The 288,358-nt window shown below is 38.2% G+C and overlaps 3 long non-coding RNA genes across 3 annotated transcripts; all 3 read right to left on the reverse strand.

The window, feature by feature from the left end:
* Positions 1-11,441: 11,441 nt before the first annotated feature.
* Positions 11,442-30,634, reverse strand: LOC122688016. The gene is made up of 3 exons (XR_006339301.1): positions 30,504-30,634; positions 16,550-16,555; positions 11,442-11,453 (listed from the first exon to the last, which is right to left on the reverse strand). It is a non-coding gene; the product is annotated as an uncharacterized LOC122688016 (long non-coding RNA).
* A 21,628-nt stretch (positions 30,635-52,262) lies between these two features.
* Positions 52,263-64,091, reverse strand: LOC122688088. Its single transcript, XR_006339325.1, has 3 exons — positions 64,079-64,091; positions 60,621-60,625; positions 52,263-52,331 (listed from the first exon to the last, which is right to left on the reverse strand). It is a non-coding gene; the product is annotated as an uncharacterized LOC122688088 (long non-coding RNA).
* A 4,867-nt stretch (positions 64,092-68,958) lies between these two features.
* LOC122688086 lies at positions 68,959-226,488 on the reverse strand. The gene is made up of 5 exons (XR_006339323.1): positions 226,374-226,488; positions 225,601-225,674; positions 224,374-224,418; positions 98,713-98,783; positions 68,959-69,061 (listed from the first exon to the last, which is right to left on the reverse strand). It is a non-coding gene; the product is annotated as an uncharacterized LOC122688086 (long non-coding RNA).
* Between the last annotated feature and the right edge of the window lie 61,870 nt (positions 226,489-288,358).

The following is a 288,358-nucleotide window of genomic DNA, read 5'->3' on the forward strand; positions in this document are numbered from 1 at the left end:
CATCATGGTTGTGAAAACTGTTCCATAATGTCAGGCTACTCTGTATGTTTTCTTATCTTGAAAAATAGTAACGAATAATGACTTTTTTTCCAGTTTCTTATCACCCTAGTACAACCAGTTATACCTAATCACAAACCACTGTTTTTAATACATAATATTTTTGAATAGTGTTAGTCTTAAGCTGGATATTTGTTCTATAGCTACAGCTGTAGGGACTGTTTCTGAATATTCTCTGAAACATTTTTTACAAGTCAGATAAGACTAGCCAACATCATTGTTCTACCAAATCTTCCTTATTCCTGACAAAATGCCTTTGTCAGCCTCCTGAACTTCAATATCTGTGTGTGTGTGTGTGTGCACACGCATGCGTGTGCTCAGTCATGTCCGACTCTTTGCGACCCCATGGGCTTCTCTGTCCATGAGGATTCTCTAGGCAAGAATACTGGAGTGGGTAGCCAGGCCCTCCTCCAGGGGATCTTCCCAACCCAGGGATCAAGCCCAGGTCTCCCGCATTGCAGGCGGATTCTTTACTGTCTGGGCCACCAGGGAAGCCCTCCAGGGGGTAGTAACTGGCAAATTCTAAGAGGTATAAAAATATATGTGTGCTGTGTATGAAGGACCTGAGAGGATTACACATGCATTTTCATATCTCACATCCTCTAAAGTATTTCTTTGTTATAGGGTTCCGTACTCTAGGTGACTATTTATTAATCAGTATAAACTCCTGGAGAAAGGGGCTGTGGGTTATTCATCTTTCAATGCCCAGTGGATCACCCAGATCCTGGCCCAAGGGCAGATTTTAATAAATGTTTATGTGATTCAGAATCATTCATGTTCTATCATCTTACGGAACAAGTTTCATCAACCAAAGTATGTATATCTTTGTAAGTGAAGTATCTCATAAAATCAGTTATCTGATGCACAATTTTATGTGTATATTCCTCTTTTTTAGCTGAACTGTTGCAAGTGCTAAGCACTAAAATCAGTTAAGTGATACTAGATAATGATTTTCTCAATGTTTCAGTTATATAGTCTCCAGTACGTGCACCTTTATTTATAACAACATTCATGGGTCTTATAATAATTGGCAAAAGACCAGAAATATGCTTTCCATCACTCTGAGTATCTTCTAGATCTCACCTTGTGAGTGACTTCTTGAACCTGGATCTTCCTCTGCCTTTTCCCCACCAGCTATAGCTCTGTTTCATCTAGACTAATTTTACAAAAACAAAACAAAACCTCAGAATCAATTGGCAAGTGATTACAAGTCATTAGCTTCTTGCTGGGTTAATTAGAAGTCATTAACTTTAAGGGTTAAGACACTGAATATCTGTGTCTTGAGTTTCTGAACTTAATTTGAAACTATACATGAAAGAGAACATCTAAATAATTTTATGAAAATATATTTAAAATGTAATACAAGCTTACATCCTGAAAACCCCAGTAGAGTTCCAAAATAAACACACATACAAAACTAAAAACTCAATTTTGAAAAATGTGACCTCCTATTGAGTTGGATGCTAGCCAAAAAGACTGTTGGATAGATTCCTGTTAACCAAGGTAGTTTTCCCAGAGGCAACCAGGAACTGAAGTTCCAGCTCCTTTGTCCTAGAAATGTATTGGCTACTATAGAGCACTTGTGTTATCCAGCATTACCTGCAGAACACACACATATTCACACAAATACCCATACATAACTAATTTCTTGATAACATGAAAATAAAAGGCAGAATAGAGCTAAAGATGGAAAGACAAGCTTTAGAAAGTATTTGCCTCCTTCACAGTACTTAAGTCTATACCTGGCATTTGATAACTTATATATTTATTCCTAGCATAGTTAAGCTAACTTTGTTCGGCATTCATTGGGCATTTAAATTATTATATTTAATAGTTCTGTAACAGTATACTAAGTCTGCATAAGAAGAAACTTATTCAAAGTAGTTTGTATGAAAATTTGATAAATTTTAAACTGTTAATTATTTCAGATGTTAAAAGCATGTTATAATAATTTACAATTTTGGTTCAAAGCTTACCTGCACTTAGAATTTTGAATCTCACTCTCACTCAATATCTGCACCTATCTCCAAAAATGTGTATGTATTAAACACATGCTGTTTTCTCATTAATTGAAAATACATTATCAATTATTAATTAAAATGATAAACTAGAGAATTGGACAATCTTGGCTTTGAAGACGATCTCCACCAAGCATTGGATTTTCTATAATCTTGCCATGATTTCAGTTTGTTTTCTTTCCAGTCTTTATAATTTTATTTTTCTTGATTAAGTGAATTGGGTAATGCCTCTGGTACTATGCTAACTGGTACTGCTGTTAATGAGCATCTTAGTCTTACTCCCAAATGCATGGAGAACGCGTTTAAGCTTTCTCCAATAAATATGATGTTAAGCATAGTTTTTTTGTGGATGTCCTTTTTCAGACTGAGGAAGATAACTAAAAGAGTAACTAGACTAGAAGGCACCAGAGTGTATTGCTATTGGTGTGGTACCGTTTTGTAAAAGTTCTCTTTCACTTTTTATACATACCTAAATAAGTATAAATACACACACACATAATGTGAGTTTTGGGCTTGAAAGCTGTTTGAAAGCTGTTGCCCTAGAAACACCCAATTCAAAACAATTCTCTTTATAACCTTGTTGTTGTTGCTCTTTCTTGTCAATTCATCATTGTACCTACACCTTCTGTTCTACCAAACTGCGTGTTTAATAGGCTGCTTCTTGTATCAAAGCGCAGTATGCTTATATACAAACATACAAACCACAAAGTAGGGCTCAAGGACTGTTTGTGTGAAACGCTTCTGTACCCTTTATTCAGGTCAAAAATATCAGAACCTTAGCTGTTTCCTTCATGCTTTTCCCCAGTCTCTGATTCTCTTCCCAAATAACCACTACTCTCCTGACCTCAAACATCATGGATTACTTTTGCCTGTTTCGATCTGCATATAAATTAATATAAATAAATGCTCTTTATTCTCGATTTTCTCTGTCATCTTTGCTCATTATTATGTTTATGAGATTTATCCATGTTATAGCGAATGGTATGATTTTGCTCATTTTCTTTGTTGGATGGCATTCTTTTGTATAACTCTTTGAAAATCTAATTATCTGTTAGACGACTGATGTGCATCTGGTTGATTTTTGGCTATTACAAATAATATAAATACTCTTTTTGAAGATTGTTTGATGTGGATCATTTTTAAAGTCTTGTTACAATATTGCTTCTGTTTTATGTTTTAGTTTTTCTGCTATGAGGCAAGCACCCCTACCAGGGATTGAACCTGCAACCCCAGCATTGGAAGATGAAGTTGTAACCATTGGACCTCCAGGCAAGTCCAACTATATATATTCTTGTACATACCTTTTAATAAACATACTTTTTTAAGGCATATATTAGAAATGGAATTTCTGAGTTTTATGTGTTTCACTAATATTTGCTTTCTATTTATTTGTTCCTTTGTATCTTATCCCTCTGAGTTCTCCCACCCAACTCCCATCCTCTCTCTGAAAGCAGCATTGCTTCATGGCTTTCAGGCACTTCCATGCCATTTAGCTCTGGATCATTCAGGCTAGGAGAAGTGAGGCAGAGCCACCCAGCTCATTCTTGCAAGCAGCCCCTCAGCCTCTCTTATTACTTCTGTTTATTTTGTATGGACGAGGTTGTTTGCTGCTTTAGTTTTTTAAGACTGGAGCATTGTAGGTTGTGATTAGTGTTGTAGATGGTTTCCACAACACTGATTTACTCTCCTATCAAAAATATGGGAGATATTGTTGCTACATAACCTCGACAACACTTACTACTGCAGTTTCTTATATTAAATTTAAATACATTATATTTATTCTGGTAAGTGTTAAGTCCTATCTCTATCCTTAACTGTGGCAAAAACAAAGCAAAAACCAAAGACAATTTTTACTCTGTAGCTTCATTTTTATTGGCGTTGAACAGAATAGTGTAATTCTAAAATATCTTCCTGTCTATTTAATGCATTTCATGTTTAGTTTAAGTAGTCTTTGCCTAAACCAAGATAATTCAAATATGCTCCTATGTTTACTTCAAGAAACCTTATTATTTTACAGTTAACATTTAGATCTATAATTTACCTAAGTTGCTTCTTGCATATAATGTGAATTAGGTATAGAGATTTTATATATGTTATATATATATTTCCAATTTCCCCTATATCAGTTTTCAAAAGGTCTGTACATTTCCTCTGAGATGAAGTGCCATCTTTGTCGTAAATTTAATTCCATCTACATGTGTCTATTCTGGACTCTTACGTTCCATTTGTGTATTTTTTTCTCCTTGCATGTCATATTGCTTTAATTGCTATAACTTCATGTCTTGAAATACAGAGGTAAGGTTGTTAGCTTTGGTTTTCTCCTTAAAGATTGCTTGGCTGACATTGTTTTAGCCATGACTGAGTAGCTTATAAGGTTAACCCTCCTGCTGATAAGGATATGAAACCTTGAGAAAATATAAAAAACAACTCTTTGAATATATCAGAGAACAAGGACACAGAAAGTACTTGAGAAAAAGAAATCAGGAATTACCTTGGTTTATTCCCTCAGGGCAACAGCCGAAGCAGACAGTAAGACCTTCACGGTACTCTGAAGACCAGGGTGTAGGTAACCAGAATTATCAAAATTTGAGGGGCAGAGACAGAGAATGCCATGACAGTGAGTCCCTGAATTTGAACACAAACTTATCTTAAATCTTTTATATTTACCCATATATTTATCATTTCATGTATTTGCTATTCTTTCCTTCCTAGTTTGGGTGTTATTTCTCTTTATTCTGAAAAATCCCTTTACTATTTCTTATAGTGAAGATTCACTAGCTGTAAGTTCTCTCTGGTTTTGTTTATCTGAATCTATTTAACTCATATTTGAAGGATACTTCTGCTAGAAAAAAAGAGTATTATAATTCTGGCTGGTAGTTTTTTTTTTTTCTTAAAACCCTTTAAAAATGCCATTTGTCTTCCAGACTTTATTGTTTTTGTAATTATTCTCAATTAAATAGTTTTCCCTCTGTATAAGGAAATATATAGTCTTCTGACTACTTTTAAGATACTTTATTTTTGATATGCAGCAGCTTGATTAGATGCGCCTAGTTGTGGTTGTCTTTGCATTAATCTTGTTCTGGGTTTGCTGAAATTCTTGGATCTGGATTGATGGTTTTTAACAAATATGAAGAAATACTCTCTCTGGCATAAAACATACATGAAATGTTATACTGCTTAATGTCATTCCACAAGTAACTGCATTTAAAAAAAAATTCTCTGTTCTTCAGATTGGATAATTTCTAATTTTTTATCTTTAATTTCATTGTCCTTTCTTCTGTAGTTGTCAATCTGCTGTCAAGGTCATCTGATGAATTTTTATTTCAGATTGCATACTTTTCAATTCTAGACTTTTTCCATTTGATTCTTTATAATAGATTTAATTGTTATGCTAAGACTCCCTATATATTTACTTATTAGGTCACCTTTTCCTTTAAATTCTTAAAGATATTTATTATAGTTTTAAAATTTTTGTCTGGTAATTTCATCATTTCATATTAAATATTACCTGTCTATGAAAGGACAGCCTACTATTTATATTCATTTTATGCACTCATATCATACTTAACTTTTTCTTAAATTTTTTTATATTTCTAAGCCACAAGGCTCATCTGAGAATTTTTTCAAATTGTCATAAATCAAAAATTTTTCCAATATACTTATTGAAAAAAATCTGTAATATAAGTGGACCTGCACAGTTCAAACACATGCTGTCCAAGGGTCAACTGTATATTAAACATGTTGGCTTCTTGGTATACTTAGAATCCTTGCTTCTCAGATTTCCTTCTCCAGGGAATCTTCTGGACCCAGGGATGGCAGGTTCTTTACCATCTGAGCCACCAGCGAAGCCTGCAAATGTGCATAAAGACCCCATATCATCAAATGAAAATGAAAAGCAATGTTCTAGAGCTTTGTTAAAAAATTTGAAGTGTCTTCCTCTTCAAAGATAATGATTTAGCGAGCAGACAGACAATAAATTTCCAAAACTAATTTGATGTAATGAAACTATAAGTGAGCTGTGGATCAGAAGTTTTGATTTCTACTAAAAATGAAGTATAATTCTATAAGCTTCAGTTTTCTTATCTATAAAGTGAATGGATCAGATAAAATTATTTTGAAGGTATAATTTAGACTCAAAATATCATGACACTAATAACTATATTTTCATTTTTTTAGTTGGGTTTAAAGATAGGTGAAAAACAGGATGGAATCACTGGAAGCAAGAATGGAGATATCACAGTGAGTTTTGGAGGCCAGGGGAGAGCCTGCAACCCATGGGTATTTTTTCTTGCCTAAAGGTAAGACATGTGGATGAATCAGAACAGAGTATCTTAATTCCTAATTTATACTGAATACACGATCTGTGAATAGAAACACATATACTGTTTTCTGTGTAGTTCCTGTGGTTGCCTCCTGATTGGTAGCATGTGTGGATTAGCATAAAGGGATTTTGTGTTTTGAGAGCTCAGAGACATTATCTGATTATTTAATACTTCTTTGACTGATGCTGAAACCAGATAACAGTAACCTGGTATTTGTCACTATTCAAATCTTACCTCAAGTGCTCAGTGTAATCCTCGTAATCTTAGCAAAGAGTTACAATAAAGATCAAGCTAACACCTGACAACTGTTCAACATTTCATTTGTTTTTAAAATACAAAGCAAACATTCAGATTGAATTATTGCCTTAATCCACACGGATCACTTTAGTCATGGGCAAACTAGATGAAAGTCAGCAAGACTCAATACTATAGCTCTAAAAAGATTTTGCCACTCCAATGTTTAATAATACAAACTCAGACTGCATATTTTTAATGCACAAACTTTGAAAAAAGCCACTGCTAACATGTGGACCCTTCAGTCATTCTGTAAAGGTAATTGGGAAGAATGTATCAGATGCAGATTAAGTATTTGTCCTGGAGTCTCTCATTGACAGAAAAGTGAAATTCCCAAGGAGTTATTTTGACTCCACGATAGGTTTTTTTTAGCAATTATCACAGAGCTAGCTGCACTTGGCCCCAAGTAGGCCAATTAATTGTCATGACCCAGAAGGGAGCATAGAAAGGGAAATATTAGAAAGCAAACCCCTCAATTTTCACATCCTAATCACAGCAGTCTGATCTCTAGAAAGACTTTTATGAAAGCAGTTTTGTATTTCTCCAGATCCTTTCAGGCAAATAACCCCAGGGCTCTGATTTCTGCATTCATTCTCTGTAGCCACTGTGGAATGCACACAGCCTTTTAACAAGCCCAAGCAGAGCTGCACTGCTTCTTTTTTTTTTTCTTTAATAAAATAAACTTTCATTTGTAAAACAAAATATAAATCTTAGAAGTGGGGAGTTTGCAGAACACCCAGATCACAGCCTTGCAACTTTCCCCGCATAATGGAGAGCTTTCCAGGGTTGTGTTCACACACCCACCTGAAACAGAAAGTAACAGTTTACCTTCCTTTGTGACACTAGGCCCTGGAGTTACTCTAACGTGCTTGGAGAATTAAAGGAGAGTAATTAGGGCCTCTTTAGTCTGTCTACTCCTATGGGCTGGACTCATGGTACAGTGAACTGGGCCTTGAAATATAGTTCAAATAACTTTAGGATCAAAAGTATCAGGGTAATGGGACTTCCCTGGTGGTCCAGTGGTTAAGACTCCATCTTCCAATGCAGGGGGTGTGGGTTCGATCCCTGTTTGGGGAGCTAAGATCCCACATGCCTCATGGCCAAAAAAACAAAGCATAAAACAGAAGAAATATTGTAACAAATTCAATGAAGACTTTAAAAATGGTCCACGTTAAAAAAAAAATACCATGATACTTTTTTAAAAAGATTTTTTAAGTGCATCTATGAAAACAGCATATGGCAAAATGGCATATAAATTGCTTATAAAAGAAAGATGACTGCCAAAGAATTTATGCTTTTGCACTGTGGTGTTGAAGAAGACTCTTGAGAATCCCTTGGACGGCAAGGAGATCACATCAGTCAATCCTAAAGGAAATCAACCCTGAATATTCTTTGGAAGGACTGATGCTGGAGCTGAAACTCCAATACTTTGGCCACCTGATGTGAAGAACTGACTCATTTGAAAGGACCCTGATGCTGGGAAAGATTGAAGGCAGGAGGAGAGGGGACGACAGAGGATGGGATGGTTGGATGGTATCACCGACTCAATGAACATGAGTTTGAGCAAGCTCCAGGAGCTGGTAATGGACAGGGAAGCCTGGCGTGCTGAAGTCTATGGGTTTGGAAAGAGTCAAACATGACTGAGTGACTGAACTGATCCATAAGTAGACAAAGTATTGTAGAAGTTAAATATTTCTAGAGAGAATGGGCTAACATGGTGACTTCCCCACTATCTTCTGGGTTTATCATAACTATATGAGCCAAAGCTAGTGTTTGAGACAATTTGTTGTATAGACTGACATCAACTCTAGGGAAAGAAGTCTACAATTATTCCAATCTGGTTACACCTTTTTAGAGAGATCATTTTAAAGGCTCTATTGTTTTTCTTGTTTTGTTTGCTGAAAAATTGCTAGATTTAATTTTCTTTGAACATATGGATTTATAATAATCAAATAAAATGTTTTTATAATGTTATGTAGTGACTCATGATGAATTAATGATTAAATTTGTGGCAAGAGAAATAGTTAATCAGCATAGATTGACTTTTTAAAAAAATCAATTAAAGCTTATAGTGAACCTGGGTTAGTTCACTATATAATAGAAATCACTTATATATAAATGTATGAAGTACAAGGCAAAATCTACCCTCCCTCTGTAAACCAAGCTGGCCCTGAGCATATGGTTTTCCTTTTAATTATCACTTAATAGTAATTCTGGGCCTTACTTTTAAAGAGCATTGGCAGCATAACTTGGCACAGAAGTTGACATATTTTGCTTATTGGCAAGCTCTCTTTAGCTTCTTTCCTGTATTATTGTGTTTCTTTAAACAAATCTGTCAATATTCACAGAATTAGATAAATTAGAATTGGAAAAATTGTTGTGGAGGATGGAGACTTTCCTCTGACTCAGGCCAAATTACTGTTTACAGACTTTTTTCTTATTGTTTGGCCTGGCTTTGTGACAACACAAAGAGTAACGTATGTGATATCACTTTCTTTTTTCAATATTCATGTCTATCTAGGATTCCCTAGTTGAGTTCTAACTATTTTCAATATTTTTGCTTCTCATTACATATTTTTTCCAAATTGAATCCTTTTAAAATTACATCTAATAACTTTGCTTTTTATTTTCTAGGGTTTCACATTCCACCAAAGAAATCACATATTGGGGAGCCCATTCAACAGACTTATGGAAAAATCTATGGAATCATTCTATTGGAAATTATTCAGTTGCCAGAATTCCTTTCTAGAACAAAGTGGAACAGAAATGCATAAACAGGTAAAACTGTTTTTACCTATAAGGTGAACCACATGTATGCTATGTACATACCTGTGAGAGGGTGGCGTGAGTTGTAATTGAAAAGACCAAGCCTTTACCTGGAATAGATGCAGTTAGTGCAGTTGCTCTAGAAGTATTGGAAGAATGAAATGCATTCTTCACGAACAAGTGTAAGTATCCTTTTCTTCTACTTCCCAGGTGAATGATGTGGAAGAAATGTTAGACCTATTACAGAAGAAATTTATCTGTACTTCTAAACATGCATAACTATGGTTGTCCCCCTGCAGCCCTGAGGTTAAATATACAATTTATTTTGGGAAAGAAGAGCAAAGGTATATTAAAAATTTTAACGTGCTTTTTCTAAAAATGGAATCCATTACTACGGCCACATCCACCCAGCTTTCTGTTAGGATATTCCAGCTCTTTCTGTAGAAACAGCCATCAGTGTCTGAGAAGGAAAGACGCGGGCATCTCTCTGAGACGTGGTTTTGTTTTCTGCGGGCGGTGCTACGGTGGCTGCAGCTTACCTGACCACCGCAGGTCCTCCTTCGGGATCTATCACACTTTGAAGGAGACAGGTTGAATAAGACGGGGTCCTTGTGCTCAAGAATCTTATGCCTTATTAAGGGAAGTAAGACAGACACAGACAAATCTATAAAGTCAGGGAATGAGGCAGTATGTGACAGGTGCGAGGTGAACAGAGCAAATGCAGTATATGCCTCAGGCAGGGGAGACTGAGTCTCACTCAATTTATTTTCACTTAAGTTATACTCCAAGCACTCCAGCTGTATATCATGGGGAGAAAAATACATGATAAAGGAAGACTTCTAAGGCTGGATGATTTAACAGACCCTTTAAAAGAATTAGCAGAAAATGCATTTTGGTTCACTGCAATAGCTGTATAGAGAAGTTAAGTTTTCCTAGTTTTTCTATATTTGATTTTGCACGCTCCAGAATAGATGGGTTTTCTTTTGACTTTCACTTTGATTTTCTTCTCTGTTCTTTCCACTCCTGCTGACCTCTGCAAACACCGCTTCGTTCTATCCAATTCACAAGGCCTCTGGGTCACCTCGGACAAAGAGTGGCATTCAGGGCAGCATCAAGTCACCGACTTCCCTCAAAGGAGAAGCAGCAAGCTGGCGTGGGACTACAGACCCTGGGGGTGAGATGTGTGACCCTGGGATTCCCAGAGTCGTAAAATTCTTATTTGGGGAATACTACGTAGCTATTTCAAGAGCAGGCCAAGTTCTTTCTAGGAGTTGTAATACACAGCATTGCTTTTTCCGTGAGAAAGTTAAGCTAAGCCCCTCAGGGATGCTGTGGGAATAAGAGCCACAGTGTTGTAACTAATCTGCTTTAAAAGCTGAATTCTTAAAAGATGCATTTTACAATTTTTAAGTCATATTATTTTCACAGTTGAAGCACTCAGGGTAAAGGGCCATCCAGGGTATTTTGGAAAGATTATACACTGTATTTTGTCAGAACATTTTTTCCCTATGATTTCATAGGCTTTCCTTCATGGAAGGGAAAAAAAATGTTTCTCTTTCTCCCCCTTCTCTTGCTCTTGTAACTGTACTCAGAATTCTTGGGGAGATAAAAGAGTTTAAAGATGCTCCAACAACTTGCTGGTCTATAGTTAGATTTTGTTTTTCCTATTTAAAGTGTGCAGTACTCTGTAACTGGACTGATATCCGGGCTGGTTGCCCAGTGGAAATTTCAGAAACAGAGGACAGTGTGTTTCTGTACGTTGTTTCAAATAACTCTCCTTGCTTCTTTAGGGAGATATAATAGGCATTCACATTAGGCCAGAAGGTTATTAGATCTCCATGAGGCTCCGTCCGGCTACATGCCATGAATATTACTCTGTCAACACAAACGTCATTAGAATCTGCTAAAATTGAATTACTCTTAACAGCTTTACAGCTGTCTCACAACATTTGACAACTACCAAGAAATGCATCTTGGCATCAATGAGAATTCTTCACTAGGCCGATTTATATCTAAGAACAGTGGGAAATGTAGGGGAATAACGGTATCACTGTTTCAATGTATAATGTTTACAAAATCGGTACTGAGTTTTTTCTCTCACAGGCTGGGATTGATTTTTCCACCCCCCTTCTCCCGGTACCTTTATAGCCCCGGCGACTATAAATAAGTTGCAGGAAAATGACTTCTCTGCTGTTTCACGATGCTTTTCTTATCTGACTGCAGCAGCTGTCACGTACCCACATGCTCTCATTTAAGATGTCTCTGGCTGGAAGCATTACTGCTTCTGTTCTTCAGTAGCTGAGGAACATGATGATAGTATTTTGTGAATTTAATTCATTTCTTCTCTTTTGCTTTACTACACTGTTAATGTCTAGTTCTCTCTGTGATCTTCAGTCTCCTCCATAGGGTTCCTCTGTCTACAGTTAATATTTATCCCAAAGAAAAACTGAATTTCAGATTTTAAAAAGAATCTGTGAGTCTGAGCTTCACAACTTGCTCTTAGATTTCAGTATTACTAATGTGAACCTACAAATAATGCTGATCATTTTCATTAGTAACAAATCTTCAAGGTTAAGAGCTTCATAACACCCAGCACTAAACATTTCTATATGTTCTTCTCCACGGTATTCTGTTTGCTTTCTTTAAAATTAGATGCCCTTAAAATGCACATAGGAAGTGAAATATTGCATAGGATGAAACACAACAATATCCATTTGAAAACCAGTAGGGTTAAAGATTTTGCATGCAGTTAAATTCTGTATACTTACATTTCCTTGCAAACTTATTGCAATTCAGTTTCTTTTCAGTTAATATTATTTATTGTCTGAGGTAAATTACATTCTCAGGTGAATTAAAATCATTTTTAACATCATTTTATCTTGTTACTGAGTCTTAGAATGAAGTAAAAAGTAGATTTGTCACAAGAATCAGGACAGACTACTAGTGGAGTTTATGGAAATAGCAGAACTTTACGTGGAGCACTGCAAAATTTCTGCTTCATAAAATTTCCCCCTAAATGATTGTGTGAGAAATAGATCATTTATTAAGTAAACAATAAATATTGGGACAGGGTCAAAGTTATTACAGAAAGAAATACCCAAAGTCATGGTGAAAAACACTGCAGATCTTCTAATGCGCAAAAATGCATCATGAAATTATTTCCCACAATGCCCGAAGACTGCAAAAAAGAGCAGAGTGCTGGGCAGAAAGAAACAGAGGCCAGCCAGTATTTCGGGGGTCTGATCAAACTAGACACTCAACTGGGATAATTTTAGCCAAATTCCTCCCATTTTCTCCACTGTAGAACTATTACTAAACAGCATAAAAGTATGATCAAGTGTCTTTCAAACTATATAATTGGTGGTATTACTGGAGAAGACCCTGTTAATTTTAGAGGAAGATGATGGATTAGTTCTGAAAGTGAGGAAGTAATCAAAGGAACTGGCATCCGGATTGGAGTGTCAGAGAACAAAAGTTTTCTTTTGTTGGAGGGAGGACTCTTGGTTTACAGGTAATGAGAGAGATGATAGAAATAGAGGGAAAAAGGTGAGAAGAACCAAATTCAATCAGATTTCAAACTAGAGGTTAACTGGAAGCTACTAAAAGGGCTGCACTAAAACAAGAGAAAAGAAGTATAAAAAGATGGTTTTTACAGGACGAATGAAAAATACGTAGCACTGAGAAGCTTTTTGAAATACAAGTATTCACATCAGAATGATTTTAGAACATGCTGCATATTCTGTTTGCTCTTAGAGATATAGTCTAAGGTTAAAAATGCTGAGGAATCTTAAAATTATCTCAGTTTCTTTGTCTTCATAGTAATTATTGTATTGTTTAAGATCCAAGAGTTGCAATAATATAGAAAAAGAGATATATGCATACACATTTTTTAAAAGTTAAAACCATGTAATGTTAAAAAGTTGAAAATATCAAATATAATCTTACCAGATATATTTTCAGGCTCGCTCCATCCAAAAACATTCAGAAACAATAATATTCCTTGTGGAAATCAGTACTCCTCACACCCAGTTTTCATTTTCTAATTATTATTCACACTGAAGGAATCAGAGACACTTAGGAAATGGCTGATTCTAAAGGAAGAAGAAAAGAAGTGGAAGGGAATGGTGACTGCCAAACCTCTAACACCGTTGAGTGCCCTCCATATTCTCAGAAGGAAAGTATTCAAGGATGAACAGATTGTGTTAAAAGGACACAAGTTGCCAGCCTAGAGTGACTCCTCCTGATCCAAACTGGGAGAGTTCAAACACCAATAAAAATAATAACTATAATTCATTGGAATCCATTGCATAAATATATATCATTGAGTTAACAGTAAGAATAAGGAAAGAGACTATAAATCAAACAAACTCATTGATCACCTCTGGAGATGACTAACATACCAATTCCTTACTTTTGAAAACTGGTAATTAAAAGATGAGAACAGTTCAGGAGACCATGTTTGATCCTGGCCCATGGAGCTCCTACATGCCATGGAGCAACTGAGCCCCTAAGCGCCACAACTACTGAGCCTGTGCTCTGGAGCCCGGGGGCCACAGCTACTGAAGTCTGAATGCTCCAGAGCCCGTGGTCCACAACAAAAGAAGAACACACCTCAAAGCCTGCACACTGTGACTGAGAGAGTAGCCCCTGCTAACCGCAACTAGAGAAAAGCCCTCGAAACAACGACGATCCAGCACAGTCCAAAAAAGAGATGAGAACAAGATATAATATCTTGTTTTTTCAACAGGAACTATAGATTCAAGGATTTTAAAAAAGGGGCCCTAGTTGATAAAAATTTTTTTTTTACTTATTTATATGATAATAATGTATGTAAAAAAAAAATAAGAAAATCACTGCTAATCTCAGTCAAACAGCTAAGGGAAGAAACTTCAATGGCTGTAAACGTTTTTGGTGAAATGTTGGTAAACAAAATATTCACATAATGTTAAGTATCTCCCCACAGATTATTTGTTAATTGAAAAAGAGAAAACATACCTTTGTGGTGAAAGATCTGACTAATGGAATTAATCCAGAGGCACTACTTACTTGTGAACAACACAGACATTCTGTAAATTAAATGCAACAAGAAATACTGATTTTTCCATGAACTATTTTTCACAAAAGTGTTTAACTTGTATCTAATCATGACGTTAGTTTTAAATTTCAGCTTATAGAAAATATAGGTGATAGAGAAATATAAATTATGTGATGAAAACACACCCAGACAAATGCAGAATGTAAAACATTCTATAGGACATCTGGTCTGATATCTTAAAGAAGTTAGTAGCAGGGGCAGAAATAAAAAGTGGTAAAAACAACTTGACTTAGAAAGACTTAGAGACACAACAAATGTATTGAGTGCCTTATGATCGAATCCTCATGAACAGGTATATGGGAGAATTGGAATGTAGATCAATAGACTGGGTATCTGATTTTATTAGGGAACTATTGTTGATGTTAGGTATAATCGTGCTACTGTGATCATATGGAGAGCATTTCTTCTCACACTAAAGAATTTGGAGGAAAGAATCATGATATATACAAATTAAGTGTTATAGTCAAAAAGATAAGTATAAGCAATGATGCAGGTATAAATTATATAGAGAGTATATATCTAGATTGGGCTTCCCAGGTGGCTCAGTGGAAAAGAATATGCCTGCAATGCAGGAGATGCAGGTTCCATCCCTGGTTTGGGAAGATGATCTGGAGAAGGAAATGGCAACCCATGGCAGCATTCTTGTTTGGAGAATGCCCATGGACCAAGGAGCCTGGTGGGCTACAGTCCCTGGGGTTGCAAGAGAGTTGGACATGACTTAGTGACTAAAACAGCACAAATACAACCTATATCTAGATTAACAGAAAAGGCAAAATGTTTACAGGTGTTGAATCTGGATGGTAAAGTATACAAATCTTTGTGGTATTCTTTCTGTTTTTCTGTATATTTTAAAACTGTCATGATACAATAGTTTTTAATTTTAAAGAATAATTTAGTCTCTGTCATGTCCGACTCTTTGCAACCCCATAGACTGCAGGATGCCAGGCTTCCCTGTTCTTCAGTATCTCCCAGAGTTTGCTCAAACTCATGTCCATTGAGTTGATGATGCCATATTTAAAGAATATGTATAACTATAAAGCCCCAGAAGTTATAATAAAAAGTACAGTAGTTCCATTCTCTTAAAGCCTTTGCATTAGAATTCAAATAGCCTGCTTCTAGGATTCAAGTTCAAAGGGATAAATATTTAATTTGGGGAAATCAGTAGCTTTAAAGGGAGCTCTGAAGGAGAAAATCATATGATATCCCTGATATACAGAGTTTAAAAAAAAATAACTCAAATGAACTTATTTCCAAAACATAAATGGACTCGCAGACTTAGAGAATGAACTTATGGTCATCAGGGAAGAAGAGATAGGGAGTTTGGGATGGACATGTACACACGGCTCTATTTAAAATGGATAACCAACAAGGGCCTACTGCATAGCACAGCGAACTCTGCTCAATGTTATGTGACAGCCTGGGTGGGAGGGGAGTTTGGATACATGTGTGTGTGTGGCTGAGTCCCTTCACTGACCACCTGAAACTATCACGACACCGTTAGTCAGCTATACTCCACTGTAAAAGTTTAAAAAAATAAAGGGAGCTCTGCTATTGGAAACACTGGAATGCATACCTGTAAAATGTAAAGTATGTAACTGCTTCAGCACTTCCCTGGAGAATTCTTGACCCTGGAAGCTCCGTGGGTGTAGCTGAAGAGTGGCATGGCCCCAAATGGGCCCGCACCCTCTCCCTGAGCCTTGGAGCCAAGCTGTCCTGATGCAAGTCCTCCAGGCCAGTACACGTCTGAGATCCCAGCTTCCAATGCAGATATTCCTAAACCAAGGGAAACGAACTAACAGTTTCCAAATTTGCTTTTGCTTCCGGGAGAGCTGGACAAGAGGTCCTAAAGATGTCAACGCCAGGCTACCCAGTGCCCCCACATCAGAATTCCCTGGAATGTCAGGTCAGTCAGATTCTTCAACTCAGTAACACTTGGCTAGTCTGCAAATGCCCCATCACTGTGAAAATACATGACAGAAAGGGTCCTGTCCATAAACTTCCACCTCGAGTCCAAGCATTATAAATCAATTGTCCTTTCAACAGCCTCTTTTTAACAATTCCAGTCTTATGACTGATTCTCTGCTTCCTAGGTCTTTGAATGGTAATTTCCATCAGAGTCAATTATTTTATGCAGACACATGTTTTTCACTAGAAAGGAAATTCTTTTTATCTTACTAAAGTTGGAACATAATAATTTAGACATTTCCGTTCTCTAAAACATAAAACATCTAGTGCATGGCTGTTACCTAAAGTACTAAATCAAAGTGTTCTTCTAAGGTAGGATGTATGGCCTTAGAAAACTCACTAGGTCAGAAAGTACTCACTGACCTCCTACAGCCTGAAAAGGAAAGTGTGGGACCACTTATGGGAAATGTCAATATTAGCCTGACTGCATGTCTGCAGAGAGTTACAAATATTTATGGGAGAGAAGGTAATTAAAAAATAAGCTAAGGAAGCATATTTTCATACTTTTCTAAGTATTTTCTAAATGACCCAAATCAGGTAACAAATACTTCACCTTCCACTCAGGTCATTTCCTGGGTAAATATGACCACTTCACTTACAGTTTTGTTTTTTTTTTAAAGGAATCAAAGCATTTTTCAGATGTATATTAGTCTCATAAAATGGATATCTGGATATTTTATATAGCAAGGCCTTGTGGTCTTGTAGTTTTGTATAAAAGGTGTGTTAATATGTGTGTGTGTGTGCGCGTGTTCATGTATTGAAAATTCCACAGATTCTTGATTTTCACAAACAGGCAATATACTCCCAATCCTCTTGAAATTAATGGTGAACTTCAGTAGAATGAACTATGTAACTGGCCAAATCCTAGCCATCATGAAAAAGGAGTTTAGTCAAGTGGTAGAGGAGGAAGAGGGTCTCACTTTGGTCCAGAGATATGCCTTCAGCTTTGGAGATCACTGGTCATTCTACCATTGGAAAAACAAATGGAAAGGCAGGGGTCATCTTAGCATTGTGAGGAAGTAAGGAAGATACTCACCAACAGGGGAATCTTGGTTCCTAAGTTGTGGGCTAGGGGCATTGACTCTGATGGAAATAACACACAATCCCTGAGGATATGACAGTAGTCTTTAATCAAGAGGATTCACTTTCCTAGTATTACTTAAATAGGCTTTTATGTCATGTGACAGACTCAAAGACCCAGCAGAGTGACTAAAACTGACTTCTCCTAATGCAGATGTATTAGTTTAAAGCAAGGTTTTTCAACCCCAGAACTGCTGACATTTGGAACCAGAAGTTGTTTGTTGTGGGTCCTGTCCTGTGCCTCATGGGATGTTTATCAGCATCCCTGGCCTCTGCCTGACGGATGCTGATGGCACACCATCAGTTACAATGACCAAAAATATCTTCAGACACTGCAAAATGTCCCCTTTTGGGGAAGATGCTCCCAACTGAGAATCACTGCACTAGGAATTCAAATCTATACACTGATACCATGTATTACAGCTACTTTGGGGAAGTGAATACTTAGTATAATTTATATTCTTAAGAAGATCCTGACTCATTCATTTTTTTAAAAAAAATGTCTATTTATTTGGCTGTGCTGGGTTTTAGATGTGGCATGTGGGATCTTTAGCTACAGCATGTGAAGTCTTAGTGACAGCATGTGGGATCTAGTTCCCTGACCATGGATTGAACCCAGGCCCCCTGCACTGGGAGCATGGAGTCTTAGCTACTGGACCACCAGGGAAATCCTTGACTCATTCATTCATTCAGCAAATATTATACTGTTGATATGTCTCTCCTAGGAAGAATGAATAGCATCTTCCAAGGCCTTGGGGCAGGACAAGGCCTGGGTATTAGAGGCAAGTTCAAGGTATTAGACCGATTGGTCTTTCTTGAATTTATCCTTAAAAGACTAATTTTGCTCATATAGATTTTATGTTTGGTTTCATCAAAACCTTAAATCTGAAAGTTAAAATAATGATTGTCACTTTTGATAATGGTATGTACACGTATACTTTCTGGGATCTTTTATTCTTAAATATCATGAATAAAAATCTTGGGTCATATTTAGTCACTAAAAAAAAAAACAAAACTGAATAAACCATCAGAGTTTTAGGTATGTGGGTATATCTATCAAGACGTAAAATCTGATTCTTCTGGCCAAAGAAGTTGAATTTGAAATATATAATTTGAAAAGCAACATGTAATGACTAGGAAATCCATTTTCTACTAAACATTGATATATATATATATATCTATATAATTTGAAATATATGTATATATCTATCTGTGTATCAGCATTTGGTAGTTCATGTTTATCAAAGCTTCTAGGCAATCTCTATTCAGTATCCAGTGTGATAATTTCTGAATAAAAACATTTGACCCTGCCCACTCCCCCATTAAAATGCTTTCGTGGATCTGTACTGACAGTGGGATAAAACAGATCTAAGCATGATCCACAGATTTACCACCACAGCTACATCCCAGACCGCACGTGCTCTCCTTCATCGCTCTAGCTATCCAGACTCCCTTTGACCAAGACTTGCCCCCGGGTCTGCACACAACCCCCGGGTTTATCTGTCTGGAAGGTACTGCTCTCCTCTCACATACTGAGTTCCTGCTCATTCTTTAGCTCTCAGCTGAGCTCTCTTTCCTTCCAAGGTCTGACCACTCTGGCTAGATCAGTCTCCCTGATACATACTCTTAGAGTACCTTTATCTTTTTGTCATACCATTATTCATATCTGGAGTTTTTCAGATCTACCATGTGATTATCAATGTATCTTTCTTCCCCACTAGAGCACACACACAGTACTTTCTTGCGTACAGAGCCCGTGTCCAATTGGTTCAGCATTATACCCAGCATCCAGCATCAGTGTGGCACACATAAGACCTTCATAAGTCCCTGCTGAATGAATGAATGATAAACCCTCCCAGCTCCTTAAACACACTGTGCTAATATGTGCTCCACACTTATGCCCCGAGCGTGTGCCTTGCTTCCTTCTTTTAGGTCTGCAGCCATCTCCCCAGAAGGAAGTTGCGGTGGTGGTCATGGTTCACAGATGCAGGATTTGTGCTAGGTGCAAAGTGACGTCACGCAATTCCCATGGGCTAGAAGGAGAGAAACCTCTGAGTCTCCTAAAACCTCATGTTGTTAGAAACAAATTTTTTTTGTGAGTCTGCTTCTTTTATGGTTTATTCCAATTTCGATACATTCAGATTCCCCTATATCTCATTCAGGGTAAATTTAAAATTCCGTATCTCACCCAATCTACAACCTTGCTACAATGTACTGAATGTTTGTCTATCAGAAATGTACATGTTGAAATCCTAACCCCCCGAGGTTATGGTATTAGGAGGTGGGGGCTTTGGGAGGTGGTGAGGTCATGAGGGTAGAGTCTCCATAAATGGGATTAGTGCCCTTATAAGAAAAATAAAAACAAGAGCTCCACCACCTTTCCACCATGTGAGGTTACAGCATGAAGATGGCCATCCACAATCTGGGAAGGGTCCTCACTAGATACCAAATTCATCAGTGTTTTCATCCTGCACTTACCAGCTTGCAGAACTGTGAGAAACTGTCTATGGCATTTTTGCCATAGCAATCCAAATGAACCAAGAAACTTATATGATATACATAATCTCTCATCCATTCAAGTCATTAAAATCAAGCTCAGTGGCTTTGGGATAGGTGGTTAAAAAGCATTTAAAGATTTTTTCAAAAAATATTTTTCAGCTGGTCTTATATTTTTGGTAATAAAGGTTTCTGAGAAGCTTTTCATTGCTAGTGAAAGTCTCTCAGTTGTGTCTGACTCTTTGCAACCCCATGGACTATACAGTCCATGGAATTCTCCAGGCCAGAATACTGGAGTGGGTAGCCTTTCCCTTCTCCAGGGATCTTCCCAACCCAGGGATCGAATCCAGGTCTCTTGCATTGTAGGCAGATTCTTTACCAGCTGAGTCACAAGGGAAACCCAAGAATATTGGAGTGGGTAGCCTATCCCTGCTCCAACGGATCTTCCCAACCCAGGAATTGAACTAGGGTCTCCTGCATTGCAGGCGGATTCTTTACCAGCTGAGCTACCAGGGAAACCCTTTTCATTGCTAAGCACAAATCAAAAATCTTGAATTCTTTTAGTGAAGAGACTGTTAAATATCTCTTATTTGTACTAGAAGAGCCACTGCGGTGAAAAACATTCTGAAATAGACTTCGTTTTGGTGTTACTTATTTTGATGCCTTTTTAATCTGTATAAGCAATGTGTATCTCCCAGAATTTCTTACAAAAAATCTGAAACTGACTTACCATGTAGTTGCTAACTTTGTTTTAGATGCATCAATAATTAAAAGTAAAAAAAAAAAACAAACAAAAAAAACAGTTCTGAGTGATTATGTAATACACATGAATCCACCACACCACCTGGAAAAACTGTCAATGGAAATTTCATTTGTAGGGGTTTGGGGCATAAGGTGACTGCATAAAGTGTCTACTTTTTAAATAAATAGTACTGTTTTGGGAAGAATTTTTCAGGCAGTGTCTAGAATGTCCCATAAGGAGGTACAGAGATAGGAGTTGATATGAGCTCCTTTGAGATTCTGTCACTAGATGGAAGAACTTGTACTATCCATACCATAATTCCTAAATCCCTCCCTGCGCCTTCCCTTGAGTCTTAGAGTGGCTGTTCAGAGTCATTATGGACGAGTTGAGGGTCACCTCCTGCTAAAATGCTGATTTATGGATCTGCTTCTGTTTCTGCTGCTGTTTAAAGGCTCCTTGTCCCCCTCCTTGCCTCCTTCCACTGTGATAAAATGGGGACTTTTAGGTCTAGTCCAAGAGTATAAATAATGATCAGGATAACTATTTTTCGGATTCAGAATTCCTAAAGTACCTAGTGAGAACTTAATGAGAAACAAAATTATTCTTGTTTATAAATAAAATCATATTGTGAGTATCTAACTGGGTACATATATAAGAGGGTATTTAATAAGATACCCTCAAGATGATTTTAACTGTATCAAGAGAAGAGAAAGAAGGAAGAGGAGAGAGAGAAAAAGAAAGAGGGGTTACTTTTGATCTCTGATTACTATAGAACTAATGATAATATTAACATTTAATTTTAAAATCTACATGTACTTTTTTTTTAAGATGAAAGGAAAACTTCAGCACCCATCAGATAAGTTTCTCAAAGAAGAAGTCAATGAAGAGGTATAAGATGAATGCTCTGGACTAATTGGATAAAATAAAATACGTGCAACAGCATGCTTCTCCAGTGTCTTAAAAGGTATTCTACACTTAAAAGCAAATATTCAGTGCTCTGCATGCATTTAAAATATGAATAATTACTATAGAAGAATGTTTGATTTTTATGTCATGAGATTTTATAATATTTTAAAAATGTTTACAGGATTTTTAAAATAATTTGATTGCTTTAATCACTAAAAACTGAACTGAAACACAAAAATTGTATCAATGATTTGCAAATAATAGTGGAAAATATTTTTTCCTAAATGTTGACATTTAACTCTCTCATTCTTGTAGTTTGACTGTGAATTTCCTGGTTTGTCCTCTCATTTGTCATTAGATATTGGAATTCCTCTTTAAGCTATATAATTGTAAATAAGGGAATTCTCCCTAAAATCAAAAGGATGCCCTTGACTATTATTTTATTGCTGGTTCTGATACTTTCACAAGTAGACTGTATCAGTTGAGTTCAGTTGCTCAGTCGCGTCCGACTCGTTGCAACGCTGTGGACTGCAGCGCGCCAGGCTTCCCTGTCAACTCCCGGAGCTTGAGTAAACTCATGTCCACTGAGTCGGTGATACCATCCAACCCTCTCAGCCTCTGTTGTCCCTTTCTCCTACCACCTTCAATCTTTCCCAGCATCAGGGTAGACTATATAGCACAATCTTAATATTGTAAAGCTTACTGACATATTAGCATTTTCATGTTAATTGGTCTGATAAGCTCTTTTGATACAACAGACTCTACTTATAAACTGATCAAAGTATGTTTTAATAAAAGCCTTCTGGGGCTTCCCTGGTGGCCTGGCAGATAAGAATCTGCCTGCCAATGCAGGAGACATGGGTTCCATTCCTGACCCACGAAGATCCTCCATGCTAAAGAACGGCTAAGCGTGTGTGCACCACAACTACTGAGGCTGTGTTCTAGAGCCTGTGCTCCACAAGAAGAGACGCCACCACAATGAGAAGCTCACACCGCACCTAGGGCAGCCCCTGCTCACCCCAACTGGAGAAAAGCCCAAGCAGTAACGAAGACCCAGAACTGCCAATAAAACATAAGTTAAAAGAAAAAGCTTTCTGGCACATTTTTTGCTTATTCATTTTCTTCTCATGATGATTGATAGATATTCTTTTTTTTTTTTTTTTTAATTTTTTATTATTATTTTTTTATTATTTTTTTTTTAATTTTTTTATTAGTTGGAGGCTAATTACTTCACAACATTTCAGTGGGTTTTGTCATACATTGATATGAATCAGCCATTGATAGATATTCTAAGTAAAGAAGTATAGGTATTGCTTTACATCTATACGCTATCACGTGTTTTTTTTTTTAAAGCATAGTCACTTAGTCATGTCCGACTCTTTGCAACCCCATGGACTGTAGTCCGCCAGGCTCCTCTGCTCATGGGATTCTCCAGGCAAGAGTACTGGAGTGGGTTGCCAGTCCCTTCTCCAGGGGATCCTTCCCAACCCAGGGATCAAACCTGGGTCTCTCCCATTGCAGGCAGATTCTTTACCATCTGAGCCACAGGGAATATTTTTAACACTTTAACACTTTATTGAGTGTCAGGTCCTTAATATGCTAAGGGTACTACATAGAATATTCAGTTAATTCTTACCAGAACCAAGTATGTTGGGCATTAACAGGTCCTTTGTGCAGAAGCAGAGACAAAGCCTCAGAAAGGCATTTTAATTCCCTGCATCTCAACAAAGCCAGAGGTGACGACAGAACCAGAATTTAAACCTATGTTGGCCTGACTTCAAAAAGTGTATTCCCTCAAATAAAGCAGTTAATAATAAAATGATACCAAAAACTGGAAAATATGAAAAGTACTTAAATAAATATTCTTATCTATTTAAATAAAATTTATATAACATGCACAGGATAGTACAGGTGTACCTCAGAGATATTGTGGGTTAAGTTCCAGATCACCAAACTAAAATGAATATCAAAATAAAGTGAGTCACACACATGTTTTGGTTTCCCAGTGCATATAAAAGTTATGTTTACACTATACTGTAGTCTATTAAGTATGCAATAGCATTATGCCTTAAAAAGAACAAGTACAAGCTTAAATATACTCACTTTGCTTAAGTCAGACAGAGAAGGAGAAATATCGTATGACATCCTGTATGCAGACTCTAAAAAGAAGAGATACAAATGAACTTGTTTGCAAAACAGAAACAGACTCACAGACTTAAGAGAATAAAAATATGGTTGCTAGTAGGGGTAAAGATGAGGGGAAGGGATAGGTAGGGAGTTTGGGATGGAATTGTACACACTGCTACGTTTTAAATGGATAACCAACAAGGACCCACTGTATAGCACAGGGAACTTTGTTACCTGCCATCCTGGATGGGAGGTGAGTTTGGGGGAGAATGGATACATGTAGATGTATGGCTGAGTCCCTTTGTTGTTCACCTGAAACTATCACAACATTGCTGATCGGCTACACTCCATATAAAATAAAAAGTTAAAAAATAAAAATACTTCATTGCCAAAAAATGCTACCATCATCTCAGCCTTCATCAAACTGTAATCTTTTTGCCACAGTAACATCAAAGATCACCAATCACAGATCATAATAACAAATACAATGAAAATTTAAAGTTTGAAGTACTCAAGAATAATCAAAATTTGACAGACATGAAGTGAGAAAATGTTGTTCGAAAAATTGCACACTTAGACTGCCTGATGCAAGGTTATCATAAATCTTCAATTTGCAGGGGGGGAAAAAAGCAGTATCTTTGAAGCACAATAAAGCAAAGTACAATAAAATAAGGTATGCCTGTACCTAACATAATCATATAGTTAAAACAACAGGTGGCCACAACTTTTAACCAATAGTTAGAAAATTGGGGTTTTATACATGTATTAGTTAGGAAAGGCTAAGTTTTATAAAGACACTGAACCAAAAATCTCAGTTATTTAACAAAATACAGATTTGATTCTTGCATCTGTCATAGTCCAATCAGTAGGGTCAAGATGAAGTTTTGGAAATGAAATGCTAGTGAAAAGGAATAATGTCAGAGGTGAGAATAAAATTCCTCCCTTTAAGAAAAAACCTAGACTTGTCTCCAAAATGAGCTACCAAAGATTAGTCACTTATTTAATATTAAAAATACATCTCACTAGTTTGTCCTCTTACAATGCCAGGGTAAGCTAAGCCTGGGTGTTTTAATTGTAACAGTGATTTTGTGGTAAATTTAAATATTAAACTGGTGTGTTTAATAAATGTCCAAATTATGACATCATTTTAAGGGACTATTAATTCACACCTTATTAAATTGTGAAGATTATAAAATTAGAGCTTATTTTTAGAAATAAAAAACAAGTTTTCTTGTAAATTGTGTTATTCTTGAAAGGAAGAAAAAGACTAATGATACTATCTTGAGCCCAAATACAGTAGAAGCAGCAGATGAAAAACTGCCTTCCTCCAACTCTGCCAATGTACACAATTTCCGAGATATATCACCACACCCTATTTACTATCCTTGGCTTGGCTTCAACTGGAGACTGCCAATTCCTTCTGAAACAGCCAGAAATTTGTGGCAACCTTGTTACACATGGTCTATTTTTTTTTTCCCATGGAAATATTTTACTCCCTTTATTTTTCCAGACTATGACTTTGAGAAGAACTCCATCCCAGGACTGTGGCTGTTGAAAGTTCCACCATTACACTTACGTACTAAGCACGAAGAAAATAATTTCTACAAGGAGATTTGTGATTTTAGTACTGTTGATATTTTAGTTCAAATTTCAAATTTCATTCTTCCATGCATTTATTAATTCACTCCAGAATATTTCTGGCTTATCATCTATATGACAGGCAGTGTGTTTAGTATTAGGAATCCAATTTGAACAGATCCTCACTCTTGATTCACACACTCATGGGGAAGACAAGCAAGTAATCACATAAATAAAATAAAATCCAGACTGTGAAAAGAGCTACAAAGAACACAATGGTGTTTCTGGGTCCTTATTTTATAATAATCATGTCTTTAAAAATACAGGGAAAAAAACACACACACTAAAGGACTTACTTTAAGATGATTTGGATAGCTTCCGTGGTGGCTCAGGGGATAAGAATCTGCCTGCGAAGGCAGGAGATAAGGGTTCGATCCCTGGTCTGAGAAGATCCCACATACCGAGGAGCAGCTGAGCCTGTGTGGTGCAACTACTGAGCCTACACCCTAGAACCTGTAAGCCGAACTACTGAGCCCATCTGCTGCAACTACCGAAGCCTGCATGCCATAGAGCCTGTGCCCCACAGCAAGAGAAGCCACCACAATGAGAAGCCCAAGCACCGCAACTAGAGTAGCCCCACTTGTTGCAACTGCAGAAAAGCCCGTGCATAATACAAACCCAGCACAGCCATAAATGGCGGTGGTGGTGGTTTAGTTGCTAAGTCGTGTCTGACTCTTGCGACCCCATGGACTGTAACCCGCCAGGGTCCTCTGTCCATGGGATTCTCCAGGCAAGAACACTGGAGCGGGTTGCCATTTCCTTCGCCATAAATAAGTAAAATTATTTTTTTTTTTAAGATTACATTTCAGATGATGTGGAGAGCCTTTTATAGAGCTTAGGGTTCAACTGAGACAGTGGATGAGGAAGATACAGTCATATGAAAAGACAATAGAAACTATGAAGGTCCTAAGATTGGAAAGTGTGGTGTATGGGTGGAACAGAGTTCAGTGGCCGGGGAAACGGGGTGACTAGAAAGGAAAGCAGGGCCATGCAGGGCTCTCCCAGTCACAGAAAGCCACTGAAAGACTTCAGTGGGAAGGGTATTGCTCCTAAGGTAGGATTTACATTTAAAAAAATTATTTTTGTGCCTTCATGGTTGAGAAGGTTAAAAAGGGTAAACGTGGACAACAAGAGAGAAGTGTATGAATAATCCAGGCAAAACATAACTGTGGTTTGGATCAGGGTGATGAGAGGAGAGGTGAAGGAAAGTAGCTAGACCTAGAGAGTGTCATACTGAGTGAAGGCAGTCAGACACAGAGACAAATATCAGATGATATTGCTTATGGGCAGACTCTTTAAAAAATGGTACAAATAAATTTATTTACAAAGCAACTGTTAATATGTACATGATATATTATTAAGTGAAAAAATGGTTACAAACATTATGCATAATGTGCTCAGTTTTCATTCCAATCCCAAAGAAGAACAGTGCCAAAGAATGTTCAAATGACCACATAATTGCATTCATTTCACATGCTAGCAAGATAATGCTCAGAATCCTTGAAGCTAGGCTTCAGCAGTATGTGAACCGAAAACTTCCAGATGTACAATCTGGATTCAGAAAAGACAGAGAAACCAGAGATCAAATTACCAGCATTCGCTGGATCATAGAAAATCAAGGGAATTCCAGAAAAACATCTAATTCTGCTTCATTGCCTATGTGGATCACAACAAACTATGGAAAATTCTTCAAGAGATGAGAATACCAGACCACCTACCTGCCTCCTGAGAAACCGGTATGCAGGTCAAGAAGCAACAGTTAGAACCAGACATGGAACAACGGACTGGTTCCAAATCGGGAAAGGGGTACATCAAGGCTGTATTTTGTCCCCCTGCTTCTTTAACTTATATGCAGAGTATATCGTGAGATTCTAGGCTAGATAAAATCACAAGCTAGAATCAAGATGGCTAGGAGAAATATCAACAACCTCAAATATGCAGATGATAAAACTCTAATGGCAGAAAGTGAAGAGGAAATAAACAGCCTCTTAATGAGGGTGAAAGAGGAGAGTGAAAAAAGCCAGCTTAAAACTCAATGTTAAAAAAAACTAAGATCATGGCATCCAGACCCATCACTTCATGGCAAATAGATGGGAAAAAGGTAGAAGCAGTGTCAGATTTCCTTTTCTTGGGTTCTAAAATCACTAAAGATGGTGATGCTGCCATGAAATTAGATGATTGCTACTTGGCAGGAAGGCTATGACAAACCTAGACAGTGTATTGAAAAGCAAAGACATCACTGCCAACAAAAGTCTGTATAGTCAAGGCTATGGTCTTTCTAGTAGACATGCATGGATGTGAGAGTTGGACCATAAAGAAGGCAGAGCACCAAAGAATGGATGCTTTTGAACTGTGGTGCTGAAGAAGACTCTTGAACAGTAGAAGACTCCTTTGGACAGTAAGGAGAGCAAACCAGTCAATCCTAAAGGAAATCAACCCTGAATATTCACTGGAAGGACTGATGCTGAAGCTGAAGCTCCAATTCTTTGGCCACCTGATGCGAAGCGCCAACTCACTGGAAAAGACCGTAATGCTGGGATAGATTGAGAGCAAGAGGAAAAGTGGGTGACAGAGGATGAGATGGTTGGATAGCATCACTGGCTCAATGGCCATGAGTTTGAGCAAACTCTGGGAGATAGTGAAGGACAGGGAAGCTTGGCATACTGCAGTCCATGGGATCACAGAGAGTCAGACATGATTTAGCAACTGGGAACAACAACAAAGCAGAAACAGAGTCACAGATGTAGAAGACAAACTTACAGTTTCCCAGGGATAAGGATGGGGGAGGGGTAAACTGGAAGATTGGGACTGACATATACACACTATTGTATATAAAACAGATAACTAAGAAGGACCCACTGTACAGCACAGGGAACCCTACTCAATACCCTGTAATGGCCTATCTGGAGAAAGAGTCTAAGAAATGGATAGATGTCTATGTATAACTGGTTCTCTTTGCTATAGACCTGAAACTAACACAACACTGTAAATCAACTATACTCCAATAAAAAAAACTTTTTTAAAGATCTATACGGAAAAAAGCATCAAGACAGGCTGATGAGTGGATGTGAGAGAAAAGAGGGAGCAGTCAAAGGTGAATCACCATGCTAGGAACATGTCTGGGAAGGTCAAACAACACACCAGGCAATCTAGCTAGCTGACACGCCTAAGAGGCATTTATTGTAGATTTCAAATGGATATAAGCCTAGATCTAGAGGGCATTTGAGGTTAAAGGTATTCCTATAATTTGTATTTCTCAGCTTATATTTAGTACTTACATTCATGGGGATGGTTGAGATTAACTGGGACAGAGTGTATATGAGTAAGAAAAGAATGCTTAGCACCTAGCCATGGATGCTAAGAAATGTCAATATTTAAAAGCTAGGTAGAAGAAGACATTCGTGCAGAGTCTATATCCAAATGGCAGTGACTGAAAGAAAATGGCATTAAAATCAATCAAATATTCTCTTTACTAGGAACTGTCTAAACTGTAGATGGTTGAGAAAATAGAAGAGATGTGATCATGCATACCCACCAGATATTTGGGTCAGGTTCTTTATTGCAGAAATCATATATAAGATGCTGTTTTAATGTTCATAACAGATTTCCTATCTAACATATCTTATAATGTTCATGTGTATAAAGATTTCAACAAAACCATTACCATTTGTATTTATTTTGTCTAGATGTAAAGCAGGCAGCATGTCACATTACACATACTGTTAAAATTCCTGCAGCATAATGTATACAGATTTGTGAATTTCAATGATTTGAAGTTCACAAATATCTCAAGGTTGGTTTGTTTTGTCTTGTTCAAACCCTGGATATCATATTTTTGCAGTTTAATATATTTCTTGACTGGAAAGAAATGTTTAGATTTCTAGCTAGATGTAAGACTGTCAGAATAGAAGTAAAACATATAGAGAAACAAAGGTAACACATTTTGTAAAATATTAGGAAAACTTTCAAATAGTCTAGACAAATGCACTCAAAGTGTTAGAGAAAAAAAGGTTAGCTTTGGGGAAAATTAATGTATTTTCTGGGGTGAGACATAAAACGATGGCTCAGTACTCTATTCTTTAGAAAACACATAATGAAATTTTTTGAACAGTAATACAATAGAAATATACTACAGGGATGAAATGTATACAGGTGTTTAAATTTGATAATTTTTATCTCATATTCGATTTTCATAAAAACTGATTTTCCATACCTGTCAAGCTGACAGGCGAGAAAGTCAACTTGCCCTTGAATGCCAAAGACTATTCTCAGACCCTTGAGTTGTCCTATTAATCCAATTTGTTTTGCATGCTTCTTACAGGCCTTTTAGAAGGCCAATTGGCTTATATTCCTTCCTTAAAGCCTATTTTCTACAGTCCTCATTTACTAGCTCAGGATTCAAGGCCATCTACAGTCTTGCTATATCTCGCTTTAGATCTATTTTGCTTACTACCCACGATTCCCAAAGGAATCTCTATATTATTGGGTTGGCCAAAAAGTTCTTTCTGGCTTTTTCGTTACACAGAAAACCCAAATTAATTTTCGGCCAACTCAATATGATATGCCTGTTGCATTCATAGCTTTTCATTCATGTGATTCCCGTTTCAAATACTGTCCATGTGTCTCTACCTCTGTGTGCAGTCACTTGCGTCATCCAATCAGTGGCATGTGCTTCCTTCTTTTACGTAAGAGAAGGGTAAGATTGGGTTTTACAATTCTCTGTCTTCTCCACATTGCCTGGACTAGTGCCATGTTGTAGACAGGAGGTTACCTGTAAATGTTTCTTGGTTAATTAGATAATTTATATGCAGAATCCCCTTCATGGATCACTGCCTTGTTTTGGTGAAGGGGCTTGAATAACTCAATGAATAACTCAAGTCATGCCTTGCAGGGCCACACAAGATGGAAGGGTCATAGTGGAGAGTTCTGACAAAATATGATTCACTAGAGGGAATGACAAACCACTCCAGTATTCTGGCCACAAGAACCCCATGAACTGTATAAAAAGGCAAAAGATGTAACACCAAAAGTTGAGCCCCTCAGGTCAGAAGGTATCCAATGTACTACTGGGGAAGAGTGGAGGACAATTACTAATACCTCCAGAAAGAATGAAGCGGCTGGGCCAAAGTGGAAATGATGCTCAATTGTGGATGTGTCTGGTGATGAAAGTAAAATCTGATGCTGTAAAGAAGAGTATTGTGTAGGAATCTGGGTCCATTCCTATGTTAGGTCCATGAATCAAGGTAAATTGGATGTGGTCAAGCAGGAGATGGCAAGAATAAACATTGATATCTTAGGAATCAGTGAATTAAAATGGACGGGAATGGGTGGGTTTAATTCAGATGACCATTATATCTACTACTATAGATATGGGCAAGAATCCCATAAAAGAAATGGAGTAGCCCTTGTAATCAACAAAAGAGTCTGAAATGCAGTCCTTGGGTGCAACCTCAAAAATGACAGAATGATCTCAGTTTGTTTCCAAAGAAAACCATTCAACATCACAGTAACCCAAGTCTATGCCTGTACCACCAATGGCAAAGAAGCTTAAGTTGATCAGTTCTATGAAGACCTACAAGACCTCCTAGAACTAACATCCAAAAAATGCTGTCCTATTCATTATAGGAGATTGGAATGCACAAGTAGAAACTTAAGAGATACCTGGAGTAAAAGGCAAGTTTGGCCTAGGAATACAAAATGAAGCAGGGTGAAGGCTAACAAAATTATGCCAAGAGAATGCACTGGTCATAGCAAACACCCTTGTTAAACAACACAAGAGACAAATTTACGCATGGACATCGCCAAACAGTCAATATCAAAATCAGATTGATTACATTCTTTGTAGCTGAGGATGGATAAACTATATGCAGTCAGCAAAAGCAAGACCTGGAGCTGACTGTGGCTCAGATCATCAGCTCCTTATAGCAAAATTCAGGCTTAAAACTAAAGAAAGTAATAAAACCACAAGGCCATTCAGGTACTAGCTATATCAAATCCCCTATGATTATACAGTAGAGGTTACAAATAGATTCAAGGGATTATATCTAGTAAACAGAGTGCCCGAAGAACTATGGACAGATGTTTATAACATTGTACAGTAGGCAGTGAACAAAATCATCCCAAAGAGAAAGAAACGCAAGAAGGCAAAGTGATTGTCTGAGGAGGCTTTACAAATAGCTGAAGAAAGAAGAGAAGTGAAAAGCAAAGGAGAAAGGGAAAGATATATCCAACTGAATGTAGAGTTCCAGAGACTAGCAAGAAGGGACAAGATGGCCTTCTTCAATGAACAATGCAAAGAAATAGAGGAAAACAACAGAAAGGGAAAGACTAGAGATCTCTTCAAGAAAACTGGAGATATCAAAGGAACATTTCATGCAAAGATGGGTACAATAAAGGACAGAAATGGTAAAGACCTAATAGAAGCAGGAGAGATCAAGAAGAGATGGCAAGAATACATAGAACTATACAGAAAAGATCTTAATGACCTAGATGACCATGACGGTATGTCACCCAGAGCCAGACATTGTGGAGTGTGAAGTCAAGTGGGTCTTAGGAAGCACTGCTGGCAATAAAGCTAGTGGAGATGATGGAATTCCAGCAAAGCTATTTAAAATCCTACAAGATGATGCTATTGAAGTGCTGCACTCATTATGTCACAAATTTGGAAAACCTCAACAGTGGCCACAGGACTGGAAAAGGTCAATATTCATCCCAATTCCCAAGAAGGGCAGTGCTAAAGAACGTTCAAACACCAGACAACTGCACTCATCTCCTATGCTAGAATGGTTATGCTCAAAAGCCCAGCTCAAGCTAGGCTTCAGAAGTACATGAACCAAAAACTTACAGATGTTCAAGCTGGGTTTAGAAAAGGCAGAGGAACCAGAGATCAAATTGTCAATATTTGCTGGATCCTAGAGAAAGCAAGGGAATTCCAGAAAAACATCAACTTGTGTTTCATTGACTATGCTAAAGCTTTTGATGGTGAGGATCATAGCAAACTGTGGAAAACTCTTAAATAAATGGGAATATCAGACTGTCTTATCTGTCTCCTGAGAAACCTATATGTGGGTCAAGAAGCAACAGTTAGAATCTGACATGGAACAATGGACTGGTTCAAGATTGGGAAAGGAGTATGTCAAGGCTGTGTATTATCACCCTGTTTATTTAACTTATACATAGAGCACATCATGTGAAATGCCAGATTGGATGAGTTACAAGCTGGAATTAAGACTAAGAAATATCAACAACCTCAGATATGCAGATGATACCACTCTAATGGCAGAAAGTGAAGAGGAACTAAAAAGCCTCTTGATGAGTGTTAAAGAGGAGAGTGAAAAAGCCAGCTTAAAACTCATTATTAAAAAAAATTGTCAAATTTAAATATTTAAATAAATATTCAAATAAAATTAAATTTAAATAAATATTTAAAAACTCAATATTTTAAAATATATATATATGTATGTGAAGTGAAGTCACTCAGTCGTGTCAGACTTTTTGCGACCCCGTGGACTGTAGCCCACCAGGCTCCTCCATCCATGGGATTCTCCAGGCAAGAATACTGGAGTGGGTTGCCATTTCCATCTCCAGGGGATCTTCCCGACCCAGGGATCAAACCCAGGTCTCCTGCATTGCAGGCAGACACTTTAACTTCCGAGTCACCAGGGAAGCCCATATATATGTATATATATATACACAAAAACTAAGATCATGACATCTGGACCCATCACTTTATGGCAAATAGAAGGGGAAAAGATAGAAGCAGTGCCAGATTTCCTTTTCTGGGGCTCTAAACTCACTGCAGATGGTGACTGCTGCCATGAAATTAGATGATTGTTACTTGGCTGGAAAACTATGACAAACCTAGACAGTGTATTGAAAAGCAAAGACACCACTTTGCCAAAAAAAGTCTGTATAGTCAAGGCTATGGTCTTTCCTGTAGTCATGCATGGATGTGAGAGTTGGACCATAAAGAAGGCAGAGCACCAAACAATCGATGCTTTCAAACTGTGGTGCTGCAGAGACTCTTTGGATAGCAAGAAGATCAAACCAGTCAATCCTTAAGGAAATCAACCCTGAATACTCATTGGAAGGGCTGATACTGAAGCTGAAGCTCTAATACTTTGGCTACTGATGCAAACAACTGAGTCACTGGAAAAGACCCTGATGCTGGGAAAGATTTAAGGAAGGAGGAGAAGGGGATGACAGAATATGAGATGGCTGGATAGCATCACCGATTCAATGGACATGAACTTGGGCAAACTCCAGGAGATGGTGAGGGTCAGGGAGGCCTGGCATGCTACAGTCCACAGGGTCGCAGAGAGTCAGGCATGACTTGAGGACTGAATACACACACACACACACAGAATGTTTTTGATGAGAAGGATAAATAAACATGATCAAAGAATCTAATAGATTTAAATTTGCCTTCAAAATTTACATCTTTTGGACTATTTCACACTAATTCCCACAAAGAAAGAAAGCAGTGTCAGCAGTCACCTCCTAGATTCCTTTTTTTTTTTTTCCCTCAAATAACTTCATGAGTAAAAATGTCCTGGTCAGTCCCTGGTGTTTTCCAGAAAGAAGGATCTCCTAACATTTGCAGCACGCATGAAGGGAATCTTATGTGAGAATTTAAGGAGTTGGCAATCATAGATAGATGATAGATTTTCAGGAGATGTTTCTTTTTTCCTCCAATTTTTCCAGATGTTTTTTAGACGGAACTTCTAGTGGCAAGGTAAAAATGGAGTCCACTTAACCAAGAGATGGGATGTGTAGTGGACGGAGAGAACTGAATACCTTCGCTGCTCGGACCACTGGGTACTGACATCTCATAGCTGAGTCCTTATGTGCAAATCACCCTTGGCTGAAGGGAATCACTTGGTTCAGTGTTATGTCTGCATCCCAAGGGAAGCCTGCCTCCAGTGCTGATCAAAGACGGCATGTACAGGACTGTTCCCCTCGCCTCAATGAGGGACAGCTCTGTAGGAATCTCCGTTTAAGAACCCCCAGAAGCATCAGTTTGAGGTCTGTGCTGCAACTGCATCATGGTTCAGCCTTGCCCGGTGCTCAATCCTGCTTCGTTTACTCCCTTGCATGTGTAATTCACAGGACCAATCCCCAGTAAATCTCAAGCACACAAATCTCCAACTTAGAGACAGCATACATCCATAACCGACATTAATACCAGCCTGCTCTCACTCTTGCTCCTGCAAACTGCAGAGATTTGTATGTGTGAAACTGTGAACCTTTTGGAGCTCAGTTTCTTTTCTGTTTTCAGCTATCTGCCTCGAATTTACTGAAATTAATCTCAGTATTTTAGGGATGTATTCAATAGTTCTCTAAAAAGTTATTTATGTCTTTTGTACTTTTGGAGCAGTAGCTTGGCTTAAAAGAATAAGCAAGGATTCAGAAAACTCGGGATTATACTTTATACATGATACTTTTTACTCTTAATGTTTCCATGTCTCTGTTTACACTTAAAAGTCAGCTTAGTAGCATCTACCCTGTGGATTTCTGATGATATTCCAAATGAGATTAGATATAAAAATAAACCAATAAATTAGAAATAGGTTATCACTTATAAACTTGATAATATTTTTAAAAGAAAATACCAATTACTAAAAATAATAGGTGAATTTTTCACGATCATGCATTTTTAAATGAACCTTATCTGATTTTTCTCAATCTGAATTTGTATATGGCTTAAAAGTATATAAACTGAGTGTCAGAAGACTTTCAGTTCAGTTCAGTTACTCAGTCACGTCTGACTCTTTGCAACCCCATGGACTGCAGCACTCCAGGCCTCCCTGTTCATCACCAACTCCCGGAGTTTACTCAAACTCATGTTCATTGAGTTGGTGATACCATCCAACCATCTCATCCTCTGTCATCCCCTTCTCCTTCTCCCTTCAATCTTTCCCAGCATTGGGGTCTTTTCCAATGAAAGAAGACTTTAGAGATCATCTATTCAAATTCTCTTTCTCACAGATGAAATGGAGGTAGCATAAAGGCCTATTGTTATATGATTAGTTAGAAAAATGTTCGCAACCAGACATGGGGGTGTCCCCATTTCCCTACTTCTTTGTAGTTATTTTTTTAACTTACAGTGATCATAGAAATTTGGCAATTATGTTTGACTTGTAATCCTTATCTACCAGTATTTACTGCTTTGCAAAAATTATTCCATTCTTTCTATTTTGAATAATTTTCAGCTTTGTTCTCTTTTTCATTTCCATCTTTCCCTTCCAATTGAAATAGAGCCTATCAAAATGAGCTTACACAGGACTGTACTGAATATTTTCTCTAAAAAGAGCATGCAAGCCCTTTAATATATAATTGACATAGTACTAAATATAGACTTAATTCAGTAAACTGACATCTTGGCAAATACTCTTTTTACCTCTGTGGACAAGCTGGTACATGTGTGTGAGTGCATGTCTTTGCATTTTAAAGAATGGAAGTTTTACCTTGCCACAAAAGCACTCTGAATAAGAAAATAAGTCACACTTGCCATGTAGAAGCAGGAGCGATGGGACTGGTTATAGCTGACTTCTGTCTCTGATTTCTCCATTCCCATTATTCTGTTTGACATTTCTGAAGCCAGTTTTAACATTTTAGTAGAGTCATAAATAATGGCAATAACCCGGAAAGGTTGGAATATACAACACTGGAGAAGAGAGATAAATAACATATGTATATTCTTACATTAAAAGGGCAAGGGGGCATTAAACATTGGGTGAACCCAATTCCAAGCAGAACACACTGAGAGACTGGGAGAAAATACAGGACAGGCTCTAGCCCTCAATTCAGTAGGAGGCTGGGTCCTTCCTAGTCTTGAGGGTTTTTGCATTAAATGACAATGAATGCCATTCAGGCAAGTTTGCGGTGATGAGGGGTCTGTCAGTGACCTGCCTCCTATTCTAAAGCTGGGGCCACCGCATGGAACAACTCCAGGAACAACCTTCACAAGGAACAACCTTCACACAGCTATACTGCAGCCCCGCATTAGACCTGGTAGAAAAAAAAAAAAAAGATTTCCACCTGTCCTCATTTTGTCTTGATTATCCTTTCTCCTGTTTATTTTTAAGGAGCAGATATTTAAAATTTAGATTTTCCTCTTCCACGACAATGCAAAACATTCGCGACTCATTCACAATTTATAAACTCAGCAAATGTAGGCACTTGTGGGCATTGCCTGTTTTTTTGTTGGTTGTTTGTTTTCAAATCTGGTTAAGAAAATGGCTCTGGATGGTTTCTGTGGAGCTTGAAGGGCAGCAGGGTCTTGCCTCTGTTCCCAGGCAGTGTAACTAAAGATTCTAAGACGATTCAATACTCTTATTCCACGAAGTGAGTGATTTCTGGGCAAGTTACTGTTTCCCTGTGAGAAATAATAGTCAGCATAGATAAAGCTAAAGTCAGGCAGCAATGGAGCCTCCGATTCCCTTGGAATCTAAAAATCTCACCTGAAGGTTGTTTACTAAGGGTCTGGAACCCAGACGAGGACTGATTTAAGAATGGCCCGAGGAAGCAAGACTGCCCAGGTGACAGCACACGGTTGGGAAGCCTAAGACAAGCCCTGTCTGATAAGGATGATGATCTGATTGGTAAATCTGGAGATGGAACTGTCAGGATTGAGAGGAGATTAGAAGTAAATGATGATAAAGATTACAGAGAACAAAACACTGCTTTCCTGTCTGAGTAATGACAAGAATACGAAACCAGGAGCCTCAATTGACATTCTCGTCCTGGTGCAGAGAAGAGGACAGGGACTCAAGTTCATACTAAGCTATCCAGCGCATCTCCATGTCACTGGGCCCAAAACCAGATAATTACATTCCTTTTTTTCTTCCCAATTCATCTTTCATCAAAAAGCTGTGTGACCCATCGTCAGTAAAACCAACAAAGATGGCTGGGAAGTAAGTCTCCAGACATCTCAAGCCTTCCCAAACCAAGGAAATAATGCATTTCAACCACTCATACTGATTTTTTTTTTTTTTTTTTGGAATGTCAAGCTTTGCAGCTCAGCTGTCAGAGCAGTGAAGTGAAAAATAAAATTAGGGGCCAAATGCCTAAACCCTCAAGAAATGTCATGGAGAAGAAGCAAAACAAGTAAAAGGCTTTCCTTATTATTATTTTCTTAATGTTTAAATATATGGATTTTGTTATCAGTGCTCTGAAAATGGAATCAGTGACCCATTGGACCAAATGCTTATGTTTAAGAAATGCCTTGAACTTTAAATAAACACCATTTTCTTTTCTCTTGGATTAATTTACTTGCAGATGTGTGACTCAGTTCAGGAATATATACCCAGCTGAGACATATAGACAAGGGCAGGGCAGAACCTAATTTTCTTACTATTCAGACTTTATTGAACAGACAACATAGCTTTCAAAAGAAACATGAACTTCTTTCTTATTCACTTCAGGGACAGAGGGATGGAATTGAAGGCAGAATTTAGTTTCCTCCAGTGACCACAAAATAGCATTTTAAAATCTTGTAGTGTTTTGCATTTGCTCGTTTTTATTTTTTTTTCTTCTTTAAGGCAGTCTTGTGCATTTCTAAGCAGCCCTGTCTTGCAGCCTCCTTGGTCCTGCACTTAGTAGCAGTCAGAATGCATTAAGTGGATTGTGCAACTACAAGGAATTCACAGCACCTCTCTGGGCCTTACATTTTTTCTTTAAACTGAGTGAGTTTCACTAAATCATGTCCTGTTCCAGTGTCTGGTCTATTTTCTAGGTCTTTGTAGGTTTGCATGTCTCCCTGTGGGAAGATGGAATCTCTTACTACAGTCCCAAATACTAGAGGATCAGCTAATTAACGGGCCATAGCTGAAGAGAACAGTCCTGTTGATTTGTGAAAGAGACTGAGGGTGGTGAGTTTAGCCTAGAGAACTTGGAATCTAATGGCTCTTTTTCCCCCTTTCTCATTAGATGGTTTTTTCCTGTTTGAAGTTTAGTGCTCTATAGATCTGTACTTCACTGTGATCAGTAACTAAAGAAAAAGGCATTATCATTTCCATGAATAATTAGAAGACAAACTGAAAAATCAAATGCATGCCAGGATCTTCCCATCTTAGAACAGCAGGGAAAATATTTACATTGGATGCTGAGCCCGTGTCAAATGGACAAACTATGACTACAGGGTAGTCATTGTCCTCACTATCCATTATCTCCTTGTTTTGATGCAATGGTTTGTTAAACTGTTGTTGTTCAGTCACTAAGTTGTGTCCGGCTCTTTGAGACCCCCATGGACTACAGCTGTTTTTATATTCTCTTCAATGTGACTGAGAAACCATTTAAGTTTTTAAAACTATTCCCGAAATAACTCAAAGCCATCTAAAATGGTTTCTAGATTTAGAGTTCCCAGACACATAAAACCTACATCATGATCTAACAAGTAAAGAATCCATCTGCAATGCAGAAGACCCTGGTTCAATTCCTGGGTCGGGAAGATCCCCTGCAGAAGGGATAGGCTACCCACTCCAGTATTCTTGGGCTTCCCTGGTGGTTCAGATGGTGAAGAATCTGCCTGCAAGGTGGGAGGCCTGGGTTCGATTCCTGGGTTGGGAAGATTCCCTGGAGAAAGGCATGGCAACCCACTCTAGTATTCTTGTCTGGATAATCCCCATGGACAGAGGAACCTGAGGGGACAGTCACAAAGAGGGGTCACAAAGATCTGGACATGACTGAGTGACTAAGCACAGCATGGACTGCAGTGCAGTTTGTTAAATATGTTAACATTATTTTAAATAATATTTTGCTGTCCTACAATAAGTATAATTTTAAATAGTGTTTGTCAAGAAATTGTTATTTATAAATAAACCTCTGTCTTAGTGAAATAACTTTTGCTTATTAGTAAAGCTAAACATTGTCCCTGTTAGTTTAAATAGAACAAAGTAAAAGATTTAAGAGGTGTGTCCGTCTCGTAAGGCTGCTGCAACAAATTGCCACACACCAGTTGACCTAAAACAATAGAAATTTATTCTCTCATGGTTCTGGAGTCAGAAAGTCCAGAATCAAGCAGTGGCAGGACCACTGGCTCTGAAGACTCTTGGGGAGAATCATCTCCCAGTTCTCATGTAGCCTCCCGTGGCTGCCCAGCCATCCTGGCCATTCCTTGGCTTGTCTATGCATCATTCCAAGCTGTGTCTCCATCCTTCATCACTGTTTTTACACCATCATCTCCTCTACGTCTCTGTCTTCCCCTTTTCAGCCTCTTAAAAGGACATCCATCACTGAATTTAAGCCCCACCTAGTCCAAAAATGATTTCGGCTCAAGATCTTGACTTATATCTGCATAGACCCTTATTCCACACAGGGTCAATTCTGAAGTTTTAGGTTGACATATCTCTTGGGAGGTCACCCTATACTTTGGTTTGGGCTGATATAACAAATAACAATAGACTGGGTGGCTTAAACGATGCACATTTCTCTCTCATAGTTCTAGAGGCTGGGAAGCCCAAAGTCAAGGTGTCAGCAGATCCAGGCCTGCTTCCTGGTTCGCTGACAGCCTCTTCCTGCTGTGTCCACACATGATGAGGAGCCAAGACAGGAGGCAAGTGCTGTAATGTTCCTGCTTATAAGGGCACCAATCCCATGCATGAGGCTCCAGCCTCATGACTTAACTGCTCCCCCCCTCCCCCAAATACGATCACATTGGAGATGAAGCTTTCAACACACACATTTAGGGGGGCAGACATGAACATTCAGACCATAACACCATTCAACTCATTATATAAGGGAAGGTCATGGAACTCAGATGAAGAACTAGCAGCTGGGCCTCAGAAACCACGGGAGAGAGCAGCTGGCAGTTCCCTTGGAAACCTAGCTCATTCTCTCAGTCATCCTCTGTCTCCCTCTGGGGCTGCCTGGGTCCTTACTCTCTTTCTCTCTGCCCGTCAGCTTCCATCATTTTTCTCTGTGGCTCAGCTCTCTTTCATGGCAGAAGAGGACCTTGCAGATCTTAGTTTTACATGCCTTGAGCTCAAGAGGCCCGTGGAGAGTGACTGGCCTCTCTCAATCCTACTTTTCTAAAACAAAACGGTGTCAGGGCCAGTGTAGATCAAGCACCTCTCATGGGTCCCTTCAGCTAGAGCTAGGGGCGTGGTTAGGTGAGTGAAGTTCGGGAAGGGAAAGGCCTTAAATCAAGTCACAATGGCCTGGAGATTAATCATAAATAATAAGTTTGTATACTCTGATGTGACTGAGAAACCATTTAAGTTTTTAAAACTATTCCCCAAATAATTCAAAGCCATCTAAAATGGTTTCTAGATTTAGACTTCCCAGACACATAAAACCTACATCGTAATCTAACTATAGAGTGGAGTGTCTGGGCCTGCAAGGACTGTCAAGGTAGTTGCAGTGACTTTTCATAAAAATCTTTAAGAAAACCCCAGTCTGGGAGATAGACACAAACTATTACATTTAGAATGGATAAACAGCTAGTCCTACTGTATAGAACAGGTAACTATATACAATCTCCTGGGATAAACCATAATGAAAAAGAATATAAAAAAGAATGTATATATGTGTATAACTGAGTCACTTTGCTCTATAGCAGAAATTAACACAACACTGCAAATCAGATATACTTCAGTAAAAAATTAATTAAAAAAAAAAAGAGAAAATTCTAAGCTGTGTTGCCTGCCAACTAGGAAACACATTAAGCTTTGATCCAAAGGCTTTTTTGAGTTCCATGAAAATTTCTGGGTATATATTTGAGTGGTGGGCTAAGGGGCCAATGAGATGCAATCTCTTTCTTTTGAAAAGAGGTTTCTACTTGGCAGTAATGGAAGAACATACCCTGAGAAAGAGGGTGTACACGTGCTTGGAGGTGCGGTGGCCGGGGGTGCATGTGCTAATTGCCGTGGCAGGACAGGGGTTACTCAGAAAACTGGTGAGAGAGGAAAATAAGAAGTGATAAACTGGTTGGAAATTGATAAATCTCACGGAGACAGAGTTAAATATGATGATTGCAATTGAATACGTTCTCCTTTCCTTTGACAAATCAGTGAGCCTTCAGAACAGTGTGAAGCTTGACTTGCAGACATGAAATGCAAACACTTACAAGCGTGAGGGGGCTGGCACTTAGGTATAGCTTCCAGATCTCAGAAGGCTGGGAGGATAAACAACTTTAGGAATCTTAGCATGAAATTTAGGTACTGGAGAAATCTGAAGAACAAAAGCACTACAAGTTCAGGTCTCATAAACTAGAACTGGCACGTATGATGTAGGAAACTGGCTGGCATGGGAAAAGACGGGTTGTTGATTTCAAACACCAAGTGCTGAAATAATGCTATGTGTGTTAACTGAACTTACCAGGAGAAAATGCGATGAGAAAAGCTATCCTGTTACTGAGATAGGACCAGAAATGAAAGACACAGGGTTTGGTAAGGTCTGCAGAGTAACCTTAGATGTTATAAGACCTGACAATTAATTATAATAGATTGTTTACTTTTCTGAATAAATCTGTACAACAATGGTTTACAGCACTGGTTCCATAGTATGGGCTGAATTGTTCACCACCACCCTCCCCCAGTTTCTATAATTAAGCCCAGCCTTAACCTCCAATGTGGACTGTATTTGGAGACTGAGTTTTCAGGAGGTAATTCACGGCTTCTCAGGTGGCTCAGTGGTAGAGAATCTGCCTGCCAATGCAGGAGCCTCAGGAGACATGAGTTCAATCCCTGGGGTTGGGAGGATTTCCTGGAGGAGGAAATGGCAACCCACTCCAGTATTCTTGCCTGAACAATTCCGGGAACAGAGGAGTCTGGCAGGCTACAGGAGATGGGGTTGCAAAGAGTCGGACACAACTGAGCATGCACGCACACACAAGTTAAATGAGATCATGAATGTGTGGCATAATCTGATAGGATTGGTGGCTTTATAAGAAGAGTCTCTCTCACTCTTTCTCTCTCTCCATTCACCAAGGAAAGGTCTTGTTAGGCCACAGTTGTACAGGCCAGCAAGACGGTGCTCCTGACCCTGTGGGACTTTGATCAGGAACTTATAGCCTCTAGAAGTATAAGAAAATAAATTTCTGTTGTTTAGCCCACCCAGTCCATGGTATTTTGTTACAGCAGCTAACAAAGACCAAGACATACAGCCATAAACATCATATTTGTATACATATACATGTTTACATATTTTTTCTTTATGCTATCAAGTTACTGTCGCATAAGGCTCATATTTGGAGTAAAAACATCACCTACCATTATTTTCTTTTTTGGATGAGTGTAGCATTTTGTGTGTGACTGGATTTCGGTCGACAAAATTCCAAATCAAACTGCCATTACAATGGCAGGGTAAGAGACAAAGGCTGGGGAGTGGAGATGGACAGGGGATGCTGCGTGCTTAGAGATACAGATCAGCAATGCCACGCTAACAACTCTTGGCTCTTCTCCTAACTGAATGTGTAGGCTTGTTGATTGTTGATTTCCACTAAGAATTCAGAGCGGCACTGACGTCTGCCCATATCTGTGTAAATTTTTGGCATGTCTATCCTGAACGGGTACAAAAAAGGCTGTGCAACACCAAGAAACTGAGATGCTCTATCCGAGCAAGACCCCACCTGGCGAGAACCACGCCTACATCTATAGCTAAATATCAGGGACTTCATCTCATTTTGCAGTGGTTGTTTATGTGCGGTTTCTTACAGCTGAACTCTAGCCCACCTTAAATAATACATTTTCCAAATTCTTTGTCCATGATGGGTTCTACACTGGGGCCAAGTGAGTGCTGTTTCAATACAGATAATGTGGGGAATTTTCTGAGGATTCTGAAATATTTGTTTTGAAGTTTTGGGAGATATTCTTTCGCATCTTAGCAAAGATGTAGGAAGAAGGTGGGGACAGCACTTACAGATCAAAGAAGGGTGGTAGGTACTATAGACTTGGTATGTATGGGAAGTTTGAGGATAAGAGACCAAAAACCAAGTGTGCAAAAGCGGCTTCAGGGGCTTCCCTGGTGGCTCAGTGGTAAAGAATCCACTTGCCAATGTAGAAGACATGGGTTCTATCCCTGATCTGGGAAGACCCCACATGCCATGGGGCAACTAAGCCCATTTGCCACAACTACTGAGCCTGTGCTCTAGAACCCGGGAGCCACAACTACTGAAGCCCACGCATCTGAGAGCCCGTGTGCCGCATCAAGAGAAGCCACTGCAATGAGAAGCTCGTACACCACAACTACAGAGTAGCCCCCACTTGCCACAACTAGAGAAAAGACCGCACAGCAATGGAGGCCCAGCACAGCCAAAAATAATATAGGTAAGTAAATAAATAAAATTATATTTAAAAAAACCCTTCAGTGGTTAAATATTTAGAATACGTTTAACAATGAAGCCACTTAGAAGGGACGGCTTAAATCAGTCAGCTACTAGAAAGCTGGGTAGAACATAACTGTGTTGAATTTGCATTTTCTATATGTACGTTAACCGTATCTGCCAGCTCCTTATCTGTTATGAAGGCAGAGTGGATGTGCTTTTCTTTCAGCATGCGTTGCACTTGCCTTTCATTGAGTCAAAGTTCTCTTGCAAACAGGGATCCATTCAAATGTTACTGCCTGATCCAACAACAGTAACAGGTAGGACTCCTTGAGTCTTGTTTAATCACGTAATAATTCACGAAATCCTCACAACAATCACAGGAGACAATCAACATTAGCATTTCGCATCTGGGGACACTGAGGCTTGGAGAAGCTCAGAAACTTGTCCAAACTGCACACACATCGTAAAAGTGACAGAGCTAGGATGTAAATCTGATTAGCTCCACTCCTGGTGCCACCTTAGCAAACCAACTAGCATAGCACATTGTTCTACTGAAACTACACATGATATTCTAGCCTTTGCAACTTAAATCCAAAATAACACTTTTTCCCCCTTATATTCTGAGGCTGTAGTCATCTAATTCATTTCTACAGATCAGTATATTTCTATCATAAATATACTGATGCCAGTGTAGCATCTAGGCATGAAAATGGAATATATTGATATTACCTTGAACCACCCAAATTTGGCCAATGGATTAAAGAGTACTATGGCTACTTCCTGTCCTCCTGACACTCTATAAGAAAATATCCATGACGACATATATCCAACTCATAGATGTCTTACCTATTCTTGAAAACTCTCTGGTGCCTCATGCTTGAACACACAGAAGCCACACGATGCTGACAACAAATCATAAGAAGAGGGCTGGAGTGTGAGAGGGCTATGCATACGGGAGACGTGCGCTGAGAACAAGGAGGCTGGGTCCCAGTGGGCGTCTGGGGTGGGAGCTCATCACAGCACCTAGAGACAACCAGACGGCAACTGTGTGTCAGAACTGAAGTCTGCTGAGCCTGTCACACGGACTGCAGCCTGTCACACGAGCCTGTTACTCCAAACATACTTTGGAGTCAGAAGGTCTGCTGCGTGGGCCAGCCATGGGGCACTCTTGGGAGAGGGCAGTCTTCTTAATTCATCCAAATCTCATCTCCAGCTATCCTCCAGAGAGCCTGTGTGCTACCCTGAGTTAGAATCCCGAGTTCCCAGTAATGAAAACAGGATGAAACGATTGAGGGTCTTGGCTTTTCGGAAGCAAGCAGACTTCCCTGTATCCACCTGCATGTTGCTCTCCTCCGAGTCAGGAAAGCTAAAGGATCAGTGTTCAAAGCAATGTCTCCTGTGCCTGCCCTTCGGAGGACACACCACAGCTTCCTTTCAAAGCATCTATGCCGTCTGACATCCAAAGTTTAATGTGGACAGAATAGGTAAAGATGTAAACAGTGGAAGTTTTGATCTGAAGCCTGGGAATGGGGCTTCACAGCTTTGTTTCCTATTTAGGAGTATTTTCAATATACTCCTACTCCTAGTTAGGAGTATATTCAAAGTTGCCACGTGAATGCCTATGGAGGGAAGAGAAAAAAGGGGGGTGTTGAAGAAGAAATGACAGGGGCAAATCTCGATAAAAGCGTGTTTCACTCACAATCAATAGGAGAAAAGACATTACCAGCTGCATATATTAGCACGTTATTAACACGCCCACTCAGGTTTTGAAATATCCATTTAAAATAACTTAATTAAAACCCAATTATAGAAACTTTCCACCCTAACAATGAAACATCTATTTTATGATCATTCTGCATGTCAGTGGACTCTAATTTTTAAAGGTGAATTGCAACTTTTAAAAGGAGCACTAAAAGGGCAGACTCACATAATAATCATACTGTCTCAAAGATATTTTTGCCCTGATTTGAGAACACGAATTCTGGTTGTCCTCTCTAATACGGGAAAACAGAAAGCATTTTAAGCATTTTAATCTCAGGCGTATTAAGCAAGTAAGCTACAAAAATTTGTGTTTTAACAACTGTATAAGAAATTAATGAAAAAAAAATATATAGTATGCATGATGTTTTTATAACATGCCATCCAATTGTAACTTTTTAAATGTATTTATACGTAAAAAATTTATTGAGCATTTTAGAAACCCTGAGAGATGCAGTAATATGAACATAAAGCAAGACTTCTAGAAAATCACTTCCGTTTTTGTATTTTGGGCCAGAGTCCTCATTCATCAACATAGGCCAGACCTCAACATGAGCCAGACCTCACGATGTGATAACGGTGCCTTTTGTTGCCGGCCTGCAAATAACTTGGTGCCTCAAAATCCTCTGCTTGGCATAGTCCTGAATCTGGTTCAGCATCCGTGAGTGTGCTGTCCAGCCTCCCCTCTGGGAAGCCAGCATCTGCCACAGCTTCCATGATAGGAAGTTATCCAACACTGCCTAGTGAATCCTACTAGGTGGTAGGCCCCTTTCTATTTCTTTAGCTTGTGCATTTTAGGACTTCAGAATTAAGAACAGAATCTAAACCCAAAGCCAAGTCGTGCCAGTGTCTATTTCACCTGCCTTCTTGGTTACAGTAGCTCCTGTGCTGTTTACCTTTGCTGTTTTCATGCGTAGATGGAGCTGTCATTGCTGTTGCCAGAACTAACACGCAAATGGAAGGATTATAAGCAAACTTCGAAAAGAAGGGTTTATGCTTTTAATGTTAATGCCGACTGAGATTCTCACTAAGAACGTCAATAACGCGTTTGTTTATTTCCTCCCTCAAACACATTTTTCCTCGCATGATATATTTGTAATATGTGAATACACAAACGTATCAATGTTTACACATTAGAAAACTGAGATTTTGAGAGTTAATGCTGCCATTCAGCTCTTTGTCAGGCTTATTCCACTCAAAAACATCTGAGTGTTTCATACTTTCTGCATTATCAAACCCAAACGCCTCTGTCTGGTTGTCGATCCACACCCTCTCCAGTCTGGCTCCGTCCTACGCATCAAACCACTCAGTATTAGAGTTCTAGGTGTGCATGCTCCTGTTTGCCTATGTTCACCTTCACCAATCTCCAGGCAACTCTCAATTCAAAGATCCAGCATTCTCTCAAACACCTTGGTCCTTACACACTCAACTTCCTAATTCAGCGCTTATTCTGGTATTTAGTTATATACTGCATCAGTTTGTAATACGATGCTGTTTTTTAATTATTTTCGATGTGCCACTTTATTTCCCTCAACTCTTCTGGAAGCATAAACAATTTAGTCATGAAGAGGTAAGCGTGAAGCTCAAAAACAAAGTGTTAGCAGTGCCATTTCCTGGCTTGGATGCCGAGTGGGTTAGGATGCTTGAAGGCAGAAGGTGACTCCAGAACCTGCTGGTTCCTGGCAAGGACAGCAGTGGTCACTTCCCCTCTTAGCGGCGGCCCCATCCTACAGATAGGTAAAGCCTCACCCCACCAAGGGGCCTCCCTGCTGGCTCAGCAGTAAAGACTCCACCTGCAGTTCAGGAGACCTAAGACAGGTGAGTTCAGTCCCTGGGTCAGGAAGATGCCCTGGAGGAGGGCAAGGCAACCCGCGCCAGTATTCTTGCCTGGAGAACTCCACAGACAGAGGAGCCTGGGGGGCTACAGTCCACGGAGTCGCAGAGAGTCAGACACGACTGAACAACTAACCCTTTCACAAGACTGAAAATGTAAACAAATTAAGAAAAGCTTTAGATTTTTTAAAACTTAGGACTGGCAGGTTGCAAAGAGTTAGACACAAACAACTGAAGCGATTTAGCAGGCAGGCAGGCATCCTACCAAGGAAGTAACTTTCTGCTCTGGCTGGGTCCTGAGAAATCCAGGCTGAGGAAAAAGAGAGAACAACAGGAGTCTCTGATCAATGGAGGATTTTCCACTGTTATAATCTCATTGCTCTAGAAGTTGTTTTAAAGATACAGCCAAAAGAAACTAAGTCTGCCCTTACTTTTCAACCCAGATGGGAAAAAAAAAAGGGAAGCATTCATGAAATACAAATCTAAGATAATGTTTTTGCAACTGTATTTGCTTCCTGGAAATGGGATAGCAAAGGCTACAATACAATGTTTATAAAACTTTAATTTATTAAGTTGTAAATAAAATGCATGCCTTTGAAATGCATTTATCATCATTTTATAAAGTTTCATAGAGTTCACCTCTATATTTATTCAGATTTCTTTGCCTAGATCTATCTAAACACCTTTAAACTTTCATATATTTTAATCTTCAGTGAGAAATACTGAAGTGAAATAGGTCATTTCTTTCCATGGTGGAGCTGATGGCTGACTCCAAGCTGTGACCAAATGATCGCTCTTTGAGGCCAGATGAGAAATATGTACATGGACTTATTTTTCCTTATGTGTATCCTCAAGAGTCCATTAATAATTCTACTTTCATAATAATGAGAGTTAACTTTTAGAACCATTTTAGCAAAAAAGAAAAAAAACAAAAGACTACGAGAGAGGTCTTTATCTCTTCAAGCTGACAACTTTGGCTGTGGAATTTTTAAAAGTATTAGAGGACAATTGTGTGTTTGGGAGGAAAAATGTGGGCTGACTCAGAATCCTGTGGCTAAAACATCTCCATTTGTCTTTATAAAGTCTATATTCTGAAGACACAAAATAGATTCCAACTGTTGGAAACTTTTAGTTCAAATAAATTTGAGTTTTTCTGCTCAAAGTCATTAATTCAGTTTGTTAGATCGTCTCTTTCTTAACAAAGTGGAACATAAAGAACTCAGATTTTCTGAAGAAAATTAAAGAGTGGTAGATAAGGTCCTTATACATAATTTCTAATATATATTTATGCTCACTCTACATCCTGTACTGTGCCATATTCTTTGCCTCCATCATCTCATTTTATCTTCATAGCCATCCCATGAGGTAAATATAATTAGCATGACCATTTTCTGAGGAGAGGACTAAAGTTTGGAGGGTTTTAGTTCCTTAATGTCATAGAATTTTGTCAGGTCCAAAATTTATACCTGGACATTCTAACTCTGAAGCTAGAGCCTCTAATCACTATTCTATTTTGCTTCCCAGACAAAAATCAGCCTTAACTTTTAGCTTATTTTCAGCTGAAGATGAGAATCTTCTTGAGAACATGGTTCTATAATGAGAGCCCAAAAGAAGCCTAAGACCTCACACCCAATTCCGACGTGCGGGTCTCTGCCCCACACCCAGCAGTTCCCTGACGCCAGCCGGGTGTCATACAATCCAACTCAATTGTGACACCACCTGTACCAGCCAACAGCGCTGAAGCTCCAGGTCCAGGGCTCAGTCCTACAAGGCTGCCCTCCACTCCAGATGTCCGTGGCAAATCCAAGTTGTCACCCGTGCTTCTGACCCATCGAGCTACAGATGGGAAGGTCCAACAACCTCCTTGTTGCGTTCAATTAATTTGCCAGAGGGGCTCATAGAACCCAGGGAATCATCTTACCTACCAGAGGATCGATAATAAAATAACTCAGGAACGGCCAAACTGAAGACATATATAGAGCAAGTGTGGAAAAAGGCACGGAGCTTCCGTCCTCTCTGCAAGAGCATCACTGTCCCCAAGCCTCCATGCTCTCTCCCAGCCAAGAGCCCGCCAAACTCCAGCGATCTTTTTAAGGAGGTTTCACTGCAGACAGGATTGATTAAATTATTGGCCATGGCCGATCAGCTCAAGCTTCAGCCCTTCTCCTCCTTCTGGGAATTCAGGGGATGAGACTGAAAGTTCCAACCCTCCAGTCACAAGACTAGTCTCTTGGAAACCAGCTCCTATCCACAGAGTATCCAGTCACTTCATGTCCATAACAAAAGAGATCTTTGCTGCTGTCAACACTTTGGAATTTTCAAAGATTTTAAGAGCTCCGTGCCAGAAACTAAGACTAAATGTGCTTTTTTTTTTTTTTTTACTATAAATCAGATATCACAAAGCCCTGTGAACAAAGGAAGAACTTTTCCACTTAAAAATGAGGGGCAGCTGGTAGATACACTTTGTATCCCTCCCTTTCCCAAGCACACAGTCCTTAATGTCTGCTTGCTTGGGGAGTAGACTCTCCTGGGGAAATGAGACGCCCCTCACTGAGCTAGATGATCTCCTGGGTATAGGTGTGTGCTCTAGCTTGTTCATTTCTTTTCATCTTTAACTCTATGGGGACAACTTAGACTATTTTATAAACTTCCCAGATCTTCGGAATTCTCAAACAATTTCTGTGTGCTTCCCAGAGTTGATGTGGTATGTTTTTGGGGATCTTCTGAAAGAAAGAACCTGGGAAAACCAAATGCTATTCAAGCATTAGCTTCTATATTCTATCAAATATGGGGTCTAAGGTTAAGAAGGCCTGCACTAGATTTCCAAATATGGCCTATGAGAAGTATTTCTTAAAATGAGATTTCACAGATACACGCTTTACTATTTGAATGGCTTAAATATGGATCATGATAACATCCCAGTGTGATCACGTGCTTTGTGTAATAGCTACTGGGATGACCTAAGTGGAAATATTTTATGTAAGAATTATCAATCTCCCTTGATTTCTGATGGGGTTACATCTCAGAAATCCATCATAAATTGAAAACAATCCTTAAATTGAAAATGCACTTAATACACTTAACCTACTCAAAGTGGGAAGAATCCCTGGAGAAGGAAATGGCAAGCCACTTCAGTATTCTCGCCTGGGAAATCCCATGGACAGAGGAGCCTGGCGGACTACAGCCCACGGGATCACAAAAGAGTCAGACACAACTTAGTGACTAACACAACAACAAACCTACCGAACATCAGGGCTTAGCTTCGCCTACTTTAGACGTACTCACAACACTTGCATTAGCCTATAGTTGCGCATAATCATCTAACTCAAAGCCTATTTTGCAGTAAAGTATTGAATGTCTCCGGTAATGTATTGTACATTGGAGTGAACGTGGAAAACAATGGTTTTAAGGGTAATGGTTGTTCATCCTCGTGATAGTGTGTCCCTGGAAGCTGCAGCTGCTGCTCCCCAGGATCATGGGAAAGGATTGTACCAGGTATAGCTCGCTGGCCTGAGAAAAGATCAAAATTCAGAATTCAAGGTATTGCTTTCACAACGTGAAAAAGTGGAAAAATCATAAATCAAACCAACATAAGTTGGATCCCATCACTCTCTTGTTCTGCCAAATGAAGTAAGAGGAACTTTATCCACTCTACTGGGACATAAATTAACTCTAAAAAAGTAACAGGAATTTTGCTGTGTGCCAGTGCTGCCTGGAGGTGCACGGGTAGGAAGGAGAACTTTGGAATGGTAGGCCGGGGAAAGGAAGAGGGACTCCGCAAGATGGCAGGCTTCCTGGACCACTGGAAGGACACGGGTCGTGAGGGTTCCTTTAGCAGAGAAAGGTGGCCACATCTCTAGGAGCAGTAACCTGCTATTTTTTTCTAAATATTCTCCGTAAAACACATGAAGGAACACACTTGCTTTGTGTTGCTGGAACTTTGGGGAATTCAGACAGGAGGCAGGACTCCTTGCGTGCAGGCTGTGATCCACAGCACAGTGAGTAGATCGCAAAGGCTGAGTGGAGCGATGGTCATGGCCCAGGAGAGGGTGGAAAGGAAGGTCTCAGGCAGGTAAGTGAAAAGCAATCCTATTTTCAAGTCCTAGAGGAAGACGATCCACTGAGGAGAGAGAGAAAGACTGTGCCTATAGAAGGTGGAATTTTGAGTTACTTTACTTGGGTATCAAAAGGAAGCCCCCTCCCATCCATACAGATGACCTCACACTGCACTTATTTCAGAGCCTTTATCGTCCAGCCTCCCTGTCTGAAATACTCAAAAGTTAAGCCCAGGTGCCTCAACTGTGTCTCTATTGCTTCCTAGCAGCCGCTGCTGATCCATCCTATGAACAGTGCCATAAAGAAGCCCTTTTCCATTGTGCACGGCAAACATGGACCACAGCTGCTGGTTACTCTGGAGGTGATGTCGTTCCCTGTCTTGCCTGGGAAGAGCCTGTTGCATTCAGCTCTCTGCTTTGGGCATCTTCACTCTTCAGTGTCACCAGCAGTGATTTTATAGACAGCCTTAGCTGTTTGCGGTAGAACGCTGCGGCCTCAGGCTGCGGACAGCCAGACAGAAGGTTTCACCTTTGCTGCCCGCTGTTGCACACTGACAGACGCCCCACCTTCATCCTTACCGACCTGCTGCCATCAGGGGTCAGGGACAAGTCCTCTTGTCACCGTGTCCCCACTCGGCAGTGCTTGGGCGTACGGAAATGCTCAGGCAATACTTACAAGTTCACGAATGAGTACACATGCTCCCTGTCATCAGCTTCCTCATTTTCCTGCTTGTGATTGCATTCCTAAAATATTCTCATTTTGAGAACTTGCTCAAAATGAGACTCTGTTGTTTAGTCACTAAGTGGGGCCCAAATCTTTGTGACTCCACAGACTGCATCAGGCTAGGCTCTTCTGTTTTCCATTATATTTCAGAGTTTGCTTAAATTCATGTTCATTGAGTCAGTGATGCTATCTAACCATCCATTCTCTGCCGTCCCCTTTTCCTTTTGCCTTTCATCTTTCCCAGCATCAGGGTCTCTTCCAGTGAGTCAGCTTTTCACAGCAGGTGACCAAAGTATTGAAGTTTCAGCTTCAGCATCAGTCCTTCCAATGAATATTCAGGGTTGATTTCCTTTAGGATTGACTAGTTTGATCTCTGTGCAGTCCAAGGGACTCTCAAGAGTCTTCTCCAATACCACAATTCAAAAGCATCAATTTTTCAGTGCTCAGCTTACTTTATGGTCCAACTCTCACATCCATATATGACTACTGGAAAAACCATACCTTTTACTATATGGGCCTTTATTGGCAAAATGAGACGAATTGTTAAAAATAAATATTATTCACAAAAGAATAAAATTCACAAAACTGAGCAAGATGATCATGTAGGGGATAGACAAAGGTTTTGAAAACATATATTACATATAGTTCTGTTTTCTTTTTCTTGGAGAAAAGTTTGTTAACCAAAAACAAAAACTTACTCCTGGAGTAGATAAAGCTGGACTAGAGAATACATTTTTCACGAGCTTATGGTGTGGTTTTATGATGAGTATGGTCAATAATTAATCAAAGACCTGACATTATTTAGTAGTAGACAGACAGTGGTCTCTGTCTCTTCCTGGTCCAGAAAGTTCTTCCACATGTTTCCCTTATATTTTTTAAGAACTTGTTTTGACTCCCAGTGATCAATAAAAATTCAACTTGAATATACACAGTAACAAGGATGTCACTATGTTTCTTCCTTTCTATTCTAGCCTTGCTTTTGACCAAATAATTTGGCCTTTCTTTGGACCAAGTTACTCAGTAGATTAAATGGTGACAACCTAAAAACGATTTTTTAAAAAGGCTCCTGAATCATAACAAGCACAAACAAAAACAGGGAAATAAATTTGGAAGGCTTGAGGAGTTTTGTTTCAGATTCAGTGCATCAGTTTGCCTTTCTATTTGGAGACACTGTGTTGTGCTTAGTCACTCAATCGTGTCCAACTCTCTGTGACCCCATGGACAAGCCTGCCAGGCTCCTCTGTCCATGTGAGTCCTCTAGGCAAGAATACTGGAGTGGGTTGCCATGCCCTCATCCAGGGGATCTTCCCAACCCTGGGATCGAACCCAGGTCTCCCACATTGCAGGCAGATTCTTTACCATCTGAGCCACCAGGAAGACACTGGTTTATGTGAAAACTCAATTATCACAATTATTAGGAATTGATGTTTCATAGCTGAATGGATGGAGCATTCCATAATAATGAATGTATAGGCAGAGAGAGTAAAAATTGAGCAGACCCTCACTTTAAGATATAATCTTATCAGCTGAGGGTTTCAGGGAAGCATTCCTCTTCACTCCTTATTATATAGTGACTATGCTATTTACATAACAACTCTCTTCCCCTGTTCCTTAAACTTCAAGGCACTGCTTATAGTTGTCAGCCATCTTAAAACTAAGTCAACGATATCAATGCTTAAGAGTATTTAAGTCACTAAATGACTTTACTAAAATTAATTAATTTGTGAAAAGGTGATACTTCATATTTAGAGAAAGGTAGTTTTCTAATTAAATATGAAACAATTTGAAGCCCATATATGGATAATAAAAGTAAGCTGATTAAGTCTTTGTAAGAGACACATTGAGATTTCTTTGTATGATATTAAGTTTTTCCTGAATAAACAAAAAACCTTTTTTGATATGTAGTCAAATGAAATACCTTAATACATTTTTTTAACTTCAAGGCTGGACATACATGTTAACTACATTTTTTAATGCTTGAAGTGATAAGCAAGCAAAAGTAAATGAGTGATCTTAGAATATATTTTATCCCATTAAAATAGTGTAATATGAGATTTTTGATAAATCACAATAATGTACAAAGTTTTATTTATTTGAGCTAAAAGGCAATACTTTGAGTAAGAGGAAAAAAGTAAATTTCCCTGCATTATAAGGGTGCTTAGAGTCCTTTCAACTAATTTTGTGAGTTAATGAACCATAGTATTTTTTTTGAAGCATCAACTGAATTTAGGTGATGAATTACTTTCAAGCAGTACAAAGAGTTCTAAGAGCTAAGTGACTTTTTGGATGGTTCTAATAAGAAAGTAGAAATAAAATAGATAATTAGTGAGAAACTTCTAGTCCTTGCTTTGTGTATATATACTTCATAAATTTCTTATAATTTCTTTTCACCGATTGTTACAATCCCAACTAAGATCTGGTGGCTTCCAGTTGGGGCTTCCCAGGTGGTGCTACAGGTGAAAAACCCTCCTGCCAATGCAGTAGATGTAAGAGATACAAGTTCAATCCCTGGGTCAGGAAGATCTCTTGGAGAAGGGAATGGCAACCCACTCCAGTATTCTTGCTTGGAGAATCCCATGGACAGAGGAGCCTGGCAGGCTCCTCCCATGTGTCCATGGGGTCCAAAGAGTTAGACATGACTGACGTGACTTAGCGCAGCCTCCAGCTGGTTTAGGGTTAGGATGTCATGGTTTTAGCACTAGACATCCTACGTCCAAGGACATTTTCAGTATCAGACAAATGTAGATGGTTGGAAATAGGGTTTTTACTGGACATCTTATGCTGGCCTCTGAGGCATTCAACTCTATGCCTCTTGCACTATGGGCTTGGCATGATCAATTTACTGACACCTTCTTCCCACATACCATCTTTTTCCCTACACGAACCATCTCTCATATGCTTTGGAATTCTTTGTGTAACCCAAATTCCTCTGTGTGGTACCCTACTCAGGAAGCCATCTGTGTCTAGTAAAAGCCCTATTTCCAACAGTCACATCAAAACCTACTCTTTGTTGTAGGAACTCGGTCTCTGTGACACAAAGTTGACAAATGGACAAATTAAACTGTGCTAGTTACAGATACTATTCTGTTGATACTATTCACAGGGTTCTTGTGGCAAGGAAACTGGAATGGTTTGCCATTTCCTCCTCCAGTGGACCATGTGTTGAAAAGGCAAAAAGATATGACACCAGAAGATGAGCGTTCCCCCCACCCCAGATTAGAAGGCATCCAATATGCTACTGGGTAAGAGCCAAGGGCAATTATTAATAGCTCCAGAAAGAATGAAGAGGCTGGGTCAAAGAGGAAACGAAGCTCAGTTGTGGATGTGTCTGGCGATGAAAGTAAAGTCTGATGCTGTAAAGAACAATACTGCATAGGAACCTGAAGTGTTAGGTCCATGAATCAAGGTAATTTGGACATGGTCAAGTAGAAGATGGCAAGAGTGAACACCAACATCTTAGCAATCAGTGAACTAAAATAGACGGAAATGGACGAATTTAATTCAGATGACCTTATATCTCCTACTGTGGGCAAGAATCCCTTAGAAGAAATAAATTAGCCCTCATAGTCAACAAAAGAGTCTGAAATGCAGTACTTGGGTGCAATCTCAAAAAAGATAGAATGATCTCAGTTTGTATCCAAGGCAAACCATTCAACATCACAGCAACCCACTCCTGTGCCCCAACCACTGATTTTAAATAAGCTGAAGTTGAATGATTTTATGAGGACCTGCAAGACCTTCTAGAACTAACACCAAAAAAAGATGTCCTTTTCATCACAGGGTATTGGAATGCAAAAGTAGGAAGTCAAGAGATACCTGGAGTAACAGGCAAGTTTGGCCTTGGAGTACAGAATGAAGCAGGACAAAGGCTAACAGAGTTTTGCCCAGAGAACGCACTGGTCATAGCAAACACTCTCTTCCAACAACACAAGAGACAACTCTACACATGGATATCACCAAATGGTCAATACCAAAATTAGATTGACTATATTGTTCTTTACAGCCATAGATGGAAAAGCTCCCTACAGTCAGCAAAACTAGACCTGGTTGCAGTCATAGATGGAAAAGTTCTATACAGTCAGCAGAACTAGACCTAGACCCATCAGTTTCTTATCACAAAATGCAGGCTGAATGTGGAAGGAAGTGGGAAAATCACGAGGGTATTCAGATATGATCTAAATCAAGTCCACTGATTATCAGTGGAGGTGATGAATAGATTCAAGGGATTAGATCTAGTAGACAGACTGTCTGAAGAACTATGGACGAGGTTTGTAACACTGTACAGAAGGCAGTGAACAAAACCACCCCACAGAAAAAGAAATGCAAGAAGGCTAAGTGGTTGTCTGAGGAGGCTTTCCAAATAGTTGAGGAAAGAAAAGAAGTGAAAAGCATGGGAGAAAGTGAAAGGTATACCCAACTGAATGCAGAGTTACAGAGAATAGCAAGGAGAAGGTCTTCTTCAGGGAATGATGCAGAGAAGTGAAGGAAAACGACAGAATGAGAAAGACTAGAGATCTCTTCAAGAAAATCAGAGTCACCAAAGGAATATTTCATGCAAGGATGGACATGATAAGTGATAGAAATGGTAAGGACCTAACAGAGCAGGAAGAGATTAAGAAGAGGTGGCAAGAATAAACAGAAGAACTATACAAAAGAGCTCTTAATGACAAGGATAACCATGATGGTATGCTCACTCACCCAGAGCCAGACACCCCGGACTGTGAAGTCAAATGGACCTTAGGAAGCATTACTATGAACAAAACTAGTGGAGGTGACAAAATTCCAGCTGAGCTATTTAAAATCCTAAAAGATGATGCTGTTAAAGTGCTGTACTCAATATGCCAGCAATATTACTCAGCCATTAAAAAGAATTCATTTGAACCAGTCCTAATGAGATGGATGAAAGTGGAGCCCATTATACAGAGTGAAGTAAGCCAGAAAGATAAAGAACATTACAGCATACTAACACATATATATGGAATTTAGAAAGATGGTAACGATAACCCTATATGCAAAACAGAAAAAGAGACACAGAAATACAGAATAGACTTTTGAACTCTGTGGGAGAAGGTGAGGGTGGGATATTTCGAAAGAACAACATGTATATTATCTACGGTGAAACAGATCACCAGCCCAGGTGGGATGCATGAGACAAGTGCTCCGGCCTGGTGCACTGGGAAGACCCAGAGGAATCGGGTGGAGAGGGAGGTGGGAGGGGGGATCGGGATGGGGAATACGTGTAAATCTATGGCTGATTCATATCAATGTATGACAAAACCCACTGAAATGTTGTGAAATAATTAGCCTCCAACTAATAAAAAAAAAAAAATTAAAAAAAATAAATAAATAAAAATTAGAAGCTCAAAAAAAAAAAAACAAAATGCCAGCAAATTTGGAAAACTCAACAGTGGCCACAGGACTGGAAAAGGTCAGATTTTATTCCAATCCCAAAGAAGGGCAGTGCCAAAGAATTTTTAAACTACTGGACAAATGTGCTCATTTCACATGCTAGTAAGGTTATGCTGTAAGTCCTTCAAGTTAGGCTTTAGCAGTATGTGAACCGAGAACTTCTAGGTGGACAAGCTAGATTTAGAAAAGGCAGAGAAACAAGGTTGTCACGAGGGAGCTGACCTTCACAGTCAGCCCCTTTGCTGCATCTTTGCGGGTTGGGAAGTCTGCTGTGGGTCCTAGAACTTTCACTGCAGTGTGAGGACTTCTTTGGTATAATTGTTCTCCAGTTTGTGTGTCGCCTGCCCAGTGGCTCTATAGTGGGGCTAATGGACAATAAAAAAGGCTGAGCGCCAAAGAACTGATCCCTTCAAACTGTGGTTTGGACAAGACTCTTGAGAGTCCCCTGGACAGCAAGGAGATCAAACCAGTCCATCCTAAAGGAGATCAGTCCTGAATATTCAGTGGAAGGACTGATGTTGAAGCTGATGCTCCAATACTTTGACCACCTGATGTGAAGAGCTGACACTGGAAAAGACCCTGATGTTGGGAAAGATTGAAGGCAGGAGGAGAGGGGGATGACAGAGGATGAGATGGTTGGATGGCATCACCGACTCAATGGACATGAGTTTGAGCAAACTCCGGGAGATGGTGAAGGACAGGGAAGCCTGGCGTGCTGCAGTCCATGGGGTCACAAAGAGACACAACTGAGTGACTGAACAACAACAAAGAGAAACTAAAGATTGAATTGTCAACATTCATTGGATCATTGAGAAAGCAAGGGAATTCCAGGAAAATATCTACCTCTGCTTCATTGACTAGGCGAAAGCCTTTGACTGTGTGGATCACAACAAACTGTGGGAAATTCTTAAAAAGATGGGAATACCAGATCACCTTACCTGTCTCCTGAGAAATCTGTATGCAGGTCAAAAAGCAACAGAACCTTACATGGAACAACTGACTGGTTCAAAATTGGGAAAGGAGTACGATAAGGTTGTTTATTGTTACCCTGTTTAATTAACTCATATGCAGAGTACACCATGCAAAATGCCGGGCTGGAATCAAGCTGGAATCAAGACTGCCAGGAGAAATAACAAACTTTAGTATGCAGATGATACCATTCTAATGGCAGAAAGTGAAGAGGAACTAAAGAGCCTCTAGATGAAGGTGAAAGAGGAGAGTGGAAAGACTGGCTTAAAACATATATATATAAGATCACGGCATCCAGTGCTATCACTTCACAGAAAATAGATGAGGAAAAAGTGAAAATAGTCACAATTTTATTTTCTTGGGTTCCAAAATCATGGAAGATGGTGACTGCGACCATGAAATTAAAAGTCGTTTGCTCCTGGGAAGAACAGCTGTGACAAACCTGGTGGTGATTTAGTCGCTAAGTCGTGTCTGACTCTTGCGACCCCGTGGGCTGCAGCTCACAAGGGTCCTCCGTCCATGGGATTCTCCAGGCAAGAATACTGGAGTGGGTTGCCATTTCCTTCTCCAGGGGATCTTCCTGACCCAGGAATCAAACCCAGGTCTCCTGCATTGCAGGCAGACTCTTTACCGACTAAGCTATGAGGGAATCCCATGAAAAACCTAGACAGCGTATTAAAAAGCAAAGACATCATTTTGCCAACAAAGGTCTATATAGTCAAATCTATGGTTTTTCCAGTAGTTACGTACAGATGTGACAACTGGACCATACAGAAGGCTGAGCGCTAAAGAACTGTTGCTTTCAAACTACAGTGCTGGAGAAGACTCTTTAGAGTCCCTTGGACAACAGGGAGATCAAACCAGTCAGTCCTAAAGGAAATCAAACCTGAATACTCAATGGAACGACTGATGCTGAAAATAAAACTCCAATACTTTGGCCACCTGATGCAAAGAGCCGACTCAATGGAATAGACCCTGATGCTGGGAAAGATCGAAGGCAAAAAGAGAAGGGGGTGGCAGAGGATGAGATGGTTAGATAGCATCACTGACTAAATGGACATGAATTTGAGCAAATTCTGGGAGACAGTGAAGGACAAGGAAGTCTGGCCTGCTATAGTCCATGGAGTTACAGAGTCAGACATGACTCAGCGACTGAACAACAATACTTTTTTGACCAGATATAGAGAAATAACGGATTATTTTGCATTGTGGTTATTAATTCTCTTAATCACCTGGGCTTTGCATATTGCATTAAGGTTGCTATGTGACCCTGGAGCCGAATACATTGTCTCCGTGGTAAAACTGCATTAATGTAGACATATTTCCCTTTTTCATCATCATATATTAGAAAAAATATATTTAAAATAGGTAACAGGGGAGAGTATTTCAAGTTTTGAGCCTGAGCTCAGTTCCCCAGAAAATTCAGATGTGTTCAGTCATGGACAGGAAGCAGAAGAAAAAAAAAAAAAAAAAAACCCACAGTAGCAGAAGAGTTTCTAAGTGCACAAGTCAGGTCCTAAGTCAATGAGTCAAGGCGAGAGGTCTCACTTCTGTGGTTTCCTTGCTCCCCTTTTTCCCTGCCCTACCCACGTCACAGACTTGTGTTTGAGCCCTTAAGAGGTGAGAGGGCCACAGAATGTATGGAAAAGCAAGTTCACTAAAGCTCTGGGCGTCCTTCCAAATTCAGGGCACCCATCCAGGGAGAGCAACACCATGCCGTACAACCAGATGTGGTCCAGGGCTTGCATCAGATAAAACTGTAGCCTGTGGGCAAGGAAACCACAAGGCCGATGCCTGGAAAAGATGGGACTCCCGAGTGGTGAGGGACATCAGCCATACCCTACACAAGTGAGGACAAGCCATTCTGCTTGCCGTTCACACCATCCCTGAAGGAGACACACTTGGCTACACTGGCTTCTTTCTGAGTTTTGTTATAGGGTCTTGAGGTATAAGCACCACAGAGGAAATGATTTTGTAACTATTTAACTGTTACAATTGTTTATGGGGATATTTTTAATCTTAGTTGTGTGACCTGTGAAAACACAGGTGATAATTATATAATACGGTGTATATGTCATATACATGTGTGTATTCAATTTACCTAGTCTTCTGGTGACATATGTGACTATATACATTTATATCTCTATGTCTCTATCTCTACACATCTGTATTTATTCTACCTGGTCTTCTGACTAGGGGAGCTTAATCCATAGAAACTATTGTTGGCATCACAGTGCTGTTCAGAAGGGGACTGTGAAGTTGAAAAACAACTCTGTACTTGTAATACAGGGAAATGCTTCATGTGTTAAGAAAGAAGCAAACAAAAGTCATCAAACATCAAAAACCTCCAAAATATTATCCTCCGCACACTATTAATTTCTGTTACATTATACTTTCATTGTTCAATTTAATTGGGTATTTAATCACTCTTAAATTCTAAAATTAGTTATATCTTAAACTCCTTTGGGGGGAAATTTGAATGACTAGCAGAGAATTAAAATAAAATCTTCAAAGGAATCAGCCCTCTAATCCATTTTAGATTTCAGTGAACTTGGAGAAGACACTTTTACAAAGCATGCCAAATGGAACTGAGGAACTCAGATGATCTACATTCACACAAAAATGAATATTCACTTTTTACTTCTGATGGTCTTCAGAAACAGCCCCGCAACTATGTAGATATATGAGAGTTACTTGGGGATAATAACATGCTAATGCTATCAAATAAAAAGTCTTTACCACATTCAAAATCCCAGTCAACTTTCTTTTATGTGTTCCTCTGAGCAAGGATTTCATTGAAATAGGATGAGACAAGATTATAGCTGCCTTTTAACAGCCAATTCTGCTCCACCTTCATCAAGCATTCTGCTTATTCCTGATAACTTGTTCTCTTTGATATGGTTCACACATTGATTTTGTGCAACATTCCCCTCACCCCTCCTTGCGACTCCCTCAGGAATTTTCTCATTAGAGATGGAAACTTGGTGGCTTCCCTGGAGGCTGAGACGGTAAAGAATCCGCCTGCAGTGCAGGAGCCCCAAGTTCGATCCCTGGATTGGGAAGATCCCCTGGAGGAGGGCATGGTAACCCACTCTAGTATGCTTTCCTGGAGGGCATGAACAGAAGACTCTGGTGGACTACAGTCCATGGGGTTGAAAAGAGCTGGACACAACCGAGCGACAAAGCACAGCACAGAGATGGAGACAAGGGAAAGAGTGACAGGCTTTCTTTTCTTGGCTCCAGAATCACTGCAGATGGTGACTGCAGCCATGAAATTAAAGACGTCTGCTCCTTGGAAGAAAAGCTATGACAAACATAGACAGCATATTAAAAAGCAGAGACATTACTTTGCCAACAAAGGTCTGTCTAGTCAAACATTACTTTACCGACAAAGGTCCATCTAGTCAAAGCTATGGTTTTTCCAGTAGTCATATATGGATGTTAGAGTTAGAAAGCTGAGCACTGAAGAACTGATGCTTTTGAACTGTGGTGTTGGAGAAGACTCTTGAGAGTCCTTTGGACTGTAAGGAGATCAAACCAGTCCATCCTAAAGGAAATCAGTCCTGAATATTCATTGGAAGTGAGAATATTCATTGGAGCTGAAACTCCAATGCTTTGGCCACCTGATGTGAAGAACTGACTCACTGGCAAAGACCTTGATGCTGGGAAAGACTGAAGGCAGGAGGAGAAAGCGACGACAGAGGATGAGATGGTTGGATAGCATCACTGACTGGATGGACATGAATTTGAGCAAGCTCCGGGAGTTGGTGATGGACAGGGAAGCCTGGAGTGCTACAGTCCACGGGGCTGCAGAGTCAGACACGACTGAGTGACTGAACTGACTGAAGAGATGCTGTTTACGTATCATAAATGTCAAGGGTCACTCCCTGAGGCTATCTACCAATAAGCACGTGTTATAGAAGGCGGGAGCCATTGTTTCACCACAAGGACCTTTTTGTGAGTCCTAATGACTTCAAAGTAGTTGCCCTTGAGCTTTGCCTTACTACCTCATTGTGTTGCCAGTCCTCATCTAGAGAGCCATGTTATCCCACCCAGGACTCACTCCCCTCTTTTTGTGGCGCAGTGGTCCATAGAGGGGAGACACAGGGAGAGGATGGAGCCATGTGTGAAGACACAGCAAATTCGGGGGCGGGGGATCTGGAGGAGACTTAGCCCAGGGTCAGATTATTTGAGTTACTTGACCTATCACCTTCCATGGTGGAAGCAAAAATCATACTATTTTAGTGCATTTCTAGCAAATGACCCAGTCATTCAGTTGCTACTGTTTTAGAATACTCTTCTCCCTGTAAATGCTTTCCATCACCATGAGCAGATTGAGTGAGAGAACACAAAATTGTGGGAATAATTTCTCATCACACATATCAATCTGTGAATTTTCTTCCAGGCAGTGTTGCTGAGGGTTCTATAAAATTTGTCTGTAATTATAAACCTAGTAAGAGTAACTCTCTGTACATCTTTGTAGGGAATTATGCAAGAGAGGTCATCTCATTAAAGTTGATCTTGCCAGAGGGTGTCTCAGCTTAAAAAGGGTAGAAGTGATTTTTGCAAATCAGAAAAAAGAGTGATGATGTATGGCTCACAGATGCTTCATCATTTGAAAAACAAACAAGACAAAAGAGGTCATGTGTTAACTGCTGAGTTTATATAGAATCACTACATTACATGTTATGTGTGAATAATAAAATAACAAGTCAGAACTCTTAAGCTGAGAAAAACACTGTGAGAAAAGCTTGTGATTACTGTTGCATTTCATCACAACCATTCACCTGATTCTAATTCAAGTATTATATTCAGAAATGTATTGAACACATGAATTAAGTCAGTTCTTTAGTAGATGAATATAAGACATCAGAAGATGTCCTTTTCCTCTTTAAGAGTTTGGAGGGTCACTGCAAACAAGGGATCCTATATTCTCCTTAGAAATACAGCATATGTCCTTTCCTGTCCCAAATGTTTTTTCCTACAACCATGAATACTGTCTATTTTCCAAGAGGTTTTCCTAGTCCATTGGGTGTTGTGGTTAGGGTGGAGGAAGGAGAGAAGAGGTTATCTATTTGGCCTTAAATCTTGTGTTAATTCATGTTTATTGATTTCATCAAGCCTGAAACATTATTAATCATTTCATGGCTCTAGATGAATTTTAAAAAATGCCATATTATTTCCAAAATTATGGCTGCATTACTTGAATATTAAGTCTGTTTCAGACTTTACAGACTTCATAATTTACAAAATGAACTAGATTAATATTTTTGAATATATGTACATGTCTTCCGTGGACAATTACAATTGGGTAATGATGGACTGTAGGGGGAACAGGTCTGTGGGAGGCTGAGCAGTGATCAGAGACTGACAGGAAGGGACTTCTCTCTTCTTCTCTCTCTTCGAGTTCAACCGCCGCTCACACACAGCACTGTTTTCCACCCCCTAGGATCACACTCTCTAATAAAAGAGTAACATCTGCTAACACTTGTTGTTCAGTCATGTCCTACTTTTTGCAACCCCATGGACTGCAGCACACCAGGTTTCCTTGTTCTTCACCATCTCCTGGAGTTTGCTCAAGTTCATGTCCATTGAGTCAGTGATGTTATCTAACTGTCTCGTCTTCTGCTCCCCTCTTCTCCTCCCACCTTCAATCTTTCCCAGCATCAGGGTCTTTTCCAAAGAGCCAGCTCTTCACATCAGGTGGCCAAAGTATTGGAGCTTCAGCTTCAGCATCAGTCCTTCCAATGAGTATTCACTGTTGATTTCCTTTAGGATTGACTGATTTGACCTCTTTGCTGTCCAAGGAACTCTCAAGAGCATTCTCCAACACCACTTGGAGAAAGCATCAATTCTTCAGTGCTCAGCCTTCTTTATGGTCCAACTCTCACATCTGTACATGACTACTGGTAAGACCATAGCTTTGACTATATAGACCTCTGTCAGCAACGTGATGTCTCTGCTTTTTAATACACTGTCTAGGTTTTTTTTTGCTATATAGGGACCCAAGTCCAAACAATGATAGGAAACTTATTTTGTACTTTGCACTTTGGTCCATAGCCAAAGTGACTTAAAATAAGCAAACCATTTTTTGCAGAGTATGCTTGGTATGATGAGTTAACTCTTCTCTTTCATATTGAAAAGTTTCTGATCTGGTTCACGTAAAAAGTGAATCTATCTTCCCACATAGATGAGGACATTTATGACCTCTGCCTGGCAGCCCTCCCACTCTTGATGGAAGCAGAGAATAAAAGTACTGAGGGAGTCATAGAAGATGACAGGGTATTTGGAAAGAAAAGGGGTTGATTGAGAAGTAATATTCTCATCAAAACTCAGTCTCATCAAAAATATCAAGAATTGTAAGAACGCCTTTAAAAATATAAACTTGTTTCTACAGACTCAGAGCAGATAGCTTGAAGGTGCTTTAGGATAGAGGTGGGGATAAAGTGCAGAAGAGTAACCTTTAGTGGTGTTGTTCTGCCCCGGGGGCTTTGAGGAAAGCTGCAGGCATATCCCGGTATGTCTCAGAAATATATGAAAAGGGGGAAAACTTTCAGTTCCTCAGTCGAGAGCCTTCCGTTAAAGAGACAAGGGACCAGCAAGGTGAGGAAGAGCTTGCTAAGACCTGGCGTGGTTCAGCCAGGCACCCGCAGCGTCACGTATGTCAGTAACAAGAGACACCACTGCATCTACCATGCATTTCTCAGTCAACAATAGCTAGAGTATGAAGATCCTAACAATGTCTTTAGACAGAAAAATAGACATGAAGGTGTTCTTTGCAGGCAGGGCAAGTATAAATTTGTCCTGTATCCTGGTAGCTTTAAAGCACCTGATTGGGGTTAGAGGATCTTTGGGCCAACTGCTTCGAAAATAATTCCTAATGAGGCTTTGCTCCCAGCAATGCTAAGTCCTCAGAGGAGGCTGAGTTATCACAGTGATGCTCTGCATTATCCAAAGAAAACTGTTTGAGGGCTCCAACTTCTAGAGAGTTTCATGAAATTTTCCTCGTAGCTTCGTTATCCATCATGTTATCCATCCATGGTCAGCAGAGGTCCATGAAGCGGAGTTTCCTCAGGCAAGTGAAAGGGAGGAGAAACCATGTGGTAGGATAATGAGACACCTAACAGCCACTCAGAGCAGTGGCCAAGGCCATCTTGGGCGGGATGCAGTGATTCAGCAGTTTTGTTGCATGCAGGAATAGATGTTGACAGAAAATTTAAATGACAATTTTTTTTTAATCTCCCTTCATATTTTTTAAAAGCGTAGGGAGTTTTTTGCTCCATGACAAATAAAGAAGGATGAATATTTTGAGACAAGAAAAATATGGTTCCTTATCATGGGACAGGGCTAGTAGGCAATACTAAGATACTGAACAGAAGTTTAGATCTTATTCCAAACTGTCTAAGCCATTTTAGATTTTATAAGTATTACAAAGATTAATGACTATTTTCACATCTTCCAAAGTTAAACAATATTGTATCAAGAATTTACTTGGTGATGCTTAGCTGCCCTGCCAGGGTTATTGAAAAGAATAACTAAAATGATGGTTGTGAGTTAGTTTTATAAAAATATATGTAGTAAACCCATGACGGTTATTGTTATTACTGTTATGGTAACAGTTGGATTTCATCCCAATCTTAAAGGGAAACCCTTAGAATATGAATTGCCTTTATTTGTAGAAGCTTAATGACAACTTGTATGTTAGAAGAAGCCCTTTTCAATCTCATTCTATTCAGTCTTACTATTAAATACTTGGTAAATTGAGTTGAAAGTGTGCTAATTGGATTTGTGGACAATCCAAAGCCAAGGATAAATGCTTTAAGAGAAGATTAGAGTATAATAGGATTCTGATAAACTTTAGGAAATAGGCCACTGTCCACCAAATGAGATTTCCTAACCATGTCCACAGAGGCCCAAAATATATAATAAAATGCCTATAATAACAAGATGCATTCATCTCTGAGCAACATTACCTTTATATACACTTACTGGATTTTTATTTTTCTAGTTTTTCTTTGTTTCTGTATTCAGGTTTTCTGCTCTTCCACTTCTCCCCTCTGCTTCCTCTATGAGTGTTTCTCCTAACCTGAATTTTCCCCGTTGTTCTTCCCTGCTGTGTTGAGTTAAAAGGTGAATTTATGCAGATGCTATTAGTTACAGGGAAGTTGTCAAGTGGTTCTGAAATTGGGGATGCAAAGACAACTCGTGGAAATTTCATGAAGCCTTCCCATGCACTGTCCTGTGGTCAGGAAGGGCTTCCCAGGTAGCTCAGGGGTAAAGAATCCACTTGCAATGCAGGAGACGCAGGAGACGTGGGTTTGCTCTGAGTCAGGAAGATCCCCTGGAGGAGGGCATGGCAACCCACTCCAGTGTTCTTGCCTGGAGAGGCGCCTGGTAGGCTATAGTCCAGGGGGTCACAAAGAGCATGCATGGTCAGGAGAGAATGATATGCTAAGTTTCTCTTGGCACAGATGCGGGGGAAGCCAGTAGCTGGTTTCTTCACATGCATCTTTACCACCAGACTCTGGCCATCACTACTAGTTTCACTACTGGAATCATCTCACTCTTCCACCATACAACATCATCATTTTTTCTTTAAGGTGCTTGTGATGGTTAGGTCACAGCCCTTGTTTTTCAATGCTTAGAAAACTAAATTGCTTTAGCTTTCTTTTCTGTATTTGTTTCTGTGTGAGTGTACTGTCTACCTCCAATGTAACCACTTTTTGTGTTGTTTTAGTGACCATCTGTAGGGGAATTTTGATAATGACATCAAACAAGATCTTGTGCAAGTAAGATCACAGGTTCCAAAACCATCACTGAGTCTCTGTCCGGTCTCGAGCTCCTTTTCACTGTCTGACAGGTGCCTCCTATAATTATCTAAAAGTAGTATTGACTGTGGTTGCTTCAGGCTCATGAGTTTCTCCCAAAGAGAACTTTGTTGTTAAAAGAAATGATGGAGAGAGGCTAGAATGGGTATGGCAATCCACCTTTAATGAACGCTCTGATACCCCCTTGACTGGGATGCTGTCATGAGAGGGTTTTCAGCTCTTTTCCATCTTCAGGGACAGGTACAGTTTCCTGTGTCTAATTTCTGGATCTGAGTCAGTTTTCAGGCTTCACATCACACGATTGAAAGGGAACTGGAATTCCACAGGTCAGGCCCCTGTGACAAGGCAGCAACTATTTACAGTGATGATTTCCCAGTCTTTCCTTAGTAGGACCGATGGCCATTTATTCAGGCCACATCACACTAGAGAAGAGAGCATTGAACCCAAAGAGGAACAAGCCTGAGTTGCTGTTGACAACTAGAGCATTGATGTGTCATTCCAGCTCCTCTGTGAGGGCAGGGTGGATGGGGGGGTCAGGTAACACACGACACCCTCTCTGAGAAGAGGCTCATAGTGGGTTTGTACAGTCTGCTAACCCCTCACGGTCATTTTCCTGGCCCTCACATGTAGAAATCTGGATAGATTTGCTTGGTATTTGGGTCAGTCCACACTGAGTCCTTTGTCTAGAGAATAAGAGGTCTGATGGTGGGGAGGCCAGATGAAAGCCCTTAAAAGTCACCCCTGACACTGCCAATATAGTGAATAAAAGTAGTACCGCACCCCAGGTGGTGGGGGAAATGGCCGATATCAGTGCCTCCCTTAAGATCTAAAGGATCATTTAACATGCTCGTCCAGAGGATGACCACAGACCGCAGGGAGCAGCCCCAGCTGTAGGATCCATGTCTGATGTCAGATCTCTACGTAGCATGGCCTGGAGGTCCATGACAAGTGTTGTTTGATCTGGCAAGAGAGTTTTTCCCTCTCCTTATCGGAAAAGAAAATCAGAAGCAATTTACATTCACTTATAATATATGAGTATACATTTACTGCTCTGCCCTGGGGCTTTGTGAACTCTCTATCCTTCTGCCATTATATAATCTGCCATGTTCAGAACTGTCTGGAAAGCCTGCAGACTATCACACTGAGTCACTGTATTATGCTAATAATAAAGTCGGATATGCAAGAAGGGGCTAGCATGTTGGAAGCTCTGTTTAAATATATGGGCTCCATGAGGTGGGATATAAACCTCATGAATGGTCAGAATACTTCCTCATCAATTAAAATCATCAGCAACCAGAGATCATGGGCAACATGCCAAGACACACCAGCCAAAGTATTAATAAAAGATAAATTACTGCACCGCACCTCCTACCATGAATAACACATTAAATGAAACAATAAAACCCATGAATAATACCTCCCACCATTAGATAACACAATGCCTAGTAAGCCTCTTTGGGTTTTGGAGTTTGTGTATTCCACACCTGGAAATACTAATCTAGACCATGTACTTATTAGTAACAGAAAGAACTGCCAGCTTAGCGTGGTCATAGTGGAACAGATGACATGTATTGGCTTTTACTTACAAACATGATTGGCTGTTTCTGCCACCCGATGATTAACTTGCCAGTAACAGGGGCCAACACTGGCACCAATTCTCAAGAAAATGAACTGACCACTTGGTGGCAAGTTGAATACACTGGACCGTTCCTCCCTGGAAGAGCAAACAATCACAGAACTAGACACATACTCCAGATTTAGGTTTGCCTTTCCTGCTTCAAGAGTTTACAAAGTATTTGATCTGCTGGCATGGGATTCGGCATAAACTGGGCTCACTCTACAGCGAAAGAGATTTGAAGTAGGATATCATGGGGCCACTAGTCATATTACAGAATGCTGCAGGTAGGATGGAGCATTAGGATGGCCCACTGGAGTTATAGCTGAAGCCCTGGCTCAGTGGTGCTATTTTCTGAGGATGAGTCACATCCTTTTATTTTTTATTTATTTATTTTTTCATTTATTTTTATTAGTTGGAGGCTAGTTACTTAACAATATTGTAGTGGTTTTTGCCATACATTGACATGAATCAGCCATGGATTTACATGTGCTCCCCATCCCGATCCCCCCTCCCACATCCTTTTAGAATTCAATGTCCACCTTGAATCAAAGACCTTAAATAAGAAGGTGAAAGAAAGTGAATCGCTCAGTTGTGTCCAACTCTTTGAGACTTGATGGACTGTAGCCCACCGGGCTCCTCTGTCTATGGGATTCTCCAGGCAGGAATACTGGAGCGGGTTGCCATTTCCTTCTCCAGGGGGGCTTCCCGACCCAGGGATAGAACCTGAATCTTCTGCACTGTAGGCAGACGCTTTACCATCTGAGCCACCAGGGACGAGAGGAAAAAAAAAAGTAAAACACTCATAGGACCTTAGGGCTTGCTCTCTAAGAAGTGACCTGTATCACTTCTACTCACTTTCCATTGGTCAAAATAAGCCACAGGACCAAGCTTAATTTTAATCCTTACCCAGGGAGAGGCAGCAAATATTTTAAAACAAGAATACCTTTAATGACAATAATTTATATTATATTTAATTATGAAATTACCAGGACAGAAAAACAGTGAAGGAAATTAATAGATTATCCCTGTTATTATGCTATGTAAATTATTAAAACAATTTGGAGACATGAACAGTCAAGGCATTCAATGTAATCACATCTTTTAAAATGTTTATTGTTTGTATCATAAAATGGTAGCATAATTAAAGCTGAAAAGACATGATCTAGGTTCTGGAACTGCTTTCATTTTCATAATCTTAAATAAATCTTGATTTGTATATTTTAAGTCTGGACTAGACTTAAAATTGGAAAATAAATAAATAACTGGGCTGTGGGGAAGGAGAGGAGAAAAAGCCAAGGAGCGGGGGGATCAGGGGCTCAATGGCTGAGAATCCAAATTTACTGAAAAAAGCTAGTAAACATTGAGCTGTAATAGATGTCTGGTCCTGTGCAAATGGTGCTTTTAGCTACATTTTTACTATTAACTTTTCCTTAAAAATTCTCAAGTTTTTTTTTTTTTTTTTTGCCAATGAGAAACTATACTGAACTCATCAGCTTTTATGTGGCAGAACTAAGGTTTAAAACCAGAATATCTGACTCCAAGTTCACTGCTTTTTTCCTATTAATATCAACCCACATGTTTAAGGATCTAAAGGGCTGCACACGAAATTTATAGAGGAGCATCTAGATTTGGGATCAAGCACAGAGAAATCCTCTAACGTCTGGGCCGCGGTGTGCAGGACAGAGATGCTGGCAGTACATGATCTGGACGCTGCCAAAGCACTGCCATCTTCAGCTCCAATAACTCACGGCTCCTCGCTCAGTGCCACCTGGCCTGTCTAGCCTGGGAGATTTCATGCTCTTCTACATGAGATAAAGTTCTCCCATTACCCCTAAGCTTCAAAGAAGGACTCACAGCTTGGTTGAAAGGAGGAGCTCAGACAGGGTTTCAAATCCGCACACAGAACGACAGGCTCGGCGTTCCGGAATTTCTCCACGCTGCAGTCACTCTTTCACGTTAGGGAGAAGCCTGGTCTAAGGTATACTAGAGTAACAATCAGTGCCTGATTAAATAGCCTTATTATTCACAGGGCGTGCTATCCAGGAGTTTTGTGATACTGTTTTGTTTTCAGGTTCAACGATGATGGGCATTTTCCTTCTTAGCCCCATTTATGACCATCAGACTTATTTATAAGATGACTAGTTGGAGGCAATTCCTGTCACTGGACAGAGCAGAGTGCGTGGGTAAGATTAGCCTGTAAAGTGGTTTCACTAAGTGAGCTAAGTATATATATTTACACATTCCACAAGCACCATTCCTTAGATGACCAATAAGTGATGCTTAGTTTTCACGTTTTCTTTAGAAGAAAACGAAGTGTGTTAGAAAATGAAGTGTGTTAGTCACCCAGTCGTGTCTGACTCTTTGCAACCCCATGGACTGTAGCCCACCAGGCTCCTCTGTCCATGGGATTCTCCAGGCAAGAATACTGGAGTAGGTTGCCATTTCCTTCTCCAGGGAATCTTCCTCAATCAGGGATTGAACCTGCATCTCATAAGTCTCCTGCATTGGCAGGCAGATGTGTTTTTTTAACACTAGCACCACCTGAGAAGCCCAAGAAAATAAAGAGAGGTCCCTCTGGGTGGGACCTCACTAGGTCTCTTGCGCTCTAAGTCCTGTGTCGCAGGTTAGATTTCCTGTGAAACAGACGTTACACAGAGTTTAGGGTGCAGGGTGTTTGTGTCTTTGGCATCAATGCCAGTGGGAAGGAAGCAAGCTGGGGCTAGCGGGAGAGAAAATGGCCTCTCAGAACCCTCCTGTTTTGGGGGCAAAATGGCCAGACATTTGTATTATCATCATTAGTCATAAGACGTTGGCCGCCCTGGGAGGGGTGTGACCCTGGGTGAGGGGCTCTCTGCAGATGAAGCGAAGCCTGAGAGAGGTCACAAATACAGACTGGCAGGACGCACAGCATCTGGGGCAACAAGGGCTATCTAGGCAGTGGTTCTCCTTATCCATCACAGTCAATCCACTCGCTGCAGCCGTGTCCGACTCTTTTGCAACCCTGTGGATTGTAGCCTGCCAGGCTCCCCTGTCCTTGGGGTTCCCCAGGCAAGAAGACTGGAGTGGGTTGCTATGTTCTCCTCCAGGGGAGCTTCCCAACCCAGGGATGGAAACTGCTTCTCTTAAGTCTCCTGCACTGGCAGCCTGGTTCTTCAGCACCCCCTGGAAAGCCCTAGTCCAGCCCTGGTGCCATCCAAGCCCTTTCTCTGGATACATCTGAGGAGCAGTAACTAAGGCTGCCGGCGGACTCTGTGCCTAAAGGAAGTGCAGCCGAGGAAGGCCAGTGCCCCTGCGTCCACACCGGCTCCCCATCAACTCCTCCTCCGCCGCACGTTCTCCATTCCCCACAGCCCCACGGCACCTCTGCTTGCCATCGTGGCTTACGCAGGAGGGTAATATACTCTCAGCCCCGAGGGGCAGAGAGAGACCCCAAGTGAACCGCTCCCCACTCCCTCCCCTCCACTGTGACTGCAGTCCTGCCCCCACTCAGTGGTCCAGCAGTCACCTGGCCAGGCTGGTTTCCCCTCTTAACTTCAGGTCTCTGAACACAAGGAACCCAAAGCAACCAGGCATGAGGCAGAGTTTAGAGCTGAAGAGGACTCTCATTTTGTCTGCTGATGAAAGTGATTTTTTTTTTATCTTCCTGTGAACATACTAACTAACATATTTCAAACAAAAGTGATATTCTACAATAAATATAGTTCTGATGTCCCCTTTATTTATCTGCACAGCTTGTTAATGAAGACATTCATCAAACACCCATGTTTACTAGTCAGGGTGCTAGAATTTTAAAAAAGTAAGCAAACAGAAACTGGTTAGTTTACAGAGAAAAGGAAGATATTGGAAGGATACTGGGTAGTGCATAGAATGAGTCAAATTTGGAAACTGGCAGTCTAGGCAGGGACCAAGGAAGAGGAGGAGGAGGTGAGAACTGGCCTTAGGAATCACACCTGAACTGCTTGCCCTTGGAACCCAGCATCTTAGTCAGGACCCTTGCCCCACCTGGCAATGTGAATCTAATGAGTGGATATGTAATGTGCCCTATATTCTCTCACGTAGTAAGAGGAATTAAGTCTTCGATGTTAGAGGTGAATTATCTTGTCAGCAGTCTCTCGGGACAGGTTAAGGACCCCTCGGCCTTGACTGCTTCTCTATCTGTGACAGTTCTGGGCGCAGACTGACTTTCTTGGAAAATGTATGGTGACCCTTCAGGAGCCACTGTTAGTTTTCGAGGTTTTTTTAAGTGAAGCGGACCGTGTAATCTGTGTTCTATTCTTAGTCCTTCCTGGGTCTGACCTTGGGGAAGTTCAAGCAAAGTGAAAGTGGCTCTTTACCTGAGGATGTTTCATGTCGATGAGCTTGGGGAGATGCTACTCAGCAACTCAGAAGAAAGCGCTTCTTTCCGAGAGTGAGATATTTTTCTCTCAGGACCAATTTGATCCTGTGTGTAAAATCCTTTATTCATTATCAAGTAGCACTGATTAAATGTGCAAATGTGCAGAGTGCTGTCCTAGGAACTGTACAAAGTGAATTATCCTGCCTGGTAGGACCTTAAAATCAAAAGCAGGAATTTATTACCTAAGAGGTGTCATTTAGCACCCTGGATTTGATGGGACATCAGCTGTCCAGTCACTCCGGAATGCTTTAGGCTCCTGAGTGCGCTGTTGGTTCTGCAAAGCTTTTGGAGTTTGCTGCCCTGTGCCACTGAAACTCCACAGTCTGGGGATAATATTGAGCGTACAGAGAAAATGTATATTACATGTACACTATGATTTTACTTAGTTTATTTCCTTGAACTCTACATAATGCAAAGGATGTTTACTTCATCAGTTTTGAAACACTACTTTTTTTGGAGCAATTCACACTAGGTATTTCCATGGAGACTCAGTGAGTATAAAACAATCTCTGTAGATTTTGTCCAATGTTGCTTTTTGTAAGCTGCAGGTATTATAAATCCCATAGCAATTCTGACTGAAGTGGTTGCACTAAGTACTATATCCTCTGCAACAATATGCTGTAAATATTCTGGTATGATGCTGGGTTTTCTGAACCATTTTCTTATATTATTGGTCCCATAAACCTTAATATTGATATTATCCTGGGAATCCCAACTTTTTTGACACTCAAGCTTCATCTGCAACACTTTCATCCTTAGAAATGGCATAAAAAATCTTCATGAAATGATCTGTCCTGACTTTGGTTTAGTAACATGCACAAACTGTGTCTTTCTATTACTAGTATTTCATCAATTACCTCCCTCTATCTCCGCTACCAGTACAATAAAGGCTCAAGCTTCAGAAAGAATCAGTACCACCAAAGGAAGCAGAGAAGAAGAGAGTTGACAGGCTGGCAGCTAGCCTGACAGATTTCCAGATGAGTTGGGTAAAATAACATTACAAGACCTCAATAATTTTATGCAAATGAAATGTTTTGCTGTGTGCTGTCCCTCACAGGGAGATACAAGACTTTATTATTGTCCTTGTGAAAACTCTTTTCGTTATTCCTGCACCTAGAGTGTCTGTGTGTCTGTTCAGTCTGCTAGAAGCAGAGACAAACAGCCTGAAGGCTGAGATAAAGGGCATTAAGAACCACACTTGGTTCTTCTAGCTCCCTGGGAAAGGTGCCCCTGCCTTTTATCCTGTCAGACAGGGATGACGTGAAGATGTCTGTGAGTCAGGCGAATCAGAGCTGAGCGGTGGACCAGTGATGTGTTAGCAAAACCACAGAGCAGAAACCATCTGGCAGGTATGACTGTCTGGTATTTGCGAAGTCTGGCGGCAACTTAAGTTTCTGGGAGGACTTCTGTTTTATTCCTGGGTGCAACTGGAAACTAAGACTTCTAACCCTTAAAATAAGGACTCTGACTCATCATTCCACCAGCTCTAATATCTGCTATCAGATCTGCCCTCCAAGGAGCCCAGTACTTTATGAACAGAATGAAGATCTTCATGTTGTGAAGTCTGGAGAGATTACCACTCCCTAATCTGTCCTACAGAACAATGGTAAAATCACTCAAAACCTTTGAGGGTATGGTAAACGTTTTCATTCCATCCTTAGGTTAAACAGGGATAGAGCAGAAGGACTTGAGAGTTTCTGTGAAAAGATGACATAAATTACAGACAGAAAAAAATTTATAGACAGAAAACTGAAAGAGTTTATAAATAAGACATAAACAAATTTAGTAATCTGTAATAAGTAAATTCAAGATAAAATAAAATGAAAACATCCACTGGAGAATATGATGTACATTTTAATTAAAATTATCCATTCTATTTTACGTCATTTTAGTTTCTGAAAATGTGATTTTCTTATATGTTATCATAAATACTAAAGAGATTAACCTGCTCTTTCACTTTTCATTAAAGTCCTCTTTAATACTTGGACAGAATTTTATTTTATTTATTTTATTATTTTTTATTAAAAAAATTTTTTTTAATTTTTTCTTTGGGCAGAATTTTAAAAGTATGTAGAGTGTCAGTAATTCCCCCATGCTCTGAGATCTTTATAACCTGGCTATTTACCTAATCGCTAGATTACTATTCTATTAAAACTCACTTCAGGTGTAAAATTACTTCTAATAATGGTCTACTTTCAGTCATACAACCATTTCAAACAATTTCCTTAGCCTAAAACTAAAATGCGTAACACAGACATTACCTCTAATTTTCAAGAAGTATTTAAGGAGGCTGACAATATATAACAATCTATATGAAACTACCTAACAAGTCATACACTCAGCAACTGATTCATCAGTTTTGAGTGCCTAATATGTATCATGTATTCAGCTAAAAACTAGGCATAAAAATTCAACTAGTGGAATAATGATACAATAGATACTATCAGATTGATCTCACATATCTTGTGTACTCCTACATAAATAAAAATAAAATAAAAATAATTTGCAGGAAGTAGAATAAATGTCTAGATTTCTACCTCTGATTTAAAACAGTAAGGCTGACCAACAAAATTATCATCTATTTAGCATCTAGCCGTCTCTATCACAAGCTTCCCTTGTGGCTTAGCTGGTAAAGAATCCACCTGCAAAGCCAGAGACCTGGATTCGATCCCTGGATTTGGAAGATCCCCTGGAGAAGGGAAAGGCTATTCTTGTTTTTTTTTTTGTGTGTGTGGGGGAAAGGCTATTCTTTTCCTTCCCCAGTATTCTGGCCTAGAGAATTCCATGGACTGTATAGTCCATGGGGTCACAAATGGTCAGACACGACTGAGTGACTTTCACTTCACTTCACATCTCTTATCATCATTTTTTTTGCAAACAAATACAGTAGTATTAGTTTGTATATAGGCATATCTATTTAGGTAGTGATATAAATTGTTGCTTAAGTATTTGTAAAACTCCTAAGAAAATTTTTGCTTAATTAGACATTTAAAATTCTCATCTTTATATATTTTTTAATTTTATGATCTGTCTGGGATAGAGGTAGGTACTTGATCTTGTGTTCAATTTAATTGCATCTTATCATCTTTATTACAATGTAAATTGCATGATGTTATAATGCATGTAAATATCTGGAAATTAAATATTCATCAGTATTTGAAAATCTGTATAAACATTTATCTGAATATTTGAAACTTGAAAATATGCCCTAAAGTAATATCAAATATTGGAATGCATCTAATACAATAGAGGAAAAATTAGAAGATAAATATAATTAAAAATATATATCATATTTATATCATTGGGTATTAAAAACATTTTGTTATGAACATTTTGAGTCAAGTTTTAAAATGTTCATTATCACTAAATGTGCTGATTGCAGAATTAAACTACATAATTAATAAGGGATGATAATTTAACAAAATTATATAAAATATCCTAGTCTTTTTAAGAATTTAAGATGTTAATATTTCAATGTATCTTATAAAATTTGTTTTACTTAACTAATGAATTAAATAATTTTTTAAATATGATTTTATTTTCCATTTTTTTCTATAACTTTTACATTTTTATTTAGCTGTCTCCAAGGTATAGAAATAATTCACAATCCATTAAAATAAATGTAAGATTTTCATTGTATCCATCTCCTGGCTACTTAATTCCTTTCTTCATTATATCACAAGAATCTCACGAGAGCAACAACTGAAGAGTATATCAATTCAGAGTCTCCTTAAGCCTCTCTGTTTCTCAAAACTGTACAACAATACACAGGTGCTTTCTTACAGGTTGGGACTTGTAAGGCAGGCATACTTGTGCCTAATTTATCTTTCTGAGGCATTTTACATCCTGGACCATTTTTTTCTACTACAAAAATATTTTCAGTGGTCAATAAACATTAAGTAGTTGGAATAAGATTCTGAAATTGTCTCTGCATTGAAAAAAGAAAAACTTTATTTTCCTAGATCATTTATTTTTAATTCTAAATAACTTAATAATGTAATAAGAGGATACAAATTTTTAACATAAATGATATTATAGAAATATTTATTAAATATAATTATACAAGGTGCAAACTGAAAGGCATTTTGAAAAACTATGAATCCTGTAAGGGAGCTCAAGTTTTTTTATTTTAATCACTTTTTTTTAATCTAGTTCAATTCAATACATATTTACTGACAAATTATTTGTCCTTAGCATTATGTTACATGTGGAATAGATAAAGATGCTATGGTCTCTGCCCTTAACAAGAACTTAAAGATACTTTTGTCTAGCAAGTTTACCTGCTGAATTATGAAATTAATTCCACTGAGATCACAGTTATAAGACATGGGACTCTGAATGCTTGGAACTGGTTAACTACTAGCATACACCATGCTATCACTTAATGAGAATCTGCATTCTTTGGCCATAAATTTAAAACTTAAACTGTGAGGAATATTTAATATAAATTCTAAGAAACATCTTGACCTTTATGAATAATCAAGGGTAAATTGTGGGGTGGGGTGAATTTCATCCAAAATAAGATATGTGAAAAACACACTCAGGTAAGAGTTCTCAATGATCAGATAAATTTAGCTGAAATGGATTTCCAAAATTTCTTCTATTAGAGATGATGGAAATGAGACAGTCAGTAGACAGGAATTATCAAGTGTGACAATTTATATATTAAGAACTACTTTTCAAATCTTCACTATCAACAGTAAAGTAGTTTGATACAATTGTTTATTAATGATCTCCCTCTACATTGCAAAACAATAAAAATATGAAATTAGAAAGAAGAAAACAATATAAAAACTAATCTTGCTATGTTACAGTGGGAAATTCAAAGTTACTTAAAAGTAACAAAGACGTCCCTGTTGGCTCAGATTGTAAGGAGTCTGCCTGCAATGCGGGAGACCTGGGTTGGATCCTTGGGTTGGGAAGATCCCCTGGAGAAGGAAATGGCAACCCACTCCAGTATTCTTGCCTGGAAAATCCCATGGACGGAGGAGCCTGGCAGGCTACAGTCCATGGGGGCGCAAAGAGTTGGACACGATTGAGCAGCTTCACTTTAACAAAATTAACAAAACTGTAATGATTAAAGAACACAATGTATGAAGAACAAAAAACACACACACAAAAATCTGGTAGATTCCAAATTTATTCACCAGAATACGAGCTGTGGATTGGCGTGTGTAACTTGCTTGTCGTGATAGTTCCTCTGTGGGCACTCAGCTATTGACTGGATTGCTAATTAGATCCCATAAATTTAAAATGTTTCTTCTTTTACTCTTTAGTCTTTGATAATTTCTGAATAGCATTCTTAGCTTCCCTATAGCCAACATACACACACAAAGTTTATATACTATTAAATATGCAAATTTAAAAGATTATGACATGAAATGGCAACCCACTCCAGTATTCTTGCCTGGAAAACCCCATGGATGGAGGAGCGTGGTAGGCTACAGTCCACGGGGTCACAAAGAGTTGGACATGACTGAGTGACTTACTTTATGCCCTTAGCAAGGTGTATAAAGACAAACAAATAAAATCAACTTCTCCTGATGCTACTTCCTCATCTGTAAAATAAGTGTACCGGACAAAGGTAATCTAAAATGTTGTCTTAAACCTGCTTGTTTCCATATGGCTCTGTGGGTTTCATCATTTATGCAGTGACAGCCACTGTTTTATATAGCTCCTCTAGTGATACTTTTGCATAAACTGACAACCAGTGATGTAAACTACACATGACTTTTAGAATGAATAAAAATCTAAACACAAATATATGTGAAAACTTTTGGTTAAACATGTACATAAATAACTTTTTCCACTATACTGTAAGTAGCTTCAGTTACTTATAAGATACAGTTACTCTCTTTCTCTCTCTCTGTATATATATATGTTTACTCTAAAAATTATATAAATAATAAGTAGCTAATATATTGATAATAAACATAAATATGGTTGTATATAATATAGCTACTATACATAAATGTCTATATAATTACTAAAAAATAAGCACATCAACAAAATGTTCAATATATAATATCCCTAAAAATCAACATCTTTGGGGAAAAACTAATTATTTTTCAGATTTTTTTTGGAAAATTTTTTCTTCTGCTTTTAACTTGCTTAATTTTTTTGTTTCTGAACAAAATTTTACCATATGGGCACTGCCAGTTTCCAGCAGTGATTCTATATGAGTCGATAAAAATAGCCAACCCTTCAGATACAGAAATATATTCCATGTTTTTTCATGTGGAAATTTGCTTAATAAGAATTTAATGAGGATCAACCACATGCCAGATTCTGCATGATGTATAATTACACAAAGATTAATAAGCCAACATTCCTGTATTTGATCCACCTTACCTGTACTTACAGATCATGCTGTCTTGGAATAAAATCTCTAATTATTTAAAAACTGAAACCATACTTGTTTCTTGTAATTTGATTGTAATTCAAACTGTGATAATATATTAAATTCCATTGTTGTTTGTGTAATTATCTCTATTTACTTATGCCCAAATAATTTTTAGCTAATTGAAATCACATTAATAATTTGAGCAATTCTACTGACTATGTAGTGACTCTGTTAGACTATGGGGACAAACCCAGCTATGCTCACAAACCGCCTCTTTGAGGAAAAAATGTATCCTTACACATAGTGTTTGGCAATTTTGGGGTGTAACTTCTCCTACCGTGATTGATTTTAAGTTACCCACAATTTAACAGCCGTCTTGCAAAGTTCCTGAATGTCTAATAATCATCTCTAACAAGCTGGTACTAGACAGCCAATTACCGGATGAAACTTAAGTTATAGTCTTCTCACCTTAGTAGGGAGAAACAGAAAAGCATCTTATGGGATCATTGCTTTGGTGAAAGTTCTCTGGAGGAACCCAAGAAGAAGTAATAATGAATGGTTAGGGAAGACTTTTGGCTTCCCATGTGGTGCTAGTGGTAAAGAACCCACCTGCCAATGCAGGAGACATAAGAGACGTGGGTTTGATCCCTGGGTCGGGAAGATTTCCTGGAGAAGGAAATGGCAACCCACTCCAGTATTCTTGTCTGCAGAATCCCATGGAGACAGGAGCCTGGCAGGCTACATTCCATAGGATTGCAACGAGCTGGATGTGACTGAAGTGACTCAGCACAACAGGACAGGCCTTAGAAAGGAGGTTTTAACTGAACTGCATCTTGAAGGACGAGTAGGTATTCCCTGGTTCTCCAGGTTGAGGTAAAGTGGCAAATCAGGAGACAGAATATCTTGGGGGGAAAAAAGAGGCAGTACATGTTAAAGAAAAGAAAGTAAATAAAGTATGACATGGTATTTGGAATAATATAATCCAACCAGAGAGGGAAAGGGGCCATGAGACAAGGGGAACATACAGTAGGAATTAGGAGGGTGTGAGGGTGTCTGATTATCAAGACACTTATGCCATGTTAAGGAATCAAGTTGGATTCAGCATCTGCCTCCATTTGGACAGTGGAGTGACATGCCTGGCTTTCTGTTTTACGAACACTCTAGAAGCAACATAGAGGGTATATTGGAGGTGAGGAGAGAATAGTAGTGGTAAGACTACTTAGAAGGTTACTGTGGTATTCCATGAGAAAAATAATGAAAGCTTGATGGGAAACGTTATGTTTGAGATGCTTGTGAAAATTGTTTGGCTTTTTGTTTGTTTATTCAGATGCAATTGACATAAAACATTGTATAAGTTTAAGGTATACATGTGAAGATCTGATATAGCTATGTACTATGGAATGTTTACCACAAGAAGTTAGTTAACCTTGCACACGCATGCTGAGTCGGTCAGACACGTCCGAATCTTCGAGACCCCGTGGATTGTAGCCCACCAGGCTCCTCCATCTTTGCCTCACATAATTACTACTCTGTTGTTGTTGTTATTATAGTGAGAACATTAAAACTCTACTCTCATGGCAACTTTTCAGTGTAAAATGCAGTACTGTTAACTACAGTCAGCATGCCGTACTTTAGATCCTTGAAAGTTATCCATCTTAAAACTGGAAATTTAACCTACATCTATTTCCCCCACCACTCAGCCCCTGGCAACTACCATTCTACTCTGTTTCCACGAGTCTGATGTCTTTAGATTCTACATGTAACTGACAGCATACAGTATTTGTCTTTCTCTGATTTATTTCACTTAGTATAATTCCCTCAAGATCACCCGTGTTGTCACAAATGACAGGATTTCCTTCTTTTCTATGGCTGAATAACACTCTATTGTATCCATACATATATACTTCATTTTTTAAACCCATTCATCCATTGATGGACGCTAAAGTTCTTTCCATGTCTTGATTATTGTGACTAATGCTGCAGTGAACATGGAGGTGGTGTGGATATCTCTTTGAAACAGTGACTTCATTTCCTTTGGATATATACCCAGGAGTGGAACTGCTGGATCATGTGGTAGTTCTGTTTTTAATTTCTTGAGGAATCTATACTTTTTCCATAGTGGCCGCACCAATTTATATTCCTACCATCAGTGCATCAGGGTTCTCTTTTGTCTATCTTTGCTAATACTTCTTGTCTTTGGTCTTTTTGATAATAGCCATCCTGACAGGTGTGAAGTGATATCTCGCGGTTTCGACTTGTAGTTCTCCGGTAATTAGTGACGTTTAGTACCTTTTTTACGTACTTGTTGGCCACTTCTGTGTCTTCTTTGGACAAATGCCTATTCACGTCCTCTTTGATCTTTTTTCATTCAGATTGCCTTTTTTGCTATTGAGCTGTACGGGTTCCTTATATATATTTGGATATTAAATTCTAATAAGATCCTTTATTATTAAAAAAAAAATACCGCCCAAAAAAGCCAAAGACAAAATGTTGTTTTGTGATCATAATAATGAAGAACATAGCATAGTTTCCTCAGTATGCTTTCTTTTTTCACTCTGAGGCTACTGTTGACAGAGAAATCTTATTGTCTTCTCCTTTGTGTAATTAAAAAAGTAAATTGTGTGGAATGTTCCTTTCTTGTCTCATTTCCATATAACCTTGCTCCAGTCAACCAAATTATACTCGATTCTAGACACAGAAACAAATCAAATGTGGGTAGAGAATATGAACAAAAGAGCACATCTGATTCTAGTGAACATTTCTGTCTAGTCCAGCGTTCACCAAATTGGATATTTTATGGAAATTCAACAATCTCGCCAAATGTGAAAATAAAGTCTTAATCTTCCTGTAAGAGGCATGTTTTATAGAAAGAGCTGTTCTTCAAAACCAGATTCAGCGTGCAAAGAATCTGTGTGGTTTTCTTATCACACATTTGCCTTCTCATCCACATTGACTACCCCCCTGACTTTGAACTCACACTTGTGTATTTCTAACACAGTGGTAGTTCTTTATTCTATATTCGAGAGCCACAGAGCATCCCAGGGCAATGATAATGTCAGCACGCATATAACGTTTCCAACACAGGCATCTGGTACCATCTATCAAGCCTTATAGTTCCGGTTGGTGGTTATAGTGGAAATGCTGTGTGGAAACTTTAAACTCTAGGCATTTGGAGTTTAAACTCCAGGCAGTTGTATTTATTTGTGGCATCCTGCCAAACTCAAACGCAGCCACTGTTTCTTATGACATATTAGCAAGGATATTAGTGGGAAAAATAATCTGAAAACCACGGGTATATTTGCTTATTTGCAAAGCTACTTTTCTGCTAAGCATAAAAGCATTTACTTTTCATTATAGAGAAGAGATAAGCTTAGACTTCTATTAGGAAAAAGAAAAAAAAGTTTAAACCCAAGTGAAAGCTGCTTTGAGAACATGCCTCTTTGAGCATGTACATTAATAAAATAGCGTGCTACGATGCAGTCACAAACTGGTGACCTTCAGGGCTAATTCACTCTTTTCTGTCTTTTGGGGAGGCATAACTAATGCCTAAAACATAAATGGTGTTGTACTCTATTTATAGGTAAAATACTGTTAAGCTCTACTCCCTCCTAATCTGAGGATTCTGAACTACCCCTCACAGGTCCTGAGTCTAGCAGACCTTTGAGTTAACCACCTTGGGAGCATAAAAATGCAGAAACCTAGGAATTAGACACTGGTTGACTATTTTAATTACTAAGTTCAACTGTCATATGAGAATAATATTGTTCAACTTATATAGATTTTGAGAAAGCTTAATAAAATCACCAAACAGTGAAAAATGTTTGCACTTAGTGGGATCTCAAAACGGATCCTTACTTAGCAAGTATAATTAATAATAAATTCTATATCAAATCAAAAGAATTTACTTATAATCCCTTGATTTTCTCAAATAGTTCACTTCTTATTTTAATTTTCCATCACAAATTTTCTGCCTTTCTCTTATTTTAATTGTATTCCTTATTTTAATCTTTTAGGAGTTACATAAGTTGTTTTAGGGCTTCCCTGGTGGCTCAGACAGTGAAGAATCTGCCTGCAATGCAGGAAAACTGGGTTTGATCCCTGGGTCAGGAAGATCCCTTGGAGAAGGAAATGGCAACCCATTCCAGTATTCTTGCCTGGAGAATTCTATGAATAGAGGAATCTGGCGGGCTACAGTTCACAGGGTTGCAAAGAGTTGGACACAACCGAGCAACTAATACACACACACACACACACACACACACACGAGTTGTCTGAAAGTGTGGAGAGTCGTCCTGGAGGTGAATCACCTTTTGTGAGTTCTCCTACGCTAAGGTCTGAGTGCTTCTGTCCCCACCCCCCAAATTCCTATGTTGAAAACCTAGTGCCCAAGGTTGATGGCATTAGGAGGTGGGGTATTTGGGAGGTGATTGGAGCCCTTATTGAAGAGACCTGGCAGCACTAGCTCTTCCCTCCCATCACATGAGGATACAATGAGAAAGAAGTCTGCAACCTGGAGGAGGCTCTCCCTCAGCTCTGTGGACACCCTGATCTCAGAGGTCCAGCCTTCAGGATTGTGAGAAACAAGTTGCTGTTGTTGATAAGCTCCCCAGTCTGTGGTATTCAGTTACAGCAGCCCCAACAAATTTACAGCCTTCTATGTTCCCTGCTTGTAGTGGGACTATCTCCAAGTTCTATAAGCAAACATTTCAAAAACCCAGTGAGATGCTGCATATGTGACTTCATGAGGTAATATAATATCTCAATTTCTCAAAGCACAATGAAGAAAAGACAGTAAAGCCAGCAAGTGGTAAACGTTACCAAGATAAACTAATTTTCAAATGAGAAAATCTGTATCTAAGAAACTATTAGAAAGAAGCAATGCCAAGGACAGATTTGAAAACTGAAGGTCATTTTCTGTGTATGTTGAAGAGTAACACAAACTAGGAAATAGTCTCTCTTACTCACACGTGGAAACTTCCTACTGTTTGCTGTGTTTCCAACTTTTTCTTTTCTTTTCTTTTTCTCAAACCAGTTCGTTCTGCACTCTTTTCCCCTTCGGGTATATATGACTTTCCAAACTTAGTTCTCTCACTTTTTCCCTTGGGTTATTTTCTTGTCCTGTCTTATTTCTCCTCCTGCCTCAGGGAATCCTTTCAAAACAACTCATAAGGGTCACGTAGCCCAAAACAATATTCACCTTTGTTTTCCATGAACTCCAGCCTCCATGAATTATGGAGTTACGAGCTTTGCTGGAGGGGGTGGGAGAGGGAAGAAGGGCCAGGGAGATTTCAGAAGCACACGGAGGCTGAGGTCAGGGAGAGGGTTATTATGCATCTTAAGTGTCAGGGGCTCCTGGTTCCTCAGTTCTGACTCGAAGATCTTCTGGGCTTGAGTGAGCACTCTCACACCCTCCTAGATCTTTCCTTTGCTTGCGACCACTGTTAACAGTGATGCCACTGACTCAATGGGTTTTTGTTTTTTTTTTTTTTAAACTCAAACATGAGTCTGAGCAAGCTCTGGGAGATGGTGAAGGACAGGGAAGCCAGGTACGCTGCAGTCCATGGGGTTGCAAAGAGTCAGACGTGACTGAGCAACAACAAGTGTTAACATGGTCTTGGGGTGGAGAAGGCTTTCCCACACAAAGCTGACCTACACCAGAAACAGGCACACCAAAAAAAAGACTTCTGTTTCTTTTAAGCAGTGTTGTGGAAGCAAAGAAAAATCTGTTTGTGACTCTCTACTACCTGCCCTTTCGTACTTATCCTCTCTCTGAGTCATCCTGTGTCTACCAGGTTCCTTTGCAGCTGGCCCATCTTATTGGGAAATGATTTTTTCCTTTCTCCCAGCACTACAACATTTCATGTTCTTCTAACAATATACATACAGGACAAGATACAGTACTTGTCTTATGCATCAGACTGTCAAGATTGCTCGAATTTAATCATATTTTCTTTTTTCATGCTGGATATAAGTTATTTGAGGACAGGGACTGAATCTTCTCATCTATCTGTAGCTTTCAGTACTGAGTGCACTGCCCTGGGCAAAGGACATTCCCTATAAATTTTAATTGAATTGAACTGAACTATAGTTTTGGCTTTTATGGGAGATGAGAAATATAAAAATTCCAAATCCATCATGTCAATCTCTCTATTAAAATTCCCATTTTCTAATGATTTCCTTTAAAACATTAAGGCAAGTATAGTGGTAAAAATTCAGTTTGGGGAGTCAGAAGATAGAATTTAAATCTCAACACTCAATTGTGCTTTGGGTCTCCCTCTTTGAAACTGTGAAATGAAGTAGGGTCTTCTTCATAGAGATGCTGTGAAGAATGAAAGGAGATAATATATATACCAATCTAAGAAGGATCTATATTTTAAAAAAGGGAACCTGGGACTGGCCAGAGCACTCATAGTAGATGAATAAGTCAAAAGATAAGGCTTTGTTCCAGAGACCAAGATGCATCCCTCTCTTCCTCCACATTTAAGCATTTGATTTCATTCTACATTATTTTTTATTATGTACAAACAATTGTACATAATAATTATACAAATAAAAGCATACAGTACATGATTTGTTGAAATATTTTCTACTCAGTGAGTCTAAAAACCTGCCTTAGTTGGAAAGGATCCAAGACATACTCTCCATGAAATTTTCCTGAGAGAAGGAAAAGGAGCCAAGAAAGAAAGATTCAATCAGAGAAAATTAGGCAAATCTCCATATTGATGCCTGGAAAAGGGCATGGCAACCCACTCTGGTATTCTTGCCTGGAGAATTTCATGGTCAGAGGAGCCTGGCGGGCTACAGTCCATGGGGTTGTAAAGAGTCAGACACGACTCAATGAATGAACAGCATACTGTCGCCTGCCCTTCTTGATTTTTACGTAACTCTCAGAGATTACTGGCACTACTGTGCCACAGAAGAGTGGTTCTTATTACTGCTCAGTAAGGTCATGATGTTCCAAACATGATCCTGCAAGCAAGGGTGAGTTATGCCCACAAAGAAGCTACTGCCAGGATTGAGTCTTGACAGGACTCATTTACCAAATTTACAGGAATGTTATGTGACCATTTTTATTATCATAACTTTATGTGGACATTTGTGCTAGCTACTATGTGCTTTGATTGCCTGAAAACAACAATTTCAATCTCTTAAAAATTTGAAGGAAACATTAAATCGGTAAAGAATCTGCCTGCAATGCAGGAAATCCCGGGTTGATTCCTGGGTCAGGAAGATCTGCTGGAGAAGGGCTAGGCTACCCACTCCAGTGTTCTTGGGCTTCCCTGGTGGCTCAGATGGTAGAGAATCTGCCCGCAATGCGGGAGACCTGGGTTTGATCCTGGGTTGGGAAGATCCCCTGGAGAAGGGCTAATGGATACCCACTCCAGGATTCTGACCTGGAGAATTCCATGGACTGTACAGTCCATGGGGTCCAAGGACTGTACAGTCCATGGGGTCACAAAGAGTTGGACATAACTGAGCAATTTTCACATGTGACCATTTTTATTATCACAATTTTATGTGGACATTCACACTAGTTACCATGTACTTAGATTGCCTGAACACAACAACTTAAATCTCTTAAAAATTTGAAGTTTATGTTCATTGTTTTTAAACATTATGTTTAAATGTTAAGCATGGAGCATATGTCCACCTCAAACTTTCCACCTTCAATTTTTCAGTATTTTATTGCCCTCTTGATATTCTGGTACCTATGGTGAGCAGTAAGAGCAGGTAAATACATTGGTTGTTTGCTTTCATAAATAACTAATTAAAAATGATTTGAGAAAATTAAGATAGATGTGCACATTCAAAGCATCCTTAATGAGACGGAGACCTTAAAGTAAACTGACCCTAAGAGTCCCTTATATGCAGACAGTTGGGAATCTAATGAGAATATTGAAAAGACTTTAGCTAAGCTGTAATCATATTCTCTATTTTGGATGCTGGCAATTTATGTTGAAGTAAAGTCCTGAACTTTTGTTTGTGGGGGGTTTTGATTACTGATTCAACCTCCTTACTAGCGATTACTTGATTCATATTTTCTATTTCTTTCTGATTCAGTCTTCGAAGATTGTATGTTTCTAAGAACTTACTAATTTCTTCTAGGTTGTCCAATGTACAATGTTGTCTTGGTGTATAATGGTTTACTGTGGTCTCTTATGGTCCTTTGTATTTCTTTGATACAGTTGTAATTCTCTTTCTTTTCTGGTTTTTTTTGAGTACTCTCTCTTTCTTCTTTTTAACAATTCTAGCTAAAGGTTGGTCAATTTTGCTTTTTCAAAGAACCAGCTCTCAGTTTCATTGATCTTTTCTATTGTCCTTTTAGTTTCATTTATTTCTGCTCTGATTTTTATTATTTCCTTCTTTCTACTAACTCCGGGCTTCATTCATTCTTCACAGAAGTGGTCCCATTTTCTTTGCACTCACAGTGTAATTTCTGTGGAAAGCACATTCACTATTTCAGATCATTAAGTAAATTTCTGCTTCAGTGCTTCGTGGCATAATTTATTCTTGAAGAAAATTTGGTTTAGTGTTTTTGAACTTTTGTCTTTTAAGAATATCTACATACAGTCTAAAATTTTAGTGTATCTATATGTATCTTGAGCATAAATGAAGTATTGCATTGAAACCATTAATTCAAATACTCTCATCACTCAAAAAAGCTCTTGAAATTGCACCTGGTCACAAAGTATTCCCCAGACAACTGTAGGTGAGGAGTATTTGTTTCCTCTTATACTATTTGTACCTGAATTATTCATGAGTCTTCATTTTTACCTTCGAAAGACTTATTAGACTGCTTGCCTGTTTCTTGGCTAACTGGTTTGAAGTCCCTTTGTCTAAGGACATAAATATTTCTTTTATGTTTGAGACAATGCTTCCTTAAATTATACATCTTTACAGAACAAACCTTTTCCTGACATATTTAACTTGATCCCTTAAGAACTTCCTGGTGAGAATTTATAGAGATGAGCATTAAATGCAAGTTTGAGGTCAGTCACTTTTTCTGAAAGGCAGGCAGGTCGGTATCGAGTCCCCAGCCTTTTCAATATTTCTTTTAATTACCTTGAAAGTAAACACACTTCCCTTTTGAGTTGTGTTTCTTCAATTAATAAGATAACAGAGTAGTGTTTACAGGACATTGGCTGTTCCCTCAGTGATAGCAAGCCAAGTGCAGAAGCTACGTCTGTAATTGGTTTCCTGATACAGCCTTCGCAAACACAAGTAAGAGTGGAGTTCATGGAAGGGATAAATGGATTTAGTTACCTTCACACACTGCCTTCAAAGAGTGGTTTAATTATGTTTCCTTACAGCAGCTTCCCTTCCCCCAACCATTAGAGCTTTCTGATTTATGACACAGTAGTTGTAGCATTCCCAGTAAAGACAGGAGTTTCTCTTGTCAGAAAGTGTAGCTCCATGGTGATACTGCTCTGAGAAAATAAATGAGGTTCTAATAGTCCCGGATTATTACCCAAGGCAGGGTCAAGGAAATAACTTTTACTTTTTTTATTAACCACACATACCAATACAATTCTAAATTACTAATTTGTATGATTTATGCTTATACATATATACGTACATTTATAAATGAGTCAAAGAGACATCTAAAGAAATGCTTCCTAGTAATATCACTTTTCTACAGCATCTAAACCACTTGAAAACTCTACAATTTGCTATAGTTAGGCATATATGTTACTTATGTAGGTCAAAATAATACCTGAAGGGCCCAAGGGACATTTGTTCCTACTAACACTGCACACTTTTTTCTTAATCAGTGTCAAGATGTTGCTTCCTTTTTCTTACAAAAGAAAATTCATTTGCAACGCAATGGTACTATTTTCTGACTAGACTGTGTGTCGGAACCTTCTCATAAGTGGATTGCTACCAATAAATAATTAAATAATCACATTCTACAGGCTCTTATACTTTAATGATTTCAATTGTTTTGAAATGTGTCTCACATTTTGTATCTTATAGGTATTACTACAACTTGAGGTAAATAGCAATAACAGTGCTTGTGAGAGACCTTGTTGAATAAAGCAAAGTCTGTTTCCAATGAGCTCATGGTACAGAAAGTGAAACCAACAAGAGAGCGGGTCATAGCATCACAATATAATCACTGCAGGCACAGTTATCATAATACATCCAAAGCAAGTATGAGTGTTTCTATGAATAATGTTTAAACCAAGGCTTTCATGTACCTCTCACCTTATTGTGAACTCCCTAAGCTTAGTCACTGGTCACAGATAACACTGGTAAGAGTTTTAAATCTCCAAAATCCATTATGGATAAAGAATATGTGGTATCTATATTCAATGGGATATCACTCAGCCATTGAAAAGAATGAAATAATGCCATTCCAGCAACATGTATGGACTGACACATTGTCATACTGAGTGAAGTAAGTCAGAGAAAGAGAAATATCATATGACAGCCTTTATAGGTAGAATCTAAAAAGAAATGATCCAAATGAACTTACTTACAAAACAGAAAGAGACTCAAAGACTCAAAGAATGAACTTATGATTGCCAGTGGGGAAGGGACAGTTAGGGAGCTTGGGATGAACACGTACACACACATCCATTACTTAAATGGATGACCAACAAGGACCTACGGTATAGCACAGGGGACTCAGCTAAGTGTTGGGTGGCAGCCTGGATGGGAGGGGGTTTGGAGTGGGAATCTGTGCTGTCTGTGCTTAGTCGCTCAGTCATGTCTGCCTCTTTGTGACCCCATGGACCATAGCCCGCCAGGCTCCTCTGTCCACGGGGATTCTCCAGGCAAGAATCCTGGAGTGGGTAGCCTTTCCCTCCTCCAGGGGAACTTCCAACCCAGGAATCAAACGGGGGTCTCCTGCACTGCAGGCCGACTCTTTTTTTTTTTTTTTTTCAGTGGGTTTTGTCATACATTGATATGAATCAGCCATGGATTTACATGTATTCCCAATCCCGATCCCCCCTCCCACCTCCCTCTCCACCCGATTCCTCTGGGTCTTCCCAGTGCACCAGGCCGGAGCACTTGTCTCATGCATCCCACCTGGGCTGGTGATCTGTTTCACCATAGATAGTATACATGCTGTTCTTTTGAAATATTCCACCCTCACATTCTCCCACAGAGTTCAAAAGTCTGTTCTGTATTTCTGTGTCTCTTTTTCTGTTTTGCATATAGGGTTATCGTTATCACCTTTCTAAATTCCATATATATGTGTTAGTATGCTGTAATGTTCTTTATCTTTCTGGCTTACTTCACTCTGTATAATGGGCTCCAGCTTCATCCATCTCATTAGGACTGGTTCAAATGAATTCTTTTTAATGGCTGAGTAATATTCCATGGTGTATATGTACCACAGCTTCCTTATCCATTCATCTGCTGATGGGCATCTAGGTTGCTTCCATGTCCTGGCTATTATAAACAGTGCTGCGATGAACATTGGGGTGCACGTGTCTCTTTCAGATCTGGTTTCCTCAGTGTGTATGCCCAGAAGTGGGATTGCTGGGTCATATGGCAGTTCTATTTCCAGTTTTTTAAGAAATCTCCACACTGTTTTCCATAGCGGCTGTACTAGTTTGCATTCCCACCAACAGTGTAAGAGGGTTCCCTTTTCTCCACACCCTCTCCAGCATTTATTGCTTGTAGACTTTTGGATAGCAGCCATCCTGACTGGTGTGTAATGGTACCTCATTGTGGTTTTGATTTGCATTTCTCTAATAATGAGTGATGTTGAGCATCTTTTCATGTGTTTGTTAGCCATCTGTATGTCTTCTTTGGAGAAATATCTGTTTAGTTCTTTGGCCCATTTTTTGATTGGGTCATTTATTTTTCTGGAATTGAGCTTCAGGAGTTGCTTGTATATTTTTGAGATTAATCCTTTGTCTGTTTCTTCATTTGCTATTATTTTCTCCCAATCTGAGGGCTGTCTTTTCACCTTACTTGTAGTTTCCTTTGTAGTGCAAAAGCTTTTAAGTTTCATTAGGTCCCATTTGTTTAGTTTTGCTTTTATTTCCAATATTCTGGGAGGTGGGTCATAGAGGATCTTGCTGTGATTTATGTCAGGCCGACTCTTTACCAGCTGAGCTACCAGGGAAGCCACTGGGGTAGGATGGATACGTACATATGCGTGACTGAGTCCCTCTGCTGTTCACCAGAAACTGTCACAACACTGTTAATCAGCGATATTCCAATACAAAATGAAACATTTTTTTAAAAAAGAAAAAAGTCTTTAGGATGATTCAGGAGCCACATCAAAGAACCAGGCTCCTAAAATGACTCTTGGTACTTCTGTATTCAGAAAAGCACCAGTGAGTGCATGATCAAATAACAGTCACCCTCAGGAAGCTACAGAGAATGACCAGATGCTGCCTTCCAGTGGAGTGACTATAAAGAGTGAAGATGAGATTTTGGCCTCTGTTGGGGAAGAGGGCAGTCTGAAAACCCTTCAAATGTGCCTCCCTCATACACATTTCCCATTTAAGTTTGTGAATAGCTTTGAGTCATGCAGGTAAGATCTAAGCAAAAGACAGGTTTAATTAAAATTTTTAAATCTAATTACCTCTGTTACTCATCATTACAAGTCGTAGGGCAAGGTATTTAATCTGAAATATTTCTTTAGTGTGCACTGCAGAAGTTGAGAAAATACTCCCTAGACTTAATTCAGATAACCCAACATGCTGAAATTCTTATCATATAGTTCTGTCCTTTGCAACTGACCATCACTCCGTGTGAATCCAGGTTCCTACCAGTATTATTAAAAATGGACAAGAAGCAGAAGTCACTCAAATGTCCATCAATGGAGAAATACAAACACAAAATGTACATATACACAATGGAATATTGTTCAGTTTAAAAAATGAAGGAAATTTTGATACATGCTATATACCACAGGTGAATCTGGAGGATAATATGCTAAGTGAAATAAGACAGTCACAAAAAATACCATACATTTTCACTTGTTATGATGAAGTATCTAAAGTAATCAAATTCATAGAAATAGAAAAATACAATGGTGGCCAGTAGGGGCTGCCAGGGAGAGGAAAAGAGGAACTGTTTAATGGGTACAGAAGAAGTTCAGCTGAGTCACTGGAAAAGACCCTGATGCTGGGAACGATTGAAAGCAAAGGGAGAAGGGGGCAGCAGAGGATGAGATGACTGGATAGCATCGCTGACTCAGTGGGCATGAACTTGGGCAAAATCCGGGAGACAGTGAGGAACAGGTAGATCTGGCGTTCTGTAGTCCATGGGGTCGCAAAGAGTCAGACATGACTTAGTGACTGAACAATAATAGCAAAGAGTTTAGATTTCCAAGATGAAAATGTTCTGGAAATCTGTTTTATAACCATGTGAATGTACTAAACATTATTGAACTGTATACACTTATAAACAATAATGATGGTAAAATTTATGTGTTTTTTTACCACAATAAAAAAGGAGATCATAAATCTACTGTTTTTACATTTTAAAACACGATTATATAATATCGGATACCTTGACTAGCGAAATCCAGAATATATGTAGACGGACTTTGTGAGAATTATACCAGTACACTGTACCAAGCAGTGCATGGCAATTTAAAAAAACAACACACAGAAGAGGTAATGTTATCAGACTACATATCATCAAGTAATACTGACCTAGAAAATGACTTGGATGGACTCAAGATTTCCTCTCTCATGTATTCTATCATAACATATTTGAAACCTCTTTATGAACGAAGTATAAACTCATTAAGGAATATAATGAATCTGTTGTTTGATAAATCAGATTTCATAATTAAATTCAGGAGGAAAAGAAAGAACAGAATAAAAGCGGGAGGGAGGGTAATAAAGCCTCAAAGCCAAATATTTGGAAAGAAAAACTTAAAACTATTTCTGCAGAGCACTGTCATCTGAAAGACCCACATGGCAAATGACATGGAACTTTAAAAAGATTAGGAAGAAGACAAACTTCCTGAAATCTAAGTTACAGTTCTAGAAGCTCAGATATTTCATTTTTTATAAAAGAGAACCAGACTTACTCGTCCTGCATTTTCCCCAGAGGCTTATTCAGCTTTGGAGGAGAGCTATGTTATGTGCTTAAAATGATCAGTATGAATATTGACTTCCAGAAAGGCGAGAAGTTTGAGATGAAATAGGGAAAGAGCTGCATGCTTCGCACAGCACAGCATTATATTTGCTGCCATGTGTGTGTGAGATATGTTTGGTGCAAAATGCAAGTCACCAAAGCGAAATCTGGGAAAACGCCTCAAGTCTGTTAGAGACGTGTGCTTAGGGTACCTGCTGGAAGCATTTAGGTTTGAGAAGGAAGTGAGAATTAAGAGAGCTACTCTGACAATGGTGTCTGCATGGATCAAATTTAGGCAAGGTTAGTTCTACCAGAGACCAATCTATTCATAGAACTGCTTAGAAACTCTGAAACAATTCTCCTTTATGTAGTCGTTCTCCCCCAAAAAGCAAAGAAAATGGCTAAGAAAAAAGATTGCTGATAATAAACTGCTTTTTGCACCACAGAAAGCATGTCTTTAGCCTTCATAGAAGGTTATAAAGTTATACCTTGGTGGGGTTGGGGGGGCAGGATAAATGAAAATGTGGAGATAGTAAACGCCTTTCTTGAATGTGTGATCTATAGAAGCATCCTTTGGCTCTATGTATTTCTCTTCTTTTTATCTATTAAATAGTTTCTTTACACTTTCTGTTTAAAACTAAAAATGGTTGTTCTTTTTTTTCCTGGTAAAAAAAAACTCAGCAAATGATTGGTTGTATTTTTTGTTTTGATGTAAAGACTTGTCATGACGAGATGACACAACAAAGCAGCTACTTCACATTCTGATATTAAAGACTTAAACATTTGCTTTCTGTTGCCAAAAAGACACACAGAACCGTAAAAGCAGACCATGACTTTTACAATTATGACTTGAATAATGGTAGGAGTGTGAGAATATCTGAAGATATTTTTTTTTTAATCTGCTCTTTGTGAAGCAGGTAGAGACCTCTAGTGAATTTAACCTGAATTTATTATGCTTTTTACTTGATCACATTGTGTTTGGAAATATAAGTTGTTTTTCAAGTAGCACTCAGCAAACATATGTTAAAAATTCAGTTCTACTAAAAGGACCTACTGTATAGCACAGGGAACTCTGCTCAATGTTATGTGGTAGCCTGGATGGGAAGGAGGCTTGGGGGAGAATGGATACATACATAGTAAGGCTGAGTCCCTTAGCTGTTTACCTGAAACTATCACGACATTATTAATCCAATATACCTCAATATAAAATAAAAAGTGCAAAAGAAAAAACAATCCTTTCCCTAAACTAGTGTGTTATAATCCTATTTGAGTATGAGTTTCTGTGAAACATATAAATGGCAAAATGCAACATTATGGCAGATTATTTGTGGTTATTGTGGAGGGTAAACCATCTACTTTGTGGAGTTCACATGGTTTTTATATGCAACTGTAATAAACTATACCAAATCAACAACAAGAACAAAATTCAATTCTAAATATCTGTTGAAAACTGGATTTCTACCGAAGGATGCTTTCCTTTTAGAATTTTATTCATCTTTCTCTCCCTCCTTTTTTTTCAATTGCTGAAAAGTTACCCCTGACGTCCAGGACATTTTCTAGTGTCCTTTCTAGGAATTACAGAAGTGGAAGAATTCATTTACTTCTGTCCCATACATGCTAGCATAAACCTTGGTGTGTCTCTACTCAGGAGTGAGCTCTCCTGCTCAGAGTACGCGCATCTCCATGTGTTCTGGGGAGCAACCGACAGCTGGACTGAAGAGCAAAAGAGTAGCAATAACAGTAAGGCGTTATTACTATCGTATTTGCAACTTTTTGGTATTTTCTCTTGTGTGACTTTTTATTCTGCCAACAACTGTGTGAATTAGGCTGGGCATATGGTGAACATCAAAATGTTTAAATGCCTTAGGTGGCACACATATGTAGTCATTGGGAAGATGGGATTTCTAGATCTGATGAGAATATGGACTTGGCAGAGCATAGGGAATATGGAGGGGGAGCCGGCACATGCCAGGTAGGCACGCTTGCCTGCACCCGGGTACCTGGACACTCAGGAGATCTCTCAGATAATCTGCAACCTTGCTGGGTCCCTCCTCAACTCAGCTGGGAAGTTGGCATATATCCATCCCTGTGTTTGCACTTCTGCAGTAATTGCATTATTTACCCAGAATTCCTCTTCCTCATTACTTGTCCCCCTTGCACACCCGCGCCGAGGGCATGGACCGGCCCTCCTGAGGCTGGGCCTGGCCACGCGGTTGGCTCTGGAGAGCAGGAGGTGGACGTCAGGGTCCGTGCGCTGCTTCTGCTCCCCGGCCCGGGGAGGCGCTGCCTGCTGTGGCCTCTGCCAACTGTCCCTCCCGTCTGGGAGGGTCTGCTGCTCAGGACAATGGGGATAAATGAGCCTCACTGGATCCACCCTGAAGCTTACAGCCAGCCCGCTGGCCTCAGCCAAGATGGGTTGATTCTCAGATAACCCACAGAAGAGTGTGCGTGAAAAAGGAGTGCTACTGCAGTTCACTAGAGTTGCGGTGGGCTGTACTCTATCGCTAACTGATGTATCCGGTGGACTATCAACAGTTACGAAACATTTTCTAACCCATCTAGGCTTGTGAACCTGGATGTAAAAAGTCTCTTGCCTTCCCTGTTGTTGAGTTATGGTAAATTAAAGCAGGCTTTTGAACTCCCCCAAAATTAGCTCAGTAATATCCTTTGCTACCTAATCAACAGTGATGTTAAGATCCTGCGGTCATAAATCACCATTTTCTGCTGACCTTCACTATTCATCTTTATAAAACAGAGAAGGCAATACTTCTTAAATCTACCTTTTGGAGTTCATTTATTCATTTGCTAGCTTAGTCAATTAACAGTTATTGAGAACCTATTATTTTTCTAGAATATACAGTGGTGAATATGATAAAGTCCTTAATGACAAAGGTCTCTGACCTACTAGGTACTATAGAAAAAATGTTACTTTCCCATATAATCAACACAGTAATGAAGTTAAGTTCTTAATAATATAGGTATACAGTGGAGAATATGTCAAGCAGAAGACAATCTTTGAGTTGAACCTTAAAGAATTAGGGGAAGGGGAGGGAGCCAAGGTTATGTTCGCACAGGCAGAAAAAAATAATAGCTTTATACTGGATAAAGCTGTGAAAACAAACTAAACTAAGCAATCAAAGTTAATATAACCAATAATGGCACAAATGACTTCTTCCACCTCCGCATCTGAGGCACTGAGAACAACTAGAATTACTTATATGGCATTTTTGACTAAAAGTGCTTAGCCTGACCCTAATCAAGAGGGAAAAGAAGACAGATCTCAGTTGACAGACAGTCCACAAAAATAACTGGCCTGTGCTCTTCAAAAGTGTCAGTGTCACAGAAAACAAAGGAATGTTTATTGAGGAAGTGCTCCGGATTAAAGGAGATTGAAATCATGACAACTGAGTACATTTGCTGTATAGGATACTATTGAGATAACTGGCAAAATCTGAGTAAATTATACAGAGTGTCTCATAATATCATGTCATTGCTAATTTCCTGATTTTTAAAGTTGTATTGGAGTTGCAAAAAGCCATGTCTTTGCTCTGAAGTAAACACTAAAGTATTTAGAAGAAAACAGCTAAACAAATGTGCATGAATGTGTGGGATGGGTAAAGTAAATGTGGTAAAATATGAATATTTGAGTAATCTGCATAAATGGCATATGGGAATTTTTCTTACAACTTTTATGAGAGCCTGAAGTTATGTCAAAATAAAGCAAAGCAAAACAAGGCCAAAGAATGAGAGAAAGGATTGAGCCTGTGTACAGAGATGACAGAATTAACAGTACTGAAGAGTACAACTCAAGTCATGGGTACCTGCCAAAGCTTGGATGACCAAAGGGTCTTTTATCTGCATTGCAGATGCAGCATTTATCACTGTAGAGGTAGAATACTAACTTTCCTGCCTAAGAACAAAACCCATAAAACCTGAATAAGCTCTTTGGACTGTACAATGTCAGCTTCCTGATTGTGATATTGTACTATAATGATGTCAGATGTTACCACTGGTGGAGGCTGAATGAAAAGTATCTGACACCTCCCATACATATTTTTTTGCAATTCCCTGTAAATGTGTAATTATTTCAAAGTAAAATTTAAAAACTGTCTTTGTAAACTTTAGCCAAAGAAAGAACAAATCTCATATACTTTTTCAACCTCATACTAATATGAATAACTTCATGTGCTGAGATTTTTATCTCTAAACAAGACTCAGAATTTTAAAATTTATGCTAATAAACAATTTTAGCAGTTTTCAAATTTAGTATAAATTTCCAAAAGCCATTTCTCTAATATTCCCTTTTAAGGTGCCAAGATTCTCTCCTTGACCAAACTCTAACCAGGGTCCACTGAACTCTCTTTTTAACTAGGCCTCCAGCCTGACCTTCAGAGACCTGAACAAACACTAACATAGTTTCTAGCAGCTCAAGGCTGCATCCCTGGGAAGACTTTAGCCACCCCTAAAGCACTTGCCTGAGAAAATTCAATGCTGCCAAAGAAATCCACTGTTTCAGCCAACACCCAGAGATTGGCCTGCGTCTCTCAGTCTCTCTGGGAAAAGTGGAGCTAAACTTCGACTTTTCAACAAGCACCAGTTAGCAAACCCTCATGGATTTCACATGGATCAATCCCTAGGCCTGCTTTTTGTAATATTTCATTTATCAGACTCTGTTCACCAAGCCCCTGATCGCCCCCTCTCTAAACCCACATTTTCTCCCTAAAATGCCCATTCGCCTCTGTACACATCAAAGTTGAGTTCAGTTCATGCTAGACTCTATGGCAAATTATTACAGGTTAAAATCTGTCCTTACCATTTTAACTAGTGTTCCACTGTGTTTATTTTGGGCAAAGGTTAAATTTAATTTTATTTGATCTGCAGCGACAGCAATCAAATTTGCCATAGAGGCATCAATGTTTGAGAAAATCTCAAGCGAAATATATAAAGACTTACTGTTATGGACCATCTCTTGTGTGCACCAGACGTCTGCAACTGTTTTTTCTCATCCGTTGCTCATTAGAGCCCTGTGAAAAGAAAACAAACAACAACTTAGAATGTGAACTCAGTGTATCTATATCCAGGGCTCTTGTTTGTTTTGTTCTGCTTGTCAGGTTGTGCAATATAAGGCATTGTTAACTTCTAAGGCAGCTCAGTATTACATAAACGAGCAAATTCCAAGCATAATGAAAGATTCTGACTTGATTTTTGATATCTGACTGCTAACAGCTTTTAAGCCTCACCCCTCTCTCCTCCCCTTGTATATCCAGACAAGATGACATAAAAGTCTGGGTGCTTTCTCTCTTGGTACCAAGAGGAAGTTCATGCCACTCAAAAAACCCCCACCCGCAAGGGACTGGCAACCCACTCCAGTATATTTGCCTGGAGAAACCCATGGACAGAGGAGCCAGAGGGGCTACAGTCCATGGGGTCTCAAAGAGTCGGACATGACTGAGCAACCAACACTTCCACTTTCCTGCCATTCCAGCCACCATAGAAACCCCCAGGCCAGGCTTTCTTCTTGCTTTCTCAAGCCTCTCTTTTTTCAGCCCATGTGGGATGTCCTCTCTTGCAAATGTCTTATAAACTGTTCGCACCCTGTTGGTGTGTGGATGGTACCATCAGTCGTAACATCCAAACCAAATTTTTGTAGGGGCGTCATCTTATTCCTTGAGTCGCCATGCAGAATCATTTAAATATTTAAATGTTAAAAAAATATTTTAAAAGAGTGTTTTCAGTTCATTTAATATTAAAATCATAAATATAACTTGTCTCTAGGGACTTCCATGGCAGCAGTAGTTAGGGCTCTGTGCTTCTATGGCATGGGGCCTGGGTTTGATCTCTGGTGGGGAAACTAAGATCCCGCATGCCATGTGGCATTGCCAAAAAAATTAATTAAAAAGAAAAATAAAAACTGTATATTATTAAAAAGAAAACTTATGTCTAAAATAGAGTCTACAATTAGTAGATATGTAGTTAATATAAATGTACCAGAAATCACTGAGTATGTTGATGTTGACAGTGTCCATATTGCCCAATAACTGGACAAATTTCAATTTTTGTTCTCAAAGATGCAAAGATTTCTGGTTTGTATAAGTATCTCGGAATGAACTTCATGTGAAAATAACCCATTTACAGAAACACATTCAGTGTGTGTGTTCTCCTGGGGGAATATATATTTCTTTAGGGAGCTTAGCAATGGTTATGAAAACAATATAAAATCTGTCAGTATTCCATTATAACCCTATTTTATACCTTCATTCCTAATAAATATTTTGCACTCATTACTAACTTCTGACTTTGGATAAAGAAAACCCGAAATCATGAAATGGTGGTAACAATTTTCAGTTTAAAAAAATTGCTTAATGTTTCTTAGGAATAACATCTCTTCCAAGAAAAAGAATTGAAAAAAAGTTCATTAAAAAAAAAGCTAAAAGTACATAGTGTCAGAAAAACAATTCTTTCACATTCTATTACAGAAAGACAAATAAACTTTTATACAGTCCTTGTCTTGGCATTCTCATAAATGCACATTTTTTAATGATCACGTTGAATGAGAAATTTAGTAGAAAGTAAAATTTTATACAGAAAGTTAGTTTCACATTTCAGTATTAACAGAAGTCTTGTAATAAATTCTCAGACCACATTCAAATAGGAATTCCCATAAAAGGAAATACCACTGTTCAGAAGTAGTGTAAGAGCCATTTGCTGTAATTTTCCCCCTCATAATAGGAGACAGTTTGACTACCTGTTCTTTATACACACGATGCAACAAATATGGATACTCTTCTGTTCAACCATAGTATGGAAAAGCCCTCAATGAATGTCCCACTTAGTATGAGTATTTAAATTACTATCTGCTAGTATATTTTTGAAGATTCAGCCACAGTATCTATATTAAACAATCTAAACAAATTCTATTCTCTCCTCTGAGAATTTATGTTATAAATCAGATCATATTCAAACACATGAGTGGGGTAAAACAGTGCGAAAATAGCCAGAAAACATGTGTAAATGCTGTTCATGAGGGTGGAAAGTTTTAATGCTTTACTTCATTGCTGGACAGTGCAGCGTCCAACAGGCCACTATTATTTATATGCAGCTATAAAGTAAATCAAGCAAAGTGCACCAAGGGAAATAGAAATACTATATATGAAGCCACTGAGGAGCCATGAATAATTTCCATTTACTCATTCAAAATTTTATCAAGTAATTATTATCCATGTTTTAGATGTTTGAGAACAAAAGGGGTACAACGTACCACAGCTCAAAGAACTAACAGTCTAGGAGACAGAAATCTGAAGGCCTTCTGCAGTGTCACATGATAAGTTCAGTGATGGAACTGTATACCAAATACGGAAGAAATAGTTCACTTTGCTCTAATGGTTTAATAAAGAAACTGAGGAAGATTCTAAAGCTTGTGATGCAAGAAAGGGAGTCACGGAAGAGGGGAGAGGGGGTGAGACATGATCGAGAGGGAACGGCATGTTGAGAAATCAAAATATGGAAGCTCATGATAAGACTCTGGATGATGTGATGAGCACACACTCTTGGCAGTGACCGCTGAGAGCTGAGACTGCCAACAATGGGGGAGACCCTCTAAGAAGGATAGACCTGGAGGTCACATTTCCTACATAAGCATGGGGTGGGGGAGGACATATGAGTCAGGGTTTGGTGCCAGAACTAGAGAGAACTCCAGGCATCTTAAGCAGAAAGGTATTCAATACAGTAAGTTAGATATTTGCAAGATCTGTAGAAGGTGCAAGGAGTTTAATCTCTCGGAATTATCCACAAAACGACACAGAACAGAAAACAGAACTACTGTCTCTGAGGCCACACACTGGAGTCTTGCTGGAAATAAGAAGCTAAAACTGAGTCCTCTGCCACCACTTGTCTTAACAGCCGAGAATCCTTGTAATAGCCATTGTCTGGTGCTGGAGGAACTCAGTATTTCCATGAACTTGCTTGCCAGCAGCACCATCCAAAACCTTCAGGAAGATGGGACTCTGCTCATTCCTGTCTTCCTAATTTCTCACGATTGCATCCATCCACAATCCTAGCATTAAAGGAGTCTGAAGAGTGTGCCTGTTAACTCGGCAACCTTCCCAGATACAGATCAGGTATAACGGAGTTTGAGCAAACCAACAAGAGTATCCAGCCAAAGGCTATTAAGAATTGTATGCAAAAACCTTAGATATTTAAATTTTTTATTATCTCTTGTCAATGTAAAAGTACTGACATCCTAACAAGGGCACAAATTAAAATAGAAAAGTTTTACAAGTATATTTCAGATTTGAGGGGTTATTTACATATGGGAATTGGTTGCTATGACAAAGAAGGGAAATTTATATCTTATATTTAATTGGGAAGCCTTGGGGCTTCCCAGGTGGCTCAGTGGTAAAGAATCTGCCTGCCAATGCAGGAGATGCAGGAGACATGGATTTGATCCCTGCATTGGGAAGATGCCCTGGAAGAGGGTATGGCAAGCCACTCCAGTACTCTTGCCTGGGAAATCCCGCGGACAGAGGAGCCTGGCAGGCTACAGTCCATGGGTCACAAAGAGTTGGACACGACTGAGCATGCATGCAAGAAAGGAGATTCTGAGAGTTCTAAAAAGAAGATCCTTGGAAAACAAAGAAGAATAATTATTTTTAGCCCTGGAGAAAAGTAGAAAGGAAAGGAGCTGAAATGCAGAATGAAGAATTAAGGGAGTCATAAGAATACACTTGGCTGGCTTGAAAAGGCAAAAGAAGGGAGGGTAACTGCCTCTCCAGCAGATGTTCCATCCTAGGAGGGAGCTGGTGTTTATGCCTCACACAGGTTAAATACTTAAAGTGGTCGATGAGGATATATCCCCACATAGGACATCTCCCAGGACCACGGGAACCGGGATATGGAAACACTGTCAGCACCATTTGTAGAGAAAAGGTGTCAGTGGGAATGGAATGGTCAGCCTAGAAAAGAAGTAGTAAATGCCTCTGTGTGAGCTGAGCCCTGAGTAAGCAGAAGGGGATCCAGGGAACTCGCTAGAGAAGATTTCTCTCCATGCAGAGGGAACATTACAGGCAACTTGCCCAACACCTTGACTTCATTCACACACATCACTTACTGCCCCTTGCTCTAATCTGTAAGCCACTAAGCCATCTTTGGGGAAAAAACAAAAACAAAAAACTGATCTTCCGGTACTTTAATACCAGGATGGGAAGGCAGTGAGAAGAGGAAATCCCCTATTATGAACATACCTTTTGCTTTCTACAAAACTTTGTTATTGTTGTTCAGTCGCTCAGTTGACTCTTTGCAACCCCATGGACTGCAGCCTGAGGCCAATGCCTAAGGAGCTCTCATTTATGGATACACAACGTTCAAGTGTCCAGAAGGGAGAGGCTGAGAGTCAGATACTGGAGAGCAAGGATTAAATCTTGAGAGTCTAATGTCCTGCAAACAGCTCTATCTGCATCTCCCACAACTCTGAAGGAAGCCAAGGAGGTTCAGAGATACTGCGGTTTCTCTGATGTCATAGTTAAATTATTCTGCCATATGTTCTACAAAGTAGGATTTACCCATGTCTTTGATAGGAAGGAAAGTCTGGCAAGTGTCTATTGAAATAGAAAGTGAAATTAGGAGGACTCTCATCTCTCTGTTAGTTTCCTTGTGTAAATCCCAAAGAATGCCCACATGCAAAGGCAGCTATTTTATCCTAAATACCCCATGCTGATCTGATTTTTGCCATCTTAGTCATGCTTCCATACACCTCCACTGGAGTGAAATATGATAGCCAAATACCCACAACGATCTATGAGAGGAGTTTCACATGCATCTGGGTAGTACTGAGTGAAAACAAGCATTGCGTCCTTTGAGTAACTGTCCTGCCTGATGGAGGCAATGCCAAAGTATTCAGTTGCTGCATCAGTGTTTGCTTCTATCAACCACTTCCTTAAAATATGCAAACACTCCCTTGCATCAGGGCTCCTCAACATATTTCATTCATTCTTCATGAATTTCTTCCCAAAAATGTGTGCCGAATTCCTATTGTGGGCAAGGCAATGTGGTGTACAGAAGACCAAATTTGGTATGAAAGACATGCCTTTATGGCTGTGTGTGTGTGACAGTCACATAGTCATGTCCAACTCTTTGAAACACCAAGGACTGGATCCTGCCAGGTTCCTCTGTCCATGGAATTCTCCAGATAAGAATACTGCAGTGGATTGCCATTTCCTTCTCCAGGAGATCTTCCCGATCCAGGGATTAAACCCGGGTCTTCTGGCTTCCCTGGTGTCTCAGACAGTAAAGAATCTGCCTGCAATGGAGGAGACCTGGATTTAATCCCTGGGTTGGGAAGATCCCCTAGAGAAGGGAATGGCTACCCATTCCAGTAGAATTGTCTGGAGAATTCCATGGACAGAGGAGCCTGACAGGCTGCAGTTCATGGGTCACAGAGAGTCAGACATGGCTGAGCGACTTTCACTTTCACTCCTGCATTGCAGGCAGATTCTTTACCATCTGGGCCAGCTAGGGAAGAGAAATAAGGAAGGCATAAAATAGTTGTTAGATGAGGAGGATAACGAATGATAAACATCACAATGAAAATGCAGAAGGAACTGATACTTCCACTTAGAAAAATGAAGAGATCTTGCATATCGTTGAAACCATGAGGATTTGTTGTTGTTCAGTTGTTCAGTCATGTCTGACTCCTTGCAACCCCGTGGAATGCAGCACATCAGACTTCCCTGTCCGTCACCATCTCCTGGAGCTTGCTCAAACTCATGTCCATTGAGCCAGTGATGCCATCCAACCATCTCATCCTCTGTCATCCCCTTCTCCTCCTGCCTTCAATCTTTCCTAGTATCAGAGTCTTTTCTAATGACTTGGCTCTTCACATCAAGTGGGCAAAGTATTGGAGCTTCAGTTTCAGCAAAAGTCCTTCCAATGAATATTCAGGACTGATTTCCTTCAGGATTGATTGGTTCGATCTCCTTGCTGTCCAAGGGACTCTCAAAGTCTTCTCCAACACCACAGTTCAAATGTATCAATTCTCTGGGGCCCAGCCTTCTTTGTGGTCCAACTCTCACATCCATACATGACTACTGGAAAAACCATAGCTTTGACTAAACAGACTTTGTTGGCAAAGTAATGTCTCTGCTTTTTAACATGCTGTCCAGATTTGTCACAGCTTTTCTTCCAAGGAGCAAGCGTCTTTTATGAGAATGGGCAACATTTAAACAGGCACAAGTATAAGACTTTGCAGATTCAAGAGGAACATGGGTCTTTGTGGGGATGAGTGAATCACTCATTTGACTGGTGGGTAGGATGCAGGAAAAAGCAATCGTGAAGCCTTTTGGAATGTTTGCAGGTAGGTTTGTTTGTTGCTGTTAGGTGCCCAGAGTGAACGATCGTGTGGCATCATTTAATGATGCTTCAATGATACCTTTGACAATAGCCAAGCACAAAACCTTTCAACATAAGCCAGGTAATCTGACTTAGTGTTAGAACTATTTCAGAGCCAAATTCCTATGCCAGTGTGCGGTGCTGCCATACTGCGCTGGGGTGAGAATTTGGGCCAACAAGAGTCTAGCTTTCTCAAATCACAACCACCTTTGCATAGTGTCACAGCATCCTGGGCTGAAACAGCCTCAGAGAGGATAAGACAGCAAATAAAAGCAAGGCCTTTAAAGTCAGACTGCTTATATTTCAGGTCTGGTTCAACTCACTGGATGTGTGGTCCTGAATAAGTCACCTACTTTCCCCATTAATCTTAGATTAAAACAAAGACAACTGTACCTTATTCAGGAGATCATTATGAGAAATAAATGAATCAACAGACAAAAAGCAACTGGTACAGAGAAAGAGGTCAGTGAATGCTAGCTATGATCATGGTGTTCATGGTTTGGCAGACACTTCAAATAAAAATGGGACTGCAGAGGCAGCTGGACCAACTTGGCGATTCCTAATATCAGATGAAATCTTCTAAATTTGTCTTATTTCCAGGAGCTGCACTTAGATTAAATGCTGTCTCCTGAAGCTCTGAACATCACTTCTCTGGTTACCATGATGCTCCAGGTAGTTTTGAAGCCAAACGTGGAAAAAAGATTCAGTGTCCACAAGGTATGTACACTAATGATGAGCATAGTATCGGTGCAAAGTTCAGAGGCCATAGTGGGGGCTCCGTTTCCTTGTTTTACTTAAGACATCAACAGACATTTTTTTCTTGTATGATAGCAAATGTCTTAGGTATTCTTGAAATTTACATTTAAAACCTGCCTTGACTGCCCCCCCACCCAAGCCATACACATACACTAAAAATAAGAGCGTACATCCTCTTATTTTGGTATATCCATACAATGAAATTCTATGTAGCAAATTCAGCTGGCTAGCTTAGTTGGTTAGAGTGTAGTACTAGTAACGCCAAGGTCATGGGTTTGATTCCCATATGGGCCAGTCTGTATGGTGAAGTTGAATCTCTTTTGGGACTTTCCAGGTGGCTCGGTGGTGAAGAATCTGCCTGCCAATGGAGTAGACGCAGATTTGATCCCTGGGTTGCACAGATCCCTTGGAGACGGAAATGGCAACCCACTACAGTATTCTTGCCTGGAAAATCCCATGGATACAGGAGCCTGAGGGGCTACAGTCCATGGGGTTGCAAAGAGTTGGACGTGACTTAGCAGCTAAACAACACTTTTTAATTAGCTGCTTAGAATTTCGTTTTATGTATATACCATAATTTAACAACTTTTTCTGTTCTTTGACATCTGATTTATTTCCAGTCTTCTGCTTATGCAAAAAAAAAAAAAAAATGAGTTGGGTATTAGACTTCATAGAAAAGCATCTTCGTGTTTAACTTACATGACTAGGACTTGAGACACAGGCAAGTAAGACCTTTGCAGCTAATATTTTATTCCTTGTGCAGTGCTTTTTGAAAAGACTTAGATTTTCTGGTTTTAGATGAAAGATACTATTATTTGCTATTTATCTTTATCTTTAAGTGAAGTTCTAATGAACTGTATGTGGAGTAAATAAGTAATCTGAAGGTGAAGGAGCATCTGCAACAAGGTTCCTGGTATTTTCGTAAAGTTAAATACTTATAACACATGCTCTTACCCCTCTGTTTTTTTAACTGCAGCTTTTGCACAGGGAAGAGAAGGGAGTCCCAATCAAATCCTTCACCTTTTCTCCTCTTGGAGTTCAATGTTCAGCCATTTGGACCCACAGAGAAAAACTGGGAACAGGGACAATGATTCTTAATGTGTTCTCTTGTCCCCAAATTAGGAGATTTAATAAAATCCCTTCTATCCTTTGTTTACCTGTCATGTTAAACCACTGCAATATTTCGTCTCCATGATTACAGAACTGAGAATTATGGAACACAGTAGCAGGCTTGGTAATGTTTAAGCTGAAAAATGTATTACATAGGAAGTACAGCTAAAATTTTATAACTATAGATGGAATATAAAATTGCAAATCACTATGGTGTACACCTGAAACATATACTGTACATCAACTCAATTTAAAAAAAAGTTTTAAAAAATGTATTATGTGGATAAGCAAGGAAAAGTTCCTTCTTCTAAGTTGCCAAGAAACCACACTGTATAGAGCTCAAAGACATCAGATTTTTCAACGTCCTATTCAGTAACTTAAGAACTTTGACATTTTTGGAAAGTATGGACATCTAATATGTCAATGGACTCCCCAATCCTTTTAAAGTGTTTTAAGTGCAAACCTATCAGCTCTATGTTTTCTTTAGCTAAATTCCCCATGACAGAGATTCCTTATTTTTTCATCACATACCTGTTCAAGTCATATCATTCTTTTCCTTGGAAATCAAAGAATGCTAGAGTGAAAGGTCCTATCCCATCCAGTATTTTGGTAAGACTCATCTTAAAATGGGAAAGTGGGCACTAAACATATTAAAATTTTAAAGGAACATTTAACTGGGCTGCAAGTCTATGAGAGTAAGAATTTGTCTTATTCATCAGTGAATCCCCAGTGATACAATGTTGGGAATATAATACATAAATAATACTTGAAGAATGTAGATGTCTCTGTCCAAAGTCAGTCAGAGTCAGAGTTGGCAGCACAATCAGGATGAGCCTGGCACCTGCTCACCACCAGCCAGGCAGTCTGCCACTGATTTCTCCCTTCCTGGTCGTCTTTTACTTGAAGGGAAAAAGAATCTTTTTTTTTGCCCCCATATTAAAAAAAATATTTTAAACATCTTTACAAATATTAGCTAAAATATTCTACTTGAAATTCGGTTTCCTTTAGACTCCCAAGTAGACATCACCAGGATAGTAAACACAAGTATCCCAATTATAATAAATGATTAACAAAGAACTTAAAAATCAGGAGGGAATTAAACAAACAAATACAACAACTCTGCCATAGATTTTAGAGAAAGGGAGAGAAAGGGGAAAACAAAGAATGAAAACAAAGTTAAAAAGAAAGGAAAGAAGCATAAAATTGTGGTTTCTCCCTAGCTTTGTTTCACTGTGTTGGGTGGCACTGGAAATACACACAGTACTAAGGGCAAAACCAAACATTGCCAAGCCTCTACACTGACGTGAAGACAAATCCTCCCCAGGGGATACAAGGATTCTTGGTAGAAAACACTTAACACAATCTCAGAAAAGAGAAAATTCAAGCTCATTAAAATTCTACTCAGCAGGCTTCCCTGGTGGCTCAGTGGTAAAGAATCTGCCTGTCAATGCAAGGACACAGGTTTGATCCCTGATCTGGGAAGATCCCACACGCCACGGAGCAACTAATCCTGTGTACCACAACTACCAAGCCCACGGCCGCAACCACAGAAGCCTGAACACCCTAGAAGCCGTGCTCCACAGTAACGGAGGCCACGGCAACAGGAAGCCGGCACACTAGCTCTGCCCACATAGCATCAGGACAGAGAAATCCACAGTTCAGAAAGACAAATGGGTTTCTGGAGAAGGGGGTGAGGGTATCAGGATTTCCAGTTTCAGCTCAGACATGTAAAGAGTTGTCACCCTTTGCCCTTATAACAAGAAAAAGTAAGTTAAACAAACTGAAAATTGTTACAACTTAAAATGTACAGCATACCCTACCCATTACAGGCAGTTCCTTAAAAGATAGAGTTACTATAGGACCCAGCAATTCTACTCTTTGATCTATACCCAAGAGAAATGAAAACGTGTCCTTACAAATATGTGTACATGATATTCACAGTTGCATTTTCCATCACAGCAAAAAGTGTAAACAACCCAAATTTTCTTTAATTGATCAATGGATCAATAAAAAAGCAGTAAAACCACACAATGGAATTATTTGGCAATAAAAAAGGATGAATTCTGATATATGTTACAACATGATGAACCTTGAAAACATTATGCTAAGTATTAAGCAGTCATAAAAGACCACATAATGTATGATCCTTTTATATAAAGTGTTCAGAATTGGCAAATTCATAGGTAGAAAGTATGGCTAGATTAATAACAGTTGCTTAAGCCTACAGATGTTGACTTGGGGACTTGCCAGGTGGCACTAGTGGTAAAGAACCCTCCTGCCAATGCAGGAGATGCAAGAGACGAGGATTCAATCCCTGGGTCGGGAAGACCCCCTGGAGGAGGGCATGGCGACCCACTCTAGTATTCTTACCTGAAGAATCACATGGACCAGAGAAGCCTGACTACAGCCCATGGGGTCACAAAGAGTCAGACAGGACTGAAGTGATTTAGCACGCATGCAGGGCTACAGAAGACACGATGATTAGGAGAAGGTGTGATAATTAAAGACTACAAGGTTGTCTTTAAAGGGTGATGAAAATGCTCTAAAATTGATTGTGGTGATGAATGTCCAAGGATGTGAGAATACTAAAAACCATCAATTGTACACTTCAGGATGGGTGTATTTTATGGTATGTGAACTATACCTCAATAATGTTATTTTTAAAAAAAAATCAGAAAAATACTTAAAGAAAACAATTCTTTCAAAAGAAATTTCAAAAATTTGGGAAATCATGAATCATATTTTTAAATTAAGAAAATGTAAATTCTTGAAAAAAAATCACATTTATTTCAAAAAAGTCTCAGGTCTGTTTTGCTGGTTTTGAGTAATAAAAATAGACTCCCAAATATTACTTTTCATTTTTACTATTATTTAGCTTTCTCTTTCTTTTTCAATTTTAATTTACCTTTTCATTTGTTGCTGAGAATCACTGAAATTTATTTTGAAGAATAATTTTAGATTTTTTTAGGGTCACAGGATGATTTGAAGAAAAACAAAATAATGCTGTCTTTATTTTGAAATGTAATCCTTCACCATTAACTTCAGAGTAAATATGCATCCAGAATGACTCAACTTTTAAACAACTGCAGATCAAATCCAGGAACTGTATTTGAGCGGAGCCAGATCTCCATTCTGTAGGTCCTCTAAGGCTTTGAATCTACAGCCAGTGGTTACATTTCCTGCTGCTCTCAGCATCTTAAAATGGAAGAATTACCCCCTCATATTTTTCATGACAATTTACCTACCACAAAGCATACTTGTTTGGAGACTTCCTCAGTGACATTTCATAACAGTAAGAGTAAATTACAGATTGCTACTACTAAAACATTTCTTTCCTCTGGGTTAGCCCAACAACTTTGCGACTGTGGCTAGACTTTTTCCTTTTCATTACTTTTTACTTCAACCTAACATCCATGTGAATTACCTGAATTTTTTTCTACTTTTGGAAAAGGTTTGCATGCGGGTGCTTTGCATCCTCCTAGAAGAGTCGGCATCAGGGGTTGGTCTCCTCCCATTCACAGATGGAGACTGTCTTTCATATCATCTGTACTTTATTAGGTCATGTGATGAAAGTTAAGCCAAAGTTGTGGTTGAAGAACAGCCAAAACTTTCTTAAAAGCTGAGAACAAGTTTTGTTCAGAATGTCTGAGTTTCTGGAATGAATATCAAAAATAGCTACAATGTGCATTACTAGGGAACTGCATTCCTTGCATTGTGAGAACTTGTGTTTTGGGAAAGAAGGGTCCCTAAGTTAAAAATGGTGTTTGAATCTAGCCTCCGACATAAATTAGCACAGTTGCCTCTCACTGCCTGGTGGTGTCACACAGGCTTTGAGATCGTGAACTGTTCTGACATCTATTAATGCTGCCTGAGAGCAAATGATTTCAATTCTTATTCTACCTTTCTCACATATAAAATACATATCATTTTACATACTTGAGAGAAGTGTCAAGAGGATTCATTGAAACAGCATATATAAACTACCTAGCATCATGCTGAAAACACAAAGCAATTTTAATAGTGGAATTAAGGATACACATCTTAAATGTAGAAGCTAGAGATTCAATATACATTAGTTCTTTATTCTGCTTCTTTAACTTCTAATGCTAAGGATCATAGAGCTCATTTGTATAAATTCAAGTGTGCATGCTCAGTTGCTTTAGTCGTGTGTGACCCTATGGACTGTAACCCGCCAGGCTCCTCTGTCCATGGGATTCTCCAAAGCAAGAACACCAGAGTGGGTTTCCATGCCCTCGTCCAGGATATCTTCCTGACCCAGGAATCAAACCAGTGGCATCTCCTGCACATTCTGCATTATAGGCAGATTATTTACTGCTGAGACACCTGTGAAGCCCCAAATTCAAGAATATATAACCCCAAATTGATTCATATTACATAATACTTTGGGTATGGCAACTGTATGTTTTGTGATAAAGAGGAGAGATTACTCTATGTTTTAAGTGCAATTTTAAGAAAGCTATTACAAAATAAAACCAGTAAATTTCTGGCCAACATAAGAAAAACATCAGACCATGATAATAATGTGCTTTTGTTCAAGTTAAAATATTTGAAGAGATGAGAATTTGTAAGATTATTTTCACAGATTGACATGAATTATTAAAACTAGAATATTAACTTACACTTTTTATCTTTTATGGTAAAAATTTTATACCGCTTAAGCAATTCTAAATTGATTCTACAATGTAAAAAATATTTCAGCACCTACTATGTTCTAGGCAGTTTTTAAGTCTTAAATACATCAGTGAACAAAACAAATATATCACCTTTAAAAAGTATATATCCCAAAGGCAGGAAGATAAACAGTAAGTTCACAAATAAAAATAAATAATCTGTACATGGAATTTTGGAGAGAACGGATACATGTATATGTATTGCTGAGTCCCTCCTCGGTCCACCTGAAACCGTTATAACATTGCTATCCCCCAATACAAAATCAAAAGTGTTTTTTTTTTTTTTAAAAAAGTACCTGGATAGTATGTTTAAAAGTGGGAATTGTTTGGAAAATGAAAAATACAATAGGGCAAAGAGACTTAAAAGTTCATTGATAGTGCAATTTTTATCAGGTGGTCAGAGCAGGCTTTATTCAGAAGGATTTTAAGTTAAACCTCTTAAAGGATGTGAGGGATTTAGCCATGAGTTACTAGAGAAAGATACATGCAAGAAAAAATGGCCAATGCAAAGACCTAAGGACAAGAATGTGCCTGGCATTTATGAAGAACAGCAAGGAACCAATAAGTCTAGAAGAATGAAGAGCAACTTTCACTCAATGTGCTCAAAGAGCACAAAGAGGTATTAGAGATACTTCATCACGTAGGAACTTGGGGCCACTGCAAGGCTCTGGGCTTCTACTCCAAGAGAAATTAGAAGAGTTTTGAATAGAGTGACCCTGCTCTTACCTACAGTCAGAAGGAATACTGGCTCATGTGTTGAGAACAGACATTCTGAGGAAACGAGTAGAAGCATGGAGACCATTACACCAGGTCAGTGAAGTCAAGGAAAATGACATCGCCTTTAACGAGGGAGCAAGAAGGTGGGGAGAGTCGAGATCCAGGATATATTCTGAAGCTGAGATGACTTCCTGGTGTAACAGAAGTGGGATATGAAATAGAGAGAGAAATCAAGATGATTTCTAAGTGCTTGACTGGAACAAGTGGACAGATGACATTTTCATCAGTTATGACAAGGCAGGCTGCAATCTGACCAAGTTTGAAAGAGGTGGAGATCATGAGTTGAGTTCTAGGATGTGTGATGCTTCGTTTTATTAGAAATCCAGATGGAAATATCAAGGAGAAAACCAGATATGTGACACCAAGTTTCAGGAGAGGGGTCTTGACTTTGCAAGTGACTTTTCAAGTTACTGGACTATGGGTGACTTTTAAAGGCACCAGACTGGAAAGATTATTGAGACAGTGAAGGTATGCAAAGAGTAGAGGACCAAAAACTAAGCTTAAGGTATTCTAACATTAAGAAGCAAAAGAGGAATGAATGGAACTGGAGGAAAACTGAATAGAAAATAACATTCTAAAAACCAAGTGGGGGGGAAGTTTATGGAGAAAGGAATGCACAACTATATCAAATACTGCTAGTAAGTCAAGAGATATGAAAACATCTTGTTTGGAGCATTGACATTACATTTATCAATGTGGAGGTCGTTGGTGATCTGTGACAAAGCAATTTTAGAGGAACACATGATCTGAAAACTGGATTCAATGTGTTAAAAGAGAATGGAAAAAGAGCACTTGAGACAAAAAATAATTTCTTTTTAAATCCCTTTGGAATAGTTATACCACAAAGGATAATAAGTGAGCAGTACAGAATTTTACCAATTGATAAAATAATAGTAGCAATGGTATTGGTAGAAAAGGGAAGGCCAATGACATAGCACAGAGAGAGAATTGCTTTCTTAAAATAGATGAAGAGTGAAAGGCTTTTCATGCATATATACACCATCGATATTCTATGGTTTTGGGCAGGAAGGTAAAGTTTATGGGCAGAAGAAGGTGAGTATATGTTCTAACAAGGTTCTGTAGAAACTCTTCTATTTGCCTGAATATTCTCATTGGAAGTGAAACTTAAAGTGTTAGTCACTCAGTCATCTCAGACTCTTTGCAACCCCATGGACCATAGGCCACCAGGCTCCTCTGTCCATGAAATTCTTCAGGCAAGGATACTGGGGTGGGTTGCTATGCTCTTCTTCAGGGGTACTTCCCGATCCAGGGATCGAACCTAGGTCTTTCACATTGCAGATAGATAATTTACCGTCTGAACCACCCGGGAAGCCCTTTCTCAATGAAGTAACAAGCAAGATCATTAGCTGAGAGTCCTGGTGGGGGAGAAGTATTGAAGATTGAGAAGAAAGGAGAAGATACACAACAGTCATCTAAATGTTAGGACAGACTCGCAAGGATAATATAATCGTGGGACACGTCAGGGACCCAGCTGATACAGCAACCAACGCATGTGAATTAGAAATGAGACGGTTCAACGTGGCTGTGCTTTTTACGCACTCACATAACTCATAATAACTCACGTAACACATAACTCACACTCACATTCACTTGCTTGAATGCAGACGTGAAGCAGACAGAGGTTGAATTCAACCAAGGCTGTGGCTTCCTCTCAGCTCTTAGAAGCTGAATTACTAGTTTCCTATGGCTACTCAAACAAATGACCACCAACACGGTTCATGGGAAACAACAAGAATGTCTCCTTTCACAGTTCCCGAGGCCGGAAGACCAAAGCGGTATCACGGAGCTGAGATCACTGTGCGGCGGGGCTGCGCTCCCTCTAGAGAGGAGCCAGTTTTCCCTCTTTCAGCCTCTGGGGGCGCCAGCACTCTCTGCTTGCTGCAGCGGGATCAGTCCAGACTCCGCCATCACGGTCACAGGGCCTTCTCGGCTTCTGTGGGTCAAATCTCCCGCCCCCCACCCCCACCGTTTCCCTCTTGGAAGAATTCACGTGATGCATTCAAAACCCACATAGAAAAGCCAGGATAATCTCTCCATCTCAGGATGAAGAGGTTAATTAATTTAACTGCATCTCTAGCTTCCTTTTTGATATTTGAAGTAATATGCACAGGTTCAGTGATATAGGATATGGATTTTTTTTTTTTTTGGTGGAGCCATTATTTAGCTCACCATACTGAGCATGTATTCAGGAAGAGCTTATAATGGTTGATCATGGAATCTAGTTTAGGCAGAATTGTGACAGATTAAGTGCACTGGAAAGAAAAAGGGAGATGGTCATGGAACGGTAGTTTGTGGGTAGAAATAATATGTTTATATGTATTGGTAGTTGCAAGGTGTAGCACATGCCTGAGGTCGGGTGAAGAAAAATGCTAATGGAGAAGAGAAAGTCAAGAAACTGAGAAAACACACAGTTGGAGCAATCACATTGAGATATACTGGAATGGTCAAAAGCTGAGATAGAAGTAGAGTAAATATACAGATAGAAATAGTAAACTGAAAAATAAATGAAAATAGCATTGAGTTAAATTCATACTGTTCACTATATGTGTCCATAAAATTCTGATGTAAAATCATCTCATTCTCCAGATAGTTAAATAATGCCACTTAAGTTAAAAAAAAACCAACAAAATCTAATTATCATTGGCAGGATTTTTCTAACAGGTATCTTATGCCCTCCAGTGTTCTTAGATACAGGACAACATAGCCTAGAATCACCATTATGGATGTGTTTGCCCTTTTCGGTTAGAATGTGATGATGTTTCCAGGGTCTATCAGAGTATCTAGAAATGTTTATTTCTTCTTTTTGCTCTAGACAGTTGTGTTTTTTAATGCTTGTGTCTTTTTTTTTTTTTTGGCTTGTATCTTCTATTTATACTTTCTGTCACCTTTCATGCTGTTTGGCTGTCACCTGTCACTAAATTTTGCTGTTAGTGGGCTTTTAAGCTCTTGCATTCCAATTTGTAGTTTATAAAATGCCTTAGGTAGGGCAAATAGAAAGACAAGCTAATTATAATCGTGTCCTAAAAATGAGGAATGTGACTGAATGAGATACTCTGCTTCTGAATAAAGTTTATAGACTACAAAGTCTATAGCAGATAGTCCGTTCTGTATGGCTATTTCTCATTTTTATTTGTCCTGTGGATGTCTGAAAATTTACTATTAGATGTTTAGTCTGACACCATACATATGAACACTAGTAAATTTCCATTGAAATTAAAGGAGTGGATACCAATAGAGACATGCAAAAATAGTGTATGTATCAGTGCAAGTCCTGTCTGGAAACAGCTCATTGAAACTGGGTATTTTGAGAGAGTTTAATAGAAAACTACAGACATAGCTCAGAGATATTGTGGGTTTCATTCCAAATCACCACAATAAAGCAAATATTGTAATAAAGTGAGTCTCAAGAATTTTTTTAGCTTCCTAGCACATATAAAAGTCATGTTCAAACTTTACTATAATCTATTAAGCATGCAATAGCATTATGTCTAACAAAATACTTTAAAAAATCCAAAAGAAAATTAATTAAGATAGTAACGCCAAAGATCACTGATTACAGATCACCATAAAAAATACAATAATAGTGAAAAGTTTGAAATACTGAGTGGATTACCAATATGTGACATGGACACATGAAGCACGCAAATGCTGCTGGAAAAAACTGGTGCCTATAGACATGTCTGATTCAGAGTTGCACAAACCTTCAATTTATTAAAAAGACATAATGTCTGCAATGCACAATAAAGTGAAGCACAATAAAACAAATGACGTCTGTAGTTACAAAGCTACAGACAAGGTTTAAGAGAAGTTACAAAGGATCGCGTGATACCTGGGGCTAGTAGCAGGAACTTGTTTCTAGGGCTAGGTCTGAAGGGGCAAAGAGGAGACCAAAATCTGAGGAGCCTCTAAAGCTGCCTGAGAGGAGCTGTGAACTTTCCTGGATGTGCAGAGTTAGCCCATGGATACCTGGCAGTGAGAAAGCCAGGGTGATAAAGAGCCTGACCTCACTTTCCTTCCGCCATGATTTCCTACTGATGTCTCCCATTAGCCAAGTTCAATCAGAAATCAGGAAGCAAGTTCTCTGCTTCAGTTTGTATCCTTGGACCCTTAGGGGTAGAAAGCAAATAGACCTGGGTGGGGGACGGATATGGAAGGGCAATCAGAAGAAATCTAACATATTTACGAGAAAATCTGAACTAGCCTCATCAAAAGAGCAGTGAATTAGCATATTATATGCGGTGATTTACATCAGTGGTGGCACACATTTGTTGCTAATATAATTATAAAGGCATGTCATCTCTTTTGGATTTCCTAAAAGTAAATAATTTCTAAAACTTAGAAACAGTCTCAGAAATGAGGTAATGACAAAAATGGTTGCTGATGCTAATTATTTCAAGGTAGAAGTTAGGATTATTATTTTACTACCTATAAAGTCTAAAAAAACACCAGCCAACAAACTGACCTTTACCAGTATCAAAGAACTATTATTTTCATTAGTCATTTTAAATAGAGAATTTATGAAGAATGCATAGGTGACCAAAATGATATGAAGATTCTCTGAGGGAAAAAAATGTTTTTTGTTTGCTTGTTTGCTACTGATGGCAGATACTTCATTCAGTCTTTCTAGAAGGAAACATAAAGCTCACTTCTATCATGAAGTTATTAACTGGAGTAATATGCTTTCCTATATAGCATATTCTTATGCAAGCCAATCTTAAAATAGAAAAAGTCTGCATTCTGCTCTTGACAATATGTTTCTACTATTCATAGTTTACAGACCAGATGCGATTTTCTGACTTGCAAGTAATTAATGCAAGAATTATATAAACTTTATGAGGATATTTCAGAGCAAGTAATATAATATTTAGGCAAAAAAAATATGAATAACAAAATTTTGTTAAAATGATCAAAGAAAGTCACATTTAAAATGCCTACATTCCAGAAGCATTCCATCTACCAAGGATAATTTATATTTATTTTCTCAATGTTATTTATCCTAAAAATATCTGAGAACACAGTCACCCTCCAATTATCTCTAAATTATTTTTTTTAGAAAAAAATTTGTTCCTATAATCAGAAGAAAAGTTCTGCATTCTATTCAACTCAATGAGAGATAACATTTTAGAATGCATGGCAAAAAGATCTAGCAAGAATACTGTAACTGCAGGCTAGGAAACAGAGATAAACAAAATCTCCTTATCTCTGGGGAATGTATTGTTATTGTTGCAAGTGTTTCCAAACTCAATAGACTCTGTTCCCCATCCACTTTCTACAATTGAACAATTTTGGTAAGGTCTCTTTTTAATAACATTAAGTAAAAACAGAGGGTAATGACGATAAGTGAACCTAAATAGATGCTCATGTTTCTTTAATATTTTAAACTTTTCAGTTTAAGAAAGATGCTGTATATTCCATCTATGTTTAGGCATTTTGTTAGGCATATCAAAATATAAAAAGGAAGGCGACACAATTAACCATCCACACATACAAGTTTGTAACTTGAAGGCTTCCCAGCTGGTGCTAGTGTTAAAGAAACCTCCTGCCAATGCAGGAGACATGAGAGACGTGGGTTTGGTCCCTGGGTCAGGAAGATCCTCTGGAGCAGGGTATGGCAATCCACCCCAGTATTCTTACCTGGAGAATCCCACGGACAGAGGAGCCTGGCAGGCTACAGTCCATGCAGTATATACAACTTTCTAATCACCTACCCTATCAAGTACTATGTTGCAGGTAGAAGGTGTTGAGAAAAGTGACATGGTCCTTTTCCAGAGGAACTTCAGTTAAATAGGAGAAGAGCAGACAAGTAAATATCGTTGTTTGAGAAGCGCTAAGAGAAACACATGCACACAGTATTTTTTCGAGTGTTAAGAAGAAGCCCCTAATACTCTCTATGAGGGAAGGTAATTCAGGGCAGGAGTCCAGTAGGTAAGCCTGACAGGGTGAGTTAACAGCGGGACAAGGAACAGCAAGTTCAGGGAAGCACAGGTGACTTGAAACAGTAAGAAGCTACAGTGAAGTTGGATATGAACTGATCAGGATTCTTAAAGAAAATCAAAGTTTTCAAAAAAAATAAATGTACCTTTAGTAATGTTCTTGATTTTAGAAAAGAAAAATGAGGTGGAATTTTTTCGAACAGAGACATCAACACCAATTAATGAGGAAAATCTTCGCTGGTAGGAGAAAGGGAAAATTTCGCTCAAATTGTTTGACCCTCTGAGGTTTAGATTTGAAATTATTTTCTTGGACTCCAAAATCAGTGTGGATGGGGACTGTAGCCATGAAATTAAAACATGCTTGCTCCTTGGAAGAAGAGCTATGATAAACCTAGACAGTGTTTTAAAAAGCAGAGATATCACTTTGCCAACAAAGGTCCGTCTAGTCAAAGCTACGGCTTCTCCAATAGTCATGTATGGATGTGAGAGTTAGACCATAAAGAAGGATGAGTGCCAAAGAACTGATGCTTTTGGACTATGGTACTGGAGAAGACTCTTGAGAGTCCTTTGACTGCAAGCAGATCAAACCAGTCAATCCTAAATTCACTGGAAGGACTGATGCTGAAGCTGAAGCTGAAGCTCCAATACTTTGGCTACCTGACATGAAGAGCTGACTCAGGAAAAGACCCGATCCTGATGCTGGGAAAGATTGAAGGCAGAAGGAGAAGAGGGTGACAGAGGATGAGATGGTTGGATGGCATCACTAACTCAATAGACATGAGCTTGAGCAAACTCTGGGAAGGACAGGGAAGCCTGGCGTGCAGAGAAAAAGTCTGATATGACTTACTGACTGAACAACAACCACAAAGAAGGAATTGCTTTGAAAAACTCTTAATAATGTTGTTGAGTAGAAATACTTCAAATAGGAAGTGACATAAAGGGAGTTGTAGGGATAAAGGAATGTATTTATATGCTACTCATAATATTTAAGGTATTTTTGCTTTATAATTAAATTTTATTTTTATTACTAGTGCAGCTATTTATTTTCTTAAAAGAAAATGGCCCAGCCATGTAAGTTTTGCTACACAACAAAGTACAATGTGATGCAGTTATAAGAAAAGAATGAGGATGCTCTTAACTAACTTGGTAACAACAGAATATAATGTGAAAAAAACAAGATGCAAAACAGTGTTATTGTACAGCTCCCTTTGTTGAAGAAAAGAGAGAGATTCTATAATATATATATATATATATATCTCATGAAACTGAAATGTGTTAGTTGCTTAGTCGTGTCTGACTCTTTACAACCCTATGGACTATAACCCACCAGGCTCCTCTGTCCTTGGGATTTTCTAGGCAAGAATTCTACAGTGGGTTGCCATTTCCTCCTCCAGGGGATTTTCCTGACCCGGGGATCAAACCTGTGCACGCAGATTCTTTACCCACTGAGCTATCGGCAAAGTCTCTATATGTATATCATATATATGTGCACTTACATGTATGTGTTCATATATTAAACATATGTACCCACTTGTACTTTTTAAAAGAAACAATGGTTACCTAAAGGGAGACGGTGCAGGACAGAGTAGTCAGGAGAAGGATGGAAGCATTAATTCTTTGAATGTACCTTGTTTTATACTTTACGTTCATGTAAGTACCTAATACATAATTAGTAGTTAATTATTATTACTAATAAATAATAAATTGCATAATTAATAAAAGATTAACTATATCAAAAGAAAGGAACTGACAGAGGACGAGATGGTTGGATGACATCACTGACTTGATGGACATGAGTTTAGGCAAACTCTGGGAGTTGGTGATGGACAGCGAAACCTGGTGTGCTGCAGTCCATGGGGTCGCAAAGAGTTGGATACAACAGAGCTACTGAACTGAAAAATGCAAAATTAAGCCAAGCTGTGCTTTTTGTTATTATTATATGCCAATGATTTTAAACACTGTAAAGTGAAAGTGAAAGACGCTTAGTCATGTCCGACTCTTTGCGACCCCATGAACTATACATTCCATGGAATTCTCCAGGCGAGAATACTGGAGTGGGTAGCTTTTCCCTTCTCCAGAGGATCTTCCCCACCCAGGGATTGAACGCAGGTCTCCTGCATTGTGGGTGGATTCTATACCAGCTGAGCCACCAGGGAACCCCACTCTAAGTGATAAACTTTTCCTTCCTGCTAGTGAGAACTGGCTCTTCAGGTACCACCACCTGCACCCCTCAGCCTGCTTAGTTTCTCGCTCGTTAAGAGCCTCTGCATAAATTCTTCCTTGAAGACACTTCCATGGCAGAATATGTTACCTGCAGGGGCCGAGATGTCACTTTTCTGATTAAGTTATTTTGAGCGATATTGTCATCACTTCAGTTTGGTCACTCAGTTGTGTTTGACTCTTTGCAACTCCATGGACTGTAGCACCAGACCTCCCCGTCCATCACCAACTCCCGGAGCTTACCCAAACTCATGTCCATGAAGTCAGTGATGCCATCCAACCATCTCATCCTCTGTCGTACCCTTCTCCTCCTGCCCTCAATCTTTCCCAGCATCAGGGTCTTTTCCAATGAGTCAGTTCTTCAGCATCTGGTGGCCCAAGTATTGGAGCTTCAGTTTCAGCATCAGTCCTTCCAATCAATATTCAGGAATGATTTCCTTTAGGATGGATTGGTTTGATCTGCTTGCAGTCCAAAGGGACTCTTAAGAGTCTTCTCCAACACCACAGTTCAAAAGCATCAATTCTTCGGTGCTCAGCTTTCTTTAAGTTCCAACTCTCTCATCCATACACGACTACTGGAAAAACCATAGCTTTGACCAGACAGACCTTTGCTGGTAAAGTAATGTCTCTGCTTTTTAATGTGCTATTTGTCATAGCTTTTCTTCCAAGGATCAAGCATCTTTTAATTTCATATGCAATGATTTTGGAGCCCAAGAAAATAGTCTGTCACTGTTTCTATTGTTTTCCCATCTAATCGCCATGAAGTGATGGGACTAGATTCCATCATCTTAGTTTTGTGAATGCTTAGTTTTAAGCCAGTTCTTTCACTCTTCTTCTTCACTTTCATCAAGAGGCTCACTTCCCACCAAAATAACTTTAAATAACTCATGGAAAAATAGTGAATTATGAAAGATGAAAATAATTCAAAGAACACAGGATCAACTGAGAGAGAGAATACGGGTAGAAAGAGAATAAATTCAATCACAGGATTCTGGGGACATATATGCAGGTGGAAAAATAGTTTTTAATCAAGAGCAATATTGAAGAGGAGGAGTCAGAAGTGTTGAAAAACTATATGATTGTCAAATTTTTAGAAACAATGTAATGATAAAATGATTATAATACATGATGCAACATCTGACCATGCTTTGCTTGTTACTATTAATGATGCCAATGAACTTAAACCAATTATAGTGTTGGAATTTAGGTGATAAATTATGTGTAAAGTATAATTTGAAGATTATGAACAGCAGCATATTCAAACACTGGAAGCTTGGGTGATAAAAATAACCTAGGACTCTTGCAGAGAAAAATGGTAATAGTTGGGGAAAAGTGACAAGAGTTGTAGAAAAACATTTTATAAAATAGGAGTGAGTTCTGCTGCCTCACCTCTGAGTCTGTTTTGTCTTTCTTTCTCTCTCCCTCTCTTTTTCTGTCTCTATGTCTCTCTCTCTCTCTCCCCAATATGTGTACGTGTATGTACATATACATAGACACGCACAACCATAATGATCTTAGAAATCAGGAATTGAAACAGAAGCTTAAAATAGAGCAGATCATTGCCAAGTAAGGCTGGCACCTGTAAGACTCTGCACTCAGAACACAACTCTTAAAAAAAATTACAGAATTTCCATAGAAGTCAAACTCACAATATATTCTCTCCCTATTTCACTGCATCTCCATTTCTGGCTTACATACAGTTGGCCTAAAAACTCATACTTATCTTTTTTGTTGAAAATGTGTTCATACAATGTAATCATGGCATACACGTCATCTTTTGGGACTATCCAATATTAGTATGTTTTTAGAAATAAATAGAAGAAACAATAATGAAAGAGGTACTCAATAGAAAACTCTCTTGGGATCCAATTTGTATGGCACTGGGGAAAATGCCCAGAAGGTCTGCAAACAAATCATGGGCCATATATACAATGTTCAGAATAATATAGCTGATTTTTAAAAAGAATAGAGCCTATAAAAAGGCTTTTGTGTTTAGAACGTCAAAATCTAAACATAAGAACTTCAAAAAATAATTGAAAAAACATCTGCATTGAGGCTATAGCAACTTTTACTTAATAAGAGAAGATTTTGTACATGGCAAGTGCAGCTTCTAAATAGTAAAAAATAACCCACCAAGGATATTTATTATCTTTCTCCTTTCACGTGGCCATTTAAAAAAGACAGGAACATGAATTATGCTGAAAAAAATTGCTTCACTGTTTATGGTTTATTTTAATGTGATCTTCTCAGTCAAATCCCTTATAGTAATAAAGGTTTTGCTATCATTTCATTGACAAATAAGTGAATTACTTTACAACTTCACAGGCAAGAAAAACAAACCAGAAAAATGATTGTAGCATCATTTATGGGCACATGGAAATTATGTCTTTTATATTTTATAAAAAGAGATCTTAACAAGTGATTTGGAAAATTATACCACAAAGCATCTATACTGATTTGTTATCTTCCAATGCTCATTTGAAGTCAATTCTGAAGTTCAAATAGTAAATAAATGTTTATATGAATGAAAATGGTAAAACTGAGAACTTATTGAATTTGTTAAACTTTAGTATGTATACACAACCAGTTTTCATATTTAAAAAAAAAAACTCTAGGAAAGAAAGTAACATAAAGAATTGTTCTAATACATCAGGTAATTTGTTATCCCTGGTGCGGCCATTCTGATGGTTTTCATAACATGTTGGAGATCTATTTAGGGCAATTACACATAAACGTGTATGAACTAAATATAAGTAAAAATGAAGCTTTTTCTCTCCCCATGAAGTACAAGAAAGAGCACATCAAGATAGCAATAAGACAATCACAATGTTGCTAGTGGATCACTGGGAACAAGATGTTTAAAGACATATTGCAAGAAAAGAAGGAGGTGTAATATTTTATACACATTTTAAAAAGGATTTTACTAATCATTTCTTCACACCCATTTGGAGAAGGTGACTTATTTAAAACTACAAACAGACTGACTGACATCCACCTAGAATTTGGACCAGAAGAGTACCTTCTCAAACTAATCTAAATGTCAATACAGCATGTTTTTAACTATTACGATTTTACCCAAATTCACCTTCTCATAGCCCTCCATTTCAAAAGATCATACTGAAAACCTTTAACAGTGGTGTCGAGCAGGGCTGCAAGTCAGGGCCAAAAAGTTATAACTGGTAGACCTAAAAGCATGTCAGCATTTCCATCACAAACCTATATTATCTGGGGTTTATACATTGACTATAGAAGTCAGGCAGGATCTAGGCACTGAAACCTTTTTGGAAAAGCATTATATTTTTAGTCCATGTAGACCAGAAGGGTGGTAACAACACAGAGTTTTTTAGGCTCAAATATAGCTGTTCTTTACACACATTTAAACACATTAAAAGAAACCAGAAATGTCCCAACTATTTCTAAATTCACAGGACACAAAAAGAACACATAATTTTAGGCCACTGTCCAAACTCTCAAGTCTTATTTTGTCCAAAATCTGTCTTTCATCATGATTATGCAGAGAGTGTTGAAAGCATTTGAAAGTTTTTAGAAACCAATCTAAAAAAGTTGAGGTTTTATACACTACTCATCTTTGAAGTGTTACATATGTTCCAAAGCATTCATATGAAATTCATGTGAAATAGCTAAAGCGCTCTGCCTGCCCTTTGACTTATTTTCTTCTCTCTTCTCATGTATTCAAACTTAATAAAAGTGCTTTATTGGTACAGCACATATTATTGTATGAAATAATTTAATAGATGGAATTTTATCTAACTCTACAACAAAACCACACAACCTGTAATATTACCTTCATTTTACAGAGGAAAGAGTTGAGACTCAGCAGGTAAATGCTTTTACTCAGGTCACACACAGGTCTTCTGATTTCCAAGTTCTATCTGATGCTACTGGCAACATCCTGTATCAGTCGGTGTTCTCCAGAAAAATAGAAAACCAATAGGATGTAGAGAGAGGAGGAGATAAAGAGGAGGTTTATTATGAGCATTAGTCCATGCAATTATGGATGGAGGCCGAGAAATCCCCCAGTCTGCCATCTGCAAGCTGGAAAACCAGGAAAGCTGGTGGTGTAATTCAGTCCGATCCCAAGGCTTCAGAAGCAGAAACACCAATAGGCAAGGGCAGAGACAAATGTTCCAGCTCAGCAGGACAGAGTGAATTCTCACTTCCTGTAAGCTTTATTCTATTTAGTTCCAAAAGACCGGATGGTGCCAGGGCATTGTGAGGGGCCGCTCCGTACTCAGTCTCCCCACTCGGACACTACTGTTGTCCGAAAACACCCTCACAGACACCCAGCAGTCTGATTTCACCAGCTTTCCTGGCATCGCTTAGCCCAAATTAACATATATAATCAGCCATCACACTACCATCTCATTTCAACTCTCCTCACTCACACTGAATCTGCTGTTCACCATCATCATGGCCCCCTTTCTTCCATGCCTCTCTATAGCCACATAATTCCAGCCAGTTTCTCCTTCCTCTCTCCACAGTTGGACCTCTATCAGCCAGGCCCACGATTTTTCTCTAGCTCAGTCCTCTTGCTTGGGTGAGTTTGCTTTCCAGGGAACATCTGACAATTCTGCAGACACTTTTGGTTGTCAACAACTTGGGGCTTGGGGTTGCTATTGGCAGACCAGGGATGTTGCCAAACATCTTACAAGATGGCCCCTCACACAAAGAATTATCCAGTCCCAAATGTCAACAGTGCTGAAATTAAGAAACCTTCTTCCACTCAGAGCTCTAGATTAACAACTCAAGATCTTTTAACCTGTTCTAATCAACCATTGAACCTAGGTGACACCACCTTCAATTTTCTTAAGTGTTTGAGTGAAAGTGAAAGTCACTCAGTCATGTCTGACTCTTTGCAAGCGCATAGATTATACAGTTCATAGAATTATCCAGGCCAGAATACAGGAGTGGGTAGCCTTTCCCTGGCTTTCCCTTCTCCAGGGGATCTTCCCAAACCAGGAGTCGAACCCAGATCTCCCTCATTGCAGATGGATTCTTTACCAGCTGAGCCACAAGGGAAGCCCAAGAATACTGGAGTGGGTGGCCTATGCCTTCTCCAGCAGATCTTCCCAACCCAGGAATCGAACTAGGGTCTCCTGCGTTGCAGGCAGATTCTTTACCAACTGAGCTATGAGGGAAGCCCCTCTTAAGTGTTTAAGCAGAGCATTTTAAATGTCACATGCTATTTGATTACTTTACAAGTTAGATCTAAGCTCACATAAAAATCAGAAGTGAGGTCTATGGAGGAGCTTTTGGTCTGTTTTATTGTTCAGTGTCTATTATTTAGTGCTAACCTTGTAGGAGGGGTGGTTCAATAAATATTCACTGCATCAGTGAAGAAATGCAAGAATATGCTTTCTCTAGGCCATAGAAATATTTGTTGTCTCACTGAACCGAATCATCTCCAGACCCAAGGTCTTCATTGTTCTCCTTTAATCTCTCCCCTTCTGAATCCTCTAAGCCTTCATAAAAATTATGTCCTCTCTTTCTTATCCCTTCAATTAGTATAACCTGTTAGTTTCATCATTACTGTCTTCAAATATGGTCAAAAATCTTACTTTTAGAATAAATCCTGCTACAAAACTTCTAAAAGCTATTTCTTTTATTGCTAAGCTTCTGGAGCAATTATTGGCTCCAATTTCTTAACTCATGCAATGTGCAACCTTTTGAAATCTCAGTGGATTTTCCAAATCTCTACAAATACTGCTCATCTAAAATTCAATACTGACTTTCTAATTGCAAACTGAGAAAACATCAATGTCTTTCCAGTATCCTTGACCCTGCTAAAGTATTTGATATTTCTTTTTGTATCTCTTTCATGAAATTCCTTTCCCTGATTTCTATCAGTTTGCATATTTTGCCACTTCACTTTTATCATTAAATATTTATTCTTTTCTTTCCTAGTGGGAATGCTCACTCTTCTATCTTCCTCAACTGGATGCTTTCTGAAATTTTGTTGTTCTCTGGGATTATTTTTCTTTTAAGTTTTCTCCCTTAGTCCTATCATTTACTTCTGTGTGAGTAACTAACAAATTTCCACCCCTAAGGTTTCACTGTACTTTATAATCACTGGCTAAACACATCTACTGTTGTTTCAAACTCAACAGACATAGGAGACAGCTATTTTCTTCCCACCCTCTTCCATTACCCTTCCTGTTCCACAACCCTTAATGGCCAGAAGGTTCTATCTCAGGGCAGAGTTGTTATAAAAAACCTTCTTTCTCTGAGCCTCCTCTATACTTAAATCATCCCTGCCATTTTGTCAAGTTCTTGACCTAAAATCCTGAATCTCATCTCTCCTGTCTAAATGTAATCCTGTAGAACTAGTGATTCCATTGACATGTCTTATAAGATCACATTTCAAAACAGTAGCTACTGATAAAGAAAACAATTGTTCTGTAATGGCAATTGGCAATACTCATATGTGTCTGTGCTCCTACATATTATTTAACACAAAAATTATACACATTAAGTATTCATTTCAGTTCAGTCACTCAGTTATGTCCGACTCTTTGCGACCCCATGAATAGCGACACGACAGGCCTCCCTGTCCATCACAAACTCCTGGAGTTTACTCAAACTCATGTCCATCGAGTCGGTGATGCCATCCAGCCATCTCATCCGCTGTTGTCCCCTTCTCCTCCTGCCCCCAACCCCTCCCAGCATCAGGGTCTTTTCCAATGAGTCAACTCTTCGCATGAGGTGGCCAAAGTATTGGAGTTTCAGCTTCAGCATCAGTCCTTTCAATGAACACCCAGGACTGATCTCCTTTAGGATGGACTGGTTGGATCTCCTTGCAGTCCAAGGGACTCTCAAAAGTCTCCTCCAACACCACAGTTCAAAAGCATCAATTCTTCGGTGCTCAGCTTTCTTCACAGTCCAACTCTCACATCCATACATGACCACTGGAAAAACCATAGCCTTGACTAGATGGACCTTTGTTGGCAAAGTAATGTCTCTGCTTTTTAATATACTGTCTAGGTTGGTCATAACTTTCCTTCCAAGGAGTAAGTGTCTTTTAATTTCATGGCTGCAATCACCATCTGCAGTGATTTTGGAGCCCCCAAAAATAAAGTCTGACACTGCTTCCCCATCTATTTGTCATGAAGTGATGGGACCAGATGCCATGATCTTAGTTTTCTGAATGTTGAGCTTTAAGCCAACTTTTTCACTCTCCTCTTTCAATTTCATCAAGAGGCTTTTTAGTTCCTCTTCACTTTCTGCCATAAGGGTGGTACATTGAGTATTATTATTCTGTATATTTACAGGTAAGGAAACCGAAGCAGAGTTACATAATGTTAACTGCTGGTAAAATAGCAGAATCAGTATTTGAAAAGAAACAACTTGGCTCAGGAGTCTATGCTTTTAACCACTCTATTTTATTGCTTCCATAATACAGGGAAACATATAAGATTGATGGTCCATGACTGTGTGAACAGTATAGAACAAAGAATCATACGTATTAAATGTGGGTGTAGTGGGTACAGCTGGGCTTCCCAGGTGGCTCACTGAGTAAAGAATCTGCCTGCAATGCAGGAGACACAGGAGATGTGGGTTTGATCCCTGGGTCTGAAAGACCCCCTGGAGGAGGGCATGGTAACCCACTCTAGTACTCTTGCCTGGAGAATCCCATGGACAGAGGAGCCTGGTGGGCTCCACTCCATAGCGTCACAAAGAGTTGAACATGACTGAAGCAGCTGAGCATGCACTGGGTTAAATAGTGGCTCAACAAAAGATATGTCCGATAAAGGAGCGGGAGGGGGCTGGGGTGGGAGGCAGGCTCAAGAGTGAGGGGAAACATATATATTTACAGCTGATTCAAGTTGTTGTGGGGCAGAAACCAACACAACACTGTAAAGTAATTATCCTCCAATTAAAAAAAAAGTTTTTTTAAAGGAATGTCCAAGTCCTCTAATCCTGAAACCTGGAAGATGATATTATTTAGGAAAAGGTTCTCTTTAGATGTAATTATGCTGAGAGTCTCAAGATTATTCTGGATTTCAGATGAACCCTAAATCCAATGATAAGAGTCTTTGTAAGAAGAGAAGACGACACTGAGGCACAGAGAAGGAGTCGTGAGGATGGAGGCAGAGACTGGGGTAGTGGGTCTCTAAGCAGTGCATGCCAAGGATTGCCAAGAAGCATTGGCAGCTTGTTGGGAGGCAGCAAATGGAACCAATCTTGCAAGCTTCTCAATTTAGAACTCCTGTCCTCCTGAACTGTGAGTAAATAAACTCTTTTGTCTTAAGCCATCACATTTGTGGTAACTTGTTAGAGGATAGCCTTAGGAAACGAATACAGTGGGAAAGATTCTTGTGACCTGAGCAGGACACAGAATAATAGAGCACTACAGATCTCTTAGTAGGATTCATCTCACCAACACAACGCTGCTTGAAGATAAGATTTTCTCAACTTTTTATAGTATACCCCATCAACAAGTTTTAGTGGTCAATATGTGATTTGGGGGATGCATGAAGAAATAAAAGATGAACACTATTTTTTTTTACTATCCCATAAATGTGCAGAAGTTATGTCATTTTTAAAAAGTACATGTTTTAAAACGACAGACAAAACATTTTACTCCACTTTAGATATCTACATTTTTATTTTTTTATTTTTTTGATATCTACATTTTTAAACATTACTCTGGCTTCATTTATTTTATCAAAAATCCTAGAATATTTTCACACCTACAAAAAATATAGGATCATCTGCTTATCATAGGTGTTATAATTTAATTTACAAATAGTTTTAGCTTTTTATAAAAAGAGAAGTATAATGAATGTTTTCCAAAGTATTTATCATTTACAAATAATTTCTAGCATCTTGAAATTCAGATTTATATATCACAGAATCCAGATTAACGTATGTTAAAGAAGGTGTAATTATTTTTTTCAAATGAAGTTACATCACTGAGAAGTAAACTTGAGCTGAATGCAATTTTTGTAAGTACAATTTGGCTTCTGTATGTTGATTCTTGCTGGAGTAACATACTAACACTCCTTAAAAAACATACTTTTTTCAAAAAGAAATCTTCAAAAGAATTGATCATATGAATTAACTGGAAAGATGAGAATATACAATGATTATTGTCAGTAGAGATCCTGGATTCTAAGACAGTGAAAATATTAGACATAACTTTCTCAGGTAGAACACCTGGGGAAAACTATATATATTTATATTTATATACCCCATTCCATTGTTTCAGAGCCTAACTCTTAAAGGTGAAATAAAAAGGACCTTGGAAATGATTGAGAACTTAGTTTTTGAAACTCAACTATCCCATACGTCAATCCATCAGTCATATATATACACACACACACACACACACAGACATATATATGAAAAGACATATATATATGAAAAACATATATCTGAGATATAAAGGGGTCTGATATACAACTGAAATGCACATATATAGCTCTGATATATTATACATATTGACATATATTTTTAAGATATTTTTCAGATTTTCATATATATGTATGTGAAAGTTACTCAGTCGTGTCAGACTCTTTTGCAACCCAATGGATTATGCAGTCCATGGAATTATCCAGGCCAGAATACTGGAATGGGTAGCCTTTCCCTTCTCCAGTGAATCTTCCCAACCCAGGGATCGAGCCCAGGTCTCCTGTATTGCAGGCGGATTCTTTACCAGCTGAGCCACAAGGAAAGCCACACATATACCCTTGATTTATCCCACTTCTATCTTAATTTGAAAATCTTTGAAATAAAATATCAAGTATTTTTAGACATCCTACAAAAGTAGTCATGATTGGCACATGTAGGACTCTGCAGCTAAAGGCAAAGAAATAATAAAAACATTTCTAAGGCAAAAGTTACCTAAGTATCATATTAATGCCACTTATTTCTAAGCAACAAAGAAATCTTGTAACATTCACCAATTGTATTAATTTTTTTCCTCCTTTATGGACACCCACAGCAATTTAAAGATAGAATCTTGTGAAAAGAAATAATGAAAAGTTGAAATGTATGAACAGAGAACTTGTTAATTTCAGACACCTTCATATTGAGAGATTTTGTTTTATCTGTGTCCTTGTACAAGATACTCAACTTCACAAAGCTCAGATTTCCAGCCTTGTAAAATATCACTGAAGATGCCTATTGCATTCAGGGAGGAATTCAGTGAGACAGTGTGGGTAAAATAGAGGTTTACCCTAGAGGTTGCAACATAGAGGTTGCAACATAGAGCAACATAGAGGTTGCTATGTTCTTCCTCCTAGTCATTATCATGATTATCCTCGGAAGCTCAGTGCTATGCTAACGTTGTTCCAGACTAGCAAATGAGTGTTATTCACTAGATAAAATTGCATTTGGTTCCTTCCTACTTCATCTGCTGGCCTTGGTTAAACACCAATCCTGACAAAGAGATAACATCTGTAAGGACCCTGCAGCTTCCTTGCTAAGTAATTAACCCACATGCCTTTGATTGTTCGCTTAAACAATATATAACATTCTTTGTGTACCGGGGGATATGCAGCACAAAAACGAAAAGGTGAGAGCTTATTAAAATCAATTTATTGGAACTGAGTATTACTTTTTAGCTTGAATAAAATGTTAATTGGGCGGAGAGTGTTTTGCAAAATACATAAGATCTATTCTGAATGAACAAGATAAAGTTTGATTGATTCATTAAGCTCAATCTCTTGAGTACTCACATCAATGCTTTTAGTTTTTAAAATAACATATCAATTATTGTTTAAATTTCACATTGATGAAAAAATGTCTAGCCTATATTTATAATTAATGTCATAGTTAACATAGATGTGAGTGGTGAGTTGAACTATTACATGAAAGGTCTTTAATTCTGTCATAGTGGACACATTCACAAGTTATTTTTATAGTTTTGAAAACCTAAAAGAGAAATAGAAATGCCTAAGTATTTATATTTACCCTCTGTTCTCACTAAGGTTAGTTTCCTTATCTGTGACATAGGAGTGATAATGGTATGTCCCATTGTGTTTGTTTCTTTTTTTTTCATTTATTTTTATTAGTTGGAGGCTAATTACTTTACAATATTGTAGTGGTTTTTGTCATACATTGACATGAATCAGCCATGGATTTACATGTGTTCCCATCCCGATCCCCCCTCCCACCTCCCTCTCCATCTGATTCCTCTGGGTCTTCCCAGTGCACCAGCCCTGAGCACTTATCTCACGCATCCAGCCTGGGCTGGTGATCTGTTTCACCCTAGATAATATACATGTTTCAGTGCTATCCTCTCGAAACATCCCACCCTCGCCTTCTCCCACAGAGTCCAAAATTCTGTTCTGTACATCTGTGTCTCTTTTTCTGTTTTGCCTGTGTTTGTTTTTAGGACTAGAAAACAAATAACTGGTTCGGTTCAGTTCAGTCGCTCAGCCCTGTCCGACTCTTTGCGACCCCATGAACCGCAGCACGACAGGCCTCCCTGTCCATCACAACTCCCGAAGTCCACCCAAACCCATGTCCATTGAGTTGGTGATGCCATCCAACCATCTCATCCGCTGTTGTCCCCTTCTCCTCCTGCCCTCAATCTTTCCCAGCATCAGGGTATTTTCAAATGAGTCAGCTCTTCGCATCAGGTGGCTGAAGTATTGGAGTTTCAGCTTCAACATCAGTCCCTTCAATGAACACCCAGGACTGATCTCCTTTAGGATGGACTGGTTGGATCTCCTTGCTGTCCAAGGGACTCTCAAGAGTCTTCTCCAACACCACAGTTCAAAAGCATCAATTCTTTGGCACTCAACTTTCTTTATAGTCCAACTCTCACATCCATACATGACCACTGGAAAAACCATAGCCTTGACCCGACAGACCTTTGTTGACAAAGTAATGTGTCTGCTTTTTAATATGCTGTCCAGGTTGGTCATAACTTTCCTTCCAAGGAGTAAGCGTCTTTAATTTCATGGCTGCAGTCACCATCTGCAGTGATTTTGGAGCCCAGGAAAATAAACTCGGCACTGTTTCCACTGTTTCCCCATCTATTTCCCATGAAGTGATGGGACTGGATGCCAGGATCTTAGTTTCTTGAATGTTGAGCTTTAAGCCAACTTTTTCACTCTCCTCTTTCACTTTCATCAAGAGTTTCTTTAGTTCTTCTTCACTTTCTGCCATACGGGTGGTGTCATCTGCATAGCTGAGGCTATTGATAATTCTCCCGGCAATCTAGATTCCAGCTTGTGCTTCCTCCAGCCCAGCGTTTCTCATGATGTACTCTAGGTGTTCATTGGAAGGACTGATGCTGCAGCTGAAACTCCAGTACTTTGGCCACCTCATGCGAAGAGTTGACTTATTGGAAAAGACCGTGATGCTGGGAGGGATTGGGGGCAGGAGGAGAAGGGGACGACAGAGGATGAGATGGTGGGATGGCATCACCAACTCGATGGACATGTGTTTAAGTAAACTCCGGGAGTTGGTGATGGACAGGGAGGCCTGGCCTGCTGCGATTCATGGGGTCGCAAAGAGTCGGACACGACTGAGAGACTGAACTGAACTCTGCATATAAGTTAAATAAGCAGGGTGACAATATACAGTCTTGACGTACTCCTTTTCCTATCTGGAACCAGTCTGTTGTTCCATGTCCAGTTCTAACTGTTGCTTCCTGACCTGCATACAGGTTTCTCAAGAGGCAGGTCAGGTGGTCTGGTATTCTCATCTCTTTCAGAATTTTCCACAGTTTATTGTCATCCACACAGTCAAAGGCTTTGGCGTAGTCAATAAAGCAGAAATAGATGTTTTTCTGGAACTCTCTTGCATTTTTGATGATCCATCGAATGTTGGCAATTTGATCTCTGGTTCCTCTGCCTTTTCTAAAATCAGCTTGAACATCTGGAAGTTCATGGTTCACATATTGCTGAAGCCTGGCTTGGAGAATTTTGAGCATTACCTTACTAGCGTGTGAGATGAGTGCAATTGTGCAATAGTTTGAGCATTCTTTGGCATTGCCTTTCTTTTGGATTGGTAACTTTAGCAATTATTAACAATTATATATAATTATGTACATTATACATAAATTTACTACTATAATACTCACATATAATCAGTTCAGTGCAGTCGCTCAGTCGTGTCTGACTCTTTAACCCCATGGACTGCAGCACACCAGTCTTTCCTGTCCATCACCAACTCCTGGAGATCACCAAATCCCAGAGATTACATGTCCACTGAGTCAGTGATGCCATCCAACCATCTCATCCTCTGTCATCCCCTTCTCCTCCTGCCCCCAATCCCTCCCAGCATCAGGGTCTTTTCCAATAAGTTAGCCCTTTGCATGAGGTGGCCAGAGTATTGGAGTTTCAGCTTCAGCATCAGTCCTTCCAATGAACACCCAGGACTGATCTCCTTTAGGATGGACTGGTTGGATCTCCTTGCAGTCCAAGGGACTCTCAAGAGTCTTCTCCAACACCACAGTTCAAAAGCATCAATTCTTCGGTGCTCAGCTTTCTTTATAGTCCAACTCTCACATCCATACATGACTACTGGAAAAACCATAGCTTTGATATATAATAGCTTTCATATGTAATAGTTACATATACAATATATAATTATGGCACTGTGCTATGCTGTATAAAAATGTTAAGTGGACAAGATACAATAATTAAACTTGTATAAGTTGTCTCTTGCCACTGTAACAAATTACTACAAATTTAGCATCTTAAAACAACACAATCCCTGGTGGCTCAGTGGTAAAGAATCTGTCAGCCAAGGCAGGAGACACGGGTTTGATCCCTGATCCAGGAAGATCCCACATGCCATGGAACAACTAAGCCCATTCGCCGCAACTAGGGAGCCTGTGCTTTAGACTATGGGGGCTGCAACTACTGAGCCCACACGCGCAGTTACTGAATCTTGCGCACCCTAGAGCCCGCGCTCCGCAACAAGGAAAACCACCACCACGAGAAGCCGGCGCACGGCGACTTGAGAGTAGCCCTGAAGAAAAGGCCGCACAGCAATGAAGACCCAGTACAGCCAAAAAAACTAATTAAATTAACTAATAATAAAAAGTTACCTAACTAATTAACAAATAATAAAAAAAAAAAACCCTACAAATTCATTATCTTACAGTTCTGTAGATCAAAAGTCTGCTTTTCATCTCAGGGAGCTAATGTTCAAGTGTCTCTGACTGAGTGTCTTTCTGGAATCTGCTTCCTTACTCATTCAGCTTGTTGGCAGAACTCAATCTCCTGTTCTAGAATCCGGGTTTCCGCTTTCTTGCTGGCTGTAAATGAGGGCCATTCTCAGCTTCTAAAGACAATATCCCTTGCCCCTTCTTTCATTCTCAAAACCAACAGCTACGGGCCGAGTCTCTCATGTCATATCTCTCTGACCCACCAGGAAAGGTTCTCACTTTTTAAGGGCTCTTGTGAAGAGATTGGACCCAGGTGGATAATTTTTTCATCTGAAGAATTATAGCCTTAATCTCATCTACAAAGTCTCTTCTGTCTTGCGATATGTTAGGTTGGTGCAAACATAATTGCGGGAATTTTAAATCATTATAACTAGTCTCAAACACATCTTTATTAATCAAAACAGGAACCATTAAAATCAGCACATTTTCGCCAATGAGAAATAAATTTGTTTATTCCCACAGCATAAAAATCTGTGCTTTCTGATTTGATGAACTATTTTTTTTCCGACGAATTCCTGGACAGCACTTTTTGCCTCCTGCTCGTGGTAGAAGTGTTTTCCCTGCAAAAAGTTGTCAAGATGCTTATAGAAGTGGCAGTCAGTTGGTGAGAGGTCAGGTGAATATGGCAGGTGAGGCAAAACTTCCCAGCCCAATTTGTTCAATTTTTGAAGTGCTGGTTGTACCATGTGTGGTCAGGTGTTGTGGAGAAGAATTGGGCCCTTTATGTCGACCAGTGCCAGCTGCAGGCCTTGCAGTTTTCCGTGTATCTCATCGATTCGCTGAGTGTGCTTCTCAGATGTACTGGTTTCGCTGGGATCAGAAAGCTATAATGGACAGGTGGGGAGAAGACCACCGAACAGTGACCACGGTCTTTTTTGGGTACAGGTCTGGCTTTGGGAAGCGCTTCAGACCTTCTTCTCAGTCCAGTCACTGAGCCAGTCATTACTGGTCGTTGAACAAAATCCACTTTTCATCGCGCATCACAAACCACAAGAAATGGTTTGATGTCGTTGCACAGAATAAGAGAAGACCCTCAAAACAATGACTTCTCTGATCTGCAGTCAGCTCGTGAGGCGCCCACTCGTCGAGCTTTTCCACCTTTCTGCTTTGTTCCAAACGCCAAAAGACAGTAAGAGAACAGGTGACGTTGAGTTCTTCGGCAACTTCTAGTGTAGCTGTGAGAGGGTCAGCTTCCATGATGGCTCTCAATTTTGTCATTGTCAGCTTTGGATGGCCAGCACTATGCTGCTCATCTTCAAGGCTCTTGTCTCCTTTGCAAAACTTCTTGAACCACCACAGAACTGTAAGTTCGTTAGCAGCTCCTGGGCCAAATGCATTGTTGCTGCTGCGAGTTGTTCCTGCTGCTTTATGACCCATTTTGCACTCAAATAAGAAAAATTGCTCTAATTTGCCTTTTGTCTAACATTATTTTCTTAATCTAAAATAAATACAAAATACACAGCAAGTAATAAGTCATTTGTAAAAAAAAATAAAGCGAGAAATGCAAGTTAAAATGATGTATAACATAACCCCACTTAAGAATGTATTCCAATATCAAACAGCAAATTTCAACATGCAAAAACCTTATAATTACTTTTGCACCAACCTAATAACAAATTCATAGGATCCAGGGATCAGAGCATAGACATATTTGGGAGAGCCATTATTCTAGTTACCACAAGCCTCAAAATAATAGATATATTATACATAATTATATTACCATGTATATTATTTTATATATTATGCCAAAAGACAGTATATAATATCATAACATATATACTATAAATTATATATATATACACACACACACATACAGGAAATTAAGCAAGACAAGTAACTAATACAACAGTACCATAAGGCAGAAGGTGCATCTCGCTGTAGGAAACTACAAATATGACATTCAATGCTGACTGTCTAGTTAGAAGGAAGTAATATAAGTATTGCTTCACTCATGAATAAAAAACTTAGAAAAAGCAATTTTTTCCTCTCTTCTAGGGGGCTGTTTTCTGTCACCCTGATCTCCTTCTGCCTCTCTCTTCCTATTCCTACAGCAGTTACAGAGCCATAAAGATGAAATGGAAATGCCATTCTTATCAGGAGGAAAACCATTTCCCATTTTTAAAAATACAGCTCCTAAACTGACGGACTTGGCATCCTGAGTATTTTGCAGATAAACAAAAATTAAGGTTTTTTTAAGAAATGTTATTTTATGGAATATTTGTGTAGAAATTCTTCTGTTCCTTCTTTATTTACCCTTAAGAGATTATGATCAGAGGTTAGTTATGTAACTGTGGCTCTCCCCACTGTGCCTAAATTCTTGGGAACACTGTCAGTATTATCAGACCATATTCTTTTTCTCCTGTCTTGTTTATTTCTTCCCTTTTCATATCTCTATCATTATTTGTTGCCTTTCATCACAACCTAATTGTATTCTTCAGCTCAATCGCTGCAGCACTGTGGTTCTTTTTTTTCTTGATCTTTATCTAGTTATACTGAATGTTTCTTCGAGTATAAAAATATTTCCTTTCACTACTTGAGAATTCTAGGTCTTCACAATTTAAGCCATATATATTCAGTTCAGTTCAGTCACTCAGTCGTGTCCTACTCTTTGTGACCCCATGGACTGCAGCATTCAGGCCTCCCTGTCCATCACCAACTCCCAGAGTTTACTCAAACTCATGTCCATCGAGTTGGTGATGCCATTTAACTATATATGTATGTGTGTATATATATATGTATATATACATACATGTAAATTTAAGTTTATATGTGTGTGCTTGTTTGTGTGTATATATATGTAAATATATATGTATGTACACATATATGTAAATTTAAGTTCATATGTGTGTGTTTGTGTGTATGTGTGTGTATTTCCATGTCTTCCTTTCTGATATGGTTTCATAGCAAAGCACCTAAAATATTTCTGACCAAGATCGAATTGGTTAATATCTACTTGGTTTCATTTAAGTAACATAATTCCAGGCTTAAAAATAGTACATTTTAGAACAGTATTGAATTAATAAGAACAACAAAAAAAAACTAAGCTATGCAAACAGAAGAAATAAATCATAACATTTGAGTATAAGGACTTCGAAATCTAATAGCCTAGGCTTAGATTCTAAGTCTATTACTGACAGCCTATTGAGCCTGGGCAGGTAATGTAAATGATTTAAAGCATGAGTTTCTCTCTCATTAAATAAAAGAAAGCAATGATATCCATCTTGGATAGTAGCCTTGAAAATTAAATGAGACAATATATGTAAACTACTTGATACACAATTAATAACTGAGAGCTTAATATCTGCTCAGATGCGATTATAACAGAACTAGACCCAGATTTGCAACTAACTAGGCAATGGCAAAGAGGGGCCTCTTGTGCATCATCATGGATGGGTGAGGAGACACAAGGAGATGGGGGGCCTGCTGAATGCATCTAACATTTAAAGCACGAGTGCTCTGTGCCTGGAATTGTGTCAAGAGCCTCAGTGTATTATCTCTTCTAATTATCACACTATGATATAAGCATGGTAACATGTTTAATAGAGGGGGAAAAAAAACTCTTTTTTTTTTTTTTTTTTTAATTTTTTTATTAGTTGGAGGCTAATTACTTCACAACATTTCAGTGAGTTTTGTCATACATTGATATGAATCAGCCATAGATTTACACGTATTCCCCATCCCGATCCCCCCTCCCATCTCCCTCTCCACCCGATTCCTCTGGGTCTTCCCAGTGTACCAGGCCCGAGCACTTGTCTCATGCATCCCACCTGGGCTGGTGATCTGTTTCACCATAGATAGTATACATGCCGTTTCTAGGACACACTGCTAGTTGGAGGTAAACAGAACATAGGAACCCGGGTTTCTGACCCCAGAACCTCTGTTCATATTTCCACCAGAGCTATGGTCTTTTCCAAAGTGCAGCCCCTTTCCCAGACATCTCTATGCGTCCCAATGAAATGAAAATCTTAGTGACTCATTTTCTCAAGTTGCATGTTATAAAACAGGCATGGTGGCTCAGATGGTAAAGAATCTGCCTGCAATGTGGGAGACCCAGGCTTGATCCTTGCGTCAGGAAGACCCCCTGGAGAAAGGAATGGCTACCCATTCTAGTATTCTTACCTGGAGAATTCCACGGACAGAGGAGCCTGGCCAGCTACAGTTCATGGAGTCGCAGAGTTGGACACAACTGAGCAACTACCACACATCTTTGACATAACCAAATTAAAGCAGCATGTTGGTTGTGTTACCTATTGCAGTTTAATAAACAACTCCAACACACAGAGGCTTAAACAGCTGTTTCGTTGCCTGTCAACTCTGTGGACTGACTGAGGCTCTTGCTGGGTGTTGCTTCTGCTGCCTCACTGGCAGTTTCTCTGCAGTTGCAGACAAACGGCAGCTGGGTGGAGGTGTAGCTAGCTGTCTAGCTCCCTAATGCCTATCTCAGTGGCTACACTTTTTTTTTTTAAGAGAGTTTATTTTTTAGAACAGTTTTATATTTACAGAGAACTTGAGAAGATAGCAGAGCCCAGTTTCCTCTATAACTAACGTCTTACTTTAGTACCGTACATTTATTACAATTAATGAGCCAATCATGATGCAAGTTATAAAATTAAAGTCCATAGTTGCTGTTTCCCACCAAATTTCCTTAATTTATAGTTCTTGTCCTTTTTTGTTCCAGGATCTCATCAGGATACTGTGTTACATTGAGTTGTCACATCTCCTTAGACTCCTCTTGGCTGTGACACTTCTGTTTTTTGTTTTTTTCTTTTTCTGATATCTTATGCTCCTGGTTCTCCCCCACCTTCTTTCTCTGTCTCTCTCTCTCTCACATAAACACAAGCACTCATACCTACACACAGGATAATTTGGATTTCACATGTACTGGCTCAAGGATTTAAGATGGGGGAACTAAAAGTTATCACTCTGAGGTCTGGACCCACAAGCCTCGGAACATCACATGTTCTGCATCCTCTTAGTCAAAGTCATCACAGAATTCAATGGAGGGAACAAAAGTCCTGCCTCTTGATGCTCAGAGCAGAGTGTATGTGTAGGGAGCACGGGCAAACCTGTCAAGAGGCATCTCTAGACCAGCGACCACACGGATGTCAGGCAAAGACCATCGATTGTTTAGTTGATCTTTACGCAGGTAATGATGAAATCGTTATGATAAAGTGAAAACAAAATGTCATATTGATATTGAATTCAAATTCTTATTTAAGCTATATATCTCAAAATCAACTGTTGCCATAGGGTATCACCTCTTAACATAGATGTATTTTTTTCATGGCATTAAATCACTCATAAAAAATGTTTAATGTGTTATATATAAATGTGGTACTCTATTCTTTAGTCAATATAAAAATCAGGTGAATACTTACAATAAAATTAGTTTTTACTTTTACCATAGAATTAGGAACCGTAGCTCTCTTTAGAAGTCTAGGTTGTCTCCAGGCATAAAAATGGAAATACTGATACTATGACAACACAGCCTGAATTTTCTGCTTTGCAGACGCCAGATTTATTTTTAAATGGTGTGAATCAAATCTGTGCTGAGAGGCCAACTTCAAAATATAAAAGAAAAATTGGCAATGGAAGGATTTTGCTGGTTTGGCTGAAGTGAAGCCCTCTATAGCATTTCATTCTAGTGGAGTGTCTGTGAAAATCTTTCCAATTGTAATTCTCTTTTTGCTTGCCAAAAGGGGATTATGAATTAAAGTTAATGTTGCAGGAAATGTCACCTGTCCTTTGAAGGAAAATAATAAATAAAAATGGATTTGTTCATTATATTTAAAAGGAAAAAAAATACTGACCTACTTGAGGGTCTTCTCTCATGCCTTAACCAAACAGGTAAATAAATAAAGCAGAATTTCATTGTGACTTTTCATTTTAACCCTTGCTCATCTCTAAAGAGGGAAAAGACCAATCTCTTTCTAACAAATATTTATAAAAAAGAGAAAAACAAGGGAGAGAGAGAAAGAGAAAGGAGATGAATATTGTAACATGACCCCAGAAGTAGAATTCTTCAAGTAAGATATTAAATTAAGAAAAATATATTTAAATTATGTTTTGTTCCTTTCACGGATACTAAGGTACAAACTCAAGAATAAAGAATAAATAAAAACAAAATCTGGAGATTTATTCCTCAAAGATTTGAAGTATTTGTATATTATGTTTTAAGAAAATAAAGACAAACCTACAAATAAACACAATAGAGCTTAAAACTATCTGTATTTCTTTTGCCTTAATGTTTTTTTCCAGGGGTTTTAGCAATACAGCTTCCCTGATAGCTTAGATGGTAAAGAATCTGCCTGCAATGCAGAAGACCTGGGTTCGATCCCTGGGACTGGAAGATCCCCTGGAGAAGGGCACAACAACCCACTCCAGTATTCTTGAGGAGAATTCCATGGACAGAGGAACCTGGTGAGCTATAGTCCATGGGGTCACAGAATTGGAGATGACTGAGTGACTAACACTTTCAGCAATAAACATTGCCTGTAACAAGCTCATACCATTGCGGAGAAAGAAAGTGATGCTTCTGGTTTACCATGTAGACATCATGCTTATGATGACACAATAAACATTGCCTGTAACAAGCTCATACCACTGCAGAGAAAGAAAGCGATGCTTCTGGTTCACCATGTAGACACCATGCTTATGATGACACAATTTCTTTTTAAAAAAAAGTAATTAGCAACACTACTTTTTATATATTAATCTGAAAAGACAGAAGAGCAATTTGGTAGTTGATACCACTACCTTGAACCCTATTTGTTGTGGTTGTTTTAATCATCTACTTACAACAACACTTGGAATGTCAATGTGGTGGTAAATTAAGAAATGGCCATAGACTTAAAAGATGGAAGATAATGGATTATGACATTAACTCACTAATATTGCAAAGATGTGTTTAAAGAAATGAAAGAAGCCAAATAAGCCAAGGAAAAAGGACTTGTTGAATATTTATAGAGTATAATTTTTTGTGCATTTCCTGTTATGGTTTTGAATAGTATAAATAATTTTTAAAATGTGGTTTTAAAATCAGGAAATATTGTACTATTTTTAACTGAATAAAAGAAAATGAATCAAATACAACTGTGGATGTTTTCATTTAAATAATACACACACACAATGCCCATTCCCTTTCTTAATCAAGGCAGTGTGATGACTCAAACAAATACCAACATTTGGGTATGGTGATGACAGCCTTGTAATCTTGTTCTGTCCCTCATCCATCATTGAAGACTAGCATCTTTTCTTTATGATTATATTGTCACCATATTGGGATAAATGACCAAATCAGTTATCAGGTCAGGAGGAAGTTAACATTTTATAAATTCTTATTTTGAACCAAAGAAAAATGATAGTAGTTAGATGATACATATATACATCGAAACATGTGCATACTAAGTCACTTCACTTGTGTCTGACTCTTTGTGACCCTATGGACTGTAGCCTGCCAGGCTCCTCGGTCCATGGGATTCTCCAGGCGGGAATACTGGAGTGGGTTGCTACGCCCTCCTCCAGGGGATCTTCCAAACCCAGGATCGAACCCGCATATCTTACGTCTCCTACACTGGCAGGTGGGTTCTTTACCACTAGCGCCACCTTCTATAGATAGATACACAGACAAAACCCTCAGCAAAAACTTGCACTAATTCACATAGTTACTATGCCTTTATTTCTTCCTTGACATGAATTTCCAGGTATAGCAAGAAAATTTTACTTTTTTACTTTTATTATTTTTACTGTTCAACCTTATCAAGATTGAGGGTTTAGAATTATCCATTTAAACTTTACTGTTAGCCATTAATTCTGAGTTAGTCGCTCACCTCTCTACTATCTCATCTGAATTTTTACTGACAACAGAAGGACTCCTCCCTTTGTAGAAGCGTTAGTAAACTGAAGAGTGGGTTTTTCAACACTTCTGCATATAATCTACTCTGCAGCTCACAGCATCCAGTGAGAACCCAATAAATGTTGTTGATTGACTGCCTCCTATCTAGTTAGAAAATGGGGGGAAAATTAAATATACTTTTGGTACATTTCCCAGCGTCAACATTTTAACATCTCAAAGGAGCTAAATGTGGTTTGAAATGGTGTAAGCCATTTCAATTACGTTGCCAGAAGAGTCTGAGAACAATACACTTATTTAGAGATGGGTCAGAAAGAAAGAGAATCGGCTTTGAAGTCAAATTACCAGTTTTCTCTCTCAACATTTTGACCCAAATTTAAGGTATTAAATCAAATTTTAAAATGTGATTCCACATGGAAAGCACCACTCATGCATAACAAAAGCAGGGGTTAGGCTGAAGGACATACCATTCTTTGGTCAAAATGTGAAAGTTAATTATAAAATGTACATGAATAAAAAAGAAATATAAAATATAAACGTTTTAAAATAGGACATTTTTAAGTCAATACATTTCTACTCTCTTCAACAAATGCAATCAATTTCGAAACTCCCTGAGTATTACTCAGATAACAAAAAAATACACCTTTGCTACAAGTGTAAAATACCAGTCTTTGGCTATACTTCTTGAAAATAATGACATTAATAAATAGAAAAAGGAAAAAATGAGGTCATATGACTATCCATCCTATACTTAAATATTTTATTCCATTTCTCCCTATATGTTAATATTTTCTTTCTCTATTCACATTTAAAGGTGCAAGTATTCAGCAAATATGCTCCTATTACATTTTTCAAAGTTTGATTTCCCCCTGTCTTCAGAACTTAGAAGATTTTGTATAGTTTCTAATGATCTTCATTCTTTGAATTAAAATTTGCTTTAATGTCACTAAAGCATATGGCTTCCCAGGAGGCACTAGTGGTAAAGAACCCGTCTGCCAACACAGGAGATGTAAGAGACTCAGGTTTGATCCCTGGGTTGGGAAGATCCCCTAGAGGAGGGCATGGCAACCCACTCCAGTATTCCTGCCTGGAGAATCTCAAGGACAGAGGAGCCTAGGGGGGTTATAGTCTTTATAGGGCCGCAGAGAGTCAGACATGACTCAAGCGACTTAGCACACACAGATGCGTGCACACGCATACAGAACATATTATGTTCAATTTATTTATACAAGTTGTTTAAAGATCTAGAATAAACTGGCCATTTAAATTCAGATCTAAATGGTCAAATTAAATAGACACAGTTTGCATGACATACTTAGCTATAATCCTAGTAAGAGACAAGACAAAATATAGAGGAATTCTAGATTCATATGATACAATTTCTGTCATCTTCCTTGTTTGAAACAATCTAAACTTAAAAGTATATGGCTGCACCCCAAAAAGTGCATTAGATCAATAATTTGCCTTTACACTTGAGAAGAATAGCTAAACAAATGAATTCTCTTTAATTCAATGAATTAATTTGTGTATACAGACACAGTGAATGTATGTTTCTCGCAAGTTACTAATCTTTCCCCACAAAAACCTACTAACATTTCTCTGATGATTAGTCAGTGTATTGCAGACGTGGGGGTCATTTTCTTCCAATTCTCTTGCCCCTTTTCCTCTTGGTTCCTTTCAATCCAATCCCCATCAATCCTTCAGAGTCTAATGAAGTGCAATGATAACCCTTGACCAAAATAGCTTTCTGAGAACTGGATGCTGTGAACTGAAATAAAAACACACAACTGAGAGTTGTGAATTTCAGTTTTATTGGTGAGTCTTAGTGAGGACTACAGACTGGGTCTCAGGGAGCCCTGAGGCTCTGACTCCAAAGAGGCTGGGAGCCTGACAATTTTTCACATAATTAATGTGGCTGAAATTCACTATTAAACATTTTAATATAAAGCTTCTCTGCAAATATTACAATTTATCCATTCTCTTTATGTCATTCTTGTGAGAGAGATCGTTAGCTTTACCCTGGCTTACAGATCTGGATGGACTATAAATGGATTTGACAGTATAGCAAATTAGCTTTTCCAACCTAGAACTATTTTTCTGTCTTAAAGTCTGCTGGAATTGCAAAGCTTGAGGAAAAGCATCATTGGTAACTTGGGAAGCTCTGACAATTAAGTAGAGAATAATTTAGCACAAAGTTTAGTTCCTGGACAGACTCACTGCTGACTCTGATTTTATAAAGAGAAAAATGCTGCCAAGACAAAAATGCTACTTATATTCTCTATAAGTGCCTTTCATTTGAACTTAAACATAAAAACTAGTAATATTCAGAATGATGAATTGGATTATATAATTAGTGTTAAGTGAATTCTAAACTATGGAAAATTTCTCTAAGTTTCTTGGCTCTAACTAAAAATAGTTTGAATGGATGAGAATTTCATATGTATATATTACTATGCAATACGACTCTGACTCTGATTGCATTCAATATTCCACCTGGTTAACACCATTTTTCTTCATTTCTCCTCTAACTATATAACCTTCTTGAAAACTTTGCTCACTTCTTCTCTTAGGAGCCTTTAAAATGCTTTGAATTTATTACAGAGTTATTTGCCCAGGGAGGTTCATTGTAAGAGACCTTGAAGTTCCAGGGGAGCAAAACTTATCACCCCAAAACGTCTCTTTGTCATGTGGACTGTTTTGAGCTGAAAACAGTTAATGCCCAAAAGACCCAGGAAGAAACTCTGACCCCTTAGTTGCTTAAAGAATGTAGCTAAAGGACTTGTTCTAGAATGAGAACTATAACCACAGATAACTATAGCATGAACTCGGTGTGTAGACAAGGAGGGACCTAGCAAAGTCTGTTTGTTAAAATTCCTCTCTGGGTCCCCTTGCTTATTCCTGACCCAGCAAATGTTTATTCACCAAACATTCACTTTTCCATCTTTGAATCAACAGCCTTCCTCCCCTTTTCTGTCCCAAACCACTGCCCCAAACATTCTCTCTTGTCTTTAGCTAAAGGTGATATTTAATGTGAGGGTTTTGGCCATTTTTCGAGTTCCTCAGTTTTCCCGGGTCTCTCACATATATACAGGTTATTAAACTTCTGTGTGATCTTTTTTTAAAGAGAGCATTGGTCACTGTACTTAGCACCAGCTGTTTCACAGAAGTGAAACATCACCTTCAAGGAAAAGCAAAAATCCAGTTTAAATATTCTAATTTTATAATGTTGTTCTCCTTTCCTATGGCACAGTTAAAGGGCCCCAGAGAAAAGCTGGTAATGGATTTCTTCCTGTTAATCTGTCTCATGCGTGTGTGCTACGTTGCTTCAGTCAGGTCCAGCTCTTTGTGACCCCCATGGACTATAGCTCGCCAGGCTCCTCTGTCCATTGGATTCTTTAGGAATACTGGAGTGGGCTGCCATGCCCTCCTCTAGGGAATCTTCCTGACCCAGGGACTGAACCCTCAACCCTTACGTCTCCTGCACTGCCAGGTGAGTTCTGGACCACTAGCGCCACGTGGGTAGCCATTCCCTTCCCCAGGGGGGTCTTCCTGATCCAGAGACCGATCCCAAGTCTCCTGCATTGCAGGCAGATTCTTTACCACCTGAGCCACCAGGGAAGCCCTGAATCTGTCTCATGTCAATTTAATTTTTAGATCAGCCAGGAGAACCTAGAAGGATAGAGAAAAATACTCACCTTCCAGAGAAAGTAATCAAAAGGTCTACAAATAAGGAACTGATTAAATTTTTTAAATTATAGTCATATAATGGAATATTATGCAATGAAAAAAGGAAGGTAAACTATGATTGCTGCTTTAAAAAGATATCAAGGTATATTGTTAACTTTTAGAACAAAAAGGAAAGTTGCAGAGCAAAATGTATAATGATTTCATTTATGTTAAAACTGCATGTACCCACAGACAAACATCAAGATAGACTGAAATCTATAGCAATAGATAAAGTAAAAGTTGGGTAGACAGGGAGGTAGACAGGTGTGGAAACAGAGATGGAGGTATGTTTGGGGAGTTTTGAAAAGGAATCAACAGACAATGATAACAAATGTTTGTAAGAAATTCAAATGAAGTGTGGGAGATGAGACTTTTACTTTCTTCTAAATACCTTTACAGCTTTAGAATTTTTTCATGAATGAGTATTACACTTTTTAGAAATTATGTGTTCTATAGTGCATAGCATTTACTTTGCATCTCAAATATTCTGCCTGTCTCCTTTCTTAGATATTTGTATTTAACTCAGATATTTGTATTAACTCATTAATTCTCTAGTGTAGATGTATTAACTATATATGCTCATTGCCCTTTGTCTGAAATAGCTTTCTACTTTGATTCTGCCTTTCCTCTCTTTTTTGAACTTTAAAGTTTACCTCTCCTAAGAAAGAAAATGACTAAGTAGATTTAGGCAATCATTTCCACCTCTTGAGCATGGTTTGAAGCAAATCCTCTCTTTAACCACAAACCAAATTAACTGCATTTTTAACCTAGATACTTAAATGTTTCCAACATGAGGCACAGAACTTGAAATAAAGATGGTTTCCCTAATAACCATAAATGCATGTTAAAGATTTAACAATTAGAAGAACTGTCCTGAAAGAATCATGTTATAGGAAAGAATAGAGCCAATTAGGAATGTAAATATAATTTAGAATACATGCTCTCAAGAGAACTGGTCCTACACTTTACCAATTAATAACAGAGCATACAAGACAATGAATGAGCACTTCATCTTCCTGAATGCTTCAGGACTGTTGTTCAACTTTTAAAATCATACTCTTTCAATTATATCAGTCTTCATTAATGTGCAGAGAATTGGAAGGTTCCTTGCAACCTGCACTCCCCACTAGGAATTCCTTCTTTAGGAGTCACCTGATTACCAGCATGTCACACCAACCCTAACTCCTCTGCCATACTTACAGTCTTAATATTGAGTTACCAGTTTCAATGTTATCTTTCCTATCGTGATTGATTTTCAATTCCATTTGTTCAGCATTTATCACTGTTTCACACAGAAGTGGTGAATAAATGCTGCCAATCAGGTAAAGGTAATGGGAGCAGATTAATGAGCAGCTGAACTTCATTTATTCAACAAGTGCTTGTTGTATATCTATTGTGTACATTGTGTTATATATTAATGGGAGGCTATAATAAAATTCCATTTACTCATCATTACAATGAGGTCACTAAAGTCTATCCAGATCTCTAAGGTGAATTGCAGGTCTAATATTCTATGATTTTAAATGTAAATTTCTAAATGAGAGAATGGAGTCCCTCTCCTTGATTTAACCTTATGGATGGGGAAATAGAAATTTTGTATATAAACTATGAAAAATATGAACAGATAATGCAGAGATGGGGCTAATAAAATCTAAAGTAACTTGAGGGGATCAGTGAAGAATGCTTTTGAGACAAAGTAAAAGCTGTATTAGCTGTAATGTGAAGGTGCAATGAGTGGAAATTAAATCTGAAAGAATTCCAAGCTGAGATTGGAGGAGTACTAGACTGTTTACTCTCATCCCTTTCATAATCAGAAAAGAAACCATTTATAAGGAGGAGAGTGTAGAGTGAAAAGGTAGAATCAATTTGACTTATAATCAGTCATAGAAGAGGCAACAGTTTACACTATCTAAGGGTGGAATTCTGACTCCATGAATGCTGAGAAGTGGAATAAAGTACCTGGCCCATGGAGAAAAACTGGGATTTCAGAGAAAGAACTGAGGAGAAACAGGTGATGTGAGGAAGAAAAAGAGGAGGACTGCATGAAAGCTAGAGAATGCCCAGGGGAATATCTAAGGACCTAAATTTTAAAGTGCTATGCTGTGCATGGTGATGGTCAGCAAGAGATCTTAGAAAGAGAAACACTAATTTCTCCATGCCCCACTCAACTTTATAAAGCTGAGATGACAAGTTAAGAGTTGCCTGAAATTCTTTGTCCCTGATGTATGCACCTGGTAGATATGGAGTGTAGGTAAGGAGCTAGACATGGATGCAGGACATAGTAGCCAGGAAAATAAGTGGTTCAGATGGTTAATAAAGATCCTCTCTTGGAATCAAATCAGGAGGGTGTAGAGAGCACTCAGTCTGATTTCCCCTTGTACTTGGGGCAACTCTGCACAGGCCTGACTCCAGGAACCAAACATCTTTTTTAAAAAAAGAAAAAAACACTAAATTAACTGACCCATTTTCAACACTTTTTCTCCAATACTGTAGTTCAGTTGCCAAGTCGTGTCTGACTCTTTGTGACCCCATGAACTGCAGCACTTCTCTGTCCTTCACTATCTCCTGGAGTTTGTTCAAACTCATGTGAATTAAGTCAGTGATGCTATCCAACCAGCTCACCCTCTGTTGCCCACTTCTCCTCCTGCTCTCAATCTTTCCCAGTATTCCTCTTTTCCAATGAATTGGCTCTGCACATCAGGTGCCCAAAGAGCTAGGGCTTCAGCATCAGTCCTTCCAATGAATATTCAGTGTTGATTTCCTTTATCATTGACTGGTTTGATCTCCTTGCTGTCCAAGGGACTCTCAAAAGAGTCTTAACTGTTCATAAAGCTTTAACACAAACTAATAGAAATACATTCAATTCAACATGATCCTATTCCATGTTACCACTGACTGAAAACTTGAGTGAGCTAGATTTTCTTCCTTATACAATTAAATAGAAATTGCTGTTTTCTTTGCCTATTGGATGAAGGAAGTCAAAAGGTATAATCTTCCAGTTAGAAATAAATATCAGGGATGTAATGTACAGCATGATATATATAATCAACACTGTAGTATGTCTACATGAAAATTGTTACAAGAATAAATCTTAAGTTTTCATCACAAAAAATTATTTTTTCTGTCTTTAATTTTTATCTTCATAAGCTGTTGGCTATTCACTATAATTGTGATAATCATTTCATATGTATAGTCAAATCATTATGCTCTACACTTTAAACTTATACAGTGCTAAATGTCAACTACAGTTCAATAAAACTGGAAGAAAAGAATTACACTACTTTCTCTGCTTTTATCCAGAAGCAACTCAGAATTGAACATGCAAAAAATGGAAAGAACGGAATGCAGTTTTCTTTTGTGTTAAACTTTCTAGAGATTTATCCTCCAGCTTCATGGGCTCATGTGGCTACCTGGAGAAATCATTTTTAAGGAGTTCCTCTGGTCAAGTTACAGAATATAATTAGTAAACCAGGAATAAGATACAGCTGATATGATCTAGTAGTTTAGTAGCTTTCTAAGGCTCATGTTCACAGAACTATTAAAGTTCACGGAAAATTATGAACAGGGCTATGCTGTGGCTAGAGGTAGAGGACACTGTTTGAGCCTTGAAAAGACGTCTAACATTAAACAAATTGTGAATTTTGAGATTTGTTGGCATCATTTGAATTGAATTGGAAAGAAACATACAGATTTTCCAATTTAAACCCTTGCATTACCATGACAGATGTGAACACAGACTGTTCTCTGAGTGAAAATGCCTTCCCTTTAATATTGATCTTAAAATCATATTTGATATATCTGTCTCGCCAAATGAGTAGGAGTTATTATGGTGAAAATATAGAAGAGAAAACCAAAATATTTCTTCTAAATAGCCACAATGGGTATAATTTTTCCCTGTCTGCTCACCTGGCAGGCATGTGACTTGTTCTGGGCTAAGTTAAACCTGGTTATTTATTTTTGGTCTCAGCAATTCCCAGGGAAACATAGCAAGCATGATTTGAAAATGTTTCCTTCAACTGTGTAATTCAATCAACCTGAACTCATAAGCCTCTCAAGACCTTAAGAACAGGCTGGTAATTCCCTCCTAGTCAAGCTTTTAAGTTGAAGAACTCCTTGATATAGTCCATTTATACCTGTTCTTTGTCCCTTAATTGTAACAGACTTAGATGAAGTTGGTTTGGCAGATTATAAAGCTACCACAGACAGAACACTGTGATGGTTTCTGCTAAATATAACCTGAGAATATAATTCCTAAAGTTCTAATATGAAGCTGTGAGTCTGTGTGCATGCATACATGTGTACATAAATATATATGTCATTTATATGTATATTATAGACCTATTTTCCTTCATACTATCACTGAGTGACAAAACATCAGGATTTTAAAAATCTTTCCTATGATTAAATAATTTTGACTTGTCAAAGTAAAATACAATTGCATTTTATGATAAATGTTAAGTCTAAATATTCAATCTTTAAACTGCCTACAGTTTCACAGATGCTTTTAAACATGTTCAGGTTCCTACCCACATACATTAGGGTTTGATAAAATATGCTTCTTGAAATCATCATTCATTCTTTTAGTCATTCATCCAATTCAGTGGAGAGCATTACTCTGCGCTGAGCACTGGTCTAGGCTCTGAGGATGCAGCCATGGAACGAAGAGACCTTTTACTCAGATAGACCTAAACATCATCATACGACACAAAGGAGTAAAATAAACACACTGTTAGAAGGTGATGAGTATTGTGGAGAAAAGTATGGTGAGTGGGAAAAGGGAACAGAGATGATGGGGTATACGACGTCACTTAGGGTGGGCAACCAAAGATCCCAATGAAAGCCTAACATTTAGACCAAAAATGAGAGCGGTGAGAGAGCAGACGTTTGGAAGAAGTGGGTTCCAGGAAATGGACCAGCAAATGCGGTAACCCAGAAGCACAAGTGGCCTGATGTTTTCAAAACAGGCAAGGAGGACGGTAACCGGAGCAGAGGGAAGCAGAGTAGAAGGTGAAGTCAGGAAGGTGAGGCCATGGCGGAGCAAATCCCTTAAGGCTTTGAATGTCTTTAGAGACTCTGGCTTACATCCTAAGTGAGTCAGGAAGCCTCTGGAAGGTCAGAGCAGAGCAGGGGTGTGGTCAGACATGCGTTCACAGAATTACTCTGACTACAGTACTCTGGGTGGACTGCTGGGACATAAAGTGGAAGCGGGAAAGGCCAGTTAGAACACTAATGAATGTCATGCTGTTCACTATTTTTAGGAAGAATGGAAGGGAGTAGGGGAATGAGAAGAAAGAACAGAAATTCAAGCATCTTCAGGTCCTTAAAAAATAAGATGTGACAATAATGTCATGAAAACTTTGAATGAGTTTTGATCATTTAAATTTAGAAATTAGTATTGACAGTAGACACAGAAGATTAATATCATCAGGGAAAGACTAAGCAAAATCATCAAGGTTGAGAAATCTAGGGAATTCCCCAGCAGACCACTGGTTAGGACTCAGAGCTTTCACTGTGCTGGCCTGGGTTCAGTACTTGGCTGGGGAACTAAGATCCTGCAGCTGAGCCAAATTTAAAATGACGGCATAATGGTCAAAAGTTTAGGCTTTTATGATCACAGGAATAGTGAATTTTAATCTGTAGCATTTGCCTGTTACCTGTGAGACTCTTGATAAGTAACTACATTTTGAGCCTCAGTTTTCCTATTTGCTGATGCTGATAATACTAGTATTAAATGCATAGGGTTGTTAAAAATATTAAACAAAACAGCTTATTAAAAACCCTGAGCAGAGCACCTGTTAAAATTTTCAGGGCTTGATAATAATTAGTAGTTCTCAGCTGCAGTTTGCTCTGTTACAAAATGTACCAATTATTTAAAGGTGAAAGAAACTTTATTTTAGGGAATAAAATACAGGATCAAGATACTTCATATATATGTGCTTGAAATAAGCAACTGCCTTAGAGATTCTAAACTTTGTCAGCAAAGATACCCATGTGTTGACAAACTGCATTTATGTAACTGCACTGCAAAGAGACCAAACCAGTCAGTCCTAAAGGAGATCAACCCTGAGTATTAATTGGAAAGACTGATGCTGAAGCTCTAATACTTTGGCCACCTGATGTGAACAGCCAACTCATTGGAAAAGACCCTGATGCTGGGAAAGACTGAAGCCAAAAGAAGTGGGTGGCAGAGATGGGATGGTTAGATCGCATCACTGACTCAACGGACGTGAATTTGAGCAAACTCCAGAAGACAGTGGAGGACAGAGAAGCCTGGCGTGTCACAGTCCATGGGGTCACAAAGAGTTGGACACAGCTTAGCAACTGAACAATAACAACAACAAAATCAATTTTTACTTAACTCAACAGTTAATTAACGTTTTCATTTATTCTGTTAAACACACCTGGCATTGCCCACTGAAATCATGTGACTGGTCGCTATACCCCACTATCATGGAACAAGCCTTTTTTTTTTTTACAAAAATATTTTATTTTATTTATTTCATTTTTTTGGCCACACCACACAGCATGTGGGATCTTAGTTACCTGGCCAGGGAGTGCTAACCACTGGACCATCAGGTAATTCCCTCACGGTATAATTCTGCTACCATTTGTTAAGTTCTGTATTTAGCAAGTACTACTTGTATTTTTTCCTAAATCTGTTTATTCCAGGCTTACTTATTATTACAATTAAATATTTTAGTTAGCTGCCTAATAGATAACTGGTGGAATTTGAGTACAAAATGAAAGAGTTGCTCTTTCAATGAAAACTAATAAAAATTCACTTAAAGACTTTTGAACACAAACTGCTAAAATATGCCATTGATTATACATGGGCAAGACAACTGAAACAGACTGGTATAAAGACAAGTTTATTAGGATTCTGCATCCATCTTGCTGTGATTGTCATTAAGTTCTAATTCATTCTAAAGAAACCATAATTCTAAAATTACAAAGGTGCATTGTGGTTGTGATTTATGGGGGAAAAAAAAAACTGGTTCCCCAATCTGTGGGTCCATATTCAAAAATGGGTTTGGCCTCCTATCAAAAGCTACATAGAAAAAAAAAAAAAAAGCTACATAGATAATAAATTAAAAGCCAATTAAATAGACGGATAAAATATCAAGGTATATAAGACCATGTTTTACATCTCCCATTTGCTAACTTTTTCAAATAACCAGTTTGCAAGAAGACTTAATTGAATCACGGAAGAGTGTAACTCCAGATGACTTTAAATGGCCATTGAAATGGCTAAACCACTCAACACCAGAAACATTTACTCCTAGACTCTCAGTGTACAAGACAGTCCACAGTAACCTTATGTAACCTCTGCCTAAGGGATGTGACAGGATGTAAAAGGGCAGGTAGAAACAGGGTGGGAGAGGCATTTCTCTAAGACAGGTGATGTCTCTTCAGTTCTAAGTCAGAGCCTGGGGCACATATCTCCTCCTCTTTCCAAGAAAGTTGGTCATATAACAAAAGATATGGAAGTGGCTAAAACATTTACGCAGATTTTAAAAATTCCAATATCAATCAACTATATAAAAGCTGATAATTTTGTAAGCGCTACTATAAACTTGCAAGTTATCATGTACCAAGAGTCCTGGGATAAGTAGACGAGAATTTGTTTTACTCATGTTAATAGTACAGATAAACTGCTTAAGGAGAGGAGACCTGTTAAATACAGTCCTTGTGTTTACCAGCCTCCTATGTGCTGCTGCTGCTGCTGCTAAGTCACGTCAGTCGTGTCCGACTCTGTGTGACCCCGTAGACGGCAGCCCACCAGGCTCCCGTCCCTGGGATGCTCCAAGAGCACTGGAGTGGGCTGCCTTTGCCTTCTCCCATGTAGCCATCACTCAAGACTAGCTAAGCAGCTCTTAAATGATTCACTTCACCTAGTTTTATTTAATTTGGGACTCTCTACACATACCCCCAAAACAGAACCAAAGCAGAGGAGAGATATTATAAATGAACCTGTCACCTAATTATACAACAAACAGATTGTGGAGGAGGCTCTCTGAAAGATTTTCTGTAAATTTTCTGAGGCTGTGTTATTATAATATTCCTTGAACAGAACATCATATTTCACAGCACAAGCCTGGATGTAAAATGTACTGGAGTTTTGATTGCATGTATGGAAATGAGCAAAAATGAAATATTTAGACAGGGCCATTCTGAAAATAACATGAACATTTTAATGGATTTGATGGTATTTTTGGTCATGCAAACAAAAACACTGCATTCTTTAATCTGCTTTCTATAATGCTATTATATTTTTGTTAGGATTACCTTAATCTTGTCAGCTCAAGTCTACTGAGTTTATTTTGGGTTGGCAGAACATTTTTTCATTTTTTTCCTAATATTAAAATATTATTTATTCATTCAACAAGTATATTAATGAGCTGACAAAGGGCTAAACCAGGTCCACTAATCAAAAACACCTATTTGCTTGTTCAGTGATGCAGAGTAAGAATTATGGCAATTCCTTCCTGGTTGACCTTCTTTCAGTTTCTCTTCCCCTATCATACCATCTGCTGTAAGATTCTTCTCCTAAAATAATAGCTCTAATCAGGTCATCCTCTGCTTAGAATCTGCAATGGCTACCTACCTACTGTCCCCAAAGTGAGAGTGAAAGTGAAAGTCGCACAGTTGTGTCTCTTTGTGACCCTCTATGGAATTCTCCAGGGCAGAATACTGGAATGGGTAACCTATCCCTTTCTCCAGCGAATCTTCCTGACCCAGGAATCGAACTGGGGTCGTCTCCATTGCAGGCAGATTCTTTACCAACTGATCTACCAGGGAAGCCCTGATACTGTCCCCAGGCTCCTCTCAAATCCTTACCCTGACCCTAGTCTCAGTCCCTGTTGCTTTGTTAGTTGCTATTGAGAGCCTGTGCCTCATTTTCCGTTTCTCCAAACACATCCCCTACACTCCAACAAAGCTGTTTAGTTCATACATTTCACAGTCGCTAAACTTGTTCAAAGTATCTCTCTTCTCCTTTATGTCTGCACACTCCAATTCTAGACCCTGTTCCAACCCTACATCTTTCAAGGTCTGGATTTCAGTAGCATTTCACTTATGTGTTCAACAGAGAAATCACAGCTTTCTACCTTACTTTGAACATCTTGTGCCTATGCCTTGCCCTTCCTACTAGAATGTGACATTCTTCAGAACAGGATTAACACTAATTTATCTCTTTTAACTTTTATAATAATTGTCATAGTTTACATGGTTAGCAAGGACTCAATAAATATTCATGAATAAGGTGGCAAGGATTCATTTAAAAGGTGAAGTTTAGATGAGACAAAAAACTAAGGCTCATTGAATATAAATGAGTCAAGATTTAAATGTGAAAGGGGGCTAAAAGGTGATTTTGGTCTGTTTTTTTGGTCTGTATTTACAAATTACAAAAATAAGACAGAATATTAAGAGATTTGCTTATAATCCTATATCACATACCCAGGTAAGATGAAATTTATAGCTTCAAAATGTAACCACTCACTTCATTTTAAGTCATTCCCACACATATCCCAGAGCAAGTGACCAGCTCAAATAAAATACTGCTGAGTCACAATCTCACCATTCTACCATAATCAGCCCTCCTTTCTGCTTCTTGTTCACCTGACCTAACCAATGACTGGCTTGTTTTGCTTCTTTTATTTTGACCTATACACAGACTTATGATACACGATCATGTGGAAAAGAATAAGCATTTTCTTTTTTTGTTTGTTTGTTTTTTTTTTTGTTTGTTTGTTTTGCCTTACAAGAATAAGCATTTTCTAATCAGGTAAACCTGGTTCTTACTACCTGCCCTGTCACTTCCTGGAGCCATCATCTGTAGCAGATAGACCCTCTTACCTTTGGTTTGCTTGTTTGTAAAATTAGGATTTTAAAAAGATATTGATAGATTATATTATTGAGGCCTTGCTAAATACCCACTGTTCTAAATGCTTTGTGCATTAAGTCTGGGAACAACTCTACCAGGTAGATACTATTATCTCTGTACATAAAGATGACTTAGTTACTATAATTATCCTCACATTATAGGTGAATTAACAGAGGCACAAAGAGGTAATTGATGCCCGGAGTCACTCAATTACTGAGGAGTGGAGCCCAAACTGAAACTGTTCTATGGGCTTCAGAGCTCGTACACAAAATGATGACAGTGAGATTTATTTGCCAAGGTCAATACGTTCGTCACCAAGGGTGTTTCTCAGGGCTTAAGTTGAATGCTTATTCAACAACATATGCATTACTGCTGCTGCTGTCCAGCTACTAAGTCACGTCTGACTCTCTGTGACCCCCATGGACTGGAGGGGTAGCCTGCCAGGCTCCTCTGCCCATGGGATTTCCCAGGCAAGAATACTAAAGTGGGGTGCCAATTTCTTCTGCAGGGTATCTTTCCAACCCAGGGATTGAACCCTTGTTTCCTGCATTGCAGGTGGATTCTTTACTGCTGACATCGGGGAAGTCTCACATAAGCATACTATGTGTTAATTTCACCCTGTTACAAAAACTCCCTTGGTTGTAAAATTTAAGGAATAAATGTCATGTGCTAGACCATGATCTCTTCCTACCTGCTGACTGTAAGTCTTTAGCCAACTTTTAATGTTGCAATTTCTTAAATTCTCAAATTTCATAAAATTTCTCAGATTTCATAAAAATCAATAGCACTTGTCCACGTTGCCAGCAGAAAGAGTCTCACTAATGACCCGACAGCCATGGGCATTACCGTCCTTAACTCTGTTACAGTCCTTCCCATACACACCTTTCTCACTGTTTTCGAGGAGGCGGAGGATTGACAGTCTTGATCCTGCCCCCAAATTGTTCAATTGATTTTGCAAATTATACTTTCCTGAACTATTTAGCATATTTCTACACACTGGATATTTTGCCTTCTCCATTGAATTTCCTTATTTGAGTTTTTATGATTAATACTCTGCTTTAAAAAAAAATACACTCCTTAAAATTAGCAACAAATACAGAAAAAATCTTTAATGGACTCATACATCACTTGTAAAGGCATAGGCTATCTTTAGAAATCATGAGAGAGAGAACAAAACTTTAAAGATACTCATTTGCTGACATTTTCCCCCCATAACACTAGTTAAATCTCTTCTAAAACAAAAGCTAGTTGGGACAATGACAGGGCTGATGACTTTTACTAGACCATAGGTGCCACAGTTTTATTATGTGCTCCCTGTAACAATTTGGATCTAATGTTGTTGGTTCTGGCTTGTTGGTATGTTATGAAAGAGTTTTTATAGACATGAATTTTCCAAAAAGATTGCAAGGACCAAGAGATGCTATCTCCAGGCATGATATCTGTCCTTCTGTCTATATATTTGCCTTTCATCCATAAAAGAGGCTTGTGTTTGGAGTCCAGCAGACCTGACAACCATAAAACACTGTGAATCTATGGTCCAGAGAGGTGGGTGGACGGGACAGGTCAGTGAATCACCTGAACAGCAGGCAGCCATTTCTGTAAGGACTGAAATGTATCATAAATGAAAGTGACCCTTCTCTTCTCTTTTCTCCCACCCCCTGCCACCACCCTCCTTCTGCCAAGTAACCTCCCAACAGCAGGTTGAACAACACACACACCTTGTGCTTATATATTCTTAATATCAACTGACAATTCCCAGCCCCTGGAATCTACATGAGATTTGTTCAAGCTCCATCCCAGACACTGGAGATAACCAAGGCCTCCACAAAGGTTTTGTGAATCTGAGGGTAGGAAAGGGAATTTGAGCAGAAGACAAGAATGGTATCTTCAAGGTCACTCGGTTTGCCTCAAAGCTCCTTTTCATCTGCATTTCTTGGTTACTGGATTTGATTGCTTTATTTGCTATCCTCAAAACTCATGATTTCTTCCTTTTCTGCCTTTAATCTACAGAAAAACCCTTTCTTCTCCAAAAGTGATCATAAATGTCTCTAGCCTTCTGAACTGCCACGAGCTGAGCACATTTCCTGGTGGCTGAATAAGCTCAATTCAATACAAATAAATTAAAGAGGAATAAGCAAATTGCCTTCACATTGTGAATGCTCATTAAAACTTGGAAGAGCTGACTTGTTCCTTTAGAAATACAGTTTCATCAACAGGTTATTGAAATTTTTCAAAACTGAGTGTTTGCTATGTGTGGAAGTGTTATATTGATGCTATTATCTTGGATTTCATTTCCCCACTGTTTTGATCATGTTATTCAGAATTCTATTAAGATTATTATTTAAAAGTTTTAACAATTCTCCCTCTTTCTCCAAAGTTGGTGGTCAATAGAGATGAAATATTAATAAGTGCAGAGCAGGAGTGCTAAGACTCCTACTGTTTTGTGGATCAGAAGTGGGACTCAGAAAGCTCCTGGAAGAGACCAGGCTATTTTTGTTTGTTTTTTACTCTCTTTATAAAGAAGGAAATTTACATAACATGTTGAATCTTGTTGTCAGAGTAAAAGAGCATTGGAATTAAGGCCTGACCTTGAGGAAGCCCACGCTCTGCAACACTGCAGATGTAGCATGATGGCAAACACCACAGGCTGCGGGATAGGAAAGCTGCCCCAGCAACATCTCTCACTGGTGATAGGATCTTGGTGACATTATCAATCCCTCAAAGCCTCAGTTTCCTCACCTATAACGTGATTTTCATAAAAATAACTTTCTTACACATTGTTGTAAGGGCTAAAGCCAATCAATAATGATAGTAACAATAAATCAAAAAATTCTGGGCTTCATTGGAGGCTCAGTGGTAAAGGATTTTCCTGCCAATGCAAGAGACATGGGTTCAATCCCTCGTCTGGGAAGATCCCACATGCCAGGGGGCAACTAACTCCATTCGCCACAATTACTAAGCCTGTGCTCTGGAGCCCAGGAGCTGTTAACTACTGAGCCTGTGTGCTGCAATGACTGAAGCCCACTGCCCTAGAGGTCGGGCTCCACAGCAAGAGAAGCCGCTGCAATCAGAAGTCCACGCACCACAACTAGAGAGCAGCCCCCACTTGACGCAATTAGAGAGAAGCCTGCACAGCAATGAAGACCCGGCATGGCCAAAAAATAAGCAAATGTTTTTTTAAAAAGAAGCAAGACAAATTAAAACAAAGAAACAAACAAACAAGAAAGAATTCCACATTGGATAGATCACATGAAAAATGCTCCATAAATAAAACACACTCTTTTTTGTTAGGTCTTGATTTGGACCCATTTGAATACATTCTGTATCTTCCTACATACTTCAGCCAGTTTCTGGGGGCAGAGCTGAGTGCACAGTTCTGGTGGCAGTAAGCTATTAACAGAATGTTTAATGAACTAATAGGCCAATTCCATCAGCAGCATATCTAGTGCTGCGGTGTCATGGGGAGCAGTGTTTTGTTGTGATAACAATCACCAGTAACTCCTGGAACCAAGTATAGGGCATGATGGACACTGACTAACTTGAAATGATCTAACATATTTGATAATAAACTGTTCACAATAGTAGAGAATCAAAAATGCAACTACTACATGCAAATATTATTTATCACGTGGTGATAAAATTAACTCTTAATGGAAACTGAAAGTATCTAACCAAGAGTGACAGATATCTTTATCATCGTACAGGTGTATTCAGTTGTTTGCCAAGTGGGTATAAATGAGCATTTATGAATCAGAACAATGTCTGTTCTCTTTGTTTCTGGTGAAAAATAAATTCTGTGAGATTGCCCCAGTGCCATTTATGGCACTCTATGTGTTTGAGTGAATTTTTGGAATATTACAATTGTGTTCAGAAATGATACTAAAGGAAGAGAATTTAGAAAAAATTCAGAGGAATTAGAGATGTAGGACAATGCTCCTTGTTTTTCTTGATTTTTCCTGTGGTATTTTTCATAACTATTTGAAATTCTTATTTAATTACATAGGTTTCACTGGAAAATTTTTAGATTTACCAAAGAGGAACTGTGACTGACCTTTAACAATTTTATAAATTTAACTTGGAAGTTTTATTAAGCTAATTAAAGTATATTATAAGGCATATTTTTTGTTCAGAAGAGATTATTTTTATTTATATGCATCTTTAATAACCATGGATTGATTAGCATTTCAGCATAACAGGTAGATAAGACCTGCAACTTGCTGATCTAGCTTTTGCTTTTGTTAATTTATGAATAATTTATATTTGGCCCATGGGCATTTTACAATACACAGTGACATGGATATCTTGATAAGCTGCTAATTAACAATTTTATCAGCAACCTCTCCCCATTATAGAGCAGATATGCCTTAGGGACTCTATGCTTTTAACTATGTTTAATAAAGTGCTTTACAAGAGGGGTGGTAAAAAAACAACAAATTAAGGAATTGTTAGCTTCTATAAACTATTTGATGGATATTTTGAAAGTCACTTCAAGTACTTTTCATAGAAAACTAATACCCACTTCTCTTCTAAAAGGCATCTATCTACCCATTATTTTCTATTTTATGTCTTTAGGCTATGTCACTTAACTGCTGATGATTTCAAGTGGTCTGCAAAGTTATCATCTAAAGACAATTTTCTTGCAACAGAAAAATGAATAAAAACATACATACAAAAGAAAATGCACCTCAACTATGAACCACTACATAAAGTACTTGTAATAAAATAAACAGAAAATTTTCTTTAAAATAAAATATGGTTTCTATTACCCAATAGAAATATTTTTTAAATAGCTATTTAAAAACTGAAGAAACCTAGTGATAGGAAGGGGCATCATACTCTTTCTAAGGAAGTGGGCAGTAGCACAAGTCTTCAGAGAGTCGTTTGGTGTTATGTAGTAATCACTCCAAAATTATACACATTTTTTTTGACATAACAGTTACACAACTAAGAAATATGGTCTAAGAAAATAATCCTAAATTCAGAAAATGTTTCATGAAAGATGTTTATCAAAGAATTATTTATAATAGAGAAGACTCAAAACAATTTTTCATCAGAAAGAAAAGGATTATGTATGATATTACCATATGATGGAATAGTATAGACTCAAAAAATATGTAATAATGTGGAAGATTACTTTAAATTACATTATATAAAAATACAGCATGAAACTGTACTCAATAATATTACCTTTCTTTTGGAAGACTGGATTATGGGTTACTTTCTCTTCTCTACTTTTATATCTTTATTGACTATATTTTAAATCACTATACAATAGTTGTATTAATATAATGCAAAAAATAAATCATAGGACTCATTGCAATAATATAGAGATTATGCTATAGACTATTCTATAGTATGCCAAGGGCTTCCCTGGTGGCTCAGATGGTAAAGAATCTGCCTGCAACGCAGGAGATGCAGATTTGATCCTTGGGTCAGAAAGATCCCCTGGAAAATGGACTGGCAACCTACTCCAGTATTATTGCCTGGAGAATACCATGGACAGAAGAGCCTGGCAGGCTACAGTCCATAGGGTTGCAATGGATAGGACATGACTGAGCAACTAACACACACACATAAGACTATTCTATATCCCAGAAAATGATATCATGTTAAACCAAGATAGCAAAAGAGAAAATACATGCTCAAGCTTTCTCAGAAGAGGCCCATTCAAGATTCTTCATCTCACACAGTCAAAGCAGACACACTGCATTTGTGAAAATGCTGACACTGGTTAGAACTCTACGTGTCTACAGAACTGAAGGATGCCAGTAGCCAGTTTGGCTGCAGCTGAGAAGAGCAAGCCTAGTACCAGCAGAAATGCTGAAGTTATGGACAAGAGCAGATCCCACTTGCCCTTATTCATCCTCAGAATGATGGAAAACTTTTTAGACTTTTGAAAAGAAAAATGACAAGACCCAATTTACACTTTGACTTCATACTCTGAATTGATACATTCACTTTAATTCTTTCAAAACATGTTTGCATTCTCTTTTTCAGTGAATCTAGTTTTTATGCTAAAGTTTTCTTTTTTCTTTCTTGATATTAGTTAACTTGTGTTTGCCCACTGATTTCTCCTGATAGTAATTTATCACTTTTATTATTTTTCTAAAAATAAACCAAATTGTGCCTTTGTTAATTTTCCTCTATTTTATATTTTCTATCTTAGTGAATTCTTTTGGGGGTGGTTGGATTTTTTTGGCAGGGGGTGGGCGCTGGCTGCTCCAGTTTGGCTTGTGGGATTTTCGTTCCCAGATCAGGGATTGAATGTGGACTCCCCACAGTGAATGCACAGCATCCTAACCACTGGACTGCCAGGGAAGTCCTAGTATTTTAGTAAATTCCACTCTTATCTTATTGAGCTCAAGTTTAGATCACTGTTTTTGTTTTAGTTTTTAGTATTTATTTTCTAAAATATGCACTCAAACAGTAGTTTTCTTCCTAAACCTCTCACTGGTTACATCTCACAAGTTTAATGGGTTATGTATTCAATGGTATTTGGTATAAATGTTGTTAAATTTCTAATTTTATTCCTGCTTTGGACCCAAGGAATTTTTATAAACACATGACTCAATATCCAAGAGTGTGGGGAAACAAATTAGTTGTATATTTTGACATCTGATATCCATGTTCTTGTGTTAAATTCAATAATAGAGTTCTCAATACCTGAAGCAAATTTTTCTAATACTTTTACTTACTCATCTTATAGAATCCAACTATCTTGTAAATTTTCATCTTTTCATCTATTTCCTATTTTTTCCTTTTTTCTTGAATATATTAATAGTATTTTCTTGAATATAATAAAAGTGTTAATAAATTAATACTTAATTTTCTTTAATATTAATAATTTCTTGAATATATCAATACATTGCTTTTATCTGTTGATTATAACATTTAAATCATGTATGGGTCTTTTAGGTCTGTCAATTCTTTCTCATGGTATTTATTATATGATTATTTTAGTAAATATACAAATAACTTTAAGAGCAAAATAATGTACATTTTTTAAATATTGAGTTTGAGTGCTTTTATACATTCTTCTGCTAAACAAATAGAGGAGCTGATCACCTTAAAACTGAGCTGAGTAAAGCTTGGGTTTCAGTTTAATTAAGACCTAGTCTATGTCTGGCTCATTCCTATTCTCATGATAGCTCCCAGCCTCAGGCCAAGAGCATATTCTCAGACCACCACATCCAACATTGTAAATGTTCTCCAAAAAATGTCCTCACAGATAACCAGTTCACCTTTTTGAGGCTCTCTCCTCTCCTGAACCATAGTCCCTCTAGTACATGTTGTTCTCTGATGCTAATAAAATTGACGCAACTCAAAACCATATAAGATAACAATTCACACCCACTAGGCTGGCTATAAACAAAGTTACAGACAATAACAAGTGTTGACAAGGACATAGAGAAGTTTGAAACCTCTTCATTCCTGATGAGAGTATAAAATGGTGCAGCCACTTTGGAATTATTTTGGCAGTTCCTCCAGATGTTAAACAGAGTTACCATATAATCCAGCATTTCTACCCTAGGTATATACCCAAAATAACTAAAAATATATGCCCACACAAAGTGTGACATAGATGTTCATAGTGGCAACATACAAAGTAGTGAAAAGTGGAAACAATATACACATTTCTTAAATAATGAACAGCTGAATAAATACCTAGGTGTTATTTGACAAAAGGAATAAAATATCAATACATATTACAATATGAATGGACTTGACAACATTATGTTAAGTGAAAGAAGTTACAAAGGACACATAATGTATGACCCCATGCATATAAAATGTTCAGAATAAGCAAATCTATAAAGAAAGAATATTAGTCTAGTGCCCAGGACTTGTGGAATGGGGGAGGAAGGATAATGGAGTGAATGCAAATAGATATGGAATTTACCTTGAGTTGATAAAAATGTTTCAAACTTAAATTTTGGAGATGCTTGTACAACTCTGTGAATATACTAAAAACCATTGGCTTGTAAATTCCAAATGGTATATCAATTAGACAACAAAGATGCTAAAATAGTTACACAAAAATGCAATGGAATCTACACTCAAGTATGAGCACAAAATGTTATATTAAAATTACATCAGAAGAAAACACTTGAATTATGTATCATAATATTTATATTTATTTTAAGTGTATCATCATTTATTTAAATGTACGATCATGAGCTTGGCAGTTTTTTGCTAATAAAATTCTTATATTTCTGCCAGTATCATTTAATTTTTAAAGGAACCTTTAGGAGATCACAAAGTCCTTCTACATTTTTCTGCCAGAAATGATGATAAACAGAGTTGAAGGTGGGTTTCTTTCACGGTTGACAGAAGATCCTGATCTACTTAGAAAAATCACTGCTGTTACAAGAACACGCTCCCTCAAGCCTAGTGTTCTGTAGCAGTAGAAGTGGAACCATTCATTCTCACAGCACACTTGTCTGAGAAGTACTTGATATGACTCATTTCTACTTTTGGGTCACAATTTTTCCCAGTAACTTCAAACTTTCTATTGCATTCAGTGCTAGCAATGCAGAGATAATGATAAAAAAGCCCAACAGTAGAATTGTACGTATCATCATCCTTTTTGTATTTTAGAATGAAAAGCGCAGAGTGGAAGGTTTGCATGATTCCAAATCTTCAAACAGATAATAACATTTAAAGCCAAGTGATATGAACTATATGAGGATAATGATATTAAGAATTTCTAGTTTTAAGTATCTGTATGTGGTAGAAATTGTATACAACGGTATAACCTTCCAAACAATTCTGCATGGGTACAACAAGAGAGACACGAGCTCAGAGAGGCCAAGCATGTTGCCTTGAGGCTACAGTTAATAAGCAGTGCACAGACCCTAAATAAAATAAAATAAAGTATCCTTGGCTCATGTCACATATATATCTAAAATATATGTATACATACACACATATATCACATAACCATATACAGTAGAATATCATAAGAGCAATAATTGTTTCATATCAGTTTACAGTTTTTGAAATTTATTCATCAAGGCTCAGAAACAGTAAGTGTCTTGCTTCCAAGTTAACTAGCTAGAGCTAAGACTAGACTCAAATTTAAGACTTTTGCTGAAAAGACATTTAAATATGTTAAGGGATTCCTGTGGTATAATTTCTTGCCTTTGATGAATACCAAGATTTCTGTTTCAGGTCAAGGAGCTGACATCTTTTGTTAACTTTTCTTCTTTCCCATATCTGTCCTGTTTCATTTTAGGTGTTTGAATTGTGCATTGCATTAATAGACATCCACTTTGATTTTCTCTCTCTTCCAATTTGCCCCTCTCTTATTCAAACTGCTCATTAGAAGCTGTGTGAATATCTTCAAGTGAATCGAGAAGCTGAATAATTATATAATGGTATCAGAGCTCCAGTACTTTGGCAAGAGTGATAATACCTGACCAATCTATTTTTTTTATAACATCCACTGAACAATTCCACTATTCAACTCTCTGCGTCATTTAAATGATACAAGCCACAGCTGCCTATTTTATCAAAACACTTCCTCTAAATTTACTACTTCCTAATCTAAAAAGAGCCACCTTTCAGATGTCTACAGTGATGAACTCCACCAATTTAAAAGAGGGTACAGCAGTGTAATGGTGAGAAAAGAATAATAATAAAATAAATTCACGGAACATGTAGGATTTAAGGGTTTTGGATTCAGGGTCTTTAATATTCCTAATATGTTGGCTCACTTCTTTCTCTTCCCTGTCACCAAATTCCCAAGTAACATAATGATGTATTGTTACCCATACTACTCACTATATTATATTATTATAAAAATTTTATTGAAAAGGAAGCTTTTTTTGTGCCCTGTTACTTTGGTCTGCTTTTACTCTCTTCCCTTTCTTTTGGATATTTTTCACATTTAACTCTTTTGAGAAATATGGTGCTGGCAAACATTACCAATTTCAATACCCTATCCTCCTGGACACAACTAGCCAGGGATGGATATGTCATCCAAGTTGGCCAATTTAAAAGCCTCCTGAGAGACTTTTCTAAATGGAGCTGGCAGAAAAGATGATTGGCTCAGATGGTGAAGAATCCACCTGCAATGCAGGAGACCTGGGTTTGATCCCTGGTAAGGAAGATTCCCTGGAGAAGGAAACGGCTACCCACTCCAGTATTCTTGCCTGGAGAATTCCATAGACAGAGGAACTTGGCAGGCTATAGTCCATGGGGTCACAAAGAGTCAGATACAACCGAGAGACTCATACTTTGACACACTTCCATAAAGTATCTCTTAGTTCACCCTTTGTCGAATACCCCCAACTTTCTTTCCCATGTCTATAGTAAAATTAGCTGAAAATGTTTCTATTCATCTATTTCCCTATTTCTATTAAATTCAGTCCAATCAGAGTTTTGCCTCGTTATTCTCATTAATGTCATCTACAACCCCCTTGTTACTTGTCTTATATGCAATACTTGACAAAGTCAATCAAGTTTTCTACACTTCCCTTCACTTGGCTTCCAGGATGTAACACTCTTTGGGCTTTCATCTGACCTCTTTTGCAGCAAGTCTTCAGTCTCAGTTTTGAGTTCTTCCTCCTCACCTAGACCATATAAATGTTCAGTTCCAAGATATTCAGACCTTGAACCACTTCTCTATCACACTTTTTTGCTAATCTCATCCAATCAACTTAGCATTAGATTTTTTTTTTAATTTTTTTTTAATTTTTTTATTAGTTGGAGGCTAATTACTTCACAACATTTCAGTGGGTTTTGTCATACATTGATATGAATCAGCCATAGAGTTACACGTATTCCCCATCCTGATCCCCCCTCCCACCTCCCTCTCCACCCGATTATTTGTACACTAATAATGCCTTGGTTTCTCAGTGAAGCCCAGTCTGCTTCCATGAACTCCAGATTCACATCCTTGCACTTGGCCATCTACCAACAGTCCCTTCATTTTGAGCTTGATAGGGTGACTTGCTTTGGTTTAATGGAACATGGTGGGAAGTGGCAATGTGCAAGTTTCAGGCCTAGGCTTTAAGACAAATCAAATCTTCTGCCCTCTAAGAATATGCTTCAACCATCCTGCTAGTCCAAGAAGACAGTGGAACAACTGTGTCCTAACCCATAGGCTGGAGCCACACCCAGGCAAGCTCAGTTCCTGCCAGATGACACCAGTCAACAGTCAAGTGAGGAAGAATATATGACTTGTTTTTTAAAATCCATTCAGCTTCTGGAATGCTTTGCTACAAGCCATCTTTGTGACAACAGCAAATTAAACTCAACTCCGAATTTTCCTCTAACATTTTTTTCTCACTCAGTCACTCTCAACAATGGTGATAACAGTTCCACTTTTCTCACTTCTCAGGCCAAAAAAACTTAAGTTATTCTTGGCATCTTTCTTCTTCTGACACTCCACATTTGAACCATCAGACAGTCCTATTTGTTCTACCTTTAAAATTTGTCTGCATTACAACCATCACTCAAGATTGCTAATTAACCTGGTGCAAGCCACCACCAGCTCTTGCTTAGAATGTGGCAATAGCCTGCCAAATGGTCTCCCTGTGTCTATTAACAGCTGCCCTGATGCTTACAGAGTTTGTCTTCAAACTCTTTATTGAAGTAGCGGCACATAAGAACAAGGGGATCTATCAGAATCAACATTTCTGAAATCAAATCCTGGTTCAGCTCTATACAATACTGGACAATTCTGCTTAATATCTCTGTACTTAAATTATCTGTAAGATGATAGATTCTTAAAAGTCCTTTTCTTGTTTGCATTTCTCTGTTTATTAATGAGCCTCATCACGTACCCTGAGAATTATGTGGATATCGTTGGTTTTAATTTAATTACTCTACAGAAAGAACTAGTGGTTCAAATAATCCAAGAGAATATCAAGAAAATAACATGATAGCCTGAAAAATATTGAGAAAAGTGTTTATTGCCACAAAGACTAAACCACCTTTGCAAATTCCCAACACCTTCAGTTCTGCCCTGTATTTACAAAAGACATAGAAGATAAGGAGTTTATTAATTTAGAAGGAAAAAAACCTATTAACGTAAGTCATTAAAAGTAATACAGCATTACAAAGCAAAATGCTTTTGTGACCAGTTCTTCACTATTCCTTGTATTTAGAGATAGCAGCTGTCATACTGATATATAAACTGTATGTGTGGGTGCTTACTTTTTATACAAAACCAATAATATTTTGCAATATGAACATGAAACTATCATCTCTTGATTTGTGCTTGTACCATTCATTGAAGATCTTAGAGCAGTGTATTTAAACTCTGTTTTCACCTTTGGTCTAACATTCCCATCAGATTTAAAAGCTTTTATTTATTTTTTAACTTAATTTTATTTTTCCGTGTCTCTTGTATACAACATGTAGCTAGATTTTGCTTTTCTTTAATCCATTCTGACAAACTCTATTTATTTTTTTGGCTTCATTGTGCAGCATGCAGGACCTTAATTCCCTAACCAGGGATTGAACCTGTGCCCCGCTGCTTTGGGAGCACAGAGTCTTAATCATCGGATTGCCAGAGAAGTCCCCAAAATCTTTTATTTTTAAGAAACATGAACACTACAGCTTACATTTTCCTACCCTTAAATGTAATTAATGCAGAAAAAGTTGCATATCTACAAAATGGAATACTATGCAAAAATTCATTTATATTGATATGGAAGAAACCTTCAAGATATAGGCAAAACAAGGAAGGTGTAGAACAATCTTTGTAGTATGCAATCGTTTACTAGGAAAGTGGAGAAATGATATATCTTCATTTATAAAGAAACACTGAAGGATACAGCAGAAACACAAAATGTGGTTGCATCCCACTTATACCCTTTATAAGTCATTTTGATTTTTAAGTCATGAAAATTTTTTTAAAAACCTATAAAACTTAAAGAGTATTTTTATATTTATTGGATAAAAACAAAATAGAACATACACACACAAAAAGAGCTTTCTTTCACCTCCCTCTTCTGGAAGCAGATTAAGATAGAAAGGGAGAATAATAGCTTGTTACTGTGTATTTTCCAAGTATTGTCTTCATTTTTATGAGAATGAGGATATAAAAAGAATGCTGCTATTTTTGCCAGGCTACTGTGTACTGTAAAATGAATGTTTTTAGAAGAGTCTTTTTTATATTCACTCAGAATTAAAACTTATTTCCGTCCACAGCTGCTTTTGGACGCCTGTAGCTATAATCGGAGTGCTGCAGATGACTCGCCAGCCAGGAGCCCGCAGAACAAAGCAGCAGAAGCTGGTGCCCTCTGCTTGTTTGTGTTCATGCTCTGCTTGGGCTGCTGTTGTTTTTGGAAGAGCTGACATTAACACAGTGAAATCAATCCATTTCGCATGACACTTAATATTTTCATTTGCTGTGTAATCATGTAATCCCTACTTCTGATGAACTCTGAAGTAGGCTTGGGAGGGTGTCCACATTTATTGAACAGAAGGAAAACATAGCAATGTTAGTTTTCTAAAAGCCAAGTAAAAAGACGTTTATGGGTATTAACTAACTCTTTATAATGATCTTGATTTCCTTAGTTTCTCATACGTCTCAGTTTGGTGAATAATTTAGCCATAATACCTATGGCTAATACATGTATCCAAACGAAAATATGTATAATCCATAATACATACCTCCAAAAATACAGAAGATTCTGTTACTTCTGTTTCTACTTAATGTTATAAGACTGTTGACTCTCAATATTCCTACAGATATCAGTAATGGCACCGTCAAAAATATATTTATGTTTAAACTCTTCAAAATTTTTAGGAAAAAATATGAGTCCCAATCAATAATTATAAATATTTGTTGACTGGATTTGGTAGAGAAAAAAGAGCTTCCTTGGTAGCACAGATGGTAAAGAATCTGCCTGCAATGCAGGAGACCCAAGTTCAGTCCCTGGGTTGGGAAGATACCCTGGAGAATGGCAACCCACTCCAGTATTCTGCCTGGAGGATTCCATGGACAGAGCAGCCTGGCAGGCTACAGTCCGTGGGGCCACAAAGAGTCGAACATGACTGAGCGACAAAGCAAAGCACAGAGGAAAAAAAATGCTAAGAAAAATGGCTAAGAAACAATGTATGACAAAAACCACTACAATATTGTAAAGTAATTAGCCTCCAACTAATAAAAATAAATGGGGAAAAACAAAAACACAACAAAACAAAAAAAAAGGCTAAGAATTGAGTCTTTCTGTATATGAATGGCATCTAATATGAAAGATTTCTCAAAGAATTGCTAACCCAGCAAGAGTTACATGAACAAAGACAGAAGTGCAATTCTTAATGGAAATTTATTCCAGCTATTCACCACCTTAGTGATAATCTGAAATCTTTCCATCTATGAATTCTGCAAATTGAATAAAACTTTTTAAATAATTTGATAAAAGTTAACAAAATGGTCATCTGGAAATTTGTAGAAATTCCACACATCTTGTCCTACAGAGTTGTTTTCTTAAATTTGGAAAAGAGGGAACACAGGTAGCTATGCTATTATGTTATTTATAATATCAAATGACCTTTTAACTATCAACTACTATCTAACTACTACCACAGGTAGTCCTGTGTATTGGGCTGCAAATTTCAAGATGTTTCAGTAAATGCTTACTTAAAGATAATTCAAACAATGTTCAAGTAGCCATTTTCTTTATGTGTTAGGAGATAATTTTAACTGACCTTGAGCCACCCCAGCATTCTGAAGGGCCTTCTGAACTATCAAAGATGCAGTTACGGTCAATTTTATTTTTAGTACTAAGAATACTTTAATATGAATTATTCAAAATTGTACCTCAAGACTAATCATCTCTATATATAGTTGCTTACGTTAAACAGAACATTAAGATCTGAGACATCCTTATTGATCACATGTTTACAATTTTTTACACTTGCAGCTCTAGAGATGATCTTTTGAAACATGTTTCCCCACTTTCAGAATGCCTTTTTTAAACTTTTTCATGTTGAAATAAGTGATCCTTCCTTGAGCTCCCATAACAGCCTTTCACTGAATGTTAGATTGCAATTATATCTGTTTACACGTTCATTTCTCCTTGAAGACATTTAAAGTCTAAAGGGCAGGAATTATCTTATTCATGAATAGTGCAGGAACATACATTGAATTTTTTGGGGGGGGTGGTTGTCAAGCAAGGTTTTTTGCTTTGCTTTTACTTTTATTGAAACATAATCGGCATGTAAGTTATATTAGTTTCAGGTGTACAACATAAGTACTTTTTTTTAAAGAATTTTTTGATGTGGACCATTTTTAAAGTCTTTATTGTTATAATATTGCTTTTATTTTATGTTTTGGTTTTTTGGCCACAAGAAAGGTGTGTAATCAGCTCCCAACCAGGGATCAAGCCCATACCCCCTGCACTGGAAGGTGGAGTCTTAACCACTGGACCACCAAGGAAGCCCCCAGCATAGTTCCTTGATTAATTTTATATATTAGAAAATGATCACTCACAAGAAGTTTAGTTAATATCCATCTCCACGCATAGTTATAATATTTTTCCTCATCATGAGAACTCTTAAGATCATCTCTCTCGGCAACCCTCAAATGTGCAATACAATATTGTTAATGATAGTCACCACACTGCACAACACTGAATTTAATAGAAGGATATGGCTGTCTCCTATCTCAGTGCCACAGGTACCCAGGCTTCTATTTAACAAACACATATTAAATTCCTGTGATATGACTTGTCAGTACATTAGGACGGGAGCATGAAAATGAAAAGAACAAAAATCCAGAGATGCTTGAAGCTGATCTCTGATCAGCGTCATCTGGTGAAAGACATGGACACACAGGCAGTAATTATAGTACTGGGAGATCAAGGCTGTCAAGGTCAGTGAGAATATAAAGAAAAAAGACACCTAGGTGGAGAAGCCAAGGTGGCACTAGACTGAAGTCCTAGAAAGCAAGCTAGAGTTTGTTCAGTGAGAGGAGAGAAGAGCAAGCACAAAACATGGATCCAAGAGGCCCCTCAGCTGTGAAGAAGATGGAAATCTCAGTGGATCTGGGGGCACAGACGGGACGCGCCCCTGGAATGGAGGCCTGAGTCTAGACGTGGAGGACTGTGCACTTTTGTCCTATGGATGAAAAGACACAAGTGGGAAAACAGGAGAGGGAAATGAACAGTGTGGAGGCTTGATTAGAAGCAAAGGAAAGATGAAGAAAGAAAAACAGCAATGAACCTACTTATGAAAACAGCTACTTTTCTAGCTGGACAGAAAGTAGCTGGCTAAAGCATTTACATATGTAATTTAATTTAGTCCTCACAACCACCCCATGGGTTAAGTGCTAATAATTACCATTATTCCCACTTATAGATGAGAAAGGCTGCATGATGTGCAGTCACTTGACCATCCATGAGGCAGGCAAATGGTACAATCAAAATTCACATCCAGATACATGTTACTCCAAAGTGTATCCATAGAATCACTAAGTCTATGCCTTATATCTAACTTCAAAAATGAAATATTGCCACTTAAGACAATAGAAATGGACCTGGAAAGTGTTATGCTTTGTGAAAAGAGACAGAGAAAGACAAATACTGTATGTTTTCACTTATATGTGGAATTTAAAAAATCAAACAAATGAACAAACAAAACAGAAACAGATTCACAAATATGACAGAGGGGAGGAGAGTGGGGAAAAGGCAGAAGTAGGTGAAAAGGCTTAATAGGTACAAAGTGTTAGGTATAAAAGAAATAAGTTACAAGAATGGACTGTACAGGACAGGGAATACAGTCAATAATTCACCAATATAGTATTAATAACTGTGTATAAAGTATATTCTATCAAAATTATCAAATGACTATGTCATACACCTGCAATTACTATATTAATAATACTGCAAGTCAACTATATTTCAATTTTTTTTCCCCCCTCTGTGTGACTTTTTTTTTTTTCTCCCAGTGGGTTTTGTCATACATTGACATGAATCAGCAATAGATTTACACGTATTCCCCATCCCGATCCCCCCTCCCACCTCCCTCTCCACCCGATTCCTCTTGGTCTTTCAATTTTTTTTTAAAATGGATGTTACTTGGAATGTGACCCAGAGGAGAGAAAAAAGAAAAACAAAACAAGGGATCAGCGCCCTGGCCATTCTCCTTAGGCATCTTCTGTTCTCCCCAGAGGCACATCCAGGAACTTCCGCCACAGGGCAGGCGGACTCTGAGTGCAACAAGTACGTGACATTGAGGTGACTACCTGTAATGTGTTGTTATGCTAATGCAGTTCTTAACTGAAGCTGTCGTAGAAGGCTTTTATCAACTGCACAGGCTCAATTTCCATGCCTAAAACTACTGAAGGAAAAAAGCAAAACAAAGCGCTACAAGGGTAGCATGGCAGCATATGCAAATGGACTTTACAGAATATGTAATTTTGGGGCACACTGCCTGACATCCCTGCTATTTTATGTGCTCTATTGTTTGAATATCCATATTATGAGTTTGCTCTCCTTTGGCCTGTGAAATTGATCTTTGGATTTTTCTTTTCAATTCATTTCCGTAGGTGTTCAAATTTACATTTAAAATATATGGGCAATGAAGTAATAGCCCCTGGAGCCTCTCCATTACGCTGATACCAGGGAGTATGCACATGAGCACTCTGCACTGGCCAGTCTCTCAGGAAGAGGGAGAGAGGGGGCCCAGAGCAGATGGGCCTCTCAACCATGACCTACTTAGCTATGTTTTCCTTCCTCTGACTTGCCATTTCAGCCTCTGAAAAGAAAGGCATCAAGTAAATGTTAAGTGGAGGCATTTATTTATTTATTTAATTTCTGGCAGCTGAAAAATATAGATGGATTAAGTGTGTGGTCTCAGAGCTAGAAAGCTACTTACATCTCTCATCACGTGGGTTTGACTTGGTGGTTGGGAACCTCAATCCACATTTAATTAAACTCCTTTGCTTTTTTAAATGAAATCTCAGGAGTGAGTGTGCGCGTGCGCGCGCACACACACACAGTGTTTGCATTAGAGCAAAGTTTCTGTTTCTGCTGAAAGCTGATTGATTTCATTGCATCCTGACTGCTTCATTTCCATAGAAAGAGTCTTAATATGTCCCCTTTTTGTCTGTGCCCTCTAACTTATTTTATTTGTGAAGAATTTGGAATTCGAGTTGTATGAATACTAATAAAGGCTTATTCCTTGAATTTGGTGTGAATTTCTATCATAACATTGCAAAGTTTTAGGAATAATAAATAATGTAACATATAAAATTTTGACCAAATTAGAAGACTCAGGATGTTCGATTTTATTAAAGATGTCTGTATAATACATAGAAATTAACATCAACATTAGTGCCTTTCACAAAGATCTGACATTCTCAATAATTAAAAGAAATGAAGAATAGAGAAAGATTTCATGAGTCATGCTCTGTACTCTCTGCAATGTAAACACAAATATATTATGACCTGTATTAGATGAGATAGGAGGGAAGGAAGTGTGGTGGGATATGAGTAAGTAGACATTACATATATTACAATCAGGACACATCACAGATTTTCTACTAATTTCCATTTACATATCTATATTCCTCTGAGGATCTCAAAGAACTTTATATTAAGTCATAAGCCAAATCAGCCTATTAAAAGTAGACATTATACTGTTGTTAGAATATGCCCTGTCACAAAACAAGCAAGTAACTATATATTAACTTTTATCATAAAGAATAATTATGGTGGCTCACAGGGTAAAGAATCTGCCTGCAGTACAGAAGGCCCAGGTTTGATCCCCACGTCGGGAAGATCCCCTGGAGGAGGAAATGGCAACCCACTCCAGTATTCTTGACTGGGAAATCCCATGGACAGAGGAGCCTGGAGGGATACAGTCCATGGGATTGCCAAAAATTGGACACGACTGAGAGACTATCACTTTTTTTTCACTTTTTCACAACATGTCCTACCTCAAAACAAGCAAGTAATCATATATCAACTTTTATCATAAAGAATTGTAAGTTATTTCTAACAATTTTATCTTATGTTTTCATGAAAATACTTTTTATACATGTCTAAGTATTTGCCTTCTTCATTTTTATATTACTAGTCTATTATAAGATAATATTGCCTATTTCCTACAACAAAAGGTTGCAATTGTAAATGCATACTTAAGAATTAAAGGTTGAAACAAATACTAAGATTTAGGAATCAAGAAAAATTACAGTAATAATGTTTGAGTTATTAACACATAAGTGATAAAGAAGAAATTATGTTAACCAAATTTTACAGTCCCCATGAGAAAGAACTATGTTATTACGCAAATATTTTATATCAGGCCACATAAGCTGTTTTGAATATTGTTTTGTTGTTATCAGTGTGACAAATATGTGGTTTGCAAGATGAGACCTGATACAGTAATACGAATCATTTCTTTGAGATCAGCTCAGCCCAAAGCCCAGTCTAGAATCACGTCATATACTTAATTACCTCAACTACTAATGTTTAAAAAAAAAAGAAAAACGTTTTTTGTCAAGTTAGGTTAGTAATAAAGAGAAACCTTGACTGAATGCCCAACCAACAAGGACCTACTGTACGGCACATGGAACTCTGTTCAATGTCATGTGCAGCCTGGCTGGGAGGGGAGTTTGCGGGAAGAATGGGTACATGTATATACATGGCTGAGTCCCTTCCTGTTCACCTGAAACTTCCAGAAACATTGTTAATCAGCTATAGTGAAAGTCACTCAGTTGTGTTTGACTTTTTGCGCCCCATGGACTATACAGTCTATGGTATTCTCCAGGCCAGAACACTGGAGGGGGTAGCCTTTCCCTTCTCTAGGGGATTTTCCCAACCCAGGGATCAAACCCAGGTCTCCTGCATCGCAGGCAGAGTCTTTACCAGCTGAGCCACAAGGGAATACCCCAATATAAAACAGAAAGTTTAAATTTTGAAAAAAATTTGATTGGATGCCTGGCTTATTAAATAAATGCTTCATATCATCTAAGTTCAGCATATATTTACAAAAACTTTCTCAATTTTATTATTTATGCAAGCAGTCCTAACAATCATTATAAATTATCATACATGAAAGAAACAAGTTGCCAAATTCGGACTGGGGCGTGTCCTATGAGGGCAGAGTGTCCAGGCCAATACTTGAGGGGCTACAGGAGGCATTGCTTGGGGGACTGGCTCTAATCATACTACGTTCCTCATCACAGAACGTAGATGAAGACACTGCTTAGTCATGGTCTGTATTTTGCCATTACGTAAGACCCGGCTTAGTTCAAGGTTGCTGGATCCCAGCAGGGACCACATAGCCTATTCAAACAGGACACTGGAGGGCAGTTTAATAAAGAGTCTATTTACAGAGATGTGCGCAGGGCTTTGGGAACCAAGGAGGATGTAGAAGCATCCTGGCAACAACAGAAAGTCATCACTAGTCCTGGGCTCAAAGATGCAAACTTAGGCAACTGCAGCTTTGGGACGCTGAAGAGGGGCTCTGGCCTCTGGGAGAGGAGGACAGCCATCGCCCTTACTCTGTAGGAAAGGAACTGGTGAGTAATATCCCAATCTCACAGTTCTTATGTCTTCTGATAATCTGCCCAACTTTTCTACTGGCTGAGCCCGGTCAGAAGGCAGAGCGCGAGAGAGATCATTAATGCAAGTCTCTAAAGATCAGCCTCCTACAGTCGGAAACAAGTGAGAGAAAGGTGGGAACAGTTCAGAGGGACAACTATTGTTGTCCAGCACAGTAGCCTGCTGAAGTGTAATGACCACAGTGCTGTTGGTTGAAGTGTAATGACCACAATGCCACTATGGAGAACTGTATGGAGCTTCCTTAAAAGAAAAAAAAAAAAAAAAACCCTAAAAACAGAACTACCATATACTCTTGCAATCCCACTCCTGGGCATATATCTAGAGAAAATAGTAATTCAAAAAGATACATACACCAGCCAAGACATGGAAGCAACCTAAGAGTCCACTGACAGATGAATGAATAAAGAAGATGGGGCACACGTATACAATGGAATAGCAACTCAGCCCTAAAAAAGACGCCGCCATCTGAATGAAATAATGCCATTTGCAGCAACATGGATGGGCCTAGAGATTATCATACTAAGTGAAGTAAGCAGATAAAGATAAATATCATGTGATATCACTTATATGTGGAATTAAAAAAAAAAGATACAAATGAACTTATTTCTGAAACGAAAACTCACAGACATAGAAGACAAACTTACAGTTACCAGGGGAAAGGGCAGGTGTGGGGAGGGATAAATTAGGAAGCGAGGACTAATACACATACAACACTGTATATAAAATAATCAACAATGACGTATTGTACAGCATGGGGAACTGTACTCAATATTTTATAATAACCTAAAAGAGAAAAGAATCTGAAGAATATAATTGAATAGATGCGCTGTACACCTAAAACTAACACAATATTTTAATTCAACTATATTTCAAATATATAGAATAAGAGCCTAAATGAAGGTCCTGACAGTGGAAATAGAAGAAGCATTGGAGGCAATGTGGAGCCTATATGCCACAGCATTATCTAATAAAACTTTTTTTAAAACCTCAAAGTAAGCAACACAACTTCTCATTTTAAAGTTCATCTGAAATGATGCAATAAACTATGAATTTGCTGAAAACTGCAACTCTCCCACCCATTGCTCATCATGATTTTCTAAACTGAACAAATAATGGAAATTATCAGCCCCATCTATACAGCACAGATATCTGTCTTTATACTGAATATGCTTTTTTCTGAAATGATAAATGTTGCATTTTAAATGGTTTTTATTTCTTTCCTGTACAGACTTCATTTCTGACTTTATGTCTTGGCAAGTTGAAGATGTCAGCATTGCTTTCAATTTGACTCAAATGCAAATACATTTTTGTTTCAAATGCAAACAAATTGCAATTATTTGGTGGTAAATGTTTCCTAGAATGTTTTCTGCAGGACTTAAGTATTTTTCAGGAAAATGTGTCATGGATAAAAGCCTTGATGTATGAATTCTCACAGCCCCTGCCTTTCTTTATGAATCTTCCAAGAAGACAACAAAAGACAAAGTAAATCCAGTTGTTCCCAATATGAATATCTAGGGAATATAAAGAGCTTTCTAATAAATTTATTTACAGATGAATATGGGTCAAAGTAATTTTATTCTCAGAAGTGAGAGATTGTCACATTCATGAATGTGGGTGAAAACAACAAAATATTGCAAAAACCATCAATGGAGAACAAAACTTAAATGGTGGGGTCATCTATATTATTATGAGCTATTGTTCCACCACTGCAAATTAAGACTAAATGCAAATATATGCAACCAGCTGTAGATCAGCAAAGAATGTTCACAGCTTCAGTTGAGAAATGCATAACTATTTACCCTCTGTCTTCCTGTTCCCTTCGCCATATTTTGGTTCAAATCTCTGTTTTGCTTGCTTCAGAAACTGCTCAGGGTCACCCCCTAGGCAGTCAGCCAGTCTGAAAGAACCAAAGTAGCTATTTCATAGGGCTGTGCTCATTATTTTAGCAAAACTCTTTCCTGTTCTCTGCTTCCCTCTGATGCCCATCTCAGAAGAATGAAACTGACTCACGGTTATTCATTTGTGTTCTCAGAAATTACTGTTTATGCATACTTGCCTAATACTCAGAATGAACTGAAAAGAATCTTCTCTCTCTTAGAATTTGATGTAGAAGAACATAGTTCGCCATTCCACTGCCAGGAACAAAACTCAGTCTCCCAGGGCTTTCAGTCCACGACGCATGAACTCTGACTGCCAATAAAAGAGATTTTAGGTTTAGAAAAGAAGTTGCAAGGAATTTGGGGTTCTATATTTCTTGCTAAATCCAATTTTCAGTTCAGCTGAGTTCAGTCTCTCAGTCATGTCTGACGTGTTGCGACCCCTGGACTGCAGCACGCCAGGCCTCCCTGTCCATCACCAACTCCCAGAGGTTACTCAAACTCATGTCCATTGAGTCGGGGATGCCATCCAACCATCTCATCCTCTGTCATCCCCTTCTCCTCCTGCCTTCAATCTTTCCCATCATCAGGGTCTTTTCCAGTGAGTCAGTTCTTCACATCAGGTGGCCAAAGTACTGCAGTCTCAGCTTCAACATCAGTCCTTCCAATGAATATTCAGGACTGATTTCCTTTACGATGGACTAGTTGGATCACCTTGTTGTCCAAGGGACTCTCAAGAGTCTTCTCCAGCGCCACAGTTCAAAAGCATCACTTTTTCGGTGCTCAGCTTTCTTTATAGTCCAACTCTCACATCCATACACGACTACTGGAAAAACCATGGCTTTGACTAGATGGACCTTTGATGGCAAAGCAATATTTCTGCTTTTTAATATGCTGTCTAGGTTGGTCATAACTTTTCTTCCAAGGAGCAAGTGTCTTTTAATTTCATGGCTACGGTCACCATCTGCAGAGATTTTGGAGTGCCCCAAAAATAAAGTTTTCCATTATTTCCAATGTTTCCCCATCTGTTTGCCATGAAGTGATGGGACCAGATACTGTGATCTTAGTTTTCTGAATGTTGAGTTTTAAGCCAACTCTTTCACTCTCCTCTTTAACTTTCATCAAGAGACTCTTTAGTTCTTCTTCACTTTTTGCCATTAAGGTGGTGTAATCTGCATATCTGAGGTCACTGATATTTCTCCCAGAAATTTTGATTCCAGTTTATGATTCATCCAGTCCAGCATTTCTCATGATGTATTCTACATATGTTGCATAAGCAGGGTGACAATATACAGCCTTGATGTACTCTTTTCCAGATTTGAATCAGTCCATTTTTCCATGTCCAATTCTAACTGTTGCTTCCTGACCTGCATACAGATTTCTCAGGAGGCAAGTCAGGTGGTCTGGTATTTTCATCTCTTTAAGAATTTTCCACAGCTTGTTGTGACCCACACAGTCAAAGGCTTTGGCATAGTCAACAAAGCAGAAGTAGATGTTTTTCTCAAACTCTCTTGCTTTTTCAATGATCCAGCGGATGTTGGAAATCTGATCTCTGGTTCCTCTGCCTTTTCTAAAACCAGCTTGAACATCTGGAAGTTCATGGCTCATGTACTATTGAAGCCTTGCTTGGAGAATTCTGAGCATTATTTTGCTAGTGTGTGAGATGAGTGAAACTGTGTCATAGTTTGAACATTCTTTGGCATTGCCTTTCTTTGGGATTGGAATGAAAACTGACCTTTCCCAGTCCTGTGGCCACTGCTGAGTTTTCCAAATTTGCTGGCATACTGAGTGCAGCACTTTCACAGCATCATCTTTTAGGATTTGAAATAGCTCGATTGGAATTCCATCACCTGCACTAGCTTTAATGTTCGTAGTGATGCTTCCTAAGGCCCACCTGACTTTGCATTCCAGGATGTCTGGCTCTAGGTGAGTGATCACACCATCGTGGTTATCTGAGTTGTGAAGATCTTTCTTGTATAGTTCTTCTGTGTATTCCTGACACCTCTTCTTAATATCTTCTGCTTCTGTTAGGTCCATACAATTTCTGTCCTTTATTGTGCTCATCTTTGCATGAAATGTTCCCTTGGTATCTCTAATTTTCTTGAAGAGATCTCTAGCCTTTCTCATTCTATTGTTTTGCTCTATTTCTTTGCATTGATCACCGAGGAAGGCTTTCTTATCTCTCCTTGCTATTCTTTGGAACTCTGCATTCAAATGGGTATATCTTTCCTTTTCTCTTTTGCCTTTCACTTCTCTTCTTTTCATAGCTGTAAGGCCTCCTCAGACAACCATTTTGCCTTTTTGTATTTCTTTTTCTTGGGGATGGTCTTGATCACTGCCTCCTGTACAATGTCACAAACCTCTGTCCAGAGTTCTTCAGGCATTCTGTCTATCAGATCTAATCCCTTGAATCTATTTGTCATTTCCATTGTATAGTTGTATGGGATTTGATTTAGGTCAAACCTGAATGGTCTAGTGATTTCCCCTACTTTCTTCAACTTAAGTGTGAATTTGGGAATAGAGAGTTCATGATCTGAGCCAGTTAGCTCCTGGTCTTGCTGAGTTATAATTATTTGAATTAGAAATAGGTTACATTTCTTGGAATATACAGTGATTTGTAACTCAAAGGTGAAGTTAATTTGTTTTATGTGGTCTCTTCTCAACATCTATTTCTCTCTTTTTCCCTTCATTGTTGAATTTGGTGGAAACTAAACAACTTTGCCTATTTCTGAATTCTGTCTATGTCTAAACACCAACGTACAACTCTTAATCATTCCCAACCTTCCTGAAAAGGTGATAACAAGGCAGCTTTGACATTTAGTGCAAATTCATCCCCACTGCTGGGAAAACCCCTATGCCTGAGACCTACAGATGGAACATCGATAATCTTCGTGTCATAGGTGAAGACTAGTAAAGTTAGCACTTAATGTAGGCAATTCTTCTTGGTCTTCCTAAGTACATTTATGAAAAGAAGCAGATTAGTCTTCCTTGACTCTTAGCTCTTCAATTTTAATATATATTTTCTCTCTTGAAGACATCACTTATGTTCATAGATTTCATATTAACCACTTGGTGGTTGACTTCTAGCTCTCTCATTAAGTGGCTACAAGGCTAAATTATCTGACCTCAAATTAACGTTCCAGCCTCATCGACTTCCTCTCCCTTCACTTCTGCTTCCTTTGGCCTCAGAAAGTAAGTGTTAGTTGCTCAGTCATGTCCAACTCTTTGACCCCATGGACTATAGTCCACCAAGCTCCTCTGTTCACAGAATTCTTTAGGCAAAAAATACTGGAGTGAATAGCCATTCCCTTCTCCAGGGGATCTTCCCAATTCAGGGTTCAAACCCAGGTCTCCTGCATTGCAGGCAGATAACTGTCTGAGCCCTCCTGTGGTCTTGGCAGAATGGAAATCCTCTGTTCTCCACACTGATGCTCCTTTACACAGCTTAGCTAGTTATTCTAATGAACTTTTATTTCTCTATTAAGAAAATGCACCCAGCACAATTCTTTCCTCCCTTTTTTGGAGCCTTTACTTGGAACCCTCTGTTCTAGAGGAAGAGTAAATTTTAACTTTTTTTAGCTCCCAAAGCACTTTATCCTCAAATTTGGCATACTTCATTGAGATTGCACAAGAATTCCTTCAGACTAGATGCTCAACATTTTTTTTTCCCAGCTTTATCTAACTGACTTAGAACACTGAGTTAGTTTAAGAAGTACAGTGTGTTGACTGGATACAGTTATAATCTTGCAAAATGATGGCACTGTGGTGTTAATGAGCATCTCCATCATGTCACATAATCACCGCTTTTTTGTAGTGAGAACGTTTAGCATCTACTCTCTTAGCAACTGTCAAGTGTGTAATACAGTATCATTAACTATAATCACCAGGGTGGATGTTAGATCCCCAGAGCTTATTCAGCTAATAACTGGGAGCTCGCACCCTTTGACCGGCATCTCCCCACTTTCCTCAACCCCAGCCCCTGGCAACCACCAATCCACTCTCAATCTTTAGGAATTCAGCTTTTTCAGATTCCACATATAAATAATATTATACAGTAACAGTCTTTCTCTGACCTATTTTGCTTAGTATACTGCTCTCAAGGTCGATCTGTGTTGTCTCAAATGGCAGGATTTCCTTCCTTCTCGTGTCTGCATAATATCACATTATACATATCACATCTCCCTTATCTATACATCTACTGATGCACACTTAGTTTTTTTCCTTATCTCCTCTATTGTGAATAATGCTATGAGGGATGTATAGATCTCTACTGAGTCTTGTCTTCATTTATCGTAAAACTCAATAGCAAAACAAATTTGATTTTTAAAATAGTCAGAGTACTTGAATACTTTTTTTTTCCCAAAGGTGGCATACAAATAGCCAACAGGTAAGGAAAAGGCACTCTACATCACTTATCTTCAGAGAAATACAAATTTAAACCACAATGAGATCACCGCATGCCTGTTAGAATGATCACCATCAAAATGACAAGAAATACTAATAACAAGAGTTAGCAAAGGTAGGGAGAATCGGGAACCCCTGTATGGTGTTGGTGTCAATGTACACTGGTGCACAGACTATGGATAACAGTATGAAGGTTCCTCAAAAAATTGAAAATAGAACTACCATATGATCCAGCAATCCCACTTCTGCGTCTTTATCCAAAGCTAATGCTTCCTTAATTCAATGAATTGCTTATCTGTTATTCTCAGCAATCTCTTCTTCATGCGCCCAACCATGATGAGCTCCCTCCCCTCTGACAGGTGGAAGCTGAACATTCCTCTACTCAGCCTTTGTCACAATGCATCACAACTTGGTTTTTCCTCTGATCTCCACTAGACTGCAAACTCCTTGGGGTCACAGTCTCGTCTACTGTCAGAGTCTATCACAGTTTCTTGCATTCAGGGGTCCTCCACTCAGTACTGAATGGAGAGAATGAACTCAAAGGGCAGCACACTCAGTCCCCAGGGTTTGCGACGTCAGTGACCTTTCTCTCCAGGGAAGTCTGACCATGCTTCTCATTTGTGTCACGCAATTTAACTTGTGGCTATAGCCTGTTCTCTATTTTCTGCTTATTTTTTCTTGTTTGTAAATACTGTCTCTCCACTAAGCTAATTCACTGAGGGCCTTGCAACTCACATCTCCCTAACAGGGAAGAATGGATTGCTATAGTGATATGGGTTCTTAGGGACTCAGGATTTTATCAGGAATTACCTCTAAAACAATCCCACTGGAGGTCAAGGTAGAGGACATAAGACAATAATGGGTGTACAGCCAAGTGGAATTGCATTATGGGGAACATCTGAAAATTCAGCAGAGATGGTAAAATACCTTCTGAAGTAATCATGATGAAGATTTTTACAACACAGTAAAAACAAGATCATCATTAGTTAATCTGACTGGTACTAGATTGCATTCATAGTATCTAAGTTTTTCAGAAGTTTTCTCCTGAAACCACAAATTTGGGGGAGTTTTACTTTGCCTCTCATATAAAACATAGACTACTGAATAACAAGTTTAAATCTGCTGCCTATATAGCCATGAGATTTATATAGCCTATAGATTTCTTCAAGAAAATTAGTGGGAACTTTTCATGCAAAGATGGGCACAATAAAGGACAGAAATGGTATGGGCCTAACAGAAGCAGAAGATATTAAGAAGAGGTGGCAGGAATACACAGAAGAACTATATAAGAAAGATCTTCATGACCCAGATAACCACGATGGTGTGATCACTCACTTAGAGCCAGACATCCTGGAATGCAAAGTCAAGTGGGCCTTAGGAAGCATCACTACAAACAAAGCTAGTGCAGGTGATGGAATTCCAATCGAGCTATTTCAAATCCTGAAAGATGATGCTGTGAAAGTGCTGCACTCAGTATGCCAGCAAATTTGGAAAACTCAGCAGTGGCCACAGGACTGGAAAAGGTCAGTTTTCATTCCAATCCCAAAGAAAGGCAATCCCAAAGAATGCTCAAACTATGACAAAGTTTCACTCATCTCACACATTAGCAAAGTAATGCTCAGAATTCTCCAAGCAAGGCTTCAATAGTACATGAGCCATGAACTTCCAGATGTTCAAGCTGGTTTTAGAAAAGGCAGAGGAACCAGATATCAAATTGCCAACATCTGCTGGATCACTGAAAAAGCAAAAGAGTTTGAGAAAAACATCTACTTCTGCTTTATCGGCTATGCCAAATCCTTTGACTGTGTGGATCACTACAAACTGTGGAAAATTCTTAGAGAGATGGGAATACCAGACCACCTGACTTGCCTCCTAAGAAAACTGTATGCAGGTCAAGAAGCAACAGTTAGAACTGGACATGGAACAACAGACTGGTTCCAAATCAGGAAAGTACATCAAGGCTGTATATTGTCACCCTGCTTATTTAACTTATATGCAGAATTTTTAACTTCTGTTAAAATTATGAAGTTAAAGAATATTTAACTTCATGAGAAATGCTGGAATGGATGAAACACAAGTTGGAATCAAGATTTCTAGGAGAAATATCAATGACCTCAGATATGCAGATTACACCACCCTTACGGCGAAGAACAACTAAAGAGTCTCTTGATGAAAGTGAAAGAGGAGAGTGAAAGATTGGCTTAAAGCTCAACATTCAGAAAACTAAGATCATGGCATCTGGTCCCATCACTTCATGACAAATATATGGGGAAACAGTGAAAACAGTGAAAAACCTTATTTTGGGGGGCTCCAAAATCACTGCAGATGGTGACTGCAGCCATGAAATTAAAAGACGCTTGCTCCTTGGAAGAAAAGTTATGACCAACTTAGATATTAAAAGGCAGAGACATTACTTTGCCAACAAAGGTCTGTCTAGTCAAAGCTATGGTTTTTCCAGTAGTCATGTATGGATGTGAGAGTTGGACTATAAACAAAGCTGAATGCCAAAGAATTGATGCCTTTGAACTGTGGTGTTGGAGAAGACTCTTGAGAGTCCCTTGGACAACAAGGTGATCCAACTAGTCCATCGTAAAGGAAATCAGTCCTGAATATTCATTGGAAGGACTGATGTTGAAGCTGAGACTCCAATACTTTGGCCACCTGATGCGAAAAACTGACTCATTAGAAAAGACCCTGATGATGGGAAAGATTGAAGGCAGGAGGAGAAGGGGATGACAGAGGATGAGATGGTTGGATGGCATCCCCGACTCAATGGACATGAGTTTGAGTAACCTCTGGGAGTTGGTGATGGACAGGGAGGCATGGCGTGCTGCAGTCCATGGGGTTGCAAAGAGTTGGACACGACTGAGCAACTGAAGTAAACTGAACTGATAAAGCCATGAGAAAATTCCTCCATTTTACTGTGTCAAATATACAAGAAGTTTAAACCAGAAAAATATTTTGTCTTAAATATCTAGTGTTAATGAGAGAATGAAGATATTTTTTACCTGGATGTATATTTTCAATTGACTTCAAAATACTACTTTTCTCAGTTAACAGATACAACTAGACATATAATTAGGTTTTTAAAAGTTGCTCTAGTTAGTGACTATTTAATGATGTAAGATAATCAATTTTCTTTTTTATTATCATATATACTTATTCAAGCCTTTCATCAAGGGCCACCCCATTTTTTCATGCTTCCCTTTGTTTTCCAAGGGAAGAAATGAACAAAATAATCCCTAGAGAATAAAAGATCAGAAATCATGAATTACCTGAAAGATATTGGAATCTGTTCTTAAAATCATGTTTTTGTAGGAGAAAGGCAAATCTAGAAGTTACTCTACTAAGTGGGGCTGGTGGTGAAGTGTTGACAAGCTGTGGAATGTAGTACCGTTTTTTGTTTGTTCGAAGCTGCTACCACTGGAATAATTACCAGCACAATGGAAGGTCAAGTTCAAGAGCCAAAGCAAAAACTACAATCAATTATATAACGGATTCTTTATGAAGTTATGTATTAAGTTAATGGTTTCCAACTGCACAACTTTAACTAATACTCCGTCTGGGTGACACACAGATTGTCCAGGTTTTGTATTTGTACTACAGCTTTAGTATTTCATTTAAGGAGAAGAAAACAAGGTTGTTAATCAACTATCTTAAATTTTAAAGTAATAAATCAACTCAGAGAGTTGTGCTTCACGTGGTTACATGGTGTGATAGATGAACAGAACGTGGTCACTGGTATCTAGGGACATTTATCATGTAAGCATAAAGATAACTGACCTCTCTAAATTTTCCTTTTTATCTCTATAAATGAGAATACCAATGTAGCTTCACATAATTGCAGTGATTATTAAATAAGATAATATATTTAAAGGGCTTCAGAATAGTGCTTAGCATATTTAAGCCATTTAAGAAAACAGTTAAGCTGTTACATATTAAAAAAGCATCATTGTGGCAAAGTCACTGCAAAAGGGCTAGTCAAATAACATGACTGAACTGGTCACTAGATCCATTGCATTTTAACATATTTTGTGGTCTTATCGTTGGTGGGAGGAGGGTATTTAGACAAAAGTAACAGAAAATCTACTAACTAATGGATTAGACAAGTAGATTTATAGTTCTTAGTCAGAAGTCTGGAGTGGACTCAAGACAGAGTCTGATCCTCATGAGTGTAATCAAGGGTTCAGATTTTTCCTATCATGCTGTTTGTAATCCTTGGAATAGCTTCCTTTTCACTGTCATAAGATGGCTACTGCACTTCCAGCATCACACCTATATTCCAAACCTAAAAAAAGGCAAAGGGATAAAGATCCCAAAACCCTCCACACATAAGGATTTTGTTCATTATTTGAAAATGTGATCACATCCCCAGCAGAATTTTAATTATATCTCATTAGTAAGAAGACACATACCAAATGGTCATTCAACATGAAGAGGACTGGGAGGCTTTAGATTTAAACTAGGCACATAGCCATCCGTCTGTATTCCACTGCATAGATATATTAAAGTAGTAAAGGAAGAAAGCGGAATCAATATTTGGTAATCAACCAGCAGTGTCAGTCAGTCATAACCAAAGTATTTATTTTATAGTCTAAAACAAGGGATGCCATTCACGATTTCAAAAGACAAGCATAGTTAAAATATTTTCATCCATGTTCACATATGCTATATGCTGTATGCTATAGTCCAGTTTAGCAAAGAGTATTAGGATGGGACTCAGGTCCTGAGTTCTGGCCTTGCATCTGTCATTAGTTTACTGTGTAGCTTTTTGCAAACTGGCATATCATTTCCTCCTTCACTAATTTTAGAGGTCAAATGAGATGACTTCTAACATCGCTCTCCAGTTTTAAATTCTGTGGTTTCATGATTATATTTGTTTCTTTCCTTTTTTAAAAAAAGTGTAATTCCCCAAAGCTTAGCAATTTGTTAGAATATTTGATTCTGATTAAAACAATCATCTAAAGTTATTCATTGCTCTTAGAGTTGTGCTAGGCAACGAATAAGACACAAACAAGTTAAAGCCATGTTCCCTACTCTCCACTTCTAAAACTAAGCATAGCTGACATGGCCATTATTCACTGTCAGTGCAGGAGTTCCAAGAAAAGATAGATCAGAATGATGTGAAGAAGTTGGAGATGGCTTCAGGAATGAAATGGATTTGGAGCTCTTCCACCTCAGTGGCATTTGAAATAAAATACAAAGTAGAATAAAGGGATTTGATGAGATGGAGAAAATATGAACGGACATCTCAAAAGAGGGGTTACAGTATTGAGAGAGAGACAGATTAGAAGGTAAGCTCATTGTTTAGGGGATCAAGGAAAGAGCCAATACTAGTTAGGTGAGAAGGTATATGTTGGTGACTGATAAAAATTAGGTTGAATATAGAGTTCTTCCTTCTGTAATTCTTGTTCTCAATGCAAATGTTCAGCTAAGACCAGGATGCCAAGTCACCTTTAAGTTTCTCTACCCCTAGCATGCACAGCACACTTACTTAGATTCAGAGAACCGGTGCTTAGGTTCTTTATAAGTTCACGTGACTGAAAAAGTATAATACATCCTTTAATTTCTATGCTATGTACCAGAATCCGACTCACTGTATGTGTACTGTGCCAGTACCCAGTACTACATCTAGACACAGCTGACTCCTGGATCCTGGACCTTGCTAAGTGCTAAATCACTTCAGTCCAACTGTCTGATTTTCCTAAAGGAAATAAGTCCTGAATATTCATTGGAAGGACTGATGCTGAAGCTGAAACTTCAATACTTTGGCCCCCTGATGTGAAGAACTGACTCACTGGGAAAGACCCTGATGATGGGAAAGACTGAAGGCAGGAGGAGAAGGAGACGACAGAGGATGATATGGTTGGATGGCATCACTGACTGGACGGACGTGAGTTTGAGGAGACTCCAGGAGTTGGTAAGGACTGGGAAGCCTGGCCTGCTGCAGTCCATGGGGTGACAAAGAGTCGGACACGACTGAGCGACTGAACTGAACTGGCTCCTGGACCTTGCTAAGTGCCAAATTGCTTCAGTAATGTCCAACTCTTGTGATCCCATGGACTGTAGCCTGCCAGGCTCCTGTCCATGGAGTTTTCCAGGCAAGAACACTGGAGTGGGTTGAGTGTTCTTCAGGAGATTTTTCTGACCCAGGGACTGAACCTGTATCTCTTTTGTTTCCTGCACTGGCAGGCAGGATTTTCACCACTAGCATCCTAGACTGTAAGCTGGGCCAAAAGAAAACAAGAAGCATCCCTCCATCCTTTCGTTTGATCTTTACCTGTGAACCAAGCCTTCACAGATTGCAACCCAATTCTCACCAGCCATTGTCTAACTGGTCAGGTCTCCTGTGCCTTGTTCTGAGAGACTGAAGAGGCTCAGTATTGATTTATTGATTCACTGAAAAATGAAAAACCACTGACACTTGAAGAGAAAATGGACTGTTCTACAGAGTTTTGTGTCTCAGCAGCATTTGAAACAAAAAGTAGTTCAGCATCACGAAGATGAGGTAGAGGTACTACCTCAGAGGGAAATGAGGAAGACCTAGGTTAAGGAACTGGACTTTTCAGTGAGGGGGAAAGTGATAGGATTTCAGCTATAGATTGGGAACAAGGAATGAATCAGAATACAGAGCGTGCAAGTATGTCTATTACAGACCTGTGTCAGTACCATATTTGTGCGTCTCCTGCCTTAGCTATAGGACCCGGATGGTTGTAGAACCTAAGGTCCCTTTGAGAACATGAGGGGACCAGACCTACCTGGTTAGAAACGAATCAAGGGTGGTCCCATGCAATGGTTGTCCATTCAAAAAAACACAGGCAATGAGACAGAAATCTGACTATGGCTGAGATAAATCCTTTAGCTTTCTAGCCTGCATGGAATTTATAACTCATGACAGGAAATTCTAATGGTGATATCGTTTAAGTAGTTACACCTAAAAATAAGAAAACTTTTTAAAAGTCCTGTACATTTTAATATTCCTACAGCACTTTAAACCTGTATTAGCTTCCCTACAGATTTCATGTTTCTAGATGTAATCTACCTAGTGTCTTTATAGCTTCCTCAATTTATAAACTATCCAATATTTAAAATACTTGACTATATATATATATATATCCCCCTTATGTTGATAATGTTGTTAAAGTTTGACAACTGTAAACTTAAAACAAAAACCTTATTTTTAGTAAGGTGATAGAAAACAATGAAAGGAAAGTATATGAAAGCACTTTCAAATAATGGAGTTATAATTTTAGTTCAAGTTCAATTGTTAACATATACTTAGGGGATTTTTAAAGGAATACCACATTATAATCAGAGGTTTTTAAGCACTAATTGGGAAACAGAGTTTTTCATAGTCTAAATCTCCAAAAATATCTTTTTTTAAAGTGACTTTCTGATGTGACTTCTCTTAATAGCTAGAATAACTTAACCCACAAATCCCCGCAGGTTCACATGTCACTAACCAAATCAAACTTAATAGCTCCTGGGGAATCATTAAAGATTACTGCATCGATCTGCTTGCTACATATGTGGCCTTAGCTAAAGTTTTTCTTTTTTTCTGTTCCAGATGATTTTTGTCTTCATGATATTAAAGATTTAGCTTTTTACATTTAAAAGGTAAAACCCAAGTACGGTTTATTCTGAGAGTACTGTTTTTAATATTTAGGGCTCAGGTTTCCCTTTGAAAATCTGATAAGACTCAAGATGATGCATTTGCTCACATGATTTCAGAGGATTCACCAACTCTCAAAGCCACTCTATGAAATGTAGATGAAGACTCCTCCAAACTGTATGGTTAATTAGCAACTCATCACTGCAATAATCTTAACTGAAGCAAGACTTCCAATTGGGATAAAGATAAATTTGTTCATTGGAGCATTGGTCCTGAAGATGTTGATATGGTTGCTCCCTGGAGGTGAAAACCAAGCCTTATTGAGTCACTCATGGCTGATGGGAAATGCTGTTAAGTCTCACAAATGTGGAGGGAACCATTACCCTATAATCTCTTGTCATTCTTCCCTACCTTCCTGGGAGACCACAGCCCTGGGCATTTCACACCCATATTATCCACCACTCTGTCTACATTTTTCTACCATACATGTGACAAATAATTATTGTCTACTACATATCAGATACTTGAGACAAAACAGAACTTCCCGCTCTATGTGACTTACAGTCCAGGGGACAACACAGAAAACAGAAAATAAGTGTGTTACACTGTGTTAGAATGACTCACACTAGGGAGGAAAAAAAGCTAGCTAAAAATGCTTGTAGTGTCAAGCTGTACCCCAACAAGAAATGGGGTGTGGGTCTCTCTTATTTGAAAGTTGGTGGGATTTCTGTCCACTTTAGCCAAGAAACAACTGTGAAGGTGACGCTGCGTTGATGTTCAGTCCCAGACCTGGAGAGCCTAACCAGTTCCTTTTCTGTTTGAAGTCTGGCTAATCTGATGGACAGTGCATGTAAAAATCCCAAGTGTTCATGGAGAGGGATGCAGGTGTGTGAGTTTCCAGCCACCTTTCCACGGTGCCAGACATGAGAGTGAAGGCTCCACCAGTACCAGCTGGATACACCAAGTGACCCGTTGATTCCACGTGGAACAAAAGATCCATTCAGACTTTCTCTGCTCTAATTTATGACCCAGAGGTCATGAGTCTAATGTAATGACCATTGATTATAGCCACAGAATTTGGGATGGTTTGTTAGTCAGCTGTAGATACTGGAACCATGGTGGCTGCCTCCACAAAAACAAACAAAAACTCATGCTATGTTATTTCAGGCGAGTCCTCAGTGGTCTTGTCAGTGCTTCACTGCATACTAATTAACCCCTTTCTTATTTCTGACAGCACGGTTCTGGAAGTTTTCCACTCCACTCAAACTCAAAACACATTCCTTACTCTCCACACGGTCATCACAAGACTCTGCCTTGCCCTAAATCAAAAGACCAAGATCATGGCATCCAGTCCCATCACTTCACAGCAAATAGATAGAGAAAAAATGGAAACTAGCAGATTTTACTTTCTTAGGCTCCAAAATCACTGTGGATGGTAGCTGTAGACATGAAATGTAAAGACACTTGCTCCTTGGAAGGAAAGCTATGACAAACCTAGACAGTGTATTAAAAAGCAGAGACATCACTTTGTCAATAAAGGTCCATATAGTCAAAGCCATAGTTCTTCCAGTAGTCATGTATGGATGAGAGAACTGGACCATAAAGAAGGCTGAGTGCTGAAGAATTGATGCTTTCAAACTATGGTGCTGGAGAAGACTCTTGAGAGTCCCTTGGACAGCAAGCAGATCAAACCAGTCAATCCTAAAGGTAATCAACCCTGAATATTCATTGGAAGGACTGATGCTGAAACTCCAATCTTTGGCCACCTGATTTGTAGAGCTGATTTATTGAAAAAGACCTTGATGCTGGGAAAGATTGAGGGCAGGAGGAGAAGATAGTGACAGAGGATGAGATAACTGGATGCCATCACTAACTCAATGAACATGAGTTTGAGCAAATTCCAGGAGACAGTGAAGGGAAGCCTAGGGTGCTACAGTCCATGGGGTTGCAAAGAGTCGGACAGAACCGAGCAACTGAACAACAACAAATTAAAACATAAAAGATATCCTAATTTAATATAGAATTATCAGTATTAAAGCTTCTCTACTCTGCTTTAATTCAGAATCCTGTATTTTCTACCACTTTCTCCCCCTCCTCTCCTTTCTTAGAAGGAAGAACATACACTTATTTCCAAAGGTAATCTTCTACTTCATTGGCAATTTCAATCCATTTGGTCTCGTCTACTTAACTCTGGTAATGTTTTTATTCTTCCCCTCCATCCTCCTGCTTTTCTTATGTCACCAGCTGCCTTTTCTCATTTCTCCTTCAATTTCACACTGGCAACATTATTTTTGAAACATTTTCTTTCCTGGTTTTCTAAGACACTGAATTTTAAACCACCCTGCACATTGCTGCCATAATTATCTTCCTAAAACAAGCATTATACTATGTAATTTTTTTCCTCATGAACCATCAATGTCTCCACATTGCCTTCTAAATAAAGACCACAATCTTCTCATGATAGACTTAACCCACATAAACAAGCTCACTCTGTCTTGGCATCTTATTTTGTAAGCCTTTATTCAGTTGAATGTTTCAGGTATCTCTGATTTCTTTCACGTTGAATCTTCATCTTAAGAAACTTTTCTTCCCTTCCAAAATCCTGCCCATTCTTTAAGGAACTGTGGAAATTCCAATCCAACTTCCCCAGTACAAGCTTCTTGAATGATGAACACATTATGAACTCCTCCTTCTTCCCAACTACATCTAACACTTGCTTTGCATTTCTATCACATCATTCTCTTTCTGCTTTGTTAAATGCCTTGCATCATCATTACTTTTCCACAATACTTTTAAGGTCTGTGAGGTGTTAGGTCCTGGGAGCCATGCTAAGGAAAGAGAGACAAAAGAAGCTGTTCATTCTCAAGAAGCACACATTCTAGTGTGAAGACAATGACTTACAATAAGCTTTTTTCAAACTCTGACAAAAGTCATGGTTTAAAGGGAATGTGATGAATGTTCATTCATTCTAGAAGAAGGTTGAAACTGAGTCTTTAAACAATGTGAACTTATTCAAGATAAATGAGGGAAAGGCATTCTAGATGAAGGGGGCAACGGATATGAAAGCACTGTGGAACACTGAAGAAAGTGTGGGCAGATTATTGATGCTGAAGACTAGGATGCAGGCAGAACAAAGAGAAAGATGATGCTGGAGAGGCAGGTTGGACCAGACAGACCATGAACGATCTCCTTTGCCAGGACAAAGAGCTTGACTTGTCACAAGCAAACTGAAGATGCACAGGCAACTTTCACAGATACAGAAGTGAAATGACATGACGAGAGATCACTTGGCAATTCCAGTTTCAAGTCTGCTTTCCCCACAAAAAAAAAAAGTCAGGATTTTGAAAGAGATGGTATTGCATTTATTTCACACTTGTAACACTGCTAGAATTTTATGCAATGTCTCACATGTAGGAGATACTTTGTAATAATTTTATGACTAAAGAGTTTGAAAGTTACTGTGTTTACTCTGTTCACTAGATTAGTTATTTAGTCGCTGAATGGTGTCTGACTCTGCAACCCCATGGACTATAGTTGGTCAGACTCCTCAGCCTATGGGATTTTCCAGGCAAGAATACTGGAGTGGGTTGCCTTCCCCTTCTCCTTCTCCTAGGGATCTTCCTGACTCAGGGATGGAATTTAGGCCCCCTGCATTGCAGGCAGATTCTTTACCACTGAGCCCTTGGGGAAGCCCAGATACATTCACTAGATATATTGTTATTATTGTTTGATCTTGCAATGAAGGAGGTAAATAGTGTCCAGGGAAGGGTGACTGTGACCGCATCCTCTCCCACCGACCCTGCGCTGGAGATACCTGGTCCTTTCAGGCTCTGGAGACCTAACGCCAGACTGTGGTCTGCTATACAGCTTTCAAGGATTTCTGGACACCTTTCTCTACACTTTCTGTTTAGATGGAGAGAAACAGAATGCACCTATAGTGGTAACCACTCTTTTCTTGAGTAGGCTGCCAACTTGAGATCTGAGGAATAGTCTTACTCAGGAGTTGGTCAGATTTTTGTTCACATGCGTGCTTAGCTGCTCACTCATGTCTGACTCTCTGTGACCCAGTGGACTGTAGCCCACCAGCCTCCTCTGTCCATGAGGTTTCCCAGGCAAGAACAGTGGAGTGGGCTGCCATTTCCTCCTCCAGGGGATCTTCCTGGCCCAGGGATTGAACTTGCGTCTCCCGTGTCTTCCTGCAAGGCAGGTCAATTCTTTACAGCTGAGCCACCAGGGAAGGCCTATTTTTTATCATACTCTGATCCACATGTTAATAAGCTCGACAGCTTTTGTTACACAATATTCAGAAGAGTTTCCCAGAGCCACACTCCTGTTGGATAGTAGCCCATACCTATTCCCTGTCGTAACTAGATTGGGGCCTCAGATGACCTTTGGGAGGAAACCCAAGCCCTCTTGAATCAGATACTTAAATCAGATCAGACACCAAAATCAGATACTTTAAGTCAGCCGAAAGAGATGAGGAAGGTGGAGCAGATGTTATGAGAACTCTCCCATTCTTCACAGAACTGTTGACAGGCAAGGGGCCTCCAAGGGCAATGCCAAAGAAACTGTGTTAGGAACTGCACCTTGGTGGGGTCTTTGCTGAGCGTCAAATTTTTCCTACATCTTTCTCATCTATTTTACTCTCTGTGTAAGTGGTGCTGACAGGAAACACATGATGCTTGGACAGGTAAGGGAAGAGAGGCTTTACCAAATAAAAAAGTTTTGACCTGAATATAAGTGCAAACCACATACCTTTCAACAATGTATATGAGAGTGGGGTCAATAATTATGACATGCACTGGAGGATGTTTCTCCAATGGTTTCCAAGAGCTTAGATATCCAAAGACATCACTGACCTTAGGTAATCTGCCATGGGTGAAGCTGAAAGAATAGCTCTGCGAAGGACCCATTTGCTGTGCTTTCCCGTTTTCTGTCCCTTCTCAGTAATGTATGTCTGCTTTATGGGCAATCCTTTCACTTCTTCCTGGTAACCCCTGAGTGAAAATTGCTTCTGGGAGAGTGTCAGAATTCAGAGAGGGTCTGAAGAGCAAGCTTTGTAGTTTATTTTACCACACAAAATTGCCAGCAAGAGAGAAGTGCAAACTTGGCTTCACACAGTTCTCCCATTTAAAGGATAAAATCTTGTTGAGGGAGTGATGAATGTGATAGAAAACACATAACTTGTTTCCGATGTAAAGAATGCTGACAGCTTTAAAAAACATCACTTTACCGGGCTTTCTCGGCAAATTTGATTTGCAAGGAAAGCAGGGACTAGAAAATATCCAACTGTCACTTTGGTGGTCACTTGTCTCAGCGTAAGCATCTCTATTACACAGTCAGGTGACTCATTACAGAACCCTGGATATATCACAAAGGCCTCACCCACTGATACAATTCCCCAGCTTGCATGGCAATGGTACCAGAAAGTTTCGCAAAAGGAAGAGACATTTGTTTATTGGTTTATGACTAGAGTAAATGATGCAAGGTGGGAGAGGTTTAAACGAACATGGCTTTGGGCTTCTGGCGCTTTGAGAGAGGGAATCATTGATAAATGACTAGTGTCCTTTGAGCCTCCACTTCTGTATAAACAAAATGCATGAAAAAATCTACTTTATGGGACTACTGTGATGCTTAATGACAACATCTGTGTTAAGCAGTGAGCCCATTACTTGGTATTTGGTCATGGATATCTACTACTACTCTTTCCTATACTCTTTTCTATCTACACATCATTAAGCAACATCAGCATACAGTGAGAGTGCACATGACATTCTTTCATTTAGAGAAGCTCAAAATTCTCTGTATAATTAATCTTAGCTTTGTACGAAGGAAAAGTAAACATGCCTTTCTCAGTTTTATCTTTTTCAGTCTTTTGCCAGCTAAGTACTGTAGCTGAATAATTTACCACCATTTTACTCCAGATTGATGAACATATTCAACAAATACTTATTGGAACACATGTTGATAGACCATGTGCTAGTGTCAGGTTCTCTTCAAAACCAAGGAGGCACTCCAACAAATAAACCCAAATCCACGCTTTCATAGAGCTTACACTCTAGTATATATGGGCACCGGGGCTGGAGAGAAACTGACAACAGACAGAAGTACGTAATGTGGAAAAGGGTGCTAAGAGCTGCGGGAAACGACAACGCCGGGCAAGCTACTGAGTATGGAAACAGAGACGGTACCCCAGGGCAGTCAGGGGAGGCTGTTCTAGCAAGATGTCATTCAAGCGGAGACGGAGGAAAAGTTTATTACCAACCATGTTAAATGCTCCATTGGGTGGCTAGAGTAAAGGTGACTTTCTACTTGCAGTGGGGCTTCTGCTTATCAGAAATGGATGCTAAAAACCAGATGAATCGGCTATTGTCTCCCTTTTGTCTGTTTCTCAGGCCTGGACTTCACCACATGCCAGCAACTAACACCATGTGGTAGCTGAGGATAAGAAACTTCTGCACTTTCTGTGAGTCACGGTGGATAGAATTCCAAGTGCCTATATTTGTCTAGAGTGGAATGAACTTTCTTTTCTAAATATATGCCTTACCACTTCCCATTAACCAAATTCCCAAAGATAACTTCTGCTGGGAAAGCAGAACACAAATCATTTTGTTCATGTAAAACAGTAGTCAATTTTCCGGTTACCGTCAGACTTAGAGCTGACAAAGTAAAACTAACGTATTTGATGACAGAGATCTGAAAGAACTTGTGAGGCTGGAGTTACAACAAAATCAATGATATCAAATTAAGAAAGATGCATAAAGTCCAACATTTGAATTTTTGAAAAATCAACAGCATGTGATTGGAACTAGGGTGATCTCGAGGTATAGCAAGTCTTCTAAAATAGGCATAGATATTCAGTTGTCTAAAAACTTAAGATATGAGTTACTTGATCATATTTTGCTTACATCTCAAAGATAGTACTTCTACAATACCACAATGTATTAAGAGGATATCTGCAGTCTGTCAGATGTGGGCTTCTTAAACCAAAGACTGTTTTACTCACCTTTCTATCTCAGCCCCCAAACAACTCCTGGCATATATAGTATTCTGATCGAGGTACTCTTTGGATCTAATACAATACTTGATCATCATGAAGAAATATACCAAACACATCAACCGAGGGATGTCTTCTCTAGGTTGCAGTGCTTAGGCCCCATCTGTGGTGCTACATTCACATTTGGGTACCGCACTGGAGTGAGTCCATTGGAATGTGATCACAGAGAGCTGAAAGGCTCTAAACCAACATCACATAAGGAATTATCACATGAAATGGAGTGTTTTTAATCTTGGGAAAAGGAAACTTGGGGAAAAATGAAAGCTGTGTTCAAATACATGAAAAGTTGTCATATAGAACAATTAATGTAGCTTCAGGAAAAAGAACAAAGATCAATGGATGAAACTAAAGAGGGCAGATTTCAACTCAGCATGAATAATCCATGGCTGCCTCCAAAATGATCCCCATCACTGGAAGTATTCAAGTTGAATCTGGATCAGCACCTTTCCAGAAATGCGAAGTTGAAATCAGGGGGTCCTAAGGTTCTCCCTAAGTTTAACCCTTTATGTTAAGCTTATTCAACTTGCCAGTACTAAGAAATATCTTTCTGAAACAATTAACAAAGTGCTGTCAATTCTCAGGCCATTATTTTTAGATTTTCTTCCATGTGAACTGTGCTCTCTTGACCTAATCATACCATTCCACTGAGCAATTTCTTGCTTGGGGTTTCGATGTTGATTTTAGGAAATGTGGAGTAATCTGTGTGGATTTCTAGGTAGTGTAAGAAGCTAATATGTCATCCTGCTCATAATTTCCCAAGATACTCTGTGTGACACTGCTATTCCTTGCATGCCAAAGGGCTCAAGGTTCTGTGAATTCATGCCCTGTCTATAGATAAGCTTCTTTGTCACAGACTGTAACCTCTAACACGGAAAACCATGTTCTTTTGGCACTAGTTAGTATCTTACTGTTCAAGCATAGACGTATCCATTCATTTGTTCAACATTTAATAACATTTATTGAACTCTACTACATGTGTTCTAAGGCTTTGGTGCCAAATAAGATGTCCCTGCCTCCAGGAACTTCCAGCTTAGTAGAGGAAACAGAAACAAAGCCAAGTTATTACAACATAGTGGCCAGTCTGCTGTAACAGTGTTTGTGTAAGACCCAAAACTAGTGAAGAGAGCCGCCAATCCTGGGTAGATGCAAAACAGCTCCACAGAGGAATCTATAAAGTAAGTCTTCAAAGACAAGTCGGATTTCTTTTATCCAGGCAGACAAGTCATTTCAGCAAACAGAACAAGTATTGTCATGGAGGAGAACTGTTACTGCCTTGGGTGTTCAGAGAACACAAAGTGGCTTCCTGAGCCTATTTTAAAGTGCGGTACCTGAGGAGTTATGGAATGGGTGGGTAGGGCATAAATCACATGTGGGGCTGATTGAAGGTAAAGACTAAAGGACAAGAAAATGACTTCAGAAATGACTGCAACTGTCCACATGAGAGGATGACCTAAAGTGTCAGAAATGAGATTTGAGGGCAGAGTGACTACATGGACTGTAGCCCACCAGGCTCCTCTGTCCATGGAATTCTCCAGGCAAGAACACTGGTGTGAGTTGCCATTCCCTTTTCCAGGGATCTTCCCGACCCAGAGATTGAAGAGACCTGGGTCTCTCACATTGCGGGCAGATTCTTTATCATCTGAGCCACCACAGAAGCCCAGGAGTAAGAGGACATGTTTAAAAATGAAAATTCCCAGGACTTATTGATCACTTAGCAGGTTCTGTGCTAGCAATGAATAATTAAAGGTGAACACAGATAATCCTTTGCTTTTAAGAAACTAAGAGGTTCTTGGTAGAGATATAAGCTTCAGTGTTAGAGAGTCCTTATCAGATCCTTATTCTTCCTTTCAGAATCTTTTTGCATTTCAGTTACCTAATCTGTTGCCTTGAGAATTTCTGTTCACTATCCCCACCTGGAAAATCACATAATGCTGTCATGGTTGCCTGTTCACAGGAACCTTTCTCCAGGACCCTCTCCCCTCAAAGGAAAAGTACTATAATTCCTAAAAGATGGTATAAAACTTAACTGAGGCAATAGAAGCAGAGGTATGGCACATAGTATGTGCTCAACAAAACATGCACTGACGATTAATGCCGTTTCCTTTGTCTTTAAAAAAAGACAGCATTTTAATAAGGGATGAACATGGGTATTCTTCTAACCATATAATGATGTATGTAATGTTTCTTTTGATAAGTCAGTTCCCTAAAAATAATCATTCCTGAAAATTTAAGGATGAGGTCCAGAACATTGATTTTTAGACCTTCCAAAAATTCATTTTAGATTTTTAATTTTTAGATGACTTTATCAAGATTCTCTAGAAGAAAAAAGAAAGAACAAAACTCATAGAAAGAAAAGAAAGGATAAATGTCATGTTTGATAGTTTTCACTGTGACCTTCTTTTCTGTAAATACCTTTTCAGCAAGCATTTCTGTGGCATTTTTGACATGTAACTAATTGGTTGTATGGCAATTTTGCCATGAAAGATAAAATAACTAGTTGACAGTTTGGTTTGACATCTGCAATACAAAGAACATGACAGATGACAAAGATTTGCCCCAAGAGTTGATTTCTTATTTTAAAACACACTACATTTGAGGAGAAAGAGACTGAGGGCTTAAAAGGCACAGAGTTGAACCCACATTCCCAACACAACATTGAAATATCTATCTATAAATGAACATATTGCCAAGAACATTCAACCATGTAGAAGCTTTCACAATACACTACAAAGATCAGTTACAAATCCGCATCCCAGTAGTTGGAAATGGCCACCTCTCTTAATGCAGAAAGAAACTTTAGTAAAAAAAGAAAAAGTACAATGTCAAGCTTGTACTTTGTACTTGTACAAAGGAGACAAATCAACAAGAAAAAAAAAAGTACAAAGACTTGGATCAGAAATGCTTAGGTATAATCCACAAAATAAAATAGTTATTTCACAGTGTCACCATGAATCAATACACACCTTAAATGTATTCAAATATTTTGTATTTTGCAATAAAGGCTTTTTATTTTGATACTTATGCCTCACAACACATTATGTCCTTCTTAATGTCTCTCTTATTTTTTGCTATTTTATCTTCTGTGGTAAAATTGCTTTATGCAGCAATTAGTTATTATGCAGCAAAAATGTTTGTGGCAAAGATGTCTGTAGCAAAGAAGTTTACAACAAAAATACCTAGAACTGACAGATGCTGTGAAAATTAATATATATTTGATTCCTAAAATACAAGATGACTGTATTTATATTTCAATAAATTATAGTGTTTCTCACATGCTTCTCTTCCTATGTTATATATTCCTTCTATTACTGTCGTGAGCATCTTGTTTCTTCAAATGGCCTTATCAAATGGCTATACTGATTAGTTAAGAATATCAATAAAGTTTTCTGACTGATCCCTCAATTATGGAATTTACAGTTTGGAAAATGTTTTGGTTAAAACTAATTACCTAGAAAATTTTTACTTCATTATAAAAGCAAATGAATGTTCTATGAATTTGAAAAAATATCAAGTCCATATTATTCCACACACTGCCAACATTGACCAACATGCTCATCCACATTTGTTCCTGGGGTGTTTCTGAACCAAAACCTCCACATCACCTGATTCAGCATCAGGTGATGGAAAGGAAACAAACTGACTAGATATGCATTTGTCAAGCTCTTGGAATTTGGTCTTTCTGATCTGAATGGTTTTACAGGTAGAAGGATCTAAACTCATGTCCAAAATACTCATTCATATTAATGGTAAGAAAAATAAATCTGCACCATTATTTAATCCCAATCAAATAGAGAAATAGATTCTAATACAAAAAATAAGCTTTGCTAGTGCCACCCTTGCTTCAAATGGCAGAAACATTGAAGTTAATTCTCTTTAAAAAGTCAGAAAAGGCAACAGCAGAAAAGAAGAAATATTATTTTTGTTGGTTTCAAAGGAAAGAGCTCAGACTATTTACGTATGTAGGATTTATACCCAAATGTTATCTTCACTAATTAGAAGCTTAAGTCTGTATTTAAAGATTTCCCCAACTGCAAATTTATCCCAGGAGCTGAAGCAGAGAGATTTTAAAAATCTAATTATTTTCTAAATGATTTTCACCAGATGCTGTGTACCTCTGTTTGGTGCCTGGTGCCTAGGAACTCCATATGAAGCCAGGTTAGCTGTGTTCACACACACCATTCTCGGTGGGTTAGCAGCATAATCCGCCCTCTGACTGACGGGAAGGCAGGACTTTTGCAATGTGTAATCTGACATACTGATGCTCACAGTGACGACTGCTGTATGCGGAGAACTCAGACATAATAAAGTCAATTGCCCTTCTCTTACGCGTTTTTCCCTTGTGAAACCATTCTTTCTATACTTTGCTGTTGTTTAGTCGCTAAGTCGAGTCTGTTTTGTGACTCCACAGACTACTGCCCTCCAGGCTCCTCTGTCTACAGGATTTCCCAGGTGAGAATACTGGAGTGGGTTGCCATTTCCTTCTCCAGGGGATCTTCCCAACCCAGGGATCGAACCCACATCTCTTGCATCTCCTGCAGTGGCAGGCAGATTCTTTACCACTGAGCCAACTGGGAAGACCATTAAAATAGGACTATAATCTGTTCTGCTGATAACCAAATTTGTACATAATGTGAGGTTGGCTCTGTCTTCTGCCTAGACTTTTCTTTAACCTGACAGGTGAAAATTCTTATCAGGTGGTGATGGGAGGAAAAAAGTAAAGCAGGATGGAGGGCAAAAACTGTGTTGTGATGTGCCTGGCTGACCGGGGGAAGCACGAAAGATGAGTTGGTCCCCAATTCCCAGCACTGTTCAGACCGAATCTCTCCAGATGCAGCTGGCAGGCTGAAGAACCAGGGCCACCAGCTAACACTACTACAGCTATCCTGAGGGTCAGAGTGAGCTGCAGACCCAGCGTACCTATCTGTAGTCAAACACAAGAGGACCAGCTCCATCAGATGAAGCCCAGATTGGAAAAGACCTGAGACCACACCATAAGGTGACATTACATGACGCTACACTTTATGTGAATCAACAAAGTTCGTGGACTCCTATCATTATGATATGGGGATAACAGAAAGGTGACTAGCTGGTTGGTTATAAGCATTTCTGTGCTCTTTGGAAACATATCAGTAATAAATTTCCGGATCGTATTATCTGAAATGCTTCCAAAGACCCCCTCCTAGGATTTTTTTCCACCCCTCCTAGAATCACATGACAGTGTGCTGGTAAGTTGTAATGGGAAATGTACAATCTTATAAATATTATAATACATTCTTTATAGGAGTACCCTTGAAGGTATTTACCATATTACATAACATATTTACTGTGCAGAAAAAAAAAAATCACCTGGGGATCTTGCAAAAGTGCACACTCTGATTTAGCACGTCTGAGTGGGAGCTAAGATTCCGCATTTATAGCAAATCCCCAGTGATGCTGATGTTGCTGGTCTGTGTACCACACTTTGCATAGCAAGTTTTAATTGATGTCCCATGGAAGAAACTTACTTTGAAAAACTGTGATTGCTGGAGAAACGGTTTGTTTTCACTATAGAGTACTGCAAATTGCACCAAGCTGGACCACAAGAAAATACTAATGTCTGATCATTTTTAACATACATTGGGCAATTTCTTGAAATATAGATACAGTAGAGTAAGGGTGGTGGTTTAGTTGCCAAGTCGTGTCTGACTCTTGCAACCCCACTGACTGTAGCCTGCCAGGCTCCTCTGTCCATGGGATTCTCTAGGCAAGAACAGTAAGAGTACTATATACTAATCAAATTTTTTTTTCTTTGAGTTGATAGCTAGGGAACTTGTAACCAAAATTGTGGGTCCCTTCAGCAAAGTATAGAGAAGCATTTACATGAAATGCATTTCAGGCACTAAGGCCCCTTCCTTTATAAAATAAGAAATTTTTTCAGTTACAAGTCAATGCGAATTGACTCCTGGGTGGGGGGGGGGGAATACTGACTTACATATTTTGGTTTAGCTTCTGAAAAGGGGGGAGACAGGAAGTCAAATAGTCACATCAGACCTGAGTTTAATGCACTCTACCTCTCAGTTTTGTTTTCTTCTATGATTATGTCATTCTTAGTGTCTTCCACCTAGATGGTTCCTTGCAGCTCCAAGATTATACGTTATCTTCTTAGCAGTTCCAACATAAAAAGAATTTCTCCATCCAGGAACTGAATTTCATTGGTCTTACTCTGACCAGACAAATGAAGAACACTGGTTACCTAACCCTAGCTCTCTCCCATGCCCTCTCTGGATCTGGGTCAACCCTGTCAAACCCACATTCACTAAGAGTTGGCAAGAGATTATTCTGCAAGGGAAAATTGAGTGTTATTACCAGCAAAAAGATGATGATTCAGAGTCCTTCCTTGTGACACCTACACCCTCAGAAAGCTATCCATCCCCACCCTATTGCTGTCAGCACCGGCTTGGAACTTGCATCGGCCAATGACATGTGAGCAGAAGTGATATGTGCCATTTCTTTGCCGAAGTTCTAAGAATGTGGGCATATCCTGCTATGCTCTCTCATTCCACTGCAATGTCTCAGATAAGATCAGCTCCATTTAGTCTGGGTCCTGGAGTGAGGATGACAGCAGAGTCAGAGCTAATTCATATGAACATGCAATGTGGGCAACAGATAAGCCTTTGTTGTAAGCCACTGAATCCTGGGGTTTGTAATGGAAGCAACTCTCAGCTTAAACTTATTGATAAAACAGGCAAAAATAACAGATGTTCATAATATTGAACATTTCATTCCAACATGCACACTGATTCTTCTTTTCAAACATGCAATTTCAAAAATACCCACACCAAATTCAATGCATATGTTAATTATACATCTAAAATCCACTAACTCCCCCTCCCCCGCCAAAGAAGGGGGTCGTAAAGTCTTGTCCTCTGAACAAGGATTTGCCTCCAGATCCAAGGTCAGGATCTTTGGGTGACAGGAATTTCTCTAGGTCAAGTCCAGATTAGCTTTCACTGGTGGACCAACCTATGGTTAAATGATATATTTAAATATATGAAAATTATATATTTAACTATCCCCAATATACAATGACAGCCCACTCCAGTATTCTTGCCTGGAGAATCCCAGGGATGGGGGAGCCTGGTGGGCTGCCGTCTAAGGGGTCGCACAGAGTCAGACACGACTGAAGCGACTTAGCAGCAGCAGCAGCAATATACAAAATACACAGTTGTGGAAATTTTAAAAAAAAAGCATAATTACAAAACAAAACAAACCCTTCCTCTTGTTTTGAAAAGGAGGTGAGTGAACACAACAGAATAGTAGGAGGTCCAAAGCAAATAAGAATTGGAGCCCTTTCAGGAGAAAGAGCCTCTTAGTCAGCCAGCCTGTCATTTCCAGTTCTCTCTGGAAGAGACAATATGACATCACTGTCACATCCGAGATGGCAATAGATCGGATTCTCCATCTGGGGCTACCCCAACTTACGGGGCTCATTTGGATCTCTACCAGAACATTAGAACAGAAACCTCAAGTGAGAAGTCCAAAGTGACCTGCTCCTTGTCCTCAGGCTTCATTTTAGTTTAGGCTTTTTATGGTAAAGATCTTTATCAGGAGATGCTTGGATGGACTTTTTTTCTTTGTTTTCCTTCATGCTTTTATACAATTTAGTTTTAACTACAGTAAAACTAGCCTCTTTTCATAGAACCTTCGCAAATTAGTCAACACATGCCAAAATTCTGTTATTTTTCTACCATATTATTAATTTCTATCTAGGAAGTATATGGACTGATTTCCAAGGAAATCAGTTAACAAATCTTTGCTTTGCTACAATATCACAATGTTTCAACTGCCAGACCAGGGAGAAGGGTCTCACTAAGCTTCATGTTACTTCAGCTCAGCTGGTGACACAACTGAGATTCTGTGATTTGCAAGATCTTAATTCTATATCTATGCTCCAACCACTAACGCCGAAGAAGATGAAGCTGAATGATTCTGTGAAGACCTACAAGACCTCTCAGAACTAACACCAAAAAAAGATGTCCTTTTTATCATAGGGGACTGGAATGCAAAAGTAGGAAGTCAAGAGGTATCTGGAGTAACAGGCAAGTTTGGCCTTGGAGTACGAATTGAAACAGGGCAAAGGCTAACAAGTTTTGCCAAGAAAACACACTGGTCATAGCAGACAACTCAAGATGATTCTACACATGGACATCACCAGATGGTCAGTACTGAAATCAGACTGATTACATCCTTTGCAGCTGAAGATAGAAAAGTGTTATACAGTCAGCAAAATAAGACCTGGAGCTGACTGTGGCTCAGATCATCTCCTTAATGCAAAATTCAGGCTCAAATTGAAGAAAATATGGAAAACCACCAGGCCATTCAGGTATGACCTAAATCAAATCTCTTATACAGTAGAGGTGATGCATAGATTCAAGGGACGAGATCTGGTAGACAGAGTGACTTAAAGGACTATGGACGGAGGTTTGTAACATTGTACAGGAGATAGTGACCAAAACCATCCCCAAGAAAAAGAAATGCAAGAAGGCAAAGTAGTTGTCTGAGGAGGCCTTACAAATAGCTGAGAAAAAAAGTGAAACGCAAAGGAGAAAGGGAAAGAGATACCCAACTGAATGCAGCGTTCCAGAGATCAGCAAAAGAGATAAAAAAGCCTTATTAAATGAATGATGCAAAGAAATAGAAGAAGACAATAAAACGGGAAAGACTAGAGTTCTCTTTAAGAAAACTGGAGATACCAAGGGAACATTTCATGCAATGATGGGCACAATAAAGGACAAAAATGGTATGGACCTAGCAGAAGCAGAGGAGATTAACAAGAGGTGGCAAGAATACACAGAAGAACTGTACAAAAAAGTTCTTATTGACCCAGATAACCATGTTGGTGTGGTTACTTACCCAGAGCCAGACATTCTGGAGTGTGAAGCCAAGTGAGCCTTACAAAGCATTACTACAACCAAAGCTAGTGGAAGTGATGGAATTCCAGCTGAGCTATTTAAAATCCTAAAAGATGATGCTGTTAAAGTGCTGCACTCATTATGCCAGCAAATTTGGGAAACTTAGCAGTGGCCACAGGACTGGAAAAGGTCAGTTTTGATTGCAATCCAAAGAAGAACAACGCAAAGAATGTTCAAATTACAATACAATTGCACTCATTTCACATGCTAGCAAGATTATGCTCAAAATCCTTCAATCTAGGCTTCAGCAGTACATGAATAGAGAACTTCCCGATGTAAAAGCTGGATTTAGAAAAGGCAGAGGAACCAGAGGTCACATTCCAAACATACACTGGATCATAGAAAAAGCAAGGGAATTCCAAAAAAACATCTGCTTCTGCTTCACTGACTATGCTAAAGCTTTGATTTTGTGGATCACAACAAACTGTGGAATATTCTTAAAGAGATGGGAAACCTGTACGTAGGACAAAAAGCAACAGTTAGAACTGGACACGGAACCATGGACTCATTCAAAATTAGGAAAGGAGTATGCAAGGCTGTATATTGTCACCCTGCTTATTTAACTTATATGCAGAGTACATCATACGAAATGCTGGGCTGGATGACTCACAAACTGAAATCAAGATTGCCAGGAGATATATCAACAATCTCAGATATGTAGATGACACCATGCTTATAGCAGAAAGCGAAGAGGAACTAAATAGCCTCTTGATGAAGATGAGAGAAGAGAGTGAAAAAGTTGGCTTAAAACACAACACTCAAAAAACTAAGATCATGGCATATGGTCCCATCATTTCATGGCAGTAGATGGGGAAACAACAGAATCAGCAACAGACTTTACTTTCTGGGGCTCCAAAATCACTACAAATGGTGACTGCAGCCATGAAATTAAAAGACGCTTGCTCCTTGGAAGAAAACCTATGATAAACCTAGACAGTGTATTAAAAAGTAGAGACATCACTTTGCTGACAAAGGTCCACAGAGTCAAAACTATGGTTTTTCCAATAGTCATGTATGAATGTGACAGTCGGACCATAAATAAAGCTGAGCAGCAAAGAATGGATTTTCGAACTGTGGTTCTGGAGAAGACTCTTGGCAGTCCCCGGACAGTAAGGAGATCAAACCAGTCAACCCTAAAGGAAATCAAACAGTCAATTCTAAAGGAAATCAATCCCGAGTATTCAATGGAAGAACTGGTGCTTAAGCTCCAATACTTTGGCCACCTGATGAGAAGAGCCAAGTCACTGAAAAAGACCCTGATGCTAGGAAATACTGAAGGCAAGAGGAAAAGAGGGTGACAGAAGATGAGATGGTTGAATGACATCACTGACTCAATGGACATGAGTTTGAGCATGTCCAAACTCAGGGAGACAGTGAAGGACAGGGAGGCCTGGCATGCTGCAGTCCATGAGGTCACAAAGAGTTGGACACAACTTAGCAACTAAACAACACCCACCACCATCTTTAGGAACTTTTAAAAAATCAGGTTAGGTTCTATGGTTGAAACCAGAAGAACCAAAATCTAACTGATTTAAGGGAAAAAAATTTGTAAGGTCTGGAGTAGATCACAGAAATAAAGAAAAAGTCAAATAATCAGACTTTAGACAGGATGAGATCCAGGAAGCTCCAGAAATACATGTAGCAGAAAAATGATTTTTAATTTGGGGGAAAGATTTTCTCCAAAGGCAAGAAATGCCTAACACATCCCATGTATTCTCATTTTTATTTTATCTTACTTTATTCTACGTGGCATTTTAAGCTACCAAAACTCCTTTGGGAATAAGATTTAGAATAAAAAATAAATAATATCTAATGCATCTAATGAAGAGAATTCAGTTCTTTCTTGACATTGGAGAAGCTCATGGTCTCTCATTTGAACAGAAAAGGACACACGTGGATGTATCATCTCAAGTCCGGTTTATCTCAAATCAAACTCTGTGCTTTCCTTGTCCTCCCACTATTCCGCTGCTCTGTCTCTAACCCTAACCCTAACCCTAACCCTAACCCTAACCCTAACCCTAACCCTAACCCTAACCCCCTAAACCTGCTCTCAAGCTAGTTCTCCTCCTTGGAGGAGGAGTTAGAACTAGGTTCTAACTTGGCTCAGCAGCACCAGCAATCAACCCGAACACCTTTTGTATAAACTTTCAAATAAGTTAAATTCATCCCCATCAATATCTACCTTTTCTCCACTCCTGAAAATCATCCAGGGTTGATTCTACCTCCAAACTATCTTTAAAGACTTTTCCTTCCTTTTATGATCCCAATGTCACTGTCCTCCTGAAGGGACCCTACATTTGTTCCTTAGAATGCTTTCTTATTTATTTTGGAATCTTCCCAGATCCCTTAAACAGGATCTAGCAAATGATACATACTAGTTAAATAGGTGAGAGAGTAAATAAATACAAGTGTGAGTTTGTAAACTCATAAGAGTAGTAATTATATCTCTCTTGTTCACTGTTATGCCTGCACTTTCTCACACAGTGCCTGACACATGGCATATCTGCAATAAATATTTGAGAATGAATAAATTTGTGAACAAATTACTATGACAGCTTTTCACAGCACCTACAAAACAACATGGAATTTAGGTACAGCATCTCATTAATCTAGATATGAATTTGAGTAATCAAAATGGAAGTTATTGAAGACTTATCAAAATGGAAGTATCTTTTCAATTAGCAAAGTACAGACATTTAGGAGAGAAAGATAGACTGAGAAGTTGCCTCAAAGAAAAAGCACAGATTTGAAGTCTCATTCATTGTCATTCTTTTCTGCATTTCATGGAGCTTCTATCTGGAACACAAGGAGTAACTTCTGCAAAGGGGATTCTGTGTTAAGAGGATACAGACAGAGGTGAGACTGTAACTTAATGGCAGAGGGAGAATGGTGGTGACAGGTACTTCCTGACTTTGGCTTTACTTCTCCGTGGGGCTTCTATTCCACATACTCCTGGGAATTAGCAGTCCAACAAATCCATCATTAAGTTTTAGGGAAGATGTAGGAACATTCAGTACTAAGTATACTCAATCATTATCCTTCAGGCTGACTCTCCTCTGAGTTAATTAAATTCAAATAAGTATCTTTCCATTCCCTGGGACTTGGGAGGAGGAGTCCAAGGCACTTGAGAAGTCACAAAACAGCCATTAGATGTTAATAACTAAGAACCGTTCCAACCTCTGCTGCTTTCAAATGAGAAGACCAGAAGCATAAAGCTCCACTGGGCATTACTAACTTCCTGAGGCACTCAGCTGCTGAAAATGAATTCTTCAAATAATAGTTTCCTTTTCCAAAATTTAGCTGGATCAGATATTTTTAGTTTAAAGGTCCTAATGAGACTTTGCAGGAACATGCACAGCAAGGGGGGATCCTGTACAATAAATCATTGGAGGCGTGCCACCTTACGGCTGGAAATTGGAATAAATAGCTTTGTTGATTTATAGCAGATTTTTTGCTTACTGGTGGCCCACCAAAGCACATGTTATACAGCAAACTCCATGAGACTCAGAACTGCTTCTGTGTTTCTCACTGCTATCTAGATGGCACCGAGCAAAGCCTGGCAGATAGTAGGTGCTCAAGAAAATTTTTTGAATGGACAAATGTAAGTCTTATCTAAGTACACTGCAATCTTCTCTGGTCAATTTCATCGAAATGGAAGCAATCAGAAGAGTGTCAGTCTTCAGACAGAAGAAATAGAAAGAGGCTATTCTGAAGTGAAAATACTTTTGTTTAGTAAATTCCTTGATGGGGTGGAAATCACAGACTAGCAGCTTGAGGGATAGAGTGAAAGCCTTTTGCTTGAAACATTGCTCCTTGAAGATACATTGCTCTTCATATACAAGGGGTTTTCAAATGTATTTCTCAATTATTATTTCTATTGCATCTGTCTAGTCTCAGCCCCTAGCCCAGTGCCTCTAAGTTTGAGCTTAATAAATGTACATTTAAAATTGCATGAATGTTTATTTTGGTCAAATTGATCATAAGGTATATGCCCAGAATTTACAACTGTACAGATGTGCGTCTTCCAAGGCAGCCTGTCCGTATCTTTAGTCTTCTTCATGACCAAGGGTTCTGTTGAAAAGAGACTGGATGAACATAATGGCAGAATCAGTAGATGTGATTCTTGGCAGCTCCTCCATCTCCAAAATGAGAGTCATAATGGCACCTAATCACAGAGTTATTTTTACAGACTAGATGATTTCATATATGTATAATATAGAACATTCCCTGACACTTAGGCTTTTAGAAAATGTGATGCATTATTATGTTTGTTGTTGTTACTATTATGAGTCACAGCTTCAATTCCTTGTACCTCGGAAGACTAAGCTGGCTAAGAGGGAGTCAATCTAAACTAACAAATCACTGTAGTAAATTAACCAGAATGCTTGGTCTTTTTTAAATTTTTCCTGTAAAACAGGAGTATTTTTACAGAGAATTTCTAGAGACAACATTCCCATCTAAAGCAAGAAATAGACTCTTAATGTTGAACAGTGCAGTTTCTGACTGAGCAGAAAGGTGTAGATACATCAGAGCAGGTGGCCCAAGGCAGACTTTTAGAGCCCGCAGGGCACTGTGTCCCTGACAAATCCATCAAGCAGGACATGTGCTCGGCCTCTGTCCAGAGCCAGGCCAGTTCCCTGTCTACCTCTGCGTTCCTGTTCTTTCCTTCACCTGTTCTTTCCTCCTCTCCACTCACCCTCTCTTCTTCTTATTTCTATTCCTTAGTTAAACAGTGTTTCTTCTTTGGTGAGCTGTGACTGGGAGGATGAGATACATTCCCTCTGTAGGCAAATATCCATAGTATCTACTTTGTGACCCTTGCTATGATCTCTTAATAATTAACTGGCAGTGCACAGAAGTAGAAGGGAATTCTCCATAGTGCAGTGATTCTCAAAATAGCCTTGGGAGATCTGCTGGGATCTGAGTATTTTTTATCTTGTATTTTAATTTTGATAAAATGCTTTGAAAATTAATATGAGCATTTTCTCAATCATCTAGAGGACCATCTTCTGGTTGTATATTGCTATGAAATTTCAGTACCCACCATAGATATTGTTGCATATTATCACATAGTGATAAATGATCATCTAAAATATTTAGATTAATTTATGTTATATTCTTCCACCTGGGATCAGCAGAATCCTTGAGATTACCTTGGGATTCTGCAACTTTTCAAGTTTGAGAAACAAAAAGACATACTGATAAGACTGAAGGGAACCAGAGTCCATATAAAATAAAAAAGTGAATATGTGGTTTTCAAGAGAGGTAGAAAGTAGATACAAAGAACTCTGAGTGAAATTTATGATGTCTTAATCTTCATTAACAAATACAGAATGAGGTCTAATTATGTACTAGAAGTTCTTAAGTTCTGTCCGTACAGAAACACATAAAACTTTGTTGCTGCCCTCAAAAGTTTGACAACAGAGTAAGACAGTCATAATCAGGGCCTTCACTGTCAGCATTTTTAAAGTGCACAAGTAACACAAACTTCTTCTTTAAAAGAGCTGGAAAAAGCTTCAGAGTGAAGATAATATTTGAATTGGGTCTTGAAGCCTATCTGGACATACATGAGGCATAGAAAGATGGGAGTAGAAATGAGAAAGAAGAGGACATTCTGGCAAAGAAACAGAGGAAAGGTGTCTTTAGGAACTAAGACTTTAGCATGGCCTGAGTTTCAGTTTACTGCAGAGCAGGACAAGAACTTGGAGATGGGAATGGCTACAATTGAAAATGCACTTTGAAACCAGATTTTGAAAACTCTTTTATATCCTATTAAGCAGCTAGATCTTTACTTTGTTGGCAACAGTAAGCACACAGAAGTTTTAAAGCAGGCTAGGACATGATACATATTTTTCCAGGAAATAACAGTCAATAGCATGGAAGACAAATTAAAAGCGCCACAAGAATGGATGCTTTCAAACTGCGGTGCTGGAGAAGGCTCTAGAGAGTCCCTTGGACTGCAAGGAGATCAAATCAGTCAATCCTAAAGGAAATCAGTCCTGAATATTCATTGGAAGGACTGATACTGAAGCTGAAACTCCAATACTTTGGTCACCTGATGCAAAGAGCCAACTCACTGGAGAAAGTCCTGATGCTAAGAAAGATTGAAGGCAAACGGAGAAGGGGGGCAGCAGAGGATGAGATGGTTGCATGGGATCACTGACTCAAGGGACATGAGTTTGAGCAAGCTCCAGGAGATAGTAAAGGACAGGGAAGCTTGGCATGCTGCAGTCCATGGGGTTGTGGAGAGTACGACAGATTGAGTGACTGAACACACAGATTCTGGTTAGTTAGAAGGTTATGACAATACCCCTAGCAGTGGCAAAACCAATGAGAGTCTTTGACTCTGATCTTATGACAGAATTGGAAGAGACAGATACAAAACACTAATTTTATGGGGAAGAAAAATGAAACAAGATTCTGTAGCTTATAGTGCAGAGCCTGAATAGATAAGGAGGGGACTGACAATGAGATAGGAGATTCAACAAAGGAAAAAAAAAAAAATTGAGCTGCTGGTTGGCTATGATTGAGAGCAATGATATGGGTTATTATGGAAATGTAGAATGTGACTTGATTTGATTTATTGTGAAAGAACCTACCTTCCTCTCCAGGTATGATCCTTTCCTTGCATCTCACTGACTTTTCAACTCATTTCATTTCAGTTCAAGCCCCCAAATCCCCAATTAATCTGCTTTCTCAAATATCAGCAAAGTGTTGAATCATTAAAACCAGTATTCTCTTTCCAGGCCTCAACTTACTTGCTCTTTTACAGAAACTGAAGGTAAGTATTGATCTATAGCTAAGGCAGCTATATTCTTTATTGTTCAAACAGATATTTCTGATTGTGCAAGAGGCACTATTAATAATTGTATTGGGATAATCCCGAAGAAACCAGAATATCTGGTCTCCTGAGAGTCAGAAATATGCCAGGTCTGGAAATTGTCCCAGAACTGGCAAGTATATCTTGAGAAATAGTAAGGCCACCCAAAGTTTATCTTGAATAACAGTGGAATAAGGAGTCTGATATTTCAAGGACATCAAAAATTGTCCCGTCTCCATCAGTACTGGGCATACTCTGGTGGGGACTGGGGAGGGGGCGAGAACCTTTCCTGAGAAGGTCAGAGGAGCAAATGGAGGTGGGGGTTGGGAGGCAGCATGATAATTTCCAGGCATCCAGGCTAAAGCTAGCTAGAGGATGAAACTTAAAACACCAAAGACAAATAACCTAACTTCCAATTTTGCCCAGTTACCCTAAGAAAGAAAATCGGTCACATGAAGACACATGTTGGCTCCTGCATCCATAAATTACTTGAGTGACACATAAATGTCAGAGTTTTAAATGGGTAGGAAGAGATTTTAGACTCAGATGATTCTGCTTATTTAAAAAGAACTATGCAATAAATGAGGAGAAAACAAGAAGTAACAAGACTGTGATATATTAATTATCTCTTGATTTTTGAGACCAAACAGCATCCTTAGCACTAAGCTAAGACTTACTCATGAAGATTTCTAGTTCTTAATTTCACAACACCTCCCTGTGAAAAAGATAAATATCTGCCTTATAACATTATTTTTTAATCAAAATGTTGTAATTTCTAGCTTTTAAAACCTGTGTATAGAACAGAAGGATTAAAAACAACCATTCCTGGATTTGTACTACAATATGCTAATCTCCACATTTTTAATTTTCCTAAAGCTTGACCATCAGGAAGATATTTGTGATGCCTTTCCAATTTGCAATTTTAAAAGATCAGACTTCTGCAGAGAATATTGATGCTTTAAAGCATTTCTAAGGCTATAGACCATCCGAAGATGGTTTCTTACTGGGCCTAAGAGCCACTTCATTATCATTTAAAAGCAAAGCAAGCTTTAGACTTTGAAAAAGTGCATTTTTGCCAAAATACTGCTAATGCTGACATATTACAGTTTTTTGCCTTTGATTTGTGACAGAAAATGTTTTTTTTTTAATAGAAATCGTAGTGGTTTATATGTAATTGTTTTTATACAACTAAAGAGTCCCAAATTGTATTTTCTATTTCTATTTTAGCAATTGATCATACACTTTTACCTGCAATTTATAACCCTATATGGCTATCATTTAACTTTAAAAAGTGCCATTAATTTTTTCTGAACTACAGAGAAGTTGGCTACTCTTTCTGTTCAATGAAGGAAATAAGAAAAATAGACATATCAAGTGAGGATCAAAGTGAGAGAATAGAGAGAAAGATCTGAATATAACATTTAAAGTGTTCTATCTGATTGAATTTTACGACAGCGAGAGAGAGAAAAATGCAAAGCCCCATTAAGAAGCCAGTTTAAATATGTGTTATTCATCTCCTAGGCTGGCTGTTTCATAATCTTAATTATTGAAGTATAGCATATAAAAGGCCTTAGCCCTGAATTAGAGTAAGTGAGATGGTAGTTCAATCATCAGGGGGGAAAAAAAACCCTGCTGATTGTAATAAAAACAACAAAATTGCATTTATCTACCTATTAAATGTTCCAGCTTTGTTCCAAAATGAAAGGAAGCAGATAACCAATGCAAAAAAGTAAGGAGGAGGGGAGGGAGGTCCTTTTGTGGGGATAGGGTAGAGAGAATATACCAGTGCTGAGAGTGCCAATTGGACAAACCAAAATCATCGTCTGGATAAGCCTAAGAAATCCTTTAAATATCATTACATTCCTATAAAATCTCACCTACTTGAAGTAAGCGAGATTTGTGATTTGGCTATCTGAAATAGCCAAGAAGTTTTATGATAGTTTAGGCCTCTGGAATTGTTGACGCCTGAAGAGAGAGGGGGGAAAAAAAAAAAGAAAATCTTTTCCTTTAATGATTAAGAAAAGACAGGGTTGGATTAAACAGTAACAGAAATAACTTCACACCCACTGCCTAAGATATAATGAACTTAAATTGAAATGTGTGCTTAACCTTGTTCTATGTTCTACCCATTTGGGGGTAAATAATTTAATAATTTATTACTTCAGTAAATAATATTTCTTAGCAAAAGCTTGAGTGCATTGCAAGATAAAAGTTCTCAGATCTAGCTACTTTACCCTGGGGAAATCTAGTTGGTAGATCCATACAGTCATAACCTAAGGTGCAGACTTGTTGAATAAATTGTAGCCATAGCGTCAGGAAGGAAAAAAAAAAATGAGCCTGCACAAATCTGTTGCTGCAAATCCAAATCTAAAAGTGATGGGGACAATCAAAGAGATAGAGAGAACCTGCTTTAAGAAGTAAAACTCAATTTCCTCTATATCACTATGTCTTTCAATGGTTTTCTGAGAATTCTGAATTGGTTTTTGGTAGAAATAAACTTTTGAAGATTGGCTGTTATCAACAAATATTTTTTCTGCATCTACCATGTGCAAGTAAAACCAATTTTCTTTTAGCTACATCCCCATAGTAGGGTTCCATTGGCAGTTTTCCTTTGTCTCATTCTACAACCATGGATCTCTAGCCATGAGATCTCGGTATTCTTCAAAATACCCCACACACCTATGGGTACAAAAGTTTCACATAATAAGTAATTTTCTGTTTCTCCCAATGACTGAAGTCACTTCCATGGAAGAAGAGATGAAGCATCTCATGAGTTCAGTTGGCATCTGAAACCAGTGATAGGTCTGACATCAGTGCCAAGGGTAGGGTCAACTAACACTCTCAAGGTACCGCCCACCCGGATGAAGAGGGAGACTGGTTGACATATCCCATATTTAGCCAGGCTGGAAGAGCTGCTTTCTGTCTATGGGATTTAGGGAATAGGAAGCTTTGCTTATGGAAGCACATGAACGATGAAAGAAAGAACTCTGGACCAGTTTTGACTCTGTAAGTGAATTTGGGCCCTGCATTTCAAGAAAAAGGGCTTCTGAAGTTTTGACCCTTTTAAGTTCAGTTGCTTGTTCATCTCACCATGAGAGGAATGCACAAAATCAGAAATGCATAAATAAGAGGATATTTGGAGGAGATTGTTGCTCAAAATATATGTATTTTCAGAAAAATTAGCTTAAAAAAAAAGCAATTCCATACAGGAATTAAAATTCAACTGAAAAGACAGACTTCTAGCAGCTAGAAGAAATAGCTTTCATATTAGCTTAGTATCAGTGAACTTAAACCAGATGAATTAAGCTCCTTAAAATTATAAAAGCTCTTCTTATAACTCAGTGAATTTAAGAAGGACAAGGGTCTCAGGTAAGGAGTGCTTTGTAAAATGTGTCTCAGTTTTGTAAACTGCTCCTTGGCTTCCAGAATTCGAGGCGTTTCAGATTTTTATAAATGCTCATTCTGTTTAAAATTCAGGTTTACTAAGTTTAGCGTCAGATATAAATTAATTTTAATATTTTAAAAAATCATGCCAGTTGGCCTAGGAAAATAATGTCTTTCCTATTAGAAACTATATCCAGATTTTAAGGACTCAACATCATAAAAATATCCATTCTCCCAAAATTTATCTACAAATTTAATATAATGACAGAAAACATTTTTACATATAATCTGACAAGCTGATTCTAAAATGTATGCAGGACAGGGACAAGGACGGTGGGTTTACTATGAGATAGTGAAGTGAAGTGAAGGCTGCTCAGTTGCATTCAACTCTGAGACTCCATGGTCTGTATATCCCTCCTGGCTCTCCTGTCCACTTAATTCTCCAAGCAAGAATGCTGGGTTTACTATTTCCTTCTCCAGAGGATCTTTCCAACCCAGGGATTGAACCCAGGTCTCCTGCATTGTAGGCAGATTCTTTACCATCTGAGCCAACAGGGAAGCCCTATTACCAGATATGTTGAAACTTATTGTGAAGCAAAGGTAATTAAGATAGCATGATATTTGTCTAGAGATAGACAAACAGATCCAAGAAAGCAGAATTGAAAATACAGGAATAAACTCTCACATTTAGAAATCTAATCCTTCATGCAATGGGCCTTGGAGTACAATGGTAAAGGACAGATTGTTCAGAAACGGTATGAGCACATTTAGTTGTAGATACAAAATAATAAAAATTATATTTCTACTTCACATCCTCTCCATGTGTAACTTTAAGGTAGATTAAAGAATTATACATTTCAGGCAAAAGCACAAGCTTTTGAAAGATAATAAAAAAATATCTCAGGATAGGATATTGGAAAGGACACAAAAGACGACTATAAAATAAAGACTGATAATTACACTACGTTAAAGAAATTCTGATCATGAAAAGAAACCATTAGAAAGTGAAGGGCCAAGCCTCAAATAGCAAGGATGTGTTTGCACAACACACAACCAACAAAGGTTTGGTATGAAGAGCATATAAAGGATTCTTACAAAAGAATTTTTTTAAATGACAAATAATGTAGCAACTGGCGAAAGATAAGGAGTTTCTCAGTAAAGGAAGCACAATGGATGCATCACAGAGGAAAACACGTTCAAACTCATTAGCAACCAGAGGAAAGCAAATTAAAACTACTATAAGAGCATTTCCCATCCACCTGTGGGCATATGTCACTGCCAGTAAAATAAGCATCTCATTTAACTTTGTGCCTTACCGTCTCCATTCTGAAGATGAGGATAATTCTTTTCATCCATATTCCCCACAGTCTGCTCTGTTACTCTACCTTCCTTGGAATTCTAATATCATGCTTCCCTGGTGGCTCAGTGGAAAAGAATCCTCCTGCCACTTCAGGAGACCTGGGTTCGAACCCTGATTTGGGAAGATCCCCTGGAGGAGGGCATGGTAACCCACTCCACTGTTTTTGTCTGGAGAATCCCATGGACAGAGGAGCCCAGCGGGCTCCAAAAGTGACTTAGTGACAGGTTTTCACTTACCATTTCTATTACATCCTTTCCTTTCACCTTTATAACAATTCTAATGAATTTAGCAGGAACCAGGCATTTCAACTTGTGGAAAATATAAAAGGCTTGGAAATGGAAATGGAATTTTCAGACCACCAGATGTCTTTATGCATAAACATAAATAACACTGCCATAAAATTGACCCCAGCCTACCTTTTAAGTAGGAAAATACTCTCCTTTAATTCAACTCCGGTAATTATGGATGATTCATTTGCTACTAATTTGCTGAAAACCAAATTCAGAAAATGCTAACAATACATATATTAAGCCTTAAGTTAATACATGACATTCAACAGAAATCTGTTCAGTCTGAGACTCTTCTTCTAAGGAAGTCTTTAGACTGTGTTTCCTAATCAGTATAATGAGCTTTCTGGAATTTATGAAAACTAAGCCTCCTTTCAGCTCTAAAGTTTCAGCTCTGTGTTTTCACTATTAATGATTGTTTACTTCTATAAAGACAGACTGAATCATTTTTCTTCCTCATCCCGTATGTTTATAGGTATAACTAATGCTCTTTCTTTCTCCATGTCTTTCTCTGTCTCTCTTCTTTCACTCTAGCTCTTATCATCTCTCACACGATTATCCTTTCACTCATTTCATGATTAAAAAAAAAGTTAAACTCAGACAATTTTACTAACTCTTTAACATTGTGAAAAGTAATCCGCACAATACTAAAAAGCACTGCTAACATTCTTCATTAGACAATACCTAGTTACAAATTTAGCCAAATAAGGGTAACCCATACTGGTACTTCTAACCATGATCTATTTTTGCGTACACAATGATACACATTCTCTTTTTATGAACCAATCAACCATCTTCCTGTTATTAGAAATTTGCTCCGTGAAGTCTTCCAGTCATCTTTAAAAGTTCTCAAAGCCATTGATCACAACTTGGTCTGTCAGCAGGAGACCAAACCTCCCTTCCACTTTACTGGCCACTTTGCTCTGGCTCCCTGGGAATTCATCTGCGGAAGAGGAATTCACCTCTCATCTGCCCTTCTTGAGAAGTGCTCTGACCCTGCAAGATGCTGACTCCACATGCTGGTGAAGCCCTGTCTCTGTGGTGACAAAGAATCGTCAGCTTCCAGGTAGAGGTAGAGAGAACGGCTTCCTCTCTAACACATCTCTTACCTTACCATCTGGGCAACGAGATAGTTCTGTTTCTGTGCTCATCTCAATTCTTCATGAAAAAGAGACTGCCCAGGTTCTGGTCTTCTCTAGGGCAATCAAAGGCAGTTCAAGGGGCATGTACAGAACAGACCCCTTTCCCATGAGGGAAGGACAGAACCTCATTCTACCCCCATTTAGAACTTCAAATCCCTCACCTGGAGCTCTCCTCCTATAATTCATCACCCATGTTATTTATCCCTCCAAAAATCTATGTATTTGTAACTCCGAATTTAAAATTCCCCCTTCCTCCTGGACCCCTAAGCTGCTTCTCCCTTCCCCACCCCGCAACCATCCCAGTTTAAAAAAAAAAAAAGCTTTGGGTTCCCTGCCTCATATAGCGAATTCCCACTGGCTATCTACTTTACATATGGCGGTGCACACGTTTCAATGCTACTACTCCCTTTTGGTTCTCAGGGAATGCAAAGCCAGTACTTTGTGATGACCTAGAGGGCTGGAACGGGGACGGAGGTAGAAGGGAGGATCAAGAGGGAGGGGACATATGTCTACTTACGGCTGATTCACGCTGATGTATGGCATAAACCATCACAACATTGTAAATTATCCCTAATTAAAAATAGAAGTTATAAAAAAGGAAAATAAAAAGCTCCCATGCCTGTCAAAGATATAAGCACATCCTAGAAGAAGATAGATCCCTAGCCCAAACATTCCTAGGGAGATTGTTAGCTAATTAATTAGATGGTGTCCCATAAGACATGGAATTTGAACCAGATGAGTGATCCTGGTGGGAAATACTGTCTATCACTTCTAAATGAGAGAGATAAGTTTAGTATAAGTGTTAGTCATTCAGTTGTTTCCAACTCTTTGTGATCCCATGGACTGCAGCCGGCCAGGCCCCTCAGTCCGTGGAATTCTCTAGGCAAGAATACTGGCGTGGATTGCCATTCGCTTCTCTAGAGGTCTCCCCAACCCAGGGATTGAACCTAGGTCTCCCAGCTTGCAGGCAGATTCATTACCATCTGAACTACCAGGGAAGCCTAAATGAGAGAGAAGCCAGTATTTATCTGCCTTACTGAAAGGTTGAGTCCACCTTCCCATCTAGCTTTCTCAATCCTCTCTTTGTCTACAATGCTGTAACTTTTTCTGACTGCATATAAGTAAGTGCAAAATACTTGAAAATTATACAAAACTGTAAGAAAACTATGTAAAGTCACTTTGAAATGTTATCACACTGGCACAATCTCTGTTAAGATCTTGGCCTCTCTGCTTCATACTCCTTTTATGAACACACAAGTAAATACAGATGAATTTGATCATACTGTACTCCCTGTGTACATCTTTGAAATGTTTAATGTTGTCCTTTTTTTTTACTGCCCCCACTCTTACCAAGTTTTTCATTCCTCATAACATTCTCTGAGAATATCTTTTTGTGGGTATTTCTCTCTCTCTCTGCCTGCAGAGTTGCCTTAAGAATGAGACCACAAGCATTCATGTACCCAACCACCTCACTTAAACTAAAATATTACCAATACAATGGATATTTCTTCTTCATCCTTCCCCCAGTGGCATCCTCTACACTGTATTAACCACTGTCCTAACCTGGGGCTTCTCATTCATGGGAAAGAATCTGTGTGTCATATACCTCTGTGTCCCTCAACAATATATAACACTATCTTAAATGTTTTCAACCTTCATGGAAACGCTCTTTTTTTCATTTAACATGGAGATGAGGAACTCTAGTTTATTCATTTTGGGTACTTTGTATTCTATGAATACACATCTAGTTATTTATCTGTTCCCTTGTTAAGGGACTTTGATATCATTTTCAGCCTTTTGCTATCCTGAGGTGTGTTGCTGTGAACATTCTTTCCAGGTTGAGAGGTGGTACCGCACCACAGTTTTGGGCACGGATTCCAGTGTCAGATTTCATGAATTTGATGTATGGCTATCCATTCAGTAGCTGAGCAAACTTGGCAAAGTTGTTTAGTCTCTCTGGGCCTCAGCTTCCCATTTTAAAATGGAAATAATAATGCCTACTTCATAGAAATATTAAGAAGAATATTAGCCTGATGCATATGTAACTGTGATTTTTGTAGGTCAAAAATAGTCAAATATCAGCATTTTCAAATGATGCAATATGACAAAGGAGCTACTATATATAATATGCTTATGGTTGTACCTGTACATAAATTGGAGAAGGAATGGCAACCGACTCCAGTAATCTTACTGGACAGAATTCCACGGACAGAAGAGCCTGGTGGACTACAGCCTATGGGGTTGCAAAGAGTCGGACATGACTGAGCATGCATGTATGCATGTACATAAATACTCAATAAACATTAATTGTGATGACAATAATGATGAAGATGTCTCTTTGTATATTTACATATCAGAGTTCCTTTGGCCTGTGCATGTGGGAACAGAACTACAGGGTCACAGGATCTGTATAAAATCAATGCTTACTTCCAAAATATTCTGCAGAGATTTCCTATCCAAAATATTTCCTATTTTTACCTTTCCCTATGTTTGCTTCTTCTTTAATATATTTCAATAAAATTTATAATATTGTTCATAAAGGTTAAGTTTTTTCCTCCTCTGTCCCCTGCCCTACCCCCTCCTCCTTCCATTGTCAATAAAATATTTTAAAATTATACATTCTAGATATTGATTCTGATATATAACAATTCATTCAATGGTAGCTGTAGTGTCAGTCACTCAATCATGTCTGACTCTTTGCATTTCATGAACTGTAGCAGACAGGCTTCTCTGTCCATGGGATTTTCCAGACAAGAATATTAGAGTGGGTAGCCACTCCCTTCTCCAGGGGATCTTCCCAACTCAGAGATCAAACACAGGTCTCCTATATTGCAGGCAGATTCATGACCATCTGAGCTATGGGGGAAGTCCATTTGATGGTGGGGAGGCTTTAATATTCCAGATTCAAAGGCTCACATCCTCTGATAGTAAGGGTGGAGAGAATTCTGAGACTCTATTCAGGTCTTGTGACTTTTTCATATTTTTGATAGATCATCATGACCTTCCTGAGTCAATGATTAGACAGTCAAATGATCAGACACCATTTTTGCTTTTATTGGTCAGAAAAGCTCTTTGCCACTCTCTCACTAGCATGGCCACCCAGAGGTCTTGAACACTGTTCCTTTGGATTTCTTTTAGCTCCCAAAGGAGAAGAGTCTGCTCTAACCCTGCACCCAGAGGCCCAGAGGGAGCCCTTGGTTTTATTTGCTCTCTGCTACCAGCCCTCTTCTCAGGTGGTCCCAGCAACTGCAAGTGGTGGCTAAATTGAGCTGCCATCTTCCCAAATCCCTCTCTATTATTCTGTATTTTCCTCTCTCCATTCAAAGGATCAAGAGATTCATTCCACTGCATAATATAAGTTCTTTAAGTCCCAAGAACAAGGTTCCACCTAAGAATAGATACATACTGTTGAGAATGGCCAATTAAACCAAAATTTCATTAATTACATGAGCAATGATATGACCTAGGAATTTGTTAGTAATAAGGGAATGCTAAGTTAATATAAGCAATCATTAGTAACAAGCATTGTGAATAGTTTTAGGATAATGCATAGCAAACAATTTAATGCCAAATGATTAAATATTAAAATTAAATAAATGTATTAGAATTAGAAAAGAGATAACTACAAAGAGAATTTCCATAATAAAGCACAGAGTAGAATATTTTTCCAGATATATGTGTATCATATCTGAAAGAAATATAACTATCTAAAATGTAATTCTATCTGTAATTTTCTTAAGCTAGGAATTATTCTCCCTTTTTCATTTGTTCCTAAATCTATCTTTTCCCTATCTACTGGACCTTTTCCCATCAGCAATGAAATCTAATTTAGTGTCTGCCATTCTTAAAAATAAGAACAAAGAGACTGCCTGCAAGCATAGTTTTCTCTCCACCTTTCAAGGCCAACTTTTCTGAAAGCATTAATGAGCTTCCGTCTCAGCTTCGGCGCCCATCCACTCCTAGCCTATCTCAGGACGCCTCACCAGTCACGCGCTCTACACCGAGCCGGCACTCGCTGAGGTCACGTGCCCTCTTCCTCAGGGCACCCTGGAGCCCTCATTTCCCTGCACCTCCCGGGAGCCCCCCGCCCACAGCACCGCTCTCAGGCCCTTCTCCCCCTCCAGCGTCTCCTCCTCTGCAATAGTCTCTCTGCCAGACTCTGCTTCTCTCTCCAGCCACAAAGTCCAGCGCTTTCTTTTTCATCTTAAGCACATACATTTTGTTTCCAGAACATTCTAGACTCTTTTCCACAAGCTGTTCCCTCTTCTTGTAAGGTTCTTCCTTAGTTTTTCACATGGAAATACTCACCCAGCTTTTGAAAGGGAGGCCCCCTCTGACCTCCCAGCCTGATAAGGTCCACCTATCATATATTCTCCTTGCAATCAGTGATTGCCTTTCACTAAATATATATAAACACATATACATGTATATGATATTATTGTTATAATTTCGACAAAATAAGCATTCATGTAAGAATGTGTTGGATGTTTATGTCACAACTAAATTCTAAGCTCCATTAAATCATAAACTCTAACTTTCTTATTCATTCCTACATCTCCATAACTAGCATATAGTAGCATAGTAAAATATTACACTTTTTAATTGAATAATTGTATTAAAAAACTTTTTTACATATAACTCATACAGAAAGAACATGTGGAATGAAAAATAAAATAAAAGTTTCCTACTTACAGAGAGATCCATTGGAATCTTTCCTTGGATTGAGAGCATCCTTTGCTGTGAAGAGAAATGGATGTTATGTCCAGATGGTACTCCACTAATACTGGTATAATTTGCCTCATGGTTCATATCATTGAGTTTTTAAAATATTTCAGTATACTGATATATCTAAATGGAAACTTTTATCTGAAATTGGCTGTATTTTCATGTGAGTTTTATCATTCTTGAAGAAGAGGTAAGGTGCTTTCCCATCAGAATGATTTATCATTCTGAACTGTTAGTTGCTCCATCATGTCTGACTCTGTGCAACCCCATGGACTGTAGCCCAGCAGGCTCCTCTGTTCATGGGATTTTCCAGGCAAGAATACTGGAGTGGTTTGCCATATCCTTCCCTAGGGGATAGTCCCGACCCAGGGATCAAACCTGGGTTTCCTGCATTGCAGGCGGATTCTTTACTGTCTGAGCCACTAGGGAAGCCAAGATTCTGAATGACAATTATTCAGAATGTTTAACAATTAAAATTTTTAAGACAGAAGCAAAAAGTCAAGGTAGACTTATGAGAATATTTAATAAAAGCTTTTTCTGTGTTATCACTGATAGGAAGTTTATGTTCTTTCCTATTATAGGATGGGAAAACCTCACTCTGCTCAGAAATCTGTGATGTTTCTGATTCAGAATTCTACATACTGTCACCTCCCAAGACAGCAAGACAGTCATTCCATTATATGGGACATTTCCAACTGGGCTGAGAAAGAAACACTGAGACTATTCTTTGGAGAACTATTCAACTCTGGGAAAGGATTATGTAACCTAATAAGTTCATTAAAAATTTTTTTTTTCATTTTATATGTTTCTCAGGAAAAAAGTTCTTGCGTGTAGTCATTAGACAAGGATCATAATCCTCATTGGTAATATGTGATACTTAGCAGATGTATATTGGCTCTGCTAAATGGCTTGTAAGATGTTAAAATTAATTCTATGAATAATACAATAACATGATTTTAAAACAAGAAGAAAATGATGGGAATAATGAGAATGCAGTATATAATCTTCAAGGAAAAGTTATAAATATGGACTTAAACCATAGGTACACAGACATTTTTATTGTTTTTGCATCCCTATGCCATAATATGAATGCCAGAGGCTCCCGTCCTAAATTATCATTACTGCAGCTTTTGTCTTCTTTGTGCTTAAAGAATTTGAAAGCTGCTATTTCTTACTCTGCTTCAAAGCACCTACCTCAAGGTGGGCATGCTGTATTAATTGAGGTGACAGGGTGCCTGTAATAAGTCACGGCTTCTCCACTCTGTATCCTGTGGATCAGATACATTTTATAAGCCTCAGAAAGGTGGTGATGAGCAAACTTCTTATAGAATTACCCAGCTACAGAACCCATCTAAAATATTTCAGAATATCAGCTAGTTATCTTTCTTTCATTTTCTCTCATTCTTTTACCCTCTTTCCCTTCCTCCCTCCCTCCTTACTCATCCACTTAACCTATTTATCAACCGTCTCTCTCTATATGTACCCCCATCCTATCTCTCCCTAATACGCTGTTTGTCTTTGTAGTACTCATCGCTACCAGCACTAAGTTAGTAAGTGTTAGTCGCTCAGTCATGTCTGGCTCTTTGTGACCCGTGGTCTGTCCATGGAATTCTCTAGGCAAGAATACTGGAGTGGGTCACCATTCCCTTCTCCAGGGGATGTTCCCCACCAAGCAATCGAACCTGGGTCTCCTGCACTGCAGGCAGATTCTTTATCAGCTGAGCTACCAGGGGAGCCCTCAGAACTAAGAGAACTTCTATGATGCTGGTGATATTCCATATTTGGTAGCAACCAGTGGTTACACTTGAGCAATTGAATTATTTCAAGCTGTTGGGCACTTGAAATGCAGCTAGTGCAATGGAGAAAGTGAATCCTACCTATTCAATTTTAATTAATTTAAATATGCATTTAAGTAACCGATATGGCTAGAGGCTAGGATATGAATATGAACAAAAGGCAACCCTGACCTTTGGAACATCACATTCCAGGGTGCTTTTACTAACAGCATCCTATACCGGATATTTGGAGTTTTCTTGTGTTGGCAAATAGCATGCCCCTTGTCACACGTGAGTTCAACAAACTAAAAAGATAATAGAAAGTCAAGACAGATACAGCAAATTTTATATGCATAAATAGACTCAAGACAGCAACAAAATGCAATGCTAAAAAACACATTAAACAACAGAATGGAGTAAGTAGGTTTAGCCGAAGACATTCATTTTCCCAGTGTTTTATATCCTCCTTGAAATAAATGTTATTGATGGGTCCAGACATTTTTCCAGGCCAGGATCTTCTATCATCTAGTTGTGTGACACCAAACAACTAAACTGATTGTTCTCCATGAGCCCTGAGTGACCAAAACTAGCTGTGGGGTCAATAATCTATAAAAAACTCCTGCTGTAAGACTGCACAAGTCAAGCTCTTGAGACTTTTCCCATGACATCTTTAATTTACTACATAGTTTACTATGTTTTAAATATTAATCTAGAGATGTGGGAGAAATACTTGAGTCTTCTCCATGTCTTTATATTTGCAGTATTTTTAACACAGATACTAAGTACAGTCTTAGGTTGTTGTGAGAAAGCAAGAGACAGACAAGGAGAGACAGAGAAGCCTAAACTGAAACTATAATTAATTTTCAATTTTAGAGAACTTCTCTTTTGGCAGAAGGATGGTCTCCAAGTACAACTGTATGTGTTGATACAGCATGGTCTTTCATCATACAAACCACAACGCCCCTAGGAAGCATGGGATCACTATGCCTTTACTGGTCTATAGGCGCTCCCTATGGCTCCCGCTAAAAAAAAGATGGCATTTTGAGAATATGCTGTGAGTGTCTTCTAGAAGAGAGTCTGTGTAAGGAATTGTTTGTCTAGACCATATCCATCTTGCTTTCTTAGAAAATTTTCCATAAATATTCAGGAGCTGAGGTCTGGTGTGGTGTCTAGACTATTATGAAGGCAACTCCCACCTGTGTTTACTTAATAAAGCGATACTGTGGTTCCCAGAGTTTGGACAGCCCACGAGTTGCTTTTTTCTTATAATTTTGAGTAATTGTGGTATTTAATTTCCATTTTCCCAGCCACTGAATACCTCAAAGAGTTATTATTTCTTCTTTCTCTACTTTCAGGAAAGATTTATAGTGGCATTAAACACATTCAGTAATTGTGATAGTCACTTTTGTAGATAGAAAGCCTAATTCAATTGTTCCTGTATAGAAAAGATGTTCAGTCAGTTCTCTATTATCCCCACTAATGGATGGAAGCAATCGAGCAGATAATTTAACTCACCAAAAGGACCAAAATCCATTTTATATTTTACTCTGGAATATGCTTTCATATTTACATTTGAATGTGGGCATGATTGATGTTCAGCCATTCAATCTAAACGATGAAAGCAAACATGGGGAAGGTCTATCAGGAGGAGCAGGGCTGATGCCTGGATCAGACCTGCCTCGCTCTCCTCAGTAGTCTAACCTACACAATTCATCGCTGAAAATGGAATGCATCACTTAACATACTGATGCGAAACAGGAGGCTGGAGCAGAATTTCCTTATTTCTCTAAGTTTCTGGCTCAGATCTTTCCTGGGATAGAGAGACAATTAAGCATTCTGGTTTAGACCATTTCTTTTCCAGTTTCTGCTGGAAGAGAAAGGTTTAATTACCCATGAAAGTGAAAGTGTCAGTCGCTCAGTCATGCCCGACTCTTTGTGACTCCATGGACTGTGGCCTGTGAGGCTCCTCTGTCCATGAAATTCTCCAGCCAAGAATACCGGAGTGGGTAGCAATTCCCTTCTCCAAGGGATCTTCCCAATCCAGAGTCTGAACCTGGGTCTCCTGCATTGCAGGCAGGTTCTTCACCATCTGAGCACCAGGGACACTCAGGGTAGATGATAAAAGCAGTAAGATTCTGTATCGCTATCACTTTGAAAGGCAAGTGAAGCGGCCCCTAGGCCATGCTTTGTTCCCACTTGTTAAATATTTCTATAACTACACTGCACAGCACAGACGCTTGTCTTCTTTCTCAGCCTATTGTAACAGGGCAGCTACCACTGTAGGAATTTCACAAACTCTACAGAGGATGCTGCCTGTGTGTTAAAGCTGTTCACACACAGGTACATTTTTTACTTTGCTAATGAAAATTCCTGGTATTATTTTGCCAATAATAATCAAAATTGTGATCATAAACACATTAAAAAGTCTTTTATCATTTGGGGAAAAGTGAATTTAAGTGCCCAGATGGCAACCCGCTCCAGTACTCTTGCCTGAAAAATCCCATGGATGGAGGAGCCTCGTAGGCTGCAGTCCATGGGGTCGCGAAGAGTCGGACACGACTGAGTGATTTCACTTTCATGCATTGGAGAAGGAAATGACAACCCACTCCAGTGCTCTTGCCTGGAGCCTGATGGGCTGCTGTCTATGGGGTCTCACAGAGTCGGACATGACTGAAGCAACTTAGCAGCAGCAGCAGCAATCTTTGCAAGTCTATTAAAAAGTAAACTCCTTTTGTGGTAACATGAACATACCCACATACAACTTTTTTAAAGGACTTTTTCTTGCCAAAAATAGGCATCAAATGGGACTCTTCAGAGACTTCTGTGGTAATCCTGTGGTTAAGAATCTGCCTACTAATCTAGGGGACACAGGTTCAACCCCGGCCTGGGAAGATTCCATGTGTTGCAGGGAACTGAGCCTGCATGTCAGTTACTGAACCAAAAGCACAGCACCCAGAGACCAGCCCCGACTCTCTGCGACTAGAGAAAGCCCGCGAGCAGCAAAGAAACCCAGCGCAGCCCAAAATACATTTTTTTAAAAAGTGACTTTTCAATTATTATTCATCCTTAAATTTGTGAAGAAAAAAAAACTATAATTTGTATATTTTTGTTCTTGCCTAGGCAAGAATACTGAAGTGGATAGCCATTCCCTTCTCCAGAGGATCTTCTCGATCTACGGATCGAACCCAGGTCTCCTGCATTCCAGGATGATTCTTTAACATCTGAGCCACCAGGGAAGCCCTAGTTTGATACATTGATGCAAATATGGTGGATCTGCCCACAAATCTTCTTTCTGAGGAAGTCAATTATTAATATCTTCTAATATTCTAGAATGAACGCAACTTAATATATAAATTTCATTTAAAACCTGACGACAAAATGTTGAAGTCTATGTTTAAGTAATCCATAAACTCATAAATCATATCAACATCTATTCCATTGTAAGATGGTTGATTACAAAACATTTTCACTGGACTCTGTCTATGATGATGCTATGAGAACATATTTCTTTTATCATGAGAACAGGTTCCAGAGAAAATGTTGAAACCCCATCAGCCGTATCCCTTAATGTTAACTTCAGTTTTGGTCATAATATCCCTGGGTCTCTTTATCTCTTTATCTTAATTTTATAATTTAATACTGACATCACCATTTTTTTAATTATTAAAGAAACTGAAAACAGTTCTTAGTTAACTGGTAACTCACACTAAAGGAAGATCTAGTGGTCACTTACTTTTGGCTATTATAGCAGAAACAGACCTTGAGTATAATGAGTTAAGACAGCATAGTGTAAAAACGGATTTTAAAAAGTACACGCTGAATGAAGATAGTATAGTATTTATATAGTTAAGCATTTTAAATTAAACACACCAGGCAGGCATAACCAAGGAATTAATGAATTCCTCATTATCAATATCTAGTGATAGTTTCCCTATGTTCATTATCAGTTTAGGGAGGATGAACATGCAAGAGATTTATTTTGTGTTTATAAAAAGCACAAATATAAGTAAATGATTATACCCAAGAGGACCTACTTTTGAATGAACAATACAGTGTATGTTAATCTACTCTATTTGCCTTTAAAAACGTATTATATTGAAATCCAGGTTAGAATAGGGAAGTGGTGACTTCTAAGTAATTTATAGAATTTTAAATGTTTCCCAGAGTCTGTTAGAACAAATCAAAGATTCTGCTGTAATACAGCATATGCAAAATAATACTGGTTTCAATTTTGAATTGAAAAAACTCACTCTATATGAATAGAGAGAATGACTAACAGAATAATTAACAGCATCTGAAAACAACAGTATGAGGTTGATGATCATCTGACATATTTTTGAGCATTTTCATCTCAGCCTTGTTAAGATCAAGTTGTAAGACTATTCTTGAAATTTTGGTCTCAATTCTATGCAATCGTTAGACTGCAATAAATCTGATTCAGAAAAAAAATTAATCATGAGAATGTTACATTCTAATTGGCATGTTTAAAACATTTGAAATTTAGTTGTGGGATTTGTTTCATTGCAAAATGTAATAGAAAAATTGTAAAAAGTTTTCCACAGACCTCTGTAAATGTATATTAAAGATAAGCCATTTAAATAGTAAAAGTAGAGCTAAGATAAATGTTATCTATTGTAAACATAATATTATCTAATAGTTACACTTCTGTCTCTTCTGTTTTATTTATCTATATTCCCAACTTGACTCATTGTTGGCCTCTAACATATATGTATTAATTAAATAATAATATTTCACCACATATGGCTGGAAACTAAACAGCAATGCAAGGCCTTCAGCAAACAAAATTTCTAACTGAGGTGGTGCAGGCTTCTTGGTGGAAAATGATATACTTGAGTTGGGCATTGAAGGATTAATTGGTAATAACAAGGAAAAACAATAATGACATTTAGGTTTTAAACCTTTTTGATTTTACTTCTAGAAAACTATTTAAATATACTTCTTCAGGAATATAAGCCCAAAACACTGTTGAGACTTCCCTGGCAGTCCAGTGGTTAAGACTACATGCTTCCACAGCAGGGAACATGGGCTTCATCTCTGGTCAGGGAGCTCCAATACTTTGTCCACCCGATGCAAACAGCAGACTCGTTGGAAAGGACCCTGATGCTGGGAACAACTGATGGAATAAGGAGAAGGGGACGACAGAGGGTGAGATGGCCGGATGGCATCACCAGTTCATGAACTTGGACAAACTCTGGGAAATGGTGAGGGACAGGGCGGCCTGGCATGCAGCAGTCCCTGGGGTTGCAGAATCGGACAGGACTTGGCGAATGAACAACAAGAGCGACAGGGAGCTGAGGCCCCACGAACTGCACAGTGTGCAGCAAAGACAAAAGCAAAACCAAAAGCAGACCAAAACCCCCAGACACTGCTTCCCACTACACACTCCCAGCAAATAAACAGTTTTAAAAACAAGACAACAGGCTCCAAATGGAGTCACTCGTAGGTCCCACCTCACTAAACCGAGATTTCATTACCATTTCAGGTTTTCCAGAAATAGAATCTTACGCCAGTCAATAGGAATCACTAACTGGCATTAGTTAGCTACGTTGCCTGATAGACCCTCCCGTCCCTCAAGAAAAGTGGCCTTGTCACAACCCATCCGACTGAGCTGTCTGGTATAACTTCCTTATTCCTGCTCCCTGCTACCTAACAAGTCTTTTCATTTTGTTCAGTTCCTTGGAGCTCATTTCTGTTTGCTACGGGGGAATGCTACCTGATTATGAATTATTGAATAATACCAATAAGATTTTTAAAATTTACTGAGTTTTGTTTTTTAACAATAGGAATCTGAATTCTAAAAAGAAAGAAAAATAGCAACAATTTTTGATCAATGGAGATAAGAAGAGAACATATTTCTCACACATCCTCAAAGAAGAAGTATAGACATAATACATTCCAACTAAATATAAGCTGATTCCTGTCCTGAATATTAATACTATGAGGCCAGTTCTTGCCTATCTGTCAATACCACCAAAATTCAGAAAGGAAGAGAAAGAGGAGTTGATGTTTATATATCATCTCACCCACACCCATGATTTCATTTAACTCTAACAATTAATAGTATGATAATATTAATACCCTGATAATTATATTTTGAACTTATTTAAAGGCTCAGAAACTTTAAGTAACCTACCAAGGGTGACATAATGGTGGATCAGAAACTCAAACCCAGAAATAGGAACCCAAAGCCAAAGCCTTTCTGCTACAACACTCAGTGTTAAGAGAAAGAATAGATTTTAGTAATTATTGGGCAAGTTTTATTTATATTTTCAGAAAAACTAATTAAAATTATGCTTATCCTTAATAAATAGTTTCAAAGCAAGATAAATTAACCATGTGGAATAAATTAGTTAAAATTCAGAAAAACAGACAAGAGAACATGTGGATATTAAAATTTAAGTATAATTACATTTCTATTTTCAATTAATGTATTTGTTCCCTATATGCCATACACTGCATTAAGGATTGGATACACCATTATGAATGACACTATTTTTGCCCTCGAGAAGGTCATATTGCTTGGGATGTCCATATTTTCAGTTTTGCTTAATGGGAAATTTGTTGCTATGGGGATCAGCAAGAGACAAATGTGAGCACATTTAAGAGCATGATGTGATATTGAAATAAGAAGATGGTTCCATAAGCCACCCAGGAATATTTATCTCATTACATTATAATCCCACTGGGTGCCTAATGATTTATTTTAACTTGTTTTTGCTAGAAGGCTCCAGAAACCCTTCCTGTTTTCACCTTGCTTTTCTGCCTCATTTCCTTATCACTCAAGCCCTACCCTTCACTCACTGTTTTGGACTCCTATTTGGATTTGTGAAACATTTTTCAGACTCTTCCCAAGGTCAGCTCCTCTGTTCTTTTCAAACATTAATGTATTCTTTGCAAAGCCTCACCAACATTAAGAATTCCTTACAAGTATGCATAGTTACTACTAGTAAAAAATATAAGGCAGGACTGGGTGCCTACATATGGACAGAAAAGGGCATCTATCATAAACATATTTTAATTAAGAAGTATTTTAACTTGATTGAAGAAATACTGTCCTTTTTTTTTTCATCTGCCGCACAAGAGGTAGTGCCTGATTTTATAATATACATTATGATTAAAATGAAATTCTGTCTATAATGGCTAATCTTTTTAGTTACAAAATACAGAAACTAAAGGAAGCACAAAAGGAGACCCATTATCCTGCACTGGACAAGAACAATGCCTTTCTAGAAGAGATTTCTGTGCTGAGACACGTCTCCTTACGTTTGCATGTACTCCGCTAAGACTGCATCCAAAAAGGTGCCCATTTACTTCACAAAAGAGGGATTTCACTTACTTCCACTCATCGAGGTAATTTCGTCAGCCTTTGGGTAACCTTTTTTGAGAGTCTTCCTCCATTTTGAACATCGGCTTTAAACATGCATATCGGATCAGTTAAGGACCAAGAGGTGGGAAACTGTAGGTGTCTCACATAAATCCATCTGTATGACTGGGAAAACGCATGGCATACATTTTCTACTGAATTTGGGCTTTTTCATCTGTAATATACAGCTTTTTGTTATTATCACACAAGTGCCTAATGTAAACAAAAAGTATATTTCAAAAATTTGATAATACATCTCACCTTTTAATATTTTCCCATGTACCAAGGGGCTTTTAGTAATGAGAGGTTATAAAATACAGATACATAAAAAGCAGACATTTTCTTTTGCTTCCTCAGGCACTTACACCCTTCTTGCTGTGCTGTGTTCAGTCGCTAAGTCCTGTCTGACTCTTTGCAACCCCAATGATAGGAGCCAGCCAGGCTCCTCTGTCTATGGGACTCCCAGGCAAGAACACTGGAGTGGGTTGCCATTGCCTCCCCCAGGGCGTCTTCCTGACCCAGGGATCTAATCCAAATCTCCTGTGCCTGCTGCAGTAGCAGGCATATTTTTCACCACTCAGCCACCAGGCAGGCCCTTAAGCCATTCTTGCTTGCATACTAAGTCACTTCAGTCATGTCCAACTCTTTGCAACTCTATAAACTGTAGCCCACCAGGCTCCTCTGTCCACGGGATTCACCAGTTAAGAATACTAGACTGGGTTGCAGTGCCCTCCTCCAAGGGATCTTCCCAACCCAGGGATCAAACCCACGACTCATATCTAACCTGCATTGACAGGCAGGTTCTTTACCACTAGTGCCATCTGGGAAGTCTCTCATGCGTTTATAAAATGGTTCCTTATTCTGGCTAAGTTATACAAAATCCACCCACACAAAGATATAGACAGAGAATCATAGATGAATGCTATAGCCTCAGTCCTAATTTTCTTCTGGCTTTATATTTACTTGGATAGGCTTTTGCCACCACTATACAGAAGGATATTCAATTTTTTTCCACTCATGTTTATTAGAATAGATGGAACTCCAGATTACTGTTCCCTACCTATCTCCAGTTGCAGTAAGGAAAGAAAAAAACCTGAATTAGGTGAAGAATGGAGATACCTCTGATAAGGAATAAAATTACCTTTGATGAAATCTAATAAAGAAGCCTGTTTTTTCCTAACTATTACAAATCAAATACTTAGAAATGTAAGGATAAACTATAAAAGATTAAAATAATAAATGATCAGTTATTAGAACCTAGAAAACTTTCATGGACCCTTATGAACCATAATCATTGCTTTAGAAAAACTAGTGATAGTAACTTTGTTTTCCAGTAATTGACCATTGTTAATTTCTTTGTCTATGGGCAAAATTTTCAAATCGCCTCTTTTATCAAAACTTTCCAGGAAATACTTTAATGAAAATGTGAAGTGAGTGAAAGTCACTTAGTTGTGTCCGACTCTTTATGACCCCATGGACTGTAGTCCACCAGGCTCCTCTGTCCATGGAATTCTCCAGGCAAGAATACTGGAGTGGGTTGCCATTTCCTTCTCCAGGGGATCTTCCAACACAGGGACCAAACCCAGGTCTTCTGCATTGCCGGCAGACTCTTTAACAACTGAGCCACCAGGGAAGCCTGGTGAAAATGTACAAACTGCCAAATCTAATATGAGAATTAAACACTCAAATTTCAGATACTGAGAAACTAATAACTTAAGAGACTTTAAGGGATCTGAAAAATAGAATCAACTTGGAAATGAATTTATTTTAATTCGTTAGAGTCAAAATGTGATACTACTTCTAATCTAGATGATAATAGCTATAAAAATGGTTGCTTCTATTTTCCACTTAACAAAGGTTCCAAATTCTTATTTTCTGATACTAAACTTCACCACCATGTAAACTTTCTCTCTCTGGGCCTTATGTCTTTTATTCTTTTAAGATAAATGGTAGCTGTGGGAAGTTATCTTATTACCTCTCAGGTGTTCTATTTTATACCGACACATTGCTAAATAAGGGTATGAGATGGAAGGACCATATATAATGAACTAGTGGGAGAAGAACTATTGTTAACTAATAAATGCCTAGTTTTGTGAGATGCTTACTCCTTGAAAGAAAAGTTATGACCAACCTAGATAGCATATTAAAAAACAGAGACATTACTTTGCCAACAAAGGTCTGTCTAGTCAAGGCTATGGTTTTTCCAGTAGTCATGTATGGATGTGAGAGTTGGTCTATAAAGAAAGCTGAGCACCGAAGAATTGATGCTTTTGAACTGTGGTGTTGGAGAAGACTCTTGAGAGTCCCTTGGACTGCAAGGAGATCCAACCAGTCCATCCTAAAGGAAATCAGTCCTGCATGTTCATTGGAAGGACTGATGTTGAAGCTGAAACTCCAATACTTTGGCCACCTCATGTGAAGAGCTGACTCATTTGAAAAGACCCTGATGCTGGGAAAGATTGCAGGTGGGAGGAGAGGAGGTCGACAGAGGATGAGATGGTTGGATGGCATCCCCGACTCGATGGACATGAGTTTGAGTAAACTCCGGGAGTTGGTTTTGGACAGGGAGGCGTGCTGCAGTCCATGGGGTCGCAAAGAGTCGGACATGACTGAGCAACTGAACTGAACTGATACCGAACTTCTTATTAGGTTTGGGTTAGGCTATCTGGAGTAGTCAGTGTCCAATGCTATCAGTATATGGAGATCATCTGTGGATCCCAGATATTTCATTGCATCTCACATGCTACTCTGATCAAAGTCACAAATACACCGAAAAAGTCAGTCTGTCAGAGTTGGCATTATGTCTCAGGCAATTAGGATGTTTATTACACTTTCCTATTTTCTGACATCATCTTCTTGCTGGAAAGCACCCAAATGGAGCCCACTGTCCACGTGACATCAGACTGAAGGATTTCTTTGCTCCCATTGTCGCAGAAATGCCCTCTGACTTGTGGATACTTTAAAAGAGTACTCACTTTGTGGGGAGACAAGGCAATCTTCCCTTGTCTCACAGAGCCTCTGTCTCAGCTCTGCAAATCCTACCTACAGTGATCCACTAATCAAGAAGACGGTAGAAGGTACCACTGGAGACATCACCACAGTCTAGACTCCAAGGATACCAGACACTTGAGTTACACAAGAATTATGCAAGATAAATACCAATACAAACAATAAAGAAAACTGACCCTGAGGGGGAAACAAAAATAATAAAAACATACAAATTTTTCTTTAGAGAAATAAGGAAAGAACTTTAAACAGTTCTAACCCCTTAAGGAATTTGAAAACATGTATAACTAAACTATAAAATAAGAAGAGGCTGCTATGAGCAAAGAGCCTTCAGAGAACAAGAAATGGTTCTTAGAAATTAAGACTAAGGTTGTCAGGTAATTATTGCCTGAGCAAAAGATCATTATTAATTAGCTGAAAATAAAAAGTACAGGAAATTTCCCAGAACATAAAATAAAAAAGAAAAGTGACAATATAAGAGAAAAATCATGAGAAATCAAGGCTAGATACATATAGTTCTATAAACATCTAATAAAAGGTTTTGAAGGAGAGGTCTGTGACTATTGGGAGAAGTGTTTCTTTTCCAATAGTTAAAAGTCCTGGAATTGCATCTTAGTGGACTAACCCAATTGTAAGTCTGTCCTTGAAGCAATTACTGTACCAGGGATATAGAGAGAAAGGAAAGGCCATATTATCTATTTTCAGATCTTAAAACTAGCTAAATAAAGATTTAGTATATGTACTAATCTGAATGCAAATATCAGTTTTGCCTATATCAAGATACAGCTAACAGGATGAAAAAGAGAATTTAGGAAGAGATATGTAGGGGGAAAAAGATATTTAGCAGGTTGGGGCATCAAGAGATATTTAAAGTTGCTAAGAAAAGAAAAACTAAACATTTATATAGATTATTAAAAAGTATTTAATGATATCAATAGAAAAACTAAAATAACAATTTCCCTTAAGAAGAGAGAAGGAGAGAGGAGGCAATGGAGGAGGTAAATAAGCTGAAACCTCCCCTCTTATATGGAAGGGAATTAAGAGGTAATATCTAAAATTGATAAAATGTAAAGAATGTAGTTTAGGAATATGGCAGTAACCACCAGCAGAATTGAAAAAAGAAATGCTTCAAAGTTTTCTCTAGTGACTAGGACTGTCTTCAGAAAGACATTAAAGGGAATCTTCTAGCTTTAATTTGATACTCTCCACTATTAAAAAAAATTGCCATGTTATTTCATGATACAAATGTGTACATAATACATGAAAATGCAATGCCTAATGAAAAATGCATTAAATTTAGAAAACTTAATTTGAGGCTTTTTACAATAAAATCTGAACTTGAATTGTATTACTATGTCTATAAGTAAAACATGTATGTTTGAGTTCGAAGAATATACAATTTTTGTATTGTAAGAACTCTTATGAGTTGAAAAACATATCTTTATTACAGTGGTGGACACTCTCTTTCAAGGGTCAGATTGTAAATATTTTAGGAATTCTGAGCCAAGGGGAAAAAAAAAATCAAGCCATCATTTATGTACATATATAATGAGAGAAAAATTTCACAAATTTGTGTTGCTGAAATTCAGAATTTAATAAAAATCAAGTATACTTTTTAATAATATAACTCTACCAATGAGAAGAAGGGAATTTTGGGGGGTGGATAATAACATTTTACTTAGTTGGATTTAAGGTTAGTATTTCTGATTATCAAATCAATTGTAAACATCCACATGTAAAAACAGATTTGTTCGTGGGCTTCCCCCCAAAATCCCAGACCCCAGGTGGATCAGGCCTACAGTTTGTAGTTTGCTGACCCCCTGCTTTATCCAGTGTGTGACTATTTCTTTGGAATCTAACTTAGATTTCTCAACTATTTATGGTAAAGAATTGAGTTTAGTTTTTGTTTTCTAATCCTGTTGCAGAATCGATACTGCATTAAATAAAGTGAGTTGAACTACTAGAAAAACGAAATTTAAAAAACAAAGACATATAAAACACAACCCCTTTTTTATTATTAGAGTCAATAACCATAAAATTAACCTGTTAAATATCTATAAAATTTTCTAAACTCTTACTTTCAAGTTCTGTATTTATCTAGGGGCCAAACAGTACTGAAGAGTTTGCAGTCTGGTATTAAAGAGTTCAGTCACTCTTCGAATTTAAAAATACTCGTATTCCAAATGGACTGTAGTATAATTACTAACAGAGACAGCACTGACAAAATGTGGAACATGTTTTTCTGTGCCATCAGTTCAGTTCAGTTCAGTCGCTCAGTCGTGTCCGACTCTGCGACCCCATGGGCTGCAGCACGCCAGGCCTCCCTGTCCGTCACCAACTCCCGGTGTTTACTCAGACTCATGTCCATGGAGTCGGTGACGCCGTCCCACCATCTCATCCTCTGCCGTCCCCTCGCCTCCTGCCTTTGGTCTTTCCCAGCATCAGGGTCTTTTCCAGTGCCATCAGTGCTTTCTTACTCCTCCAGTTGGACCACACCTGTATTTGTTTCCTTTGTAGACCTAACTGGTAAGACTTTACAGATAATCCAGAGGGAGTGAGGAAAATAACAGACAAACCAATTGGTTGTTCTGTCCAGGCCCCTTTGCTGTGTTTCCTTTGTGAAGTCGATACCCTTAGAGTAACCACTAAGAATCAGATTGAGCCCATCAACTCCTTTCAGAGAAACAAACCACAACTTCCTGAATTCATTACCTAATATTTTAATAGCAATTGTCTTGTAGTATTTTGTTGTTGCAAAATGCATTTATTACTGATGCAATTTATCTACTAATTGTACTCTATTCCATCTTTATCACAACTTCCACTTCATATTCCACCACCTCGGAGTCCAATAGAAGAGAAATACTATACTTCATACTCTATCTAAATGACTCAATTACTATATTCAGAAGTTTCCACAAAGGCAGCAGGTACCAACAGAATATTTATTTAAATTCACATTCTCCAGGCATACTTATCTGGCTATGTGGATTTAAAATGCCATAGTTAAAATTTTCATTTTGCAGTGATCCTATTCCCAAACGTATTATGTTAATTTCTTTGAAGAAGCATCTATTACATTTTTAAACACTTTCCATCATCTTCTTTCTTTGTAAGAATAAGAACACTTTAAAGATACAGCAGACTCTTAATTAACTCTAGGAGAAAAAATCTTGCTTCCTTTCTCTGTCCCTGTCAGGATACAGGAGGACTACATTCTTGAGTTAAAAATCAAAGATTTACAGCAGATTCAAGACTACTGTTTTTAATGAGATGCACATTCCTTTTCTGATGTAAGCTTAGCCTCAGGCGGTCAGGAGCAGAAAGAGAAACAGTCTCTCTACATCTGTTCCAGGTCTCACCTGATTCATTCTTATGGAGCATTTTCTAGCTTAAGAATTTTTTATCTCCTTTTACTGTTTCCATCATTAAACATATCTCACATGGCTTATTTCTTTAGTCCCATACATAAAGATGAAGTAACTAAGGCCTATAATGTTTACCTATCTAGACTATTTTCTCCAAATTACTTGTAAACTTTTTTTTTTTTTTTTGGCTGTGCTGGGTCTTCTATGCAGGGACAGGCTTCTCTAGTTGTGGGACACAGGCTTAGTTGGCCTGCGGCATACGGGATCTTACTTCCTCAACCAGGGATCGAACCTATGTCCCCTGAATTAGAAGGAAGATTCCTAACCACTGGACCATCAAGGAAGTCCCTGTAAACTTTTATTTGTTAAATACTAGATTACAAGTTAATTATAAAATAGTATTCTGGGTCATAACTTCTGAAATCCCAAAGTCTCTCATACATATTGTTACTAATAACCTGAAATAAAATATAGTTCATGTGTTACTCTCTGCTGCAGTCACATTCGATCTAGCCCCAGTTAAAAGTCATCTCTGAATCTAGAGTTGGAGTTCAATTGAAATTGTGTATTTTCATGAGTCAGATGCATCAAAGATTTGGACACAACTTGGCAACTGAACAACAGTTTCCATTTTACTGTCAGAAAAACAGAAAGATACTTTTAAAATTAAAGAGAAGTACAAACCCAGGGTAAACAATCATGATTTGAAAATACAGTTCTAGAAACGTAAATTTTGATCTTAAAAAATCAATGAAGGAAAGAATTTGTCTACTAGACTCTGCCACAAACAAGTTAAATAAGTCTTATGTGTATAAATGAGTATACTTTTATGTGCAATGCTGAATATAATCATATGAGCCCTAGTGAATGAACATTAGGTTGTGTCAAAAATACACCATCTCATTTTGGTTAACTGTCTCATAATGCTGTTTCAATCTTCCTCTCAGGGAGAAATGTATCAATGTCAGAGAAGTTGATGTTTCTACAACTAATGTAATTTTAAACTATGTAACCTAACAGAGCAACCTTGAGGTTTGAAGATATTTTTCTTACAGAATATGAGGACTCACAAATACATTTCTAAACTTACTTTATAGTACCCTGAGTCCTTATCAACACTGACACTGTGTTATCCCAGGTACTGATATTGTAAATAACCAGATAATAATCATCTCACAGTCTCTGCAATAAAAGGATCCTATGCAATTTATGCTTCATAGGATTTTCAAAAATAGAAATTTTTGGCTCCACAGCCTTCATTTCAAGCACCTTCCAAATGTGTGCCATTTCTACAATCAGGGTGCTCAGCAACCTAAGGCTCCTGATAGAAGTGTTCAGCGGTGAATCCAATCAGACCAGGTAGGGGTGGGGACCTCATCGGTTCCAGCGAGGTCCACATTGAATGGAGAATTGCGAGTAATCAAAATTTCAAAGCAGTCATCATTGGCACTGAAAACCTATAAACATTCTACAACATCAATGCTGTAGTAATGTCATCTAAAATGCCTTTTTAATATTTTAATAATAATAGCTAATTAAGATTTCATGCTTACCATGGGCCAGACACTATTCAAAAGATATAGACATACAGAAATTCATTTTATTCTCACAGTGATTTTATAACACAAGTATACTATTACTTCATTTTAAGATGGTAATACAAGCACAGAGATATTAGTAGCTTGTTGAAGATCGCACAGTAGTTAAATTGTGTAGCTAGGATTCATTCAGTTCTGGTAGGTTACTGTACAGCTGAGACTCTTATGAGGTGTTATGATAAATATACTGTGAAAGAATCTGTCCTTGTTTAAAGCTATGGAAATTAACCTTCACATCATCATCACTATTATCATTTAAATATCGAGCAGAATTGGATTCAAATCACAGTTCTGCTACTTACAAGCTCTGTCACCATCATCAAATTTCTTGACCTCATTTAGCCTCAAAATCTCTAAATCTGTAAAAAGGATACCATATCTACTTGGCGCAGTTATTGTGAGGAGATAATAATATATATTAATAACATTTAAACTACCAACACAGCTTCCTGGGACACACATAGCAGGTACTCAACACAAGCTGTCTTTATAAAATATGACAATGAGAACAATAAATGCATGCTAACATGCATTATATTAAAAGTTAACCAACTGATTAGGCAGATACAAGTCTGGGCACAAACAAATGATATAAATCCCAAAGAAGCAAATAGGTCAAGGAAATATTTCAAGCAGCACATTAGGTCATTAAAAAAGAGCGTCTCACAGTGTTTTGCTGTTGCAGAGCCCCTGAGTTCAGGGAACAGTGACTGGTATCCCGGGGTGTCTGTATCCAGACTTCCACCCGTAGTTTGAAAACAGGGAGTTCAAAAAAGATGTTCTGTACGTGCTTTGTGCTAACGTTTATGCTGAGTGTCAGTGATCCTTCTCCTACATTGAACAGTTTGACTGAAAATATCTATAAGCAAATAGCAGTTGTGTGCAGCATCTCAAAATTATGTTTATATTGAGTGCATATAATCTGTGTAAGATTGGGGACTTTGATGTTAATACTTCAAGTGAAGCCACTTTACCATAAAGCGGTGGTTCCCAATCTGCCAGTCCATAAAACCCTTCAAGATGTCCCCCATTCTACAATGTACCACACACTGTTTTCAAACTAATCTCAAGCTGCCATTCTGATTGTTGTTGTTTAGTTATTAAGTCATGTCCAAGTCTTTTGCAGCCCCATGGACTGTGGCCCACCAGGCTCCTCTGTCCATGGGATGTCCCAGGCAAGAATACTGGAGTGGGTTGCCATTTCCTTCTCCAGGGGATCTTTGCAACCCAGGGATAAAACTGTCTCTGGCATTGGCAGGCGGATTCTTTACCACTGAGCCACCCGGGAAGGCAACTACTCTGATTCAGTTCAGTTACTCTGATTAATAGTCTCCAATAACTTAGATGGACTGCCAAGGTCAGAGTAGCCTCTCCTTGTGTGTGCATGTGTATGGTGTACATAGGTTTCTCTGGAATAAATGCCCAAGAATGTGATTGCTGGATCATATGCTAAGTGTATTTTTTAGTATTTTTTAAAGATTTCATTTTTAAAGGCTTTTTTTGCAGTTAACTTAGATTCACTGCAGAGAGTTCCCATGTATCTTCTGCATCCATACACACAGCTTCCCCTTCTATCAACATCCTGTACCAGAGTTATAATAGATGGATCGATACCTCATTATCACCCAAAGTCCATAATTTCCATTAGAATTCAGTCTTGGTGTTATGCACTCTCTGATTTTGGATAAATGTATAATGACACGTATCTACCATTTGTAGTATCATCCAGAATAGTTTCACTGCCCTAAAAATTCTCTGTGTGCCATCTATTCAACCCTACCTCCCCCTGAGTATCTGGCAACCACTGATCTTTTTACCATCTCCATTATGTTGTATTTCCCAGAATGTCATATAGTTGGAATCATACAGTGTGTAGCCTTTTCAGGTAGGTTTCTTTCACTTAGTAATGTGCGAAAATTTCATGGCTTAACAGTTCTTTTTATTACTGAGTAATATACCACTGTCTGAATATACCACAGTTGATTTATCCATTCACTTAATGAAGGACATCTTGATTTTGGGAATTGTGAATAAAGCTACTATAAGCATGCATGCGCTGGTTTTGGGGTACATAAATGTTTTCAACTCACCTGGGTGTATACAAAGGAGCACAATTACTAGACCATATAGTAAGAATCTGTTTAACTTTGCAAGAAACTTTAATTTTATAACTACTTCCAAAGTGGCTATACCATTTTACCTTCTCACCACCAAACAGATTTGAGTTCCTATTGCTCCACATCCTCACCAACATTTGATGTTGTCACTGTTCTAGATTTTATCCATTCTTATAGACATGTAGTTGCATCTCTTTGTTTTATCATAGCAGCTTTTATTGCCATATATTTTCTCAATGAAAGAAAAAGTTAGTTGCACAATCGTGTCCGACTCTTTGCGATTCCATGGACTGCAGCCTGTCCCACTCCTCTGTCCGTGGAATTCTCCAGGCAAGAGTACTGCAATGGGTGGCCATTTCCTTTTCCAAGGGATCTTCCCATCCTGGGGATTGAACCCAGGTCTCCCACATTGCAGGCAGATTCTTTACCAGCTGAACCACAGGGAAGCCCAACTTACATGGAAAAAAATGTACAATAATTAAACATGAGGGAAAACTCAAAATTCTGATGTGAAAGAGGGACCTTCATGTTCACACATGTTGGGAACCACTAAGTAAGATCATCCTGATAAGCATGTTGTCCATTTCAAAGTATGTGTGTAAAAATGTCCCATTTTACCTTGGACCACATCCTATTCTTTATCTGAAACTCAAAGGGAACCCACAAAGTCAGAGGGCAATTAAAGTACATGAGAATGAAGAAAAACTAGCTGGGATTATGGAATTTTAGAACTGAAAAGGGCCTTAAAAGACCATCTAATTTAATCCTATAGAAGTATGTTATTTAACCAAGGTCACTGAATTGAGTCAGTTGACCATTCTTTCCCTTTTAAAATGTCATTTAGACAAATAATTGAGAAAATAAAGAAAATCTGAAAGTATAAAGAAACTTATCTCTGAAGAAAGTCAATAAATTTCCAAGAAAAATTCTAATCTTTAAGATGCACACAAATTGAATCTCTGATCTTTTTAAAAAGTTTTTCTTTTACTCTTAATTAGAAGAAAGTTTTGTTTGAAATATTGGCATTACTTCAGAAATCGTGACCCAAGCATGTGTGGTAATCTGAATCATGAATCTGAATCTTTGACCAGCAAATTGCAGAATAAGTAAACATTTTCTAATTTCAAGGTTCCTGTTCTTTTAGTCATTTAGAATTCAGACTTCCAGCCAGTCTATATGAATGCCAGATTTCTGTTCATTACAAACAATTCATCTTAATTAGCCTGAAAAACCGTTCTAACAAGAAATAAATTACTGAGTACAGAAAGCAAGTTTTGTGAAATGTTGAATGTTCATTTAAAATCCCTCTCAAAGCAAATGACAGTTGAGAACGTGAAAGGTTAGAAACAGAATGTTAGCTGCTGGACTGATTTCACATCTTCCTCTGGCTGCTTGCAGGTGTAGTAGTGTTTACTTAAAAATTTACTGTAACAGATCACATCATTATGATCGTGACGGTAATCGATGTTCATTAAGGATACAACAAAAATTCTATGATTAAAGGCTATTTGTTTTATCACAATAGGATCATTTATTTATTAGTGGCTAAATTGTTACAAATTGCTCTTCTTTGGAGCAGGAGTACAAAACACGAACTTGGAAATTGAAGCCCAATAGTCCTTTACTGGGTGAAATTCTAGCAATTCAAGGAGAAGGTTGAGTGTGGCACAGGTAAGAAAGGCTGGTTATTTTTACACGCTGCATAGTCCTACTGTATGGTGTGATGGTACCAGTTCCGGGCATTACTTCAACTGAACTGACTCGGTTCTTCCCTTTTCTTAAACATGGCAGGGCGCCTCTGGGCTCTATCACAAACCGTTCAAGCAGCATGGAAGCTGCGGCTGTCTTCCTGTAACTGCACCGCTCCTGTGCTGTATCGCAGGAAGGTGGTGGGAGCGATGATAACGGCTTCGTCTGCTGGTTTGTTTTTGGTTTTGTTTCTAAACCAAAACTAAAGTGTCAAATCTATTCTCAAGGAAAGCAGGAGAGTCACACAGAGATTGAAAGTGTGGACATTTCCAATGAAAAGAACTTCTTTCCCGGAATCGATATGACTCCCTTTTTTACCATCTAATTCAAATAAACACTGTCACACTTCACAGACACCCGGCGGATCCTCCTACTCCCCATTCAAATTCCAGTCAGCACAAACAAATATTTTTCTGAGACAAACTCAACTGCTCTAGTGTAAAACTGTTTTGGGCTCATCTCCAGGCCAAACACATTGCCTCAGGAAAACCTCTTTGCTGTCAGACAAAGGCTGTTACTGTAATTCTCATTCAGAGTTGTTCTTAGAGGATTTTGCCTCAGCTGATCAGATGGGGTGAGTCAGACCATCTTAAAGAAAGAGAAAGGAAATACCGCCCACCCACTCCTTGCAAGTTCCATTTGAAAGGTCACATTTGATCCCCTCTCAAATCAGGGTTGCAGCTATAGTAATACTTTGTCTTTTACAATTCACTGAGCAGGAAATATTACTCCTGGTTCCTTGTGGACAGATTGCACGTTTCCAAAAACTCTTCTATTTGGAAGAAAGAAAGTTGTCCAGGAATACCAAATAGGGCCAGATACTCTTGTCTCCAAGAAACATAATCTGGTGATCCCTCAGGCCAGAGAAGCATGGGATCCAGGTTTAGCACTGACTGGTAAAACTAATCAAGAGGAAACATGCCAAGAACTTTTGCCTGCTCTGACCTCCAATCCCCCCACGGCCAATTTCATGTTGCCTAATGTTCCAACTACAAGTGAAAAATTCAGACACAGCAAACTTGTGTTTATGCAAAACCAAAATCCAAAAGATACTTCTTTTATCCTTACATAGTTAATCTGAAAGGTCTCAAGTTTATCACCTAATTCCCAGTTCTAGTTTTAAGGTTGGACAAGAACATTGGTTAAGAGGTTATACCCTGGTGGGAATTGACCAGGATTAGGATTTCAGTCAATGCTGTACTTAACTCCTTACTGAACGTTACTTAATGTAATGAACTCTCCAAGCTATTATTTCCCACTCAAAATGAAGATACTGTGAAACAGTGATCAAGTTAAATAACATGATATATGTTAACTTTGTATACACACATCCTTAAAGATGTATATGGATACATCTTATCTCTATACATATGTATACTTAAGTATACACTTATCCCTAAAGAAAAGAAGCCTAAAGATTTATTTTTACTAAAAGTTTAACGATTAGTTTCATTCTTATTTTTTTTGTTTTCCTCGATAACTGCATAACCACACACAGAAACTGGAAAACAGAAGAGAGACAAGGTCCTTCATCACAGAAGCCTAATTCTGTTAGTATTACTGTACAATTTCCCAGGATTTTTCTCTCCATGCATTAAAAATAAACTTATTTAAATGCATGCAAGACTTTGCATCAACTTTGTGTACAACTTTATCACAAGCATTTTCCTGTGTGCTCGTGCTAATGCTCAGTCATGTCTGACTCTGCGACCCCGGGGGCTGCAGCCCACCAGGCTCCTCTGTCCATGGGATTCTCCAGGCAAGAATACCGGAGTGGACTGTCATTTCCTTCTCTAGGTCCTGTGTTCTAAGTAAGTGTAATCATCAGCATTATGTTTTTTATTATTTTTCCTTTTTTATATTGAAGTTTAGTCAATTTACAAGGTATTAATTTCTGCAGTGAAGCAGAAATTGTATTCTCTTCCATTATTGTTTATCACAGGTTATTGTAACCACCAGCATTATTAACGGCTATCTTATACGCCACTAAGTGAGTCATCTGATATATACATAATCACCCCCTGTGCCCTGCTGTGTGTAGTCGCTCAGTCATGTCTGACTCTATGCAGCCCCATGGATTGTAGCCTGCCAGGCTCCTCTGTTCATGGGCATTCCCCAGGCAAGAATACTGGAGTTGAGTTGCCATGCCCTCCTTCAGGGGATCTTCCCAACCCAAGGATCAAACCCAGATCTCCTGTGCTGCAGGACTATTGTCTAATAAGTTGCCAAAAAATGGAAAGAAGAGACTATGATTAATATTTTTCTGCAGAACACTTTTCTAATAGTATTTCCGTGTTTGTTACATTTATCTTTAAGTTCTCAGGGTAAAGCTCAAGAAGAGGGATTACCTCATCAACAAACACAAGCATTTTTAAGGTTTTTGATGGTTGTTGCCAAGCTGCTTCTCGAGCAAATGCCGATGCAGGGTATGAAAGTATCAGTCATGCATTGTCTTTCTACCACTGGATTTATGCTAACTTTAATTAAGAAATATGTCCATGTCATAATCAATCAACATCTTTGCCTTAATGATTTACCTGCCTTTGTTTGTCTGTCTTCATTCAAGGTCCGTTAGAGAAAGAAATAGAGAAAATCATTAAGTATTCATTAAGTTAAAGCTCCTTTAACTTAATATATTTTTTTATATTTGAGGGGCTTCTCTGGTAGCTGGTAAAGCATCCACCTGCAATGCAGGAGACCTGGGTTCAATCCCTGGGTTGGGAAGATCCCCTGGAGAAGGAAAAGGCTACCCACTCCAGTATTCTGGCCTGGAGAATTCCAAGGACTGTACAGTCCATGGAGTTGCAAAGAGTCAGACACGTCTGAGCAACTTTCACTTTTCTGGTGGTTCAGTGGTAAAGAATCCACGGGTCAATGTAGGAGATATAGGCTCGATCCCTGGTCTGGGAAGATCCCTCATGCCACAAGCCCCTGTGCCACAGCTATAGAGTCTGCTCTACAGCCTGGGAGCCTTAACTGAGCTCACATGTCACATCCGCTGAGGCCCGCGAGCTCTACAGCCCAGGCTCCCCAACAGGAGAAGACACCACGACGAGCAGCCCAAGCACCATGATGGTGAGCCCACGCTCACCTGCCTGTGCAGCGACAGCGACCCAGTACAGCCTAAACAGACAAACGGATAAAACCACCTTTAAAACATTCTGAAAAGCCATTAGGATCTAAACCCGCACTCTTAGCTGACATGAAAAATGATGATTTTATCTAGATACTATTTTGTTTCATTTAATACGGCACACACATGGGTAATGTACCTTTTTTCCCCCCTCTTAAAATGTTTGCCATACCCTAAGTTCCATATCACTGGACCATCTTTTTTTAATGTTTTTTAATTTTTTTTTTATTGAAAGATAATTGCTTTACAGAATTTTGTTGTTTTCTTCTATCAAACCTCAACATGAATCAGCCATAGGTGTCCATATATCTCCTCCCTTTTGAACCTCCCTCCCGTCTCCCTCCCCACCCCACCCCTCTAGGTTGACACAGAGCCCCTGTTTGAGTTTCCTGAGCCATACGGCAAATTCCTGTTAGCTATCTATTTTACATATGGTAATGTAAGTTTCCACGTTACTCTTCATACATCTCACCTCTCCTCCCCTCTCCCTATAAGTCTAATCTCTATGTCTGTTTCTCACTGGACCATCTTTAACTTAGATTTTTCTGTGAGACCAGGTACATTGACTACGTGCAATAAAAGTACCCCTACAGATTTAATTTGGCCTTGAGAGGAAATTCATAACGGTAAATTTAAAGTACCAGAGGGAGCTTACCTTGCTAGTATGGATTTAGAGTTTCAGCAATCATGCTCTATCCTTTCTGCGGTGTGGTGCTTCTATTGGTTATATACTCACTGTGATCTGACTCTAATACCTCTGAGAATATCTCTGAAAGTGCATATTTATTTGTTGCCACATTTGATCAACCAAAATACACATCATGCCCCTATTCCTATCTGGTCATCAGGGATATAATAAGAAATAGGACTCGGCCATGCTCTGGAAGAATCCATCAGCCTAGTTTCAGGATGGTCATGAGCTAAGCTTGAGTTACAATCAGCCTGGGATAGTATCCGTCATGGTACTTAATCAGATGCCACTCTGATTCCTCATCTTTTAAAATGCACTACATTTCTAGCATAAATGGGTCACCCAAGAAAGAAATATGCTTCTTCGCTCATCTTCTCCAGTTAAATCAGACATTATTTTAGAGTTGTTCATAAATTATTCTGACTTCTATTATCAACAAATTTTGAAACTTTCTTGTTCTCACTTAGACCATGGTGGTCTTTCCCCTTGAGGTATTAGGCATACTTGTTAAATACTAGGCTACTAATGTTTGAGCAACTTAAATGACGAACAGAGTGAAAGCCAAGATTTACATGGGAATAATAGTATTGGAGCCTCCTGCCAAGTGGAATTTTTGTGAAAACTGAATGGAAAAAATTATATATATAAACTGACATAACCCTAGTCCAAAGATAAAATAAACACCTGATAGAATCAGTAACCAGTAGATACTGTCTTCATATCAACATCCAAATAAAAGAATCATGGCAGCCACTTTGAAAAACAATTTGGCAATTTGCCAAAATGTTAAAACATAAAACTACCCTATCATCCAGGATTCCATTCCCAGGTACCTAATCAAAGGAAATAACACATATACCCACACAAAGATTTGCACATAAATGTTCATAGTAGCATCATTCATAATAGTGAAAACCCAGGAACAATATAAACATCCATCAATTGGTGAAAGAATAAACAAAATATAGTATATTCATATGATGGAATACTAGTTGAGACTGCTAACAGATGCCACATCACACGTGAACCTCAAAAACATCATGCTAAATGAAAGAAGTTAGCATCTTCAAGGGATCACATACAGTATGATTCCATAAATATGAAATATCCAGAAAAAGCAAGTCAGTTAGTGGTCGCCTGGGGCTGAAGGTGAAGAAAGGGATTAAATATGCAGAAGGGATCAATGTAAATATGCAGAAGGGATCTTAGCTGGGGCATGAAAATGTCCTGAAACTGAGTTATGGTGATATTCACACTACTTGTCAAAGTGACCAAAAATCACTGACTTGTACACTTGAAATGGGTGAACTGTATGACATGTAAAGTACACCACAATAAAACTCATAACCAAACAAAATATAATACAACCAAGACCAAAGTATACTAATTTTCTGGTTGTCTCCTTTATATACTTAGATAACCTATGTCTTGCTGTAATTGTATTTACTCAGTTAAAGGTAAGACTAAAAAAAATCATACTATTTAGTTGATTGCCTCATCATAAACATTACTGGTAATTTAAAGCTTAAGGTGATTTTTAGATTCTGAATGATATATTCATTTGTTATTTTCAAGATCAAATAAAGCTTTATTCCATACATAAATATAGTAGTAATCATGTAACCTGTAGCACAAACAATCCAGTTCTTCAGATACACACACAAACACACACATATACCACAAATAAAACAGCCATCAGTACTAGCAAAATTGGGCATAACCTTTTCCTGCTCACATAGCATCTCCTCTATGTGATCCTCTTGCAGAATAAAGGAGACAGCCCAAACCAACCACCTCAAATCCCATGTTTTACAAACTTTGTTCAGTATTTCTCTGGCATCAGTCTTTACTTGTTCCCAAACTGCTCTCATTCTGACCCTCCCACCTCTGAACTCCCAGCTCTGTGACTCTGATCTTGATTCCTGACTCTGTATTTACGACTAGAATCGATTTCTCTCACTTTGGATTGCTTGTCTCCTGCGTGTCTCTGGTAGAAACCTTCAGCTAAGGTCACATCACACCCAGTTCTGACCCAGGTCTTCTGACTTTGCCCCCTTTCCTCTTTCACCATCTCTCAGTCCCTTCAAAAAGAAGACCTTATCCTCTCTTCCACAAAGCATTTTATCTGTGCATCTACTATTAAACTTGGGTTCGATCCTTTGGCTGGGAAGATCCCCTGGAGAAGGGAAAGGCTACCCACTCCAGTATTCTGGCCTGGAGAATTCCATGGACTCTATAGTCCATGGGGTCGCAAAGAGTCGGACACAATTGAGCAACTTTCACTTTCACTGATAAACTCAATACATCCTGCTGTATATTAAATATAGTTATTTATATAGCTGTCCTAACCCCAACGGTTTCATCTTTGCTAAATGTCCCCACAATATCCAACACAAAGCTTTGCTCATAAAAAAAAAAAAAGAAATATAGTTTCTGATGTGTACTGATTGATCAAAATATCTATTAAGGTTATATGAATGAGTTGGCCCTACAATCCTTCATTTCAGTCATCAGTATAGTACGTACCGATGCCTTGCTTATGGCCAGAAAATATGAACTTTCTAGTCTTCTTAAAATATTTCAGAAGGTGTGATAAAAGGCTGACTTTGTCCTGAGTTTTAAACAAACCAGACAAACATTAAAACACTTGAATGGCTTATCAATATGAACCTGTTTATATGCATATATTTTTTAGATCTTGAGTAAACAGATTTGGGGTGGGGGGGTTTGGGAAAGGACTGCCTGGTTACTTTAAAACAGGATTGAGAAGTCAGGCTCATGTGGCAGTTTGTAGAGATACAGAATTCCACAACTAGAACAAAAAAATTTCCACATCCCCCTCTATCTTCACTGTGTTCTTTCTTAATGCTGTACTTGGCACGACAAAGAAGTCTGATGTTTCAGAGGTGAGCTGCAAAGTGGCCAAAACCACTCTTTGGTGCACTATAGCTTGACATAATATTTGCTGCCAGCTTTTTGTTTAAAAATGCCATCAGTTTAACATTAACTGAAAAAGTAATTATTCTCCAGTTTCACTGAGCTATTAAGGGGAAAAAAAAAAAAGTTCATTGAAACTCCAGGAGATGAAATATTCTGCTTTCAGGTTTTGTTGGAAGCCTTTCACCATTCAGAGCAGAAAAACATAAATTTATTAAGAAGGGGATTTAGGAACTTTATTAAATGAAAAGCAAGAAAATTAAGCTTCAGGAGAGATAGTCTGGATCAACAGAATTCAGCTAACTCTACTTAGATCAGACACTTTTCACATATTCTAGAAACAAGGCCATTTACTTCTATAGAATCCTCGAGACATGACCACACGCACTTCAGCCCTGTGTACTAAACCAGAAAAACATCCAGCTAGTTTGAACTATGAAATGCTGTTAGTTACATCAATGACCAAATGTTTCTTTACATTCAGTCACCAAATGGTATTGAGCGTGGGTGAGTATGAAGAGATGAAGGGCGTATGATGGGAACAGGAGACAGCTTTTCAGAAACATCCAGCGCAAGAGATCTCTCCCTGTAATAACATTCTCAATTCAGCTGTGAAGATAGAAGATAACATTCAGACTACAACTGAGGGAAACCCTGCTGATGCATGTAGAATAAACCGAGTTTACATAAATTGAAGAAAACATAAGGAGTGGATAAGGAAGGTAGGATCAGGAGTGGAGAGGTTTTACAAGATTATGCAGATGGCAGAATGTCTGTAGAGATACAAAGTTTAGAAATCCAAGATGTGGATGTGGGCTGTACATCTTATTTGCTAATTAACTTTGAACAAGCACCTCCTTGAACCACAGATACATAGGGCTGGAAGTGCTTTGCAAACCAAGATGGCTCAAATATTGGTTATTATTCAGAAATGACCTCCTGAAGCTTTAGGCAGAAAATACTACTTTCTGAGCAAATTACAATTATGTATCTTTAAAGTCAACATTTTCTTGATATCTTTATGAAAATTTTTAATTTACATGTTTTTTACTACTATGTATTACTCAGTAATTTTAAGATGTATGGTCAAAAAAGAAAAGGACCTAACTGGAGGAATGTTGCTAAACGTTATAAACTCATTTTTATCACTGAAAAAATAAGACCTTAACTCTCATTTCTGGATTCTTGAAAACTAATCAAATATACAACTGTTTAGCTATCACAGAAGATAATATTCTAATCTATTGAAACATATTACAGTGGAGAGCATTTAATTTAAAAGTCTAGAAAACAGCAGTCAGCACCAAAACAGTTATTTTATTTGTTGTTTTAGTTTTAGATTTCATTTGTTGAAAAAAAATGAAAAAAGATAGTAAAAAAAAGAATATATTTCATAAGGTGATTTATCTCACATTGTTTTATGGTCACAATTAGAGCAGAGTTAAAGAGTAAGAGTTAAGTTAAAGAGTTAAGTTAAGTTAAAGACTACGCCAATGGCTTTGCAGTTAAGATTTTTTTTTTTAACAACTGCTGTTTATTCTGGGACATCCGAACATCACATGGACCAACAAGCAGTTTTAACCTGCATGTGTTACAAGATAAATATGGGAAAAATCTCCCCAAAGCTTGACTTTTCTTTGACATAGTAAAATAGGACGGAAATGGAGTAAAATAGGATGGGATGAACATAAAAGAAAATTTGTTCTTTAAAAGGATTATTTTTTGTACTCTGTATTTTCCCCAAAATTGTTAGGAAGACTTAATAAAGTATTATAGTAATGAAGCTAGTATGACCACTGAACAGAAGACGTATGGATCAGAGACGCAACGTCCTGAGAGCATCTCTAAATACCACGTGTGCTGCGATCCTATCCAATCTGGTGACCAGTCCACTTGTACGGCTTGCTGGTATTCCTGAAGATGGCACAAAAATAACAGACAACAAGCAAAGACATGCTCAGTGAAGGCCTTGAATGTTGGATCAAGTTACAGAGGTTTGAGAACCAGATCCTCTCGATATCAATGGGCTATTCATGGTTGGCACATTCTTAAATGGGTCTTACAGTAGCAGAGACAAGATCAGTTCAGTTCAGTTCAATTCTATTAATTACTTCAATTATTCACCCTCCCCTGTTATCCACCTCTTTGCCCTGTGACGTGGCAATCTCTTTCACAACAGATGACTCTGGCATCAGCAGTCTGATGTGCTCTAGCCACTAGAATGAGATGGGACTGACAGTGTGCCTGGCCTTTCAGGCCCTGCATGTCTCTGCGTCCTCTTTTGTGCTTCCGCTGCAGGCAATCCTTGGATGCCAGGAGGAGTGTAACCGACAATGGAAAGGAGCCCACTCAGAGACCCCAACCCACCACAGCCGGCCAATCCTCAGCTGGCTGTATGTGTGTTAGCTGGACTAGAATGTCCTTTCCTTGTCTTATCTAATTTCACCAACTCTGAAAACTTGCAAGAAATATTGAATGACTGTTGTTAGAAGCTGTTGAGTTTGAGTGCTTGGTACACAGCATTATTGTTTTGTGACAATAATTAACTGATAGGACTTCCCTAGAGGCCCAGTGGTAACGAATCCACTGCCAATGCAGGGGACATGGGTTTGATTTCTGGCCCAGGAAGCTCTCACATACCTCGGGGCAACTAAGCCCTTGTGCCACAACTACTGAAGCTGAGCTCTAGAGCCTGCAAGCCACACCTACTGAAGTCTGCACGCCTAGAGCCCACTGTCTGCCGCAAGAGAAGCCACCGCAAAGAGAAGCCTGTGCACTGCGACTAGAGAGTACGCCCGAGCACTGCAACTAGAGAAAGCCCAAGTGTAGCAACAAAGCGTAGCAACCAGCACAGCCAAAAACAGACAAAATTTTAAAAAAACTGATAAAGTAGCCAATCTCAAAATTGTGATCTTTTTCTATTTATTGCACTTCTTTTAGGAAAAAAACCACTGCTTTAGCATATATATGATTACATGCTGGGCTTTGTCTTCAGGAAATATATATGTGAATCATGCTCAATCTCAAGATATAGGTCAAATGTAGCTGAATGAATTGATTAGTGAAATTCATAATGGGAAAACTTTTAATTCTCTGTTTCACACTAATGAACATATGGGAAGCTCTTCAATTTCTATATTTGCTAAAACAATATAATTTCTGTTCGTATCACTTTGCAAACAATATATTTATATGCTTATTCTGCTCATTAGATTTTTTCCTTTAAGAAAATATAGTTGGAATCAAATAAATTTCTCTATTCAATATCTTCAGCACATTTTCATGCATATAAACAAGCACATAATTTTTATTTCATGTTTGAAATATCAACCACAGCCATCTGAAAATTATCAAGAGCTTTAAAACTAACCAACAGTTATTTTTTTTCTTAAGAATATAATGTAAATTTATCTTTTGTTTGATGGATGGGATAAAAGAATAAGCAAGTTCTGTGACAACATATCAGATGGAAGTCAAAACTATATCTTGTACTGTACATTAAACAGTGAAATTTGAAATTAATCAAATACTTAAATAAAATGAAATCTATCCAACCAAAGAATATCTAAATATTGTACCTACACAGTCATGGATTCATCAGAGACCTTCAATAAAGCTAACAGATGTGGTGTCAACAGCTGAGTATCATGTAAGAAATAAGAGAATCCCAAGGTTATAATGTAATTGAAGAAACACATTCATGAACAGAGCTGAAATAGTCAAGTGACCAATAATCTTTGAGGAAGTGGAAGTAAATGACCTAAGGGTATTGGAGTTGCTTCAATTTTTACCTGTTATTTCCTCCAGTTTTTCTTCTCGGTTGGAATTAGAAACGTATATACTTTATGGGGCTTCCCTGAAAGCTCAGTTGGTAAAGAATCTACCTGCAATGCAGAAGACTGCAGTTTGATTCCTGGGTCAGGAAGATCCCCTGGAGAAGGGATAGGCTACCCACTCTAGTATTCCTGGGCTTCCCTGGTGGCTCAGACGGTAAAGAAACTGCCCGCAATGTGGGAGACCTGGGTTCAGTCCCTGGGTTTAGAAGATCCCCTGGAGAAAGGAAACGTTACCTGCTCCAGTATTCTGGCCTGGAGAATTCCATGGACTGTATAGCCCATGGGGTCACAAAGATATGAGTTTATGTTTGAATTATGGAAGATTCAAGAATAAAATGTTAAAATAAAACCTAAGTAGGTATACTTTTGGCTAATAAAATAGATTTGTTGCTGAGATAGTATTCATAGAATCATAAAGGTTTTAAAATTGCTGTTTATTAGCTATAACACTTTGTTTTACTTTTTAGTGTTTCACAATTATGCCTCTTTAGCTTATCAAAGTCCAACTTCAAATAATATTGAACACCCCAACCTTATACTTGCAACCACCCCTGCACACTCCGTCCATCATTTGTTTCTGTACCTTTCATTTCACTTTAATTTCTATATATTTTATAAAACCTAAAATGACTTATTTTGCTTTAAAAACCCACTCCTATAAAGACAATTTTAAAACACAAATAAGAATATTTTATATTTATATATATATATACACACATATAATTTCTGTTGTTCATGATTACTTTCTAAAGATTAAAGTTTTCATATGGTATAATTTTCCTTTGCCCTGAATAACTTCTTTTAACTTTTCTTGTAGGGCTAATTATCTGGTGGCTGATTCTCTTAGCTCTTTCTTGAAAATGTATTTATTTTTGCTTCAATTTGGAAGGATATTTTTGCCAGATGTAGAAGTCTAGGTAGAAAGGGACTTTTGCTTTTGTTTTCCTCACTTTAAATACTCTGTGTTATCTTGCATCCATTATTTCTGGTAAAAAGTCAGCGTATGTCTTGTCTTTGGCTTTCTTTCATCTCTGCTTTCAAAAACTTCTCTTTTTAACTTATTGTCAACAATTTGATTCCAATGCATGCTGGTGTATTTTTCTTAGTTGTTTATCTTGCTTGGGGTTTGTAGATTGTTTGGATTGATGTGCCGTACTTTTCATTAAAAAGGGGGAACGTGATGCACTGAGGTACCAGTGATGATGGGAAGCGGTTATGGCTCCCTGGATGTAGAGACAGGAAGGCAGCAGCATTTCAGGTGTAAAACCACGGCAGGGTCACCTATGAAGAGCAGAATTCACTAAAGGAAGAAATACTTTGATTTTTCCATGCCTTCTACTCTCTCTAATCTTCTGCCAATACCTCCCATAGGCTGAAATACCAAGAAGTCAGAAGCGAAGAGACCCTAAGGGAATGCTAGTTCCTACCACCACTGCAGAGCAGGAGAAGGTTAGAATTGCTGAGAGCACGTCAGCAGCGACCTTCAGAGCAGGACTGTATTCCTTCTCTTTCCCTGTGGAATCTGTGTCACATAGAAGGCACATATTTGATGAATGCGTGAATGAATGGGTGAAAGAATGAATGAATAAAAGATAATTTCTACACTCATGGTTTATTACTGAGGAAACTGAAGCTCCTATAGGCTTCACAATTTACTCAAGCAGTTAGTGGAAGAACTGACTTAAATTTACATTCACTGATTCATATTTCAACAAGCAACTGCCTCTCATTTCTGTAAATCAAATCATGTTTTAAATGCCTACCAGAACTCTCTTTCTGGAGGCTCTCTATATTGAATCTTTTTGTAAAAATAAAAATCCTTTAATTAGGTGGACTTTTTCTAAACCTTTTGCTTGGTAGTTTTTTCAAGTTTCAATTTCTCTCCAAGCTCGGGACTATTTCTAATGCTAGGATTTTTTATATAACAACTCTATTTTAAAAAGTATAGAGCAGTCCAAAAGGGTAGCTTTTTTTTTTTTTTCATTTTGGTGGAAGAGTCAGTACAATGGAAAAGAAAGAACTTAGCTTTTGATTTCAGATAAAATTAAATTCTGATCCAAGAGCTGCAACATAATAGCTGTTTGACCTTAGACAAAACATTCAACTTTTCTGGTCCCTGGTTGCTTCTACTGTAAACTGGGGCTAACACCACCGCTCATCACTTCGCTGAACTCAGAGAGCAAAATTAGATGATACAAATATGTAAATATACATGCTGCTATTGCTTCGCTGTGAACTACCTTTTCTCCAGATCTCTGTGTATTGCTAGGATGAAGTCCAATCCCACGATTATGCCAGGTAGGAGTGGTTGCAGAAAACAAGTATAGGCTGAAACATGAGGCCACAGCAGCAAAACCTTCATTGTTCAATGCGAGTAAGCAGAGACAATTACACTCATGGGTAAAGGCACAGCAAAATGTTGATAAGATCAGTAAGAAAATATCTGAGGTAAACACGTCCCTATCTTGTACTTTCCACCCTAATGAGCATTATCATTAGTGAGGAGGAACAAGAAATCTTTAGCCAGAGACTGACGTCCCAGTAAAAGACAACCATTGTGATACTTTCAATGTCTGTCCTTGGCACCACTAAAGCCGTTTTAAAACAGTTTTATTGAGATATAATGAATATGCTACACAATTCACCCACTTAAGCACAAAATTTAGTGGTTGACCTTTAATAACTATAGAGTTGCACATCCATCTATCATCTATAATCAATTTTAGAATATTTTCATTACTCCCCAAAGAAACCCTGGATCCTGAAACCATCACTCTCGAGTCCCCTGCTCCCTATTCCCAGCCCTGGGAACTCACTGATCTACTTCCTGTCTCTATGGATTTGCCTGTTCTGGACATTTCACAGGAATGGAACTGCACAGCAATGGAGTATTTTGTGTCTGGCTCCTTTCATCAGCACAGAGCATTTGAGGTTCTCCATGTTGTAGCATGTATCAGTACTTCATTTCTTTTTACGGCTGACTTTGCTATGGTTTTTTGAAGCATTTCACTTCACTGCTATTTGAACTTCCAATGATTTACTTGTTCTAGCATCCGAATATTAAAAATGAAAAGAATTTTTAGAGATCATTAACTCATGCACGCTAAAGCTGCTTCAGTTATGTCCAACTCTGTGTGACCCTATGGACTGTAGCCCACCAGGCTCCTCTGTCCATGGGATTCTCCAGGCAAGAATACTGCAGTGGGTTGCCATGCCTCTCTCTAGGGGATCTTCTGGACCCTGGGATAGAACCCTCATCTCTTACATCTCCTGCATTGGCAGTTAAGTTCTTTACCACTAGCGCCACCTGGGCAGCCCATCTTTTGATTTAGTTCAACTACCTTTTAATTTTGAAGAAAGGGAAATCTAGATTAGATTGCTTTGAGCATCCAGTGTTACACTTCTACCTGTGTACAAGAGTACATGGGTCCAATTTCTGTCCACTTATTGTGCAAGACTTAACTTCTTCAGTATCTACTCAAAAATGACAGTAATTCACGCTCAGATAGAATCTAGTTTATAAAATGCTTTCATATACATGGGTCATCATCTGCATACAAAACTTGTTTTACAAATAGGCAAGAGAGAGGTAGATACTAGAATTACAAAGTATAATTACTGATCAAATTATCAGATAAAAAATAGATATATCCTAAAAGGACTTCCCAAATAGACTTTAGAAATGACAAATCCATATATACACTATTGATACTACACATAAAATAGATAACTAAATGAGAACTTACTCTATAGCACAGAGAACTCGACTCAATGCTCCATGGTTGGGAAGGAACCCTAAATTAGGGAACCCAATGCTCCCTAAATGGGAAGGAAACCCAAAAAAGAGGAATATATGAAAAAAGGGGGATAATATGAAAATATACAGTTGATTCACTCTGCTGTACAACAGAAAGTGATACATTAAAAAGCAATTATACATCTCATTAGAACTGATTCAAATGAATTCTTTTTAATGGCTGAGTAATATTCCATAGTGTATATGTACCACAGCTTTCTTATCCATTCATCTGCTGATGGGCATCTAGGTTGCATGAGACGGGTGCTCAGGGCTGGTGCACTGGGAAGACCCAGAGGGATAGGATGGAGGGGGAAGTGGGAGGGGGGATCGGGATGGGGAACACATGTAAATCCATGGCTGATTCACGTCAATGTATGGCAAAAACCACTACAATATTGTAAAGTAATCAGCCTCCAAAGAATAAAAATAAATGGGACAAAAAAAAGTCATTGTACCATAAAAAGAAGCAATTATATAAAAATTTTTTTAAAAGAAATGACAAATGTAAATGCCTGTCCAATCTCATTGACTACTTCTTTTTTTTTTTTTTTTTTATTTTAATTTTTTTATTAGTTGGAGGCTAATTACTTCACAACATTTCAGTGGGTTTTGTCATACATTGATATGAATCAGCCATAGATTTACACTTATTCCCCATCCCGATCGCCCCTCCCACCTCCCTCTTCACCCGACTCCTCTGGGTCTTCCCAGTGCACCAGGCCCGAGCACTTGTCTCATGCATCCCACCTGGGCTGGTGATCTGTTTCACCATAGATAGTATACATGCTGTTCTTTTGAAACATCCCACCCTCACATTCTCCCACAGAGTTCAAAAGTCTGTTCTGTATTTCTGTGTCTCTTTTTCTGTTTTGCATATAGGGTTATCATTACCATCTTTCTAAATTCCATATATATGTGTTAGTATGCTGTAATGTTCTTTATCTTTCTGGCTTACTTCACTCTGTATAATGGGCTCCAGTTTCATCCATCTCATTAGGACTGATTCAAATGAATTCTTTTTGACAGCTGAGTAATATTCCATGGTGTATATGTACCACAGCTTCCTTATCCATTCATCTGCTGATGGGCATCTAGGTTGCTTCCATGTCCTGGCTATTATAAACAGTGCTGCAATGAACATTGGGGTGCACGTGTCTCTTTCAGATCTGGTTTCCTCAGTGTGTATGCCCAAAAGTGGGATTGCTGGGTCATATGGCAGTTCTATTTCCAGTTTTTTAAGGAATCTCCACACTGTTTTCCATAGTGGCTGTACTAGTTTGCATTCCCACCAACAGTGTAAGAGGGTTCCCTTTTCTCCACACCCTCTCCAGCATTTATTGCTTGTAGTCTTTTGGATAGCAGCCATCCTGACTGGCGTGTAATGGTACCTCATTGTGGTTTTGATTTGCATTTCTCTAATAATGAGTGATGTTGAGCACCTTTTCATGTGTTTGTTAGCCATCTGTATGTCTTCTTTGGAGAAATGTCTGTTTAGTTCTTTGGCCCATTTTTTGATTGGGTCATTTATTTTTCTGGAATTGAGCTTCAGGAGTTGCTTGTATATTTTTGAGATTAATCCTTTGTCTGTTTCTTCATTTGCTATTATTTTCTCCCAATCTGACGGCTGTCTTTTCACCTTACTTATAGTTTCCTTTGTAGTGCAAAAGCTTTTAAGTTTCATTAGATCCCATTTGTTTAGTTTTGCTTTTATTTCCAATATTCTGGGAGGTGGGTCATAGAGGATCTTGCTGTGATTTATGTCAGAGAGTGTTTTGCCTATGTTCTCCTCTAGGAGTTTTATAGTTTCTGGTCTTACATTTAGATCTTTAATCCATTTTGAGTTTATTTTTGTGTATGGTGTTAGAAAGTGTTCTAGTTTCATTCTTTTACAAGTGGTTGACCAGTTTTCCCAGCACCACTTGTTAAAGAGGTTGTCTTTTTTCCATTGTATATCCTTGCCTCCTTTGTCATTGACTACTTCTTAAATTCCAAATATTATGACTTTCTTTTCTTACAATCCATAAAAATACAGGTATAAAAAACTATGATAGTCCTGATGTCCATGAAGAAGCATTTCTGTGTTGGGAAAAAAAAATGGTTCTGATTTAGATCTGTTAGAATATGGATGTTCTAAACCCAAACGTGCCTGCTCCTTTCCTCTCCATAATATGTCATAAATTTTCTGAAACCTTTTATACCAAAGTGACCCAGAGCATATATTTATATGCCATTTCTGAAGTTTGAAATGCAGTAATTCAATATCAGTACTGATGGAATATAAGCTGCAGAATCAAATGCTATTGGTCCTGATACTTGGTCAAAAATGAGTAACACTATTGTAAGTAACGGTGAAGTCCTTTCAAAGGATTTAACCCAAAGGTTAAAATCTTATTTCCCTTCTTAAACACCTTTTCATCTTTTCTCCTGTGCAGTATTTGCATGACTTATTATGCCATCAATGAACTGCTCTCTGGCCTCATTAACATTCTTATCTCCCTGAAAAAAATGTTTAAGAGACCTGTCTGGTTATTATCTCTACCACCCAGGACTTAAAGTTTGGCTATCTTTTTCAAACACATTTACCTTGAAATATATCTAAGGCTACTTTCCCAAACGTGCTGGGTTCTAACATTAGAGATCCACTCAGTCTGTTTTCTGTTTCACACTTCATGATTCCTCATGCAGGAAATGGCCGAAAGCAGTAACTGCGTTTGGAAAACAACAACAACAATAACTAAGCCATAAAACTCGAGGACTGCTGCACTGAGCTACAGAAAAGAGGCCCTGTTGTTTTGGTATGTATGAAACTGACTTTTGCAAAAACGAAAATGGAGACATTGCTATTATATTTGTGGAATGTATAGTATACTAATTATAGGTTTGAAAATTAACCTGCTGCATTTTCAAATAAGAGTAGGATGGAAGCTGTGAAATGACAGGGAAAAAAGGCATATATATCAAATTTTGAGATCTATCAAGAAACAATATTCTCAAAAATGACTGAAATAATATTACTTATTATTTCAGGTTTTATGAACACTTCATATTTATAGTAATGCCCCAGTAGCTCTGTTCTCTCTCCCAAGTTCCTCCATTTCTACTTTCACTTAAAGGAAATAATGTGATATCTTAAGTCAAAGAGAATTTAAAACACAATTTGGTTTGAGGATTTATCTTTCTCATGGGGTACTTATAACTCAGTCTAAATGGTTTGTTCCTTTTTTAGCTTCCTATAAAAGCATGATTTAAATCAATGTATAGGTAGGGTGTACAGTGGTTCGCCCATAAATTACTGCCCAAAACACACATACCTACATATATATACCTGTGTATATGAGTAAAATGTGTCTGTGTTTATATCTTTACCAACTTCTCTACCACTGGGTCAAGAAAACAAAGAAAGCATTCGTTTCATTTCATTCTTCTACTCCTGAGTGGCTGGGAGTGGGAGATACCTCTTTCTTTTTACAACTGGGAGTTGTTTTCCATTTCTTTTTATTCTTTTTTTAATTTTTTTAATTATCAAAGTATGATAACACATTTGCAGGAGACTTGGAAGATACAGTACAAAGTTACATATAGCTTCACTATATAGTACAATGATTTTTTAAGGAGATAAATTAAGATTTTTAGTTGGAGTCCCAATATCAAACTCTCATGAATTAATAGAATATACAGAGAGGTAGAAGAATATAGTAGACCTGAAAAACATATGAATAAATTCAACATCATTAAGATTTATATAATTTTCACACAATAGTAGGATACAAATTCTATTTAAGTTCCTATAGACTATATAAACTAGGAGACAATGAACCATATCCAGGGACATAAAACAATGTACAAATATTTCATGGTCTAAAGGTATTGAAATCATACAGAATCTATTCTCTTATCACTGTGGAATTATGTTAGAAATCAATATCAAAAGATATTTGAAAATAAACCACATATTTTCATGTGAAATGTGACATTTACCAAGAGATCTTTAACTCAGCCATTGAAAGCCTTAGTAAAGTTAGAAGACTAAAAAACAGAATGGTTATAGATAAGAAAGCATTTAAATGAGAAATTAATATCAAAGATACTTTAAAAATCCTATGTACTTGGAAATTAAATGTCCACTTTCAAATATCTAAGAGGCCATAATAAGGAAAATTTTAAAATATTTGTAATAGAAATGAAAAGAGAATTTACCAGAATGTGTTGCAAGCAGCTGAAGTGACTCAATGCAATTAAATACAATGTGGAGTCTTGAACAAGGAATGGAAACAAATAACAGACAGTAGCATAAAATCAGTTAATAATACAGTACCACATGTTAATTTCCTGTTGGTTTTTTTCTACATCTGTTTTCTGTTTGTTACTCTTAATGAAATCCTGGATTTCAGATGGGCATGTGGCCACTCAGAATAAAGATTGTATCTATTTTCTCCCCATGGAGTCAACAGCAGTAATGTGAACAACCACCAGAACCTGTTTCGTTTTGCTTTTTAAGGAGCACACTCTCTTTCTCTTTTTCTGTCTTTCTGGCAGGAAGGCACAGCTTCCTCCTGCACTACAGGGCTGTCGCTAAAAGAGCAAAGCAACGCGAGTCGAGGATGCTCACACTGGACTAACTAGGGCTGTCCCATAAACAAACAGTCTTCCTTCACATCTAATTATTCACCAGGTTTACGTAGTCTTCTCCTTTTATGATCCCTTATGGGATCAATCTCCTTTTTACTTCTCATGTCTAAATTCAATTCTGTACTCAATCTCTCACCTAGGGTTTTGAAATGACCTCAGAATTGCTTCTTCAGCAATTCTTTCACATGTTGCCTCCAAAATAAACTATGTAACGTACAAGCCTGGTCATAGAAAAGTAGTGGTGTCAGAATTGTAAATCACCATCTTAATACAGAGCTGAAATCCTCGAGATACAGTGGATAGCCAGGAGAGAAAAAGTAGACCTACTCAAAAGACGGGCATACTAAAAGTGAACAGATCTGAAGCACGCCAGGGAGCACTGAGTCAGACAACGGACATGCCCCGTGTCTAGGCTGTCTCAGACGTGCTGGCCTGCATGTCATCTGCACCTTCACAAGCAGCCTCATATCTGAACTCGTGTTTTAGAAACTCAACATCACCTGGGATTACTATGAATAACCAGCTGCTAAAAATGAGCATAGGACACAGGAAATAATCTTTTTCAGCATTCAAAACTACTTCCTACATGCATTAAGCCCTAACATTCACCTACGAGAATCATTCTCTTGCTGTACATTCTCTATGAGTTATGGTTGTTCAGTTACTTCTTGAATTGTTCATTAGTCCATTCACATGCACTGATTTTGTCTATTTCACCTACTTGAAAAATTCTATACTTCTCCATTTCAATCCACAATGTAGTAGTACATTAAAAGAAAAACACTAAATATGAATATGTTTAATTGAACTGAAAATCTTATCACTGTTGGAGAATTAAATATTTTTCTTAAGAGAAACTTCTTGATGTGAAATATTAAATAACTCGTGAGTCCAGTTCAGTGATGGGGCAAGATAACATAGGATTCTGATTCTTAGACCTTAAAAATCACTTGACTTACAGCCTGAAACATACAGAAATATTTTATGATCATAAATGATTTAATCTTAGTTCTTCCCAAACATTTTACATCCAAAGTCCAAGTGAAGCAAAATCAGATGAAGCAAAATGGTGGCTTTCAGAGTGAAAAGAGACAAATGTACTTCCATTATATAATTAAAATACTATCTGCATGAAACATATGACCTACAATGAGATGGCATTTAATTAGAAAAGCTGTGTGCTTCCTAATGCTTACTTAGTCTAGTCACTATAACTATGTTTTAAAATAGAATTTTACTATCAAGATATTTGCTTAAGTACCATCTTTACAATCTGTTGTCTGCAAATAATTTCTTTAACTAATTGGTGGCCTTTTATTCTGTGAGATATTTAACATTTAAGTCTTATCTACTTGCTTTTAATGTGCTCCAATGCTATGACTGCCTAATACTTCTGAACTAGGACAATGGCATCCTCCTTGGAAAGACCAAGCTACCATTAGAAATGGGTCATGAAACAAATGTCATTAACTTATTTTAAAAAGGGCAGAACCCAACAAAGCATTACTGACAAACCTGCTTCCTTGCATCCATTTGTCTTTATGAAATATCACATTTAATATCTACCTCCATGCATGAGATGGCATTCTGAAACATCTATAAAAACCTTAAAACCACTCTAAATTAAATTTACTTTCAGGTATTTACTTTGAAAAAATAACCTAATTCTTTTATGAAAGATTAAATATTTAGTATTAATAATCCCCACTGATAAAAATCATGATTTCAGAGTTACTACCTTGAAAACATCCACGGGCTCTTAAAAAAGGAAAATTCAATGAGTAGAGGCAATGATGGAAAACAGGCAGATCAATGTAGGTTCTTTTCTTTTTTCCTTGATTTTGGTTGCAAAAAGACAACTTGAGACAGGTATCTGTATATCCTCCACATACCAAATGAGAAGTTTATTAAAAAAATAATGTTAAAGTAATAACAAAAGTGATACGGAATGATATTTCTATCTCTATGCAGGTAGACTTTCTGTGCTAACTTTTCACATTTTATTTTAGAATGAGCTTCTGCTTTCAGCATTCAAACAGAAATTTCTTATAATAAGGAAAGATAATCTATGCTCCAAAAATCCCCTTCTTGGAGGGAAAGCTTGGTAGAGTCAATCTTTATATCTGTTTTCCTCCATGGTATTCATAATGTAAAAATTTTATGAATTTTCTTCCCTTTGGGTGTCATTACAGATGACATTGCCAAATAAGGCCAGAGGCAATTCTTGTGAGGAGTATCCAGTCAGACAAAACACTTTGGAACTTTCAGGACAGGTCAGGACAGCTAGGAGAAAGGTTATACAGAGTAAAGGTCTGTGTTACCGCTCCACAGTAGACCCCAGGAGAGGAAGGCAGGTGTTGGCAGCTTTGGTTATCTCATCAAAACAAGTTCTCTTTTGTTTTGTTTTATTTTACTTATAAGGAAGTCTTATTATCTCAGATATACCTATAAACAAATAATAAAAATTCAAATACTCAAATTTTTCGGACTACATGCAAGACAATCTGTTGTTATCTAAAGCAGAAATAATGCTATTTTATAGGCAAACTAAAACCCACAATTTTATCAGTTAGAAAAACCCTGGGGTTTTGCCTTTTAGTTTTGCCATAATTTATTTTTTTAAATTTTTTAAAATTAATTTCTTATTGAAGGATAATTGCTTCACAGAATTTTGTTGTTTTCTGTCAAACCTCAACAAGAATCTACTTACAGGGCAACAATGGAGAAACAGACATAGTTTATTTGTGAGGCTTCCCAGGTGGTACTAGCAATAAAGAGCCTGCCTGCCAATGCAGGAGAGGTAAAGGGTGAAGGCTCAATCCATGGGTCAGGAAGACGCCCTGGAGGAGGAAATGGCAACCCACTCCAGTATTCTTGCCTGGAGAATCCCATGGACAGAGGAGCCTGGCAGTTTACAGTCCATAGGGTCACAAACAGTCAGACACAACTGAAGCGACTTCATGCACACACACATTCTTGATTCTAACCTATTCTTTATTTCCTTCTTCCATCCTCCTTTTTTCACTCACTTCCTTTCTTCTTCTGCCTATTATACCATTTTATTTTCATTTTTTCACCTTCTTTTCTGTCTTTTGTTCTTTAGGAATATATAGTCTTGTATTTTAAAATTCTTACTCCCCAGTTACAACAGGTATTAGATATTCCATAGCAGATCATCTCAGAGCAACCAAGAGCCTCCACATACTCCATTATAATCACTCCATGAACGGATCTCAATGTCTCCTTCTCAAAGCTGCTCCATCAAGGCCATCTCGTTTCTGCCAGTGGCCACCTTCTCAAGCCAGCAGTCTAACACAAACTGCAACCCCGTTCTTGCAATGCTCCCAGGTCCTAGATCTGAATTCATTCGTGTCTCCCTTGGTTGTTGCTAAATTCTTTCCTATCTCTACTGTGGATGACTCTTCATTTGGTCTCGTTGTAGGGTTGACTCCTGTCATTCAGCACTATGTAAATTGCATAAGAAAATGTCTAACTTCTTTGATTTATATTTGCTTGGTATGTTTTCCATTCTCTTATTTTCAGTCTGAGTACGTTTGCTTCCAGTTTGTCTCTCCTGCAGACAACATATTTCTTCACCCAATTAGGGAGTCTTGGTCTTTTAATTAGTTAGTTTATGCTGAGCACTAATTGGTGTAATTACTATGAAATTAGATCTTATTTCTGGCATCTTAATTCACAATTTCAATTTAAATGTAAATTATAATTGTTGTTAAATTAAGACCTATCTCTGCCATCTAATATTTTTATTTATTCTTTTTATACTTTCCCTGCTCCTTTCCTACTTTCAATAAAATAGATTTTTCTCCTTCTGCTTTAAAAGTTACACATTCTATTATCTTAATTGTTGTATTTATCAAAAGACTCATACTCTTTTGTCTTTATTGATGTCCTAAATGTGTAAATATATCTTCTTTCTAACATTAAAAACTTGATTAGTTCTAATATTTCCTTTGTCTTATCTCTAACTATTATGCTATAATATTATTAAGTAGAATTTTAGTTCTGAATTACTGTCAATATATTTTTTGCAATCTAAATTTTATTTTTATAAGTGTAAACATTAGTTAATAGTTAACTGTTTTTACAAGTTTAGTATTTGTTCATCCGTACTTTCTGTTTCTCTTTCAGCATTTCCTAGTTCTGTTCTTCAAAAGGTGTTTTAAAAGAGGGCCATTTCATGGTAAATGTTTTTGGAGGCCTTTTATGTGTAAGAATAATTTTATTAAATGGTTATCTTTGTATACCAACTTCTTTAGCTATACTATTTTAGATTCACTGTTCTTATGCTTGAATACTTTTAAAATAACATTACATTGTCTTATTCTCACTTTGCTATTGAGAAGTCTATTGCTATCCTCATTCCTTCTCTCTCCCCCAGTTAGCTCTAAGTCCTATCTATTTGAAGTCTTTCAACTTTCTTTGATTTTGAAAAGTGTCTATTAATTCTTCACATTTTCTTTTTGCATTTTCTCTTCTTCTGGACTCTTTTTCAAAATTTATTTTTTCTATTTTTATGTCTTATAGCTTTTCTTTTATATTTTCTATCTCATCATTCTTCACTGTTATCCTTTATAAATTGATCTTCAGGCTCACTTATTTGTTCTTCAGTTGTGCCCATTAAGATTCCTAGAATCCTCTTGATTTTAATATTCAGTGAAATATTTTTGAATAAGACCACTAGAGCTAGTTTCATAGTAATGTCAGGAATCTAAATCATGAAACTTGTTTGGTGTCCAGTATTTATTTGGTAAGTGTTAATGTTTCATATTAAATGGCTCTTGTTGAAAGCAACTAGAAATTACAGCATGTAGAAGCATGAGATAAGTTCTGGATTGCACTAATTTTTACAGAAGAACTAAGCATATGTTCTCTTTGTCCAGAAATCCTAATTTAAAATTAAATAAACCACAAGATAAATAATTCATAAAATAATTTTTGGTTTTGAAACTTCCCTGGTCCCTAATTATATCTCCTGTCTGTCTTTTAACTAGCTGTGCCCTCTAACTATAATCCTTCAGCCTTACTCTCCAATTATTGCTGTTGTTTATTCACTAAGTCTTGTCAGACTCTTTGCAAAGATGTGAACTGTAGCCCACCAGGTTCCTCTGTCCATGGGATTTCCCAGACAAGAATACCGAAGTGGGTTGCCATTTCTTCTCCAGGGGATATTCCTGACCCAGGGATCAAACCCATGTCTCCTGCACTGGCAGGTGGGTTCTTTAACAGTGAGCTGTCGGGGGAGCCCAGAAAGGGATAGCAGTGCACTGGCTGGAGCTGAACCCAGGCCTCCACATAGCAGGTGAACCACCTAATCTACCACAGAACTACCTCATCTCCAACTAGGCTCCCAAAATAGCCAATATTTTTATTCGCTTCAAGTCTTTATCTATTCTTCCTCAGCATGGGACACTCCATTCCTCCCAACGTTATTTCCTTTTTTGCCAATCCCCTGCTTATGCACTAGAGACTTTCTGGTGCCTTTTATGTGGCCTCCTCCAGGAAGCCTGCTGTCACTCATCTCTCCTAGGTAGGTTTCAGAGTCAGGTCTCCTTGTATGTTACCGTTATACTCTGTGCTTAGATTTCTTAAATTCTACTTGACTTTTCTTTCACTATAATATAGGGTCTGTGTACTTAGGGACTTTATATTTTGTACACTTTCACACTTAACTTTAGGTCCAAATAGTTCTCGGGGAATTACTGAAAAAAAAGTAAGTATTCTTTGGGTTTTAGTAGAAGTATGCTCTGAAATGCACTTGAATTGAATGACCAAGAGCTGGACCCAATCTTGTTTCAAACTGTCCCTCCACTGGTTACTACTTGCATAACTCTATACTTACGTCATTTAACCTTCACCAACTTACCAAGTCTGTGTTTTCTCAAGAGTAAAGTGAGGCTAACGGTGGTTGTGCTGTGTGCGCTTAGTCGCTGAGTCGTGTGTGACTCTTTGTGAGCCCATGGACTGAAGCCCACCAGACTACTCTGTCCATGGAGTGGATTGCCATGTCCTCCTCCAGGGATCGAACCCAAGTCTCCCACATTGCAGGCAGATTCTTTACTGACTGAGCCTCAGGGAAGCCCTGATGGGTTCCCAGGTTATGTTATGTTAACAGTAGTTAACATAAGCAACTTATAAGGATTACAAAGATAATTCATGTACAGGATTTAGCATTTCTAGTTAATACACAGTAAGCTATCAATAAAGATTAACATCATTTTATAACTCAGATTCCTTTCATGAATAAAAGGCTAAGTGAATTAGATGATCCATTGGTATTCTCAGAGTCCCTTCCCATCTTTTCAGTAACAACTTCTCTGTGTCTTCATGTGACACTAGACCCTTTCCCCAGAGAAGAAATCTGATGAAGAGATTTACATAAAGATATAAGTAAGAATGATTCAATGAATTATCTTAGTTTAGTGAATGCTAATCCAAGGGGGGGGGATGTCTAATGCTGAAATTTAGGCACCAATATCAAAAAGCTACTGGAAATAATTTGGGGCAAGATGGCCTTTTGGGACAAATAATAGAAATCTTACTATGTAAGGAATCTGCTTATTTATTCACTCAATTGAAAATACATAATGAATTCTCACTATGTGAAATATCCTACCTAGGGGTGCAGGAATATAAAGATTTATCTTACTCAGTTTTTTCTTCAAGTATGCTTTTAACCTAATGAAGCAGTTAATAACATCTTATATTGATAATGCTTTAACATATATTATCTCACTTAGCTATAACAACTATCCTGTGATAAAGGCTTGGATGCTTACTGCAATGTCCCTGTTTGGATAATTTACTGGGTTTTCTTAAGGTCACACAGTTAGAAAGAGGTAGCATTTGGATTCAGACACAGTTCTCCTGAATATAAATTTTTTTTCTTTATATCATAAAGCTTATACAAATAGAATTTAAATAAACTTAAATAAATTTAAATGAAAATGATATCATAAGTATCATAAAATATTTTAGACATTTAGATGACAGCAAAATTAAAATTTGCAATTCATTGCAATTTCATAATGAGAGGTATTACTCCGTATATAGACACCTGAAGAATGGATTGGATTCTGATAGTAGAGATGGTGGAAGAGGACATTCCAGATGGAACAAAAGGCAGGGAGTAGACAGCAGACATAAAGAAGAGCAGATCATACGATGGAAACATCAAAAATCCTCCCTGACTGAAATTTGGGATATATGAAGGAAGTGATTTGACAATATTTAAAAGACAGATTGGGATCCAGTTATAGAGAATTGAAAGTTTGCACTTTTCTCCATAAGCCAGTAGTTTTCAGCCCTGGCTGAGTATCATAATCAATTTTCTAAAATGCCCATGCCCTGGCACACACCCAGAGATCCTATTATACTACCTCTTAGGGGTATGGCCATCTGCATACTTTAAATATCCTCTATTGATTCTGCTCTGTAGGCACAGTGGAAAATCAGTGTCATGGTGACTGAAGTGTGGTCTACTCCATGTGTGATATGTAGACTGTGCCAGTCTATAAACTGTTACCATCCTTGATGAGAAATTGAGAGTATGTGCATAAAAATTATACAGCAATTTAATGATGTAATTTTATGTCTGTTAAAACATATAACTTAGGAAGTGGCACTGTATTTTGTACACCATTTTTTTAATCTATGTGATTCATTTTACTGTATTTTACAAAGGTATTCTTTCTTGTGAAATGGAAATCAAAAGCAAAAACAAAACTGGGCTTTCAATACAGATAATTAAGAAGTATTCTCTAAGCCACAGTGGCTTCTATGAATATGAAACAATGTCATAATCGTGGTACTTTTCTAACATTGATAAGGCTCTGGCACATCAGCTAGATGAGAAGAGAATCCAGGTAGACACCCACATGTTGAGACATGCTTGGATGCAAGTACATCAATGGTAAAGGAAAGAAAGGTTAAATGAATCAGAAAAATACACAAAGAAGAAAAAGTAAAAATTGTCCATACATTAAATTTAGAATAAAAAAAAAGGATAAAATCTAAAATTCAGTGCTATTATTAAGAGATTTGTGAACATCAGTAAGAAAACGTGGAGAGAGAAGTGGGAAATGAGTGGGGGTAGAGATAAAGATTTTTAGCTTTAGGCAAATTGAGTTTAACATGTTGGAAATAAATCAAATTGAAATCTCCCCCAGGTCACTGAAAATATGGGATGAGGACTTGTTAGAGAGGCGACAGTTCAGTTCGGTTCAATTACTCAGTCGTGTCCAACTCTTCGCTGCCCCATGGACTGCAGCACACCAGGCTTCCCTGTCCACCACCAGCTCCCAGAGCTTGCTCAAATTCATGTCCATCAAGTTGATGATGCCATCCAACCATCTCATCCTCTGAGAGATGCCAGATGGGAATAACAATCATGGGTGATATTCAAACTATACGACAGCCAATGCAGCAGCACACTCATGAGCCTGAATGCACCGTGGCCACAGGCACACAGCACTGCCTGGCAAGTGCCCACCGCTGACTATGGGCTCTAGATGCAGGCGAGACAGCGATGGGTGGGGGGTGAACAGGCAACAGGATCTCTGCGTGGGAAATGACTGAAGAAAAAACAAGAATTTGATGAAAACCTCTTCCAGATCATCCAAACTTTGTAGGTTTGAAGTGAAGGAGAGACAGAGGGTATTAAAAAGACAGGACTGTGTCATGAAATTAATTTTCTCTTGAAGTCAGTATGAGGAGAAATTTTAAGAGGAAAGACAAAGACTGTAAATAGTGATCAATTCAACAGAGAAATTGAGGAGAATGAGAAGCAAGGTAAAGCATATGGATTTAGTGAACAGGAATAAACAGGAAAACTTGAAGAAATCAGGTTTGATATTATAGGGAAATTTTAAGATACACAGCAATAAATAACAATATTTGGTAATAATGATGCAGAGCCAGAAAATATAAATTCTTCTTAACAAAGGTATCAGAAGACTAAACAGAAATGACAAGGTTATAGTTTAAGAAGGTGAGAAAAAACAAAGACCATCAATATTTGAAGAGTGAATAGATGAGAATTTTCCAGATTTGATGAAATACCTCAATTCATAGATACTAAATCCCAAGAAATCTTAAACAAGTAATCTCAATATATTTTAACAAAGTTTTCCCACATTAAATACATGGAAATCTTAAAACTAACTGTTAGACTTCAAATACGTGGAAATCTTAAAAGCTAGCAAAGATGAAAGACCACAAGAAAAAGTGCTGCATAAACCAAAAACACAGATTTCTTGGTAGAAACAATGGAAGCTGGAAAATAGTGGAATCATAATTTCAAAGTGCTAAAAGAAAACTCAGAAATCCATACCCAGCAGAAATCCTTCAATGGAAATGGAGGCAAGCTAAAGACATTTTCAGATAAACAACTGAAACAGCATGCCTCTGAAGAAAATTTCCCTGACTGAAGGAAAATGATTTGAGCTGGAAAGCTATAGATACAGAAAGGAACCAAAAACAGCAAGACGAGTAAATACATAGAAATTTCAAGTAAACATCAACTGTACAAAATTTTAATTATGCTTTGTGAAGTTTAAAATACAAAGAGACAAATTAAAGTAAATATCAGCAGCGTGCAAATCATGAAGGGGTAAAGGTCCATTTTACAGAACTTGAAAAAGGGAGAATGTGCAAGAGGCTAGACCCTCTTGATGTTCTAGAAAGACTGTTATTACCGTAGGATGAGGAGCAGGTAAAGCTGTTAGGAAATTAATGCCTCAAAGAAGAACTATCAATGTCACTTTGAAAGTGAAGAGATGAGCTGTTGTTATTAAAAGAAGTGTTATGAAGAAGATACATATGCTGACACTCTAGAATGGTCAAGGGGGATGGGTTTACATATATTGTCTTAACCTCTGTGATTTAATTCTGGGCTCCTGTTAAGCCTTTATTATTTTCTCCACTTTACCAGTGAGGAAACTGTCTATGGGGTGCCGCCCTGTCTTGAGTCACAGTAAGTGGCAAAGTAGGAATTGGTGAGCCCAGGCACCATCACCTCCCCTAGAAGAAACGTGTACTGGAGCTGGGGAATATCTGTGTTTGCCATTCTATGGGTGTCAGGAGGCTCAGAGGCCCAGGTGCGGCTGCCCCTGTTTCTGCCAGGTTGCAGGGAAAGCAATGCCACATGTATGAGGACAGGACTCTTTCAAGGTTTCAGTCAGTTATGAGAAAGTCTCAGTTTCTGTAATCCATTAATTGTCTGGATGAATCATTCTCCTCCAGGATAAAACTCACTTCTGTCAACTGCTCTTCTATAGACTGCACTGCTGTTTTCCCCCATCTGATTTCACAAGTGTCCATAATCTTACTCACTCTTCACTGTCATTTTCTCTTACAATGTTAAATAGCTTTGGTGTTTTATGTCATAGTCACCTGCTTCATGTTCATCCCCTTTTTGCCCCTCTTCTCTTTTTTCTTTTCCCAAGCAGATAAATCTTTGCTGCTTTTTGTAAGAACTGATAACTAATGATAAGTCTAGGGTGCCATTTTACAACATCTACAAGTTTCTAGGAATTTACTAGAAATTCTGTTTCTTGATGTTCAGCTGCTAAGTCATGTCCAACTCTTAGTGACCCCATGGACTGCAGCACACCAGGCTCCTCTGTCCTCCACTGTCTCCATGAGTTTGCTCAAATTCATGTTCATTGAGTCGGTGATGCTATTTAACTATCTCATCCTCTGCCAACAGTTAAATGACACTTCACTGCCTGGCACAAGTAGGGGTTCCTGGTGCCCACGCTCAGCCTGGCAGACAGAGGCAGGATTTTAAACGACCACTGCCAGCCTCTGTCTCTGATGGACACAGCTCCCTCAATATACCAAAAATATCTTCGCATCATCATCCAAATTATAAACCATTTCTTATAACAGCAGACCATCAACTGTTTTTTCCACACTGTTTTTTCATAAGAAAGGAAAAAAAATCATATATTCATACAACAGGTGAGACATGAAAATATAGCCACAAAAATATTTCCTGAGTGTAAGGTTCAGAAAATATGGTTAATCAGCCAGTGTTTTAATTACCCTGAGGTTGGACCTTCAAACCAAAAATTCATAATCTAATTAAAGAAGTCCATCATATAGACAGAACATAAAGCAACATGCAATTAACATTTCCTAAAAATGAAACTGATGCAAGAACATTTTGATTTATTCTAATTATAGTGTTAATTCTGTACCTAATGCAGCAATGGTTTTGCATTAAGGAAAAGTCCTTGAAAGGTCTTTCTTCAAACTGTAATAAGTTTCTATTTCTCCCACTGTAGCTGCGTGTAACATACATAAAAGAAATAAAAAGAATTCTCAATCTGTGGATATTATAAAATATAGATGACAGAAACCTGGCCCTGAATGCTCCCGTAAGAACAGTTTGCTCCAATCATACTACAAAGCGTCTCAAGGACGGCACTTTGATCAATCTGCTTCACTCATCTCCATGCACGTGAAAGAATGTCTTAGGAAGGGCTAAGAGCCAATGTATCTGAATTCTTAAACACAGACTTGCACTTGGTACTCTGTATTGCTCCCACTACAGTGCCATGAACCCACTAAACATTCTGAAAGCACTGCTTCCAGCATGGTGGTGGGTACTTTCTCTAATAGAACATGCTGTGGTATACAACTGATCATGGGGAAAGCCGATGAATTGCATGTGACTCCTGGTATTTAAAGGTTTCAAAAGTGAAGATACTATATTCCAAAGTGTGATATTAAACATGAATGAAGTAGAAGGCAACTTGAGGAATCTCCTAGTCCCTTTATTTTACAGATCAGGAATCTAACACCCAGAGAGGTAAACAGTTCTGCCTATTTGTACACCAAGTCCTGTGAAAGTTCAGTTCAGTCACTCAGTCGCTTCTGACTCTTTGTGACCCTGTGGACTGCAGCAGGGCAGGCCTCCCTGTCCATCACCAACTCCCAAAGTTTACTCAAACTCATGTCCATTGAGTCAGTGATGCCATCCAACCATCTCATCTTCTGTTATCCCCTTCCCCTGCCTTCAATCTTTCCCAGCATCAAGGTCTTTTCAAATGAGTGAGTTTTTCGCATCAGGTGGCCAAAGTACTGGAGTTTAGCTTCAACATCAGTCCTTCCAATGAATATTCAGGACTGATTTCCTTTGGATGGACTGGTTGGATCTCCTTGCTGTCCAAAGGACTCTTGGGAGTCTTCTCTTACATCACAGTTCAAAAGCATCAGTTCTCTGACACTCAGCTTTCTTTATAGTCCAACTCTCACATCCATACATGACTACTGGAAAAACCACAGCTTTGACTAGACAGATCTTTGTTGGCAAAGTAATGTCTCTGCCTTTTAATATGCTGTCTAGGTTGGTCACAACTTTTCTTCCAAGGAGTAAGCGTCTTTTAATTTCATGGCTGCAGTCACCATCTGCAGTGATTTTGGAGCCCCCAAAAATAAACTATGTCACTGTTTCCATTGTTTCCCCATCTATTTGCCATGAAGTGATGGGACCAGATGCTATGATCTTAGTTTCCTGAATGTTGAATTTTAAGTCAACTTTTTCACTCTCCTTTTTCACTTTCATCAAGAGGCTCTTTAGTGCCATAAGGGTGGTGTCATCTGCATAGCTGAAGTTATTGATATTTCTCTCGGCAATCTTGATTCCAGCTTGTGCTTTATCCAGTCCAGCATTTCTCACGATGTACTCTGCATATAAGTTAAATAAGCAGGGTGACAATATACAGCCTTGACATACTGCTTTCCCAATTTGGAACCATCTATTGTTCCAATTCCAGTTCTAACTGTTGCTTCTTGACCTGCATACAGGTTTTTCAGGAGTCCTATGCAAAGTGGAGCCAAATGAGCTCTACTGACTCCTAGATCTTTGGAGTCAGAAAGATCTGGTTTTAGATCCAACTTTTGCACATAAACATGTGAACATGCAAGGTCCTTCCCTAACTCTTGCTTTCCTCATCTTTAGAACAGAAACAGTAATGCAGACCCAGCAGGATGTGAAGATTAAATGAAATAATGATAAGATACCTTTAATGTGGCTGCTCCTTTAAGCTGCAGAACTCAAGGTGATAGTTTTCCTTCTAAGGATATGTGAGGATTATCTTAAATACCCTCTAGAGAATGTCAAAAAAGAGGAAGACTTCCATATGCATCAGAGGCTAGCAAAATTATCAGCACCAATTATTAAAGATTCTTCACCAACATCAAGAGAATTATAAATGAGATCTTTGGAAGTAAGAGGGTAAGAGGTTCTTCAAAGAAGCCATATAAGCCTTCTATGATGGATGAGCCCAAGGAGTATCTATGCCTTCAAATCAGTCCAGTAAGACATTTTGTATTTTTTTTTTCAATAACTCCTAATATTTATCGTGCTAAATCTATCTTGCTGTAGCCACACAAGCCATATTTTGTGTCCTTTATTAATTAAAAGGTGGTGTGTGAAGGATGGGGAGGAAAGATAGATGTGTAAAGGAGGAAAAGAGAAGAAATCTTTTTTGAATATTTTTGTTGTCTTTTTTTTTTTTTTACTGGAGTATAATTGCCTTACAAAGCCCAGGTGGCACAGTGGTAAAGAATCTGCAGGTTCGACCCCTGAGTTGGGAAGATCCCCTGGAGTAGGAAATGGCAACCCACTTCAGTATTCTAGCCTGGAAATTCCATGGACAGCAGAGCTTAGTGGGTCCATGGGGTCACAAAAAGTTGGACACAACTGAGCACTATCCATACAATTGCTTTACAATGTTGTGTAGTTATATATCACTATACAACATAAACTATGGTTTTACATGCTGTTAAAATTCTGTAAGTACTATAATTTTGAATAAAAAAAAAAGAGGAGTCTAACAGGGCTCTCTTTCCCCATTTCAGAATGGAAATTAGGGTAAAAAAGAAATAATAACTTTGAAAAAGTATAAAGTTGCAATTACTCTAATAAAATAAAAAAATTAATTTCTAAACTTAAATTTACAGACTGTTTTTATGTTTTGTAAAGTATTGGTAGTACTTTTTATTTATCTAAGAATGCCTAGAGAATGACAGAATTTGAGCTAACTGCCATCCAAGAAGATAGGAAGAATTAGTCCCACAGAACTGCTCTAACAAGAAGTGAACAGACCATTGACAGATGAATGGATAAAGATGTGGTACATATATACAACAGAGTATTACTCAGCCATAAAAAGAACAAAATAATGCCAGTTGCAACAATGTAGATGGACCTAGAGATTATTCACACTAAGAGAAGGAAGCAAGACAAATAAGGACATATATGATATCACTTACATGGGGAATCTAAAAAAAATGACAAAAATAAACTTATTTACAAAACAGAAATAGACTCACAGACTTAGAAGACAAATGTATGGTAACTAAAGATGAAAGATGTGGGGAGGCATATTAGGAGCTTGGGGTTAACATATACACACCACTATACATAAAAAAGATATCAACATGTACCAATTGTATAGCACAGAGAACTCTACTCAACACTCTGGAACAAACTAAATAGTAAAAGAATCTGAAAAAGAACAGATATATGTAAAAAAAAAAATCTTAAGAGAATATTGAATTAAATTGGAAACATAAATTTAAAAAAAGACGTGACCAAACGTTAAGTTGATATCTGACTATATCCTGTGAGTCTTGCCTCTCCAATATAGCAGTTAGACCACAATAAAGATTATTTTACAATTACATATTTTTAGTAGAGTTCCTGTGAGTAAATTCTCACAAATAAGATTATGGAGGATTTCATGTAGGTGCCATAATTTACTTAACCAAATCTCATTTGTTAAATCATTTTTAAAATCATGATTGACAATATTTAAATGAATGTAATTTTATATAACAAGTTTTTCATACTTTTGAATTATTTACTTAAAATAAATACCCATAAATGAGGCTTATGAACTTGTGTATGCATTATTTTCGCTCTTCACATATGTTACCAAATTGCTCTCTAAAGAGACTGCACCACCTTTATTGCTACCAGCAGTATATGAATATTTCTGTTTTACTAGAATTAGATATTATTAGTTTAAATGCAAAATTAATACCTATAAAATAATACCTAGCTTTTAAACCTGAATCTCTTTACTACAAAACATTCTTCCATACATTTACCATTTATATTTTTATCTCTGAGGAATGGTTTACATTTATGCAAATTCATCCCAAAGGTATGTTCTGATTAAAGGATACTTGGTGTCACATCAGGCTCTCTGGCTGAATTTACAGCAGCAGGAAGGAAAGGAACATCATAGAAGGTACAACAGTCATAAATATTTGTAGAAATTCCACTCTCCAGGTTCCTATTTCCAGGCAAGCAATCAGTACTGAGTCAAAAGACAATGGAATTCTTAGAGAGATCTTCTTGGGAAAGGAACTAATTTCCTTGTTTTGTAAAATATATACTATTAAGGATATGATTGAGTCAAAGATGGAAAAAAATCAAGGGAATTTTATTTCTTGTATAGTGTTTCTAATAAATTTTAGCAATCAGATAATCAGCTTCTTTTCACATTAAGTCTAAAATAGGACACTGAATACCTTCTTACCCAAAGTAAAGTAAAATTTTACTGTTAAGCAACACTAAAACAGAATAAGAAAATTCCTCTGTAGTAATTACAAATTCTACTTTCTTAAAGATTGTTTTGGGTTTGACTAAAACATAAAGTAAAGATACATATTACTTTTAAATAAGAGGAATCTTCAGAGAAACATTCGTGTATTGAAATACTGCAAATATCAAAATACATGAGTTTCACAGAAAAATGCAAAAGATGGATAATGATGGTCACAAAGAAATGGTTAGAAAGATATTTCACAACAACATCCAAACAGCAAAGGTATTTAGTTGTAGAAATCATAAAGCAGAAAATATATTTTCAAAATCAGTGATCTTTACCAAACATTTGAATTTTGGATAATAATATATTTCTACCCAAATGAACCCTGCTATTATATCTATATGACAGCTGCCAAGTTGTTCCGGAAGGAAATTTGGCTCATGTGCTTTACAGCAGTTCATCCATTTAGTTTAAACAGCTGGCAAGGTTCAGAAATACCAGAATTAGGACATATTAATATGCAAAGAGCAGTCCAGAATGATGGATATTTTCTTCTGCTCAGACTTGCTCACAGTTCTGTAACTTTAAACAAAGATACAATCATAGAAGCTTTGACTTTAACTGGCATGAAGTTTGGGTTCTAAGATGACAGTTCCTTTAAGGACAGTTTCCATCATTTTTCTCAGGAACATGAGAGAAAGGACAGAAGGCAGAGAAAACACAATTTCCTCTCCTTGGTTTCCTTTGGGTCCTAAGAATTTTCCCTTTTACTCTAGTATTCCTGAGGCTGGTTCTACATTTCTACCTAATCTCTTCAAATCTCACTTCATACTCTGACCTGCCATAGTTATTATGAGTTTTAAAGATGAGTGATTCTACAGAATTTTTTGATAAAATCCACCCTCTTGAACACATGTACACTGTTGGTAGGGATAAACTGGTACAGCCACTACAGAAAAAAATATAGAGCTTCTTTCAAAAATTAAAAAGTGAACTACCATATGATCCAGAAATTCCACTTCTGGGTATATATCCAAAGCTAATAAAACCGCTACCTAGAAGAGATACCTGCACTCTCCTGTTCACTGCAGCATTATTCACAAGAGTGAAGACATGGCAACATCCTTAGTGTTCAGGAGAATGGGTAAAGAAAAGAATGGGCAATAGAAGAATGGGTAAAGAAAATGGAATATTATTCAACTATGAGAAAGAACACCTGCCACTGCAACAACATGGATAAAACGTGAAGGCACAGTGCTAAGTGAAATGAGTCAGACACAGAAAGGCAAGTACTTTATGATGTCACTTACATGTGAAATTAAACAACACAAGAAATTACAGGTATGGAAAACAAGCTGGTGGTTACCACAGGTAGGGGGTGTTGGGTGGGAGAACTGGGTGAAGGTGGTCAAAAAGGTGCAAACTTCCAGCTATAAGATGAGTAAGCTTTGAGGATATAATGTACATCATGGTGACTAGAGTTAGCAAAACTATATTGCTTATTTGAAGCTGCTAAGAGAATAGATCCTAAAAGTTCTAATTATAAGAAAAAAAAATTGTAACTGTGTGGTGATGGATGTTAACTAGCCTTATTGCACCAACCATTTTGCAATATATACATGTACTAAATCACTATTTTATGCACCTAAAACAGATACAATGTTATGTCAATTATATTGAAATAAAACCGGGGTTAGGGGAGAATTCACCCTTTCCTAAATAAAACAAACAAACAAACCAGCAAACAAATAAAACAATTATTTAGCAAACAAAAAGAAGAGGAAACTTGTTGACAAACGTAGATACCAGTAATATTCAGTCTGCATAATATTTGTCAGGAAACATTAGAAACATTCATAAAATATTCCAGCAATAAGACATAAATACCCTCTATCAGCAGTAGTATGTTCAACATTGTATCAGAAGTTCTGCCAGGTTAAAATACAAGATAAATATATAAGTGATAGAATAATGAGAAACAAAGAAAAAAAATTCTACTTGGAAGAGCCAAGAAAATCAATTGACAAACTGATAAGTGATTTCAGCCAACCCATGATAAAAAATAAAAGTAGACCAAAATCAACAGCATCAGCAATAGCCAATTTGAAAGCATAAGTAAAAATACCCAATTACACTGGCAACCCACATATTAGTTAGGAATAAACCTGATGAGAAAATTGTGAGTTCTCTATAAAGAAAGCCATACAATTATATTTAAGAACATAAAGGAAGGTATAAAGAAATGAACACACACCTCATGCCAGGTTAAGAGAGTTCAATGTCAATGTATGGCAAAAACCACTACAATATTGTAAAGTAATTAGCCTCCAACTAATAAAAATAAATGGAAGAAGAAAAAGAGAGTTCAATGTAATGGAGATGTCTATTATCCATATTTTAATCAATTCAGTTAAAATTTAGCATGTTTTCCAAGAAACGCAGCAAACAGATTAAGCTTTATTTGGAAAACTGAGTTTAGAAAACACAGATGAAGGAATAAACATATCTATACACTGTATGGTGGGCAAGTTTAAAATTTTTTTAAGAAAGGACTGGAAAGTAAAGGTAAAAAACTAGCCATTAAAGATATTTTTAAAAAATCATAAGCCAGTGGTGGTGATTACCACTGATTACTGTTCTGCGCAAAGATTTGCTATAAGAAAGGGAAAAACAATCAGTGCCGCCAAACAGAAAATGCAAAACCAGATTTATGTGTTCAAACTCAAAGGATGATAAGGGTAACCTTCCAAAACAGGAGGGAAAGGATGGACGGGAAAACTCAGTAAACAGGGTTTACAAACTGGTTATCACCTTGTGCAGTAAAAATAAACTTACAGATTATATATCATATATTCTAAATGTAGTGAAACAATAATAATATTAGAAAAAATATACAATGGATCTTTAGACTATTGAAGAGCTTAAAGCAATACAGGGGGAGAGCAACAAAGGTAAAGACTAAAAAACTTGGGGACGTAAAATACAGGCTTCTATGTAATAAAGTACCAAGAAAAGTACCAGTGTACTTTTGATATTAAAACTCTCCTTCTGTTTAAACTCTTCTGTTCAGAAACAGAAGACAGAGAGAAAAAGTTCTACTACATGAAACAATATCTTATCTGATATTATATGTTGGTTAATAAAATTGACTCCAGGTTTGTTTGATTATCTGAATTTGTACCCAACTCTGCCAGGTACTGTGACCTTGGGCAGGGTTTCTCAGCTGTCTGGTCTCAGTTTCCTCATTTGTAAAATGGAGACAATCCCACCAAGTTTGTTGTGTAGAAAGAAGTAAATTAGTTAATCCACATAAAGTGCTTAGAATGGTGTGTGGGCCATTAGCCACAAGTGTCATTATTACCATACACAACAAAAAATAATATTCAGGATATTTAAATATGTAAATAATTTTTAAAATTAATTTTTAAAGTACAAAGAATGTAATCTACAAGTGAATAAAATTTAGGGACAAGTAATTCATAGAAGAAGAAATATAAATGACCAACAAACATTAAAAAAAATCCTCAATGGTAATACTCTAAGAAATGTGGATCCAAACTCCAATAAAATAACAATTTGTAACCATCAGATTAAAAAAAAATAATCAACAGAATGATTATAGTGCCAGTGGGGTTATAGAGAAACAGCCCCTCAAATTCAATGTTGGTGAATATAAGTTTATGCCTACTTTTGAAGAAGAAATAATGGGAGAACATTATAAAATATAAAATATATATACTATCACCAAAGCCCTTGACTGTGTGGATGACAATAAACTGTGGAAAATTCTGAAGGAGATGGGAATACCAGACCACCTGACCTGCCTCTTGAGAAACCTGTATGCAGGTCAGAAAGCAACAGTTAGAACTAGACATGGAACAACAGACTGGTTCCAAATAGGAAAAGGAGTACGTCAAGGCTGTATATTGTCACCCTGCTTATTTAACTTATATGCAGAGTACATCATGAGAAATGCTGGGCTGGAAGAAGCACAAGCTGGAATCAAAACAGCCGGGAGAAATATCAATAATGTTAGATATGCAGATGACACCACCCTTATGGCAGAAAGTGAAGAGGAACTAAAAACCCTCTTGATGAAAGTGAAAGAGAGTGAAAAAGTTGGCTTAAAGCTCAACATCCAGAAAACTAAGATCATGGCATCTGGTCCCATCACCTCATGGGAAATAGATGGGGAGACAGTGGAAACAGTGTCAGACTTTATTTTTGGGGGGCTCCAAAATCACTGGAGATGGTGACTGCAGCCATGAAATTAAAAGACGCTTACTCCTTGGAAGGAAAGTTATGACCAACCTAAACCTAGATAGCATATTAAAAAGCAGAGACATTACTTTGCCAACAGAGGTCCGTCTGGTCAAGGCTATGTTTTTTCCAGTGGTGATGTATGGATGTGAGAGTTGGACTGTGAAGAAAGCTGAGTGCCAAAAAAATGATGCTTTTGAACTGTGGTGTTGGAGAAGACTCTTGAGAGTCCCTTGGACTGCGAGAAGATCCAACCAGTCCATCCTGAAGGAGATAGGTCCTGGGTGTTCACTGGAAGGACTGATGCTGAAGCTGAAACTCCAATACTTTGGCCACCTCATGCGAAGAGTTGACTCACTGGAAAAGACCCTGATGCTGGGAGGGATTGGGGGCAGGAGGAGAAAGGGACGACAGAGGATGAGATGGCTGGATGGCATCACCGACTCGATGGGCATGAGTTTGAGTAAACTCTGGGAGTTTGTGATGGACAGGGAGGCCTGGCGTGCTGCGATTCATGGGGTCACAGAGAGTTGGACACGACTGAGCGACTGAACTGAACTGAACTGATCATCTAACAACTCCATTTCCTAGAACCTGCCCTGCATAAATACTCTAGTCCTGCAAAAATACATTGTTTATAATTAGGGATATGAGAAAATCCCTGAATGTCCATCAGTGTAGCTAGGTAAACAATGATTCATGGTTTAATGCAACTGTTTAAAATAATAAGCTCTATCTACATATACTGCCAAAGAATTTTCAAAGCCATACTGTCAAATTGAAAAATAAATTGAAGAAAAATACATAATAATTGATCCCATGTACTTTTTAAAGTCCACAAAACAGTATAATATATAATTCATACATACACATGTGTACTATACAAAGCATATTTGTAGAAAAATATATATGCTTTACTTGTATATGTATATATGTAAACCACATAAAGACAATGGTCAATTTGGGGACCAGGCAAAGGAGGGAGTGGGGCCTGCAGGAAAACAATTTTATCAAGGTATGTGTACTGACTAAATCCTTTACAATGAAGTGCATTCACTTATTTACTGTGAAATTTTAAAATTCAACAAAAGCAATGAGACCTAGCACACAGAAACACTCAAATAATTGCTGTTACTGCAAATATGAATATAATGATTAATTCTGAAATTACGTGCTAGTCTCTTGCTCTCAAGGCACTAAGAGTCTAGTTTTCTGAGAACCAGGATGAATACCACTCTCAGCTCTAAATGCATTACAATTTTTCAAACCAGATATCTAAAACCAACATAAAGTGAAAGCTTGCATAGCTTTCAAATGATCCGGAATCCCTGCTGGATTGATTCAAAATGAAAGAGAAGCCTCAGTCCTCCTCTTCAGTAGACGTGGCCTAACTAACACAGAGCTTGGTTTTGCAAAGGCCAGCATACTTTCAAAGAGAAGAAGGAAATTCACATTCTGAGGGTTGTGTCTTTTTTGTTTGCTTTATTCGCATTTTCATTTTTTAAAATTACTCGCATTAATATCCTATGTCTGTGCAGTTGACAGAAATGCAATTTATTTGAGAAAGAGAAACATGAATTGCCCCAGGTTTTTAATTTTGATTGTTAAAAATATGATACAGTGAATGCTGATTTGAAACCTCTAAAAACAAGCTCTGCAAAATTCAAGTCATTTCTAGATAAAATGTTAAATTTTCTACAGCAAGTTTATATCAGGGAAGCATCAATTATTTTAGGTCTGCCCTTCAGTTCATACCATAGAAATCTCAGTCTTTTCTTGGTCTGTCCTTCAATTATAGATATAAGGTCAACAGTTTGGTATATTACACTTAATGTAATGGTTGTATCCAATTTATCCCTTTCTCATCCAATGATAATTCTTATTAATGTAAGTTATGTGGAATAGATGGAGTCAGGCCAATCATAAAGTCCCCTGACTGCAGTTATGAAATTCGCTCAACTTCATAATGATGGAAAGTCATATCTGGAAATTCCGAGGGTACCTTCAACTTGGAAGTTAACTTCTTTGAGTAAATTAGGACTGTCCTTGGCGAATGATAAAGGACCTCACTAAATAAAATGCATGATTAGATTTACACTGACATAAATGTATTTCCCTATGCCTCAATTTATTCATTTTAAAAATGAGATTGGATTAGATGATTTAATCCTAATTTTCAGTCCAAAAAAAAGGTGGTGGGGGGGCAGAATATTAAGTATGTGCTTTCTTATAGAAATCATTCCAGAGAAAATTAGGTCAATTTTAAGTAAGAAGTAAAAAAGAAAATAAAATATAGATATATCTCTGGTGAAATTCTAGAACAGATTATCAAAGACGTATGTGATCCATCAGTACTTGACAAATAAAAGTTAATAGTAATAATGATCATAATAATTTAGCAAAGGTTGCATAAGAAATTTCATCAAATAAGAGTTTTTTTTTTCTTTTTAAAGCAGGATAACTGGACTAAACAATGAAAAAAATGCTGGAAAGATTACATTCATTCAGGTTGTTATCAAGATATTTGAAGATTTTTTCATGTGAAGATTGAAAAATGTGGATAGTGAGGTCTTCTTGCGGCTTGGGAGATAAAAAGGACGGATATCTGTTTCATTACCAAGATAAAATTCATGATCAAGTTAAGGATTAATTATTTATTAAAAACTGGAGAAGGAAATGGCAACCCACTCCAGTATTCTTGCCTGGAAGATCCCGTGGACAGAGGAGCCTGGTAGGGCTACAGTCCATGGGGTCGCAAAGAGTTAGACATGACTGAGTGACTTCACTTTCCTTTTCTTTTTCCTTTATAATGGTTTATTATCTGTTTTGAAGGTTTTGCCCACAGTCTTGACTCCATTACTTTTTAAAAAATCAATAACTAAAGATATAAAGAGAATCAAATTTAGAAATCATTTAAGTCAAGGAAGCATGAGTAACTGTATATCTAATTACAAAACCTTAATTCCAAATGTTTAACAGGCTAAAGTGACAAGATTAAAACTATGAGAGGAAATGTTGATAAAGAAAAATCTTGCCTACCAGTAACAATGAATAAATAATAAAAATTCTGGCTATTCAATACTCCATCAGTACTATGAATATGACACAGTACTTACATGTCTAAAACAAGCTTGACATGAACCAGTCATGTGCATGACTTCATCTTCTCCCTCCCTCAAAACAACTGCAGTTTAAACTTGACTACTAGTGTTCAGGAAAACTATGTTTCAGTGTTCAGAAATCTATGTTTAGCTCTGGCTACCCTATTTAAAAGATAATGGTTACCTTTTTAGTTCTGGCTACCATACTTAAAAATACATTAGAGACAATTTTAGACAAAAGGCAGTTTTAAATATGGTAACTCTACTCGGAACTGTGTCACATGAAGAAATTAAAGATATTTTTAGCTTAGAAATACAAGGTCTGTGCACTTGGGTTTGTAGATACAATTTTTAGAAAGGAAGTAAAGGGAAGTAGGCAGTCCATCCTAAAGGAGATCAGTCCTGAATATTCATTGGAAGGACTGATGCGGAAGCTGAAACTCCAATACTTTGGCCACCTGATGCAAAGAGCTGACTCATTTGAAGAGACCCTGATGCTGGGAAAGATTGAAGGCGGGAGGAGAAGGGGATGACAGAGGATGAGATGGTTGGATGAAATCACCGACTCAATGGACATGAGTTTGAGATGGACAGGGAGGCCTGGCATGCTGCAGTCCATGGGGTTGCAGAGAGTCAGACACGACTGAGTAACTGAACTGAACTGAAAGGGAAGCAAAATGAAAATCCTAATATTTGTAGGATTATCTCTTGGAAAACAAATTTGTTTCACATTTAATTCTCTTTATCCTGTCTTATTTTTGTAAACAGATGTTTAACCAAAAACAACAGAATTATTCTTCACAGCCACCATTTTTATAATTAGGAAAAGAGAGAAGTGGAAAGAAGAGATATATAAGCTTAGTTAAAGCAAACATCCTAGTTGCACTCATGTTTCTCCAGGTTTATTCATCTTGTGTATTCAATGTCAAGCATATTGGCAGGTAAAGAGCAGATATTCAATAAGTTTAAATAAATGAATGTT

This window comes from Cervus elaphus, chromosome 32 (genome assembly GCF_910594005.1).
Source record: "Cervus elaphus chromosome 32, mCerEla1.1, whole genome shotgun sequence".
NCBI classification, from domain to species: domain Eukaryota; kingdom Metazoa; phylum Chordata; class Mammalia; order Artiodactyla; family Cervidae; genus Cervus; species Cervus elaphus.